General features: G+C 33.6%; 8 protein-coding genes across 22 annotated transcripts in view; 5 read left to right on the top strand and 3 right to left on the bottom strand.

Annotated features, from left to right (window-relative positions):
- Positions 1–38,907: 38,907 nt before the first annotated feature.
- Positions 38,908–46,536, bottom strand: LOC143237741 (lysM and putative peptidoglycan-binding domain-containing protein 2-like). The gene is made up of 2 exons (XM_076477294.1): positions 46,218–46,536; positions 38,908–39,712 (listed from the first exon to the last, which is right to left on the bottom strand). Exons 1-2 carry the CDS (start codon positions 46,401–46,403, stop codon positions 39,398–39,400), a joined length of 501 nt encoding a protein of 166 aa, XP_076333409.1. The 5' UTR covers positions 46,404–46,536; the 3' UTR covers positions 38,908–39,397.
- Positions 46,537–54,269: 7,733 nt separating this feature from the next.
- LOC143237308 (centrosomal protein of 78 kDa) lies at positions 54,270–79,786 on the top strand. Of its 3 annotated transcripts, none has more exons than XM_076476412.1 (12): positions 54,270–54,699; positions 56,300–56,490; positions 57,440–57,512; positions 59,069–59,172; positions 61,647–61,823; positions 65,322–65,435; positions 66,946–67,010; positions 72,845–72,925; positions 75,533–75,639; positions 76,142–76,202; positions 78,768–78,845; positions 79,143–79,269. In XM_076476412.1, exons 4-12 carry the CDS (start codon positions 59,151–59,153, stop codon positions 79,200–79,202), a joined length of 765 nt encoding a protein of 254 aa, XP_076332527.1. In that variant the 5' UTR covers positions 54,270–54,699; positions 56,300–56,490; positions 57,440–57,512; positions 59,069–59,150; the 3' UTR covers positions 79,203–79,269. The 3 variants fall into 3 exon arrangements, with proteins under 3 accessions (XP_076332527.1, XP_076332525.1, XP_076332526.1); XM_076476410.1 differs by lacking the exon at positions 79,143–79,269 and adding an exon at positions 79,634–79,786 and having other exon boundaries at positions 54,271–54,699; XM_076476411.1 differs by lacking the exons at positions 54,270–54,699; positions 57,440–57,512; positions 79,143–79,269 and adding an exon at positions 79,634–79,786 and having other exon boundaries at positions 56,354–56,490.
- A 166-nt stretch (positions 79,787–79,952) lies between these two features.
- Positions 79,953–84,198, top strand: LOC143237307 (uncharacterized). Its single transcript, XM_076476409.1, has 2 exons — positions 79,953–79,997; positions 81,859–84,198. The coding sequence occupies exon 2, from the start codon at positions 82,157–82,159 to the stop codon at positions 83,150–83,152; it is 996 nt and encodes a 331-aa protein (XP_076332524.1). The 5' UTR covers positions 79,953–79,997; positions 81,859–82,156; the 3' UTR covers positions 83,153–84,198.
- Positions 84,199–91,254: 7,056 nt separating this feature from the next.
- LOC143240687 (N-chimaerin-like) lies at positions 91,255–133,075 on the bottom strand. Of its 6 annotated transcripts, none has more exons than XM_076483529.1 (14): positions 132,827–133,075; positions 125,161–125,260; positions 120,889–120,948; positions 120,532–120,587; positions 118,190–118,221; positions 114,537–114,650; positions 112,524–112,842; positions 110,845–110,907; positions 107,637–107,721; positions 105,010–105,183; positions 101,190–101,267; positions 97,700–97,837; positions 96,669–96,774; positions 91,255–92,117 (listed from the first exon to the last, which is right to left on the bottom strand). In XM_076483529.1, the coding sequence occupies exons 2-14, from the start codon at positions 125,219–125,221 to the stop codon at positions 91,937–91,939; spliced, it is 1,467 nt and encodes a 488-aa protein (XP_076339644.1). In that variant the 5' UTR covers positions 125,222–125,260; positions 132,827–133,075; the 3' UTR covers positions 91,255–91,936. The 6 variants fall into 6 exon arrangements, with proteins under 6 accessions (XP_076339644.1, XP_076339645.1, XP_076339649.1 ...); XM_076483530.1 differs by lacking the exon at positions 132,827–133,075 and adding an exon at positions 129,864–129,978; XM_076483534.1 differs by lacking the exon at positions 97,700–97,837 and having other exon boundaries at positions 132,827–133,072.
- On the top strand, positions 132,968–151,989 carry LOC143240688 (myosin light chain 1-like). 2 transcript variants are annotated; one of them, XM_076483537.1, is made up of 6 exons: positions 132,968–133,191; positions 133,433–133,460; positions 140,647–140,787; positions 144,900–145,067; positions 148,309–148,392; positions 151,577–151,989. In XM_076483537.1, exons 1-6 carry the CDS (start codon positions 133,189–133,191, stop codon positions 151,624–151,626), a joined length of 474 nt encoding a protein of 157 aa, XP_076339652.1. In that variant the 5' UTR covers positions 132,968–133,188; the 3' UTR covers positions 151,627–151,989. The 2 variants fall into 2 exon arrangements, with proteins under 2 accessions (XP_076339652.1, XP_076339653.1); XM_076483538.1 differs by lacking the exon at positions 148,309–148,392.
- Positions 151,990–155,905: 3,916 nt separating this feature from the next.
- LOC143240685 (SWI/SNF complex subunit SMARCC2-like) lies at positions 155,906–246,774 on the top strand. 7 transcript variants are annotated; one of them, XM_076483527.1, is made up of 25 exons: positions 155,906–156,047; positions 180,302–180,421; positions 187,671–187,756; positions 191,992–192,236; positions 193,721–193,790; positions 194,159–194,234; positions 194,979–195,062; positions 199,398–199,439; positions 202,550–202,639; positions 204,978–205,111; positions 205,467–205,558; positions 207,194–207,351; positions 209,904–209,975; positions 217,080–217,193; positions 217,974–218,130; positions 226,220–226,366; positions 226,736–226,943; positions 227,164–227,286; positions 230,430–230,576; positions 231,792–231,901; positions 233,340–233,579; positions 234,496–234,630; positions 234,886–235,060; positions 244,388–244,504; positions 245,917–246,774. In XM_076483527.1, exons 9-25 carry the CDS (start codon positions 202,563–202,565, stop codon positions 245,985–245,987), a joined length of 2,277 nt encoding a protein of 758 aa, XP_076339642.1. In that variant the 5' UTR covers positions 155,906–156,047; positions 180,302–180,421; positions 187,671–187,756; positions 191,992–192,236; positions 193,721–193,790; positions 194,159–194,234; positions 194,979–195,062; positions 199,398–199,439; positions 202,550–202,562; the 3' UTR covers positions 245,988–246,774. The 7 variants fall into 7 exon arrangements, with proteins under 7 accessions (XP_076339642.1, XP_076339638.1, XP_076339637.1 ...); XM_076483523.1 differs by having other exon boundaries at positions 234,886–235,656; XM_076483522.1 differs by lacking the exon at positions 155,906–156,047 and adding an exon at positions 165,481–165,647 and having other exon boundaries at positions 234,886–235,656.
- LOC143236554 (SWI/SNF complex subunit SMARCC2-like) lies at positions 165,531–202,491 on the top strand. Its single transcript, XM_076474857.1, has 9 exons — positions 165,531–165,647; positions 180,302–180,421; positions 187,671–187,756; positions 191,992–192,236; positions 193,721–193,790; positions 194,159–194,234; positions 194,979–195,062; positions 199,398–199,439; positions 202,354–202,491. Exons 1-9 carry the CDS (start codon positions 165,531–165,533, stop codon positions 202,489–202,491), a joined length of 978 nt encoding a protein of 325 aa, XP_076330972.1.
- A 21,771-nt stretch (positions 246,775–268,545) lies between the features above and the next one.
- The window catches only part of LOC143237292 (uncharacterized), a 9,104-nt gene continuing 7,260 nt past the window's right edge, over positions 268,546–270,389 (bottom strand). Inside the window, exon 2 of the mRNA XM_076476371.1 lies at positions 268,546–270,389. This exon is cut by the window's right edge and continues 4,303 nt beyond it. The gene's annotated coding sequence lies outside the window, so the exon portion shown is untranslated.

Below are 270,389 nucleotides of genomic sequence, written 5' to 3'. Positions count from 1 at the left end.
AATGTTTAACTGATTCATTCAAAACAAGTACTTAAGGTCAGCAATGTTTAACTGATTCATTCAAAACAAGTAATAAGGTCAGCAATGTTTAATTGATTCATTCAAAACAAGTACTTAAGGTCAGCAATGGTTAATTCATTCATTCAAAAGAAGTACTTAAGGTCAGCAATGTTTAACTGATTCGTTCAACACAAGTACTTAAGGTCAGCAATGTTTAACTGATTCATTCAAAACAAGTATTTAAGGTCAACAAAGTTTAACTGATTCATACAAAAAAGTACATAAGGTCAGCAATGTTTAACTGATTCATTCAAAACAAGTACTTAAGGTCAGCAATGTTTAACTGATTCATTCAAAACAAGTACTTAAGGTCAACAATGTTTAACTGATTCATTCAAAACAAGTACTTAAGGTCAACAATGTTTAACTGATTCATTCAAAACAAGTACTTAAGGTCAACAATGTTTAACTGATTCATTCAAAACAAGTACTTAAGGTCAACAATGTTTAATTGATTCATTCAAAACAAGTACTTAAGGTCAGCAATGTTTAAATGATTCATTCAAAAGAAGTACTTAAGGTCAGCAATGTTTAATTGATCATTCAAAACAAGTACTTCAGGTCAGCAATGTTTAGATGATTCATTCAAAACAAATAAATAAGGTCAGCAATGTTTAATTGATTCATTCAAAACAAATACTTAAGGTCAACAATGTTTAACTGATTCATTCAAAACAAGTACTTAAGGTCAGCAATGCTTAAATGATTCATTCAAAACAAGTACTTAAGGTCAGCAATGTTTAACTGATTCGTTCAAAACAAGTACTTAAGGTCAGCAATGTTTAACTGATTCATTCAAAACAAGTACTTAAGGTCAGCAATGTTTAACTGATTCATTCAAAAGAAGTACTTAAGGTCAACAATGTTTAACTGATTCATTCAAAACAAGTACTTAAGGTCAGCAATGTTTAACTGATTCATTCAAAACAAGTACTTAAGGTCAACAATGTTTAACTGATTCATTCAAAACAAGTACTTAAGGTCAGCAATGTTTAACTGATTCATTCAAAACAAGTACTTAAGGTCAGCAATGTTTAATTGATTCATTCAAAACAAGTACTTAAGGTCAACAATGTTTAACTGATTCATTCAAAAGAAGCACTTAAGGTCAACAATGTTTAACTGAATCATTGAAAAGAAGTACTTAAGGTCAGCAATGTTTAACTGATTCATTCAAAACAAGTACTTAAGGTCAGCAATGTTTAACTGATTCGTTCAAAACAAGTACTTAAGGTCAGCAATTTTAACTGATTCATACAAAACAAGTACATAAGGTCAGCAATGTTTAACTGATTCATTCAAAACAAGTACTTAAGGTCAGCAATGTTTAGATGATTTCATTCAAGACAAATAAATAAGGTCAGCAATGTTTAATTGATTCATTCAAAACAAATACTTAAGGTCAGCAATGTTTAACTGATTCGTTCAACACAAGTACTTAAGGTCAGCAATGTCTAACTGATTCATTCAAAACAAGTACTGTAGGTCAGCAATGTTTAACTGATTCATTCAAAACAAGTACTTAAGGTCAGCAATGTTTAACTGATTCATTCAAAACAAGTACTTAAGGTCAGCAATTAACTGATTCATTCAAAACAAGTACTTAAGGTCAGCAATGTTTAATTGATTCATTCAAAACAAGTACTTAAGGTCAACAATGTTTAACTGATTCATTCAAAACAAGTACTTAAGGTCAACAATGTTTAACTGATTCATTCAAAACAAGTACTTAAGGTCAGCAATGTTTAACTGATTCATTCAAAACAAGTACTTAAGGTCAGCAATGTTTAAATGATTCATTCAAAACAAGATTTAAGGTCAAATAAATTCAAAACAAGTACTTAAGGTCAGCAATGTTTAATTGATTCATTCAAAACAAATACTTAAGGTCAGCAATGTTTAACTGATTCATTCAAAAGAAGTACTTAAGGTCAGAAATGTTTAACTGATTCGTTCAACACAAGTACTTAATGTCAACAATGTTTAATTGATTCATTCAAAACAAGTACTTAAGGTCAACAATGTTTAACTGATTCATTCAAAACAAGTACTTAAGGTCAACAATGTTTAACTGATTCATTCAAAACAAGTACTTAAGGTCAGCAATGTTTAACTGATTCATTCAAAACAAGTACTTAAGGTCAACAATGTTTAACTGATTCATTCAAAACAAGTACTTAAGGTCAGCAATGTTTAACTGATTCATTTCAAAACAAGTACTTAAGGTCAGCAATGTTTAACTGATTCATTCAAAACAAGTACTTAAGGTCAGCAATGTTTAACTGATTTGTTCAAAACAAAAGTTTAAGGTCAGCAATTTTAACTGATTCATACAAAACAAGTACATAAGGTCAGCAATGTTTAACTGATTCATTCAAAACAAGTACTTAAGGTCAGCAATGTTTAACTGATTCATTAAAACAAGTACTTAAGGTCAACAATGTTTAACTGATTCATTCAAAACAAGTATTTAAGGTCAACAATGTTTAACTGATTCATTCAAAACAAGTACTTAAGTTCAGCAATGTTTAATTGATTCATTCAAAAGAAGTACATAAGGTCAGCAATGTTTAATTGCATCATTCAAAACAATACTTAAGATCAGCAAAGTTTAGATGATTTCTTCAAGACAAATAAATGAGGTCACCAATGTTTAATTGATTCATTCAAAACAAATACTTAAGGTCAGCAATGTTTAACTGATTCATTCAAAACAAGTACTTAAGGTCAGCAATGTTTAATTGATTCATTCAAAACAAGTACTTAAGGTCAGCAATGTTTAATTGATTCATTCAAAACAAGTACTTAAAGTCAGCAATGTTTAACTGATTCATTCAAAACAAGTACTTAAGGTCAACAATGTTTAACTGATTCATTCAAAACAAGTACTTAAGGTCAGCAATGTTTAACTGATTCATTCAAAACAAGTACTTAAGGTCAGCAATGTTTAATTGATTCATTCAAAACAAGTACTTAAGGTCAGCAATGTTTAGATGATTCATTCAAAACAAGTACTTAAGGTCACAATGTTTAATGATTCATTCAAAACAAGTACTTAAGGTCAGCAATGTTTAACTGATTCATTCAAAACAAGTACTTAAGGTCAGCAATGTTTAACTGATTCATTCAAAACAAGTACTTAAGGTCAGCAATGTTTAACTGATTCATTCAAAACAAGTACTTAAGATCAGCAATGTTTAACTGATTCATTCAAAAAAAGTACATAAGGTCAGCAATGTTTAACTGATTCATTCAAAACAAGTACTTAAGTTCAGCAATGTTTAATTGATTCATTCAAAACAAGTACTTAAGGTCAGCAATGTTTAATTGATTCATTCAAAACAAGTACTTAAGGTCAGCAATGTTTAATGATTCATTCAAAACAAATAAATAAGGTCAGCAATGTTTAATTGATTCATTCAAAACAAGTACTTAAGGTCAGCAATGTTTAATTGATTCATTCAAAACAAGTACTTAAGGTCAGCAATGTTTAACTGATTCATTCAAAACAAGTACTTAAGGTCAACAATGTTTAACTGATTCATTCAAAACAAGTACTTAAGGTCAGCAATGTTTAACTGATTCATTCAAAACAAGTACTTAAGGTCAGCAATGTTTAACTGATTCATTCAAAACAAGTACTTAAGTTCAGCAATGTTTAACTGATTCATTCAAAACAAGTACTTAAGGTCAGCAATGTTTAATTGATTCATTCAAAACAAGTACTTAAGGTCAGCAATGTTTAACTGATTCGTTCAAAACAAGTACTTAAGGTCAGCAATTTTAACTGATTCATTCAAAACAAGTACTTAAGGTCAGCAATGTTTAACTGATTCATTCAAAACAAGTACTTAAGGTCAGCAATGTTTAACTGATTCATTCAAAACAAGTACTTAAGGTCAAGCAATGTTTAACTGATTCATTCAAAACAAGTACTTAAGGTCAGCAATGTTTAACTGATTCATTCAAAACAAGTACTTAAGGTCACAATGTTTAACTGATTCATTCAAAACAAGTACTTAAGCAATGTTTAACTGATTCATTCAAAACAAGTACTTAAGGTCAGCAATGTTTAACTGATTCATTCAAAACAAGTACTTAAGGTCAGCAATGTTTAACTGATTCATTCAAAACAAGTACTTAAGGTCAGCAATGTTTAACTGATTCATTCAAAACAAGTACTTAAGGTCAGCAATGTTTAACTGATTCATTCAAAACAAGTACTTAAGGTCAGCAATGTTTAACTGATTCATTCAAAACAAGTACTTAAGGTCAGCAATGTTTAACTGATTCATTCAAAACAAGTACTTAAGGTCAGCAATGTTTAACTGATTCATTCAAAACAAGTACTTAAGGTCAGCAATGTTTAATTGATTCATTCAAGTACTTAAGGTCAGCAATGTTTAACTGATTCATTCAAAACAAGTACTTAAGGTCAGCAATGTTTAATGATTCATTCAAAACAAGTAAATAAGGTCAGCAATGTTTAACTGATTCATTCAAAACAAGTACTTAAGGTCAGCAATGTTTAACTGATTCATTCAAAACAAGTACTTAAGGTCAGCAATGTTTAACTGATTCATTCAAAACAAGTACTTAAGGTCAGCAATGTTTAACTGATTCATTCAAAACAAGTACTTAAGTTCAGCAATGTTTAATTGATTCATTCAAGTACATAAGGTCAGCAGTGTTTAATTCAGTCATTCAAAATAAGTACTTGAGGTCAGCAATGTTTAGATGATTTCTCCAAGACAAATAATTGAGATCACCAATGTTTAACTGATTCATTCAAAACAAATACTTAAGGTCAGCAATGTTTAACTGATTCATTCAAAACAAGTACTTAACGTCAGCAATGTTTAACTGATTCATTCAAAACAAGTACTTAAGGTCAGCAATGTTTAACTGATTCATTCAAAACAAGTACTTAAGGTCAGCAATGTTTAACTGATTCATTCAAAACAAGTACTTAAGGTCAGCAATGTTTAACTGATTCATTCAAAACAAGTACTTAAGGTCAGCAATGTTTAACTGATTCATTCAAAACAAGTACTTAAGGTCAGCAATGTTTAACTGATTCATTCAAAACAAGTACTTAAGGTCAGCAATGTTTAACTGATTCATTCAAAACAAGTACTTAAGGTCAGCAATGTTTAACTGATTCATTCAAAATAAGTACGTAAAGTCAACAATGTTTAACTTATTCATTCAAAACAAGTACTTAAGGTCAACAATGTTTAACTGATTCATTCAAAACAAGTACTTAAGGTCAGCAATGTTTAACTGATTCATTCAAAACAAGTACTTAAGGTCAGCAATGTTTAACTGATTCATTCAAAACAAGTACTTAAGGTCAGCAATGTTTAACTGATTCATTCAAAACAAGTACTTAAGGTCAGCAATGTTTAACTGATTCATTCAAAACAAGTACTTAAGGTCAGCAATGTTTAACTGATTCATTTAAAACAAGTACTTAAGGTCAGCAATGTTTAATTGAATCATTCAAAACAAGTACTTAAGGTCAGCAATGCTTAAATGATTTGTTCAAAACAAGTACTTTAGGTCAGCAATGTTTAACTGATTCATTCAAAACAAGTACTTAAGGTCAGCAATGTTTAACTGATTCATTCAAAACAAGTACTTAAGGTCAGCAATGTTTAACTGATTCATTCAAAACAAGTACTTAAGGTCAACAATGTTTAACTGATTCATTCAAAACAAGTACTTAAGGTCAGCAATGTTTAACTGATTCATTCAAAACAAGTACTTAAGGTCAGCAATGTTTAACTGATTCATTCAAAACAAGTACTTAAGGTCACCAATGTTTAATTGAATCATTCAAAACAAGTACTTAAGGTCAACAATGTTTAACTGATTCATTCCAAACAAGTACTTAACGCCAACAATGTTTAACTGATTCATTCAAAACAAGTACTTAAGGTCAACAATGTTTAACTGATTCATTCAAAAAAGTACTTAAGGTCAGCAATGTTTAATTGAATCATTCAAAACAAGTACTTAAGGTCAGCAATGTTTAACTGATTCATTCAAAACAAGTACTTAAGGTCAACAATGTTTAACTGATTCATTCAAAACAAGTACTTAAGGTCAGCAATGTTTAACTGATTCATTCAAAACAAGTACTTAAGGTCAGCAATGTTTAACTGATTCATTCAAAACAAGTACTTAAGGTCAGCAATGTTTAACTGATTCATTCAAAACAAGTACTTAAGTTAAGCAATTTTTAACTGATTCATTCAAAACAAGTACTTAAGGTCAGCAATGTTTAACTGATTCATTCAAAACAAGTACTTAAGGTCAACAATGTTTAACTGATTCATTCAAAACAAGTACTTAAGGTCAGCAATGTTTAATTGATTCATTCAAAACAAGTACTTAAGGTCAGCAATGTTTAACTGATTCATTCAAAACAAGTACTTAAAGTCAGCAATGTTTAATGATTCATTCAAAACAAGTACTTAAGGTCAACAAGGTTTAACTGATTTATTCAAAACAAGTACTTAAGGTCAGCAATGTTTAACTGATTCATTCAAACAAGTACATAAAGTCAGCAATCTTTAATTGAGTCATTCAAAATAAGTACTTGAGGTCAGCAATGTTTAGATGATTTCTCCAAGTCAAATAAATGAGGTCACGAATGTTTACATGATTTCTCCAAGACAAATATTTGAGGTCACCAATGTTTAACTGATTCATTCAAAACAAATACTTAAGGTCAGCAATGTTTAACTGATTCGTTCAACACAAGTACTTAAGGTCAGCAATGTTTAATTGATTCGTTCAACACAAGTACATAAGGTCAGCAATGTCTAACTGATTCATTCAAAAAAAGTACTGTAGGTCAGCAATGTTTAACTGATTCATTCAATATAAGTACTTAAAATCAGCAATGTTTAACTGATTCATTCAAAACAAGTACTTAAGGTCAGCAATGTTTAACTGATTCATTCAAAACAAGTACTTAAGGTCAACAATGTTTAACTGATTCATTCAAAACAAGTACTTAAGTTCAGCAATGGTTAATTCATTCATTCAAAAGAAGTACATAAGGTCAGCAATGTTTAATTGCATCATTCAAAACAAGACTTCAGATCAGCAAAGTTTAGATTATTTCTCCAAGACAAATAAATGAGGTCACCAATGTTTAATTGATTCATTCAAAACAAATACTTAAGGTCAGCAATGTTTAACTGATTCATTCAAAACAAGTACTTAAGGTCAGCAATGTTTAATTGATTCATTCAAAACAAGTACTTAAGGTCAGCAATGTTTAACTGATTCATTCAAAACAAGTACTTAAGGTCAACAATGTTTAACTGATTCATTCAAAACAAGTACTTAAGGTCAGCAATGTTTAAATGATTCATTCAAAAAAAGTAATTTTCAGTCAACAATGTTTAACTGATTCATTCAAAACAAGTACTTAAGGTCAAGCAATGTTTAACTGATTCATTCAAAACAAGTACTTAAGGTCAGCAATGTTTAACTGATTCATTCAAAACAAGTCAGCAATGTTTAACTGGTCAACAATGTTTAATTGATTCATTCAAAACAAGTACTTAAGGTCACCAATGTTTAATTGATTCATTCAAAACAAGTACTTAAGGTCAACAATGTTTAACTGATTCATTCAAAACAAGTACTTAAGGTCAACAATGTTTAATTGATTCATTCAAAACAAGTACTTAAGGTCAACAATGTTTAACTGATTCTTTCAAAACAAGTACTTAAGTTCAGCAATGTTTAATTGATTCATTCAAAACAAGTACATAAGGTCAGCAATGTTTAATTGCATCATTCAAAACAAGTACTTGAGGTCAGCAATGTTTAGATAATTTCTCCAAGACAAATAAATGAGGTCACGAATGTTTAATTGATTCATTCAAAACAAATACTTAAGGTCAGCAATGTTTAATTGAATCATTCAAAACAAGTACTTAAGTTCAGCAATGGTTAACTGATTTATTCAAAACAAGTACTTAAGATGAACAATGTTTAACTGATTCATTCAAAACAAGTACTTAAGTTCAACAATATTTAACTGATTCATTCAAAAGAAGTACTTAAGGTCAACAATGTTTAACTGATTCATTCAAAAGAAGCAATTAAGGTCAGCAATGTTTACTGAATTATTCAAAACAAATACTTAAGGTCAGCAATGTTTAACTGATTCGTTCAACACAAGTACTTAAGGTCAGCAATGTTTAACTGATTCGTTCAACACATTTAGTTAAGGTCAGCAACGTTTAATTGATTTGTTCAACACAAGTACTTAAGGTCAGCAATGTCTGACTGATTCATTCCAAACAGGTACTGTAGGTCAGCAATGTTTAACTGATTCATTCAATATAAGTACTTAAAATCAGCATTGTTTAACTGATTCATTTAAAACAAGTACTTAAGGTCAACATTGTTTAACTGATTCATTCAACACAAGTACTTAAGGTCAGCAATGTTTAACTGTTTCATTCAAGTACATAAGGTCAGCAGTGTTTAATTGAGTCATTCAAAATAAGTACTTGAGGTCAGCAATGTTTAGATGATTTCTCCAAGACAAATAAATGAGGTCACGAATGTTTACATGATTTCTCCAAGACAAATATTTGAGGTCACCAATGTTTAACTGATTCATTCAAAACAAATACTTAAGGTCAGCAATGTTTAACTGATTCGTTAAACACAAGTACTTAAGGTCAGCAATGTTTAACTGATTCATTCAATATAAGTACTTAAAATCAGCATTGTTTAACTGATTCATTTAAAACAAGTACTTAAGGTCAACAATGTTTAACTGATTCATTCAAAACAAGTATTTAAGGTCAACAATGTTTAATTGATTCATTCAAAACAAATACTTAAGTTCAGCAATGGATAATTCATTCATTCAAAAGAAGTACATAAGGTCAGCAATGTTTAATTGCATCATTCAAAACAATACTTCAGATCAGCAAAGTTTAGATGATTTCTCCAAGACAAATAAATGAGGTCACCAATGTTTAATTGATTCATTCAAAACAAATACTTAAGGTCAGCAATGTTTAACTGATTCATTTAAAACAAGTACTTAAGGTCAGCAATGTTTAATTGATTCATTCAAAACAAGTACTTAAAGTCAGCAATGTTTAATGATTTATTCAAAACAAGTACTTAAGGTTAACATTGTTTAACTGATTCATTCAAAACAAGTACTTAAGGTCAGCAATGTTTAACTGTTTCATTCAAGTACATAAGGTCAGCAGTGTTTAATTGAGTCATTCAAAATAAGTACTTGAGGTCAGCAATGTTTAGATGATTTCTCCAAGACAAATAAATGAGGTCACGAATGTTTACATGATTTCTCCAAGACAAATATTTGAGGTCACCAATGTTTAACTGATTCATTCAAAACAAATACTTAAGGTCATCAATGTTTAACTGATTCGTTCAACACAAGTACTTAAGGTCAGCAATGTTTAATTGATTCATTCAACACAAGTACATAAGGTCAGCAATGTTTAAATTCATTCAAAAAACAAGTACTTAAGGTCAGCAATGTTTAACTGATTCAAGTATAAGTACTTTAAGGTCAACAATGTTTAAATTCATCAAATATAAAACAAGTACTTAAGGTCAGCAATGTTTAGATCATTTCTCTAAGACAAATAAATGAGGTCACCAATGTTTAATTGATTCATTCAAAACAAATACTTAAGGTCAGCAATGTTTAATTGAATCATTCAAAACAAGTACTTAAAGTCAGAAATGTCTGACTGATTCATTCAATACAGGTACTGTATGTCAGCAATGTTTGACTGATTCCTTCAAAACAAGTACTTAAGGTCAGCAATGTTTAACTGATTCATTCAAAAAAGTATTCATTAAGGTCAGCAATTTTAACTGATTCATCAAAAAAAAAGTACTTAAGGTCAGCAATGTTTAACTGATTCATTCAAAACAAATACTTACAATCAACAATGTTTAACTGATTCATTCAAACAAGTATTTAAGGTCAACAATGTTTAATTGATTCATTCAAATCAGGTACTTAAGTTCAGCAATGGTTAACTGATTCATTCAAAACAAGTACTTAAGATGAACAATGTTTAACTGATTCATTCAAAACAAGTACTTAAGTTCAGCAATGTTTAACTGATTCATTCAAAACAAGTATTTAAGGTCAACAATGTTTAATTGATTCATTCAAAACAAGTACTTAAGGTCAGCAATGGTTAATTGATTCATTCAAAAGAAGTACATAAGGTCAGCAATGTTTAATTGCATCATTCAAAACAAGACTTCAGATCAGCAAAGTTTAGATGATTTCTCCAAGACAAATAAATGAGGTCACCAATGTTTAATTGATTCATTCAAAACAAATACTTAAGGTCAGCAATGTTTAACTGATTCATTTAAAACAAGTACTTACGGTCAGCAATGTTTAATTGAATCATTCAAAACAAGTACTTATAGTCAGAAATGTTTAATGATTCATTCAACACAAATACTTAAGGTGAACAATGTTTAACTGATTCATTCAAAACAAGTACTTAAGGTCAGCAATGCTTAAATGATTTGTTCAAAAAGAGTAATTTAGATCACCAATGTTTAACTGATTCATTTAAAACAAGTACTTACGGACAAGCAATATTTAACTGATTCATTCAAAACTACTACTTAAGATCAGCATTGTTTAACTGATTCATTCAAAACAAGTATTTAGGTAAACAATGTTTAATTGATTCATTCAAAACAGGTACTTAAATTAAGCAATGTTTAATTGAGTCATTCAAAACAAGTACTTAAGGTCAACAATGTTTAACTGATTCATTCAAAACAAGTACTTAACGTCAACAATGTTTAATTGAATCATTCAAAACAAGTACTTAAAGTCAGAAATATTTAACTGATTCTTTAAAAACAAGTACTTAAGTTTAGCAATGGTTAATTCATTCATTCAAAAGAAGTACATAAGGTCAGCAATGTTTAATTGCATCATTCAAAACAAGTACTTGAGGTCAGCAATGTTTAGATAATTTCTCCAAGAAAAATAAATGAGGTCACGAATGTTTAATTGATTCATTCAAAACAAATACTTAAGGTCAGCAATGTTTAATTGAATCATTCAAAACAAGTACTTAAGTTCAGCAATGGTTAACTGATTTATTCAAAACAAGTACTTAAGATGAACAATGTTTAACTGATTCATTCAAAAGAAGTACTTAAGTTCAACAATATTTAACTGATTCATTCAAAAGAAGTACTTAAGGTCAACAATGTTTAACTGATTCATTCAAAACAAGTACTTAAGGTCAGCAATGTTTAACTGATTCATTCAAAACAAATACTTAAGGTCAGCAATGTTTAACTGATTCATTCAAAACAAGTACTTAAGGTCAGCAATGTTTAACTGATTCGTTCAACACAAGTACTTAAGGTCAGCAACGTTTAATTGATTTGTTCAACACAAGTACTTAAGGTCAGCAATGTCTGACTGATTCATTCCAAACAGGTACTGTAGGTCAGCAATGTTTAACTGATTCATTCAATATAAGTACTTAAAATCAGCATTGTTTAACTGATTCATTTAAAACAAGTACTTAAGGTCAACATTGTTTAACTGATTCATTCAACACAAGTACTTAAGGTCAGCAATGTTTAACTGTTTCATGCAAGTACATAAAGTCAGCAGTATTTAATTGAGTCATTCAAAATAAGTACTTGAGGGCCGCAATGTTTAGATGATTTCTCCAAGACAAATAAATGAGGTCACGAATGTTTACATGATTTCTCCAAGACAAATATTTGAGGTCACCAATGTTTAACTGATTCATTCAAAACAAATACTTAAGGTCAGCAATGTTTAACTGATTCGTTAAACACAAGTACTTAAGGTCAGCAATGTTTAACTGATTCATTCAATATAAGTACTAAAAATCAGCATTGTTTAACTGATTCATTTAAAACAAGTACTTAAGGTCAACAATGTTTAACTGATTCATTCAAAACAAGTATTTAAGGTCAACAATGTTTAATTGATTCATTCAAAACAAATACTTAAGTTCAGCAATGGATAATTCATTCATTCAAAAGAAGTACATAAGGTCAGCAATCTTTAATTGCATCATTCAAAACAATACTTCAGATCAGCAAAGTTTAGATGATTTCTCCAAGACAAATAAATGAGGTCACCAATGTTTAATTATTCATTCAAAACAAATACTTAAGGTCAGCAATGTTTATCTGATTCATTTAAAACAAGTACTTAAGGTCAGCAATGTTTAATTGAATCATTCAAAACAAGTACTTAAAGTCAGAAATGTTTAATGATTTATTCAAAACGCGTACTTAAGGTTAACATTGTTTAACTGATTCATTCAAGACAAGTACTTAAGGTCAGCAATGTTTAACTGTTTCATGCAAGTACATAAAGTCAGCAGTATTTAATTGAGTCATTCAAAATAAGTACTTGAGGGCCGCAAAGTTTAGATGATTTCTCCAAGACAAATAAATGAGGTCACGAATGTTTACATGATTTCTCCAAGACAAATATTTGAGGTCACCAATGTTTAACTGATTCATTCAAAACAAATACTTAAGGTCATCAATGTTTAATTGATTCGTTCAACACAAGTAGTTAAGGTCAGCAATGTTTAATTGATTCATTCAAAAGAAGTACATAAGGTCAGCAATGTTTAAATTCATCAAATAAAAACAAGTACTTGAGGTCAGCAATGTTTAGATCATTTCTCCAAGACAAATAAATGAGGTCACCAATGTTTAATTGATTCATTCAAAACACATACTTAAGGTCAGCAATGTTTAATTGAATCATTCGAAACAAGTACTTAAAGTCAGAAATGTCTGACTGATTCATTCAAAACAATCTCTGTAGGTCAGCAATGATTAACTGATTCGTTCAAAACAAGAGCTTAAGGTCAGCAATTTTAACTGATTCATACAAAAAAAGTACATAAGGTCAGCAATTTTAACTGATTCATACAAAAAAAGTACATAAGGTCAGCAATGTTTAACTGATTCATTGAAAATAAATACTTACAATCAACAATGTTTAACTGACTCATTCCAAACAAGTACTTACCGCTAACATTGTTTAAATGATTCATTCCAAACAACTACTTAAGTTCAGCAATGGTTAAATGATTCATTCAAAACAAGTACATAAGATGAACAATGTTTAACTGATTCATTCAAAACAAGTACTTAAGTTCAGCAATGTTTAACTGATTCATTCAAAACAAGTATTTAAGGTCAACAATGTTTAATTGATTCGTTCAAAACAAGTGCTTAAGATCAGCAATTTTTAACTGATTCATACAAAAAAGTACATAAGGTCAGCAATGTTTAATTGCATCATTCAAAACAAGACTTCAGATCAGCAAAGTTTAGATGATTTCTCCAAGACAAATAAATGAGGTCACCAATGTTTAATTGATTCATTGAAAACAAATACTTAAGGTCATCAATATTTAACTGATTCATTTAAAACAAGTACTTACGGTCAGCAATGTTTAATTGAATCATTCAAAACAGGTACTTAAGTTCAGCAATGGTTAACTGATTCATTCAAAACAAGTACTTAAGTTCAACAATGTTTAACTGATTCATTCAAAACAAGTATTTAAGGTCAACAATGTTTAATTGATTCGTTCAAAACAAGTGCTTAATATCAGCAATTTTAACTGATTCATTCAAAACAAGTATTTAAGGTCAACAATGTTTAATTGACTCGTTCAAAACAAGTGCTTAAGATCAGCAATTTTTAACTGATTCATACAAAAAAGTACATAAGGTCAGCAATGTTTAATTGCATCATTCAAAACAAGACTTCAGATCAGCAAAGTTTAGATGATTTCTCCAAGACAAATAAATGAGGTCACCAATGTTTAATTGATTCATTGAAAACAAATACTTAAGGTCATCAATATTTAACTGATTCATTTAAAACAAGTACTTACGGTCAGCAATGTTTAATTGAATCATTCAAAACAAGTACTTAAAGTCAGAAATGTTTAATGATTTATTCAAAACAAGTATTTAAGGTCAACAATGTTTAATTGATTCATTCAAAACAGGTACTTAAGTTCAGCAATGGTTAACTGATTCATTCAAAACAAGTACTTAAGTTCTACAATGTTTAACTAATTATTCAAAACAAGTATTTAAGGTCAACAATGTTTAATTGATTCGTTCAAAACAAGTGCTTAATATCAGCAATTTTAACTGATTCATACAAAAAAGTACATAAGGTCAGCAATGTTTAATTGCATCATTCAAAACAAGACTTCAGATCAGCAAAGTTTAGATGATTTCTCCAAGACAAATAAATGAGGTCACCAATGTTTAATTGATTCATTCAACACAAATACTTAAGGTGAACAATGTTTAACTGATTCATTCAAAACAAGTACTTAAGGTCAGCAATGCTTAAATGATTTGTTCAAAACAAGTATTTAGGTAAACAATGTTTAATTGATTCATTCAAAACTACTACTTAAGATCAGCATTGTTTAACTGATTCATTCAAAACAAGTATTTAGGTAAACAATGTTTAATTGATTCATTCAAAACAGGTACTTAAATTAAGCAATGTTTAATTGAGTCATTCAAAACAAGTACTTAAGGTCAACAAGGTTTAACTGATTCATTCAAAACAAGTATTTAAGGTCAGCAATGTTTAACAGATTCGTTCAACACAAGTACTTAAGGTCAGCAATGTTTAATTGATTCATTCAAAACAGGTACTTAAATTAAGCAATGTTTAATTGAGTCATTCAAAACAAGTACTTAAGGTCAACAAGGTTTAACTGATTCATTCAAAACAAGTATTTAAGGTCAGCAATGTTTAACAGATTCGTTCAACACAAGTACTTAAGGTCAGCAATGTTTAATTGATTCGTTCAACACAAGTACATAAGGTCACCAATGTTTAATTGAATCATTCAAAACAAGTATTTAAGGTCAACAATGTTTAACTGATTCATTCCAAACAAGTACTTACGGTCAGCAATGTTTAATTGAATCATTCAAAACAAGTACTTAAAGTCAGAAATATTTAACTGATTCTTTAAAAACAAGTACTTAAGTTTAGCAATGGTTAATTCATTCATTCAAAAGAAGTACATAAGGTCAGCAATCTTTAATTGCGTCATTCAAAACAATACTTCAGATCAGCAAAGTTTAGATGATTTCTCCAAGACAAATAAATGAGGTCAACAATGTTTAATTGATTCATTCAAAACAAATACTTAAGGTCAGCAATGTTTAACTGATTCATTTAAAACAAGTACTTAAGGTCAGCAATGTTTAATTGAATCATTCAAAACAAGTACTTAAGGTCAGAAATGTTTAATGATTTATTCAAAACACGTACTTAAGGTTAACATTGTTTAACTGATTCATTCAACACAAGTACTTAAGGTCAGTAATGTTTAACTGTTTCATGCAAGTACATAAAGTCAGCAGTATTTAATTGAGTCATTCAAAATAAGTACTTGAGAGCCGCAGTGTTTAGATGATTTCTCCAAGACAAACAAATGAAGTCACGAATGTTTACATGATTTCTCCAAGACAAATATTTGAGGTCACCAATGTTTAACTGATTCATTCAAAACAAATACTTAAGGTCATCAATGTTTAACTGATTCGTTCAACACAAGTAGTTAAGGTCAGCAATGTTTAACTGATTCTTTAAAAACAAGTACTTAAGTTCAGCAATGGTTAATTTTTTTCATTCAAAAGAAGTACATAAGGTCATCAATGTTTAAATTCATCAAATAAAAACAAGTACTTGAGGTCAGCAATGTTTAGATCATTTCTCTAAGACAAATAAATGAGGTCACCAATGTTTAATTGATTCATTCAAAACACATACTTAAGGTCAGCAATGTTTAATTGAATCATTCGAAACAAGTACTTAAAGTCAGAAATGTCTGACTGATTCATTCAAAACAATCTCTGTAGGTCAGCAATGATTAACTGATTCGTTCAAAACAAGAGCTTAAGGTCAGCAATTTTAACTGATTCATACAAAAAAAGTACATAAGGTCAGCAATGTTTAACTGATTCATTGAAAATAAATACTTACAATCAACAATGTTTAACTGACTCATTCCAAACAAGTACTTACCGCTAACATTGTTTAAATGATTCATTCAAAACAAGTACATAAGATGAACAATGTTTAACTGATTCATTCAAAACAAGTACTTAAGTTCAACAATGTTTAACTGATTCATTCAAAACAAGTATTTAAGGTCAACAATGTTTAATTGATTCGTTCAAAACAAGTGCTTAAGATCAGCAATTTTTAACTGATTCATACAAAAAAGTACATAAGGTCAGCAATGTTTAATTGCATCATTCAAAACAAGACTTCAGATCAGCAAAGTTTAGATGATTTCTCCAAGACAAATAAATGAGGTCACCAATGTTTAATTGATTCATTCAACACAAATACTTAAGGTGAACAATGTTTAACTGATTCATTCAAAAGAAGTACTTAAGGTCAGCAATGCTTAAATGATTTGTTCAAAATGAGTAATTTAGATCACCAATGTTTAACTGATTCATTTAAAACAAGTACTTACGGACAAGCAATATTTAACTGATTCATTCAAAACTAGTACTTAAGATCAGCATTGTTTAACTGATTCATTCAAAACAAGTATTTAGGTCAACAATGTTTAATTGATTCATTCAAAACAGGTACTTAAATTAAGCAATGTTTAATTGAGTCATTCAAAACAAGTACTTAAGGTCAACAAGGTTTAACTGATTCATTCAAAACAAGTATTTAAGGTCAGCAATGTTTAACAGATTCGTTCAACACAAGTACTTAAGGTCAGCAATGTTTAATTGATTCATTCAAAACAAGTACTTAAGGTCAACAATGTTTAAATGATTCATTCAAAACAAGTACTTAAGGTCAACAATGTTTAACTGATTCATTCAAAAAAGTACTTAAGGTCAGCAATGTTTAATTGCATCATTCAAAACAAGTACTTAAGGTCAGCAATGTTTAGATGATTTCTCCAAGACAAATAAATGAGATCACCAATGTTTAACTGATTCATTCAAAACAAATACTTAAGGTCAGCAATGTTTAATTGATTCATTCAAAACAAGTACTTAAGTTCAGCAATGGTTAACTGATTTATTCAAAACAAGTACTTATGATGAACAATGTTTAACTGATTCATTCAAAACAAGTACTTAAGTTCAACAATATTTAACTGATTCATTCAAAACAAGTATTTAAGGTCAACAATGTTTAATTGATTCATTCAAAACAAGTACATAAGTTCACCAATGTTTAATTCATTCATTCAAAACAAGTACTTAAGGTCAACAATGTTTAACTGATTCATTCAAAACAAGTACTTAAGGTCAACAATGTTTAACTGATTCATTCAAAACAAATACTTAAGGTCAGCAATGTTTAACTGATTCGTTCAACACAAGTACTTAAGGTCAGCAATGTTTAGATAATTTCTCCAAGACAAATAAATGAGGTCACGAATGTTTAATTGATTCATTCAAAACAAATACTTAAGGTCAGCAATGTTTAATTGAATCATTCAAAACAAGTACTTAAGTTCAGCAATGGTTAACTGATTTATTCAAAACAAGTACTTAAGATGAACAATGTTTAACTGATTCATTCAAAAGAAGTACTTAAGTTCAACAATATTTAACTGATTCATTCAAAACAAGTATTTAAGGTCAACAATGTTTAATTGATTCATTCAAAACAGGTACATAAGTTCAGCAATGGTTAATTGATTCATTCAAAAGAAGTACTTAAGGTCAACAATGTTTACTGAATTATTCAAAACAAATACTTAATGTCAGCAATGTTTAACTGATTCGTTCAACACAAGTACTTAAGGTCAGCAATGTTTAACTGATTCGTTCAACACAATTAGTTAAGTTCAGCAACGTTTAATTGATTCGTTCAACACAAGTACTTAAGGTCAGCAATGTCTGACTGATTCATTCCAAACAAGTACTGTAGGTCAGCAATGTTTAACTGATTCATTCAATATAAGTACTTAAAATCAGCATTGTTTAACTGATTCATTTAAAACAAGTACTTAAGGTCAACAATGTTTAACTGATTCATTCAAAACAAGTACTTAAGGTCAACAATGTTTAATTGATTCATTCAAAACAAGTACTTAAGTTCAGCAATGGATAATTCATTCATTCAAAAGAAGTACATAAGGTCAGCAATGTTTAATTGCATCATTCAAAACAATACTTCAGATCAGCAAAGTTTAGATGATTTCTCCAAGACAAATAAATGAGGTCACCAATGTTTAATTGATTCATTCAAAACAAATACTTAAGGTCAGCAATGTTTAACTGATTCATTTAAAACAAGTACTTAAGGTCAGCAATGTTTAATTGATTCATTCAAAACAAGTACTTAAAGTCAGAAATGTTTAATTGAATCATTCAAAACAAGTACTTAAAGTCAACAATGTTTAACTGATTCATTCAAAACAAGTACTTAAGGTCAACAATGTTTAACTGATTCATTCAAAACAAGTACTTAAGGTCAGCAATGTTTAACTGTTTCATGCAAGTACATAAAGTCAGCAGTATTTAATTGAGTCATTCAAAATAAGTACTTGAGGACCGCAATGTTTAGATGATTTCTCCAAGACAAATATTTGAGGTCACCAATGTTTAATTGATTCATTCAAAACAAATACTTAAGGTCAGCAATGTTTAACTGATTCGTTAAACACAAGTACTTAAGGTCAGCAATGTTTAACTGATTCGTTCAACACAAGTACTTAAGGTCAGCAATGTTTAATTGATTCATTCAAAACAAGTACTGTAGGTCAGCAATGTTTAACTGATTCATTCAATATAAGTACTTAAAATCAGCATTGTTTAACTGATTCATTTAAAACAAGTACTTAAGGTCAACAATGTTTAACTGATTCATTCAAAACAAGTATTTAAGGTCAACAATGTTTAATTGATTCATTCAAAACAAATACTTAAGTTCAGCAATGGATAATTCATTCATTCAAAAGAAGTACATAAGGTCAGCAATCTTTAATTGCATCATTCAAAACAATACTTCAGATCAGCAAAGTTTAGATGATTTCTCCAAGACAAATAAATGAGGTCACCAATGTTTAATTGATTCATTCAAAACAAATACTTAAGGTCAGCAATGTTTAACTGATTCATTTAAAACAAGTACTTAAGGTCAGCAATGTTTAATTGAATCATTCAAAACAAGTACTTAAAGTCAGAAATGTTTAATGATTTATTCAAAACGCGTACTTAAGGTTAACATTGTTTAACTGATTCATTCAACACAAGTACTTAAGGTCAGCAATGTTTAACTGTTTCATGCAAGTACATAAAGTCAGCAGTATTTAATTGAGTCATTCAAAATAAGTACTTGAGGGCCGCAGTGTTTAGATGATTTATCCAAGACAAAGATGATTTATCCAAGACAAATAAATGAGGTCACGAATGTTTACATGATTTCCCCAAGACAAATATTTGAGGTCACCAATGTTTAACTTATTCATTCAAAACAAATACTTAAGGTCATCAATGTATAACTGATTCGTTCAACACAAGTAGTTAAGGTCAGCAATGTTTAACTGATTCGTTCAAAACAAGTGCTTAAGATCAGCAATTTTTAACTGATTCATACAAAAAAGTACATAAGGTCAGCAATGTTTAACTGATTCTTTAAAAACAAGTACTTAAGTTCAGCAATGGTTAAATTTTTTCTTTCAAAACAAGTACATAAGATCATCAATGTTTAAATTCATCAAATAAAAACAAGTACTTGAGGTCATCAATGTTTAGATCATTTCTCTAAGACAAATAAATGAGGTCACCAATGTTTAATTGATTCATTCAAAACACATACTTAAGGTCAGCAATGTTTAATTGAATCATTCAAAACAAGTACTTAAGTTCAGCAATGTTTAACTGATTCATTCAAAACAAGTATTTAAGGTCAACAATGTTTAATTGATTCGTTCAAAACAAGTGCTTAAGATCAGCAATTTTTAACTGATTCATACAAAAAAGTACATAAGGTCAGCAATGTTTAACTGATTCTTTAAAAACAAGTACTTAAGTTCAGCAATGGTTAATTTTTTTCATTCAAAAGAAGTACATAAGGTCAGCAATGTTTAATTGCATCATTCTAAAGAAGTACTTGAGGTCAGCAATGTTTAGATCATTTCTCTAAGACAAATAAATGAGGTCACCAATGTTTAACTGATTCATTCAAAACAAGTACTTAAGTACAACAATGTTTAACTGATTCATTCAAAACAAGTATTTAAGGTCAACAATGTTTAATTGATTCGTTCAAAACAAGTGCTTAAGATCATCAATTTTTAACTGATTCATTCAATAGAAGTACTTACGGTCATAAATGTTTTACTCATTCGATCAAAACAAGTACATATGGTCTGCAATGTTTAACTGATTCATTGAAAATAAGTACTTAAGGACAGCAATGTTTAACTCATTCAATCAACACAACTACTTAAGGTCAGCAATGCTTAACTGACTTGTTCAACACAAGTACTTAATGTCAGCAATGTCTGGCTGATTCATTCAAAACAAGTACTGTAGGTCAGCAATTTTTAACTGATTCATTCAATATAAGTATTTATGGTCAGCACTGTTTAACTGATTAATTCAACACAAGTACTTAAGGTTAGCAATGTTTAACTGATTCATTCAAAACAAGTATTTAAGGTCAGCAATGTTTAACTGATTCATTCAAGTACATAAGATCAGCAATGTTTAATTGAGTCATTCAAAACAAGTACTTGAGGTCAGCAATGTTTAGATGATTTCTCCAATACAAATAAATGATATCATCTATGTTTAGATGATTTCTCGATGTCAAATAAATGAGGTCACCAATGTTTAACTGATTTATTCAAAACAAGTACTTAAGGTCAGCAATGTTTAATTGATTCATTCAAAAGAAGTACTTAAGGTCAGCAATATTTAACTGATTCATTCAAAACAAGTACTTAAGTTCATCAATGGTTAATTCATTCATTCAAAAGAAGTACATAAGGTCAGCAATGTTTAATTGCATCATTCAAAACAAGTACTTGAAGTCAGCAATGTTTAGATCATTTCTCCAAGACAAATAAATGAGGTCACCAATGTTTAGATGATTTCTCCAAGACAAATAAATGAGGTCACCAATGTTTAACTGATTTATTCAAAACAAGTACTTAAGGTCAGCAATTTTTAACTGACTTGTTCAACACAAGTACTTAAGGTCAGCAATATCTGACTGATTCATTCAAAACAAGTACTGTAGGTCAGCAATTTTTAACTGATTCATTCAATATAAGTATTTATGGTCAGCATTGTTTAACTGATTAATTCAACACAAGTACTTAAGGTTAGCAATGTTTAACTGATTCTTTCAAGTTCTTAAGGTCAGCAATGTTTAATTGAGTCATTCAAAACAAGTACATGAGGTCAGCAATGTTTAGATGATTTCTCCAATACAAATAAATGATGTCACCTATGTTTAGATATTTTCTTCAAGACAAATAATTGAGGTCACCAATGTTTAACTGATTCATTCAAAACAAGTACCTAAAGTCAGCAATGTTCAACTGATTCGTTCAACACAAGTACTTAAGGTCAGCAATGTCTGACTAATTCATTAAAAACAAGTACTGTATGTCAGCAATGTTTAACTGATTCATTCAATATAAGTACTTAAAATCAGCAATGTTTAACTGATTCATTCAAAACAAGTACTTAAGGTCATCAATGTTTAACTGATTCATTCAAAACAAGTTTTTAAGGTGAACAATGTTTAACTGATTTATTCAAAACAAGTACTTAAGGTCAGCAATGTTTAAGTGATTTGTTCAAAAGAAGTAAGTAAGATCACCAATGTTTAACTGATTCATTCAAAACAAGTACTTAAGGTCGGCAATGTTTAACATGATTCATTCAATACAAGTACTTACGGTCAGCAATGTTTAACTGATTCATACAGGATAAGTATTTGAGGTCTGCAATGTTTAACTGATTTATTCAAAACATGTTCTTAAGTTCAACAATGTTTAACTGATTCATTCAAAACAAGTAATTAAGGTCAGCAATGTTTAACTGATTCGTTCAAAACAAGTTCCTTAGGTCAGCAATGTTTAACTTATTCATACAAAAAACCACATAAAGTCAGCAATGTTTAACTGATTCATTGAAAATAAGTACTTAAGGACAGCAATGTTTAACTCATTCAATCAATACAACTACTTAAGGTCAGCAATGTTTAACTGACTTGTTCAACACAAGTACTTAAGGTCAGCAATATCTGACTGATTCATTCAAAACAAGTACTGTAGGTCAGCAATTTTTAACTGATTCATTCAATATAAGTATTTATGGTCAGCATTGTTTAACTGATTAATTCATCACAAGTACTTAAGGTTAGCAATGTTTAACTGATTCTTTCAAGTTCTTAAGGTCAGCAATGTTTAACTGATTCATTCAAGTACATAAGATCAGCAATGTTTAATTGAGTCATTCAAAACAAGTACTTGAGGTCAGCAATGTTTAGATGATTTCTCCAATACAAATAAATGATGTCACCTATGTTTAGATGATTTCTCCAAGACAAATAAATGAGGTCACCAATGTTTAACTGATTTATTCAAAACAAGTATTTAAGGTCAACAATGTTTAATTGATTTATTCAAAACAAGTACTTGAGGTCAGCAATGTTTAGATATTTTCTTCAAGACAAATAATTGAGGTCACCAATGTTTAACTGATTCATTCAAAACAAGTACTAAAGTCAGCAATGTTTAACTGATTCGTTCAACACAAGTACTTAAGGTCAGCAATGTCTGACTAATTCATTAAAAACAAGTACTGTAGGTCAGCAATGTTTAACTTATTCATTCAATAGAAGTACTTACGGTGAGCAATGTTTTACTGATTCGTTCAAAACAAGTGCTTAAGGTCAGCAATTTTTAACTGATTCATACAAAACAAGTACATAAGGTCAGCAATGTTTAACTGATTCATTGAAAATAAGTACTTTAAATCAGCAATGTTTAACTGATTCATTCAAAACAAGTACTTAAGGTCAGCAATGTTTAACTTATTCGTTCAACACAAGTACTTAAGGTCATCAATGTCTGACTGATTCATTCAAAACAAGTATTGTAGTTCAGCAATGTTTAACTGATTCATTCAATATAAGTACTTAAAATCAGCAATGTTTAACTGATTCATTCAAAACAAGTACTTAAGGTCATCAATGTTTAACTGATTCATTCAAAACAAGTTTTTAAGGTGAACAATGTTTAACTGATTTATTCAAAACAAGTACTTAAGGTCAGCAATGTTTAAGTGATTTGTTCAAAAGAAGTAAGTAAGATCACCAATGTTTAACTGATTCATTCAAAACAAGTACTTAAGGTCGGCAATGTTTAACATGATTCATTCAATACAAGTACTTACGGTCAGCAATGTTTAACTGATTCATTCAGGATAAGTATTTGAGGTCTGCAATGTTTAACTGATTTATTCAAAACATGTTCTTAAGGTCAACAATGTTTAACTGATTCATTCAAAACAAGTAATTAAGGTCAGCAATGTTTAACTGATTCGTTCAAAACAAGTACTTAAGATCAACAATGTTTAACTTATTCAACACAAGCACTTAAGGTCAACAATGTTTAACTGACTCGTTCAAAACAAGTACTTAAGGTCAGCAATGTTTTATTGATTCATTTAAAACAAGTACTTACGGTCAGCAATGTTTAACTGATTCATTCAAAACAAGTACTTATGGTCAGCAATGTTAAATTGATTCATTCAACACAAGTACTTAAGTTGGAATAGAAGTCGACAAGATGTTCAAACACTAATTATACTAACTTCCACTATTAATTGTATAAGAATTACTTCATCAGTTCTGTAAGCATTTCATTAAAACCTTCAGTTCTACTAGATTATTGTTAGAGGGAGCCACTGTGGGATCTGGTATTTCCATAAATTCTAGATTTTTCCTTCAATAGTTCATCCACAACTTAATTGGACTCAAGTTACTGTATAGCTTTATTTAAAATGTACATCTGCTTTTTTTTTATCTGTTATGGCATTTGTAAATTGTAACATGTCAAGAAATCCACCGTTTCACTAGAAGCATCCTGTTAAGTTAACTGGGCAACCCTTTCCAAATCTTCTAGAAGTTCAGTTAAGGTTACTTTAAACCTTTTGGATAAGTCAGTTACCAATATTTAATAATGTCAGTAAATCTGGTTATTTTAAATTGGCAGCAACATTATTAGCTTGTTATTTGTTCTCCTTAGAAATGATTTCAAACCAAGTTTGGTTTGCTCTGCATCATTCATTCACATAACTGTCCAGAAAAGTATTTCATTCATAGATTGCACTGTATTAATAGCAGAGGTAGTTTATATTTTGTAATAAATCGTGTTTTAGGTTCAACTGTAAATGAGAAGTGTCTGGTTTAATCTGTACATTTATAGTTTCCTTTTCATATGTATTATTCTGTCTCTGATGTTTTTTGCTACATCATCTTACTGTTATATTGTCCTCATACATTGTAATGTTTCTTTTGTACTTTTGACTTTTATATCATTTTTTACTTCATTCCAACCTTTCTTTAATTCCATGCTGTCCTTTTGAAACCTGCTGTAATCCCTCTGTATGTCCCCTATAGCGTCATCAGTCTTCAAATACTTATCTATGTTTAATTAAACATCTTTCCTGTAACTCCTCTGTTAAACTCACCGTCTCCAATGTTAATAAAAAAAAATTTAGTTGTGCGACAATGTAACATGCTGTTTCATCAGTACATTCTTTTCTTGTGAATATTAGATAAAGTTTATTTCAAATCTTGTTGAATATTTCCTCACTGGTTAACTTCCTGACCTGGCAACAGCTTAAATATAATTTAGCAGTGCTCGTTAAAGGAATGTAAACATTTATAATAAAATAACAAAGGTTGCAGATCAACATTAAACTTAAGCCGTGTTTGTTAGAAGTATTATTATTGGTTGTAATAAATATTTGCAAAACATTAAATTTATATGCAAAAACGGCTCGTTTGGGTTGAGAAAATATTTTTTACATAGAAGAGCGAACAACGTTTCGACCTTCTATGTAAAAAATATTTTCTCAACCCAAACGAGCCATTTTTTGCATATACATTTCTCAACAAGTGGGTTTCTCGACATCACTGAAAACATTAAATTGTCTTTGTTCTCTTCAGTTCTGTAGTTATGAAGTCTCACCAAGTACTGATAGCTTCAAGTGTTAATTGTTAAGAAATGTTTAGTTGTATAATTTAATGGAGGGGAACCAGTCCCCACGTGTGTTAAATAGTTCTTACTTTCAAACATTCCTTGTAGGTGTTGTTTCAGTTGATATAACAATACATCATGTGTTAGCAATACTACCATGTTACACAACACCTCAACAATAAAAATGTGCTACTAACCCAATACTTCACTATCAAGCATGGTCGATAGTTAGAAAATGATCCCAATGAGTTGCAAAATGGCAAATGGGCTGGACAGAGGAAAAACAAACACACACACAAAGGCAAGTTTGCTCCCCTACCTCTTTGAAAGACTGATGTAACTGTGGCTTTGTTAGACTTATTAAACCAAGGCAGTGAGACTAAAAACAGTGGAGACAAAAGAACAGTTAACAGAGAGTTTGGTAAATAAATGTTAGATCAAGGTTACATTTGTGGTCAACAGTGAGAGAAAGGCAGTCCATCAGTTGAATGAACAAATTGTGCAAAAACATTTTCCATACCTGAAACTGTAGTATGCAGGTATTTCATGTTCATTGGCACAAAGCTACTAGGTTATCTGTGTCAAACAAGATGTAGTATACTATAATGGTATATGGAAATGATGGTAAAAATATGTAAAATGTAAAATTAAGACCTGCCAAGAAGACTGAAGTATTAAGTTCAAACTTGCTGTCAGTCACCTGAAGTTGACCTTTCCAATCCTGGGTTCAGGTCAAAATAAAATTAAAATGTGTAAATGAAATAATGCTAAAACAGTATATAGTCCAATAAAAACTTTAAGTTAAAAATAAAATGTGTTTAAAATGGCATCGTCATTCTTGGTTGTAACGATGGCATGATAATAAAATATGTACGACTGTGACCTGATTGCCACACAGATCACATTTTGGTGCATCAGTACCAGATAAAAGGAAGTGGTGAATTAAAATACTGTGACCAATGTGTAGCCAAAACAACTTCCTCTCTTCAATCTTTACAGAAACAAGATGGCCAAAGAGCTGAAGAACGCTTGATTTGAAAAAGCTTATTATTTCTTTGCTCACTCCAGGTCGACTGCCAACTGGTGTATGGTCAGGATTTGATTTTTCTAATTGTGCCTGAATACAAAGGCTAAAATAAACAATGGCAGATTTTCTATCATAGAAAAGTGTGGCCACTGAGGATGGAAAACACAACCCCAAGTAGGATGCTGTGGTAAACAGCGAAGTTTGGAAGCTTGCATAAGAGACAGTTGCAAATGGCGAATATACAGAGGTGGTTCATGGGATTCCACATACAAACTTTGGACTGGAGAAGTACAAAAAGCCCAAGTGCAAAGTTGAAGCCCCTGATGGTGGATAGGATCCAGCATTTTCAGTGCTGAGGTTCTGACAGAACCATAAACCATAGACCCATAGTCATGTTTGGATCAGATAAGGGTATGACAAATTTTAAGCACAGAGTAGCGATCCACTCCCCAAGAGGTGGAATAGAGAACACAGAGGATGTTTAGTGCTCTTATACATTTGACATGAAGTTGATTGACATGGGAAATAAAGTTTAATTTATAGTCAAATATAAGACCTAAAAACTTTGCCTCAGGGTTGATTGGTTGGCTGATTCAGTGTTTTATGGCACAAAGTAGCTAGGCCTATCTGTGCCAAACATCTGATAAAAAGTTAAAAGTAAATTTAGTAAAAGTCATAAAAGGAAATTAAGGTAAAATAAAACAAAGTTTTAAAAACATAAATAGCATAAAACCAAAGTTTACATCTAGTCTACAATGTCAAGAGAAAAACTACAGTTACACAAGTTGTAAAGGACTTTCTGTAGCGTAATTGTAATTACACTGGTTTACAAAGAAATTGAGGCAAGCACAAAAATAGCTGTTTTAACCTAATTTAGGGGTGCTAAATTCAGATTTGAAATCCGTTTTTACTCATCACCTCTAGTTTTTTAGATATGCATACTGTACATTTTGTACACATACTGTACATAAAGGCGTATATGCATTCAGGGTTAATTTCTAATATTGTGTGACTTATGTCCTCATTTTTAGTTATTATGCAATAAATGTAAGTGATAGCATTACATTATATATATATAGCTATATATCAAGACGGATTTTGGCAGTTAAGCGTAGCCAACACGTCTCAATCAACAGCCAGTAGTGCACTAGCAGTCAGCGCAGGAGGTTGGTGTCCCTCGACAATTGTGTTACACAATCTTTTGGGTATATATTTGTATTACAATTTCCAACGACGCACATAATTATTATTGCCTTACATATGATTTAATTTTACTTTGTTTTTTTTCAGATTCTCCAATGGCTTCAAGCTCGTCAAAACACCGAGGATGCCTCAACAAGGCCAATTCTTTTTGCTACGTGTGTGGGGACTTCACGACAGTTGTACAGCGTCGAACCATCACTTCCCTCCTCAGAACTGCCTACTTTCATTATTTTTACTGTAAAATTGGTGATCAGGACAAATCTTGGGCTCCACACATCTGTTGTAAACCCTGCTACAATGGACTAACTGCTTGGTTTAATGGCAAGAAAGCGGCTTTCAACTTTGCAGTCCCGATGGTTTGGAGAGAGCCACGAAGCCATGCAGATGATTGTTATTTTTGTCTAACAAATATAACTGGTTTCAATGCATCTTCTAGAAAAAAAGATCAAATATCCCAACCTTCCATCTGCTATGAGACCCGTTCCCCATTCAGATGATCTTCCTGTCCCAACACCTCCAGTAAATAAGGATCTTCTTTCCTCATCAGATGAAGAAATGCCTCCAAGGGAAGATTCTGCCAAGTCAATCTCTTCCGAAGATATTGACTCTTCTTATTCAGGAACAAGTGGCAACGAGCCACACTGGATCACGCAAGAAGACCTGAATGACCTTGCTCGTGATTTGTATCTGTCCAAACAGCAGTCAGAGCTCTTGGCTTAAACAGTGGAACCCAGTCCAGGAAGATGTAAGAATCACCAGTTTCAGGAATCGGAACAAAGACCTTGCTTCATTTTTCGACATGGAAAACAAGTTGTGCTACTGCACAAATGTACCTGGCTTGTTCACTTTCCTTGGTTTGCCACATAATCCTTCAGACTGGCGTCTTTTCATAGACTCTTCCAAGCGAAGTCTCAAGGCTGTGCTTCTGCACAACGGGAATAAATATCCCAGCATACCCACTGCACACTCTGTCCATCTAAAGGAGTCCTATGACAATATGGAGCTTCTTTTAGAAGCTGTTAAGTACAACCAGTACCAATGGAGTCTGTGTGGGGATCTCAAGGTCATTGGTCTTCTTATGGGTATGCAAGCGGGCTTCACAAAGTACTGTTGCTTTCTCTGTCACTGGGATAGTCGAGCTGTATCCCAGCATTACAAGCAGAAAGACTAGGGGTCTAGAAGCACTTTCGTTCCTGGCGAACACAGCGTCAAGGAGAATCCTCTGGTTGACATGAAGAAGGTGCTTCTTCCTCCTCTTCACATCAAGCTTGGTTTGATGAAAAATTTCGTGAAGGCCATAGACAAAAATGGTGCTGCCTTCCAACACTTGTCTACTGTGTTCCCAGGTCTCAGTGCTGCTAAGCTCAAAGAGGGCATATTTGTCGGACCTCAAATCCAAGAAGTGCTGAAGGATACTGATTTTGAGGAGCTTCTTACCTTAAAGGAACTGAGAGCATGGGAAGCATTTAAGTCAGTCTGTAGTGGCTTCCTTGGTAACACACGCGTACCAAATTACCAAGCCTGTATTGAGAAGTTGCTAAAGACTTATGAGGATATGGAATGTCGAATGTCACTCAAAATTCATTTTCTCCATTCCCACCTCAACTTCTTCCCTCCAAACCTTGGAACAGTGAGTGATGAGCAGGGAGAAAGATTCCACCAAGACATTACGAAGATGGAGAGCAACTACCAAGGCAAGTGGAACCCCAGCATGATGGGAGACTTCTGCTGGATGCTCTTGCGTGACATCCCGGAGGCAAAATACACCAGATCATCTAAGAAAACACACTTCTAACTGTCTGCGGTACTATGAATTGTGTACATTGTGTCATCCAAGTATATTTATTCCGTCAATGTTCTTTATCTATCCTGTTTTATCTGTAATAAGCTGCTGCAACTGTTGAAATAAGCACGTATATACTCTGTATATACTAAAATGAGACTATTTAAAAGCCAGAAAACTAGAGGTGATAGAGCCAAACTGTTTATAAATTTGAATTCAGCACACCCAAATTAGTAAAAAAGACCTATTCACATTCTTGCCTCAGACAAAAAATATTTTTTTGTAAACCAGTGTTATCATAACTCACCAGGAGGACTAACAGGTAAGTACAAAAACCACCATCAGGCACCTGAAGTTGGCCTTTCCAGTCCTGGTTCCACGTTATTTAATGTTTAGGGCCAGTTTTCAATTTCAAATCAAACTAAAAGAACTGTGATTTTTAAAAGGGAGCCACATTAAAAAGGTAAAATGTATAAATTAAAAACTTGAATGACATTAAAAAGATTAATGCCCAATAAAAAACTAAAAACATTACCAATGTGGACAGTGTCACCATCACCAATAACACTGTCTAACGTTATGGACAAACCTTGGGACACAATATGTTAAAAATGGTACCATCGTTAAGAATCGTAACGATGACAAAAAAGTAAAATGTGGCTTATTGTGATCTGAGTGTTACACAAACAACACACTGGTGCATCAGTTTCAGAATAAAGAAAACGATGAGTTAAAAAAACTGTGACCGATGTACAGTCTAGTTAGAACAACTTCCTCTTTCCAATCCTTACGGAAGCAAAAGTCCAATATTGGGTTTTAGTTGCCTCGGGGACAACAGGAAGTACAGTATCATCAATACAAAGTTCTGGATCTGGATGAATCCCTCATTGGCAGTAGAAAAGTACACAAACAGTTTTAGAGAGAGAAAGTTGAAAAACATTTGCCATGGTCCACTTCAGTATCTGATTGATTGCAGTTTGTAGCTGCTGCTCAATAAACCTCATGTTTGATGACTGACTTGAGATGTGAAAGTCATCAACGAAAAGACCATTTGCAACTGTAGGGGGAGCTGTTCACTGATGGCATTAATCTTTGTAATTAAAAGTGTGACACCCAGAACACAGCCCTGAGGGACTTCAAATTCCTATGGGAAAAAACCGGAAAAGTGTTGAGCCCACACGGACCTGGAATTGGTAGTTCATTAAAAAATGTTCAATAAAAAGTGGCAAATTGCCACACAATCCATATGAGTGAAGGTCTCACAAGATGCCATGTTGTATCACAAGCTTTCTCTAAATAAAATAAAAAAAGAAACAAGATGTTGTCACTTCATAAAGACTTCTCTAACTGATGTTTCAAGGCAAATTAAGTGGTCTATTGTGGAATGTTGTCTTCAGAACCCACTCTGAGTGGGTAAGAGAAGGTTGTTTGTTTCAAGGAACCAAACAAGATAAGCATTAATCATCCTCTCTGAGATCTTACTGAGACAACTCGTCAAAGCAAAGGTAATTCAAAGGAATCTTTGGATCCTTCCCAGGTTTAAGAATAGGGAGTACAATAGCTTGGCACCAAGCATCAGGAAAGACATTCTCCTGCTATATCCAGTTAAAGACAACCAGGAGGCAGACAAAAGGTGGCGTTGCATCTCACAATGTATATCATCAGTTTTAACTGATGTACTGCCAGACCAATGAAGTGCAAGTTTGAGCTCCACCAATGTAAGAGGGCAATTGTAGTCATGGGGATGATCAGTCAAAAAGAAAAGAGGCAGATGTTCAACTAGTGTTTTAATAGCTAAGAAAAAAGGGAATAGGTTTGAAGAGAAACATTCACCAAAAGTATTGGCAATGCTCTGAGCATCAGCAACTTCATGGCCATGGAATATTAAGATAGAGAGGGGGGCAGATGTACAGTGTCCACTCACCTTCTGGTTGTCCCATGTGACTTTTGAACTGGTGGTTGAAGAAATGCTGAAGGTATATTTAATTCTGGCTTTGAAGTCTAACTCAAAGTCTATCCCAAGCACGTTACTGAGCTTTTTGTGTTATAGAACAAGCAGAATTCCACCAAGGGTGTGGACGTTGTGGGAAAGATGTCAAGGCTTTGTGGATGCACTGAGCAGCTGCTTGGACAATTCAGTTAGTTACTGCTGCTACACAATCATCTGTCAATGATTTACATAAGATGGCAGAATCAAGTTCCAAGAGAGCAGTAAAAGAGTGCCAGTTGGCCTGGTCCAACTTTCACTGACCAATCTCTCTTAATGTGATAGGAAATTGATCACTTCCCCATGCATTGATGTCAACCTCCCAAGAAAGGCAAGTGAAAAGTGAAGGGGAGCAGACAGAAAGATCTATAGCAGTAAATGAGTGACTAGGTGCATGAAAATAAGTGTAAGAGTCAGTATTGAAGAGAGACATGTTATGATTCTGGAGCATATGCTCTATAGCATGACCCCTCACATCAATACTAACCTGAAACTGTATTTCTAGTTGATGCTCACACAGAATAGCTCATCCCTCACACATACCACTAGAAGGAAGCTAATTCCCCCTAAGAATCAAGTTATCACATATTAACATGTAATTTCTTAGTGCATGATAACATGATCATGCCACAGTACCCCTCCACCATTTTCAGGGTCTCACAACCTCCTTGTACCTTAACTCCTCTTAAACATTTGCATTCAACATCCCTTCATTCTTCTTGGATAAGGCAAGAAGAAAAGGCACTGAAAGTAGGGTAGATAGGCAGTAAGGAGTGTGGATGTATCTATTGCAAATACATCTTTGGTAAAGAAACATTAACTTCCAAAATACCTCACTGCCACTCACAGAATAACTAGAATCCAACACTGAAATGGTGGGTAGGCTAGTTCAAACATTAACCCTAGATGAGCACTCTTTCCATGATAATCCATGGAAAGTACAGTTTAAATTAGGTAAATGAATAATTTAAATATCACAAGGATACCTCTAATGGTCCTATGGGACATCACATCTCAACAGTGGGCATTACAAGGATACCTCTAATGGTCCTATAGGACATCACATCTCAACAGTGGGCATTACAAAGATACCTCTAATGGTCCTATAGGATATCACATCTCAACACTGGGCATTACAAGGATACCTCTAATGGTCCTATAGGATATCACACCTCAACACTGGGCATTACAAGGATACCTCTAACGGTCCTATAGGATATCACATCTCAACACTGGGTATTAGTTGAGCACTTTTCATTCCCCCTGGCCTAATGTAAATTTTGTGAAATAGGCATACCCTGGAATTTTATAAAAGAAAATGTAATTACCCTTATCAAATATGGTATGTAACTTTATTGAAGTACAACTGGAGGGAATCTAAAGCACACAGTAGATGAAACCACCAAGAATATATGTAGTTTCATCCATATACCAGCCTGAAGAATCTCATCCAAGGCTTGACGAGAGTGAGACAGTTGAAGTAGTGAGGAACAAATCACCTTCCTGATCAGTCACAGGCCTGGTCTGAATACATGAGGAATATGAACAGTGAAGGAGAGTACAAGAAACATCCAAAACAACAACCACAAGCAAGGAGGGTAAAACATGGCTTCAGGGAAAGAAGGTATAATGAATGTATAATTGACTGTAAAACCACATCAAAATTCCAGCAAAACATGGAAGTAGAAAAATAAATTTGGTGAGGAAAGATTTATCAGAACAAATTAGAATGGACAGAAGAAGAAAAACCTAACAGTAATGAAAAAAAGTGAAATGTAGTGGATAAAGCCACCTGAGAATCAAAATAGTGGAAAACAAAGGTCCATGGTCATACAACCATGTGAAAAAGATTAAAAAGTGGGCCAGCAGAGAACATCCTGGAGAGAAAGATACTGATGGACCAACATCAACAAACCTATCACTTCAGTTCTTAGATAAACAGATGTGAAAAACGCCTAAAATTGGATAAGAAAAAGGCTACAGAATTGAACAGTCCAGTCCAGCATGCAATGAACTAAAGATACCCCACACATTAAGATAAAGGCAGACTGGTTATGGCAAGAAAATGTAAGGATGGGAAAGAGGAGACCAAGATACCAAAAGCAAATGAAAAAAAATCAGGATTGTGTCAGCCAAAGAGGCACCACTAACAGGACCCAAAAAGGAGTGTTACCTATCAAAGCATGGACAAATAAAGAGAATGAATTGAAAATAGGTATACAGAAAAAGGGGAGACCAGTTATGGCTGAGAATATCAACTGCTAGAGCCAAAGAACAAAAAACTGGAGACCTAAAAAGGAAGAGTTTTGATGTTAATAGTGAAGACACTGAGGAAAGGTATATTCAACTGAGCAAACTCGTTGAAAAACCTGAAAGTAGAGAAATCACCCTATAGTTAAAACCCTTTACCTCCAAGAGAGGTGATCCTTTTCACATAAAAACCATGAGAATATGCCCAAAATAGTTCTTGAAGAATAGTCCTGGAATAGAAGATGTGATACCATTTTTGGACAAGAGACACTGAAGATAAAGAAGAACAAAAAGTGGTTGTGAGTGAAAAACTTATCTGTCAGAAAAATGGAGACCAAAGGCTGGTGAGGAAAGATAAATGGAGCACCACAGGGCCAAGGTAGTCACAAATGAGATGAGTCACAAACCCTGACATTATATATTTAAATATGGCTGGTATGGATAGAGGATGCACTAGTAGAGGAGTGAACAACGATAAAGTTCAACACATTATCTCCTCTACTAATGCTTTCTGTACCCATACCAGCCATTTTTAAATATATAATTTTCTCTACAAGTGGGTTTTCTCATCATCATGATTAAACCCTGACATTGGGAAGTGGGAGGATGGAAAGTAGAAAACTGGAATGGGAAAGGGATACATAAATTCAGCAGGCCTAGAAAAGGAACAAAACAGTGATGTTGAGAAAAATGGGAAACTGTGCTAAATGATGAAGACTTGTACCTTAGCCTAAGTCACTAATGAGGCAAAAAAATCTCATAGGAAAGAAATGGAGCCCAATAAAGATAATTGAAATAAGTGCAAAGGAGGTGGGTGTACATTAGCTAAGACAACATTGTGTCCCAACAGCAAACTATATAAGTAAAAACAGAGCAGAAGTATGGGTCATTGTGGTTAACAGAACCTTTCCTGAACAAAATGAAGATGAAGGTTTTTGTACTAGAAATGGAAGTCAAAGTTAAGGGTGGATCCCCCAAACAGGTGAAATACATTCCAAAGACTGTAAACTGAGTAATGGAAATGAAGAATGGACAAAAACCTCAAGTAGACAAATGGGGAATAGACATGTTAGTAAAGGTATTTGGGTATTATTTGAGAAACAAGTCAGCTTGGACCCTAAAACTAGGTGAATGAATAAAGACAAAGTAGTCTCAAGTATGGGTATCATGTGGTAAAGAATGGAAGAAATCAAAAGACAAAGGGGAAAAGGAAAGAACATGACATAGGAAAGAATGAGTACACCATCATTGTCTGATAATGTTGACACTGGGGAGAAGAAACTTGGCTAAATGGACAGGATGAAGATGTGGAACAAGTGTCATGTCCATGACAGACAACCAATCTCACAAGCAATGTCATCACTAACACACGATAAAGGAAGAATTATCATTGCATCACAAATTATATGATCTAAGCAGGAAAAAAAATTGTTTGGTTTTCTTTAATGATAAAATGAACCAGGGAGACTAGAATGAATATCGTTTTTGTAAACTGCTGAAATCTCAAGTAATTCATCAATAATTTAAGACATCTGTTCTAGACAGTTGTTAAAAAAAAAGTTCATATACAAATATTTATGGGAAGTACTTCACAAGGAAAGTATGTTGCCCTCCTATTAATGAAGAGATGTCACTGTTTTATGACATCAATTCATATTTCAATGTCATTTTTAAGTGGAAGTTGGCTCAAGGCTAGTGGCCTGCAAATTTCATAGGCAGACGTGAGGTATCTTAGAATAGAATATTTATGGCTGGAAGTGTTAAAAGTTTTATTATGCAGAAAGACATTATCTGAAAACTAAGTCTCATCAGATGAACATGTAAAATATATAAAGTATGAAAGTTTCAACAGTTCTCCATTTGTAGTCCATGTGAAAAAGCTGTACAGTTATGGCAAGGAAGAAGTAGCATATTGTATACATGAATAGAAGTGGTCCATGGACTACTGGTGTAGAAGATATCCTATTAATACAAAACACAAAGCTTTGAAATAACCATTTTATTATTATTTTACATATTAAAATATTCCCTTCCTGAACAAAGCATTGGAATTTTTGGTCCATTTTTTATTGCAAAATAAATCATTTCTATCAAAATACAACACTTTTGTAACTCCTTGGATTTGTTTACTGCATCTAGATAAAAGTGACTTGCACAACATGGTTTGGGAGTTTTTGTAATGACTTTCCAGATGTTTTATGTGCACAGTTGAGAAACTGAAAAGCATTCTCTTCACAGATCTGAAACCACATGAATCTCGAGTTGATATAGCTTACTAGAAATGAATGTTTGATGTTCAATATGGAGAGAAAAAAATCACTTGGAAGATTTCTATAGTCAGGTTTAACATGATTACCCACACAAAACCCTAATAATGAGTGAAAGTTTTTTTTGTTTTTATATACACACACACTGGGTTTTCATTTCTCAACATCAATCCATGAGAATTTCAATAACTGTCTGTAAACAATAGTTTAACTCATCAATGTCACCTCTGTATGCTCTACTACAATTAAACATTGAAACTAAAGTGTTTGAAAAGCTTTTAAACTTACTAGTTTTTTTAAAAAGAAAACACAGCTTGGAAAATGGACACATCATACACCAATTACTGAACAGATACTTGTAGAAGAATTCCCAGAATTTAGCAACTTTTGTCAAAACCACAAGTAAGCATAAGAAAATGTATAAAATCTGACTACAAAATACAACAAACTTGTAGTACATTATAAAGTCTGACTACAAAATACAACAAACTTGTAGTACATTAAAAAGAAAAAATTCCACATTTCTAGCTTTTATATGAACACAAAAAGAAAAATATCAGACCTTTATCATATTTTTGTAAACATAAATATGACAAACTTATTTTTACTTAAATGTTGATTGCAGCTGAGCTTAATTTGGCCTAAATCAATCACTACATTTGTTTATAGTGGACTACTTTCAATACAAGTTTACAATGGTTTAAATGTGAATTTTGCAACAAACAAAACACCCTATTATTACTGCATAATGCATATCCAGTCATCACAAAAAGTAGTTCTGCAATAAGCAAGAAATGCTAAAATTATCTCAATAATACATTGTTTGATGGAGCTGTTTCTCTTCAGATAAACAAATAAAAAAATGGAAGATGAAGTGCTGGTTATGCAATATAGCCTGTTTATTGTTCAATCTTAGAGTCATAAACTTAGGAAAACAAAATTTATTTTATTTAGTGGGTACAAATAGCTTGCTGCTGACATGATTCATGTTATCTACATGTGTAGTGGGTACAAGTAGCTTGCTACTGACATGATTCATGTCATCTACACATGTAGTGGGTACAAGTAGCTTGCTGCTGACATGATTTGTGTCATCTACATGTGTAGTGGGTACAAGTAGCTTGCTGCTGACATGATTCATGTTATCTACATGTGTAGTGGGTACAAGTAGCTTGCTGCTGACATGATTCATGTTATCTACATGTGTAGTGGGTACAAGTAGCTTGCTGCTGACATGATTCATGTTATCTACATGTGTAGTGGGTACAAGTAGCTTGCTGCTGACATGATTTGTGTCATCTACACGTGTAGTGGGTACAAGTAGCTTGCTGCTGACATGATTTGTGTCATCTAAACGTGTAGTGGGTACAAGTAGCTTGCTGCTGACATGATTTGTGTCATCTAAACGTGTAGTGGGTACAAGTAGCTTGCTGCTGACATGATTTGTGTCATCTACATGTGTAGTGGGTACAAGTAGCTTGCTGCTGACATGATTTGTGTCATCTACAGCTTGCTGCTGACATGATTTGTGTGTGTAGTGGGTACAAGTAGCTTGCTGCTGACATGATTTGTGTCATCTAAACGTGTAGTGGGTACAAGTAGCTTGCTGCTGACATGATTTGTGTCATCTACATGTGTAGTGGGTACAAGTAGCTTGCTGCTGACATGATTCATGTTATCTACATGTGTAGTGGGTACAAGTAGCTTGCTGCTGACATGATTTGTGTCATCTACACGTGTAGTGGGTACAAGTAGCTTGCTGCTGACATGATTTGTGTCATCTAAACGTGTAGTGGGTACAAGTAGCTTGCTGCTGACATGATTTGTGTCATCTAAACGTGTAGTGGGTACAAGTAGCTTGCTGCTGACATGATTTGTGTCATCTAAACGTGTAGTGGGTACAAGTAGCTTGCTGCTGACATGATTTGTGTCATCTAAACGTGTAGTGGGTACAAGTAGCTTGCTGCTGACATGATTTGTGTCATCTAAACGTGTAGTGGGTACAAGTAGCTTGCTGCTGACATGATTTGTGTTATCTAAACGTGTAGTGGGTACAAGTAGCTTGCTGCTGACATGATTCATGTTATCTACATGTGTAGTGGGTACAAGTAGCTTGCTGCTGACATGATTCATGTTATCTACATGTGTAGTAGGTACAAGTAGCTTGCTGCTGACATGATTCATGTTATCTACATGTGTAGTGGGTACAAGTAGCTTGCTGCTGACATGATTCATGTTATCTACATGTGTAGTGGGTACAAGTAGCTTGCTGCTGACATGATTCGTGTTATCTACATGTGTAGTGGGTACACACAGTTTACTGCTGACATGATTTGTGTTATCTACATGTGTAGTGGGTACAAGTAGCTTGCTGCTGACATGATTCATGTTGTTTACATGTTTAGAAGGTACATATAAATGTATTGAGACATACAATATTCTGTATCTAAAAATAATTCAGAAAAACTTTCATCTTAAGACTGTACACTTTACAAGTGAACAAATGAAATTATTCATATATTTTGTCAAGAAAGAAGTTGTAAACTGAAGTGCTTAATACAAAACTCTAGCTTTAATCACATATTTTTAGTTGTAAAGCTATTAATTTCTAATTTGAACAACATACTTCTAAAACATTTAAACATACAGATACAATGTATAAAAGTAAATCACAAAACCAAAACTTTGGTATGAAACAATCACTAACAATTCTGTCTCTTCAAACCTTCTTTATTTAAATGACTGGGCCTTAATTTTAAGGTCTCATCTTCCTGAAATACGAAGTTGGAAGTCAAAATGAAATTGTTTGTCTTTAGTTTGATTATAGAGTTCATTGTATCAAAAGTGGTTTATTGAAGGAAGATGTAGTTTTTATACAGATAGACATAGAGAAGTTTCTTTTGTGACAGTATTAAGCTTTTTAACATATTGACAAACAAGACTACAACACAGAAGACAAGAAGAAAAGTGCTCTTAGAAGGTAGTTATATTTGTTATTACTCACTATGGATAGTTAATGAATTATATTTTATCTAGATAAAATTATAAATGTTGCTTTCAGCTGTCTCTAAACTATACACATAATTCCAAGAACCACAGAAACCACTGGAAGTTGTGTGTGCTGGTTCAACACTAACAAATCAAGACAGTTTTAAAATTTTAATGTATCCAACAGAATTTTTGAACAACATAAACTAAAGTAAGACAATAACCCAGAATTGGTCAGTATGGAGGAGGTCATGATTTGTTTCTTACCTATTTTGTCCCATGAGATTACAACCATAAAAATTCAAACGGAAAATCAGACAGATCCATGAATAAAAGTGAGACTACAGTTTTAAAACAAACTTAAACTGGTCCTTCCTTTACAACAGAAAAAATTTAGTTTTAAAACTCTTGTTAAACAGAGTCAACATAAAGACCAGACATGTGTTAAAAAAGACAATCACAAACATTGTAAACAAAAATCAAAAGTACAACATAATTTTAAGGGATATTCTTTTCTATAATCTTCATTTTGTCTTTTGACTTGGCTATAGAACTGTCGATTCGAACCAGGAAGTCAGTAGCACTCTCTTCAGAGTTAGCAGAATGTTCAAAACTTTCAGAACTACTTTGCATAAGAGTTCCCATTGTAAAATGGTTAAAACTTTCTTTAGATGGACTAGCAATTGGTGTTTCAGTGTCCGAGTTGGTAGGAGAAGAACCAACTGTACCAACAGAAACAGGGATATTGACATATGGCCGGAGAAACAAGCTGTCAGTTGTCCACAGTTTGTTGACTCTTTTAATATCCTCCATCTACAAATAATTGAAAATCAAGAAACTTGTACATTAGTATAATCTTATTTTGTAAATACTTGCATTATGTAAAACAACATATAAATATTCTTATATTAACTTTAAATTTTGTGTATGTGCCAGTTTCACACCAGAGTCAAGAATACCATTAAACTTTAGCTGCCTTTGTTCAATTGTCATCCACTATTATACCTATCAATAGTATAGTTGTAATGTTGAACATTGTATAAGAATATTGATAGTACTGTCCTTTGATAACAAAACAAGGGGTGTTTCAAGATTATGGCTTCAACTATATTTGAATGACAAAGATGGTCACATGTATCATTAGTTGCTGTGTATAACAACCATTTTGGGAAGTATAGAATAACTACACTTTTGAACAGAGTGGTCAGAACTATCACCCATTGATAGTGGCAGTCCAGTGTCCAAAATGATCACACACACTACATCTATGTTTAGGTTTTTATACATTCCCATACTTCATTCTCATAAATCACTTACTTGGAGTATTGGTTTTATTCTGTGATAAATACCCTATCCAATCTACTGTTGTTCTGTCAGCCTGTCCCATTACTCTTGAACAATATCAGTTTGACATAAGTACACAACAAGTAAACGAAACCAGTTTAACCTAAATATGCCACAATTTAAGAACAATACCTCCATTTTTAGGTTAATAAAACCTAAAATACACACAATAATAACTTTCTTACAAAAACTTATTATTCAGTGAGAGAATTTTCAAACTGTACTTTTGACAACCCTTCAAATTTGTTCACATAATTCACAAAACTGTTCTGTTAAAAACTTATCAAACTGTAGGGGGCACAAGTATATCAAAAAAAAATGTTAGGTACCCAAGAAAAAACTATACAGGTGTAATCATAACACGAAGAATAATAAGATAACGTCAGTCACTGACAGTTGATGACAATAATTAGTAGCCACACAACCACTGTAGCAAGATGGAAAACATAAGAAACCTTCAGAAAATGATATCTGTACAACATTCAAGGATGTAATATATACTTTATTTGGGTATGGCTTTACCTCTAGCCTGAGGTGTTGCTCTCTATAACTAGTCCACTCAAGTTCAAGTGGAATATGATACATGAAAGAGTAGATACGTTCCTTGGCCTGATAAAGAAAGTAACAACTAAGGCTGCAGGTATACATATGGTAAAGAAGATACGATACATGAAACAACAGATAAGTTCCTGAAAACATAAGTAAAATGATAGTGGTACATGAAAGTACGTATGGTAAAGTACAATACAGAAGTTCAACAGACACATAGCAACTTTACAAATTAAACCCCAATCTTGTACAAAGGACTGAATATCCCATATGTCTGAAGATTGAATTGCATCACTTGAATTTGTATGTTACTCAAGATACTAAATATGATTTGTTCCAACCAATTACTGGCCTAGATTTGTAATCCCTTCCAATCCTGACTGAATGCATCACTGTATAAGTTGTAAAGTGAGGTAATGGAGACCACTCTGCCAGTAACTGAGTGTTGTACAGCGTGCCCAACGTGTCAATCATAAGATGTTTTAAAATTAAAGCAATCCAACAGAAAACCTTGTGATACAACATTGATTCTGTGTTGTAAGAATCTGTTTACATTGATACAATTTATCTGCAATCATCACCTGTGTCAAGCTAGTATGGTGAAAAGTGTGTGTGTGTGTGTGTGTGTGTGTGTGTGTGTGTGTGTGTTTTCTTATAGCAAAGCCACATCGGGCTATCTGCTAAGCCCACTGAGGGGAATCGAACCCCTTATTTTAGCATTGTAAATCCATAGACTTACTGCTGTACTACCAGGGGGCACGATGAAAAGATGGGAGTGATTCTAATAAAGGAGATGGAAGATTTGAAACCAAGATGCCCTGGGCCAAAGTGACCCTGTGATAGGAAGTGCAAGACATCATCATGGAATTGTCAAAGCAAATCCTATATGTCTTGTCATCTACACGTAAACTACTGAAATATGTCCCCATCTGTGAAGTGAGGCATTTGTGAAAGGATTGATCTCTGGGTGTGTTGGCAGCACAGAAACTTATATCTTAGTACAGTCCCAATCTAACAACCCCTTGAAATCAAATAATGATCCTGAATAAGGAAACAGGAATCCAGTGAATCTATGTTTATGATTCCTCAGTCATATAAAAACCATTGAAAGGATCTTTTGTATGCTCATCCCATCAGCACAATGCATTTGAATGATTCTCACACTCTCACAAGAGAAAGACCACCATGCAGTGAAAGAAAGAGAGATGAGTTGGGCTTCCTGTTCCATAGGGTGGAGCCAGATGAGCCTAACCGAGATATTTGATGAAAAAATACCAAAACTGATAACACACCAAGTTAGAGCAAGAATAGATGTCTCAGTTTCACGAATGAAGCCCACCTTGGTTATTTGCTAGAGCAGAATTTAGGTGTGACATTCTGACAATTAAAGAGGTGATGCCAGCAGTAACCAAATGTCCATGAAATGGGATGTACACAAGGCTAGGGAATGAAAGTGATGAGAAAACATTTGTACAATTCAGTAGAACCCACTTAATGCTGATGCTAGTATGATGGTAAAAATCTTCAACTGAAGCACCTGACCTTTGTACACTAAAAATGCCAGAAGTGGTGGGATGCCATCACCATGGCAACGAACACATAAGAGCTGACTACGTTAAACTTGGACATCCACAATCCTTCTAAAAAATGCAAACACAGGGTGAGGAACAAATCACTTGGAGAACTTGGAAATTGATATAAACAATAAAAATCGATGACTGGACACCAATTATATGTCACCTTGAACCACACAAACTAATGGGAATAAAACCTTGGAAGAAATGGCACAGCAATCTCTCTATTCCCAAACCAAACAAACTCTGATATCCCTAGAACTAAGTTCCAAAATCTGAGGATCTGTAAGAGATGGAAGCCTGATAGGATGGGTGGATAATGATGATGATGTGAACTGAATTACTAATCCTGACTCAAGAACCAGTAGTGCCCATTGACCCATGGTTAAGGTTTACTATAAATCTGGAAGTTATCAGATACAAGTCCTACAGACCCTGAAAACATACAATGATTACAGACACCATTGGCAACATTCCAATCAAGCAACAGAATCCTTCGTTATGGAAAGAATCTATTCTCGATACCAGTGGAGTGAGGGGTGGATGTCAAGGGTCAAGGCCATTGCATGAGGTTGGAACTATGATTCCCTGTAAGAATAAATAATAATTGTTAACAGGCAACAGAGAAAAATGTAGAAGCTGATAATCAATCCAATGTTCATGCTAACAATGGATCAAGTTCATCATCAATAAACTTAATGACCCTGACAGCCTTCCAGAAAAGTTTAGTTTTAAAAAAACATATTTGGCTTTATAGAGTTGTAAGTCTCAAGAGTTACAGCTGTCCCACCAACATAGTACATATTCAGGCTAACTACAAGGTCCACTCTAGAACCCCTAATTTCTAGGAGGTATATTTTTAAAGAATCAGAATATGCTTCCCCCTGAGAATGGTAGGCTAAGTCACATAGTTCTGACAACCACAGTGGATAAGGCATAGCTGTCCCTTCATGTGACTGATGAGGAAACCTTCCTGCACAAACCATAATGTCAATGAATAGAAGTGAAATTAAGTATTTACTTGAATCAACTAAGGTGTAGACTCAAAACCAACTGGGGAAAGACCCAAAACATCACACTTGATGAATCAACTGAAGATACTGAGGTAACTTATCCCAAGATAACCTCTTGAAAAACCAACTGAATGAAAGAAGGCATGGGAAAAAATGAATCTAAATTATCTCCAGAAGGATCACCTTCAAATGTAACCTCAGAGCCCCCTAGAGAAACATTACCAAACTGAATATATGTCTCCATCTCACTATAATAAGATCACTGACAATCTCAACTGAGAGTAACCCCCTCTCTCCTACTGATGGGCAACATTAAATATCTGAGGTGGTATAAATATGATTTACCTCTGTGCCAGAAATAACAATCAGGGAATTTGTGCCACATATTGGCTTTTCAAACAATATTTTTTCAAAATAAAAATCAATTAAGTAACACAAAAAATGCTCAAAGTATTTCCTAACAAATGTAACACAAAGAAACCATTTAGCAAACCCTTTGTGGAGAAAAAGTGATATTATCTGAATGAGGTGGTTTTATATAGTACCATGATACAGAACATGCTGATGTAGATTGAAAGGTTCAGGAGACAAATATCACAAAGGGTAATTAAGGGAGATATAAGAGACTGAAGCAAATAAGAAAAAACTCAAAAAGCTCAGGAAGAAACCCTGACAGTTGAGTAATAACTATAGTGCGAGTGGAAATAACTGAATTTTGGAATTATAGCAACTGCTTGGTAACATACTGACTTATAAAAATTTAGTGGTATATAGATAAAAGCCAACTTGATTTGTGTCCCTGAAGTAAAGGATCTTTAAATACCAAATCAGTACTTGGGATAAATTATCTTATTTTTCTTTGAGAAAATAATGGTAAGGAGTGAGTTGATTAAGGTTTTACAGAATTATTAGTTCAGAAGATACACAAAGCTATGCTCCAATTAAATGTGTAACTCACACAAGTTATCAAGAATGACTTACACAATGAGTTGTCATCTGCAGTAGTTGAAGACAACTCTTTATAAGAATACAAGTTAAGAGGGGGAATAAGCAATTTCCTGAAAAGCAAACAGTAGACCCAACTATGCACTTTTCTAAAGGGTGGGTCTGCAGGATCTGGATTAAAAGATTAAATGATCACTTATTCATAGTGGTGAAAAATGGTCTATTTTGAGGCCTAATGCATGGATGTGCAAATGTTTCATGTATGATTCAGTATTTTCTAATTATTACATTAACATCTTTAATGAGTTATTTGAATACTGCATCAGCCGTTTTTAGGCTATAAATAGAAGTTCCTACTGAAAGTCAGTTTAGAAGTCTATCTGCTAAAACGTGTGTGTGTGAGATGCTACCATAACAATGGACTGTGAATTAGTTCCACAGAATAAAAGCAGTCATTATATCTTTGAACAAAGAGAAACTGTTCAAATAATTAAAGTTAATCAGTCTATAGTGAAACACAGGGTGAAGTGATATAGAGAGATTGCCTATGTGAAGCAGTGGAAGAGAAGGGAAGAAAGCTTCCACAGCCACTGACAGCTGTGTTCTGAAGCAAGTCTGCACAACCATAAACTGTCATCCACATGTCTCAAAGAGCATGGCAAGAATCTCACCACCTGTATCAAGCCAGTTTCCTTAAAAGAAACCCCTCTTCACCATCAAGATGGCACAGATGAAAATCAAGTAAGCCAAAGAGCATGCTGACTGAACTGAAGCAAAGTGAGAAAAGTGATTCTCTCAGACGAGTCAAAATTCAACTTACAAGGATTTATACATTTCAATTGTCTGCTGTAATTTCCAAATTTGAAAATAAATACACTAACACTAAATGCCATGTAGTTCATAGAACAGCCCATCCCATCAGTTCCACTATGTTTACAAATTATGTTGCTACATAAGTTACACAAAGCTATAGGCCTACTAGTTTACTGCTATCTGTAATACCTATCTTGAAAACATAACAAATATCCAAACAGAACAACTACAAGTAAATTACTACACCTTTAAAATTATTTGTCCTAGCTACAGTATTGTTTGGTTTGTTTGTTTTTTTATTTCGCACAAAGCTACATGAGCACTCTCTGCTCTAGCTGTCCCTAATTTAGCAGTGTAAGACTACAGGGAATGCAGCTAGTCATCAGCATCCACTGCCAATTCTTGGACTACTCTTTTACTAATGAATTGTAGGATTGACCATCACATTATAATGCCCCCACAGCTGAAAGGGTGACCATGTTTGGTGTGATGAGGATTCAAATCCACAACCCTCAGATTACGAGTAGAGTGCTTTAACCACCTGGCCACGCTGGCCTGCCTAGCTATAGTAACACAATTTATCAAGATGCACAGTGAGAACTGGTAAGAGCAGTAAAAGTTTTATTCAATATAATTTCGTTTTCATAAAAATAAAAAAATAAAAGAGTCCTATGAATTCAAAATAATCTACCTCTACAAGTATGAAATTTGGAATTTCTGAAAAAAGCTACTATTAGAAATGAGTTTACAATAACACATAAACATTATCCTACAACATTAAATGAAGATATTGATCAAACTGGCCAGTACCTTCTAAAATTAAATGATTTACGCGTGTTACAATCACGATAAATCTAGGGAAATACCGTGGCAGTTTTCGAAACACCTTGTACCTCATTTAAACTTTTCTGAATAAAATTACAATTTTCTGGTAAAATTCAGTTCCCCTTCAGCACCTTTTCATATTAATTATTTTACTTTTGTTGTTATTAATAATAATAACCTCATACATAACAAACATGTCGATGAACAATAATGAACTACTAATTCTATAGCATACGTTATACTAAATTAACTTACAGTAACTCCATAACGAAGAGCAAGTCCTTGCAATGTATCTGTTGGTTGAATGATATGTTTAATACACTTTTCTCTTCGTATTGCATAATTTGACGTACTTCCATATTTTGTATGATTCTTAACAAAAGACACAAGCAAGGCAGTTTCGGTTTCAAATAATTCAAAGTTGTCATCATGTGCCGCCATTTTGGCCTTCTAGTTTTGACTTTTACCCGAGCTATCAACTTGATTATAAATCACAAAAAAAAAACAACAAAAAACTCAGGACTTTGACTTTTGTTCTTACGATGATTATTCTATTTCAAGGAAAAAATATATATTGCTACACCCAGAAAGACTGGGAAGATAAAACAATGTTTAATTAGTTTACATTATTTATTTTCGAACACGCTGTATATAACTGTTACTTAATTTTTAAGAACCAATAGCAAACTACAAAATTCTTGAAATATTTTAACTTATATTACCATAAACAGCAATATATTCAATATACAATTTAACGTGTCAGTTTCGTAAAATTAAAAGTGTAATAATCATTCATCCCTCCCCCACTAAACCACAACAATTTTCGTACGAATGATCATCAGATTGTATCTCAGAACGACTGGTATGAGTATTAACACTTTTATTGATAAGGAGAGAACAACTTTTCGACCTTCCTAGGTCATCATCTCTCCTTATCGATGAAAATATTAATACTCATACCAGCCGCTCTAAAATACATTTTTATTTCGAGTGGGTTTCTCGTCTTCAAGAATTCGTCATCAGATTGTTCGTTTCAAATGAATGTTATGCAAGGTTTTACAAAAATTTTCAAATACTTTTAGAACCAAAGCTTGATTAAATTATTTCCCCATAATAAAGTAGGAAATGAAATTGCTTACATAATCAATAAATGAACATTTAGCTACATTTATTTTAGTATGTGCTGCGGTATACGGCTATTTTATGTTTCTGTCTGTTTTAAATTTAGTTTTTGTACTGGACACGTGCAGGTTTTACTTGAAACATGGTTGGTAAAATTGTTAAGTTAATATTGTTTCAACTTACCTTTCTCCAAAGTAGATAATACTATCACAGTCTGGGTAGAATATTGTTTACGACTCTTCTTGTAACTTGTAAGGGTGTTGAAAATAGTGTCATACAGATGTTCTAGAGGTTATATTTATGTCTAGGAGGCAATAAGAATGACCATCCATATGAAAGTATGTATCGCTCTCAAAAAAATGCGGAGTTTTTTTGGAAATTAAGGAACTTTGAATTTGACAGTCAGGTTTTAACGTAACTAAAGACAGTGTAGCAGAATTTGATGGTCAGTAGTTAGGTCAGTGAAATGACGAACTGAAGTAAGCAAACTGCAAGTTCACACACACTATGGTTATGTTTTAGTGTTTAATAAAGATTTCTATTTTGTATTTCACTCTGCACATAGTATTCATTTTACATCGAATAAGTAAGTGAGAAATTTAATACTTTTCCATAATCAGTATTTGAGTGAATCTTCTGTTATTTAGCAGAGTCCTTTGATAGCTTCAATGAATATTCAGTTCTTCTGAACATATCATGATACAAGCCTTTCCTCACCCAGTAACAAATCTGTTGGCTCACAGTTATATTGCTAACATAACAAATATACAAATTACCCTCACACTCTCCACTGTACGTTGGTATAATTCACCTATACAAATTACCCTCACACTCTCCACTGTATGTTGGTATAATTCACCTATACAAATTACCCTCACACTCTCCACTGTACGTTGGTACAACTCATCTGTACAAATTGCCCTCACACTCTCCACTGTACGTTGGTATAATTCACCTATACAAATTACCCTCACACTCTCCACTGTATGTTGGTATAATTCACCTATACAAATTACCCTCACACTCTCCACTGTACGTTGGTATAACTCACCTATACAAATTGCCCTCACACTCTCCACTGTACGTTGGTATAATTCACCTGTACAAATTACCCTCACACTCTCCACTGCACGTTGGTATAATTCACCTATACAAATTGCCCTCACACTCTCCACTGTACGTTGGTGTAATTCACCTATACAAAGGTGCCCTCACACTCTCCACTGTATGTTGGTATAATTCACCTATACAAGGTGCCCTCACACTCTCCACTGTACGTTGGTATAACTCACCTATACAAATTGCCCTCACACTCTCCACTGTACGTTGGTATAATTCACCTATACAAATTACCCTCACACTCTCCACAGTACGTTGGTACAACTCATCTGTACAAATTGCCCTCACACTCTCCACTGTACTTTGGTATAACTCACCTATACAAATTGCCCTCACACTCTCCACTGTACGTTGGTACAACTCATCTGTACAAATTGCCCTCACACTCTCCACTGTACGTTGGTATAATTCACCTATACAAATTACCCTCACACTCTCCATTGTACGTTGGTATAATTCACCTATACAAATTGCCCTCACACTCTCCACGGTGCGTTGGTACAACTCATCTGTACAAATTGCCCTCACACTCTCCACTGTACTTTGGTATAACTCACCTATACAAATTGCCCTCACACTCTCCACTGTACGTTGGTACAACTCATCTGTACAAATTGTCCTCACACTCTCCACAGTACGTTGGTATAATTCACCTATACAAATTACCCTCACACTCTCCACTGTACGTTGGTATAATTCACTTATACAAATTACCCTCACACTCTTCACAGTACGTTGGTATAATTCACTTATACAAATTACCCTCACACTCTCCACTGTACGTTGGTACAACTCATCTGTACAAATTGTCCTCACACTCTCCACAGTACGTTGGTATAATTCACCTATACAAATTACCCTCACACTCTCCATTGTACGTTGGTATAATTCACCTATACAAATTACCCTCACACTCTCCACTGTACGTTGGTATAACTCACCTATACAAATTGCCCTCACACTCTCCACTGTACGTTGGTATAATTCACCTATACAAATTACCCTCACACTCTCCACGGTGCGTTGGTATAATTCACTTATACAAATTACCCTCACACTCTTCACGGTGCGTTGGTATAATTCACTTATACAAATTACCCTCACACTCTCCACTGTGCGTTGGTACAACTCATCTGTACAAATTGTCCTCACACTCTCCACGGTGCGTTGGTATAATTCACCTATACAAATTACCCTCACACTCTCCATTGTGCGTTGGTATCATTCACCTATACAAATTGCCCTCACACTCTCCACTGTACGTTGGTATAATTCACCTATACAAATTACCCTCACACTCTCCACTGTACGTTGGTATAACTCACCTATACAAATTGCCCTCACACTCTCCACTGTACGTTGGTATAATTCACCTATACAAATTACCCTCACACTCTCCACAGTACGTTGGTGCAACTCATCTGTACAAATTGCCCTCACACTCTCCACTGTACTTTGGTATAACTCACCTATACAAATTACCCTCACACTCTCCACTGTACGTTGGTATAATTCACCTATACAAATTACCCTCACACTCTCCATTGTACGTTGGTATAATTCACCTATACAAATTACCCTCACAGTCTCCACAGTACGTTGGTACAACTCATCTGTACAAATTGCCCTCACACTCTCCACTGTACGTTGGTATAATTCACCTATACAAATTACCCTCACACTCTCCACTGTACATTGGTACAACTCATCTGTACAAATTGTCCTCACACTCTCCACAGTACGTTGGTACAACTCATCTGTACAAATTGTCCTCACACTCTCCACTGTACGTTGGTATAATTCACTTATACAAATTACCCTCACACTCTTCACAGTACGTTGGTATAATTCACTTATACAAATTACCCTCACACTCTCCACTGTACGTTGGTACAACTCATCTGTACAAATTGTCCTCACACTCTCCACAGTACATTGGTATAATTCACCTATACAAATTACCCTCACACTCTCCATTGTACGTTGGTATAATTCACCTATACAAATTACCCTCACACTCTCCATTGTACGTTGGTATAATTCACCTATACAAATTACCCTCACACTCTCCACTGTACGTTGGTATAATTCACTTATACAAATTACCCTCACACTCTTCACAGTACGTTGGTATAATTCACTTATACAAATTACCCTCACACTCTCCACTGTACGCTGGTATAATTCACCTATACAAATTACCCTCACACTCTCCACAGTACGTTGGTATAATTCACCTATACAAATTACCCTCACACTCTCCACTGTACGTTGGTATAATTCACCTATACAAATTACCCTCACACTCTCCACTGTACGTTGGTATAATTCACCTATACAAATTACCCTCACACTCTCCACTGTACGTTGGTATAATTCACCTATACAAATTACCCTCACACTCTCCACTGTACGTTGGTACAACTCATCTGTACAAATTGTCCTCACACTCTCCACTGTACGTTGGTATAATTCACTTATACAAATTACCCTCACACTTTTCACAGTACGTTGGTATAATTCACTTATACAAATTACCCTCACACTCTCCACTGTACGTTGGTACAACTCATCTGTACAAATTGTCCTCACACTCTCCACAGTACGTTGGTATAATTCATCTATACAAATTACCCTCACACTCTCCACTGTACGTTGGTACAACTCATCTGTACAAATTGTCCTCACACTCTCCACAGTACGTTGGTATAATTCACCTATACAAATTACCCTCACACTCTCCACTGTACGTTGGTGCACACCTTCAAAACTATACATAAAGAAATATCCTAATATCAGGTTTGTTTTTAGATAGATTGATTCAGCTTCATGCACTATCGTCAGGCAGGTTTTTAGATAGATTGATTCAGCTTCATGCACTATCGTTAGGCAGGTTTTTAGATAGATTGATTAAGCTTCATGCACTATCGTTAGGCAGGTTTTTAAGACTATTTGATAAAAATAACGACAATTCCACTCCACTAAAAATAACGTCCACTTTCAATACAATCTGTAGGGACTACGTTTATAAACAACGATTCAACAAATAAATAGTACATATGCTTAACTAACTTATAAACATACTTGTGTAATTCATTGGCTAAAAAAAGATCAAATAACTGAATAGACAGCAAATTTTCACTTGTAACACTGAACTGTTTGAATCATTAATTGCTTATTCATTATTCATTGTTTCACTGCTTCACTTTACACGTGCTTATGTCATTCCTTCGTTTTGATATATTACACAAAACTTTTTTACTCTTAGCTTTCATGACCTTTCTAAATCTTTACGTCAACTAACCTCTAGCAAATATCTAAATCAAAACTATAACAGAAATTTTGCTAACGATAGTATCTCTGTGTAGATAATTCCTCCCATATTTCTGGAGCGAGATACCAGCATCAAACTTAATAGTCGAACTTAGAAAGTCAATTAAATATGATGAGGTGTAATAGTACGTTACGCAATAGAATCAATCGCATCTGTGTTTCATGTCCTTCTAGCGGTCTGTATGGCGCCATAATTGAAACTAGCAGAACCAAACTTGGCCCACGAACTCAAATACTAAGGGTGAGTGCTTAAGGGTAGTTTATTTTCGAGTATGACCCCTTTGGTTAGCTATAGAAGTAATTTAAGATAATGGAGGAGTTTGATAAATACATTTGGCCCCTGAGAATCACGAACATTATAAACTGTTTAACTTCAGCAGATTTGCATCGAACATTAATATTTTAAAGAAAACGTTACATAACTTCCTCGGAGAAAACACCCAACGTGTGACCTACGAAGATAGAAAAATACAGAATTATCTAGCTACCATTTAAATGAATTGTATCTTCATCAGCTCGAAATTAATTCGGTCGTCGTGAACTCTCGATAAAATATCAAAGAAGTGCCACACCAGACAGAAGATATTTTGTTTGTAAAACTTTAGTCAATAGATCATTATTCGTAATAATTGTTATTGTAAATTTTATTATTCGTTGTATATAAAAATATATATTTGTATTAAAAATACATTATGAATATCAATCTCGTTGGCAAGTGTCATAAGTTCGATACATATCAACATTCATTTAGTTTCTAAATCTAAATTACAATTTACCTCAGTTTTAGGCTATTTGAAATTGTAATACGTAGCACATATAATCCTCTCACCAAACGTTATATCTGTAGCATTGCACTGTCGAATGGTCTAGAATTTGCCATGAGACAAAAATTTAAACATTTCGCTTGCGGCACCGTAGTCTGTGCGTAAGACGACCTAAAAATAATAATATTATCATATATAAACCTTACTTTTAAACCCAATTAACTTTATGTATGATTACTTAACTTTAACGTTTTGTTTGTGTTTTTGTACTTTATTAGGCCTGGCATGGCCAAGCGCGTAAGGCGTGCTACTCGTAATCCGACGGTCGAGGGTTCGCGCCCGCGTCGCTCCAAACATGCTCTCTCCCTCCCAGCCGTGGGGGCGTTATAATGTTGCGATCAATCCTACTATTCGTTGATAAAAGAGTAGCCTAAGAGTTGGCGGTGGGTGGTGATGACTAGCTGCCTTCCCTCTTGTCTTACACTGCTAAATTAGGAACGGCTCGGTGCAGTGGGCTAACAACCTACTCACTTAAATACCTGTTGAAGAATCCGCAAGCGGTTGCGGCCCTATGTTCTTTGATGGAATCTAATGGTGATAACTAACTAATACATATTTTAAGGTATTATTAAAACATTTTAATGACTTCGTTTCTGATAAAAATAAACAAACACATAGTAGTATCTGTTTTATTAATTGAAATATTGCCAAATAAATATTCCTAACTATATATATATTACTGATGAATGATTAAACTTAGTTTTCATTATTGAAATAAATATCAAAATCGAATTTATACGATTGCTAAAAACATACATTTCGATTCCATTGTGTAGCTTTATGCTTAATTACAAAATAAGCAAACCTAGCTAGGACTAAGAGGACAAAAATCGTTGTTGAACTTTGCACTACAAATTAAGTATGCGAAATTGGTACATTATGTTTTTAAACTTTTGTGTGGTAATCTTTATTCTCATAAATATCAATGGATCAGGCCAATTTATTATAGTAGGTAAAAACATTAAGTATCTGTACATCAGACCATTCTGGAATATACAGTTCTGAAGAAGTCTCTTTTGAGTTTTGCAAGTCGAGAGACACGTTATCTTCTTCGAAATTTACTGCCTATAATGCATGTCAAAGATCATTGTATTGTAGATAGTGCTTTGTATTGCTTCGTTTGAAGCAACGTGTTAATTATTTCACACGGGCAACAGACTGTTCACGTTTAGATGTATAATACTCATAAAAAAAACTTGTCAATCAGTTATGCAAAGTGATTGGTCATTTATACATATATCGTACAAAAACATAGATACTTAGGTCATTTGTTAGTATTTTTTTTTTATTATATATGTAAAATCGGCTGGTTTGGGTTGAGAAAATTGTTATGTAGAAGAGGAAAAACGTTTCGACCTTCTTCGGTCATCGTCAAGTTCACCTGAAGAAGGTCAAAATGTTGTTCGCTCCTCTATATAAAAATTTTCTTAACCCAAGCAAGCCGTTTTTACATGTTTCTCTACAAGTGGGTTTTCTCGCCATCACTGATTAGTCTTTTATTGTTTCAGTGTTATCGTTCTAAAAATGACCTCATTAGAATAACTGATACTTTTAATCGGAATAGGTACAAATAAAATCGAATTGCAAGTGTGATAATCGCTTATCATTAGTGTGCGTATGTATGTATATATAAATATACACTGATTTTCTTTTCTAGTGGGATGATTCTACTATGTATTGTATATAAAGCTTACGATACTCAAGCTCATCACTGGGTGCCTGTCATCAGCTCCCTTAAGCTGAAAATTGTTTGCTCGTTTATTGTATTTTTTTTCAGGTAGCATGAACGAAAAAACAAATCTCATGTGCGGAGTGAAGAGAAAGGAATTTTCTGAGCACTCCCGGTTATCTCTGTGTCTATACAATAGGAACAGAGAAACTTAAACAAAAATACCCGCCAGTTTTTTGTTTTCTAGTGGGAAGAGCGACACCCCGTGGTATAGCATCATTAAACTATAGGACAGATTATTTAAAATGTTTTTCTGTGTACAGAATGTGTTGTTGACCTATCTCTTGTAAAGTGTAAGATATAAAGTTAATCAAAAGTTTTATTTATTTACTTAAATCAGTTCAAATGCATGCTGCTGGAATAATGCTACAAAATAAAGAAGGGAAAAGCCCGGACTTCGTAACGTCTTACAACTATCATTGTGAGGTGTATAACGTTTGCCCTCATCGAACGGTTCTTTCGAGTGTCAAAGGCCATGTTTTGGACTTGCAAACGGATAGGCTAAAAATTGAAGACTGGCCACCATTTTGCAAAGCTTTAGTTGTTAATAGAAATTTCAAGTGGATATCCCTTACAAGTAACTACTTCAAAAACCATCCAGAATTTAGAGGTAATTTATTGATTTGAAATAAAGTTAAGCAATATAAACGAATTAATCATGACATTTTATTTAGGCTAAATTGTCACTATTAGTGAGTACTTAGATAAACTATCATCTCGTGAAATTACTTTACATTTGTTTCAGTATCACCCCGCTCATGAGTCTTAAGTTAAAGAATGATATTTTAAATTACAGAGTGGCTGTGAGTGTCTTCAGAACAATAAACAGTATTAAAACTCGTTAATAGTAATAAGTGCCGTCTACTTTTATGCATTAACAGTACTAGTAATATATAGTTTTAGTTAAATTTGGATGGAATTATATGTATGATAGTAACTAGATACATTTTCACAGGGTCTCTGGAAGTATTCTGTTTCAAGAATAAATAAAACCAAAATTAAGAGTAACAAATATTTTTATTTCTTGCAAAGTTCATCTGTCATACTGTATTGTGGCCTACAGAGTGCATAGATTTTCTTGTGACTTGTGGCATGCCCACATTTTACTGACTGATAGACAACATTCTACTGTATTGTGGTGTAAATGGTTAAAAGAAGTGAACCCTCCATGAAGCCTTTTTGTGGGAGAATTAACAGCCCCTAGAACGTTTAAGAATTTCCCCATCTTCCAGTGGAAAGTAAAGTATAGCACGATGAAACTTTGTAGAATGGACGGCAACTGCCTATTGTGGAGACACAAATGTAGAAGACGATGTTTCGGAAGTCTTCCGCCTTTCGTCTTCAAGTCAGTGTGTGCAAATGCAAATAAACTTGGCAGGGGTTTAGTTTAGAGAGAGAGAAGTCTGAAGAATTCTCTCACCAACAGGAGTGGTCAGGAACGTTGTGGTTCCTCTTCGTCCCCTCTCGTAAAAGATTATTGAACTTTATGTGAGAATTTGTCTTTATTTTGTTTTAACTTGTTTAAGGTGAAGAAGTGAGGTCGGGATATGAAAGTTAACTGTAAGAAGGGAGACCTGGACGAGGGAGGCATAAGGGAAGTGAGCCAGGCCAGAGCCCCGTGGTTGGAATAACCTGATGGCTGGCGATTACAAACATGACTTACAGTTGACTTGAACGGCTCTTTTCAGGACCAGACAAGAATGTTGCCTTGGCTGGGATCTACAGATCCAATGCCAGAGATTTTGGTGCTGGGGGGAAACAATTAGTCAATTTTACTGTAATGTTATACATCTGATGAACCATGTTTTATTTGGCATACCTGTGTTTAGTCAATTTTACTGTAATGTTTTACATCTGATGAACCATGTTTTACTTGGTGTACCTGTGTTTAGTCAATTTTACTGTAATGTTTTACATCTGATGAACCGTTTTACTTGGTGTACTTGTGTTTAGTCAATTTTACTGTAATGTTTTACATCTGATGAACCATGTTTTACTTGGTGTACCTGTGTTTAGTCAATTTTACTGTAATTTTTACATCTTATGAACCACAGTATCTCCATATTGCTTTCTTCCCTAAAGTTTCAATCTAAGTTTACAGGGACAGAAACACGTGTGAGTGTATGGTGAAAGGTAAGGATATTTTAGTACATTAAATGGCTATTTATATATGCATATTTATATATATGTATGTTTCTATGCCTATGTAGGAGATTTATCTAAATTTCAACTTCTCCAGTCAGCAAAAAAACTGACTAAATTGCCAGCTGTTCTGAGGGTGTCTGTTCTTGACAATCTCTGCCAGAGTTTAGTAAAATGTTTAAATCAGATTGAAGAACTAGTTGGGTTGGAACTGGGAGGGCTTCCACTTTCTGAACAACAAATAAATGACTTGTGTAAGGTAAGAGTAACTTTTTTTTTTATAATTTATGTTTTGGAGTTAGTTAGTTGGTTTACTTGGATTTCTCAGGTTTCTTTCACTAAAGTCTCTGACAGCTTTGCTAACTAAAAACATGAAAAGCTATTGTGAAACATACATTTAGTATAGATGTCAGAGTAAAAGATATCTTCTGTTTTAAAATTCTATAGTTTTTAATATTTTCTGAATGGATTTGACCTTTTAACCCCAGTTCCTTACTTGTAATGTTCGTGTCAGCTGGATGAAGATGACTAAATAATGTATTCAAACGAACTGTTTGTAGGTAGAAGTTCTTGTAAATAAACTTCTCTCAGATGATCTTATTAACGAACATGAACATATAAAACAGTTCTACCTGAGTTTTCATTTCCAACATGTATATTCCATCACTAAACAGACCATCCATAGAAAGAATTGTTAAACTAACAAGTAAGTGAAACATTTGGATAAATTATCCTGTAATTCTTCTATATTACAGAGAGAGCTATTTAAATAATTGTTTATCTTCCTGTTTTACAGTTTCAGTCCATCTTAAATCTATATTACTAGACATACTGGATATGAATAAAGTATTTTTAGAAAAAACTGTAATATTATTCCCATGTGCCATCTTGAGTTTACTTATTTTACTGTCTCAGGCTTATTATGTTTAAAAACTTTAATGGATTGTAGCTGCTGGTAGAAACAAAAATACTTTACTGATACATTCTTGAGTGTAGAAACATCTGTTCTGTTAAAGTTCTCAAACATACTGCGTCTGTTCTCTGCTGAACCAGCGTACCAAATGTGTTGTTTTTAGTTTTCTCGTGTTGATGTTTTTTAATGTTAAATATATATTCTGTGTTAATTTCAAGAAAATAGACTTTCATCCTTATGTTCTGTAATATTTGGTTACTTCCAAGTATTGATTTATAATTCACTTTGATCCCAGGCTTTTCAAAATACGAACAGTCTTCAACATATTTCTTTTTTACACTGTGCTATTGGAAAAGGAGGAATAGAAGGTGTGTATAATCTATAATATTCACCATTAATAGATCTTATGTGTAAATCATAAAGCTATGTTCAGTTAAGATCATTGTATTAGTGTTGTATTTGATGTAAAACTTATAGAATATGTGAATTCTAAAAGCTTTTTATGTAATAAATTATTAGTTACTTTGTTCAAGCAAGATAGTAATGCAGAGACAAGAAAGTGTGACTTCATTTGTCAATAACTTTATTCAGGTGACATAGTTTGTAACTAAATCCTCAAGGCCCAATTAACTTCACTGGTTCACAGCATTACTTGGGTTTCTCAGTTCATAACCAAATCCTTGAAGGTTGACCGATTTCACTGGTTGACAGCATTACTCGGGTTGTCAATTCATAACGAAATCCTTGAAGGTTGACTGACTTCACTAGTGAACAGCATTACTCGGGTTGTCAATTCATAACCAAATCCTTGAAGGTTGACTGACTTCACTAATGAACAGCATTACTTGGGTTGTCAATTCATAACCAAATCCTTGTAGATCAACTGACTTTGCTGTTCTCCATGTAAGTGTGTTATCAAGCAGTGATGTTATACTAAGTATGTATACATATTTGTAATAGTGTCAGTATTAAAATATTGTTTTAACCAACAGAGAATATTGCATGTTATTAGAAAATATACTTCTTATAGCTCAGTGCTAGCCAGGATATAACTATTACTACACAGATGCATTTGAAATAAAGCATATAATATGTATATTTGAACATGTTATATGTTCATGTAACTACTTCATAGGGTGTGGATAGTTCGTCACTAATTGATGTGGAATTTCATGTGGGAGTGCATACACATTCTTAAGTTTTCAAGTTTGTAGATTTTAAGGATGTTTCTGTAGTTTCTGTCACTACTTCACTTCCAGTGGATGGATCTACACCGTAATTGGTGTAATCATAGAGTGGTGTAGAGAAATGTATATGTAAAATTCTACGTAAAAATTTTTTTCAACCCAAACAAGCCATTTTTACATATATATGGTGTGATCATTGTGTCCATGTGAAGGTACATACAAATGTTTCAGTCTTCTGTTTGTTTTTTTATGGATATATTATTGAATTTTGCCACTATCTCAACTCCTTTGAATGGATCTTCCTCAAATTTTGTATTTTTTTACCACTGCCCTGTCCCCTATTGATGGATCTTAACAAGAAGGTTTGTTGAATTCCTGCAACTTTGCTGTTTCACATTTTATATCTTACACTTTTATGGTTATTTTTTTACAATTATGTATAATGGGAACAACTTTTCATGTGTCAAGATAAATTTTCATTAATCATGAATTTATGTAACTTTTGTCTAGGGACAGGTACTTCAGCTAGTGTGTATATAGGCAGTTTATCTGTGTTATTCATATATGTATATTCCAACATTAATTAACTGTACTAAATTGTTACTGGAATTAATTTATTGCTATTATACGAGTTAAACTTTTTCTAATATGTTGCATGTTTTGTGTGATATAACCAGAGATTCCTTCTAAACTAAATATATAACACTTTTTCTGTGGTCCATATTTTCTGCATTTAGCTATCTGTAAAGCTCTGAGAAACACTTTGTCTGTGAAGTCTGTCAGCCTAAGTAGTTGTGGGATATCAGTGCAAGGTGCTGTATGTATAGCCTCTGTTTTAAAGGTATGATGACTTAGCTTGTTAGAATCATATTAATCAGTAAATTAATTGTTTTTGGTTCATATAAATGTTTTGGTTATCTTGTGTAGGTATATGTGTGATTCATTTTTTAAAAACGTGTTACTTAATATTGTATTTTTAGTGCACAGTTTTGTACATTCAAGCCTATCTTACCAATAGCTTCTGTTCAAAGGAAGCTACATTGAACATATCAGAAGTAAATGTTAATACAGTTAATTTAATAAATCTGTCTAACTAGAGGTATGCAATGTGCAACAGCAAATAATTTTAACCCATCTAACAAGAGGTATGTAATGTGCAACAGCAAATAATTTTAACCCATCTAACTAGAGGTATGTAATGTGCAACAGCAAATAATTTTAACCCATCTAACTAGAGGTATGCAATGTGCAACAGCAAATAATTTTAACCCATCTAACTAGAGGTATGCAATGTGCAACAGCAAATAATTTTAACCCATCTAACTAGAGGTATGCAATGTGCAACAGCAAATAATTTTAACCCATCTAACTAGAGGTATGTAATGTGCAACAGCAAATAATTTTAACCCATCTAACTAGAGGTATGCAATGTGCAACAGCAAATAATTTTAACTCATCTAACTAGAGGTATGCAATGTGCAACAGCAAATAATTTTAACCCATCTAACTAGAGGTATGCAATGTGCAACAGCAAATAATTTTAACCCATCTAACTAGAGGTATGTAATGTGCAACAGCAAATAATTTTAACCCATCTAACTAGAGGTATGCAATGTGCAACAGCAAATAATTTTAACCCATCTAACTAGAGGTATGCAATGTGCAACAGCAAATAATTTTAACCCATCTAACTAGAGGTATGTAATATGCAACAGCAAATAATTTTAACCCATCTAACTAGAGGTATGTAATGTACAACAGCAAATAATTTTAACCCATTTAACTAGAGGTATGTAAGGTGCAACAGCAAATACTTTTAACCCATCTAACTAGAGGTATTCAATGTGCAACAGCAAATAATTTTAACCCATCTAACTAGAGGTATGCAATGTGCAACAGCAAATAATTTTAACCCATCTAACTAGAGGTATGCAATGTGCAACAGTAAATAATTTTAACCCATCTAACTAGAGGTATGCAATGTGCAACAGCAAATAATTTTAACCCATCTAACTAGAGGTATGTAATGTGCAACAGCAAATAATTTTAACCCATCTAACTAGAGGTATGCAATGTGCAACAGCAAATCATTTTAACCCATCTAACTAGAGGTATGCAATGTGCAACAGCAACTCATTTTAACCCATCTAACTAGAGGTGTGTAATGTGCAACAGCAAATAATTTTAACCCATCTAACTAGAGGTGTGTAATGTGCAACAGCAAATAATTTTAACCCATCTAACTAGAGGTGTGTAATGTGCAACAGCAAATAATTTTAACCCATCTAACTAGAGGTATGTAATGTGCAACAGCAAATAATTTTAACCCATCTAACTAGAGGTATGTAATGTACAACAGCAAATAATTTTAACCCATCTAACTAGAGGTATGTAATGTACAACAGCAAATAATTTTAACCCATTTAACTAGAGGTATGTAAGGTGCAACAGCAAATACTTTTAACCCATCTAACTAGAGGTATTCAATGTGCAACAGCAAATAATTTTATTGATGTGTTGGTTATCCTCACTATTATTAGTATCTATGACTAATTTTAATGCCCTTGTCAACTGATTATATCCTAATTTAATTTAAAGATAGCACAACAATAATGAGATATAACATAGTGGTATTTTCTTGTCATTTTTTTTGTATATTTCTAACCAAATAAGGCTTATTTCTCTTTCACTATAACAAGGAATACCAGCAATAAGTACATTTTGTGTTTTGTAGTTTTATTTCTCTTCAAACTATATGGTACTAAGGAATATGTTGTTGATAAACCAAATGTTTCACTCACTACCCTCTGTACATGTTTTTATTGCATATCATATCCAACAGTGTTATTATTATTTATACACTTACATATGAATAATTCTGAATCATTCATTTTAAGTGGTGTTATGTGGTGTACCCTGTTTGTTATGGCGAGTGTTAGCTGGTGTACAATGTTTGTTATCATGGTGAGTGTTACCTTACCAAAGTGTTTGCTTCCAAGTTTCTGTAAATATGTCTTAAAAGTTGAAGAAGGGTATAATTAAGGGAAAAATTATTATTGCAACAGATGGAGTGTGACTGTTGGTTCTCCATTTTGCACTGATGTTTATTTATTAAAGCCAGTTCTTATAGTAATAATCCCAACACAGATTATTTACCTTGGTTATTAGTCAAAACCTGGCTTTGGAGTTAGTTCAAACTCCAGGCTTCAGTGTATTAGTACAGATGTATGTTGTAACATTACTATATATGTAGTGTTATTTGACATTTAAGTTAGAAATGTGCAATATATTTAAATAAGAAATGTTTTTTGGAAGCTTCAGTCAATCAAGCGCTTCACGGTGAAGCATGGCAGGAAAGTCTTCGCTACAGATGTCCAAATCTGGACAGGCTTTCTGGCCTGAGAAGGATCACACTCAACAATAACCCAGATATTGCAGATGATGGAGCAGTAGCCTTAGCCAATGCCCTTCAAGAAGATATGTGGCTGAAAGGTCAGTCGAGTTTCTGTGTAGTGGGTGTTTAGTTTCTTGTTATTATAGTGTTTGTGTAGTGGTTGGTTAGTTTTTTGTTGTTATAGTGTTTGTGTAGTGGTTGGTTAGTTTCTTGTTGTTATAGTGTTTGTGTAGTGGTTCACACTTACAACAAAGTTGTACCAGATGTGAACAAAACAACCTCTGACCTGTCATAGAGTTGTACTATATATATGTTTGGACATCAGTATCTGGATACATGGGTGAAGAGACCAATGTGAACAAAGGAAATGAGGCTTTATACATGGGTGAAGTATTCTCATACTGAACAAAGGAAATGAGGCTTTATACATGGGTGAAGTATTCTCATACTGAACAAAGGAAATGAGGCTTTATACATGGGTGAAGTATTTTCATACACACACACACACACACACACACACACACATACATATTAGTGAAAATAATTACATTTTAATGAAGTTAAATAGGAAAACAAGATCATAAGGAAGGACTACATTAAAAACAGCAAATGCAAACCTCTGACTAGTTATATTAGTTTGTTATATATAATTTAAAAAACACTGCATAATCTTTACTTCAAATGTCAAATATGTATTTTTAGTTAAGGATAAGGTCATTTAATGAATTGGTACTACTTTATATTGATGTACATCTTGCTGCATATGAAGGCTTGTTTAGAGCATGATCATCACAGTAGACTTGAGTGGTGGTTGGGAGCGATACTAGTTTGGACAGCTGGATGGGACACTTCATGCTGGTATAGTTCATTTGCTGTGCTGTTAATTAGTGCCTTTGTACCATATTGGGGGCTGGCATGCTAACATCAAGAGGTAAGTTTTTATCTCGCTTACCCCTAAATGGTAGTACCTTATTTCTTTATTTTTTTGTTTCAGTTAATTCTTTCCAACAACTGTCTGCAGGCAGTGAAGGGTGATATAGATGTGGGATGTTGTGGACTTGAGCACTGACATCTTGCTCTCTTAATTTATATTTCTAATTCTATATCTATTGCTACTCTGTATTTTTTATGTGAGAGTGGCAAATGGAGGTTAAGTCTTATAGATGGTGTATCCCCACTGCTATGTGGTTCCAACTTCAGCAGTCATCTGTGAAACCTAGGGTACATTTTATAATCCCACATTGCAGCTTGTACCTTGGCATCTTTTCAGTTGATGCAGCATTTTTGTTTTGGCTTGTTTTTGAGTTAAAATAACAACACACATGCACACATATGTGTGGTGCCCTGAGTTATCTTTTATTCAACACAATAAACCTATATTTGTATAGGGTTTAATGCTAGTAAATTATTATTGTCAGTTATTCAGCTTTTTAAAGCATTACAAATAAATACAGGGTCATTATGAAGTCCTTGTGCAGTTTTAAATTTTCATATCTTCAGTTCTATACATGGTAAAATCAAACTGTAAAAAAGGGTTGATGAAAGAATTTATTACATTTTTACGTATTTATTCTTGAGAATTTAATTTTCAACATGTCTACTATCATTACGTATACAAATCGTGATGCAGTTCCGAAGTTCTACGAATACGTTTTGCAGTTAAATTTCAGTAATATCCTGAATCACATTGGTTATCTTAGTTCACAGGTCATTTAAAGAGCAAGTTTTTGTTGAGTAACCACTAGTCTTTACATGTCCCCATAAAAAAGAAATCCATTGTGCTCAAATTTATTGACCATGGTGGCCAGGAGAGAGGTTCAGGTCTTCCAATCCATCTGTTAGGGAAATTTTCATTAAGAAACTATGTCTGAGCAAAGTGACAAGGTGCACCATCTCACTGAAACTATACCTGATATCACTCCTAATGGTGTGAGTTCAGATTTTGCAGCATTTCTAAATAACTGTTACTATCAACAATCTGTCCTTCAAAAAAGAATGGCCCAATTACAGGGTCCTTTCCTAATGCACACCAAACACTGATCTTTAGAGAATTTCTTTCATGTTCCTCAAATTCATGTGGCTTTTCAGTGCCTCATATGCAGCAGTTATGCCTGTTGACTTTACCACTAATGTGAAATGTTGCTTTGTCAGAAAACATTAAATGGTTTAAAAATGAGGCATTACTGACAAATGTTTCATTAAATTGATGACAGAAATTCAATCGTGCATGATAATCCTCTTCTAGCAACATTTGGTGGACTTGATTGTTGTGAGATGTTTTGTTCTGAGAGTTTTACCCACTGTTGAGTCTGGAATACCAGAGATCCCATTTTACTGATTTCTGTGGACTTTGAATAAAGGATTGTTCTACTGCTGCTACATTTTCCTCACTTACACTTGGCCATCCAGATCGTGGCTTATCATTGACAGAACCAGTTTCTTTGAATTTATTCATCCAGTTATGGAATCCCTGTGTGATACATCTCTATTGTAATTGGTTTTAAATCTTCTTTGGACTGTGATGACAGATTTAACTTGCCTAACCACAGGACACAGTTCACTTTCTCTTCTATTGATGCCATAGGTCAATCCTATTTCTTCAAATAAAATAATGAACAAATTAATAAAATAAAAATAATAACCAATTTATTGCTAAATCACGATAAAATAAATGCATCACATTTGTCAATGCTCTTTACAGGTTAATTTCATCATGTATAGAGCTGAAGTTATGAAAATTCAAAACTGCACAAGGACTTTATAATGACCCTGTATATAAAATCTAGTTTCATTCTTGTTCTGGTTAGAGATTGTGGGTGAAATTCCCCAAACTGGTATAACATAATGACAAGTTCAGATTGAAATAACAGACTGTGCTTCATATTTGTGGTTAGTGTTGAGAATAATAATAATAATTAAAATTTAATAACAACAGTGGTTCGTATTCTGAAAATCCTAGATAAAAATAGGTTAATTTTATTGAATAAAAGACAGTTCAAAACACCACTCATTTATTTCATATCATAAACAAGTTCCTTATGTCTATTTATAAAGTTACTGCTTCATTTATTATTAATAAATACTGGAATTATTTGACTCCATGTGTTTTACAGTTACTGTTTCATATCTGCTAATTTGTATTTGAATTCTGCTGTTGGTAACATAACTCTATAATAAGTTTGATGTGTGGTTGATACCAGTCTCTTTGGTTTCAGCCCTAACCTCTCTTTTATCACATGCTATACAAACTGTACCCAGAGTTTTAGCTTTTTTCTAGAAGACATTTAAAATTGTGAAGTGGCACATGTATTATTAAATTTGCAGACATGATAACAGGTAATGAGTTGCTGTTTTAATTTGAGACAATTGTTTTTTAGAGTTTAATTTTCCAGGTTAATGACATTCAACATATATCTGTTTTTAACTTGCAGTTTTACTGACATTTGACTATCTTTTTTTGTTTTGACAAACCTAAATAACCAGTAAGGATTTTTAGTTAATCTAAATTATTTTATTAAAAACATCTTTTCTGCTTCGTATGTTTTTTTTCTAAGAAAGTGCTATGTTTTAAAAATTAACTTTAGATATAATTTCAGCTTTGGATCTGCAGAACTGTGGGATTGCTGTTAAAGGTGCACAAGCTTTTCTGACCACTTTGAATGTCAACATAGCTCTGGAGATTCTGGACCTCAGGGGAAACTCCAAGATAGGTAACATGTTGAATTTTTTAAAGCAACTCCTAACTCCATATATATTTAAGACTTTCATCAGCTCCTTGTTTCAGTTAGCAGCCTTTGTTTGGAGATGTACTTGTTGTGAAAATATGTAAAGATGATTTGGGACCTTCACCACAATCCATGTCATCATGCCTGGTCATACACTGTCTGATGATTGTGTATCCTGACAGTAGGTTGAAGGTTTGTTGAACAGTAAAATTGTTTGTAGTTTAGTTAACCCAAAATTTTGATTTATGTCTTTGCTGTAGTCCTGAGGTCACTTATTAATGTTACTCAGGAGTGGACTGTGATTTAGTAGGAACAAGCTTGTAATCATATCACATACACCTAACTGAACAAGTTTGTAATCATATCACATACACCTAACTGAACAAGTTTGTAGTCATATCACATACACCTAACTGAACAAGTTTGTAATCGTATCACGTACACCTAACTGAACAAGCTTGTAATCATATCACATACACCTAACTGAACAAGTTTGTAATCGTATCACGTACACCTAACTGAACAAGTTTGTAATCATTATCCGCACACCTAACTGAACAAGTTTGTAATCATATCACATACACCTAACTGAACAAGTTTGTAATCATATCACATACACCTAACTAAACAAGTTTGTAATCGTATCATGTACACCTAACTGAACAAGTTTGTAATCATATCACATACACCTAACTGAACAAGTTTGTCATCATATCACTTAACTTTGGGTAGGAGATAACGATCTAGAACTAACAAGGTAAGAAACATTCTCACCAGAAGAATATGGTTCATGCTGCTTCTGGTTAACCACCTGTGGATCATACTGGAACTTGAAACTCAGGTTAATAAACACTAGTTCTTCTTTGTTTACAAAGTTCCTTGGTTAGCTTTGTGATCGTAATGTGAAACATAATATGAAAGTCCTCTTATTGGAGGAGAGGTTGGTTTCTTTTAATTACTGTTTAGAAACTAATTATATTTATAAAACACCTCATATTTTAAACTATACCTGCCTAATAGTGCCATACATGTAAAATGAGATGTTATTATGAGAATAAGCCTAAAAACTTTACTCATGTCTGTTGCTACTTTCTTGTGAGTTAGCTCAGAAACAAAGTAACCCGGTAGATTAATTACTGAAAGCTGTTATTCTTTAACACTATAAGTATTAAACTCATTGGCTTTTTAAACTGTTTATGCTCCAAATTGATTGTGGGCTCATAACAAAATTAACCAAACCTATTTTTAATATTTTGTTTCTATAACTGTATGGTGGTCTATAATTTTTCTTGTTATTTTTTGATCATTTTCTCATGTGGAGTGTTGTAACAGTTCAAATCAAGGTTACACAATATGTTGGCCTCACTCGTACTGAATGGATAAAAACAAGATAAGGGTTAAGTGTTTCCAAATTGATGTGATTTAGAACAGATGTACATCACATTGTACACAGCAGTCTGCTTGGTGAGATGTGTGATTTATCATCTTCATACAGGAGGACAATTGATGCAACAAATCATGGAGAAACTCAAAAGAAACAATGAAGGAAAACTATGTGAGGTAAAGTGAATTTAACAGTTACATTAAATATTGTGTACAGTGAAGTAACAGTTACATTAAATATTGTGTACAGTGAAGTAACACTTATATTAAACACTGCATCCAGTGATGTAACAGTTACATCAAACAGTGTGTCCAGTGATGTAACAGTTACATTAAACAGTGTCCAGTGATGTAACAGTTACATCAAAGAGTGTGTCCAGTGATGTAACAGTTACATCAAAGAGTGTGTACAGTGTTGTAACAGTTACATCAAAGAGTGTGTCCAGTGATGTAACAGTTACATCAAGCAGTGTGTCCAGTGATGTAACAGTTACATCAAGCAGTGTGTCCAGTGATGTAACAGTTAGATTAATTATTTCTTTCACTATGGCTAGGTCAAAGTGCACTTGTCAAAACCTTTTATAGTATTGTGTTCCAAACACGATAAAACAATTGTATTATTAATCTGTATCATCAAACTATAGTTCATATTTCAAGTACTTGTGTTATTTAAGCTTTAACTTCTAAATGTCTAAAAAGAAATGTTTGAAAACATCATTTTCGAGTGTCAATTGATATGAGCTTTGATTTCTTCTGAATGTTCTGGTTTCTAAAAGAGTTTTAGGACTGTACATAGTTACAAGCAGTAAACTAGAATCTGAATCATACTCCTGCTCTGTTTGGTGAGATGTCAGTAGATTTCCAAGAAGGTTTGGTAGTTAATATTATACTAGTTATTAAATCCACAACATATACAGTAATGTTTGTATCCTGTTTTTGTACTTTCATTATTCTGTTCTTTTCCTGCACACCATTCAGCTCTGCTTCCTTCTAGTCATCGTTTTATAGACTGATAATGCTTGGTCTGATACAAAGATATATTCATTTAAGAAGTTCTAGAGGCTATGAAAATGTAAATTCAAGATGAAAAATATATTTCTTAATATGAAAACTATCTTTCATCAAGTTGATTTAGTAAATTTTTGATAATTAATTGACAAGTCTTAAGTAGAAATATTTCATTGAATAACGTGTAAAGTTTACTAGAAACTTCCCAACATTGTTCAATGTAGAGCTAGTAATTACCATAAATATCTTGTCTAGTTTACTGTTCCAAGCTAGTAATCACCATAAGTAATGTGTCCATGGTAAAGTGAAGCAGTAATTACTGTAAATAATATGTTCATGGTTAAGTAAAGTAGTAATTACTGTTAATACTGTATTCGTGGTAAAGAGAAGTAGTAATTACTGTTAATAATATGTTCATGGTTAAGTAAGTAAAGTAGTAATTACTGTTAATACTGTATTCGTGGTAAAGTGAAGCAGTAATTACTGTAAATACTATGTTCATGGTTAAGTAAAGTAGTAATTACTGTTAACACTGTATTCGTGGTAAAGAGAAGTAGTAATTACTGTAAATACTATGTTCATGGTTAAGTAAAGTAGTAATTACTGTTAACACTGTATTCATGGTAAAGAGAAGTAGTAATTACTGTGAATACTATGTTCATGGTTAAGTAAAGTAGTAATTACTGTTAATACTGTATTCGTGGTAAAGAGAAGTAGTAATTACTGTTAATACTGTATTCGTGGTAAAGTGAAGTAGTAATTACTGTTAATACTGTATCCATGGTAAAGAGAAGTAGTAATCACTGTAAATACAATGTTCATGGTTAAGCAAAGTAGTAATTACTGTTAACACTGTATTCATGGTAAAGAGAAGTAGTAATCACTGTGAATACTATGTCCATGGTTAAGTAAAGTAGTAATTACTGTTAATACTGTATTAAAATGGTAAAGAGAAGTAGTAATTACTGTTAACACTGTACCGTGGTAAAGTGAAGTAGTAATTACTGTTAATACTGTATCCGTGGTAAAGAGAAGCAGTAATTACTGTTAATAACTGTATCCGTGGTAAAGAGAAGTAGTAATTACTGTTAATACTGTATTCGTGGTAAAGCGAAGCAGCAATTACTGTAAATAATATGTTCATGGTTAAGTAAAGTAGTAATTACTGTTAATACTGTATTAGGTGGTAAAGTGAAGCAGTAATCACTGTTAATAATATGTTCATGGTTAAGCAAAGTAGTAATTACTGTTAATACTGTATTTGTGGTAAAGAGAAGTAGTAATTACTGTAAATAATATGTTCATGGTTAAGTAAAGTAGTAATTACTGTTAATACTGTATTCGTGGTAAAGAGAAGTAGTAATTACTGTTAATACTATGTTCATGGTTAAGCAAAGTAGTAAGCACCGTTATAAACTGTATTCCGTGGTAAAGCGAAGCAGCATCACGGTAAATAATATGTTCATGGTTAAGCAAAGTAGTAATTACTGTTAATACTGTATTCCGTGGTAAAGAGAAGTAGTAATTACTGTTAATACTGTATTCGTGATAAAGAGAAGCAGTAATTACTGTAAATAATATGTTCATGGTTAAGTAAAGTAGTAATTACTGTTAATACTGTATTCGTGGTAAAGAGAAGTAGTAATTATCATAACTAGCGTGCCCATAGTTTATTGAAATAGTAATTATCATAATTAGTGTCTCCATAATAAAGGGAAGAAGTAATTATCCTATGGTAAAGTGGAAGTTTACTTAAGTAACGTAAGTGTAATTACTATTGAAGGATAAACAAAATAAATCACTATATGGTTTACAAAGTGTAAAACATCTGAGGAATGTTTCTAGTTAACAGGTATACGACTGCTATTATGATAGAGAAATTATTGTAGACAATGAAAATTGTTCTTTCATCTACAGTACTGATGGCTTCCTGTAATACATAAGTAGATAAAATTGTTTGTATGGTTCTTTCACCTATAGTAACCATGGCTTCCTGTAATACATAAGTAGATAAAATTGTTTGTATGGTTCTTTCATCTACAGTACTGATGGCTTCCTGTAATACATAAGTAGATAAAATTGTTTGTATGGTTCTTTCACCTATAGTAACCATGGCTTCCTGTAATACATAAGTAGATAAAATTGTTTGTGTGGTTCTTTCACCTATAGTAACCATGGCTTCCTGTAATACATAAGGAGATAAAATTGTTTGTATGGTTCTTTCACCTATAGTAACCATGGCTTCCTGTAATACATAAGGAGATAAAATTGTTTGTATGGTTCTTTCACCTATAGTAACCATGGCTTCCTGTAATACATAAGTAGATAAAATTGTTTGTATGGTTTTTTCACCTATAGTAACCATGGCTTCCTGTAATACATATGGAGATAAAATTGTTTGTATGGTTCTTTCATCTATAGTGCCCATGGTTTCCTGTAATGCATAAGTAGATAAAATTGTTTGTATGGTTCTTTCATCTGTAGTAACCATGGCTTCCTGTAATACATAAGTAGATAAAATTGTTTGTATGGTTCTTTCACCTATAGTACTCAGGGCTTCCTGTAATGCATAAGTAGATAAAATTGTTTGTATGGTTCTTTCATCTACAGTACTGATGGCTTCCTGTAATACATAAGTAGATAAAATTGTTTGTATGGTTCTTTCACCTATAGTAACCATGGCTTCCTGTAATACATAAGTAGATAAAATTGTTTGTGTGGTTCTTTCACCTATAGTAACCATGGCTTCCTGTAATACATAAGGAGATAAAATTGTTTGTATGGTTCTTTCACCTATAGTAACCATGGCTTCCTGTAATACATAAGGAGATAAAATTGTTTGTATGGTTCTTTCACCTATAGTAACCATGGCTTCCTGTAATACATAAGGAGATAAAATTGTTTGTATGGTTCTTTCACCTATAGTAACCATGGCTTCCTGTAATACATAAGTAGATAAAATTGTTTGTATGGTTTTTTCACCTATAGTAACCATGGCTTCCTGTAATACATATGGAGATAAAATTGTTTGTATGGTTCTTTCATCTATAGTGCCCATGGTTTCCTGTAATGCATAAGTAGATAAAATTGTTTGTATGGTTCTTTCACCTATAGTAACCATGGCTTCCTGTAATACATAAGTAGATAAAATTGTTTGTATGGTTCTTTCACCTATAGTACTCAGGGCTTCCTGTAATGCATAAGTAGATAAAATTGTTTGTATGGTTCTTTCATCTATAGTGCCCATGGTTTCCTGTAATGCATAAGTAGATAAAATTGTTTGTATGGTTCTTTCACCTATAGTAACCATGGCTTCCTGTAATACATAAGTAGATAAAATTGTTTGTATGGTTCTTTCACCTATAGTAACCATGGCTTCCTGTAATACATAAGTAGATAAAATTGTTTGTATGGTTCTTTCACCTATAGTACTCAGGGCTTCCTGTAATGCATAAGTAGATAAAATTGTTTGTATGGTTCTTTCACCTATAGTAACCATGGCTTCCTGTAATACATAAGTAGATAAAATTGTTTGTATGGTTCTTTCATCTACAGTACTGATGGCTTCCTGTAATACATAAGTAGATAAAATTGTTTGTATGGTTCTTTCACCTATAGTAACCATGGCTTCCTGTAATACATAAGTAGATAAAATTGTTTGTGTGGTTCTTTCACCTATAGTAACCATGGCTTCCTGTAATACATAAGGAGATAAAATTGTTTGTATGGTTCTTTCACCTATAGTAACCATGGCTTCCTGTAATACATAAGGAGATAAAATTGTTTGTATGGTTCTTTCACCTATAGTAACCATGGCTTCCTGTAATACATAAGTAGATAAAATTGTTTGTATGGTTTTTCACCTATAGTAACCATGGCTTCCTGTAATACATATGGAGATAAAATTGTTTGTATGGTTCTTTCATCTATAGTGCCCATGGTTTCCTGTAATGCATAAGTAGATAAAATTGTTTGTATGGTTCTTTCACCTATAGTAACCATGGCTTCCTGTAATACATAAGTAGATAAAATTGTTTGTATGGTTCTTTCACCTATAGTACTCAGGGCTTCCTGTAATGCATAAGTAGATAAAATTGTTTGTATGGTTCTTTCATCTACAGTACTGATGGCTTCCTGTAATACATAAGTAGATAAAATTGTTTGTATGGTTCTTTCACCTATAGTAACCATGGCTTCCTGTAATACATAAGTAGATAAAATTGTTTGTGTGGTTCTTTCACCTATAGTAACCATGGCTTCCTGTAATACATAAGGAGATAAAATTGTTTGTATGGTTCTTTCACCTATAGTAACCATGGCTTCCTGTAATACATAAGGAGATAAAATTGTTTGTATGGTTCTTTCACCTATAGTAACCATGGCTTCCTGTAATACATAAGGAGATAAAATTGTTTGTATGGTTCTTTCACCTATAGTAACCATGGCTTCCTGTAATACATAAGTAGATAAAATTGTTTGTATGGTTTTTTCACCTATAGTAACCATGGCTTCCTGTAATACATATGGAGATAAAATTGTTTGTATGGTTCTTTCATCTATAGTGCCCATGGTTTCCTGTAATGCATAAGTAGATAAAATTGTTTGTATGGTTCTTTCACCTATAGTAACCATGGCTTCCTGTAATACATAAGTAGATAAAATTGTTTGTATGGTTCTTTCACCTATAGTACTCAGGGCTTCCTGTAATGCATAAGTAGATAAAATTGTTTGTATGGTTCTTTCATCTATAGTGCCCATGGTTTCCTGTAATGCATAAGTAGATAAAATTGTTTGTATGGTTCTTTCACCTATAGTAACCATGGCTTCCTGTAATACATAAGTAGATAAAATTGTTTGTATGGTTCTTTCACCTATAGTAACCATGGCTTCCTGTAATACATAAGTAGATAAAATTGTTTGTATGGTTCTTTCACCTATAGTACTCAGGGCTTCCTGTAATGCATAAGTAGATAAAATTGTTTGTATGGTTTTTTCATCTATAGTACCCTTGGCTGCCTAACGAAAACATCTTGTCTGTTTCTAAGTCTCTACCAATCAGAAGTAGGTCATCAAAACCTTGGGCAGTAAGTACATTTTGTGAAACATTCTATGTTTGTGTTTGATAGTATAATTCTGTGTGTCATGGAGAAAACATACACTAGATGTTTACAACTAGAGCAGTAGAAGGACTTAGAGTCTGTACTTAACACATTTTAACTGTTCTTACTCTGTTCTCATGGTGTGTTAAAATAAGTTTGTTGTGTTTGTACCAGACGTCCCACATTGCTTGACAGGCCACATTTGTTGTTCAGAGGCATCAGGAATGTGTAATAAACTTCTCTCATATAGTTGACTGTTAACATACTTTACAAGTATAAATAAAACATATTTTACAAGTGTTAATAAATAATGATGGTGTTTGTTTAGTATGTTTAATGGATAGGACTTCTGGTAACCCAACTGTTTAGTATACATGTTTAATGGATAGGACTTCTGGTAACCCAACTGTTTAGTATACATATTTAATAGATAGGACTTCTGGTAACCCAACTGTTTAGTATACATGTTTAATGGATAGGACTTCTGGTAACCCAACTGTTTGGTATACATGTTTAATGGATAGGACTTCTGGTAACCCAACTGTTTAGTATACATGTTTAATGGATAGGACTTCTGGTAACCCAACTGTTTAGTATACATATTTAATGGATAGGACTTCTGGTAACCCAACTGTTTAGTATACATGTTTAATGGATAGGACTTCTGGTAACCCAACTGTTTGGTATACATGTTTAATGGATAGGGCTTCTAGTAACCCAACTATTTAGTACACATGTTTAATGGATAGGACTTCTGGTAACCCAACTGTTTAGTACACATGTTTAATGGATAAGGCTTCTGGTAACCCAACTGTTTAGTACACATGTTTAATGGATAGGACTTCTGGTAACCCAACTGTTTAGTATACATGTTTAATGGATAAGGCTTCTGGTAAACCAAGTGTTTAATATACATGTTTAATGGATAAGGCTTCTGGTAAACCAACTGTTAAGTAGACATGTTTAATGGATAGGGCTTCTGGTAACCCAACTATTTAGTACACATGTTTAATGGATAGGGCTTCTGGTAACCCAACTGTTTGGTATACATATTTAATAGATAGGACTTCTGGTAACCCAACTTTTTAGTATACATGTTTAATGGATAGGACTTCTGGTAACCCAACTGTTTAGTATACATGTTTAATGGATAGGGCTTCTAGTAACCCAACTATTTAGTACACATGTTTAATGGATAGGACTTCTGGTAACCCAACTGTTTAGTACACATGTTTAATGGATAGGACTTCTGGTAACCCAACTGTTTAGTATACATGTTTAATGGATAGGGCTTCTAGTAACCCAACTATTTAGTACACATGTTTAATGGATAGGACTTCTGGTAACCCAACTGTTTAGTACACATGTTTAATGGATAAGGCTTCTGGTAACCCAACTGTTTAGTACACATGTTTAATGGATAAGGCTTCTGGTAACCCAACTGTTTAGTACACATGTTTAATGGATAAGGCTTCTGGTAACCCAACTGTTTAGTACACATGTTTAATGGATAGGGCTTCTGGTAACCCAACTGTTTAGTACACATGTTTAATGGATAGGGCTTCTGGTAACCCAACTGTTTAGTATACATGTTTAATGGATAGGGCTTCTGGTAACCCAACTATTTAGTACACATGTTTAATGGATAGGACTTCTGGTAACCCAACTGTTTAGTACACATGTTTAATGGATAAGGCTTCTGGTAACCAAACTGTTAAGTAGACATGTTTAATGGATAGGACTTCTGGTAACCCAACTGTTTAGTACACATGTTTAATGGATAAGGCTTCTGGTAACCAAACTGTTAAGTAGACATGTTTAATGGATAAGACTTCTGGTAACCCAACTGTTTAGTACACATGTTTAATGGATAAGGCTTCTGGTAAACCAAGTGTTTAATATACATGTTTAATGGATAAGGCTTCTGGTAACCCAACTGTTTAGTATACATGTTTAATGGATAAGGCTTCTGGTAAACCAACTGTTTAGTAGACATGTTTAATGGATAGGGCTTCTGGTAACCCAACTGTTTAGTACACATGTTTAATGGATAGGACTTCTGGTAACTCAACTGTTTAGTGGACATGTTTAATGGATAAGGCTTCTGGTAAACCAACTGTTAAGTAGACATGTTTAATGGATAGGGCTTCTGGTAACCCAACTGTTAAGTATACATGTTTAATGGATAGGGCTTCTGGTAACCCAACTGTTTAGTACACATGTTTAATGGATAGGACTTCTGGTAACCCAACTGTTTAGTACACATGTTTAATGGATAGGGCTTCTGGTAACCCAACTGTTTAGTACACATGTTTAATGGATAGGGCTTCTGGTAACTCAACTGTTTAGTGGACATGTTTAATGGATAAGGCTTGTGCTACCTTGACTGTTTAATAAACATATTTACTGGGTAGGGCTTCTGATCACTTGACTCTTTAGTAAATGTTTAATTTTGATTGTTTATTTGTACTATTTTTGGTCTGTCACTTGAATAAAAATTCTGGGTAACTGATCAGTTCTTCCATAAGCTTGTGAATGTTTCTAGTTTTGTTTCTTCAATATTTAATTTATTTTTATTTTATTCATTCCTAGAGGAGAGCAGTTGAACAGAAGAAAAGGTCTTTATCCGCAGATCCAATAAAACATAGAAACTGTTTGACAAAACATTCTTCTATGAAGTTGATCAAACCCAAAGAAGAGTACATTGTTTCCTGGTTATGTTGTTAATTACAAAGTTTATGATTTATTGTATAAATGTGTAAAAATAGTGAATGTTAGATGACTTTTTTTATAAAACTGTTTTTATTAAATGTGATTAGATAGGGTAATTTATCTAACCTGTGTTGTTTAATGGGAAACTTTTAGATTGTACTTTATTATCTAACACTGACAATTTGCTTAAATATTTCAAATAGATCTGTGGTTGTAAAAATATAATACAAAGTATTACAGATTTGTTTGAATCTTTGTTATGAGAGTCAGTACTGAAGAGATTAGCAGATTATTCCTCTGTTATTTAAATCTTCTAGCACTGGAAAGAGAGTAACAAGTAAGGTAATCCTCTGTTATGCAGAGTTTAATGTTTGATTGTTAATAGATTAGAATCATGATACTGAAACCTTAATAACATTTGATGTCAGATGGTATTTTGTTGATATATTGAACAGATGGTACAAAGTATTTTGTTGATATATTGAACAGGCTAAATGAGGTAGCTTCCAGTTGTTTATCCATGTCATCATCATCTGCTGAAGAATTGAAGGTAAAACTATTAACATCCAAACACTGCTGGACAAGAAAAGTTGTAATTGTTCTGTGTAATGACAGATGTGGAATACATTGATTAGTGTGTTTTGCATAATGACAAGTGTGGAATACATAGATTAGTGTGTTTTGCATAATGACAAGTGTGGAATACATAGATTAGTGTGTTTGGCATGATGTCAAATTTTGGAATACATAGATTAGTGTGTTCTGCATAATGTCAGATTTGGAGTACATAGATTAGTGGGTTCTGCATAATGTCAGATTTGGAGTACATAGATTAGTGTGTCCTGCATAATGATAGATGTGGAATACATAGATTAGTGTGTCCTGCATAACGACATGTGGAATACATAGATTTGTGTGTCCTGCATAAACATGTGGAATACATTAGTGTGTCCTGTGACAAATACATAGATTAGTGTGTCCTGCATAACGACATGTGGAATACATAGATTAGTGTGTCCTGCATAACGACATGTGGAATACATAGATTAGTGTGTCCTGCATAACGACATGTGGAATACATAGATTTGTGTGTCCTGCATAACGACATGTGGAATACATAGATTAGTGTGTCCTGCATAACGACATGTGGAATACATAGATTTGTGTGTCCTGCATAACATGTGGAATACATAGATTAGTGTGTCCTGCATAACCATTACATGTGGAATACATAGATTAGTGTGTCCTGCATAACGACATGTGGAATACATAGATTAGTGTGTCCTGCATAACGACATGTGGAATACATAGATTAGTGTGTCCTGCATAACGACATGTGGAATACATAGATTTGTGTGTCCTGCATAACGACAGATGTGGAATACATAGATAAGTGTGTCCTGCGCAACGACAGATGTGGAATACATAGATTAGTGGGTTCTGCATGAATGAACTTATTAAAGTCAGACAAGTATGCTAAACTAATGGAGGATCATTACAGAAAACATGATATTTGGTTAACAAGTTTAACTGTCTATGTACTATTGATTTCTTTTATCATAATTAATGCATAAAACATTTTACAAATGATACCAATGTTACAGTTTACCTTATCAACGGGAACTATAACATTGTTTTCTTCCAATTCCTGAATCTTATATTTGTAACTGATCAAACAATAAATCTGTATCGTATTTCTTTAATTTATATGAGATAATTTTATTTTTATTTTTTAAGTACTTACAATCTCTATTCCAGAAACCATCAGGTTGAATACGATGTAATGTAGTTACGTTTTAAAATATATTCATCATTTTTGTTTTTAAGATATTTTAGACTATTATTCTTATTACATTTTGTTGCTATTCTGTATTTAGTGCCTGTTTTGAGTTTTTCATGTAATATTTTATATTTTATTATATCTAAATTACCAGTAATAATATGTTTATGAAAACTATAAATAATTCCCATTCACAACATAAATTAACATCATCTACATTTTTATATATTGATGGACTAACTGGAACTTCATTATATAATTGACTGTAGGTCTTAAGTTTTTACAAGGAAGATATTATTCTTTATAGATTGATGAATAATTTTAGACATCTGTAAATCACTGAATATTTTATGTATAAAATTAATTACTAAATATGAAAGGTTGAACTGCAGTTTCTCTTTTTCAAAACTTGAAATATCATTACATTTTAATCAATATTTTATAATGTCTACAAGTAAGTAGATCATTTCAAAAGTTATATTTATTTATTACATTAATTAATACTTTTATTTTGGGAAGATGAAGTCCATAAATATTTTTAAACAATTTACAAACACTAATGTCAATATAAAAACTATTACCTTAATAACTACACAATTATGAAAAATTTTACTTTATTAATTTCTTTTACCTCTAGTTTTCCTACTTTTATGAAAAAGTTATCTATAAAGAAAAACTTAATAATACAGTAATTATTACTCAAATTCAGAATTATTAAAACATTTGTTTGATTGATAAAGATATAATGTTCTTAGTTTCAAAATGTAGAAGTCTGTTGGTGTCTTCATTATATAAATATATACAGATTAATATTTATTGTTTTTTAAACTGATAACACACTCAGCCTGAGACTTTGTATCTGTGACCAGATTTTCTTACGAAACTTTATGCATGTATTATTTAACACTTGATAAGGTAGCATTACAGTTAAAGGCATTTGTTGTGTTTAATGAATGAAATGAAAATTTCAGTTCCTAAACCCTTTGTCAGTGATTAGGAACAGTCAATCAGAAATGCACCTGATTGGTGAATTATTTTTAAAAATACATGCATCAGAACATGTCAGTTTTCCATAAAGTGTAAAATAACTAATTTTAATTTGCTCTTGGTATAAGTAATTACAGCTTTAGAAATAACAGAAGATCTTGTACATGTGAACTGGCTAAGCTTACATTTAGTTCTAGTTCATAACTTTTCAAACCAGAATAACTGATGGTTTTTGTATGATTTACTCTACTTGGTAACGTACACCTATGAAAAGATTTTATTGTAGTTTCCTGTTAAGTACTCTATTAACATTTCTAGTAAACTTATAAAAATGGTTTTCTTTTACAGAGAGAGTTAAAAGAATTACAACAGTGTCTCAAGAAGGAAGAAGCAGCAAGAAAAGCCACAGAGAGTCAACTTTTAGATGTAAGTTATCACTTGTTGTTTATTAAATAAAACACAGAATGAGAATCTTTTATTAGTTTTATATTTGATTCAGTGGAACAGCCACATGGTGGAATATTTCTCTTTCAGAATAGTGGATTTAAATTATGGTTTACGCCACATTTTGTAAAACATCTTTGTAAACTTCCTACTGGTAGTGAAAGTGTTTCTAAAGTTTATCCAATTATATAACCTATTTTTTACATTAGATAACTTAATAAAAACACAAACGTCTATAAACTGCTATAACAGATAGTTTTATTGTCATTACAATTACAGGCTCTTCTGGAAAACAAGAAGCTACGGTCTCAACTTGAACAAAATCACAAAAGTCTATGAACTGGTGTAACAAATAGTTTTATTGTCATTACAATTACAGGCTCTTCTAGAAAACAAGAAGCTACGGTCTCAACTTGAACAAAATCACAAAAGTCTATGAACTGATAGTTTTATTGTCATTACAATTACAGGCTCTTCTAGAAAACAAGAAGCTACGGTCTCAACTTGAACAAAATCACAAAAGTCTATGAACTGGTGTAACAGATAGTTTTATTGTCATTACAATTACAGGCTCTTCTAGAAAACAAGAAGCTATGGTCTCAACTTGAACAAAATCACAAAAGTCTATGAACTGCTATAACAGATAGTTTTATTGTCATTACAATTACAGGCTCTTCTGGAAAACAAGAAGCTACGGTCTCAACTTGAACAAAATCACAAAAGTCTATGAACTGGTGTAACAGATAGTTTTATTGTCATTACAATTACAGGCTCTTCTGGAAAACAAGAAGCTACGGTCTCAACTTGAACAAAAACAACAACAACCAAAAGGACAAACACTTGTCGATGACTTAACATTAGATGCCATAACAGAAACATTCGATAAGTTCCACAGGTCTTTGGACAGATAGTTTTATTTACAGGCTCTTCTGGAAAACAAGAAGCTACGGTCTCAGTTTGGGTAAGCTAGTTTTATTGTCATTACAATTACAGGATTGGAATCAAGCAAAAGTCTAGTGAACTGCTATAACAGATAGTTTTATTGTATGGGTCACAAAGCTAGATTGGAATAGCTAAGTCAGTTTGGGTCATTCGATAAGTTCCACAGGTTTTGGACTTGCTTCGACAGTTTGGGTAAGCTAGATTGGAATAGCTAAGTCAGTATGGGTAAGCTAGATTGGAATAGCTAAGTCAGTTTGGGTAAGCTAGATTGGAATAGCTAAGTCAGTTTGGGTAAGCTAGATTGGAATAGCAAAGTCAGTTTGGGTCAGCTAGATTGGAATAGCTAAGTCAGTTTGGGTAAGCTAGATTGGAATAGCTAAGTGAGTTTGAGTAAGCTAGATTGGAATAGCTAAGTCAGTTTGGGTAAGCTAGATTGGAATAGCTAAGTGTGTTTAAAAGACGTGTATCCTTTTCTGGACAGTATTCACGATGAATAACCAGAGTTAGCAGCAGCCACCCTTTATTTAGAGTAAAGCAAAAGTAAGAAAAATCTTGGTGAATTGATCTATAGCTTAAGCAGAAAAGACAAGAATCACGTTGAGCTATGTTTGTATATTGTGTGTGGGAGAATTGGGTCAACATGATTGGTACTTGTTACTGGGACTAGTAATTTTACCAAACTACTGATGTTTAAGTTCGAGTCTTTATTTAGAAGTGGTTTCATTTACGTAGCCACCTATTTTATGTCCAGTCAACACGGCGCATTCCAGGACTACAGGCATCTGTTTTCGTCAGTCCTGTATGGTTGGTCTATTCTTATGTTGTTGACCCAAAGTGTTTTCCAGTTTCTTTAACAGGTTTGTTTACAGGAACACAATGTTAAGTAAGTGGCATGTTTGTTTAGTGTTCACAACAATAACTGTTAGTGTTCTGTAAGATTTCTAGTGGACATCAGTGTTGAACTTTGTGCCTACATTTTTCACCTTGTATTACAGAAGGTGAAGAGTGCTGATCTGTTTGTCTTCTCTTCAGTTTATTGGTGATAAAATCAGAGGTTTATCCATTATGTTGACATCTATCAATATAACAAATACAGTAGTCTGTTGAATTAAACATACGGTGAATTATAAGTTTTTAGAAAGTGTATCCAATTTCATATTTTATCCTTGATGTTTAATTAGAAGTGTATTTTTTGTATTTATATAAACACACCTTTTAACCCTTCATGACAGGGTTGGTATAAAATACAGTAATTGCTATATGCACATTAAGTATGTAGGCTTGATATAAAATACAGTAATTGCTATATGCACGCTAAGTATGTAGGCTTGATATAAAATACAGTAATTGCTATTAGCACATTAAGTATTTATACTTCAATTTTTCATGTACCTTCACAAAGTTTGATAGACTTTTAGTAAATATTACAAGATTTTAGTACACAAAAAATCAGATTTTTAATGAAGTATTTTCATGATAGATTTGTTTGTAAGAACATCTAGTGTTTTGTTACTAGTCTGAGTCAGAAGTAATTTCATATAAAAATTAAAAACTGTTATTCAACCAAAACATTTCAAGTGTTATTCATGTAATCTCTAAAGCTCCTGAAGACAGTATATTTTGCCTGTTATTTTCTCTATACTAACTATGTGAGGTCTGTCAACTGACCACCCTCATAACAACATTATGAAATAAATATAAATTTGCTTTTTTTCTTCCAGAACAATTAAAAATTATAACACAGAAACACAATGTTTAATCTAAATAGTTTAAATCTTGTAACATTAGACATTTCTTTTTAATTATTATTTTTGTTATATTGGCTTCCTAAGAAATGTTGAGTGTTGTGATCTCAAAGGTTTTTAAGATCAGATAAGGTTATCTAAAGCTGGGAAGACCAAATATTCCAGCTTTATCTAAGAATATTTGCAGCTTACAAATATGTTTACCTAAATGATATAGCCCAAAATATTAACTATTCTTGTTATCAGTGATTAGAATTATTGTCTCTTATTTTGTTTACAAAATGCTGAAATAAATTTTACTGTTGTAGGTTAGAAGACCTGGTGAAGTTAAGTGGCATTGATACAAAGTCAAAACATATAAAATTAGAATGCAGAAAGAAAACTCATTCTCCAGACAGGAAACAAAAAGTTAAACCTGGACTTCAAGTCCAACAAGAACCAAACAATACTTCCAACTTCATCACGACTCCAACAGAGAACGGAACTCTTGAACCCAAGATCAGAACAAGTGTAAACTCTACAAACACTCATCAGTTACAAGAAGACACTGACCACAAAAACTGTGACTTGAGTTTTAAACCTGTTGTTCTGAACAGTGTGAATTCCATGATCAGAACACTTCAAAACACTACAAGCAGTCAGCAGAATAACACTAGACGTACTGTTCAGCTGTTACCAGAGGATGTTGAACAAAGAAACTCCAATTTAGATTTTAAACCTGATGTTCTGAATAAGGTACATAATCCATCATTGTCTGTAGAGAAAGCATCATTTTATAAGGTTGGAGATGACTTGTTTCAGTATGTCATGAATAAAGTTTCAGATGCACTAATATCACTGAATCATGCTTCTAACAAGGAAGCAGTTGATATATCAACATACCTGGTGAACCCTTCTGTAGCACGGGATAGCCAAACCAGTCTTACACAAACAACAAATTCTCAACCAAACTTATCAGATGGTGAAGGTTTTAGTCATCTTAAAAATGTAGAAAATAAAGTTAAGAAATCTATGGTTGACCAGAGGAAGTCATCTTATCCACAATTACAAATGGGGTTCAGGGATTCATATGGAACTTTGCAAGACAAAGTTGATAACTGTAAAAATGAGTTACAACAGGGTTCAAAATCAAAGGAGAACAGTGTTTGTCACCATCAACTTGAGAGTAATTCTGGATTTGTAATGCAACCACTGGATCACAGGGACAGCAGTCACGGAGTTGTGACGCAACCACTGGATCACAGGGACAGCAGTCACGGAGTTGTGACGCAACCACTGGATCACAGGGACAGCAGTCACGGAGTTGTGACGCAACCACTGGATCACAGGGACAGCAGTCACGGAGTTGTGACGCAACCACTGGATCACAGGGACAGCAGTCACGGAGTTGTGACGCAACCACTGGATCACAGGGACAGCAGTCCCAGTGTTGTAACACAACCACTGGATCACAGGGACAGCAGTCCCAGTGTTGTAACACATCCACTGGATCACAAGGACAGCAGTCACGGAGTTGTGACGCATCCACTGGATCACAGGGACAGCAGTCACGGAGTTGTGGCGCAACCACTGGATCACAGGGACAGCAGTCACGAGTTGTGACGCAACCACTGGATCACAGGGACAGCAGTCACGGAGTTGTGACGCAACCACTGGATCACAAATACAGTAGTTACGAGTTGTAACGCATCCACTGGATCACAGGGACAGCAGTTCTTGCTCTAGAACAACCCAAGACTTGAGAAGTAAGTCGGAAAAAACTGCTGTCATGTTTGCCTCTGATCTTTTAGCCATGTCAACTGGGTTAGAAGCTCATGTTGCTGAGAAAGAAATGGAAAGTGATAGTTATCTTGTACCTGAGGTAGCTTTACTTGCAGATGAGCAGCATAGCACCAGTGTAGAGAGTAGATATGAAAAAGAAAAGTCACATTCACTTAGTTCGAAACAAGGTAAAGCTACTTCGGTGTATTCAGACACATTTGAAACTTCAAATGATGAGGAAATTTGTGAAAACCTACATAAAGGTGTTGATAGTAGTGGCAACACAAACAGCTCTGTGAAAGAAGAGCTTGAGGTAACATTAAAATCAGTCTCTGAGAGTTTAGAAACAGAAAGCATGGACACAGGGGGTACCTTGAAGAAAGATGTAACATCAAATGGAAAAATAGAAGAAAAGGAAGTGCAGCATAAGTTGTCACTAAATGCTTCCTTGGAAGTACCAGAACTAAATGAAAACAACAAACCTCTGTTTAAATCTTTGGACAAGCATGTGGATGATCTCCCATCTTTCTCGAGTCTCAACTCTCTGACTGGTTTAACGGATATGGAGACACCGAGCATTTCGCTCTCTTCATCAGTGTCAAACAAGCTCACTGGAAGTGATATTGAAGATTTCTAGTTGCTTTGATTGTGGCAGTTATGTGTTCTTGTTTTTCAATAATGACAGTCGTCAGTCAGAAAACTGTGATATGAATGCCAATTATTTATAGTTATTTTATGTAAATAACCATACCAGTGATTTATATCAAAACTGGAGTTTGCCAGGTTGAACTCAGTAACAGGAAGTTTATCATAGAAGCAGTTTCTGTACAGATGTTAACTTCTGTGTATATGTGTGTCTAGTATTAAACTTGTGCTGACTAGTAAAATGTGCTTTTAAATCTGAATACATAAAATAATACATGGTTTTAAAACCTTCTTACTTATGATGGCCTCAGTAGTAAATGTTATAAATCATGTAGGGGAATACAGAAAACAGCTGATTCACAGTGTTATAACAGAAATGATAGTTACTTGTTGGTAGTGATGGTTACACACCTACAGTTATTGTTGGTACTGATGGTGACGGTTACACACCTACAGTTGTTGGTAGTAACATTTTATATTAATCGATAACACTAGAGTAAAACACGTCAAAACTTAGTGTTTAGGATGCTGTGCTACGAGTTAACTATTTTTCCAATTTCCGTTCACCCAAACTGTTCCAAACAATATGAATGATGCACATTCCCAGTGTAATGTGTCTGGAATATTACACCAACAATATCACATACACACATTAATAATTCTGAATTATTAGCACATGACAAACATCTTTAGTGGAATATTCTATATTTATCAGTGTATGCAATTTATGACATTGGGATATTATTTGTGTGACATCCAGATTGTTCATTAGTCTTGCTACTGTGACTACAGCCTCAAACTACAGTTAGTGACTTCTCTAATTATTCACATTTTACTAGTTTGTAGTTTTATAATGTAATTAAAATAATTACTTGTTTGACAACAGAACTTGTGTAAATCAGTGTCCTGGAGAAGCAGCTGTCAGCTGGTTCATGTAGTGATTGAATCATTTATAAGGGTCTCAGTGTGTTAGTATTACCTTGCCATGTATTTGGCCTCAGGTAAGTACTACAAAAAGGCACACAATTTACACGTTTATTTTAGTTCCTTGCTGTGACAGCAGTAAGTATGGATTTGAAATTCTAAAATAAGGGGTTTGATTCCCCTCAATGGGCACAGCAGATAGCCCAATGTGACTTTGCAATGAGAAAACACATACATTAATTTAGTGTAATTTAATAATTCTCTGTTTGTGAAAGTCTCACCCTTCTGTTCCACATTTTAATAATGTGTCATATTTACTACAGTTCTTTTTTAATGATGTTTTTTGTCTTGAATTTATTTTGTACAGAAACGGACTGTTCCACAATCAACACTTGTTACAGGAAACATAACATTCTGTAACATGTTAGGTAATTGGTCACCATGTAGATTAATATTTCTGTTTACATAAATGTTCAGCTTTTATACATTTATTTGATTGTAGGTCATTTATTTGGTACCAAGTCATTTTTGTTGAGCATGAGCATTACTTCAGTGTCTTTTCCAAGCATCATTTGAAATTATGAGGAGTTGATTGGTTCCAAAATATATTGTAAAATTAATAATAGCCCCGTCTGGTAGATGTTTAGAAGATTCAAGTATATGTTGTTTGGATAGAGGATGAAATATACAATGTTACCAAAAAACTTGTGTTTTAGGGGTTGTAGAAATTATGAAAATAGATGCAAGTTATCCAGATAATGAAATTCACACAAATATTTTATTTAAAACATCAGATTCTTTGTTCCCAACATACTTTTCACACTTACTACAATATTGCTAATTTTCATGAAGACACAGATATTAAATTTGGAATTATAGTAATTGTTAATTCTCTATTATGGACTTTGTCCATTGTATTAGAAGCATTGGTAATGGTGGACCTGATATGTGCACTTTTAGGCTTACAGATAAGTATAGGCCATAAAATCAAAGGGAGATTACATAGAAATAGTCAAACTTACAAACTGTTGAAAATATTGAGGGTACTGTTGGTATCAATTCTAAAGTTCACCATTGACACATGGATTAGTTATGAATGAGCTATCAGTAGGTTGATGTATTTTTACACTCCCTGTTTACTGGTGATAGTATATCTGACTAGTAAATGTAACATGATATGTTTCTCTAAATAAACATCTTATATGTGGATACACTAGTTGCATGAAACAATGAGTCATGATATTTACAAAATGTTACTTCATGAAAACAAACATATGAAACCAATACGAAGTTTATTAAGAAACTGTGTACAAGAAGCTTTCTTCAAACATGTAGCTACAGTAGATTCTCAGCTAAAGTTAAGCCAAAAATACAGTACTTTGTAATTAGACAAAATATTGAGTCGTAGAAATCAGCGATGACCAACACAAGACTCTCGGTAAATATTACAATCCCAAGGAATCAACTGTAACACTGGTTCTGAAATCCAACATTTGCTTGACCAAACATTCAACTGGGGTCTGCTATGAAATGCTGTATGTCCTCGGAAAAAATGGCAGTTACACATCAAAATCCAATAATAATTTGTAGTACTTGATGTAGAGAAGAATGACCAACAAAGTTCTATAACTAAAACTAAATATTACAACAGTTTGGCACAAAAGTGAAAACCATTATTGTTATTATGAAAATTAACAAAACCTATGGATCTCATCACAGCAAATGCAGAACAATACATAATTAGCATTTTAACATTGAATTCCAAAATACACTAATTCCAAAGAAAACCATACATTACTTGTTCAAGTAATGTATATTCTACTTTTTTAAATACAATTCCACATGTTAACATTTTGTGGGACCAATTACAACAAAAATAATCCCCAAGTAAAATCAAAGTGCCAGTTTATATGTACATCATTAAGTTTGAACTGCACTGAGAAATCACTTCTATCTTCACCTAAAAGATCTCTTTCAATAAGAAAACCACCATAAAGGTTTAGTATTGGTATAACTTTAATAACAGTTTATCATAGAATATTTGGGATAAAACCAGTCTTTGTAACCTTAAATAGTGAGATATACTGAGTTTATTACAGAGTATTGGGGATAAAACAAGTTTCTGTAATGCTGAATAGCAAGATATGCTGACAGTTTATCATAGAATACTAGAGAAAAAATGTGTAACCTTAAATAGTGAAACAAACAACACAAAACTAGTCAGTTTTGCTTGTCAAGCAAATTAATGTTTTAGTGTTCATAAAGTAAGTATCAACAATGGAACAATTCATTACAAATTCTAACACCAGACTGAAGTGCTAAAGAAACCACATTCAAACAATATATTAAAACTATTTACAATTTAATTCTCTCTATATACAATTGATATAAAACATAGGTAACAAAGAAAATAATTTCAACCTTCCATCCTGTTATCTCTCTGTATCCGCGAACTTAACAAATTGAATTTTTCCTTGTTTCTTTCTCGAATACAATAATCCTAGCTCTATGTAACAAAACAACAAAGAACTGTTCCAGACAACAGATTCCGAATATTGTGACATAGGTTATCACTACACGTTGGCTGACCTATTAAAAGTTGCACTTAAGAAATACAATATAAACTACAGTATTATTTTAATATGTTCTACCCATTTAATGAAAATATTTATCACATTCCTCATATCTCTTCACCAAGGATACAGAGAAACCTGTCATGCTACCACGGGACAGTACAAGGATACAGAGAAACTTGTCATGCTACCACGGGACAGTACAAGGATACAGAGAAACTTGTCATGCTACCATGGTACAGTACAAGGATACAGAGAAACTTGTCATGCTACCACGGGACAGTACAAGGATACAGAGAAACCTGTCATGTTACCACAGTACAGTACAAGGATACAGAGAAACCTGTCGTGTCACCACAGTACAGTACAAGGATACAGAGAAACCTGTCATGTTTCCACAGAACAGTACAAGGATACAGAGAAACCTGTCATGTTTCCACAGAACAGTACAAGGATACAGAGAAACTTGTCATGCTACCATGGTACAGTACAAGGATACAGAGAAACCTGTCATGTTTCCACAGAACAGTACAAGGATACAGAGAAACTTGTCATGCTACCACGGGACAGTACAAGGATACAGAGAAACCTGTCATGCTACCACAGTACAGTATAATGATACAGAGAAACCTGTCGTGTCACCACAGTACAGTACAAGGATACAGAGAAACCTGTCATGTTTCCACAGAACAGTACAAGGATACAGAGAATCCTGTCATGTTTCCACAGAACAGTACAAGGATACAGAGAATCCTGTCATGTTTCCACAGAACAGTGCAAGGATACAGAGAAACCTGTCATGTTACCACAGTACAGTGCAAGGATACAGAGAAACCTGTTGTTACCACAGTACAGTACAAGGATACAGAGAAACCTGTCATGTTACCACAGTACAGTACAAGAATACAGAGAAACCTGTCATGCTACCACGGGACAGTACAAGGATACAGAGAAACCTGTCATGCTACCACAGTACAGTATAATGATACAGAGAAACCTGTCATGTTTCCACAGAACAGTACAAGGATACAGAGAAACCTGTCGTGTCACCACAGTACAGTACAAGGGTACAGAGAAACCTGTCGTGTCACCACAGTACAGTACAAGGATACAGAGAAACCTGTCATGTTTCCACAGAACAGTACAAGGATACAGAGAATCCTGTCATGTTTCCACAGAACAGTACAAGGATACAGAGAATCCTGTCATGTTTCCACAGAACAGTGCAAGGATACAGAGAAACCTGTCATGTTACCACAGTACAGTGCAAGGATACAGAGAAACCTGTTGTTACCACAGTACAGTACAAGGATACAGAGAAACCTGTCATGTTACCACAGTACAGTACAAGGATACAGAGAAACCTGTCATGTTACCACAGTACAGTACAAGGATACAGAGAAACCTATCGTGTTACCACAGTACAGTACAAGGATACAGAGAATCCTGTCGTGTTACCACAGAACAGTACAAGGATACAGAGAATCCTGTCGTGTTACCACAGAACAGTACAAGGATACAGAGAAACCTATCGTGTTACCACAGAACAGTACAAGGATACAGAGAAACCTATCGTGTTACCACAGTACAGTACAAGGATACAGAGAATCCTGTCGTGTTACCACAGAACAGTACAAGGATACAGAGAATCCTGTCGTGTTACCACAGTACAGCACAAGGATACAGAGAAACCTGTCGTGTTACCACAGTACAGCACAAGGATACAGAGAAACCTGTCGTGTTACCACAGTACAGCACAAGGATACAGAGAAACCTGTCGTGTTACCACAGTACAGTACAAGGATACAGAGAAACCTGTCGTGTTACCACAGTACAGTACAAGGATACAGAGAAACCTGTCGTGTTACCACAGTACAGTACAAGGATACAGAAAATCCTGTCGTGTTACCACAGTACAGCACAAGGATACAGAGAAACCTGTCGTGTACCACAGTACAGCACAAGGATACAGAGAAACCTGTCGTGTTACCACAGTACAGTACAAGGATACAGAGAAACCTGTCGTGTTACCACAGTGCAGTACAATAAAAGTTTTTAAATCCACACCATCTGTCTTGAGAAGCAAACATGAACTGGTGAAATAAACAAAATTATCAAACTAGAAACATACATGAACTGTGAAGAAAAAATGAAAACATTAAAAACAAAGGGAAAACACAATCAGCAAAAACTGCAAAATGATTTTAGTTTGTGAGAAAATGCATTTCTGTTCTACCATTTTCACTTCTCTAGTTTACTGACTAAACACTGTTATATGGACATTTTGGCACAACAAAGTATATTAATAAACAATATTGATATTTAAGTTAAATAATCATACCAGTAAAGTGCCCCATACACATGAATATGAACCAAGAAATTTCAATAACAAACAACAGATCATTAACAAATGCTGCATGTATGAACTTACAAAATAGAACTAATATGATCTTATAAACTTATATTATTTGATAAACTTTAAAAATAAGAACAAATATATTCTCTGAAAACTAACTGCCCAAAATATTGTGAAAAAACATATATATATTATTGTTTCATGTAGTTTTCAAATATCACAAGGATACAAAGTAATATGTCATGTTAACACTATACAGTAGAAGGATGCAGAGAAATCTGTTGTGTTATCACAACACAATACAGGGATACAGAGAAACCTGTCATATTACAAACAGCCCTACGACATACACCTTTCCTTTAAAACTGCTCTCTGATCTAAAAATAATGTATTGTATTTCCTAATGTGTTACCATGAGTATAAGTAACAAAATCATAAATTAACTATATCATACTGGTACTATATATTCTATGTAATGTTGGATATTAGTTTAAACTATATTGTACTGGTACTATATATTCTATGTAATGTTGTATTTCAGTTTAAACTATATTGTACTGGTACTATATATTCTGTGTAATGTTGTATTTCAGTTTAAACTATATTGTACTGGTACTATACATTCTATGTAATGCTGTATAAAAGTTTAGAGTATATTGTACTGGTACTATATATTCTATGTAATGTTGTATTTCAGTTTAAACTATATTGTACTGGTATTATATATTCTATGAAATGTTGTATTTCAGTTTAAACTATATTGTACTGGTATTATATATTCTATGTAATGTTGTATTTCAGTTTAAACTATATTGTACTGGTACTATATATTCTATGGAATTCTGTAGTTGAGGTTCAACTTAAATTATTCTGTTACCTGCTCAGCTTTTATCTAACAGAGACAATTTAACTAATCTAGAACTCAGATGGTCTTTTTATCAAAAGCCAGAGTAGCATAAGGTACAACAAATATTCAAGAGAGAAAATATTTTATTCTGACGTCTGATGAATATTTAGTTTTACTGTGTGAGTACAAACAGCAAAATGCAACATTTGCAGTTTCCTTTTGTTAGAGGAAGAGCAGGAACGTGGACTCTACATATGGAACATTTTCTTCACCTAGTTAATGAAAAACGGACTATAGTTGAGGGACATTCTTTCAATTAGCTAATGAAGGAGTAGTAATGTTTTCACATGGTATCCTTGTAAGAAAATGAGTAAACTGTACAATCACACTTTAAAATAGTCCATTTTCTTGAATTGAGGGATTTATGTAAAAATACTTACCTTACTGTCAGTTCATTTTGTAATATACATAGTGTGAATAGTAAGTCCTACTGCTTGTATGTTTGTTTTTATGGTAAACTACATGAGGTACCAGTACCTAACACAAAGTTTGGCCAGTAAATGTTGTTAATGAAGAATCATTAAAAGTATAAAACATAACTTTCAAAACTTTGGTTTTATTTAATATCCATAATTAATAACCACGTAACATTCTCTCATTTCTTTCGAGATTCCTTAGTCTCTCGTAAGTCAATGCCCAAAATCCTAAGCTGAATATGCTGATGCCATTTTATAACAGTAACAAAAGATGTAATATAAATATTTCTTCTAGTTGTAACAAGTTTCTCCTAGAAAACAAAAACTAATAAATGTACATCTGATTTTACACAGAGAAAAGCTACAACTAAATTAATAGAAACTTAACAATGACTAACCTGATGAAGCTGAAAGACACTTGCTTTTTTTTTTTATGTAGTCATTTTATGACTTACACAGAAATGGCTTTCAGAAAGCCTTTGCAAACTCAGAGTTATTATACAAATGAATCTATATAATTTCTCCCCAAAATACAGGCATTTTTCACTAAGATACTCATCAAAAGAAGCTTGGGCAAGTAATTACACTTACTTAATATAATACTTGATAATGAGGGCAGCTGTCACTGTCCATTGGTAGCACATGCTTAGCACTAGCTTCAAGTCCTTATAAATATTAAAAGAATTTCATCCTCTTCTCAATAGTGACGTTCCTTACGTAAAACATACATAAATATAATGATATTTTACATCATGTCTGGTTATCTAGGTAAATGTTTCCCTATCTTACACAATTCTGATGTCATCAGTGGTCAAGTAAGAGTCTGTGATGTGTAATAAGAAGTTCTATGACTAAACTTTCCTGATGCCAAGCTGACAGCTGTCCAGGTTGAGAAATTAGGTCTGGGGTCCTCATCAGTGTTGGACAGAAAACTGTGCCCAAGTTGTGAATACTCATGAGGTTCTGTTTTTGTTTTTCTGTGACTCTGAAAGAGAAGAACAATGCTTTATTAGCACTGACTTAAAGACAGAACAAATTAAAATTGATTGTCTGTGTTTTAGGAAACAAAGTTCTGTGTACTTAAAAATCAACATGTTAGAAATGTTTGGTTCTTCAAAGAGAAGCTCATTACTAGCTTTAACAAACTAAGCTGCCCACTATGAAAATTATAATTTTATATACAGAAAATGTTTTTCTGATAGGTACTTGCCTTCACTCACATATACAGCTCTTCTTCTTCAGTGACACCCTCTATATCCAAAAAAAATTTTTTTTGCATGCTACAAGCCTTGTAACTCCATGTGCTATGATGATCATGCTTCAACTGTATCTTGTATACAACTCATCATGCAACAACTGTACACCAAGTCCTCCTGATGCATGTGACTCCAATCTTATTTTACTAAACTATCACTTCAAGTTTAGGCAGTAAAGGGAGCATTGGTTTGCAATGGAGAGGAAGACTGAGAGGATGTTAGTACCTATCAGAAATACATTTTCAGTATAGGAAAATAATAGCTACTGATACATTATCTCTGCTCACATATATAACTGGAATCCCCCATTAAAGAGGTGGAAGGATTGGTGCAAAGGACAAAAAGCATCTTTCAAAAGTATCTCAAGAAGAAGATATTTTGGTGAATCTTCTTCACAGAGAATCATACTTGGCAAAAGTACCACCTCTGTACTAGGTGTAAAAAGAGGCATCATAAACCCTGGTGGAAAAAATAGAGAAGCACAACCAAAAGGAGAGAGAGGACAAACCATATTCTATCATAATCTCAATGCAGTTGAACAAAGACTATAGATGAACCTCTGCAGACAGCAACTGGGAAAAGCAAAACATGTGCTTCAACATGTAGAACAGGAGTAAGTCCTGGGAAAATTGATCTGTGAATTAAGTACATGTGCACAATCCACAACTAACTAGACATCTAAATGATGGCAATGAGGCATGCCCCTGTGGGAAGTTAGATCATACACAAACTCAATCTGACAGGCAAACCCACTGTATAACAGCAACATCTGGCCATGAAAATGGTGAAATGCCAAAAGGAGAACCATCGCCTCTTTCAACATTCTTCACCTTCATGTGATCCTGAAGCCAGATGAGCAACAAATAGGAAAAATACAGACAAGATGTGTGAAGACTTATTTTGATTGGTCCTGCTCAAAATCCAAAACTAGCCATCTGTAAACAACATCCATATGATGGTAGGATGAGAGATTCCAATCAAAGGGGTGACCTGCAACGTGACAAAACAACTCCAAAGCAACATCATTTCCTATATCAGAACCACACAGCATTAGAATGCATCACTAACTTCTAGAAACCATCACATGGAAGTGTAGTACTCCTTAAGTCACATGCAACCACATTCTCCAAATAGTGACAGAAGCCAGGTGCACCATCAACCCTAGAAGCCCACTGTACATGTGCAACCTGTACTATACAGTATTAAAGTATGTTTGTCTGTTTAGAATTAAGCACAAAGCTACACAATGGACTATCTGTGCTCTGCCCACCATGGGTATTGAAACTAGATTTTTAGCAGTGCGAGTCTACAGACATACTGCCATGCCAATGGGGGGCAGCACTGAAGTACATTGCTAACATCCAGGTACCATTGCATGGATGTGGATTTCCTTTATAAATAATATACAGCTGCACCCTCTGGATCGTCACAGAAGTCAGGTGTTGAGAACTTACCTTTTTTTTTTTTATTGTACATATGTATGTTTGGATAAGTGTTGAGCTAAGAATTCTTCTACAATAGGTGTCAGTGACTTCTTGGTGATAAAGGAACAACAAGCACTCACCTTGTTTTAGAATAATATATTCAAAACAAGTCAAACATATGCAAACAAATTCTTTACACTATGTACCTAGTTGTATCTTAAACACTATGCAGTTCTCTTGTTCTTGTCACAAAAATCCACTCAGACCAATTCAACCGTTTTAGAATTCAGCTGACAAGCAAAACTATTCTTTGGTATTTTTACCTCAAACACTAAACTATACTTCACTTATCCCTTTTTTTTTTATTTATTATCACAACAATATCGGTTTATAATTCATTTCTGTTGACTTATGAACTACCATACTTGTATCTTGAACTTCCAATAATCGCCTGCTTTTTGCACATAGGCCTACTTTTTGTTACAGTCCACTCAGGCAGGTTCAACTGTATTAGAATATCCTTGATAAGATAAATTATTCTCCTAAAGTATCAGAAAACTGATAATCTCATCTTAACATACCAACTTGTAGGCTATTCTCTCTTTCACAATGGTTAATTTTACATTTTCTCTGACCAAAGTCTCTTTCACACAGTTTTACTTTTGATTTTTTTCCCACTCTCTTTTGTTATCTGGTTACTGCTGTTTATAAATCTATCACTTATGCCTTCTATAAATCTTCATATCTTGACTTCAATAACTTATAAACATAACATCCAATAATTATCTACTTTTAACTCTCTTATTTTGAAAAACTAAATGATTGTGAAACATTAACTCACACAATAAATTAACTATTACTACCTACACTAAACAGTCTTACATATCCGACACTGGATACAACACCAACCTGTGGATCTGAACCAAGACAGAAATGGTGCACATGAATGGAGAACCAGCATCACCTACACCATTGTCTTACCGTCAACTGAATGGATGGTGTGTATTTATGATTCAGAACTAGAAAGAGGTGAGGACTCCCATACTCAACTACAAGAACATTGGAGGTACAAAACACAGTGGAGAGTCCAGAGGAACGTCATCACTGAAAACAATGCAAGGGGTAACCACAAAAGTCCTATTTTGAAAAGCAGAGACAGAAGGGATAGCCAGATATTTCCTTCTGCTTTACACAAGCAAGTCCACGGGTAATTGTGATCTGGAATGGACATAGCAATGAAGAAAATATATGGTGAGGGAAAATATCCTTCTAGTGATCTTGTAGAAAATCTCATCTCAACACTGTGCATTACTGGACATGGATATATTGTGTTTTATGGTAGCATCATGTCCACATAGTGCATATGAGATTGAAGTCCCATGAACAAATACCCAAGTAAGGTAATTGTAATAAAATGATTGAAGGAAGGAGAAGGGGTAAAAGACTCAAAGACCAACAGCAAAAGACTTTCTATTTATGTTGATAAAATACTAATGAAGTAGAGCAAATGGAACTGGCTAAAAAGGAGACAGTCTGTCAAAACAATACAGATCTCTTTGCCAAAAATCTGATAAATGTCGGGCATGAAGATGAAGGGTAGGATTAAATATTGGTGACTGAGATTAAGATAAAAAGAATGAAGTGAGAGAGAAAGGCAACAGAGGGGCATTATGGAGTTGAAGTAACTGAGGAAAGCAGGGTTGTGAGGGCCAGTAAGGAGCAATAAAAAGAACCTTACCCAGAATGGCATGAATGATTAAAATGAGTGAGAGCTGATGTGGTTGTGTCAACTTTACTTCTTTGTTTATTAAAGGTAACACACTACCAGCTGGTGTGGTTGTGTCAACTTTACTTCTTTGTTTATTAAAGGTAACACACTACCAGCTGGTGTGGTTGTGTCAACTTTACTTCTTTGTTTATTAAAGGTAACACACTACCAGCTGGTGTGGTTGTGTCAACTTTACTTCTTTGTTTATTAAAGGTAACAGACTAACTGCTGGTGTGGTTGTGTCAACTTTACTTCTTTGTTTATTAAAGGTAACACACTACCAGCTGGTGTGGTTGTGTCAACTTTACTTCTTTGTTTGTTAAAGGTAACACACTACCAGCTGGTGTGGTTGTGTCAACTTTACTTCTTTGTTTATTCAAGGTAACAGACTAATCGCTGGTGTGGTTGTGTCAACTTTACTTCTTTGTTTATTAAAGGTAACACACTACCAGCTGGTGTGGTTGTGTCAACTTTACTTCTTTGTTTATTAAAGGTAACACACTACCAGCTGGTGTGGTTGTCCCAACTTTACTTCTTTGTTTATTAAAGGTAACACACTACCAGCTGGTGTGGTTGTGTCAACTTTACTTCTTTGTTTATTAAAGGTAACACACTACCAGCTGGTGTGGTTGTGTCAACTTTACTTCTTATCTTAAAATGAAGTTGTATTGCTGTCCTAAACATTCTGCTTCCCTACTTAAACTGCTTTTGAATTTTTATCTTTGAGAAGTCTCAGCTTGTAAAGATGTCACCTACCCCTTACCTCATCACAGTACATTATATACAGAAAAGACGTTCCTATAACATGTTGTATAATGAACATATATTTCCTTATTATGTAAAAACATGGATAAAATATATCTTACCTGTACAGATGTTGAATAAGGTACTTCAAAGTTTGATAGTGTGCTGGTGGTAACTTAGCAACAGTATATCTTACCTGTACAGATGTTGAATAAGGTACTTCAAAGTTTGATAGTGTGCTGGTGGTAACTTAGCAACAGTATATCTTACCTGTACAGATGTTGAATAAGGTACTTCAAAGTTTGATAGTGTGCTGGTGGTAACTTAGCAACAGTATATCTTACCTGTACAGATGTTGAATAAGGTACTTCAAAGTTTGATAGTGTGCTGGTGGTAACTTAGCAACAGCCTCTTTTATGCTATCCAACTTTTCTTCCATTGTTGACTTTCCTAAAAAAATAATAAACAATCTTTACTTTCTTACCAAAGTCTAGGTTCTCTCTCCATAAACATTACAACAGTCCATCTACAATTTTTACTTTCTTACCAAAGTCTAGGTTCTCCGTAAACATAACAACAGTCCAACTACAATTTTTACTTTCTTACCAAAGTCTAGGTTCTCCATAAACATAACAACAGTCCATCTACAATTTTTACTTTCTTACCAAAGTCTAGGTTTCTCCATAAACATAACAACAGTCCATCTACAATTTTTACTTTCTTATCAAAGTCTAGGTTTCTCCATAAACATAACAACAGTCCATCTACAATTTTTACTTTCTTACCAAAGTCTAGGTTTCTCCATAAACATAACAACAGTCCATCTACAATTTTTACTTTCTTACCAAAGTCTAATTTCTCCATAAACATAACGATAGTCCATCTCCTTAACTAAAACAATTTGTTTTTAATTACAAGTGAATATTACCAAACAAATTATAAACTATTTTCACACATGACAAAAATATTTCTTCAAAAGTAATTTTTCCAAACCTAAAAAAGAACTTATCTATTGAACACACACATGATTACAAACAATTCTCATGTTCTGATAAGAAAATAAACTTTTATAGTTCAAACAAGCCAACATAGCAAACACAACATGATAATAAACAGTTCCAAAGTGCTCAAAACAAAAACAAAGAACCTTTATAATACAGAAACACCTACCTAATGAATACAACAAAGGATTATGAGCAGATCCCAATTTACGTTACCCATACATAATCAGTGATGTCGAGAAAACCCACTTGTATGTAAAAAAATTTTCTCAACCCAAATGAGCCATTTTTACATATATATTTTACCCACACATAAGTCTATATGACTAAACATGTAAAAAATTGGAAAAATTAAAAAACAAACTATTACTTACTGACAGCATTCATGAAAAGAGGATATGTGTCATAAGTGATGAGTGGTATCGGCAGCAGTCGAAAAAAAAGCTTCAAGACCCCTGTGATAACATGAATATCTTCACATCCTGTGCTGCTGAGATCTGCATTTTCTCCATCTGTAGCATAAGGTTTATATCTAACCATGTACATAACGTATATATCTAACTACCCCCCTCTAGTATAGCGGTAAGTCTACAAATTTACAACTCTAAAATTAGGGGTTCGATTCTAACCATGTACGAGGTTTATATATAACCATGTACATACGGTACATAGCTAAACATTATACGTAAGGTATACATCAAACCATATAGGTAAAGTATGGACCAAAACATTATACATGAGGTATACATATATTATATCTAACTGTATACATGAGGCATATACATACACTGCTGGCCAATATCTTAAGGCCAATGAACATAAAGACAAAATATGCATTTTGCGTTGTTAGACTCAACCACTTATTTGAGCAGAGCTTCTAAAGATGAAAATAAGAAAAGGGAAAAAAAAAAAAACTTTTTTAGCATTTAGTAGGGAAAATGTGAACACTATGAAATTAGTCTAAATACTAGATGGTCAAATGTTTAAGACCATACTAAAATGAAGCGTTAATCGGTAAACACGTAACGAAGTTTAGTCATTTGTGTTCACGCATTAGCGTTGTCAACATCTCCCACTAGCATTTACTGTGTTACATTGGGTAAAATCATGACAAAGGCTAAAAAGTTGATAGAATTTGAACATGGCAGAAATGTCGAGCTGCAAAAGCAAGGTCTCTCTCAACGTGTCATCGCTGGTGAGATTGGACGTAGTAAAACTGCTGTTGCAAATTTCTTAAAAGACCCTGAGGAATACGGAACGAGAATTTCAAGTAGTCGGTCTAAGAAAATTTCGCCGGCGTTAAGCAGAAACATTCGACGGGTTGTCTGCCAAAACACCAGCTGATCATTGAACCAGATTAAGACCCTTACAGATGCAGAATGCAGCTCAAGAACAATAAGAAGGCATCTACAAGAGAAAGGCTTTAAAAACCATAAACGTCTTCAAAGGCCACGCCTTCTTCCACACCACGAAACAGCTCGGTTAAACTTTGCTGAGAAGCACCACACATGGGATGCAGAAAAGTGTATGAAGGTTTTGTTCTCTGATGAGAAATAATTTAACCTGGTTTGTCCAGATGGCTTCCAACATTACTGGCATGATAAGGATATCTTACCAGAGACATTTTATACACAGCACAGTGGAGGAGGTTCCATCATGATCTGGGGTGCTTTCTCCTTCCATGGAACAATAGAGCTTTAGGTTATACAGGGGCATCAAACAGCAGCTGGCTACACTGGCATGTTGGAAGGAGCATCCTTATTGACTGAAGGCTCTCGCTTGTGTGGAATGACTGGATCTCTCAGCAGGACAATGCCTGCAGGACAAAGGACTTTTTCATTGCAAATGACGTGATTCTTTTGGACCATCCAGCGTGTTTGCCCGAACTGAACACCATTGAAAATGTTTGGGGGTGGATAGCAAGGGAAGTCTACAGAAATGGACATCAATTCCAAACAGTGCATGATCTTCGTGAAGCTATCTTCGTCACTTGGAATAACATTCCAGCCAGCCTTCTGCAAACTGCTTATATCAACCATGCCAAAGCAAATGTTTGATGTTATTCGTAATGATGGCCATGCAACTCACTACTGAGACCTCTTGTTGGGCATTTCCTACCCTGTTTAGGACTTCTTTTTGGTATGGTCTTAAACTTTTGACCAGCTAGTATTTAGGCTAATTTCATAGTGTTTACATTTTCCCTCTTAAATTCTAAAAAAGGTTTTTATTTTTATTTTCCCTTTTCTTATTTTCATCTTTTGAAGCTCTACTCAGATAAGTGGTTGAGTTTAACAACACAATATGCATATTTTTTCTTTATGTTCATTGGCCTCAAGATTTTGGCCAGCAGTGTATATATCTAACTGTATACATGAGGTATGTGTATAAATCTAACTGTATACATGAGGTGTGTATAAATCTAACTGTATACATGAGGTGTATATAAATCTGTGTACATGACGTATATATATATATATATATATATAAAACTGTAAACATAACATATACATACATATATATACATATATAACTGTATGCATTTTAAAGTTGCATTACTTAAATCATTATTCTAGCCAAAATATCTGCAATGGTATAACGGCACCACAATTTACATATGACTAGAGGTATGAGTTACACAATTACAAGATCAAATCAATACAAGTGCACCATATACATATAGGTAAACATTACATATGCACAATGACAAATTGTTTACCTTTAACCTACTGATTTCACAAAAACACCTATTATGCAGGGCTAACTGCTCAAACATTTCAATTAATGAATTATTATTTTTACATTTCTTTCCAAAGTAGAAAAAAAGTAACAACTAAACCATTTTACAAGGACAAAGAACACAATTAAACAAGTCTAACAACTAAACTACTTTAGGAGGATAAAGGACACAATTAAACAAGTCTAACAACTAAACTACTTTAGGAGGATAAAGGACACAATTAAACAAGTCTAACAACTAAACCACTTTAGGAGGACAAAGAACACAAATAAGTCTAACGACAAAACCACTTTAGGAGGACAAAGAACACAATTAAATAAGTCTAACAACTAAACTACTTTAGGAGGACAAAGAACATAAGTCTGACAACAAAACCACTTTAGGAGGACACAGAACACAATTAAATAAGTCTGACAACAAAGCCACTTCAGGAGGACAAAGAACACAAATAAGTCTGACAACTAAACCACTTTAGGAGGACAAAGAACACAATTAAATAAGTCTGACAACTAAACCACTTTAGGAGGACCAAGAACACAATTAAAGAAGTCTCACAACTAAACTTTAGGAGGACAAAGAACACAATTAAATAAGTCTGACAACAAAGCCACTTTAGGAGGACAAAGAACACAAATAAGTCTGACAACAAAGCCACTTTAGGAGGACAAAGAACACAATTAAATAAGTCTGACAACTAAACCACTTTAGGAGGACAAAGAACAATTAAATAAGTCTAACAACTAAACCACTTTAGGAGGACAAAGAACACAAAGACGTCTTAAAACTAAACCACTTTAGGAGGACAAAATACGAAAGAAAAAAGTAAAAGGGGAATGTAAACAAAAAGTGAAAGGGATAAATACAGAGAAATGTTTGCAAAGTCTAAAACCATTACAGACTACACTCAGGAGTCCTCCTGCTACGGAATAAATCATGATATATGACAGTCGTCTGCATATAACTCAAGATGAAATATACAATCTAAACAAAATACGTCAGACGAAAGGGATGAATAACTAAATGTTTCAGTATAACGAAAACTTTAAAAGTATAGAATATTTACAGATTAAAAATTAATTACATAATTCACTTGGAAAATCATTCAACTGAGAATATGTGAAACCTACCTTTTTCAAAAGCCAACCGTACTGCTTCTATCTCATCACTAAATCCAGAGACTCTGTATAAGCCTTCTGCATCTAACCCTTAATGAAAACAAGAACCAACAAACAATATTAAGAGAGTATTCGAAAGATATAAATGAATCATTCAATTTAGATACTTTAAGAAATACCGGTGTAACTCAGTCGAGCATTAATTATTACACATTTCTGAAAACTTTACAATCAGTTTAAAAGAAAAAACAAATACAAAATGTAGAACATAATTCATCTGGGTTCCTATTGAAACTGAACTTAAGGTGTATTACTTGAACTGTTTGGAAATGGAAGAATATCAAGATGGTTCCAGTTACAACAACTAAATGTTCATATTATGCATACCTACCCAAGTTAAACAGTTTTGGTATCAACTTAGAATCTAGTGCCATGAACTAGAAAATCAAACTTATCATGTCAAATCCTCTTTTTCATAACTTGCCAATAGTTCTCTCTGACATTGAATATTATATCATTTATAACCAGTAGAAAGCCAAGGTTTCAATCTATGAAATAACATGTCGTGTTACATTGTTTTCATTTATAACCAGTAGAAAGCCAAGGTTTCAATTTATGAAATAACATGTCGTGTTACATTATTTTCATTTATAACCAGTAGAAAGCCAAGGTTTCAATCTATGAAATAACATGTCGTGTTACATTGTTTTCATTTATAACCAGTAGAAAGCCAAGGTTTCAATTTATGAAATAACATGTCGTGTTACATTATTTTCATTTATAACCAGTAGAAAGCCAAGGTTTCAATCTATGAAATAGCATACCGTGTTACATTGTTTTCATTTATAACCAGTAGAATGCCAAGGTTTCAATATATGAAATAACATGTCGTGTTACATTGTTTTCATTTATAACCAGCAGAAAGCCAAGGTTTCAATCTATGAAATAACATACCATGTTACATTGTTTTCATTTATAACCAGTAGAAAGCCAAGGTTTCAATCTATGAAATAGCATACCATGTTACATTGTTTTCATTTATAACCAGTAGAATGCCAAGGTTTCAATCTATTAAATAACATACCATGTTACATTGTTTTCATTTATAACCAGTAGAAAGCCAAGGTTTCAATCTATGAAATAACATACCATGTTACATTGTTTTCATTTATAACCAGTAGAAAGCCAAGGTTTCAAAATATGAAATAACATACCATGTTACATTGTTTTCATTTATAACCAGTAGAAAGCCAATGTTTCAATCTATGAAATAACATACCATGTTACATTCTTTTCATTTATAACCAGTAGAAAGCCAAGGTTTCAATCTATGAAATAACATACCATGTTACATTGTTTTCATTTATAACCAGCAGAAAGTCAAGGTTTCAATCTATGAAATAACATACCATGTTACATTGTTTTCATTTATAACCAGCAGAAAGCCAAGGTTTCAATCTATGAAATAACATACCATGTTACATTGTTTTCATTTATAACCAGTAGAAAGCCAAGGTTTCAATCTATGAAATAACATACCATGTTACATTGTTTTCATTTATAACCAGCAGAAAGTCAAAGTTTCAATCTATGAAATAGCATACCATGTTACATTGTTTTCATTTATAACCAGTAGAAAGTCAAAGTTTCAATCCTACTTGTTGTTTTATCATTTCTTTACGTATTAAAACATCCTACTTGTTGTTTTATCATTTCTTTACGTATTAAAACATCCTACTTGTTGTTTTATCATTTCTTTACGTATTAAAACATCCTACTTGTTGTTTTATCATTTCTTTACGTATTAAAACATCCTACTTGTTGTTTTATCATTTCTTTACGTATTAAAACATCCTACTTGTTGTTTTATCATTTCTTTACATATTAAAACATCCTACTTGTTGTTTTATCATTTCTTTACATATTAAAACATCCTACTTGTTGTTTTACGATTTCTTTACGTATTAAAACATTCTACTTGTTGTTTTGTCATTTCTTTACATATTAAAACATCCTACTTGTTGTTTTATCATTTCTTTACGTATTAAAACATCCTACTTGTTGTTTTATCATTTCTTTACATATTAAAACATCCTACTTGTTGTTTTATCATTTCTCTACATATTAAAACATCCTACTTGTTGTTTTATCATTTCTTTACATATTAAAACATTCTACTTGTTGTTTTGTCATTTCTTTACATATTAAAACATCCTACTTGTTGTTTTATCATTTCTTTACATATTAAAACATTCAACTTGTTGTTTTATCATTTCTTTATGTATTAAAACATCCTACTTGTTGTTTTATCATTTCTTTACATATTAAAACATCCTACTTGTTGTTTTATCATTTCTCTACATATTAAAACATCCTACTTGTTGTTTTATCATTTCTTTACGTATTAAAACATCCTACTTGTTGTTTTATCATTTCTTTACATATTAAAACATCCTACTTGTTGTTTTATCATTTCTTTACGTATTAAAACATCCTACTTGTTGTTTTATCATTTCTTTACATATTAAAACGTTCTACTTGTTGTTTTAAAATTTCTTTACATATTAAAACGTCCTACTTGTTGTTTTATCATTTCTTTACGTATTAAAACATCCTACTTGTTGTTTTATCATTTCTTTACATATTAAAACGTTCTACTTGTTGTTTTAAAATTTCTTTACATATTAAAACGTCCTACTTGTTGTTTTATCATTTCTTTACATATTAAAACATCCTACTTGTTGTTTTATCATTTCTTTACATATTAAAACATCCTACTTGTTGTTTTATCATTTCTTTACATATTAAAACATCCTACTTGTTGTTTTAAAATTTCTTTACATATTAAAACATCCTACTTGTTGTTTTAAAATTTCTTTACATATTAAAACATCCTACTTGTTGTTTTAAAATTTCTTTACATATTAAAACATCCTACTTGTTGTTTTATCATTTATTTACGTATTAAAACGTTCTACTTGTTTTATCATTTATAAAATTAAGTTTAGTGTATTAGCGAGGCTTTTATTCCAATTTTGTTTGTATACATGGAAAATAAAATAATTAAATTAAAGATTAAATGTAAATCACTAAAACACTGTGACATGCACAAAAAAAGATGCTTATAGAAAAACAAGTAGCTAGGTCGCAATGTAAAGTAACCAAGTACATGTGTGTGAGTTACACAGCCTAGTACCAATGTAAAGTAACCAAGTACATGTGTGTGAGTTACACAGCCTAGTACCAATGTAAAGTATAACCAAGTACATGTGTGTGAGTAGCACAGCCTAGTACCAATGTAAAGTATAACCAAGTACATGTGTGTGAGTAACACAGCCTAGTACCAATGTAAAGTATAACCAAGTACATGTGTGTGTGAGTAACACAGCCTAGTACCAATGTAAAAGTATAACCAAGTACATGTGTGTGAGTAACACAGCCTAGTACCAATGTAAAGTATAACCAAGTACATGTGTGTGAGTAACACAGCCTAGTACCAATGTAAAGTATAACCAAGTACATGTGTGTGAGTAACACAGCCTAGTACCAATGTAAAGTATAACCAAGTACATGTGTGTGAGTAACACAGCCTAGTACCAATGTAAAGTATAACCAAGTACATGTGTGTGAGTAACACAGCCTAGTACCAATGTAAAGTAACCAAGTACATGTGTGTGAGTAACACAGCCTAGTACCAATGTAAAGTAACCAAGTACATGTGTGTGAGTAACACAGCCTAGTACCAACGTAAAGTAACCAAGTACATGTGTGTGAGTAACACAGCCTAGTACCAATGTAAAGTAGACATGCAGAATCATTTTGTTTACTTTACCTCTGTTTTCTATTTCTTTAACACACATATCAACTACAAATGGTCTTGGTGTATTGTGGGCCTTCACCAATGTTGTGAGATCTATGCCAAACACACGCTTCACGTACTTCAGGTCTGGAAGGCAGTCATTTGGAATGTTTTCTGAACACTTTCGGTGAGCACTAAACCCGCAATCTGGAGAAAAATGTTAACATACATCTGGGACCTTGTCACATCAAGTAAAACTATGTGACCATTATTATACATGTTTAGTTTACATGCAGAAAATAAAATGTGAAGAAATAGATAAAAAGACATTTTTAATTCTCTGATATCAAAAATTCTCACTACGATATAAACATCTGTAAATGTGCTAGTTTCTATAAGCTAACAGAATCAAACAATAATATAGGCAATGCTGATGGATATTCAGCAAAATTAAACAATACTTCTCATACATTTGTTTTAAAATATGTTTCTATTGAGGATTTCAAATTTCTTTGCTAAAATAGCAATTTTTCAAAAAATTTATAATCTTAAGAATAATAACAATGTCAAGTCTAAATACGCAGCAGAAAATATTTCGGGCAGACTGTTATTCAAACCAGACATCTAGTGTCCTCTTACAATCTACCTTAGATAATACTTTAAGACTTTAATACCAGCAAGTCTAAATTTTAAAAATTTAAATAAGATAAAATACATTTATTAGAGTTTATGAAGAGATACCTCTCTATGTCTTTAAAGTAGATTCAACAGTCCTAAACATATGTGCATTTTAAATAATAGTACAAACTGAACTGGAAATACATAATTGTTAAATATTCTATGAAGTAATTTTGTCTTCACATTACATACAACTAAACCTTCATATTTTATTGTCTGATCTAACATTAACATTCAGTAGAAAGAGGAAACAATTCTTGTTATTTACATATGAATCTGAAGAAATTAAAATAGTCCTATCAGATCTGATTTAGTCATGAAGTAAAAATACAGTATTAATTACTTAGGATAACTGTAGAAAACTGAAGAAATTAAGTAGTTCTATCAGATCTGGTGTAGTCATGAAGTAATAATACAGTTTTAATTACTTATGATAACTGTAGAAATATGATTAAATAGTCCCATCAGATATGATTTAGTCATGAAGTAATAATACAGTTTTAATTACTTATGATAACTGTAGAAATATGAAGGAATTATATAGTCCTATCAGATCTGGTGTAGTCATGAAGTAAAAATACAGTTTTAACTACATATAATAACTAGAAATATGAAGAAATTAAATAGACCTATCAGATCCGATTTAGTCATGAATTAATAATACAGTTTTAATTACCTATGATAACTAGAAATATAAAGAACTTATATAGTCCTATCAGATCTGGTGTAGTCATGAAGTGAAAATACAGTTTTAATTACATATAACTGTAGAAATATGAAAAAATTAAATAGTCCCATCAGATCTGATTTAGTCATGAAGCAATAATACAGTTTTAATTACTTATAACTGTAGAAATATGAAGAAATTAAATAGTCCCATCAGATATGATTTAGTCATGAAGTAATAATACAGTTTCAATTACTTATGATAACTGTAGAAATATGAAGGAATTATATAGTCCTATTAGATCTGGTGTAGTCATGAAGTAAAAATACAGTTTTAACTACATATGATAACTGTAGAAATATGAAAGAATTATATAGTCCTATCAGATCTGGTGTAGTCATGAAGTAAAAATACAGTTTTAACTACATATGATAACTGTAGAAATATGAAGAAATTAAAGTCCTATCAGATTTGATTTAGTCATGAAGTAATAATACAGTTTTAATTACTTATGATAACTAGAAATATAAAGAAATTATATAGTCCTATCAGATCTGGTGTAGTCATGAAGTGAAAATACAGTTTTAATTACATATGATAACTGTAGAAATATGAAGAAATTAAAGTCCTATTAGATCTGGTGTAGTCATGAAGTAAAAATACAGTTTTAACTACATATGATAACTGTAGAAATATGAAGAAATTAAAGTCCTATTAGATCTGGTGTAGTCATGAAGTAAAAATACAGTTTTAACTACATATGATAACTGTAGAAATATGAAGAAATTAAATAGACCTATCAGATCCGATTTAGTCATGAATTAATAATACAGTTTTAATTACTTATGATAACTAGAAATATAAAGAAATTATATAGTCCTATCAGATCTGGTGTACTCATGAAGTGAAAATACAGTTTTAATTACATATGATAACTGTAGAAATATGAAGAAATTAAAGTCCTATTAGATCTGGTGTAGTCATAAAGTAAAAATACAGTTTTAACTACATATGATAACTGTAGAAATATGAAGAAATTAAATAGACCTATCAGATCCGATTTAGTCATGAATTAATAATACAGTTTTAATTACTTATGATAACTAGAAATATAAAGAAATTATATAGTCCTATCAGATCTGGTGTAGTCATGAAGTGAAAATACAGTTTTAATTACATATGATAACTGTAGAAATATGAAGAAATTAAAGTCCTGTCAGATCTGATTTAGTCATGAAGTAATAATACAGTTTTAATTGCTTATGATAATTTATCAAATATTAACTTATATTTTGAATTCAGTCCCTTCCCTTACCTTCACATTTCAAACCTTGTGCAATAATACCCCACATGAAGTTGCCACATAAATCACACCACGGAAATCCTTTAAAGTTGTGGGTCTGGAACAAACAAGTACAATTATTCTAAACAGTACCAAACAACAATAAAAGCAAGACATAGTAAAGTTAATGGTTATTACAAATGAAAGTTCCAGTGTAAACTTAAGAATCCATTAATAATTAATAAATTCCTTTAGTTAACTGGTAGAAAATGATCACATTTTATCAGTTGACAAGTCAACACCCAAATATTCATTTAAAATGAAGTCTAATGATTGTCAAGTTTTAATACAGAGTTAACATAAAAAGTAAAAATAGAACAGAAAAGTAAACAAATTAATTTGTTTTAAATAACCATAAAAAATTAGTTGTAACACTTCAGAATCCATCTTTTTATCACTTACTATTTGACTATAGGGATTAATGTATTTTAACCAGTACATATCCATAAAAATAACCCATAGCATAGTCATACAATAGTTTTTGATAGTGTACACATTTCTTCATTAAATTTCAAAGATTACCATAAATGTCATGAGGTTTTTATAAACAAAATAACAGGTTTCTCAATTAAGTATTTTTAAATTTAATATTTCCTTATGAATCTTTTCTTTCAGGATGTTGAAATATCAAACCTGCAAAGCAATTTTGATTTTAAGATTAAAATACTTTTCTTCATTTGAAACTGTCCAATTTAACTTGCATAATGTTTTTAACCTCGGAGATGGTTATAGAATATTTGTTTAGAAAAACTTTTAAAACTATCTGTCATCTCCTCTAACTTAACTCTACACGTAGTTGGTTAACCTCACAGACTTTGTAACCAGCAATTATTTAAATTACCTACTCATTTTATAAAATTACTATAAACTGTAACAGGAAACCTAAATAATATTTGTGGATAACTTATATCTTGTAAAAGTACATATGTAATTATATTTATTTTACTTTTACAATCACTCTCCGTGTGTCACCTTTATTTTACTTTAACAATCACTCTCAGTGTGTCACCTTTATTTTACTTTAACAATCACTCTCCGTGTGTTACCTTTATTGTACCTTAACAATCACTCTCCGTGTGTCACCTTTATGGTACCTTAACAATCACTCTTTGTGTGTCACCTTTATTTTACTTTAACAATCACTCTCCGTGTGTCACCTTTATTGTACCTTAACAATCACTCTCCGTGTGTCACCTTTATGGTACCTTAACAATCACTCTTTGTGTGTCACCTTTATTTTACTTTAACAATCACTCTCCGTTATTGTCACCTTTATTGTACCTTAACAATCACTCTTTGTGCGTCACCTTTATTTTACTTTAACAATCACTCTGTGTGTCACTTTTACTTTAACAATCAGTCTCATTGTCTCACCTTTATTTTAATTTAACAATCAGTCTTGTTGTGTCACCTTTAGTTTACTTTAACAATCAGTCTTGTTGTGTCACCTTTAGTTTACTTTAACAATCAGTCTTGTTGTGTCACCTTTAGTTTACTTTAACAATCAGTCTCGTTGTGTCACCTTTAATTTACTTTAACAATCAGTCTCGTTGTGTCACCTTTAATTTACTTTAACAATCAGTCTCATTGTGTCACCTTTAGTTTACTTTAACAATCACTCTCAGTGTGTCACCTTTATTTTACTTTAATAACACTTAAGTACCGTTTTTCTTTATTATTATCAAAGCAAAACATCTTTAACACCTGACATTTCTGGTTGTATTGCACTAGAAATGAAACACACCTATAACAGTACATTACAAAATATACAAAATAACTCCCTGGACACCCATGTGACCTCCACAATGTCATCAATGCTACTGCTTATGATGTTACAAAATTGTTTTGTACTCATGTATCGTACGTGCTAAGCCTCAATCAATTTTGCACACAGAATATGTTAATAAAAAACAATTTGTAGGTTTTATATATACATTCTGAAATAACAATACCAAGACCACAAAATTCCACTTTAATTTATCAGGCTTTCTAACTAAGCTGTACATGGTACATCACCTTGATCATACCTCTTCAAATAATAGCTTTACCCAAATAAAGGCCAGTAGATTTATGTAGTTAGAAAAAAGAGTGGTTTTAATCAGTTATGAACATGTAATGGGTAAAAGTAAAAATGTATTTTAAGATGAAGTTGGACAGCCCCAATGTCGTGAATTCACTAATATAATTATAGCAAATAGAAAACGTACAAGGTTCTTATTTTTATATTCTAGTTTGTTAATACTGGTAAATTTGGGTCTGTTCACATCCTTTGTTTTTAATTTTTGGTTTATTGATTCAAAGCAATTTGGCTATTTGCACCAATCAACCAGTATAATAATAAAAAGTAAAAAGAAATCAAGTTAAAAACAATGTCCAAATATCAGGTGAAAACTAAATAAATTTTAAAAAACCAGTGTCCCATAAAAGCTAAAAACATTATCAAAGTTGACAGTGGTACCACTGCCTATGATACCATCCAAGGTCAGGGGTAAACCCTCAAAAAAGACAATTAATATGGAGCTACTGCTCAAAGTCATAACTATGACACAAAAGTAAAATGTAAGCTATTGTTATTTGTGTGTCATAAAGGCCACACACTGGCAAATCAGTTCCATGTAAAGAACATGAGGAATACAAAAAACTGTGGCAACTCATAAGCTAGCCAAAGTAACCACTTTCACTTAATCCTCAGGGAATTTGGACAAATAACAACAGAAGATTTGGTTCGGAAAAGCTAGTTATGAACTTTCTCACCCCAAATCAACTGCCAATGAAAAGTGTGACACTCAAGACACAACCCTGATGGACTCCCAAGTTCCTGTGTGAAACACTGGGAGATGGTTCAACCCACACAACCTCTAAGAATGGATCTTCTGTAAATTTCTAAACCTCCATGTAGTGTCATAGGCCTTGTCCAGATCAAAGAAGACAGAAACAAGATTCTCACTTGAGGAAAGCTTTCCCAATCGAAGTTTCATGACTAATCAGTGACACACATTGGCTTTTATATAGATTAGCTGTTGATCCTCCGGGACTCTTTTATATATCACTGAAATACAATAAACGTGTAACATCCTTTCTGTTTAATTATTTAAACTTATATTTATCAAACATTAATCAAATTTCAATACCTTTCATCTGATAAACAGAATGGATATTAATACAAGCAGAATTAACTTACCTTAAAGTTATGTGGCTTTTCAAAACGATGAACATTAAGGCCAGCCATAACAGGACCATCATTCTATAAAACAAAGAGTAATAAATACTTTCATTACAAGACACAAAGAAACCACAACAGTTTCACATTCACACATCTTTCCTTAACCCTTCAGAGCACAACAAAACTTAGACACACTGTCATTATAGTATCTTACCTTCGTTTTGGGTCAGACAGTATGAAAAAATGAATGTCAAGAACAACAAATCAGTAAATAGTGTTTGAAAAATGTTCACAGAAGTACAAGTTTAATAAACTTGAAACAGTTGAAAATATGTATTTCTGTACCCAACTATGTTTTATCCACTGTGTTGTTACCAATTATGAGGGCTTAATACACAGTTTCAGCTATCCTGATACCCAAGAAACTTACAATACTTCCATCTTAAGACCAATCACATTCATTTCTGACTTAAGACTGTTACTTTTTCTTAATACAAAGTTTCAGCTATGCTGATATCCAAGAAACTTACAATGCTTCCATCTTAAGACCTATCACATTCATTTGCTAACTTAAGACAAAGTTTCAGCTATCCTGATATCCAAGAAACTTACAATACTTCCATCCTAAGACCTATCACATTCATTTGCTAACTTAAGACAAAGTTTCAGCTTTCCTGATATCCAAGAAACTTACAATACTTCCATCTTAAAACCAATCACATTCATTTGCTGATTTAAGACTGTTACTTTTTCTTAATACAAAGTTTCAGCTATCCTGATATCCAAGAAACAATACTTCCATCTTAAGACCTATCACATTCATTTGCTAACTTAAGACAAAGTTTCAGCTTTCCTGATATCCAAGAAACTTACAATACTTCAATCTTAAGACCTATCACATTCATTTGCTGACTTAAGACTGTTACTTTTTCTTAATACAAAGTTTCAGCTATCCTGATATCCAAAAAACTTACAATACTTCCATCCTAAGACCTATCACATTCATTTGCTAACTTAAGACAATGTTTCAGCTTTCTTGATATCCAAGAAACTTACAATACTTCCATCTTAAGACCTATCACATTCAGTTGCTAACTTAAGACAAAGTTTCAGCTATCCTGATATCCAAGAAACTTACAATACTTCCATCTTAAGACCTATCACATTCATTTGCTAACTTAAGACAAAGTTTCAGCTATCCTGATATCCAAGAAACTTACAATACTTCCATCCTAAGACCTATCACATTCATTTGCTAACTTAATACAAAGTTTCAGCTATCCTGATATCCAAGAAACTTACAATACTTCCATCTTAAGACCAATCACATTCATTTGCTGACTTAAGACTGTTACTTTTTCTTAATACAAAGTTTCAGCTATCCTGATATCCAAGAAACAATACTTCCATCTTCAGACCTATCACATTCATTTGCTGACTTAAGACTGTTACTTTTTCTTAATACACAGTTTCAGCTATCCTGATATCCAAGAAACTTACAATACTTCCATCTTCAGACCTATCACATTCATTTGCTGACTTAAGACTGTTACTTTTTCTTAATACAAAGTTTCAGCTATCCTGATATCAAGAAACAATACTTCCATCTTCAGACCTATCACATTCATTTGCTGACTTAAGACTGTTACTTTTTCTTAATACACAGTTTCAGCTATCCTGATATCCAAGAAACTTACAATACTTCCATCTTCAGACCTATCACATTCATTTGCTGACTTAAGACTGTTACTTTTGCTTCCTTGGTTCGACATACTTCGTCTCTTCACAACTCTCATGTTCTGAAGCTTCCTCTTGTAAGAATTCAACGTCATATATGGACTCTGCTCGTATCTTGACTGAACACACATCTTTGCAATGTATTCTCCTGCATTGGCTTCCAGGTAGAGAGTGATCAAACCATCAGTGACCAGATCCTGAACTGTATGAAACTTCTTCTCTCCTACATAGTGTTTTCCATCATAATACAGACGGTAGTTCTTGGTCATTCCTCCAAACCTAGTTAAAAGAAAACTTCAAGCTAATATCAACTAAACCATCACTTTTTAAATTATGTGTGATAATACTGACATATTTCTACAATGCCCAAAGAATAGCATTTACAACCACAAATTTTTCAGCCTGTAAAAATATAAGTTGAGCATTAGGTCTGCTCATGCTCAAAATGCCATGTGTTTATCAACCTTTAAACAATTTTACTCCATAATGCCTTCTGTTTATACCTGTTTTCACACAAAAAAATGTGAATATAAACATAATTTATACTTAGCAGTAAATTAAGCTTTTTGTCTAACAAAAGAGGTGTAAAAAACACAGAACCAGAAACTTTTAACATGGATTATCACATCTGCTAACCTTCTCATGAACATGGAAACCAGGCAGAAAAAACAAATGAAATACACAACCTCACTGACAATGATCACAGAGGTTCGACAGATGTTGAAAATCATCTTTACATGTTCTTCACCTCTTTGTATTGTTTACTGTTCTGCATCTTCTAAATAACAACATGGAGACCATCTGACTGGTAATGTATTAAAGATACATTATAACATCAAGATTGCTGCCAAACTTCATCCTTCAAGCTTAATGAAGTGACATTAAGGATTGTTACTCTGGGAGCTCAGGTGATCACAGTAAATTTATAAAGATACATTATAACATCAAGATTGCTGCCAAACTTCATCCTTCATGCTTAATGAAGTGACATTAAGGATTGTTACTCTGGGAGCTCAGGTGATCACAGTAAATTTATACGTTGAAATCCCACCTGTTATCTATACTTCAAAACCTTACATTAACACCTCTTGTTTTATTAACTAGAAACGAATATTATCCAACACCCAGTACGAGTCAATAAAGCCTGATTCAGGGTTCCTGCTATTCAAGTCAGAACTAAAAAAATGTATACTCTGATACAGGACTTGATTTTTTAACTTAAACACATTTTTATGTCAAAAACTCATCTCTCTTTAGTTTTTGGCTATGAAGAACCCAAGTTTAAGGGACTGGCCATACTCTGTTTCTCTCACACAAAATGTGTTAAAGTTGGAACCACAAAACTTCATACATCCCTTGAAGCCATAACTTGCAAAAACAACAGAGAAACAACTTCATAAAAATGAATAAAAAGATGTATTGTTTAATGTCTCTGACCAGTCCTGTGTTTTATGTGGTTTCAACCTTTTATAGCCTGGAAAGCAAGTTCCAGATATTATAAGAAATTCAAATCTCTATTCAGAATTTTGGAAAGAGAGTAATGGAAAGCTTTAATCAGTGATGTCGAGAAACCCACTTGTTGAGAAATTTATATGCAAAAACAGCTCGTTTGGGTTGAGAAAATATTTTACATAGAAGAGAGAACAACATTTCGACCTTCTTCCAAACGAAACGTTGTTCGCTCTTCTATGTAAAATATTTTCTCAACCCAAACGAGCCGTTTTTGCATATAAATGGAAAGCTTTGTTTGGGAAACAAATCTCCTGTCTGGCAGACTGTATTGTTAATTTTAAATTATTATTTAAATATTCCAAATTTACTAATGAAACATATATTTTTAAAATACAAGTTACAACTCTTCTAGACTGTTATAATTATTACAAATTGTAAGGAACTTGAAACCTTTAGCTAAATGGTATGAGCAGTCATCAATTCCTTATTACAACTTCCAGAAAGTACATTATTAATCTTACCTGAGACTTAACGTATACTGCCCTGGTGCTCTTTGGCTTTCTCGTACAAGATAAGAACCATCCCCTCCTTGAAGCAACAGGTCTGCTTCTTCTCTCAATATTCTTCCATGAAATCTACATAAAGTAAACAAAGCACAACTTGTACCATGTGAAACGTGTTTCAACTAATATCTTACTTCGTACAAGAACTACAGATTCAGCTAGAAAGTGTTCGTATGACACAAAGAAATCACATAAGATCAGGAAGTTAACAATTTACAAAATAAGAAATCTGTTTTAAGAAGGTAGGTTTTCCTTTCTTACTTAAAAATCCATATTCTGAACATACTTAAGTTATCAGGTTTCAAAAGCAAAACATCACTGAAGAAGGTGTGTGTTTTCTTATAACAAAGCCACATCAGGCTATCTGCTGTGTCCACTAAAAGGAATCAAACCTCTGATTTTAACATTGTAAATCAGAAAAATTACTACTGTCCCACTGGGAGAAACACTGAAGAAAGAAGATATACCTTGAGAACATGCATATCTCTTGTGTTTCATAAGTGAATCAACATTAGAGAAGGAACATACACCTTTGGAACATGCTTTAATTATTGAAATTCATAAGTGAATCAACATTAGAGAAAGGAGATATACATTCAGGACATGCACACCTATTGGGTTTCACAAGTGAACCAACCTTGTAGAAGAAAGATATACCTACAGGACATGATTTAATTATTGGGTTTCATAAGTGAATCAACCTTGGAGAAAGGAAATATACCTTCTGAACATGCTTTAAGTATTGGGTTTCACAAGTGAATCAACCTTGGATAAGAGATATATCTTCAGGACAGGCACACCTAGTGGGTTTCATAAATGAATCAACTGTGCAGAAGGAAGATATACCTCCAGAACATGCACGCCTATTGGGTTTCATAATTGAACCAACCTTGTAGAAGATATATATACCATCAGAACATGCACATCTACTGGGTTTTGTAAGTGAATCAACCTTGTAGAAGGAAGATATACCTTCAGAACATGCTTTAATTATTGGGTTTCATAAGTGAACCAACCTTGTTGAAGGAAGATATACCTTTAGAACATGCTTTAATTGTTAGGTTCCATGTTTTGTGATTGAATATTTTAAAAGATTTTATAAACATGGGACAAAAGTGGAACTTTGTGTTATTAATCCTCTGGTTCACACCAACACTTAATATAATCATCTCACAAAAATGTAACTTTGAAAGTATTACAGACACTTACTTCCTTACAACTCATGGTTTTAGTTGTTTTCACATGCCTTAAACATGTCTAGAAAACTCAAACTTTTTGTTAAACTACACTTTTAGTGTGGTTAAAATCAAATGACTGCACTTCATTAGAATTCAAACATTTATAATAAGGTATACATAATACAATTTAAAAAAATGTGCATGTTTTGTAATAACTAACTATAAGAAGCTTATTCCATTTGTCGCTCTGTCATAAAAACTTTCATGATCCTTATTTTGCTAACACTCAGCAATATAAATCATTGCTTTGTAATTAAACTTAACTGATTGTTCTCAGACCAACTACGAAGTTCATGTTGAAAAGTCAGTATTCATGTCAATTTGTTAGGAACATGTTCTTTTTATCATTCTTTATGTTTTTGTTACTTTTGGTGATATAACAAACTATTTCAATACAGAAGCTTTATCACACTGAATTGTAGCCTAAAGAAAATAAAATTTACCAAGTAGATTTTCAGCTAACCTCACATAACATTTACATATTTCACCTAATACTTAAATTAAATGAGAGAAATGTTTATCACCTGAACCTTTATTTATGATATGTGAAGTGTGGTGAGAGTAATGTTTATCACCTGAACCTTTATGATATGTGAAGTGTGGTGAGAGTAATGTTTATCACCTGAACCTTTATTTATGATATGTGAAGTGCGGTGAAAGTAATGTTTATCACCTGAACCTTTATGATATGTGAAGTGTGGTGAGAGTAATGTTTATCACCTGAACCTTTATTCATGATATGTGAAGTGTGGTGAGGGTAATGTTTATCACCTGAACCTTTATGATATGTGAAGTGTGGTGAGAGTAATGTTTATCACCTGGACCTTTATTTATGATATGTGAAGTGTGGTGAGAGTAATGTTTATCACCTGAACCTTTAAATATATGTATAGTCTGATGAGAGTAATGTTTATCACCTGAACCTTTATTCATGATATGTGAAGTGTGGTGAGAGTAATGTTTATCACCTGAACCTTTATGATATGTGAAGTGTGGTGAGGGTAATGTTTATCACCTGAATCTTTATTTATGATATGTGAAGTGTGGTGAGAGTAATGTTTATCACTTGAACCTTTATTTATGATATGTGAAGTGTGGTGAGAGTAATGTTTATCACCTGAACCTTTATTCATGATATGTGAAGTGTGGTGAGAGTAATGTTTATCACCTGAACCTTTATTCATGATATGTGAAGTGTGGTGAGAGTAATGTTTATCAACTGAACCTTTACTTATGATATGTGAAGTGTGGTGAGAGTAATGTTTATCACTTGAACCTTTATTTGTGATATGTGAAGTGTGGTGAGAGTAATGTTTATCACCTCAACCTTTATGATATGTGAAGTGCGGTGAGAGTAATGTTTATCACCTGAATCTTTATTTATGATATGTGAAGTGTGGTGAGAGTAATGTTTATCACCTGAACCTTTATTCATGATATGTGAAGTGTGGTGAGAGTAATGTTTATCACTTGAACCTTTATTTATGATATGTGAAGTGTGGTGAGAGTAATGTTTATCACCTCAACCTTTATGATATGTGAAGTGTGGTGAGAGTAATGTTTATCACCTGAATCTTTATTTATGATATGTGAAGTGTGGTGAGAGTAATGTTTATCACCTGAACCTTTATTTATATGTGAAGTGTGGTGAGAGTAATGTTTATCACCTGAACCTTTATTTATGATGTGTGAAGTGTGGTGACAGTAATGTTTATCAACTGAACCTTTACTTATGATATTTGAAGTGTGGTGAGAGTAATATTTATCAACTCAACCTTTACTTATGATATGTGAAGTGTGGTGAGAGTAATGTTTATCAACTGAATCTTTATATATGATACGTGAAGTGTGGTGAGAGTAATGTTTATCACCTGAACCTTTATTTATAATATGTGAAGTCTGAAGAGAGTAATGTTTATCACCTGAACCTTTAAATATATGTATAGTCTGATGAGAGTAATGTTTATCAACTGAACCTTTATTTATAATATGTGAAGTCTGAAGAGAGTAATGTTTATCAACTGAATCTTTATATTTGATACGTGAAGTGTGGTGAGAGAAATGTTTATCAACTGAATCTTTATTTATGATATGTGAAGTGTGGTGAGAGTAATGTTTATCAACTGAATCTTTATTTATGATATGTGAAGTGTGGTGAGAGTAATGTTTATCAACTTAATTTTTATAATGATAAGTTATAAAAACTCAGGTGATAAACAGTACTGAAACTGGACTTTCAAGGAAATAACATTTTACCTTACTTTAACAAAAACTTGTATCAATATCCATCTATACTATGCTGCACTTTTGGTGCTGTGGAAACTTGAAAAAATGTTTATTTACAATATGTACTATTGTGGAAATTGTACTCACTCTCTTCCATAATGGAAAGGTCTGTAAAGTACCTGTAATATTAACAATGATAATTACCTTATTTTACCTGTAACACATGAATAAACACACCTCACATTATATTTACATGTAATATGTGAACAAATATACCTCACATTATTTTATCTGTCACACGTGAACAAATATGCATAACATTATTTTATCAGTAACAAGTGAACAAATATACATAACATTATTTTACATGTAACACGTGAACAAATATACCTAACATTATTTTACATGTAGCATATGAACAAATATACCTAACATTATTTTACATGTAGCATATGAACAAATATACCTAACATTATTTTACATGTAGCATATGAACAAATACACCTAACATTATTTTACATGTAGCATATGAACAAATACACCTAACATTATTTTACATGTAGCATATGAACAAATATACCTAACATTATTTTACATGTAACATATGAACAAATATACCTAACATTATTTTACATGTAACATATGAACAAATATACCTAACATTATTTTACATGTAACATATGAACAAATATACCTCACAGTATTTTACATGTAACATATGAACAAATATACCTCACAGTATTTTACATGTAACATATGAACAAATATACCTCACATTATTTTACATGTAACATATGAACAAATATACCTCACATTATTTTACATGTAACATATGAACAAATATACCTCACATTATTTTACATGTAACATATGAACAAATATACCTAACATTATTTTACATGTAACATATGAACAAATATACCTAACATTATTTTACATGTAACATATGAACAAATATACCTAACATTATTTTACATGTAACATATGAACAAATACACCTAACATTATTTTATCTGTCACAATATCCTTGCTAACTGACAGTTGGTAACAGCTTGGTGAACCCCACCATCACAGCTTGTGTAAAAATAGTACAATGTTATACCAGGAGTGACTTGATCAATTAACATAACACAGTAGTTGAAATTCACAAAATACCAAAGGAAAGGTAATATTGGAAGTTTTTTGAAGAGAAAAACACAGAAAGAAAAAAATATAAAAATTAAAAACCTCTTTTCTTTTGTTTATCCCATTCATAGATAAAGTAAAAAATAAAATTATACTAAATCTGAAGGAAAGAATAATATGAATATTTTAATGAAAATTACTTATCCCTTGTATTACAGGCTCAGTATAAAATGCCAAGTTTGTATGTAAATTTAAACACACCAAGTGTTTATACTATAACTTTTAATGTAAAATTTCTCTGAACATTACAAGTCAGTTTCATACAAAAGTCATATTTTTAAATAAACAAAATAGAAATGATCCGTCTGCAAATAGAGTTTTTTCTTTACTAATCCACATTCGAGGTGATTTTAGTGTGATGATTAAAAATACTTTCCTTCATCACAAAAATCTCAATTTTCCTTTGTGATCTCTAAACCTTCTTCAGTATAACTTTATATTTTATCTACTATCTCCTTTATCCTAACAAGTTGACCAACCTCATAACCACCAAAAAGAAAACCTAAATAAATCAAAAATTACCCTATTTTCCTTCTAGAATGACATAAAATTGTAATATGAAACTATATTTGTGTATCCTAAGTAGTTTTAAACTTGTAAAAGTATACATCTATTTATAATTAAATGTTATTGTTTTTATTTCCCTATGAACTTTAACTAATATTCACACTATTATAAGTTACAAATTACTTGAAGCTCACATTATGCTACTGACTTAGTCACAAGCAGCTCGATTGTGTGCCTCATGAAACTTTATCATTATTCATTTTATTTAATCAAACCTTAACTAACCTAAAAAGATCTTCAATTTCTACATGTTAGTTACTTTTATAACAATAAATAAAGAATAAACACAATAAACAAGAAATAAAGTACTTACCCAGAACTTATCATTGTTTTTATACCTAACTTTTTAATTAATTAAATAATAAACCAAAGAATATAAAATAATAAAATTCTGTGTTTTTTGAAATACTACCTCATAAAATTCAGAATTTAAAATATATACACTATTGAAATGTAGATTATTAGCTATGATTTTTGCTATTCTAATTTGTATACTATAAACAAAAACTACTTTAATTACATTTTAAAAATAACTTGTTTAAAGACCAATATGCATAGATACACCCACCAGTCATGAAAGGTTTAAAACCAGCTTATTTTTGTTTTTGGTTATGTCTGGTGTTTGTGTTGAGACTACTTTACACTTAGACAAAATCAATGACTAAAGCCAAGTACTGTCCACTCCTAGCCTACATGTCAACATTGTTTTAACTTCAATAATTTAATGAATTACTTACTTCTCTGGTGCATACAATTCTTTTTGGAGTAGGAGCTTGTTGTTGTAACTGGTATACTGAAAACAAAGAGAACCTTAAAAATATAGAGATAATGTTTTATTTACACCAGTTTGATATTACATGCCTAGCAACTCTAGTGTCTAATTCAAACACAGTTATAGAAGGCAAGCTAAGTTTATCAAGTCAAGAAACTGGCTGTCAGACATTTTAATGTTACCTGCACAGAAACTCCAGTATTTAACTTGGACAAGGTGCTACATACAATGTTAGTAGTTTTATTAAAACAAGACAGGTTTCCCATTCTTCATACAAAATAAAAGAGGTTTCAACTGTTGACTTAAAGTGTCAAGAACTCACAGTAAGACTTCCAAAGTTGTGGAATACTGCTGCTGCTGATTCTATGTCGTCTGTCATCACCTGAGGAGTAAGAAAACATTTGTCAGCAACAACACTGTGCACATTATTAGTTCTTCACTTAAAACATTAATTTTATTTAACAACCAAAAGCATATTAAATCTACACTTCCTAACCACAATACTTGGGAATGGTCTTAACAGTGAGTTAGATAACCTATGAACTGATTGACATCAGAGCATACAAGGTGTCTGAAGACATTTTCAGGTATTTGTAACCATTAACAACAAGCATCCTGATTGACTGAAGAAGAGAGGGCGACCTCTGGTGACTTCTTTCAGTACATCCTAAAAATGTTAGACAGACTTAAATCAAGACATACTGGCTAAAGAGAGGTGTCATATTCTTTATACAAGGTTATAAAATACAAGTCCAACAAATGTTGTTCTGAAACATTCTATTCCTGAACAAACACAATGGAAACAATTCCTAGGAACTTAAATCATGTTATTTGGACCTGCAATGGAAAAAGAGGTTAATAACCATACAATTAAACATTCCCAGTTAGATGTTCATAACCATACCAATTAAACATTCCCAGTTAGATGTTCATAACCATACCAATTAAACATTCCTGTTAGATGTTCATAACAATACCTATTAAACATTCCTGTTTGATGTTCATAACCATACCAATTAAACATTCCCAGTTAGATGTTCATAACCATACCAATTAAACATTCCCAGTTAGATGTTCATAACCATACCAATTAAACATTCCCATCAGAGGATCATAACAATACCTATTAAACATTCCTGTTTGATGTTCATAACCATACCAATTAAACATTCCCAGTTAGATGTTCATAACCATACCAATTAAACATTCCCATCAGAGGATCATAACAATACCTATTAAACATTCCTGTTAGATGTTCATAACCATACCAATTAAACATTCCTGTTAGATGTTCATAACAATACCAATTAAACATACCTGTTAGATGTTCATAACAATACCTATTAAACATTCCTGTTAGATGTTCATAACCATACCTATTAAACATTCCTGTTAGATGTTCATAACCATACCAATTAAACATTCCTGTTAGATGTTCATAACCATACCAATTAAACATTCCTGTTAGATGTTCATAACCATACCAATTAAACATTCCCAGTTAGATGTTCATAACCATACCAATTAAACATTCCCATCAGAGGATCATAACAATACCTATTAAACATTCCTGTTAGATGTTCATAACTATACCAATTAAACATTCCCAGTTAGATGTTCATAACCATACCAATTAAACATTCCTGTTAGATGTTCATAACCATACCAAATAAAAATTCCTGTTAGATGTTCATAACAATACCTATTAAACATTCCTGTTAGATGTTCATAACCACACCAATTAAACATTCCCAGTTAGATGTTCATAACCATACCAATTAAACATTCCTGTTTGATGTTCATAACCATACCAATTAAACATTCCTGTTAGATGTTCATAACCATACCAATTAAACATTCCCAGTTAGATGTTCATAACCATACCAATTAAACATTCCCATCAGAGGATCATAACAATACCTATTAAACATTCCTGTTTGATGTTCATAACCATACCAATTAAACATTCCCAGTTAGATGTTCATAACCATACCAATTAAACATTCCTGTTAGATGTTCATAACAATACCTATTAAACATTCCTGTTAGATGTTCATAACCACACCAATTAAACATTCCCAGTTAGATGTTCATAACCATACCAATTAAACATTCCTGTTTGATGTTCATAACCATACCAATTAAACATTCCTGTTTGATGTTCATAACCATACCAATTAAACATTCCTGTTAGATGTTCATAACCATACCAATTAAACATTCCTGTTAGATGTTCATAACCATACCAATTAAACATTCCTGTAAGATGTTCATAACCATACCAATTAAACATTCCTGTTTGATGTTCATAACCATACCAATTAAACATTCCTGTTTGATGTTCATAACCATACCAATTAAACATTCCCAGTTAGATGTTCATAACCATACCAATTAAACATTCCTGTTTGATGTTCATAACCATACCAATTAAACATTCCTGTTTGATGTTCATAAGCATACCAATTAAACATTCCTGTTTGATGTTCATAACCATACCAATTAAACATTCCCAGTTAGATGTTCATAACCATACCAATTAAACATTCCTGTTTGATGTTCATAACCATACCAATTAAACATTCCTGTTTGATGTTCATAACCATACCAATTAAACATTCCTGTTTGATGTTCATAACCATACCAATTAAACATTCCCAGTTAGATGTTCATAACCATACCAATTAAACATTCCTGTTAGATGTTCATAACCATACCAATTAAACATTCCTGTTAGATGTTCATAACCATACCAATTAAACATTCCTGTCAGATGTTCATAACAATACCAATTAAACATTCCTGTTAGATGTTCATAACCATACCAATTAAACATTCCTGTTAGATGTTCATAACAATACCTATTAAACATACCTGTTAGATGTTCATAACAATACCTATTAAACATTCCTGTTAGATGTTCATAACCATACCAATTAAACATTCCCAGTTAGATGTTCATAACAATACCAATTAAACATACCTGTTAGATGTTCATAACAATACCTATTAAACATTCCTGTTAGATGTTCATAACCATACCAATTAAACATTCCCAGTTAGATGTTCATAACCATACCAATTAAACATTCCTGTTAGATGTTCATAACCATACCAAATAAAAATTCCTGTTAGATGTTCATAACAATACCTATTAAACATTCCTGTTAGATGTTCATAACAATACCAATTAAACATTCCCAGTTAGATGTTCATAACCATACCAATTAAACATTCCCAGTTAGATGTTCATAACCATACCAATTAAACATTCCTGTTTGATGTTCATAACCATACCAATTAAACATTCCTGTTAGATGTTCATAACCATACCAATTAAACATTCCTGTTAGATGTTCATAACCATACCAATTAAACATTCCTGTTAGATGTTCATAACCATACCAATTAAACATTCCTGTGAGATGTTCATAACCATACCAATTAAACATTCCTGTTTGATGTTCATAACCATACCAATTAAACATTCCTGTTTGATGTTCATAACCATACCAATTAAACATTCCTGTGAGATGTTCATAACCATACCAATTAAACATTCCCAGTTAGATGTTCATAACCATACCAATTAAACATTCCCATCAGAGGTTCATAAACATACAAATTAAACATTCCCATTATAGGTTCATAACCATTATAATTAAACATTCCCATTATAGGTTCATAATCATTATAATTAAGCATTCCTGTTGCAGGTTCATAACCAATTAAACATTCCTTCTACCTCCAGAACTCTTGACTGCTGAAAAAATCCATGAGTAATGCAGAGTTTTGCAAGTTTCCTGCCACAGTTTGTTAAAGTATACAACCTGTTTCCAGCTGATTCCTCATGCTATGGATAACAATATTGGGAAATGTTCTTTTTGTTGCATTAACAAGGAGTTGTTGATACATTACTCACAAACAAAGCCCATGATACATAGTTCTCAGTGCATTAGCAAAGATTTTTGTTAACAGGTAACTCACAACCAAAGCCTATACTACAGATATCACAGTGCAACGATTGAGTAAAAACTGTCACATTCTGTCCAGTTATTGTTACTTAGGCAACTGTAGCTTATTATTATAACTGCAAACACTATCTAACATGACTAGCTACCAACAAGAGTTGTGTCTTGGAGAAACACAGAGAACAATATATTGGTCAGTGTAGGACATACAGACACACACACACACCTAACAAGTGTCACATACAGACACACCAACCTAACAAGTGTCACATACACACACACACCAACCTAACAAGTGTCACATACAGACACACACACCTAACAAGTGTCACATACACACACACACCAACCTAACAAGTGTCACACACACACACACACACACACCAACCTAACAAGTGTCACATACAGACACACACACCTAACAAGTGTCACATACAGACACACACACCTAACAAGTGTTACATATAGACACACCCAGCTAACAAGTGTTGCATACAGACACACCAACCTAACAAATGTCAAATACAGAAACATACACCAACAAGTGTCACATACAAACACACACACCTAAACTGACCAGCTTCACATTCCTGGTGTGTTAACATAATGAACATTCAACTCACCAATTTGATGTTCCTGGTGTGTCACATCACTTGGAAATGAATGGTGTCGATGATATGCCATGGTTTGTTACGTGTTCAATAACATTCAGCTGAAAAACACCTATAAGAAGTGTTATTAACATCTAGAGTTAGTCCTACCATATACAGAATACAGGTTGTTTTAAGTAGCTTTATTTATTACTATTACAGTAGCTAAGTGTCAATACTTAAGTCAGGATAGAATATGAAAATTACTACCCAGAAAAGCAACTCTACGTTAACACAACCCCTTTCCTTACTCTGAGCTAAATCTATTAAACAGATGAATAAAACATTTTATTGTAAATACTTTAGTTTTTCTATAAATTAAACATCTCAACTTTTTCTTTCAATGTTATATACCATTGGATATTCCATGAAGAACATTGGCATGTACTGGCTGGTCTTTTGTTCATTTTGTACAGTAAACAAGCTGTTTCATTACCACTTTCTTGTTATCTTACTTGATGTTATAGATTTCAAATAGAAACTACAAGAAAAGCATTTATCATTGGAAAAAAAATCATTTTCTTAAAACAATAAATTTATAATTTATATATATTCAAGAACATTCAGACAAAAAATAATATTATATTGTTTTTCTTTCATAAATTTTACAAATTAGGATAACATAAAACATCCAGGTCATGAGTTTGATGGTGGGATTTCCAATCGGCAGAATCTGCTTTTCTTAGATGACTTAGAAAAAGGTCACATTTGGGAACTGTAATAAGCCATGGTGGGATGGGCTGATCAGTGGATATAAAGGCCAAAAGGAGCAATGGCAGATCGTCTGTTCTGAAAAAAGCATGACCCACTGAGAAAGGAAAGCACAACCCCAGGAAGGATGCTGTGGTAAAGATCAAACTTTTGAAGCATACAATAAAGACAGTTGTAAATGGCAAAGGTATAGAGAAGGTTCATAAGATTCAGTGTATAAGCTCTGAACTGGAGAAGTGTAGAAAGCCCCAATGCATCAATGATGATGAATGGGGTCCAGCATCTACAAGGCTGAGGTCCTGAAAGAGCCATAGACAGTGACCCATAGTCTAGTTTTTATCAAATAAGAGCATGATATCTCTTTAGAATAGAAGACTAATCTGCTCCCCAAGTGGTGGAAGAGAGGACATGAAGGATGTTCAGTGCTCTTGTACATTTGACCTGTAGCTGCTTGATGGGTAGTATAAAGGTCAGCTTATGGTCAAATATAAGCCCCAAGAACTTTGTCTTAGGCACAACAGGTAGCACAACTTCACTGATACGGAGTTCAGGATCATGGTGAATACCCTGTTGGAGGCAAAAGTGCATGCAAATGGTTTTAGAAAGAGAGAGAAGTTAAAACCATTTGCTGTGATCCACTTTAGTAAAGAATTGAGGGCAGTCTGTAGCTGCTGCTCAATATACCTCCTGTTCGACGACTGACAGGAGATGTGAAAGTCGTTGACATAGAGCCCGTTTGCAAGAGTAAGAGGGAGTCATTCAGTGATGACATTAATCTTTATACTGAAAAGTGTGACACTCAGAACACAGCTCTAAGGGACTCCAAGTTCCTGCAGAAAAGAACAGGAAGTGTTGAACCCACAAAAACTTGGAATCAACTATCCATTAAAAATTGTTTATAAAAATGGGCAAATGACCACGTCACCCATATAAATGGAAATCTTGCAAAATGCCATACCTCCAGATTGTATTTTAAGCCTTCTCAATGTCAAAGAATACTGACATAAGATGTGGTCATTTGAGAAAGACTTCTCTGGTTGATGTTTCAAGCCAAGTAAGGTGGTCCATGGTGAAGCTGCAATCAGAACCAACACTGGGAAGACAAGAGGAGTTTGTTTGATTCAAGGAACCATACAAGACAAGTATTAACTATCCTCTCTAAGGTCTTACAGAGACCGCTTGTCAAAGCAAGTAGTTTGAAGGAATCTTTAGATCCTTCCCATGCTACGAGAAGGTTAGAACAATAGCCCAGTACCAGGCATCAGGAAAAACATTCTCCTGCACCTCTTTTTCTTAAAATCATTTAGGGCAAGAACGAAAGTAGGACAGGTGAGAGCCATTGCAATTGATGCAATGAGGGTCTGTTTCAAACTCACAGGCATCATGGTCCTTGCCACTGCAATGAGCACACGTCAAGGAACCACAACATGATGTCTTCAAGTGACCTAACTGCTGACACTGGAAACACCTGAGAGGGTTTGGAATGTATGGCTGCACCTTGCAATTAAGATAACCTGCCTCAATGGTGGGAGATGGACACAGTGATGTAAATTTATAATGAGGACATTGGTCAGCATCATATATTCACTTTTACGAGTGGGGATACGCCTCACTGCAGAAACTCCTTGGGTGGAGAAACCAGCAAGAATCTCTGACTCTGGGATGTTCTTCAAATCACTCTCAACAAAAGCTCCTTGTGATGAATTCAGAGTAGAATTACACATAACCTTAATAGGTATATCCTCAATTGCCTTTGAATGCAAGAGGAGTTCACTATGTTGAGATGTGGATGTTTCCATCAATATATCACCAGATCAAAGCTTCTTTACTGACTTTGGAGAACCAGCAAGTCCCTCTAGTCCCTTCTGAATGAAAAAGGGAGGCATTTGCCCTAAAGGTTTGTTTGAAAGAGAATGCAATACAAGAAAATGAGATACAACAGGTGTCACAGATGTTGAAGATTGCTGCTTAGAAACTTCAAGACATGGTCATTTACCTATGGACTGTTTTTTCATTACTTAAGTTTTTATTTGGAGGATCCATAATAAAAACAGAATTTTTCAGTGTCCACTGACCCCACCCACCATGAAGCCCTACAGGGGGATGCATTACAGTGCCAAACAAGGACACTGCAGCAATGCTGGAGTTTCATAAGCACTATACCCAAACACTAGTATTAGATACAATGTCCACAACACCTGCAGAGAACATCCAACACTGGTACTCGGTTTAACCCAGCTCAAGTGGACCAGCCAACTGACTCTTTGATATATATAAAGACAGGTGGAAAAGATGTCTAGCATGTTTATATATATACACAGACAGGTACTGGTAGAGAGGACATGTAGCATGTTTACATGCATATATACGTTTTTGCTTTTAAAAAAATTATGGTTATAATATATATACACATACACACGTACACCCTTATGCAAGTTAATTGAAACAAATGGTCATTTTACAATATTTTCAGAATGGCGGCCGGTGTAGGCTCGCTGGACCCGCTGATTTCATTTAATAGTCATTTTTTCACACAGACGGCATCATCAGCTGTGTTTTGCAGTACTGTTGATCTATTTTTGGGATATATGACGAACATTTGAGGAATATTACATCATTCGAAACTGCGTTAGAAGGGCAAGAAGACCAATCAAAAAACAACTTCTTACTAACTTAATGAAGAAACAACAGTATCAATGGGTCTAAAATACAAGAACTGGATGCAAAAACAATAGAGAAAGGTGTTATTTAGTGACGAGACTCATTTCTTCATACAGGGTCAAAGAAGTCTGCATGTTTGCAGATCGTTAGGTGAGAAACTTCGAAAATCTCACATCAGTCAGTTTGTAAAACATCCCTTGAAGAAGATGTTTGGGGCTTTTTCAGCTACTATGGCATCAGAGGCTTACATATTGTAGAAAATATGATGCAAGGAGCACAGTAAATTGAAGTTTTGCAGAGAAGAGTTGTTCCAGAATTGAAAAAGAGATTTCCATATGGATCTGGCATTTTTCAGCAAGATCTGTCTCCATGTCACACATCAAAACTTGTGAAGAATTTTATGACTACAATGCAAACAAAGGTGCAGGACTGGCCTGGAAACTCTCTGGACTTAAATTCTATTGAAAATCTTTGGGTGATTTGTAAAGAAAGACTTCCAGGAAAAGACTGTACTATAAAAGATAAGGTAATTGAAACCATAAATGAGATGAGGTACCATGATCCAAAAATTAGTCAAGATTGCAGTCAACTTGTGGACTAGATGCCAAAGCAGATTAATGATCTTCTGAAAAATAATGGCAGTCATATCATGTATTAATTTGCTAGTAATTTTTGAATTCTCAGAAATAAAATGCAAAAAATTGAAAAAATCATAATATTCTGTCTTGTTTCAATTAACTTGCACAAGGGTGTAGTGTGTGTGTGTGTGTGTGTGTGTGTGTTTTTCTTATAGCAAAGCCACATTGGGCCATCTGCTGAGTCCGCTGAGAGAAATCAAACGCCTGATTTTAGCATTATAAATCCGAAGACTTACCACTGTACCAGCGGAGGACCACACCCAGGTAGAGAGGATGTCTAGCATGTTTATATACATATATGAATAAGGTTATTAGTACAGTTATCAATTCATCCATGTTGTTCTATAGCATCTAAATATAATAATGTACATATAACTTAAGACAAAATTGGCCTCTTGGTCCATCTAATTTATCCCATCCATTAAACTAAGCTTTAAAATCTACACAAATTCCCTTATGATCCAGATATATATCAAACTCCTTTAAATTATCTGCTTCCACCACATCTGAAAGTAACCATCCTGTTAAATAAATAAAGCTATCTTAGCTAAAAATGATTCTATCATGTCCAAAACCATAATTGTTTCTTAGTCAATTAAATATAAAAAAGATAAGAGTCATAAATATATTCTTTATCCAATCCCAGGTATGACCCTGGTAACCTACCTCCAAACCCTTTAAAGAAACCAATGGTAAAGAGCCAACACTGAAAATAATCTAGGTATGACTTGACCTCTTCAAATACATGGTGACAGTCTTTTAGTCTGAGGGCCTATTACTCCAAAGTCATGGTAATTTGAAGATTTAAGTTTTGTTTTCAACAGTTAAAACATTGATTGTTTAGTAAAATAAGTGAAATTTTCTAATAAAATCACTCTAGGATATAAGCTAAAAGTTTCAAATTCTCATGAATGGATGAATAATGTTTATCACTTTTTCCTTGTATAGTTTTTGCTGCAGAAACAGCACAGTTATAAATCAGGACTGGAATTGGGATAGTAACTCTCCATAGAAAATGCACATTCAATATTCTTATTTCATAGTGTTGTGATAACAAATAGTATATAACCAATTCATTACACATGTTTATAGCTTCCAATCATTAAACTTATCTTGACACTACACCAATGCATTTAGCTGTAAACCAAATGTGAAATATTCCTGCTTTCTGTTCAGCCATCAGGATATGCTGGTCCACCAAATCCCTACCAAAATGTACCATTTAAACTTTTCATTTTAAATTGTGTTTATCTATTATGGATCTACAAACTTGTGTATTCATTCAGTTTTGAATTACGTTGCAAAAAAACAAAACAAACTACAAATATCTGTAACTATTGGTCCCTCAAAATATTGAGCAGTAACCATAGTAGCAATATCTTTGAAGGCAGATACAATCTAAAATGTCTTTTTACCCTACTTCTAGATGACTTTAGAGACTAATCAATTATACCACCAACATCCTTTTCTTCCATAACACTGTTAAATTTATTCCCATCCAAATTATAGTTATAACTGAAACAGTGAAGTTATTATAATTAAAACCTATCTGCCATTTATTCACCCAAACCATCAAATAATTAAAACACTTTTGTAAAGCAGCATCTACATCTTCATAGCCAGTAACACCAAAATCTTTAAAATGATCAGTAAATTTAAATAAGTCATAATACTGCATGCTCCAAAACTGGTATATTAAATTAGTGGGTTCACTTCCAGTTATGATCTATACAGGTAGCATATTTTGATCACAAGTTCATAATAATGCTGGAAATATATACCTTATTTTGTAATACATCAAAAATATTAACTTTCTAAATTTTGGCCAGTAGCAGTTTCACAAGTTTGTTTTTCTATCAAGCTGTGAATCATTAAGTTACAACATGTATAACGTTACCAGCTCTCCTACAGTTAGTTTGTTTTTCTATCAAGCTGTGAATCATTAAGTTACAACATGTATAACGTTACCAGCTCTCCTACAGTTAGTTTGTTTTTCTATCAAGCTGTGAATCATTAAGTTACAACATGTATAACGTTACCAGCTCTCCTACAGTTAGTTTGTTTTTCTATCAAGCTGTGAATCATTAAGTTACAACATGTATAACGTTACCAGCTCTCCTAAAGTTAGTTTGTTTTTCTATCAAGCTGTGAATCATTAAGTTACAACATGTATAACGTTACCAGCTCTCCTACAGTTAGTATAGAAGTCTCATCCTTCGCTCATACAAATATCCAAATTACTCCAAATCTGCAAGACATGAGCTATGTACATTTGTTTAATTGTGAAAATTTCTGGAAAATCCTATAATACCCTAAAATGTTATACTTTTCTCATAAATATAGTTTATAAATGAATATTTTCCCAATTTGCATTGCATGAGAGGATTCTTTTGAATAAAAACCCAATAAATACTAGTTCAGTTGAGATATTAAATTTTATTTTAGTTCAATAAAATTTGCACAGTCATGACTGGGAAAAAGTTGAAACATAGAGTATTTGAAACAAAAATTTAAAGTACATAATTCTAGAGTGAGAGGAACATTAATGCTTTATCAAGATATAATGGCCAGTTTCATATCTTTACTATTAAAACAGAGAACTAACAGGTGAAACATGAACTTTGTCTTTTTTTTCTGTCCAGTTTTTCAACCTACACAGTAAACTTTGTTTTTGAAATTATCATTTAAAGATGAGTGTTGAATTATTATGAGTTTATAATATTTACTTATTATTGCTCATGTCTTGGGCAACAGTGAAATGCTGAATAATGTTAAACTCTTTTTACATCTTGTTTTGTCTTATCCACATTTTTATTCTACTATTTAGAAAAAACAACAGATATTATTAATAAATTAATAATTAAACCTAAGTTAGCTTAATAACTTTTAAAGTTAAATTACATATGATACATTTATAAGCTTGTGCAATACTGATACTATTGTAACTGCAAACAACTGGTACTAATGAAAGGTTACATTACTAAGTTATTATTACACGTTACAGGAGATTTATCACTGAGTACCAAATTACTGCGTAGACTACATAGTATATTATTACCAGTAGTATGTCACACATTTTACTTAAGACATTTTCAGTCCATTTTTTATTTCCTTTATCCTTCTTCACGAAGGCATTAGTTAAGTCTTATAAAATTCTAAACTTCTGACTGTTAAAATACTTAATAATGAGGTAAGAACTTAAATCTTGTTAAGATAATAAAATTATTATTATTACATCGTATTCCTCATTCTAAATGACACGATTTCGCCACTAAACAATGATGACAAAAAATTAAAAGTAAAAGCCTTTTCAAACTCTGAGATTCAGACATTTTTAGTTCTCGTTTCTTTATCATTGATATTATTTAATATTTAAATATGTCATAATAACTGCAAATAAAATTAATTTAGACCTTCGTTTTACATCTAATATTAAATAAGATTATATCTTCTCCCAACTTTATTTATAGTTCAAACGCAATCAACCAATATTACATACTTCTGTATAAACTTCCGCGTTTACCGAAATACTCAGATTTAGCTCACTACATGTATATTATAATAACATATGAAACAGAAAGAAATGTAAAAACTATACCAAAACATATTTTTAAATAATAACAACAAACCGAAAGCCGCCGTTCACGTAATGTAATTAGGCTTAGACTTCCAGACACTATTAAACCACCAATCGCCATGAAATGAAACAGTAACGACACCAAATAATCTCGCTAGTAGGTCTTCAAAACCTAGTTTCACTCATTTTATACAATTTTGAAAATAAGTTAAAGATGTATAACTTTTCTTCGTATTTTTATTGTAAAATGGCCCCAAATTAAAATTTGTATTAATTTATTTCTTAAATAAATAAAATCAAGAAATATACAACAGCGACATCTAGAATAAGTAAATAAAAGTACAACACAACTCACTTTTTAAATTATTCTGTGAGTCCAGCGGCAAACGAAGTAAACGTGCTGAGAAAACGACAATGGTAAGTTCGCTGTACTAAAGCTACACATAATTTTATATATTGAAATTATCTAGCATTCGTAGATAGTTTATTACATGTAATGTGTGAATTTATTTCCCTAAAATTCCAATGTTTAAATATAACATTAGTATTTGTAACTTTTGAGTAAATTTTAAACTGAAGTTCGTTTACTTGATAAATTAAAAAATATGTATACCAATTTTAGCTCTAAAAATATTCATGCACATGTTTTCTCTCCCAGGCAGATCTCAAGCCTGTAGAAATAGAAAGTGAGTACTTTCATTTTTACTAAAACTAACTTTATTATTCCTTAATTTATGAAAATTTAAATTTGTTTAAGAAATGCAGAATACTTTTGTAAATTGTTGAAAAACATTTAAAATGTTTAACTGAAGATAAAACCAAATACTTATACCTCGAATATCAAAATGTTTTTAGAGTTTAAGCTGTTTCCTTAACAACTTTATTTTATTTATTTGCAAATACGCACCTCTTCGCGAAGATTTAACTCAAGTTAGAAACAAAATTCACGCAAAGTAAATCTTCCTTCATCATTAGAGGGACCGGCATGGCCAGGTAGGTTAAGGCGTTCGACTCGTAATCTAAGGGTCGCGGGTTCGAATCCCCGTCACATCAAACATGCTCGCCCTTTCAGTTTTGGGGCATTATAATGGAACGGTCAATCCCACTTTTTGTTGGTAAAAGAGTAGCTCAATAGTTGGCGATGGGTTGTGATGACTAGCTGCACTCCCTCTGGTCTTACACTGCTAAATTAGGGACGGCTAGCGCAGATAACTCTTGTATAACTTTGTGCGAAATTCAAAACAAACAACAAACAATCATCATTAGATGGTAACATTGTGAGATTAATTTATCGTACACGAAAGCATTTACATGAGTGTACGTGATAAACAACAATGTTTCACAGTATGTGCTTTTGGAATCTTGGGATAAATTAGACAATCAGAACCCACTTTTTTTAAATTACAAGTAGCATAATCGATGTTTTTGTTTTCTTAGTACAAAGCTACAAAATATGTCATCTGTACTTTGTTTTCCGAGGGTAATTGAACCCCGCATTCTAGCGTTTAAGACAGTAAACTTTGCTCTGAACTAACAATGGACAGCATAATTTAATTTATTCATTTGCATGTAACGTTGTAATGTGACGTAAAACGAAGAATATTGTATTAAAAAACTTACAATTCGTTCTTTCAAAGTATTTTTTATTATTATTACCATTTTAATATAACTAATGATTGGTACATGTATAAAAGTTTAACTCGTTATTTAAAATAATTTATAAAAGTCCAAGTTAGGTAAAGTACGATTGTTTACAGTAGTTAATTTCTGGCACATAACATACGTTACTAATTTTGGGTCCCCAGTGGTACAGCGGTATGTCTACGGACTTAGACTGAAATAAACCGAGTTTCGATACCTGTGGTGGCTAGAGTACAGATAGCCATTCTGGCACATAACATACGTTACTAATTTTGGGTCCCCAGTGGTACAGCGGTATGTCTACGGACTTAGACTGAAATAAACCGAGTTTCGATACCTGTGGTGGCTAGAGTACAGATAGCCATTCGTGTAGCTTTATGTTTAATTACAAACAACATACTAATTCTGATACAAGGAAATATAGCTTCAAGTATAATACCATTTAAAACGCAATGGTACAACATTATGTCCCCCACTCTTCAAGGAAAAAAAAATAAATTAGTTGATTTCTGTCTGAAAGAGAAACTTCTCTAAAAATGTTTTTCTTGTGAGTAATTTTTGTTGCTTTCAGTTTTGTTGCATAATTTAATGTGTTACGTTTGATAAAAAACATTCAATTTTGCTAAATAATTTAATGTTATGTTCATTAAAAACATTCATCTTGTTATATAATTCAGTATGTTAGTTTTTACTGGAACCTTTTATTGGCAAATTAGTAAGAGAGTTTTTCTTCACTCTTGTAGCTGATTGTTAGAATAAAAATTTTGAAGTGATCCCAGAAATAAAGTTATACCAAGCACTGTATGAGCTAGAAAGGAGGGGTGATTTTTTTTAGTTGGTTTTAAATTCATCATCAGTCATCATATTTTAGAATAATGGATTATTTACGTCTCTCTTCATTCTATAAACTGTCGAGATCCCTTTTAGTAAGAAATACAAGCATAATTGATCCCAGAGAAAAACTAAATATGTTATTTCTACCACTTCCACATCTGTTCCTCCTGAATATTTTATTTCTACCACTTCCACATTGTTCCTCCTGAATATTTTATTTCTACCAATTCCACATCTGTTCCTCCTGAATATTTTATTTCAACCACTTCCACACCTGTTCCTCCTGAATATTTTATTTCTACCAATTCCACATCTGTTCCACCTGAATATTTTATTTCAACCACTTTCACACCTGTTCCTCCTGAATATTTTATTTCTACCACTTCCACATCTGTTCCTCCTGAATATGTTATTTCTACCACTTCCACGTCTGTTCCTCCTGAATATGTTATTTATACCACTTCTACATCTGTTTCTCTCTTTATTTCAATGTAATATTTTACTCTTCCCTTCTACTTTGTTTTTGTTTTCCATTAGAAAAGAGATCCTGGTCCCTTGGACTCCCTACCCTGAAGTCCATTAATCCCAACTAGAGTACTTTACAACATGTATTCTGAATTATTTCCCGCGTGCTGTAACTTAAGTAAAATGTTGGCGGCGAGGCTTACAACATGCATTCCAGTCTTTCAGCAGAAGAAACTTTAGTGTTTTTCCAAAGCTTGCAGTCAAATAAACCTAGTGATGGAAATAGACCATTCCCTCTAACAGTACTAAAATACTAACGACAGGAGGATGCCTTAGTCACCGTTCATCAGTTTAGAATGTACGTATAAAGTTAAACAAAAGAGACCCGCGCACAGACGTCTCTAATGTAGAACTGATAAACTATAAATCCATTAAATCAACAATACCCACAGCCAAACAATGAGATTTGAAAACCCACAGCCCTTAAATGCAGAATGAATGTTTGAAGCAATGGGACGAACACCATAACAATTAATCATAAGCTTCAGAATTCGATCAAAAGAAACTTGTAAGTGAGAGCAAACAGTAGTTTCCAAATGCATAAATTAAACTGTACCTTGTTTTATTATATGGCTCCATTGAGCCGGTTATGCGTTTACGGGCTTACAGCGCTAAAATTTGAGTTTCGATAACCTGGGGTGGACAGAGCATGGACAATAACTGAAATTTCGAAATATATGCACAGTGCTAAAGTAAAGCACAAACACGCGCGCCTCTCATTTATATTATTTCGAGCCCGACATGGCCAGGTGGGTTAAGGCGTGCGACTCGTAATCTGAAGGTCGCGGGTTCGAATCCCGGTCGCACTAAACATGCTCGCCCTTTCAGCCGTGAGAGTGTTATAATGTGACGGTCAATATCACTTTCGTTGGTATGTCACAAAGAGTAGCCCAGAAGTTGGCGGTGGGTGGTGATGACTGGCTGCCTTCCCTCTAGTCTTACACTGCTAAATTAGGGACGGCTAACGCAGATAGTCCTCGAGTAGCTTTGCGCGAAATTCAAAAACAAACAAACTATTATTTCGTGTTTTGCGTACCCCCACTTATGAATTTCCACTTTGATTACTGTGTATATATCGCATATTGGTGTGAAAGGAGCCCACCACCTGCTCCGTTTTGTTTTTTTCCAAATATCTAAGCATTTAGACTTGGATGTGAGCAAACGTCGGAGGTACTTTTCAGAATGTCTTCAGACAACAAAATACCTCTTTCATGTACCCACAGTTTCTCCGCGTGTCAGTACGCGTATCTGCAACAATTGTTTTTCAAAAGCTGTCCCCTGGATCGGGTTTGAGCTCCTCAAGGTGTTGGAGGTAACTTCTAAAAACACATATCGTTTGTTTGAAGACATTTGAAAATAACTCCAACTCTTCGAAGGGCTGGAACTCAACCCAGGGAACAGCTTTCGACATGAATTAGTGGAAATTACTTGCCCTGCTATGCAAAGAATCCGTAGGTACATGAAAGAGGCATTTCGTTCGTCTGAAGACATTTTGAAAAGTACTTCCGACTTTAACTAACTGCTTTTAGGTTTAAATCCGTCCCTACAATGTTTACAGCTATAATGGTAATTTTTATTGAAGTAAATCAAAAGCCTGGCTGTAAATGTACGTCTGTATGGTTGTTTCTCAAATTTTACAAGTGGTACAAATAATAGCGTTCAACTGAGCACGTATAATAATACTTATCTTCAAGTTCACTTTTCTGTAAAATGAGTTTGATTATGTAATTGGTCCCCAGGGGCTCATTGGTATGTCTGCGGACTCACACCACTTAAAATCTGGTTTCGATACCCGGTGTTAGCAGAGCACAGATATCCCATTGTGTAGCTTTGTGTTTAATTCTAAATAAACAGTTGTCAAATTACTTTGGTTGCTCGTGTTTATTAAAAAAATGAAATATGTTTGTGTACCATATTCTTTTGAAAGAAGACCCGGTTTCTGAAAAAGGTAAATAATTTGAAGAATATGTTTTTATACATCTTTGACGATTTTTTAAAAACCATTTCTACCTTTCACGCTGCTTTATTGTCAAACTTGTTTGTTTCTTTTTGAATTTCGCGCAAAGTTACTCGATGGCTATCTGCGCTAGCTGTCCCTAATTTAGCAGTGTAAAACTAGAGGGAAGGCATCTACTCATCACCACCCACCGCCAACTCTTGGGCTACTCTTTTACCAACGAATAGTGGGATTGATCGTACATTGTAACGCCCCCACGGCTGAAAGGGCGAGCATGTTTAGTGCGACCGGGATTCGAACCCGCGACCCTCAGATTACGAGTCACACCTGGCCATGCCGGGCCATTATTGTCAACCTGTTGTCTGTTTTAACACATTAGTAACTGAAACCTTAAAATAGTACCTTTTATATATGCTTATAAATTTTATAACAAGATTGGACTGAGTTTCCATACACGTCGAATTCCCCACGTTTTGTTTCTTTTTGACTGGGTGCTGAATAATAAAGTATAGAAAGCTCTTAAAATAATTTGAAATGTTAATTGAACGAATTGTTTAAGTCACACGAGCTTGGAAATATAAATGTATGCCAGTTAAGGTTCGTATAAGAAAGAGAAGTGTGTTTCAAATAAGCTGGTTACAAAAGTAAAGTAAACAAAAACGTAATTTGGCGACTGAGCAAAGTTATCTATAAATAGCAATTAACTATAGAAATAAAACCCAGCATTCTCGGGCACGTGTCTGGGTAACAACTGATTTCTTTTATGTTATTTGGCAAAACAGATAGACTGAAGACTAGAAAACAATTGTTGTTAGAACTTTCTTGCCTGGTTTAGTTATCGTTCACTCTCGAATATATTTGAAGTTTCACTTTTTCTCCTCTTTCTCTATAAATAGCCCTAAGATCTATTTATCCATTCCGTCTCCTTATTTGGTATTATCGTATGGCTCGTTGCGTCTGTTTTCGTACTTGTTTAGGTATTTCACCAGAATATCTTGTACTATAACTGGATTTTTTTACGTGTACTCTTAACCCTATTTTGTGCACCGAGTTTGTCACTAAGCCTAAGTACAACGTTGCACAAAATATAAACGATCGGTATTATGTTAATAACAGTGCTCTGGCGTCTGTTCGTAAGAATCGGAAAAACCGATAAACAAGAAACTAAGCTTCAAATTTTATTTTATTTTATGACCTATCATCATATGAACGTATAAAATAAAATGACCTTAACTGCACATACACGTACAAATACATATTTGTATTTGTAATATAAATGTTTGAATATTAACGCAAACTAATAGTCCTAACATTGATTTAACTACTAGTTTGCTAACCAATCAAAGATAATTTGCCAACTTCAATCTATTGACCACAAATTTCACCAAATTTACCTCATAGCCAAAAGTGCAGGTATCAATAATTTTATATTATTTTAGTCGAAACTTTATTATATTTTATGGTCAGATAAAAGGAATACGGATGATGGCCTCTCTTCTTGTAGCTTATGTTTCTGACGGTTCTCTGTGAAAGAACGTGCCAGATTTCCTAAACGATTCTTCTTCCTTATTTGCGCGACAGAAGTTAAATAAATGTTACGTTGTGATGACGAGAAACCAACTTGAAGTAAAAATGTAGTTCAAGACGTCTTGAGACACAAATGTTACATTGGTTTCTTAATTCGTACCCTCAGAACTAGTTCCTATTATCCTCTTGTTACGTAAAGTTACACATTATATCATCCCGTTTTTTCAACGCAATATTTCCACTTCCTTTTGTGTTATGCTGTTGTTATTACTCAATTAACACAGATCCTTCATGCAGATCTAGGACTAGACAATGAGGCCAAATATATTGCTTGCATCTGTAACAAAAGAAGATAGTCTAACCCTACTTTATATCATAAGTCCAGTCTTTGATTTTCATTTAGATATATTAAAACGTTCTAACTTACCAGATGTGGCACTCCAGTACTTCAAAATGTACCACCTAGCTTTAAAAAAAAATGTTGAAACATACCCCCACCCCTTCTAGGGGAAATATCGTATTATATGTACACACAAAAAAAACTAATTCTAGTTTATAAATAATCAACCTTTTATTTTCTGGTGTATGGTAGATGCATCATGTCAGATATGCGTTATAGAAAATAAAAACTGTTATCTCTGTATCGCAAATACGTCATGTCAGATATACGTTATAGATCTTAAAACCTTGTCATCTCTGATTTATAATAGATACATTGTGTCAGACACACGTTATAGAAAATTAATATCTTGTTATCTCTGATGTATGGTAGATACATTGAGTTAGATATACGTTACAGAAAATTAAAACTTTAAAATCAATGTGACATTTCATTACAGCATGTCGTGTATCTTTTTCCGAGTCTTCATTTTTAGATTGATAAGTACAGACTGACTAAGTGGGACATTTTTATTTATTGTAAAGTAGGTGGACATTGCTATTATAAGCTTTTGAATACTTTCGTCTAAACTGTACAACAAGATTTGTTGTTTTTTAATGCAAAGCTACATAATGAATTATATGTTTTCTGTCCATTATGAACAAACGAACCATATACTTTAGTGTTGTAGCAATCTGTCCACCACGCTGAATTGAACCCCGGATTTTAGTAGATATTATTGGCTCACAGTGGTACTAATTCAAGCTAGGACTGACATTATATCATAAATAACAGACTGACAAATTTAAGAACCTAAAAAACACTACCAATTTGTTATCTCTTTCTATTTAAGTATTGGGATAAAATCTATGACGACTTTGGGAAATTAAATATTATACATCAACATATGTCTCTGATATGCACCATAAACTATTGTAGAATAGTTTTAAAATATTAAAGAAGTAATATTAAATATTACAAAACGGTAATTTATTTTTCCGATTTCTAGAGGCCCAGAATCATTTTGAAATATATGATTTCGAAGGACAAGGCAAGATTGACTGCAAAGACCTCGGGGACTTACTTCGGTCGCTGGACACTCGGCCCACCATCGCTACAATTCTTAAAAATGGTGGTACAAAAAAAAAGGGTAAACCTTGTGTTTGAGATATTTCTGAAATAATATAAACAAACAAGATTTATGCTGTATTTTTTGTTTATTGTACAACGTAAAAATTAAAATTAAACGAGAAACTTTAAATTTTCGTAGATGTATTTTATGTTTTGAATTTCGTGTAAAGCTAGTCGAGAAGCACGTGCAATATTCGTAGATGAAAGAGTAGCCCAAGAGCTGGCGGTGGATATTGCTGCATCATTAGATAGTCATAAGTCCCAGCTAGAAACTTTTTCATTTATTTTATGCACCCAAACATAAAAATTAAATGTTTATCACGAATTAATACTTTTATTTCAAATAAAAACTCAAACCTATAATTTAAAACTTTGTTTTCTTGAAATACTTATCTGCATAACTGTTCCTGAGTATCTAAATAACTTATTTTTCAACATTTGATGTGTACTATAACTGTTCCTGAGTATCTAAATAACTTATTTTGTAACATTTGATGTGTACTATAACTGTTCCTGAGTATCTAAATAACTTATTTTGCAACATTTGATGTGTACTATAACTGTTCCTGAGTATCTAAATAACTTATTTTGCAACATTTGATGTGTACTATAACTGTTCCTGAGTATCTAAATAACTTATTTTGCAACATTTGATGTGTACTATAACTGTTCCTGAGTATCTAAATAACTTATTTTGCAACATTTGATGTGTACTATAACTGTTCCTGAGTATCTAAATAACTTATTTTGCAACATTTGATGTGTACTATAACTGTTCCTGAGTATCTAAATAACTTATTTTGCAACATTTGATGTGTACTATAACTGTTCCTGAGTATCTAAATAACTTATTTTGCAACATTTGATGTGTACTATTCTGGTTTCAACACTTGTTTTGTTAACAGAACTAGTCAAAGGAAATATAAACTATTTACTGAACCATGTTAGATAATGCTTCCTTACTTTTATTGTGAAATCCCAAATGACCTCGTTAGATACTAAATGCATATTTCTTGATCACGAGGAACCACCAGCCTGAAATAAAAATGTATCTCAGAGTGGATATTAACATTTTTATTGATAAGGAGAGAACAATGTTTCGACCTTCCTAGGCCATCTTCAGGTTAAGAAGGAGAGAGTTTGAAAGTGACCGTTGCCACACGCATGTCTCATGGACGAAAGTATAAGCCAATACGGGATTGTAGGGGGCGTTGCAAGTGCTAAATATTAATTCTATAAACAACTTAAAATAAAGCAAAAACATTAATATTCTAAAAGCAGATAAAGGCAATGTTATAGTTATAATGAACACGAATGAATACATAAAAAAAAATGAACAACATATTATCAGATACAAACAAATTCAAACCACTAATCATAATTTCAGCAAAAAACACATGAAAACCAATTAAACAAAATACTACTACAAATGAAAAACACCAACACAATCTCAGAAAACATTTATTCTTACCTACGAAAGACCGACTCACGCATACCACAACTCTACGGCATTCCAAATCCTCACAAACCTGATTGTCCACTATGACCCATAATGTCGAACTGTGAATCATTTAACTACAACCTCGGTAAATATATAACGTGGGCATTTTCTAAATATGTAACATCAGCTGGCTCCATTTTCAAAGACTCTTTTAACTTTAAATACATTCTTAATCAACCAAATATATAACGTGGGCATTTTCTAAATATGTAACATCAGCTGGCTCCATTTTCAAAGACTCTTTTAACTTTAAATACATTCTTAATCAACCAAATCATAAAGCCTTAATGGTCAGTTTCATGTAATCTCCCTCTTCACAAAAGTCCCAACAACCGAAGCCTGTATGATAGCTTTAGAACTTTATATCCAAGACCCCAACCCATTGATACACATTTCCAGCAACCAATTATCAATCCTTATACAATTCACTACCACCAAAACTAACTCTTTTATGTGTAATAACAAAAAGTACCTACAAATAAATGTCCTAAGTATGGGGAATCCCGTGTCACCAGTTCTAGCCAACATTTTTATGACACAGATTGAATCTCAAGCGATCAATTCAGCCTTACACCCACCACTATACTGGTATAGGTATGTTGATGATACAATTGCTGGATTCATATCTACAGAACACACACTTAGTTTTTAAAAATCACGTTAGCTCGATACACCACAACATTAAGTTTACCTGTGAACAGGAGATCTAATCAAATCGCATTTCTTAAACTCAAAATCACTAAAATTGATACACAATTCAAAACTGAAAACCACAGAAAAATCACCCATACTGGATTATACATTCCCTGAGACTCAGCACATGAAACAAAACAAAAACTCAACATATTAAAAAACCAAATAAACACAACCATAAAACTATGCTCGTCTGATAAAATTAACGATGAAATCAGCAAAATAAAACAACACTTCATCAACATAAACAAATTTCCTAAACAAAACCGTCGAAAATATTATACACACACCTAGACAAACAACAAGCAAACAACAATAAATCCCAAGATACAACAAACTACAAAACCTTATACTGTTGCATACCACATGTTCCCGACATCAGCGAAAAAATAACCAACAGTTGGAAAAAAACTTATAACATAAAACATCATTCCAGTACACAATAAATTTATTAAAAACTATGTGAAAACTACACTGACAAACACAAAATACAAACATTGTATTTATAAAATACAATGCAACAACTGCCACGACAAAATTATATCGTTGAATAGTTGCTATCCCCTCGGTTTAACTTAAGTTAGCAATCAAAATTTATAGCATGATATATAGTCAACAGTCCTTGGAGAAACAAGCAGAAAAATAGAAACTAGATTCAAAGAACACAAAGAAAAACCTTCACAGGTTTTTGAACACTGTATATCAAATAAACACAATATAACCTTAAAACACCCAGATATTAAGTATGGAGAAATAAACGCAAAATCAATGAAGCCCTACTTGTACAACAACTAAAACCAAAATTAAACCAATATAGAGGAACACTTTTATACCTATACTAATTAATAACCTAACATCCACCTCGGCCCGACATGGCCAGGTGGTTAAAGCATTCGACTCTAATCCGAGGGTCGCGGGTTCGAATCCCCGTCACATCAAACATGTTCGCCCTTTCAGCCGTGGGGACGTTATAATGTTACGGTTAATCCTACTATTTGTTGGTAAAAGAGTAGTCCAAGTGTTGGCAGTGGGTGGTGATGACTAGCTGCCTTCCCTCTAGTCTCACACTGCTAAATTAGGGACGGCTAGCACAGATAGCCCTCGAGTAGCTTTGCGCGAAATTCAAAACGAAACAAAACATCGACCTGCAACGCCCCCTACAATCCTGTACTCGGTTATACTTTTGTGCATAAAACATGTGTCAGGCAACGGTCACTTTCATATTCTCTATTTTTTAAACTGAAGATGACCTAGGAAGGTCGAAACGTTGTTCTATCCTTATCAATAAAAGTGTTAATATCCATACCAGCCGTTCTGAGATACATAAATGCATACTTGATCTGTGGAAGTTAACAATTAACTCGTCCAACTGATTAAGTGCTCACGTCTTTAAATTAAAAGAGTAACTGTACAAATCCTAAAACAAACCAGCCTGTTTACGATAGGCAGTTTACAGTCACCAGACAAAAATTATATCGTTGAATAGTTGCTATCCCCTCGGTTTAACTTAAGTTAGCAATCAAAATTTATAGCATGATATATAGTCAACAGTCCTTGATACGACATGATGAAGTATATAGTTCATATTTGAAGCTTTGAAATACGTTTCAAATATTGTTTGAAAAATACTCAGAAGTAATCAAATAAATATTAATTAAACCTAGACAAAAAATTGTAAAAAAATATTTATTTATTTATTAATAAAGTTGTATAAAGTACCGTGTTTTTAATATGTCTAGAAACGTCTTGGCTTTCACTGTTTCAATAACATCAGTTGTTTTTTTTTGTTTGTTTTTTCACTTTTAATACACTGTAGCGTAACGTGCCTAAACACAAATTATGTTTTTAATTTGGAAAAACAATATTGTTCATTGATGACAGGAATTTGGTGCTTCAGGTAAATTGTAATGATAATAAATTGAAATATCTGTTTTCAGGAGAAAAAATGATGACTTTTGATGAGTTTCTACCAATCTACAGTCAAGTTAGGAAAGAGAAGGAACAAGGAACATACGCAGATTTCATGGAAGGTCTTAAAGTTTACGACAAATCTGAGAATGGTACCATGTTAGCTGCTGAGCTGGCTCATGTACTCCTCTCACTTGGTATACCGATTTAACTATACTACATGACCAATCAGTTGGGGCATCTTTGTCCCTCACCTGTTATTTATCGATTTATCTTCTTCTTCTGGATTTCATAAACTGTTTTGTATTGGAAATAATCAATTTTTTCAAACTCGAATTCATTCACTATCTTTTCCGTTAGTTAAAATTTTAAAATTTTTTACTTAAAATTGCAGGAAATCCTTTGTCTTTTTCATTCTTACCATTTTGAGAAGTTTGTTTTAAAGTTGTTTAGTGTCGCCCAAAATAGTTAATATATTTTTAATCGATATTATGTGTAAAACATATCTTGGATAGCTATTCTTCAATAAACGTTGAATTTAATACAGTAGATCCTGGTATTTAAGACCACCCCTTCTGCAGAGCAATAGTGGTCTTAAACAGCAGGTGGTCTGTTATTGCAGGAGCCCATTTTTTGCATGTTTTTTTTATTTGTACATATTTTGAAGTTAACAAAGAAAACAAAGAAAGGCTTTTCATTTGTTTCTTCTTATTATTTTTTTCTTAGCAAAAAAAAACAAAACAAACTAACAGCAATTTGTACAAAAACAATTTTACAATACATGTAGACTCTATTAACTTTATTTACAGTTTGAAAAAGTCCTGAATGCACAACTGTTTTTTTCTGGTCTGCTGAGCCAACACGGTCACTGACTTCTGTCAACTCTGAACAATATTCAAAAGTTCTGCGTTGTTCTGGGCCACTGCGCACTTTCGAAGATACTCCAGGCATCTAGCCATCTCCTTGTTGTCTGGAACAAAGTCGTCTCCAGTTTCCTGGTCTTGTTGCTCCTCCTCTGGCTCCTGGTGCTCACCAGCAGCTGCTTCATCGAGCTCCTTCTGCCAGTTGTCTCCAAACTGGACGGTGCTGACTACGTCACTGTCGCAGTCGGTGAAATCCTCCCAGGATGTACCACCCAGGACACGCTCAAAGTCTGGATCTGCTGTGGGTAGCTCCAGTTGTGGTGTGTCCTCTGTGGCTGGAGCAAAACCTACAAAACCACACTTCCGAAAACAGTTGATCACTGTCTCAGCGGTAACACAATCCCATGCTTGTTTACACCAGTACACCATGTCCAGAATGTTCACAGATCGCGCGATGTCTGTTGCAAGGTCTGTTTTATTCATTTGGAACAGCACATGCCTCACAAGCCGCTTCCTGTAATGCACCTTGAAAGCACGGATGATTCCTGCGTCGCATGGCTGTAGCTTTGATGTCGTGTTCGGAGGCAGGAAATGCAACTTGACATTTGACAGGGTGATGGCGGGGTGAGCGGGGCAGTTGTCCACAAACATAAGGATTTTCCTCTTCTGCAGCTTCATTTTATTGTTGATAGTTGTGAGCCAATCCCTGAAGATAGTGCTGGTCATCCACGCCTTCTTATTGTGTTTATATATTACGGGAAGCGGTGATGTTGACAGGCTGCCAAAACAGCGGGGCTTGGCAGATTTCCCGATCACTAATGGGATCAGCTTCTCGCCGGAGGCACTGCACGCGAGTAAAATGGTGAGCCGCTCCTTGGAATTTTTGCCCCCACTGCAAGTGTCCCCCTTCTTGACAAGTGAACGGGTGGGTAGGGCTCTATAGAACAGCCCCGTCTCATCTGCGTTGAAGATATCCTTCAACTCGTAGCCCTCGGTAATAGCTGCCAGGCGCTTGTTCCAGTCATCGACTGCTGCAGGATTCACGTCTGCTGCTTCTCCATTCAACACTTTCATGGACAGATTGTTGCGTTTTTGGAAAGCCTCTAGCCAGCCTGTAATATAGAAAACAAAACACGCGTTAAAATTTGCGAAAGTAACTTAAACTTATTAAAGTCAAGTAAAACAAAAGTGAATGCATATTAAAACATTTTGGGTTATCAAGCTGGAAATTTATAGGCCTAAATAATTACCATTGGAGGCAGTGAAGTCATCCAGATTCATTTCTGTGACTTTCATCAGTGCATATTCCTTCAAGACTACGCCAGTAACAGGGTGGTTTTTGGCACGTGCGGCACAAAACCAGTCTCACACTCTTTCGTTCAGCTCCATGTAGACTGTTTTCCGTGCTTTCTGATATTTTTGGCCAGTGTTAGCACCATTTTGCCACAGTGACATTATTTTTTTCTTTGTCATTTACTATGCTCTGTGTTTGTGTCTTTCCAACGTTCATGGATTCTGCTATTTTTCTGCAGCTTTTGCCGCCTTCAAACAACTTTCACACGATCTTCTAGTGAAAGCACTTTGCGTTTTCGACAATCAGTCATGACTTCAGAATGAAGATAAAGACGTTTTGAATATGTGTAGAGCAAAACAATCAAATTGAAACTGATTTTTAATAAATATATGCCTCCTATTTATACCTTAACCGAACTGATCATTTTTGGTATGATTTGGTCTACTAATCTACTAATTGGATGCGACATGTTTGTTCAGCAATTATCAATGAAAAGCTGGCGTGTGGTGTGGTTTTGTTTGTTTAGCAATATTTTACATCAGTACATTGGACAAAACTGTCAATTATCAGACGTGAGGTATTATGAAATGACCGTTAAGACCAGCATTTAAGCGACCAAACGACCGGTTTTTGATCACACACGGGCGGTCTCTGGTCGCGTCCAGCGGGTGGTCGGTCACTACGGGGAAAATAACATTGAAAGCCGTCCGTTGGCAGAAATATGGTCGAAAACACCGGGTGGTCGGCGACAACGGGGGTCATCCAAACCAGGATCTACTGTATTTTTAACTGTTTAATACTCAAATTATTCATTTGTTTAGTAAATCTGATTTCATGTTACAACAGTCAGCGTAAAAATAAACAACATTGACCATAAAAAACTTGTTAAAAGTGTTCATAGTAAAAAGACAGGAAACTTCAACAGCATTCGATGGAATTAACTACAATATTGGCGTTATTTTGTTTACATTTTTATACTTGTATGTAGGTATTCTGTAATTATGGTCTGACACAAGCCATCTGCTGCGCAAATAGTTTAGAAAAATATATTTAAAAATCCACTAGAGTTAATTATTTATTTCCATTTCTATACTTATCCTTGCAAATATCACTGATTTATCTACGCATGTTTATATTGCTACACATAATATCTAAAATGATCTATTGTACATCAGTACGTCAAGGTTAATGTTTTGTGTAAGGCTTAACTTTAATACACCAGAGAAACGTTCAATACAAACCCAACAAGAAAAATCAAAATTACGTTTAATATTTTGACAGGTGAAAGGCTTACTGATCCTGAAGTTGAAGAAATCATGACCTGCGCTGGGAAAGAAGACGAAGACGGGTTTATTAAATACGAACGTAAGTTAAGGGAACAACCTTGCAATGACATTCCTACTATAGCGTTTATCATTGCTTATAACGTCGGCCCGGCATGGCCAAGCGCGTAAGGCGTGCGACTCGTAATCCGAGGGTCGCGGGTTCGCGCCCGCGTCGCGCTAAACATGCTCGCCCTCCCAGCCGTGGGGGCGCATAATGTGACGGTCAATCTCACTTTTCGTTGGTAAAAGAGTAGCCTAAGAGTTGGCGGTGGGTGGTGATGACTAGCTGCCTTCCCTCTAGTCTTACACTGCTAAATTAGGGACGGCTAGCACAGATAGCCCTCGAGTAGCTTTGTGCGAAATTCCAAACAAGCTTATAACGTATTTATTTGTTGTCTGTTTTATGAAATAAAGATGCTAGCGACAAATGTATTTGTCAACACCAATTAATGAAATTTTGTAAATATCGTAACTTGTTAGTTTACATGATTAGTTCTTCTAAAATCATAGGCAAAATATAACGTATTTGAAACTCACAGTGGATTGTATAAATAAAGAATAAATTATATACAATACCTTGGAAAAAAATTAAATCTCCCATTTTGTTAGAAAGGGTCAACAGTAAAAGCAACGTAACCTTTCTTAGTTAAAAATAGATAAATAAAGTTAATTAACTTTACTGTTTAAGAGTGTGAGAACAGTTTCCAGTGCAAAATAAAAACAATATCTTTAAGTGCGAGCATCGCAGGTGAAAGTTTCAAAAACAGTTGTGGCAAAAGAGAGTTTCCACACCATATGAATCTATCTCTACAAAATTAATAAACATTTTAAAAGGGAAACATGGATCTTCAAAAAAGTTCAAAAATAAGTTGAATCAAGCGTTTGCGTTTATGCGCGTTTTTCTTACAGCAAAGCCACATCGGGCTATCTGCTCAGCCCACCGAGGGGAATCGAACCCCTGATTTTAGCGTTGTAAATCCGGAGACATACCGCTGTACTAGCGTGGGGGGACAAGTTGAATCCTACAACTATGGGCTTTAAAAAATGTAAATAAACTAGACTGGAAATTGGATTGTTTTGAATTTCTCGCAAATCTACATGAGGACTAAATGCGTTAGTTGTTCTTAATTTAGTAGTGAAAGACTAGAGGAAAGGTAGGTAGTCATCATCACCCACCGCCAACTCTTGGGTTTCTCTTTTACAAACTGTAGAAATAGCGAGCATATTTATTTCGATGGGGATTCGAGCCCACGACCTTTAATGTGCCGAATCAAGCGCCTTAACTACCTAGTCATCCTGAAAATTGCATCTACATATTTTTTGCAAACTACAAGTCCCTATTTTGACACCATGTCTACAGTACTTATCAATTATAGTAGGGCCAAAATAGTGATTTATAGCTTGAGAAAATAATTTACACAATATTTCTGTGTGATTTTGATGGTCCCTGTTCCCTCTTTTAAATTAGCAGTTTTTACTAATTATATTTTTATGTCTATTTATGGAGAACAAATTTTAATCTGCACATTTGTATGTGAGTTTAGTTGAATGTTTTTCAACAGTTTACTGCTGCATCGGTTTCCTTTTCCTCGCTTAACCATTATTTACTGAGCCAGGTGGCTTTGTGCCTGAGGTTTCGTGTAAACGCCCGTTAAGTTACTTCTTGTCGCCCCGCTTGAATGGAACTAACCAGTCATAAACAAGATTGATGCCTTTGACAAAACTCAAATAACATTTGAAACATGAGCGATGACTAATTTATTTAGGAGGTGCAATGATGTTCTCTGTTGTATAAAATTAATAAAACAGTTCCAAACAGAACAATGCTTGGCTGATCATCGCAGGTGTTCTCTGGTAAGAGTTGTTGTTTGTTTTGTTTGTTTTTGAATTTCGCACAAAACTACACGAGGGCTATCTGTGCTATCCGTCCCTAATTTAGCAGTGTAAGACTAGAGGGAAGGCAGCTAGTCATCACCACCCACCGCCAACTCTTGGGCTACTCTTTTACCAACGAATAGTGGAATTGACCGTAACATTATAACGCCCACACGGCTGAAAGGGCGAGCATGTTTAGTGCGACCGGGATTCGAACCCGCGACCCTCAGATTACGAGTCACACGCCTTAACGCGCTTGGATGCAGCTGAAAAATTTGAACATTGCTTATGAATATTATGTGGCCAGGTGGGTTAAGGCGTTCGACAAGTAATCTAAGGGTCGCAGGTTCAATTCCACATCGCACCAAACATGCTCGCCCTTTTAACCGTGGGGGTGTTATAATGTAACGGTCAATCCCACTGTTTGTTGGTAAAAGAGTAGCCCAAGTGTTGTCAGTGGGTGGTGATGACTAGCTGCCTTCCCTCTAGTTTTACACTGCTAAATTAGGGACAGCTGGCGTAGATAGCCCAAGTGTTGTCAATGGGTGGTGATGACTTGCTGCCTTCCCTCTAGTTTTACACTGCTAAATTAAGGACAGCTGGCGTAGATAGCCCAAGTGTTGTCAGTGGATGGTGATGACTAGTTGCCTTCCCTCTAGTTTTACACTGATAAATTAGGGACAGCTGGTGTAGATAGCCCAAGTGTTGTCAGTGGGTGGTGATGACTAGCTGCCTTCCCTCTAGTTTTACACTGCTAAATTAGGGACAGCTGGCGTAGATAGCCCAAGTGTTGTCAATGGGTGGTGATGACTTGCTGCCTTCCCTCTAGTTTTACACTGCTAAATTAAGGACAGCTGGCGTAGATAGCCCAAGTGTTGTCAGTGGATGGTGATGACTAGTTGCCTTCCCTCTAGTTTTACACTGATAAATTAGGGACAGCTGGTGTAGATAGCCCAAGTGTTGTCAGTGGGTGGTGATGACTAGCTGCCTTCCCTCTAGTTTTACACTGCTAAATTAGGGACGGCTAGCACAGATAACCCTCGTGTATCTTTGCGCGAAATTAAAAAAACAAACAAACATGAATTATATGAATTCTCGACTTAGCTTTCGTCATTTCAAAGCATAAGTTATTTATATTGTCTCTTCTCTGTTTAGCTCTTATCAGTTCAGAGGATTATTTATTGATAATGTGAATTCTCTATTTTACTTTTATCAATTCAAAGGATTATTTATTGATATTGTGTATTCTCTGTTTAACTTTTATCAGTTCAGAGGATTGTTTATTTATGCTCTGTATTCTTTTCAACGTTTATCAACATTGTTTATTAATATTGTGTTTCTCCACTTAGCGTTCATCAAGGCTGTCCTAGCGGGACCCTTTCCACCAGAAGCTGAATGAATATAAGAAAAACTACTTTCACTTTGTCTTCAACTAGCAGAATATTGTTGTCTTTGACTACTTATGTCCCCATAAAATGTATTACTATGTTATTCAGTCTGTTGGTTATCCTGAAATGGCTATAACTTTTCCCCTAAAACTCAACGTGCTTAGTAGCTGTAGAAATCTTAAGAACAGAATAATATTGTGAATTTTATGTACGTTATTTGAGTCACAATTTCCAGAAAATTGGATTCCATTCGTCGTATGATCTAATTGCTGTGATCTCCCTCTAAGAAAATATATTTGTATCATCAAATTATTATGGCATAAAGAGTTTGCATACTCGAAAGACCAAAATAAAATAATTTATCATAGAAAAAACAACAAGTGTGTGTTTTTAATCGGTATTAAAAAGTACCTTCTGTGAATTCATTAGGCTGAAATCTATTAGTGGTTAACCTTATTTCTCTTTCGGGAGTATGATGAAACTTTCACATCTATTTATTCTATCCATAATTATTTCCCTGAGTGAATAAACAGTAAAGTTCTTTTATTCATGGTTACATATTATTAATAATGTTTAATAATTTCTTAGTTAATTTACAGTTAAGTGTGTTCAGTGCACACTCAACTCTACAAGAAAGCTTCATTTTGGTGTTACTCCCCAGTGGCACAGCAGACTTGCACCGCTACAAACCGAGTTTCGATACCCGTAGTGGGCAGAGTACAGATAATCCATTGCGTAGCTTTGTGCTTAATTCTAAACAAACAAACACCTTCGGTATTGACAAATAAAAATAATTCGAAAACATTTAATTTATTAAAATATTCCCTTATGGGTCAGCTGTGAATTTCAGGGCTGGCAACTATAATTCGGGGTTTAATACCAAGAATGCAGGGTTCAAAGAGCCCATTGTGTAGCTTTGCATTAAAACAAGAGCATAGATAGTTGTAAAAACTAAATATGGTAAGAAGTACCAGATTGAGGCGACCTCTATAGCATTCCATATGTTTATAGCGATAAGGATTAGATTGCACTAACTTGTGAGAAGCAGAACCAAACCACAACAAGCATCCAGACTAGTGTTCTAGTAACATCCACCCCCAGGCATGGGAAGTGGGCTTTCTAGGAAAGACTTAGTAAGATTCTTGTGAAACAGTCTTTTTAATGTCATCTACTGGTTACAGATGCAAATAAATATCCGACTGTTCAGCATTAATAGGAGTACAACATCTTTTTCCATCTAAGCTCTATCATTGTTTCTTAGCTAATGCTATCTGTCGTGCTGTATGCTGGCAAAAAGATGTGGCACTGAGAAAAACGTGGTCGACGGTAAGGGAACATCCCTTTTAAGTGTATACCTGATTTCCCCACTTCTGAAAGAAAAGACATTGTACTGAACAGATTTTACAGCTCACCACGTCGTTATAGTCCATATCACCATGCCAAATTGTGCTCTATCTAATGGCTATGCATCTTAACAGCAGTGTAGTTTCCACTGCAAAAAGCTCTATCAATAATTTTCCTTGCTTGCTTACCGCAAACAATTTAGTGCACAAGGACGACGGCTTTCCAGTCCCTGTCTTAACAGTTCAATCTCTTAAACATTGATAGGTGTTTTGTGTTTTCTACCCCAAGTGTTTAAAGTACTCAAATGATTGACTAAATATGTGTCTTGGAAGCATTTTCTGTATATGTAATGTTTGTCACTTTTCCAGCCAGACAACCTTCTTGATTATGTTGCATACTGTGGCCTGAGTTATGAAGATGGATTTTGCCACTGACCTTTCTGTTTGTGAATTCTCACCCGTTACAAGATATTACACTTTGCTTCCATAACCTGGGTATAATTTGTGGCAGGCCTCTTGATAAATGGTTCAGGAACCATAAACATGAAACTTTGTAGGATGGAAGGTAACTGCATTTTGTGGAGACACAATACCTAAAGAGCTGTTATGGACCATATCTATCAAAGAATGATCTACATTTCTTTTTCCTTCAACACCATAACGTATGAGGGACTTAGCCGTTTCAGAAATATTAGATATCTGATTTGAACATATCTTTATTGTTCAAGTGGGTAAATGTTTTGTGTTAGAAAGAGTTCTTACATGCCCTCCTCCAGAGCATTCGATTTTTAACGGTATCACAATGCCTACAAGATGGCAAAAATTTAAACATGTAATTTTGATATATTTCTTTCGACTATGATTTTATATCAACTGTGATACAAAATACTTTTTGATTTTCATAGCTTCACTCTAACTCTTCAACCCTTTGTGTATGTCAGAGACCTCCAAGCATTCTAGATAATTTTTATAGTATATTGTAGTTTAAAAGAGGTAGTGAAACAGGGACCCAAAGATACACAATACAAGTTTCCTTAAGTACAAAAATAGTCTCATAGAGAACTAGGGCTACTCACAGTCTGGACCCTATCTCAAAAGCAGTACATGATTGAATGTAGTTGAAATAGAAAATATATTAACCTGTGAGAGCGCAGATCACTAATCTGCTGTCTGAACAAATTGGAAAGGCAAGAAAGCAATTGGTTTCAATTAATATTCAAAGTTTTAGCACTAAACAAGGCAAATTAACTTAACCAAGAGGGCTGATATTTTTAGCTTCAAAGATCTAGTAAAGAGAAAATCCCTGATGATACAGACGAGCAGTTGTTGCTATAGGAAATTAGTGGTGCTTTATATCAAAGAAACGTTGACTGTCTTCTCCTGATGGATAATACTAGTGAATATAATGTTACGTTTAGCATTTTAAATCAGTGTGGTTGTGTTTGTTTATTTGAGATTACCGGAAACAATAACTGCAAGTACCAGGCAAACAACCATCAAAACCTGGAAAGATAACCATTGTGATGATAGTGTGAGAATGAGTCTGAGATTACCAAAAACGATTAAACAGCAATGCTAGATCTCTGTCAGAAGGCTTGTTGTTGTTGTTTTTAGGAGGGAGGCTTACATTAGTCACTGAAATCTAACCCTTATAACTCGTATGACCAGTGACACTAACATAAAACAAGTGAAGAAGAGATTTGGACATCCTACCATGTTGTGTAGACTTATTTCAGTATGGAAAGACCCTGTAATAGGTAGGCTCGGCTTGATTACATCAACAAGTAGATGAGAGATGATAAACTCGAATAAGGAAATTTGAATATAACAATGAATAGGGAACAATGGAGAACCGTGGTTATCGACCCTCATACTTGGAAAGAACACCATGGTTGATTTATAATGACGAGAAATCAACTATGGTGTTCTTTCCAAGTATGAGAAGTAAACGTTTTGACCTTCTTAGGTCATCTTTGTTAACCTGATGATGACCTAAGAAGATTGAAACATTGTTCTTTACTTTATTTTAATTATAGAGTTAATGCTCATTCCATCTACCTTGAGAATGTCGTGGTTGATTTATATTTTATTTTTTTATATTGAATTTCGTTCCGTCCATTATTACAGAGTTTAGGAATTGGGTTCCGATACTCGTAGTGGGCAAAACACAGACAGTCTATTGTGTAGCCCCCCAATGGCACAGTGGTATGTCTGCGGACTTACACACTAAAAACCGAGTTTCGATACCCGTGGTGGGCAGAGCACAGATAGCCCATTGAGTAGCTTTGTGCTTAATTCTAAACAAACAAATCTATTGTGTAGCTTTGTGCTTAATTTCAAAACAACATAGTTACTTTTATAAACACGGCCTACGACTGTGTACAATGAAGGGAATCTATGAAAACGAAAAGGAAAAATAATCTTATTTGTTAACTTTTCCATGGACTGGATTTTCTATTATTTCCACCACTAAATTTAAAATAACTTTTCAACCAAAGAACAACGGTACAAAATGAGTTTAAAAAATATGCGTACTCAGCATAATTAAAGAGTTACTGTTGTCATAGAACTTAATGATTTTTTCTATTATTTATTTACTTGCCTAAGTATTAATACAAAGTTGTTACTGCCACTTTTAGTGTTGTAATCAAATGGTTCATTGTAAATATCACTTCTATATTTTAATCTCCGTTATTATCTTTAAGGTCAGTTTTTAAATAATAGGTTTTATATTATTAAGACCTGTTGTTGCAATTTATAGCAACTAATACATAAAATTAAACACAGAACTCTGATACCTCTGTTTTGTGAAAAGAAATGGATGGTGGAAAGTTAGAAACTTTTTTTTTTTTTGAAATTTCAAACAATTTGTTTATTCTCGCCGTTAGTGTCTCTTTTATTAGTAACATAGTCTAATAGTATTATCACATATATATGTATAATAGCTATGGGCATTATTATCTCACTTGGAAATGGCGTCTATAAACCGAAAAAAAGATGGGAGTCCAAATATCAGATTTTACGAGTCACAAGAAACAATATTACAGTTTGATGTCGTGAGACAGTGGCTTCAAAAGAATTGCAAAAAGGTTTGGTGGTTATTTTAAATTATGTCTTGTTTATAATAATTATACTGAATATTAATAAAATTACTTAAAGTTAAACTTTAAACGAACATACTTTGTAAGGCGTAATGTGTTATAGAAATAACTGAGAAGTTTAATTAGAACGAAAAATTAGCCAAATAATGGTTTTAGGTAACTAAACAATCTATCAATTATAAGACTAATTCATTTTCTTTATTTCAGTACACTTGCTGTTTATAATATTTATTATTATGTTATAATCCTTTACGTCATAATGGCATTAGTAATTTTATTACCAAAGTAATTTCGCTAATTAAAATCAGAAATTAGAGCTAGTACTACAAATAAAATAACATCGAATGAGATACATAATAAGTTCTATTGACCTGACAGATTCTAAGTGAGAAAACAAGATATGATTCTCTGATTTGTTTACTGCTCATTAAGTATTACATATATTTGGAAATAAGAACAAAGATACACAATAGGCTATTGTGCTCTGCTTACCGTGGGTATCAAAACCCAGTTTCTAACAGTGTGGGTCTGCAGACATATGTTTGTGCCACTGAGGGGTGTATTATGGATAAACCATGAAAATATAGGTGACAAGAGATAGTTTATTTTACTTAAATAAAATGTAAAATAAGTATGGAATGATTACAACAGTGATATAAATTATATTACTATATATATATATAGATAGAGAGAGAGAGAGAAAATTAGAAACCACATCCTACATTATGTTTCACTTTGAGCAGTATATACTTTCCCAACAAAATCGTGCAAAAACTATTTTGCATTTTATTTGTCAAAAAAGGATTTTGTCAGTGTATTTAAAAGTGTTTTTTTGTTCAAATATATGTTGGTTTTTTGTTTGGAACAAGTTGCTCAGTACAGTAAACAGCTTGATTTGAATATGACAAAAACATAATATGAAATAATTTTATTCTTTAGATCAGAATAAGGCTTACATATTAGCAGATCAGTCTACATTTGTTAACGTCCCTGAAAAACTGACTAAAACAGCAATAACTGAGCATACATCTCTACTAAAGTCACTATAAAAAGGTTGATTACATTAAAATCAGCAAAAAACATTTAATATTTTAAAGTGTTATGACTGTAGTTGCATGTACAATAACAGATTTGGGGTTAGTATGGACCTCAGATTTTCAAGACACAAATTTGAGTGTCTTAAGAGTTCAGCTTAAGATACAAATTAAGGATTTAGACATAGACGTGAGGATGTTTATATGGAGTTAGTGACTGGCCATTGCTGAAAATAACTCACTTGATTTAATAACTGGCCATTACTGAAAATAACTCACTTGAGTTAATAACTGGCCATTACTGAAAATAACTCACTTGATGTAATAACTGGCCATTACTGAAAATAACTCACCAGAGTTAGTGACTGTCTGTTACTGATTATAACTAGCCAGAGTTAGTGACTGTCTGTTACTGATAATACTCACCAGAGTTAGTGACTGTCTGTTACTGATTATAACTAGCCAGAGTTAGTGACTGTCTGTTACTGATAATAACTCGCCAGAGTTAGTGACTGTCTGTTACTGATAATAACTCGCCAGAGTTAGTGACTGTCTGTTACTGATAATAACTTGCCAGAGTTAGTGACTGTCTGTTACTGATAACTTACTAGTGGTAGTGACTGATCACTGCTGATAATAACTCACCTTTAGTGACTGACCTGAAACAGAACCAAACATATCAACGTGTAAATGTTTGATAGAAGTGTTGTGGATTTGAAGAATAAAGAATTCATCACAGAGCCATAAACACAAGAAAATGCACAATCTGATCACATCAGGAACACACAATTGATCACATCAGGAACACACAATCTGATCACATCACGACACATATAATACTTCAGCATTAATAAAACATGTGAAGTAGTCATCTTTAAAAAATGATGTAAAAAGTCTCACAAGGGTTTGACCTCAAAGGATAGCTTATCACCTCACATAAAATAATTGTATGACCGAGGTTCATGAAATGTCAAGACACCTTCTTCAGTTTATTTCATGACTTAGGGTGTAAAATATTTTACCAGATTGATACTGGGGATGAAGCACCAATAGTTCATTTAACCAGATGACATTTACTTGAAAAACAACTGGTAGTGATAGAACCAAGTATTGGAGCTATTGAGAAGCATGACAAGGTTTTGCACAGACTCGTGAAAGGTGAATGACGTTACAAAGAAGGATGCCTATCCATTGTGAAGAATTGACTCTACTTAGGATACTGCAAGTGGATCAAAGTGACTTTCATTACTGGATTCTAAGAGCAGATATTGGCATCTTCATATTGAGAAAATGAATAGATAGAAGACAACCCTTACTGCAGGAAATGGGTTGTGACAATTTGACTTGTTATCATTTGAATTATGTAATACTCTTACAATATTTCAATGTTTAATGTAGTGTACTTTGTCTAAGCTACCCTGGGATGGTGTATTCATCTATTTGAGTCACATAATTTTACCTGAGAGGACATTTAATAATGCTTATGAAAGACTAAGGAAGGTTCTAGATCAGTTAAGGAAAGACATTTTAACCCCAGGAAGTGTGAATTATCCCATCAACAGGTGAGATTCTTGAAATACATAGCAAGTGAGAATAGAGTATAAAGCTTCATTGAAGATTCAGTGCATCTCATATTGGCCACAGAACTTTCTTGTGGTAAGAGGCTTTCTTAGACTGTGCTGTTACTATTGTCATCTTTCTCTGTTGTAGGTTATTTTCTTACACAAATTACTTGAGAAACCAAATAAAGTTTGTTGAACTGCTTATTTTAGACAAACATTCAAATTCAGAGGAACTGACCACTTTTCTGGTTTTTACATGCCTAAATCTGGAAGTTTCACTGATCTGTGATGATAAGAGACTGTGTATGTGACAGCCATAAAGAAAGATATGTGAAACTTTCCATGCAAACTAAGGGGAGTTTGTTCTGGTTTTTAGTTTTTAAATTTGACTTTAAAGAAATTTTGGCAAATTTTTGTTTGTCCTGTAGTTTCATTTTATAGCCTTTATAGGACTACATAAAAGTTTTCTTTTTTCTAATTCTCATTTACTGAATGAATAATATGTACAAGTTTCATCCTAAATACTGTTGAAAAAGAACAAAATGGTAAAAATCTGCCAAAATTGGGAAAAAAATTGACACATTTTACCAAAAATGAACAAAATTCAACAGGATGTGGGACCAAACTAGCTAGTCAAAGTAAAAGAGAGGAAAACAAAGGCATCAGGACCCATGGAATAGATCTTGAAAATAAGATAATATGTTCAAGTAACCAAAATTTGGAAAATTATATCAAACAAAGAATTTTGGCACATAAAAAATAGAGTTAAAAATTATTGACAGGAGGAAGAACAGCTCATTAATCATCAATCTGGCAAGTACAGAGGCACCAACTTGCAATATTAGTAGGTGTACTGGCAAAGCAAAGGTACTATTGGAGCACCAGTTCATTTTCTGGGATGAGGGAACCATGTCTCAAAAAACTTTTGACCAAACAGTGCAAAACATTTGACATAATGACAAGAAAACAGGAGTGACACTGGTGTTGGCTGAAGACTTTTGACAAACACTATCGGTCATTTCATGTGGACCCAAAGCAGATGGAATGCAGGCCTGTCTGAAAGCTCCATTCATTTGGAACAACATTCAATGACTCAGCCTATCAGCCAGTATGAATATGGATTTGACAGATGATACATCTATTGGAGAATCTGTTGCAAGTATACTCCATCTGAGAAATGGGGCAATGGTATCTGAGAATACAGATGGAATGGTTTCAGTGGAAAAGAGTAGCAAAATAGTTACTTAAAGAGCTGAAACGAGCAGTTTTTCCAGATGTAGCTTACCATTTCAGTGATTACAAGTGGCTGTGTGAAAGAGCCATCCTAGTACCAAAGAGTAATGCAGTCAATACCACAAACAAAGAGCTTCTCTCTATGTTGCCTGGCCAAGTGTAAAAGTCAAGTTCATTGATGCTGTTTCAGACACCACTGAAGCTGTCACTTATCCAATAGAATTCCTCAGTTCTCTGTAACAACCAAGTGTGCCACCATTCAATCTGGCATCATGCTTCTGGGGAACCTGACCAGCAAACACTACACAATAAAATACACTTGGCTATCAAGAAGGTAATGCCACACACTTTGAGGCTAATTGGTCATGTCACAGGACAATATATCTTTATTCCACTTATTGTAATAATTTCTTCTGAATTGCCATTTCAATTCAAGGAGCTCTATTTTCCAGTTCGATTCAACTTTGCCATGAGAATTAACAAGATGCAAGGGCAATCACTCAAGGTTGTCAGTCTCAACATGCAAAGTCCATGACTTTCTCATAGCCTACCTTATGTTTGTTGCTCCAGGGTAGACTATAGCAAGAATCTCTTTATCTTGGCACAAATGGAAGACAACATTGTATGTCTTAAGACACTGCAAGGATAAACAATTTTGAAAACACTGATAAAATGTGATAGGAATATGTAATATAAAATAATAAAGTATTAAGACATTGTCTGTCTTAAGATGCAAATAAATAGTTCTTAATTTATAACAATGATTTTTTTATGATACAACAAATTTCATGGCTTCTATAGGTTTCTGAGAAAAGCAAGATCTTTGAAAAGATTTTTGGCTTATCTCACAACTAAAATAGGCTCAAAATATGCATTCAGACACAATCTATTAGTAAAATATCGGTTTAATGACCTGAGCAAAACTGGGTACTTTGGCTAGTCAGCAATATATCAGCCAGTTATTTTACAATGGGAGTAATTTTGTGATAACATGTGACTGTCAATTATAGCAAGGCCGTGGAGAGTAAGTACTGTACAATTCCAAAGGAGCTAATATGTGTTTTTCGATTCTAGAGTTCCTTGTGTCATTATAGATATTTCAGGCAGATCATGTAGCATGCAAGTGAATTTTCATAACCTAGAAGATCAAATAGTAAGATGGTTCCAGAAACCTCAGGAGTGCAACTTTTAACATTGTGCATTGTCCTGGACAGAAACATAGAAATGCTGAACCATTATTGTGAAGACAGTATGTTAACAAAGAGAGAAACAAAAGATGGTAAAGACAACCAGCCTGAAACATAACAGAACATAGTTCAAGATATGACACCAACCAGTGATGATTCTTACATATTATAATTTATCTCAGATGAGTTTGTGATTTATTATGTTACATACATTACATATTTTAAATAACCAGAGATTTAGTTTAGAAGTTAATTGAATAGTGATAGGTATCCAATTTAGAATTGTCAACAAGATTGGTACACACAATTTTCTTTCTTAACACAAATGTATTTTAATATACAAAAAAAAAAATAACGGTTATTACAAATGTTTATTAAACATATTGGTTTATATACCAGAGTTTTATAACTTACACGATATACTGAGTCTTTGATCTGGTCTAGAACTGAATATCTTATCGACTCTAGGTCCACGACAAGCAAACAAATTCTGATTTTATATTCTTACATGTCTCTTAAATCAGGTAACTTGGTTGTCCTCATGCTGCTTATAAGTTGACTTTTCACCAACAAAGACATTTAATGTTCTCACAGAAATAAGTCAAAAGTTAATTCACTGAAGTTGAGCAGTTTGTAATTTTTGAAAAATATGAAGTTTCCTAGTCATATTCTGTAGTTTTCCGATTAGTAAGTATTAATCACAATTATAGGTTCCGAGGCTTATAGTACACTGACTGTAGCTGACTAACAATATTCTATTACTGTCTCTCAACTAACCTTTATTCCATTTAGATGAGATTCTTGAACATTCAACAATGTTCAAATAGATATATGTAGGTATTTTTGCAAAATCTATATTGTTGATTCTTGCTCTCAAGAATCTTCTACAAATTTAGAGAATAGGCAGGACTTATGCAATACACATCCTACAATATACATCGCACACATCAAACTGAAACAAATGCAGATATAAAAATAAATGTATAACAGTAAATCCATACATGATGAACATCTAGTATGGTCCTACACCAAACTGGAAGTTAGCCAGTAGAAGTGTAAAACAATAATTCAATGACTTAAGAATTGTGTGGGAAGATCCGCTTGACAAAGTATTAATTTTATACATCCCAAAAATGGATACATTCATTGGACAAATTGAGATTCTGTATGTAAACAAGAGGGTTTGTTATGCCAGAAGTTGAAAGATATCACTGGAAAAAAATGCTGTTAATACTTCCTTAGGCTCTATGATTTAAAACACTCTGTCATCTCCACAAACTTCTTGGAGAATGCATTTACTGAGTTGTGTTTTTGTTGCTGAAATATGTAGGATCCTTGAAATTAAGAAGACCAAAATAACAGCCCTTCATCTATGTTTTGATGGTATATGACTGTATAATCAGTGCCACAAGAATGGCTGAACACCATAATTAAACAGATGCTATGAGGGGCCATATTATGTATTGAACAGAAGCAATGCTGTGGTTTACATTATCCAAGCCTAATGTTATTTATCATGATTATCTTTGGAAGTATGTTGGTGAGAGAATGAATAATTCCAGAGAAGAATTTGTGAGTTGAACTTCAACCTGCAGAAGAGATTCTGAAGAGAATAGTCTGGAGGATCATGGTCCAAGTTTCCAGTGAATTCAACTGACCATCTATCTTGGGGGAAATCCTCCAGTGACAAAATGCCCAATGATAGCAAGATGCAATACGAGGGCTGTTCAAAAAATACGCGGACTGTTTGAATTGCGCGGCTACAGTTGGTTCCATTGGAATCCGCTTGGTGTCGCTAGGTTCGCACAGATCAGCTGATTACGACGCCATTTCCCGATTGCAGATATCTTTATTTGTGTATTAGCTACGCGGTTTTAAGTGAAGTGCGATTTTTTCGTTTGGCGGATTTCAGAATGAATGACCTGAAGGAGCAACGACTTGCTGTGAAATTTTGTGTTAAACTTGGAAAATCTGCGACTGAAACTTTTGCTATGCTTAACACGACTTACGGTGATGTTGCTTACGTTTTAAGGATGGTCGACAGTCCATTGAAGATGATGGGCGTCCTGGACGTCCTTCCACGTCAACTGACGACTCACACGTCGACAAAATCAACACCTTGGTGCGGGCAAATCGACGTCTGACTGTCAGGGAGCTTGCTAAAGAGTGTGGGATATCAGTTGGATCTTGTTACGAAATTTTGACCGAAAAAATTGAAGATGCACCGCGTTGCTGCGAAATTTGTGCCTCAGAACTCGTGAGTTTTTGGCCAAACACTCGATCACTGTTCTTCCCCACCCCCCTACTCACCTGACCTTGCTCCTTGAGATATTTTCTTGTTCCCCAAACTCAAAAGACCCTTGAAAGGAAGAAGATTTGAGACGATTCCCGAGATTAAGGCAAATGCGACGAAGGAGCTGGAGGACATTACAAAAAAGCGTACCAGGACTGTTTCAACAAGTGGAAACACCGTTGGGATAAGTGTGTGCGTTGGGGAGGAGAGTACCTTGAAGGGGTCCCAGACCTGTAACTTCTAAATAAAGTACATTTTGTTTTATGACGTCAGTCCGCGTATTTTTTGAACAGCCCTCGTATGCTATCACATCTGTATACCATTGGCCTTCGAAGATAAAACCATAAAAAAAAAGTTAAAGGACAGTCTAGTATTTTGTTCGTTTATAAGGGACTTCACAATCCAGGAAGGGAAGACATGTAAATTATATTTTTTTAATATTGTAATTTGTTAACTAACTTGAGTGACCTGCAGGTCATAATGATGATGCTGAGATTAAAATGTTTTGTGATAATAATAATATTATAGGCCTAGAAAGTTTTAAAGAATTAAACTTAAGTATTCTATTGAACTCTTGGCCTGGCATGGCCAAGCGCGTAAGGCGTGCGACTCGTAATCTGAGGGTCGCGGGTTCGCGCCCGCGTCGCGCTAAACATGCTCGCCCTCCCAGCCGTGGGGGTGTATAATGTGACGGTCAATCCCACTATTCGTTGGTAAAAGAGTAGCCCAAGAGTTGGCGGTGGGTGGTGATGACTAGCTGCCTTCCCTCTAGTCTTACACTGCTAAATTAGGGACGGCTAGCACAGATAACCCTCGAGTAGCTTTGTGCGAAATTCCAAAAAACAAACAAACAATCTATTGAACTCGAAATTGGTTTACAGATACGAGGTTGGGAGAAGTTAGTTGTTTTTGGCGATAAAATGAATAATTTGGCGTGTGTAGTGAAGTACCTATGCTAGCCGTTTCACATATACAGTTAATTTTTTTATGATAGTTCAGTGCAGTTAGTATATATGTAACATTGGCATATAACTTGCAACAATATTTAAACTTGAAGAAACGTTATAGAAGGAAATACATTTAATTGTTATATGGGTTGAACGTTGAATTATTTTTTCTAGGTAATTAAAAATGTTCCGCCAATGAAAGAACAACGACACGACAATATTTTCATAATAGCAAGCAGCAAGTAAAAAAGTTTCTTAAAACGACATGGGTTACAGTTGATACTAAATAAACTCTTTAAAATATGTTGCAGTATAATTCAAAAGATTAAACAAACACACGTCCCCCGCTAGTACAGCGGCAAGTGTACGGACTTACAACACTAAATTCAGTTATTCAGTTGCCTCAGCAGGTAGCCCAATGTGGCTTTGCTATAAGAAAAACACACACAGATACATACCTAGAACATCAACTTTAATAAAACTTTAAGTTTCGGTTTTGATTTAGGAAATGGAATTCGGAAGTAAATAAATGCCCCTCATATAATCGTGTTGAGCCAGTGGTAAGGTGGGTATTAGTTGCTTAAAAATAAAATGCAATATTAATCCAGTTGTATCAAAACTAATACAACGACTTCTCGACTTAAATGTCAATTCCTCAGTTCCCCCTTTTTCTACTGACTTATCGGTTAGTCTGAAGGTTTATAACGCAGAAATGTAAGTTTCAATACTTGTGAGCACTGCACAGATAGTCTATTATATCGCTTGCACTTAACAACAACCAAACAAACAAGTTAGTTGTACATCACTTTGACGTCCTTTAATGCCACCTGCTCTCATGGATAAACCAAGTTTGAGAAATACCGATTGTTATATACTGAGTACGGTGTGGGGTTTGTACTTCATTGGTTAAGATACTTTTTGTTTCTGTCCTTTCGCTGATTATTAAAGGTTACCAAGACTCGAGGACAGTTTTAGCATTTAATGTATTGTTGGAATCTCAATTGATAACAGCCTCTATGTAAATAACAGTAGAATTTCGATTAATAACAACCTCTACGTAAATAACATATACTATAGCATTGCAGTAACCAAACTTGTGTACTTTTAATGGTATAAAGACCATAAAATTATTTTTTTATTTAAATAGTTTCTTACCTATGCCGTTAGAGGGCCTCTTTTATATTATCAGAAGCTGAAATAAACGTATTGTTAAAAATGGCGTCCATTAACCGAAAGAAAGATGGAAGTCCAAATATAAAATTTTACGAGTCACAAGAAACAATAGTACAGTTTGATGTTGTGCGTCAGTGGCTTCAAAAAAACTGCAAAAAGGTTTGACGAATGAATAGTTTATGATAAATGATTTACAAAGACTTAAGCTGTCACTTGCATGCTGGCAATACCGGCCGGACTATGATATAAAGCCTTTCTCTGTTCGAGTTTCAGAAAATAACACTTTGTGTAGCGGGATTCTGAAGCTTTTAGAATCAGCTTTGTTAGGCCTAATATTTGATCTAGACGCACAAGGTTACTTTGATATGCATTTTAAAATTATAGTTTGCCAGCATTCTTATTGACTGTTTAATATTTCAAAACTTAAAAAAGTTGCTTAGTGGGTACAACAATTTTTTTTAAATTTATTATTTTGATTAATTAAAAATTGAGAGCTATCATGTAAATATTAGGGTTACTTTTAAAGTGAAACTCGAATTTAATACAATGTTGAGAATTTCAGCATGAAATTCTATGATATTTGAGCTACAGATGAATTTTAACTTTAATGTCAAAGTTTGGTGTTATATTTTTAGAACACTATGTTCATATGTTCAGATGCTTTTGACAGGTTTGGCCAAACATTTTATAAATTGTAGAATTTTAAGTTCCAAATTTTGAGTAAGATGCCACTGACCTACAGAAGCATTCTAGTCTAAAGGCTATAGGAATGGGTAGTGGAGTCTAACTTGCTAATTAAGTGTAATCAGTGATCATATATGTATTTAAATAACAATGCTTAATCATGTGGTGTGCAATGATGTAATATTTTCTGAATGGCAACTATGTTGCAAGTTTTAGCCTTGTTACATAAGTCATAAGTATTATGTCTAGCCATTTTCATTAGAATATTTGCAAGCAAGATAATACCATTCTGGGATATACACATAACCCTGATTGTATGCAAAAACGGCTCGTTTGGGTTGAGAAAATATTTTACGTAGAAGAGTGAACAACGTTTCGACCTTCTATGTAAAATATTTTCTCAACCCAAATGAGCCGTTTTTGCATATATATTTCTCTACAAGTGGGTTTTCTTGACATCACTAACCATAATTGGTTGTAAACTGTCATTGTCATGTTGCTCTTTCATAACTACTGTGTGATGGAGGTGACTTTTATTAAAAAATCATTTCAAAACCATATCTTTTGTCTACAGAACCTTTAACATATTGATAAAAATAACTTTGTGAGCCAGTAAATTATAAGACTTCTGTGTTTTGTGTAAATAAAATTTGAAATTGGACTTTTGTTACCTTAAAACAAAATTAGTTGAAGACTACTTTAGTTGATTTTCAGTAAATATTTTTGGCTGTAGTGTTTTTATGGAAAGTGGTTTTTGATTGTTGGTGTGGTTAATTTAGAAAAAAATTGTTTTTTTTTATGCTTCTGATTAAAAGTAATAGAGGTTGGAGATGGCTTGATTAGGTAACATGATAAAAACCTTTTAGTTTGCAGCTTTTGTACTAAAGATGTTTTCATTAACCATTCAAACCACCTTCCTAATAGTGGGTTCCTTATCATCAGTTTTACTGTTTGATTTTGGAAATAGTAATTCTTACTAATCTATAATAATAAACCAGCCTGTCTATGCGTATTGTAATGATGGTTGGTAGGGATATTAAAAAAATAAAGTACAGAACAACATTTTGATCTTCTTTGGTCATCTTCAGGTTGACAAAGAGAGTTTGAAACTACAGCTTCCAGAGGAAATAACCTAGAGACCTGAAACTCTGCATGGATAGTGAGGGGACCCTGAGGGTGTGCACCTGAGTATTATTTTTTTTAGTTTGACCCAAAAAACATTTGTCCAATTGTTTTTGCCCTTAAGCCTCATAATTGTGCTTCCTGAAGGTCTTTAGTAAAGTGTCACATTATTTGTAATTCTTGCTTAATGAGAAACAATATGTGGTGGATTCCTGTATGTGCTGAGGGGACCTCCCAGGGAAGGTTCTGTTCTGTCTGGTTACCTTCTCTGGGATCTAAACATCCACCCACGTGTTTGCTGTGCGTAGCGACCCGTGAAAGGGAGGAGAGGATCCTGGTGGTTGAGGGGTCCAACCCGAACACACCACTTTGGCCTTGAATTCCTGTAGACGGGCGGCCTTTGGATGGCCCCCCTTGGTCCACTTGGGTAGAGTCAACCAAGTACCAGTGTTGGAAGTTCTCAACAGGTGTTGTGGACATTGTGCCTGATGCTGGTGTTTGGGTATAGTGCTCACGAAATCCTGGCGTTGCTGCATTGTCCTCGCATAACATTGTAGTGCGTCCCCTCGTAGGGCTCCATGGTGGGTGGGGTCAGTGGGTACCGAAATTTTTTTTTTTCCTATGGATCCTCCTTCATAAAATTTAAATAAAATAGTAAAAAAACAGTCAGTAGGTAAGCGACCACGTCTTGAAGACTCTGAGCAGCAATCTTCAACATTTGTAACACACATACCTCATTTTCTTATATCACATTCTCTTTGAGAAAAACCTTTAGGGCAAATGTCCCCTTTTTTATTCAGAAGGGACTAGAGGTTCTTACTGGCTCTCCAAAGTCACTAAAGAAGCTTTGATCTGGAGACATATTAGTTGAAACATCCACAACCCAACACAGTGAACTTCTCTTGAATTCAACGGCAATTGTGGATATACCTAGTGAGGTTACCCCTCATGCTACCTTGAATTCATCATGAAGAGTTATTGTTGAGAGGGATTTGAAGAATGTCCCCGAGTCAGAGATTCTCGCTGGTCTCTCCACTCAAGGAGTTTCTGCAGTGAGGCGCATCTCCACTCGCAAAGATGGAGTTACACTGCAAACAAATATCCTCAATTTGACATTTACATCATCACGTGCATCTGCCACCATCAAGGCAGGTTATCTAATTTGCAGGGTACAGCCATACATTCCAAACCCTCTCCGATGTTTCCGATGTCAGAGGTTTGGCCACTCAAAGACATCATGTCGTGGTTCCCTGACGTGTTCTTTGCGATGGTAAGGACCACGATGCCTATGAATGTGACATGGAACCACATTGCATCAACTGCAATGGTTCTCACTCTTCCTACTTTTGTTCTTGCCCAAAATGGTTGGAGGAAAAAGAGATGCAGTGTTTGAAAACGACTCGTAACATCAGTGATTCTGAGGCTCGGAAATAGCTGCCGTTACTCCGTCTGGGACATATGCTGCTGCACTTTGTTCCAGTGGGAGTGCAGACAGATCTCTCTGTGCCTCCAAGAGAATCATTTTCAAAACAAATGAAAAGCCTTTAGACCTCCATGGTTAAAAAGGTTGATGAATCGACTTCCACACCCATCTCTGTTCCTTCCATACATGCCAACAAACCTCAAGATCCACATCCTTCAGTTTCAAATACAGGCATTTCTTCTGATACATCTTTTTATCCCACCCCAGGAGGCCAAACAATCATTTGTTCACGTCTTCAGTCACTGGAATCCCCTTCCAATAACAAAGACCTGCCCAATTGACCCAGCGCAGGATCCATGGAGGTTCATAGACCTCCTCCGACTAAGGACAGTAAGGAAAAAAGACGAGCTCGTCAACAGAAGGGTTCTCCAACCACTTTGTCTACCCATCATTAAAAATGGCCACCTTCATACAATAGAACTGTCGAAGTTTATGTTCTAATCTGGATGATATCAAAACACTGATTGCTTCCTACCATCCTGTATGACTTTCCTTACAAGAAACATTTCTAAAACCTCCTGATACAGTCACCATTCGGCAGTTTTCTCTGTACGGAAATGACAGCCTGTGTAATGGACGAGTACATGGAGGGGTGGCACTATTGGTTGATCAGCATGTGCCCACCCTGTCTTTGTCACTCAACACACCCTTGGAGGCCGTAGCCATCCATGTTTCCTTGGGTCATACCATTACTGCTTGTTCTCTCTACCTGACCCCTGGAGAGACATATGATCAATCAGACTTTGATGCTCTCGTTGAACAGTTGCCGTCTCCCTTTCTACTCCTGGGGGGACTTTAATGGACATCATCCCCTCTGGGGAAGTGCTGTTATTGATGGGAGGGGTTGCTCTGTAGAGCGTATGCTCTCTGATCACAACCTTTCTCTTTTCAATACTGGTTCTTCCACTTATTTTCATGCACCTAGTCAGTCCTTTACCGCTATTGATCTCTCAGTTTGCTCCCCTTCATTATTCTCCCATTTTTCATGGAGGGTTGACAATTATCCGCTAGTCGGTGATCATTTTCCTATACTTTTGAAAGAGACTGGCCGTGGTCGATGCCACCCTACCCGCGTGCCCTGGTGGAAGTTGGATCACGCAGACTGGTCCACTTTCACTGCTCTCGCAGAACTTGATCCTGCCATCATGAATCAGCCATCAATATATGACTGTGTGGCAGCGGGTAGCTGGCTGTATTATACAAGCAGCTGCTCAGTGTATTCCTAAACCCTCGACTTGTTTTCCACAATATCCTTGTCCGTGGTGTAATCCTGTTTTCCACTTAGCACGAATGGTTCAAAAATGGGCCTGGGATACTTTTCGTACATATCCCACATTTTCGAACCTCGTCGCTTTCCAACGGGCCTGTGCACATGCTAGGTGGGTAAGACGTCAAAGCCAGAAGAAATCTTGGATTAAGTTCACAACTAGCATATCTTCTACCACCAGTTCCACGGTCATATAGGACAGGATTCGAAAGGTCAGTGGGCACTACAATTCTGTCTCCCTCTCGATCGTACTCTCTGATGTCTGGAGCATTGCTGATACTCTAGGTGAAAGCTTTTGCCAAGTATCTAGCACTTCTGCTTGTTCCTCCACCTTCCTGGCCATCAAGACTCGGGCAGAGCATTCACCTCTTTCCTTTTGAACTGACTGTCTCTTTTACTATAATTATCCTTTTACACTGGTGGAACTGAAAATGGCCCTTCTTCGGTCTGGCAGTACATCTGTTGGACCTGATGATGTACACTATGACATGCTGCGCTATTTCTCTCCTGCTTCTCTTTATATTCTTCTAATTGTTTTTAACTGGATCTGGCAGGAGAATGTTTTTCCTGATGCCTAGTGCCAGGCTATTATTTTACCTTCCTCTAAACCTGGGAAAGATCCCAAGATTCCTTCACACTACCGTCCAATTGCTTTGACAAGCTGTCTCTCGAAGATCTTAGAGAGGATGGTTAATGCTCGTCTTGTTTGGTTCCTCGAATCAAACAACCTCCTCTTGCCCTCCCAATGTGGGTTCCAATGACGGCATTCCACCATGGACCACTTTTCGACTTGAAACATCAATAAGAGAAGCCTTTCTCAAATGCCAACATCTTGTTTCCATATTCTTTGACATTGAGAAGGCTTATGACACAACATGGAGGTATGGCATTTTGCGAGACCTCCATATATATAGGTTACGTGACCATTTACCCATGTTTATTAAAATTTTTTTAATGGACAGGAGATTCCAAGTTCGTGTGGGTTTGACACTTTCGCGTTCTTTTGTACAGGAACTTAGGGTCCCTCAGGGCTGTGTTTTGAGTGTCACACTTTTCAGTATAAAGATAAGTGCCATCACTGAACACCTCCCTTTCACTGTTGCAAACTGGCTCTACGTTGACAACTTTCACATCTCGTGTCAGTCGTAGAACATGAGATATATTGAGCGGCAACTACAAACTGCCCTCAATCATGCACTGAAGTGGACTACGGCAAACAGCTTTAATTTTTCTCTCTTTAAAACCGTTTGCATGCACTTCTGCTGCCAACAGGGTATCCATTCTGATCCTGAACTCTGTATTGGTGAAGTTTCACTGCCAGTGGTCCCTGAGACCAAGTTTTTGGGGCTTATCTTTGAGTGTAGGCTGACCTTTATACCACACTTAACGCAGCTATAGGTCAAATGCACAAGAGGACTGAACATCCTTCGTGTTCTCTCTACTGCCTGGTGGGGAGCGGATCGATGTTACATGTTACAGATATATAGTGCTTTTCTTCGTTTAAAACTCTACTATGGATCAATGGTCTATGGCTCTGCCAGACCCTAGGCCTTAAAGATGCTGGACCTCATTCATCATCAAGGACTTTGACTCTGCACTGGGGCTTTTCACACCTCCCCAGTTCAGAGCTTATATGTGGAATTTCACAAACCTTCGTTGTTTGCAACTGTCTTTACTCTATTCTTTGAAACTTCGCTCCTTACCAAAGCATTCCATTTGGGGATGTGTTTTCCTTCTTCAGTGGGCCTTACTTTTTCAAAACAGACGATCTGCCATTGCTCCTTTTGGCCTTCGTATCCAGGCGCAATTGGATGAATTGGGTCTGTTTTTGGAAAACATTGCAGAATCCACTGGTCAGGCCATCCCCTCATGGCTTATTACAGCCCCCAAATGTGGCCTTTTTTTAAGTCATCTAAAAAAGGCAGATACTCCCGATTGGAAGTACCATCTTTTATTTACTGAAAATCTTTCGAACAACATTTCCATTCCAATTTATATGGATGGTTCAAAATCAGGTGACTCTGTGGGCTCTGCCATGGTTTTTTGCGGTTTGGTGGTTGCGTGCAGAATCCCCTCTACAGCTTTTGTGTTTACTGCTGAACTGTACGCCATATCTCTTGCCCTGGATCATATTGAAGCTGAGCAGTACTCCGACTGCACTATTTGTACTGTCTCGCTTAGTTCTCTGCTGGCCTTGGAATCACTTGGCGTTGACTCGCACCCTGTTCTCGCTGATATTCAAAACCGACTGGCCCATTTCTCATTAACTGCTCCTTCTATCCAGTTTTTCTGGATACCAGGCCACGTTGGTATTTGCGGGAATGCACTTGCAGACATGGCAGCTAAATCTATCTGCTCTGGCACTATCACTGCTGTGCCTGTCCCATACATGGACTATGGTCCTGTATTCAAGACTCGGCTCTGTGCCAGCTGGCAGTTGACTTGGAATGACCAACATGACAACAAGCTTTTTCAAATAAAACCCTATCTTGGGCTTTGGCCGTCTAGCTTCCGTAAGGTTTGGAAGGAAGTTGTTCTAACTAGACTACGCATTGGTCACAGTTTTTTAACTCATCGTTTTCTTTTATATGGAACTGATGCACCAATGTGTAGTTTGTGTAACACTCAAATCACTCTCAGCCACATTTTACTTTCCTGCCATCGTTACGACTTTCAACTACGGCACTATTTTAAACATGTTCTGTTTGTAACATTGGACAGTATTATTGGTGATGGTGACACCGTCCACCTTGATAACATTTTTAGTTTTTTAATGGCCATTAATCTTTTTAATCTCATTTAAGTGTTTGACATTTATTCTTTAAACCTTTTTAATTGTGGTACCCTTTTCAGTCTCAATCTCTCTTGTTCAATTTGATATTGTAAAATAGCCAGAACATTAAATAACTCAACACCAGGACTGGAAAGACCAACTTCAGGTGACTAACGCTGCTGTTTGAACTACCCGTTAGTTGTCCTGGCGAGTTGCTATTACACTTTTGCTGCATGCCATTTAACACTTTTATTACTTTACCTTTTAGTACTGGCCATAATGACACATAACCCGGAACCAGGGCTGGAAAGGCCAACTTCAGGTGACTGATGGTGGTTCTTGTACTTACCTGTTAGTCTTCCTGGCAGGTTATGATCATTACCATTTTGCTTGAGAAAGCCCTTTACAACTCTTACTCTGCTTTCTCTCTTAACATTGTAGACTAGGTGTCAATATTGATTTTATACTTTTTCTGTTTTTCATTGATGTTTTGTTTTACCTTCATTCCCTTTTATGTATTTTCTTACATTTATTTTTTTACCTTTTTACTGGACATTTGGCGCAGATAGCCTAGCTGCTTTGTGCCATAAAACACTAAATCAATCAATATATTTACTTTTGTTGGTTGATTTTGCTTTCTGTCTGGGTATATGCATATGTTTTCTAAGGTTTATGGAGAAAACTTATTGATGCTGATGAAGTATTGTTTTATTTTGTCTAATTCATTGTTAATTTTATCTGGTGAGCATAGTTTTATGGCTGTGTTTATTTGGTTTCTTAGTATGTTGAGTTTTTGTTTTTTTTCATGTGCTGAGTCTCAAGGAATGTATAGTCCAGTATGGGTGATTTTTTCAGTGGATTTCTGTTTTAAATTGTGTTGGTTCTTGTAATTTTGAGGTTAAGATATGATATTTGATTGCTTTCTTCCTGTTAATATGTGAAGTTAATGTTGGGATGTATAGAGTTAATGTGATTGAAAAAATTAAGGGTGTGTTGTGTAGATCTGAATCCCACAACCGTGTCATCTACATATCTATACCAGTATAGTGGTGGATGTAATGCTGTGTTAATTGCTTGTGTCTCAACTTATGTCATAAAAATATTGGCTATAACTGGTGATACTGGGTTGCCCATGCTTAGGCCATTTGTTTGTATATAGTTGTGGTTGTTGAACATGAAGTTTGTCTTCGTTGTGGTAAATTCTATGAGGGTTGCTAATTTTTTGCTGGGAATGTCTATAAATGGGTTAGGGTCTTGGATATAGAGTTCAAAGGCTATTTGTTCAGTTGCATTTCGTGTGTCATTGAACAGTTTCTGTCTCCCTTTTTAATCCTGGAGGACTATAATGGACATCATCCCCTCTGGGGAAGTGCTGATATTGATTGGAGGGGTCACTCCATGCAGTATATGCTCTCTGATCACAACCTTTCACGTTTCAATAGCAGTGCTTATTTTCATGCACTTATTCAGTCCTTTACTGCTACTGATCTCTCAATTTGCTCCCCTTCTCTAATCTCCCATTTGACAATAATCCACAAGGCAGTGATCATTTTCCTATAATTTTGAGAGAGACTGGCCGTTGTCGATGCTACCCGACCTGCATGCTCAGGTGGAAGCTGGATCAAGTGGACTGGCCCCCTTTCACTTCTCTCACAGAACTTGATCCTGCCATCAGTAGATGCCTGTGTGGCAGCAGTAATTGAATGTATTATACAGGCAGCTACTCAATGTATTCCTAAAACCTCAACATGCCTTCGACGATATTCTCTTCCGTGGTGTAATCCTGTCTACCACATGGCACAGAAGGCTCAAAAACGAGCCTGGGATACTTTTCATAGATATCCCACACTCTCCAACTGCATCGCTTTCCAGCAGACCTGTGCACATGCTCGGTGGGTAAGACGTCAAAGCCAGAGGGAATTTTGGATTAAGTCCACAACCAGCATATCTTCTACCACCAGTTCCAAAGTCACATGGGACAAGATTCGAAAGGTCAATGGGCAATATAATTCTGTCTCTTTCCCAATCTTGCTCTCTGATAGCCAAGATGTAGTTGATACCCAGAGCATTGCCAATGCTCTTGGCGAAAGCTTTTGCTTGGTATCTGGCACTTCTTCCTCCTCCTCCACCTTCTTAGCTGTCAAGACTTGGGCAGAGCAATTACTTCTTTCCTTTCAAGTTGATTGTCTCTATGACACTAATTATTGCTTTACACTGGTTGAACTCAAACTGGCCCTTTATCAGTCTGGCAATACATTTGTCGGACCTGATGATGTGCACTATGAAATGCTGTGCCATCTATCTCTTGCTTTTCTTGCTATTCTTCTTATTGTTTTTAATGGGATCTGGCAGGAGAGTCTTTTTCCTGATGCCTGGCAGCAGACTATTGTCCTACTTTTCTGTAAACCTGGGAAGGATCTGAAGATTCCTTCAAACTATTTGCTTTGACAAGTGGTCTCTGTAACACCTTATAGAGGATGGTTAATGCTCTTCTTGTTTGGTTTTTAAATCAAACAACCTCCTTTCCCCCACCCAGTATGGGTTCTGATGACAGTGCTCCACCATTGACCACTCGTTCGACTTGAAACATCAGTCAGAGAAGCCCTTCTCAAACAACATTTTGCATAAACATTCTTTGACATTCAGAAAGCTTATGATACAACATGGAGGTACGGAATTTTGCAAGACCTCCATTTGCCCATTTTTATGAAAAATATTTTGATGGACAGACAAATACAGGTTTGTGTGGGTTTGACACTTTCCTGTTCTTTTCTACAGGAGCTTGGAGTCCCTCAGGGCTGTGTTTTGAGTATCACACTTTTCAGTATAAAGATTAATGCCATCACTGAATAATTCCCTCTTACTGTTGCAAATGGGCTATATGTCGATGACTTTCCTATCTTGTGTCAGTTGTCGAACGTGAGATATATTAAGCAGCAGCTACAACCTGCCCTCAATTGATTGCTGTAGTTGACCACAGCAAACGGCTTTAACTTCTCTCTCTCTAAATCAGTTTGCATACACTTTTGCCACCAACGGGGTGTTCACACTGATCCTTAACTCCGTATTGGTGAAGTCGTGCTACCTTTGGTCACTGAGACAAAGTTCTTGGGGCCTATCTTTGACCATAAGCTGACCTTTATACCACACAACAAGTATCTACAGATCAATTTTACAAGAGCACTAAATATCCTCTATATTCTCTCTTCCACCACTTGGGGAGCAGATCGATGTTCTATGCCAAAGATTTATCGTGCTCTTATTTGGTCGAAATTCAACTATGGATCACTGGTCTATGGCTCTGCCAGGACATCGGCTTTAAAGATACTGGACCCCATTTATGATCAAGGACTTTGGTTCTGCACTTCCCCAGTTCAGAGCTTGTATACAGAAGGTCAAGAACCTTCGTCGTTTGTAACTGTCTTTACTGTATGCTTCAAAACTTCAATCCTTACCACAGCATTCCACCTGGGAATGTGTTTTTCTTCCTTGGTGGGCCATACTTTCTCAGAACAGACAATTTGCCATTATTTCTTTTAGTCTTCATATCCAGGCACAGTTCAATGAATTGGGTCTGTCCTTGGATATCATTGCTATATCCACTGGTCAGCCCATCGCACCATGACTGATTACAATCCTTAAATGTGACATACCTTTAAGTCATTTGAAAGTACTATCTGCTATTTGCTGAACATCTTTCAAGCCATCCTTCCATTCCTATTTATATGGATGGTTCGAAATCAGGTGACTGTGTTGGTTCTGTCATGGTTTGTTGTGGTTCGTTGGTTGCGCACACAATCTTTTCTGTGTTCACTGCTAAACTGTATGCCATTTCTTTTGCCCTGGATCACATACAAGCTAAGCAGTACTCAAATTGCACTATTTATACTGATTCTTCTAGTTCTCTACTAGCCCTGGGATCTCTTCATGTTAGTTCACACCCTGTTCTCACTGATATTCAAAACTGACTGTCCCATTTCTCTTTTACATCTACTTCTATCCAGTTTTTCTGGATACTGGGCCATGTTTATATTCACAGGAATGAGCTTGCAAACACTGCAGCTAAATCTATCTGCTCTGGCATTGTCAGTGCTGTGCATGTTCCATACATGGACTATGGTCCTGTACTCAAGGCTCAACTCCATGCCAGTTGGCAGTCGATTTGGAGTAGCAACACAAAAACAAGCTTTTCCAAATGAAACCCTCCATTGGACTTTGGCTGTCTTGCTACCATAAGGATTGGAAAGAGGAAGTTGTTCTAACTAGGTTAGGGATTGGTCACAGCTTTTAAATCATCGTTTTCTTTTATCTGGGACTGATGCACCAATGTGTTGTGTGTAACATTCAGGTCACAATAAGCCACATTTTATTGTCTTGCCATTTTAAACATTTTCTGTCCCAAGGTTTGTCTGTAACATTAGACAGTGTTATTGGTGATGGTGACACTGTCTACCTTGGAAATGTTTTTAGTTTTTTTAAGGCCATCAATCTTTTTACTGCTATTTAAGTTTTTAATGTATACATTAGACCTTTTTTAATGAGATTCCCTGTTAAGAATCACAGTCTTTGTAGTTCAATTTGAAATTAGTAAATGGCTGTGAAGTCAAATAACTCGACACCAGGACTGGAAAGGCCAACTTCAGGTGACTAACGCTGCTGTTTGAACTACCTGTTAGTCATCCTGATGAGTTATAGTAATTAAAATTTTGTTACAAGTCTTTTAAAACTTTTATTACTTTTTGAAAATGGCCATAATGTCAAATAACTCTGAACTAGGACTGGAAAGGCCTACCTTGAGTGACTTACGGTGGTTTTTGAACATACGTGTTAGTCCTTCTGGTGAGTTATGATAATTACAGTTATGCTACAGAAAGTCCTTTACAACTTGTGTAACTGTAGTTTTTTTACTACTGCTGTAGACTAGTTGTAAAAATTGGATTTAATGCTATTTATGTTTTTTTAACTTTGTTTTATCTTAATTTCCTTTTATGAATTTTGCTAATATTACTGTAATTTTAACTTCTTACCAGTTTTGGCACAGATAGCTTAGTTGCTTTATGCCATAAAACGCCAAACCAACCAACGATAGGGAATGTCGTCGTGTTTGTTGATTTGTATTCAAAATGTTATTGAACTACTATTTTATGTTTGTTTGTTTGTTTGTTTTGGAATTTCGCACAAAGCTACTCGAGGGCTATCTGTGCTAGCCATCCCTAATTTAGCAGTGTGAGACTAGAGGGAAGGCAGCTAGTTATCACCACCCACCTCCAACTCTTGGGCTACTCTTTTACCAATGAATAGTGGGATTGACCGTCACATTATAACGCCCCCATGGCTGGGAGGGCGAGCATGTTTGGCGCGAACCCGCGACCCTCAGATTACGAAGCGCATGCCTTAACATGCTAGGCCATGCCAGGCCTACTATTTTATGAACTTAATAAGTATGGAATCAAACTGTAGGTTATAATTTAAACATTAATATTATATATGAGTTATTTTCTTAATTTAAAAGTATATATTAAAAGAACCCACCTGAATACATATTTTGAGTCACGTGGTATGTTGAATGCAGCACTGTTTAGAATTAGATGTTTGTGATGTCTGTAGTTTCGTACCAATTAGAAAACCCAAATTACCATTATATTTAATTTAGAATAGAAAATAATAATTTTGTATCTTTTTATTTTGCTGAGATATGCCTTATTTACTGAATCAAGCACAGTGGCCATATTAACCTCTATCCCTATGTAGAAACAATCCCTTATATAAGCTAACTTCAATATATAATGTGAATAACCAATCAGCAACTTAGAATGCCTCCAGAGTGGTTTTTTTTCAGCCATTTTATTCTTTGAAAAGGCTATTGTGTTTTTTTTTATCCTAGATTTCAGTTAGGTATGTTGTGTCTTTAGTCTGCTCGAAGTTTCATATTTTTACATCTAAATGCATCTTAGTTACTGAGCTTGATAAATTATAGTGGAATTCTATGGTATCAGTATAGTTATTTATGATAGAATTCCGCTATATTAGGTTTTATATATATAATTGAATAACCAAGAAAAACACATGTTTGATATTCTCCATGTGTGAAAGTTTCAAACTTTTTAGCAGCAACAAAGTTTAAAGGTCATAGCAAGAAAAGATAACTGTTTGCTGAACTTCTCTATTTATTCTTCCATATTTTAAGAAAAATAAGTTTAATAATTTATTTCTTAATAGTAATACTAGTCCATTAAATCACAGCCAAGACTGGGTCAGTTTGATATTATTGCACATACTGTATCAGTGCAAGTTGTGTGATGTTTGCTATACATGACCCAAAGGTTAATGTAATAATAAATATGTTATAAGACTAGTTACTTAGTCTAAACATTTATATTTTTATGTTATATGTAGTCAGTCTAACACAAAAAAATACATAATTTATATTTATTTCCAAAGTTTTAATGATGGTTAGGAGGTCGGTAATTGGACAGACCCTACCTAAGGTATAGAAAATAACATAAAATATAAAATCATAATGAAAACAAATGTTTGCAATGTATTTAAGAGGTTAAAACCTCTAAAATCTCTAAAGAGATTACACAAGTAACATTTGAGATTTTTGGGATGAAGTATAGTTTTTAATCGTAACGTGAGATCACTTCTTATTTGGATTAGTAATTAAACTCAATATTTTCACAGATAAATCTTTAGTAAAAATATTACAGTAAGCAACCTGATTTTTTGTATACAGAATCTTGTAATCTTGGATAAAAGTCTGCCAAATATTATGATACATTTATTGTATCAAAAGTTATATGATAAATATGTAATCCAACTTGTGTATATCACACTGAGTTTGTTGTGAAAGGGTCAGTTTATTATTAGTAACCTTTATTACTCTAAAAATGTGGTTTCAGTATGTGCAGTGGGCAGAGCTTATAACTTTGTGCTTAAGAAACAACAATAATCTGGACAGTTGGAATAATAAAATAATAGTGAAGATAGGACCCCAACTTAAATTAGTATTTTTTTTTAGTCGTGACACTAGTTTTTTATTGAATTGACTGAAAATAATAATGAAAAATAAAATAGAAATATTTCTATTACTGAACAGTTAGAATATTTGAAATCAGAAATGTTAATTGTTTTGGACATTACTTGATTTAATCATGTAAAACTTTGAAATATCATAGTAAGGATTGGATTCAGAAATATCACAGTAAAGATTGGATTTAGACACATCATAGTAAGAATTGGATTTAGAAATGTCATAGTGAGGATTGGATTTGTAAATATATTAGTAAGGATTGGACCTAGAAATATCCTATTAAGGATTGGATTTAGAAATACCATGATGGTATGGGATTTTGCCTTTTTTATTTGCATAATTTGTTAAATAAATATAACATTTTAGTGGAAGTATTAACATGTTAAAAACAGCAAATGTAGGAGTAAGTTATGAAGTGTTAATAAAATATTTTTTATTTTGTATTTTCTAGTACACTCAAGCAGAACCACCAACCAATAAAGGTTTAGCGAGTCTTGTGGTACAGCTGTTACAATTCCAAGAGGATGCCTTTGGAAGAAATGTCAGCAAACCTCCACTAAACAGGCTTCCAGTAAGTGCTTTTATGATGTAAAAAATTTAAAATTTGTGAAGAAATTTTGAGACCATTGTATAGCTAGCATCTGTACCAAGATATTTATCAAATAAGGTGTTCACCTTCTCATTCAGTAATTTGATTTGAAAATTGGTTCAGTGATAGACAGTGTTTTGACAAGTGTCAGTTGAGATTTATTATGGATGAATGTTATTAATAAATTAAAAACACTTTTGACATTAACCCTTTTTTTCTTAGCAGGTATAGAAATAGACATATAAAATGTTACTGTTACTTTCATCAAGTGATATTCTGAAAGGATATTCGTAGTTTACAAAGAAATATTAAGGGATTATATCATATAAAACAATATTGTTTTTGTCCTGTATGTAGGAGAGTGTGTTTTGAAGGTAAGTCAAGATCATGTATTTTCATACCACGAATTTATGATTTTTCAGCCACTAACTACTGCAAAAGTGGAATATAATTTGCTTGCAGTATTAATTAACTTGTAGTCTATTCAAACAACATTTTTAATGAGGACTAGTTTTGGATGTATGGATACATTGAGTGTTATTTATTTGGACTAGATTTGGCTGTAGGGATACATTGAGTGTCATATACCTGGACTAGTTTTAGCTGTAGGGTTACATTGAGTGTTATTTACCTGAACTAGATTTTATTGTAAGTTTAAATTGAGTGTTATTTAAAGATACTGGACCTCATTCATGATCAAGAACTTAGGCTCTGCACCGGGGCTTTCCGCACTTCCCCAGTTCAAAACTTATACACAGAGTCTCATGAACCTTCTTTGGACCTCTGCTGTTTGCAGCTGTCTTTACTATATGCTTTGAAACTTCATTCCTTTACCACAGCATCCCACCTGGGGTTGTGTTTTCCTCCCTCAGTGGGCCATACTTTTTCAGAACAAATGATCTGCCATTGTTCCTTTTGGCCTTTGTATCCAGGTGCAGTTGGGTGAATTAGGGCTGCCCTTGGATAATATTGCTGTATCCTCTGGTCAGTCCATCCCACCATGGCTTATTACAGTCCTCAAATGTGACCTGTCTTTAAGTCATCTGAGAAAAGTAGACACTCCCGATTGGAAATACTGCCTCTTATTTTCTGAATATCTTTCGAACCATCCTTCCATACCTATTTATACAGATGGTTCAAAATCAGGTGACTGTGTGGGCTCTGCCATGGTTTTTTTGGGGTTCGGTGGTTGCTCGCAGAATCCCCTCTTTAGCTTCTATGTTCACTACTTAACTAGTTATAATGACTCGCTTAGTACTTGACTGGCCCTGGAATCCCTTCACATAAGTTCACAACCTGTTCTTGCCAATATATCAAATCTGATTATCCCATTTCTCTTTAACATCTAATTCTGAAAATGGCCATAATGTCAAATAACTCAGAACCAGGACTGGAAAGGCTAACTTCAGGTGACTAACAGTGGTTATTGAACTTCCCTTTTAGTCTTCCTGGTGAGTTACTATAATTACAGTTATGTTACATAAAGTCCTTTACAGCTTGTATTACTGTAGTTTTTATATTCCTGCTGAAGACTAGATGTAAAAATTGATTGTAATGCTATTTATATTTTTAATTCAAAAATTAAACTTTTTGTTTCACCTTAATTTCCTTTTATGAATTTCAATAATTCTACTTTAACTTTTTACTGGATGTTTTGTGCAGATAGCCTAGTTGTCTAAGCAATAAAACACCAAACCAACCAATCAATCCTTTCTAATCTGAATGACATTAAGGCCTTCATTAATTCCTATCCTGTGTGTCTTTTCTTACAGGAATCATTTCTGAATCCTGCCATTACATTTACCTTTCTGCAGTTTTTGTTTTACCAAAACAACAGGTTGTCTGAAGGGCAATTGCATGGAGGGATGGCACTGCTGGTCAACCCACCCTGGTATTGTCCTTTGATACATCCTTGGATGCCATCACTATCAGTGTTTCCCTGGGTCGTACCATCACTGTTCATTCTCTCTACCTGCCTTCCGGTGAGACTTATGATCAGTTAGACCTTGATGGTCTAAATGAATAGTTGCTGTTTCCCTTTTTAATTGTTAGTGACTAATGGACACAATCCCCTCTGAGGCAGTTTTGTTACTGTGTTTTGAGTGTATGCTCTTGGATCACAACCTTTCTCTCTTCAATACTGGTTCTTATATTTATTTTCATGCACCTAGTCAATCTTTGACTGCCACTGATCTTTCTATTTTCTCCTGTTTACTTTTTTATCATTTTTCTTGGAGGGTTGATAGTAATCTATGAGGCAATGATAATTTCCTTTTATTTTGAAGGAGATTATTTAGGATAAATGTCACCTTACTGGCATGCCTTGGTGGAAGTAGGACAAATCCCACTGGCCCTCTTTCACCATTCACTCAGAAATTGATCTTACCGTTGTCTGTATGTTATTGGTAGCAGACTGTGTGATAGCAGTGACTGGCTGTATCATCCAGGAAATTAATCAATCTGTTCCTAAGACCTCAACACATTTTCCATGGTATCCTTATCCATGGTGGAGTCCTACCTACCAAGAGAGAGGGAAGGCTCAAAAATGGGGCTGGGATACTTTTCACAGGTATCCCACTCTTTTGAACCGTGTTGCTTTCCAACAACATCACAACAAGCTATTCCAGACCAAACCTTCTGTTGATCTTTGGCCATCTTATTTGTGTAAAGATCAAAAGAAGGGAGTTGTCCTAACAAGGCTTTGCATTGGTCACAGTTTTTTAACCCATCATTTTCTTATATCTGTTACTGATCTACCAATGTGTGGCCTTTGTGATATTCAAGTTACAGTGAAACATGTTTTACTGTCATGCTGTTGTTACAACCATGAACCACGGCACCATTTTCACCATGTCTTTTCTGTGGTTTTACTCCTTATGTTGGACAGTGTCATTGGCCAAATTTAAAAAAAAACAACAAACCAGCAAATTAAACAAGACTTGTGGAATATATATAATCTTTATATTAATTCAGATAAACATGAAAGTAACAGGATTATTTTGACACTGACCAAAATGTAAGGTATTTTTCAGTTGACATGTTAATATCAATTAATCTTGCTGTTCATGTCTGAGGTATCTCCTTTAATTTTAAATATGATGGTAATTTACCACAGTGTCTAAACACAGGCCAGTGATCCCCAGAAAATTAGAGGCTCCAACTGGAAATTGAAGTAAATATACTTTCACAAGACAAAAACACGACTATGGGTTAGAAAAAAAAGGAAACAAATTGAGATATTTTGAAAAGGCATCCTAGCTGTTCAGGATTTCTTAGATTAATATTTACTATTCTAGTTAGCCCTTAGATATCCTAGCTGGTCAGGTCCACTTAAATTACTCCTATGTGTGTATATATACACATAATTCAGGTCTACACCAGTAATAATATTAGTAGAAGCACATTAATTCTGATGCCATTTGGAAGGTTCTTTCAATATTGATCAAAACATGAAAGGTGAAGATCTAAGCTATATAATGCTCTAAATATCATTGGTGCAGTAGAAGTAGAAATGATACTTCAGTTTATGGAATTATTAAATCCCACAGATTTGGCCCTAGATCTAAAATAAATCATGACACATCAATATGTTGTCTTCATTTCATATTTCCTCATGTGACTACTTTCAATTGAATTTAACACACTACATCTAGTCTAGTTTACTTATCTATAAGTTTCAGCCATTTTGCAATATTTTCTCTAAGAATGAAAGCCCTTCTCACTAAAGGAAGCAAAAACTAATTTGGACAGTTGTTGAAAATGTTCATGTGTTAGAAGAGAGAAATGTTACCGGTAAAGAGACACTGAATGTTTTAGAGGAGAGAGATAAATTATGAGACAATACATTTCACAACTTTACACAAATAGTGCTTTAACCAAAAGTTAACCACAACTTTACACAGGTGGTACTTTAACCAAACGTTAACCACAACTTTACACAGGTAGTACTTTAACCAAAAGTTAACCACAACTTTACACGGGTGGTACTTTAACCAAAAGTTAACCACAACATTACACGGGTGGTACTTTAATCAGAAGTTAACCACAACTTTACACAGGTAGTACTTTAACCAAAAGTTAACCACAACTTTACACAGGTGGTACTTTAACCAAACGTTAACCACAACTTTACACAGGTGGTACTTTAACCAAATGTTAACCACAACTTTACACAGGTAGTACTTTAACCAAACGTTAACCACAACTTTACACAGGTGGTACTTTAACCAAAAGTTAACCACAACTTTACACAGGTAGTACTTTAACCAAACGTTAACCACAACTTTACACAGGTGGTACTTTAACCAAAAGTTAACCACAACTTTACACAGGTAGTACTTTAACCAAAAGTTAACCACAACTTTACACAGGTGGTACTTTAACCAAAAGTTAACCACAACTTTACACAGGTAGTACTTTAACCAAAAGTTAACCACAACTTTACACAGGTGGTACTTTAACCAAACGTTAACCACAACTTTACACAGGTGGTACTTTAACCAAATGTTAACCACAACTTTACACAGGTGGTACTTTAACCAAACGTTAACCACAACTTTACACAGGTGGTACTTTAACCAAACGTTAACCACAACTTTACACAGGTGGTACTTTAACCAAAAGTTAACCACAACTTTACACAGGTGGTACTTTAACCAAAAGTTAACCACAACTTTACACAGGTAATACTTTAATCAGAAGTTAACCACAACTTTACACAGGTGGTACTTTAATCAGAAGTTAACCACAACTTTACACAGGTGGTACTTTAACCAAAAGTTAATCCCAACTTTACACAGGTGGTACTTTAACCAAATGTTAACCACAACATTACACAGGTGGTACTTTAACCAAACGTTAACCACAACTTTACACAGGTGGTACTTAAACCAAAAGTTAACCACAACTTTACACAGGTGGTACTTTAACCAAAAGTTAACCACAACTTTACACGGGTGGTACTTTAACCAAAAGTTAACCACATTACACGGGTGGTACTTTAACCAAACGTTAACCACAACTTTACACAGGTGGTACTTTAACCAAAAGTTAACCACAACTTTACACAGGTAATACTTTAATCAGAAGTTAACCACAACTTTACACGGGTGGTACTTTAACCAAAAGTTAAACACAACTTTTCACGGGTTGTACTTTAACCGAAAGTTAACCACAACTTTACACAAGTAATACTTTAATCAGAAGTTAACCACAACTTTACACCGGTGGTACTTTAATCAGAAGTTAACCACAACATTACACAGGTAATATTTTAATCAGAGGTTAACTTTGCACATAATGATGAACATTATTGATATATATATGTGAAGACAAAGACTTTTAAAAATATTGAAAAAAATTGGTGAGAAGAAATATCACTTATAGGTAACAAAATTGTTTTATAGGATAAGATGTTCTGGAAAAGTGACATACTCAAGCAAGGTTTACTTTGACATTCCTGAGTAAATCTTCTGATTTATTAATAACACTGGAATTTAATAATACCAAATTAGACTTACTTTTGTAAAAACAAAATTCTCTTGGGGCAGAAGTTCCAAAAAATAAAATTCCCTTTGAATTTTTTTTTTGTAAAACTTATTTTAATTCATCACAAAAAAGAGAGGACATATTGAAAGCTATTTATAGCTTTATTATATGTTGCTTACTTGGGTGCTGGTTAAATCCTGCAGGGTATACCATTTGTTATTTCAGTAGTGATTACAAAAATATAATAGAAAAAAGCATATATATCAAACTTCTCCATTCTTTAAAATAAAAGGACATTAGTACTTATTACAAATATACCACATTCCAAATATCACTTTTAATAGCTAATCAACATTTATAGTAAGTGCTTGTTTTATCATGTTCACTGATGTTGAATAAACTATCTAATCTTGTGTCATCCATTAAATAATATGGGGTAAAATTCATGTGGGAATGACACATTTTTATCACATTTATTTTCAGTATAACTATACAGTTTGTAAAGAAGTCTCAAGTGTTTGAAGAATTTAATTACATTTAGTAAAAAATGAATAATAAAATTAGGTTTATGTGTTGTAAAAGCTATGAAAAAATATTAAACTGATGATTTATATTCATAAGAAATAAAGCAGTTGTACAGTAACTTATGAAAATTAAAAAGTTAGTTATAACTCAGAGAAATATTCCACTTTAGTCATGCAAAATACTTCATGTTTCACAATCAGATATTTGTATTACATTTTTTAAAATAACACTGTTTGTATCTTAAGACTGCTGGTGTTGGTAATAAAACTTTTATTAAAATAAAGTAGAGAACAACATTTCAAACTTAGATCGTCTTCAGGTTAACAAAGAGAGAGTTTGCAGCTAACAGTTGCCAGGAACATGTATTAGACGGATGACAACATAAACATGTGCAGTATTGTAGGTGGCATTACAGTTAGATGTTAGGTTACTAACTATTATAGGTATAAAGGTGTTCCTTTATACTGGTTTAATCACAAATAACTGTTTGTTTTATAAAGTATTACTTCAAACCTCAAAGATGTAAACAAAACTATATTCTCAAAAAACTCAGGAACTTCTGAATTTCTTATTCCTATGAGGATTCTAGCCTAGCTTTCTGGGAGTACTAGGTAGTTCACAGATGAACCACGTTTGACCACCTCTAAAATTTACATGGTATCTTCTGAATAATTGAAAACTGAATTCCCTAACATAATGTTTTTGTTGTATAATTTGTTTCTGTCATGGTTGTTGTTGTTGTTTTGAATTAAGCACAAAGCTACACAGTAGGCTATCTGTGCTCTGCAGACATACCACTGGGCCACTGGAGGGCTTCTGTCACGGACAAGGTGTGAATGGTTATTTATGTGGTCTACAAATAATCTCTAATCCTTAATGGTTGTACATCATTTTGGGAAATTAAAAGAAGTATAACTGAGACTGAATGAGATTTGATTGTCATACCTTAAATGATTTGCCAAATTCTGTACAAAGAAATATATTTGGAAATGTTAATTTTCAGGAAAGATGTGTTAACTCATGTCCAAGTGTAATTTATATTAACTATCCTGTTCATGAGTATATATATATTTTTTTTAATTAACAGAAAGAAATGGAATGTTTGCAATACATTGAGTACAGAACACATATGCCAAATTGTAACATTACATCATTTCACAAACAAAATGCACTTTCTTCAAGTGGACACTGATATAAAAAATAGTTTAACATTTTACAGATAAGATGTTTCATGGACTTCAGACCTGGAGGTGCTTTGTGCCACATTCTTGCTGCTGTCTACAAGTTCAAAAGTGACCAAGGATGGTACGTACACACAGTTTTATATATAAATTTACATGTATACACTTTTATATAAAGTTATTTCTATTAGTTATTTTGCAGCATAATGCCAGAGAAGTATTATGTTGATTCACTCTACATGTAAAAAAAACTGAATTACCAGTAATTTATGCATACATAAGGGTCAAAGTGCATTTATATTACAACCTTTATAGTTTTACATTCAAAATTTAGTTAAACAATGCTATTAGTACTATATCAAAACACACAGTTGTGTGTTTTGTAGCCAAAAAAACAACCTGCAACACCTGGGGTGTGTCATTAACAGGAGCGATAGTTTTGTGATTTTATACCTTTTTTAGCTTGGACTGTAGTAATCTAAAACATTATGTGCATTTAGTAATGTGCTCTACTGAACTCTTATTTCGCATACTAGATTTCAAGACAATCCAGAAATAAACACCTGAGATATCTTCAAGTTTGGTTCAGTTTTCTCCTTTTTTTTCCACATCCAAGTACGAAAATTTGATGGAAAAACACTTAATTTGGTTACTAATAGATCTTTATGGCCTACAGTTAGGAACCTTATTTGATGTAAATATAAGTAACATGTTTAAAGTTATTCAACAAAACCACTTAAATTTAATACCTTTTACAGATGCCTACTGAAAAAAGTCGTGAGCTGTTGGTTAAACATTTTTGCTACAGCTTAATCTAAGAGTGAAAGTGGACAGATTTTTGTTATCAGAGATGGCTAATTTAGAGCAGCAAAACTGTTAGGTGAAAGGATATCCAGATACATAAATATTAGTTAGGTCAAAGACAATAAAGTATCAATTTATAGCTCCAGTTTTCCAGGTCATTCAGGTAGATGGTTATTATTGAATATTCGTTTCCAACTTTTTAGCACAAGTTTGCTAAATTTTCTGAATTTATCCCAATTAAAGAATGTTTAGCATTATATGGTATTAGCTTAAGAAATTAGCATAAATAATGATGCTTGTTGTGGCATACCAAATGAATGGTTGGTGATGATAAGAAACTGTTAATCTAAAATCCGTGATGTTACTAATAGATAAGAAAGCTATTAACACTGTTTTAAAAAGTAATTGTAAAATGATTAGTGGGACCCTTTAAAGTATCAACAAAATAGGCTTAGGAGCCAACATGTTAAAAGAAATCAGAATTAATGGCCAAGATTAATATCTAACATCGATAATAAATATACAGCAAATATCCATTCATTGGTTAGCCAGGCCATGTTTTTCTGTTCAGTTTTGAGCATGGCAGTGGTTGAAACAAAACACGTGGCCTAGCTAACTAATAAATAAATATTTCCTATGAAATTATGATCAATACTACCACTGTAGCCACCAGTTTTAATTTCATTACTTAAAGTTGCACGATGAATGCTTTTTTGGGCTCTTCTTTATTCACACTGGGAGTATTTTTGATTACATTCCAATAAGCCTATCATCAAAACTTAGTTTATAATTCAAGTCTTTATACTATTTAAATTTTGTCTTCACTTTTCCAAGTCACATGATGAGTCTGCACTCTGAATTACTTTCGTCAGACTGATTGGTCTGACTGCAAGATAATTTTTATCTTATGATTTAAAACTTTTTTCATCATATATTTTTGAAATATTCATATCCTCCAGAACTTCCGAATTAAATATCAAAATATTTTTTTAGTGAAACATCTATTACTTTTCTTTCTATAACACAGAGTTAAGTCTTTTTAATCATCCTTGTAACAAACATGGGGAAAGAAATTAAAAATACAGAATAAACCTGTGTTTTCTAGAATGAATGAACATTGTAGTTTATCAAATTTAATTTAAAATTCCATGTCTAACCTACTAAGTTTCTAATTTTTATATTTTAGGTACTTTTATATCAATAGGTGAAAAATGTGCATGAAAAACAAGAAATGCGATATTTTAAGTAATGTTGTCTTTTTCATGTTTTTATACTTGTATGATAGACAAATACTTAGTAACAATAGTGTGGTCTGTGAAATTATTGAATCCTTTTCTCTCTACACTGATAGTTTAGTTTCAGTTAAAGAAGAGAAAATATAAAACAACTTGTTAACTTTGAAGGAGGTTCTGCAGGAAACAAAAAGTGGAATATAGAAGTTTGTAAGAAGAGCAGTTTCATTCTTAGCATTAAATTCAAATTTCATTCACACTGACTCAGTAAAGACTGTAAATTCATAGACACTTCTTGAGTAAAAGTATGTTATGAAAAATCAGTACCTTGTAAGATACTGAAGATAACAAAGATAAGAAAATAAATGTTTAGACTAAATAGCTTAAATCTCAATGTTACACAGTTATATAGATTATTATATTGACTTTTTGTGTATGTCGTGCTAACATTAGAGAGGCTGCAGTAACACGGCACACGTGCACTCATTTTACTGTATCCAATAGTATAAAACACATTTAGTTTTTACAAGGTGATCTATCTTTGTTATGATTTAATAGACTAGCATTTGGTAAAATACACTCACCATTCAGTTATAATACATGTACATGTATATAATATACTACATTATACTACTTACAAATAAGTTCTTACAATTCAGTTATTTTTTTAAACTTAGAATGGTAGATAAAGAATAATAGAAAACAATTATGATTTTTATATGCAAAAACAGCTCGTTTGGGTTGAGAAAATATTTTACATAGAAGAGCAAACAACGTTTCGACCTTCTTCAGTCATCGTCAGGTTCACAAAGAACACTGCAAGTCAAATAAACACAACATAACCATAGAAAACACTCAAATACTAAATAAAGAAACAAACATAAACATATGCAAAATTAAGGAAGCCTTACTTATACAACAACTTAAACTCAAAATAAATCAATATAAAGGAATGCCTTTATACCTATATTAATATAATAAAATAAATAAAATTATATATTCAAACATCTAATACCGCCCTCTACATTCCGACACTCAGTTACACAACCCCTTTCAGACATGTGGTCAGCTTCCAGTCAGTTACCTCCTTCTTTGTGAACCTGACGATGACCTAAGAAGGTCGAAACGTTGTTCGCTCTTCTACGTAAAATATTTTCTCAACCCAAACGAGCCATTTTTGCATATAAATTTCTCAACAAGTGGGTTTCTCGACATCACTGATAATTATGATTTTTACTTATGAACTCTGTTTGTTGTGGGTTGCTAAACTCTATAAAATTTTGCACACGGATGATGTGAAATAAGTTTTTGAAGTTGTATGCTTACATTATAAGCAACTAAAAAAATCTTAAATTACTTTATTAATACCACAGAAGTAAATTATATTTTATCAAACTTAATAACTAAGCTGTATTTGGGTCTAGAAAATATATAAAATTTCAAACTTAATAAAGTTTTACCTAACCACTTTGAATCTAGGGTGAAATGAAAGAATTTATCTCCTGAAACTTTCAAAGAGGCTGAAAAAGCCTTGAGGGGACATTCTGAACTTCTGATTGGTTATTCATATGCATCACAGACAGAAGTAGGTGTACATGAGCATTTCCAAAAGTGGAAAAGAGTAGGGGGAGCTGTTGTGTTTCATTTACTAAATCTCTCAATATCTCAACAAATACAAAAGTAGGAGATACTAATTTTATATTCTATCTTGTGAATATTGGTAACTTGTAAATAATACAAACTCTTTGAATTTGGGCATAAACACCTAATATGAAACAGTGCTGTAACTAACATAATACGTGACACACAAAAATTGATATTTAGCATTTTGGTTTAATATTTATTTTTAAATTAAGAAATTAAATAATGTATAACACAAAAATTTGAATTATAATGTACAATTTGATACTAAACTTATTATCATATATTCCTAAAGTAGCAGTTCAGTAAAATTTAGTATATAAATCTACAAATACAATGACATGACTTTTGGCCCATGACCCATATTGATAGCATTAATCAACCCAAAAAATGTATGCACTACCAAACGAAAAAAGAAACTGTCTGAAGAACTGTGGAAAAAAAAAAATTGCTGATGTACATTGATTGTATTATCTTTATGGTAATTATGTGAATTTTTGTATAATTGATAGTCATATTTGTATTGGAAATCTTTTACCTGTTGGGTTTTTACCTCATTCAATACTTATGGCACTTATAGAAAAGCTAACCAAGAAGTAGATAAATTTATATTTAAATCTGTTATTATTTGATGTTTTCCTAATGAAGAGTTCAGAATTATTGATGTATCTTGCTGTTTCAGGCGTCGTTTTGATTTTCAGTCTCCATCTAGGATGGATCGTAATGTAGAAATGTTTATGACAGTTGAGAAGTCTTTGGTTCAAAACAAATGTCTGTCATTACCTCACATCTATATCATGCCAGAAATAGATAAGCAGCTTGTGGTACGACTTAAGGACATAATCAAACGTCATCAAGGAACCATTGCAGAAAGTCCAGAGGAGAGTACACATTTAGTGTATCCTCCATCCACTAGTGATAGTTCAGGTTGGTAGGCTACATAAGATCATTATTCTTTTTGTACTTCTTGTGTGGCTAGTAGACAACTTTTAAAATCCAATGTGTTGTAGAATCTATGACTTGATAAGACCATTGTACTGTATGACTTCATGAATTTATTGTACTGCGTGACCTGATCAGTCCATTGTATTGTAGAATCTCTGACTTGAACAATTTATTGTACTCTGTGACCTGATCAGTTCATTGTATTGTAGAATCTGTGACTTGATCAATTTATTGTACTCTGTGACCTGATCAGCCCATTTTATTGTAGAATCTGTGACCTGATCAATTTATTGTACTGTGTGACCTGATCAGTCCATTGTATTGTAGAATCTGTGACTTGATCAATTTATTGTACTGTGTGACCTGATCAGTCCATTGTATTGTAGAATCTGTGACTTGATCAATTTATTGTACTGTGTGACCTGATCAGTTCATTGTGTTGTAGAAATGTGAATTGATCATTTTTATCAAAAAAAGCTTATTGGTAAGTATTGTAAGTAAATATCAATTAGATATCTTTATATTGTTAGGACTTCATAAATATGAATGGAATGAGTTTTTAAAACAGCATCTCGGGTATTGTAAGTAAATATCAATTAGATATCTTTATATTGTTAGGACTTCATAAATATGAATGGAATGAGTTTTTAAAACAGCATCTCGGGTATTGTAAGTAAATATCAATTAGATATCTTTATATTGTTAGGACTTCATAAGTGTGAATGGAATGAATTTTTAAAACAGCATCTCGGGTATTGTAAGTAAATATCAATTAGATATCTTTATATTGTTAGGACTTCATAAATATGAATGGAATGAGTTTTTAAAACAGCATCTCGGGTATTGTAAGTAAATATCAATTAGATATCTTTATATTGTTAGGACTTCATAAATATGAATGGAATCAGTTTTCAAAACAACATCTAATTGGCTAGTTTTTGAGGCCAACTTATATTGAATATCTGGTTTACGAGACATTTGAAACTATATATTTCATCACACTCATTAAACAACTATTTGAAAGCACTCGAGTTTTGGGTCTTGTTTGAAAAAATATTAATTATCATTATATTGTTAAGACATTATAATAACTATCTTTGTTTTATTAAGATGTTATAACAACTATCTTTGTATTGTTAAAACAACATAAATAATGATAGATTGCGATTGCAAGTAGTAACTCAGATATTTATTGTGAAAATATTTTTCTTCTAATTAATCAAATTGAGTTATTTACCAGCAGAAAGTACTTGAAACATAATTACTTGTAATTAGGTAGTAAAACATAAACTTGAAATACAGATAAAAATCCAAACAAGTATTTGTGTGGAAGTTGAAGTAGTTAATACTGACATGTTATTGCTGATACAGAAGTACATTGTTGCCATTTATTGTATGTACAGATGCACGAATGTTAGTGTCTGTAAGTTTACATTGTTTATTTATAGTTGTGTTGATTGTTTCAGAAGAGTGGGTCCGTGTCGTACTAAAACGTGAACGTTGTGCAATGATTCATTGGTGGTATTACCCAGATAGGTAAGAAGTTTTCTGGGCAACATGTATTTTATTGTTTGAAATATTTCATTCTGAAAACAAACTTTCAAATTTAAAGGTAATACAGGCTGTTATTTTTCTAATAGTATCGACTGAGGAAACTTTTTAGTTTTTCAGGTCTTTGATTTGAAGAAAGTATAAGCAGAACATCTTTAGTAAGAAGAATAAAATTCCTTTGTAAAAATAAGTGTTTTGTTTGGTCAGTGTAAATGACCAAATGTAATGAACTACTTAATAAAAACTATTGAGATAAACAACACAGAGTATGACATTAAGATTTGTTTTTAAATAGTTATTAAAATACATATAGCTCTGTGTTTAAATTAAAGTTACAATTTTAATACATATAGCTATGATACATGGGTTACTGGAATAGATATTGACCAAGAACCTGAGTCTCCTCAGCCACGCTCTGGACCTTATGAGGTAAATGAAGTTATTTATCAGAAAATGTTATTAATTAGGAGTTGGTAATAACTTAGTTAATGTTATAGTTTGTGTTTATTTTTTAACTGCTGTAAGGATTAGTTTTGTTCTCTATACCAAGGGGTATTGTGTGTATGTGTGTTGTCAGTGATATAGGATGTTTTCCAAAGGGTATTGTGTGTGTGTGTTGTCAATGATATAGAATGTTTTCCAAGGGGTATTGTGTGTGTGATGTAGGATGTTTTCCAAGGGGTATTGTGTGTGTGATGTAGGATGTTTTCCAAGGGGTATTGTGTGTGTGATGTAGGATGTTTTCCAAGGGGTATTGTGTGTGTGATGTAGGATGTTTCCCAAGGGGTATTGTGTGTGTGATGTAGGATGTTTCCCAAGGGGTATTGTGTGTGTGATATAGGATGTTTCCCAAGGGGTATTGTGTGTGTGATACAGGATGTTTCCCAAGGGGTATTGTGTGTGTGATGTAGGATGTTTTCCAAGGGGTATTGTGTGTGTGATATTGGATGTTCTTCAAGGGATGACAACTTGATATTGATGTTTTTTATTTTCTAGATTTCACTGGCTTTCAGCTTAATGTGTTTGTTATAGGATAATTTCCCAGATACTAGAGTATGTTTTAAATGAGGGAAAACATCCCTTTAAACATTGTGATTCATACTGTTACCTGAAGATATCAATCATGAAAGGGAAAAAAAACAACATTTCTTTAAATGTAGGTTTTGTTTTCAGGTGAACGTTCGTTGGTTGCTTGACTTAGATGAATATAATGAATGGATGAATGAAGAAGATTATGAAGTAGAAATGGATTTAACAGTAAGTATGTTAACAGTAGTTCCTTGTATTAATACTAATGTAGCATACAGAATGTTGTTTATATAGTAGTGTATGAGGTAAAGAGTTGTTGGGTAGTTGGAGGGAAGGGTGATGTGATGAAACATTGTTTCTGTAGTGGTATATGAAGTAAAGGGAAGTTGGGTAGTTGGAGAGGAAGGGTGATGTGATGAAACATTGTTTCTGTAGTGGTATATGAAGTAAAGGGCAGTTGGGTAGTTGAAGTGGGAAGGGTGATGTGATGAAACATTGTTTCTGTAGTGCTATATGAAGTAAAGGGAAGTTGGGTAGTTGGAGAGGGAATGGTGATGTGATGAAACATTGTTTCTGTAGTGGTATATGAAGTAAAGGGAAGTTGGGTAGTTGGAGAGGGAAGGGTGATGTGATGAAACATTGTTTCTGTAGTACTATATGAAAGTAAAAAGTTAGGTAGTTGGAGAGGAATAGTGATGTGATGAAACATTATTTCTGTAGTAGTATATGAAAGTAAAGAGAAGATTAGGTTGGTGGAGAGGAAGGGTTATGTGATGAAACGTTATTTCTGTAGTAGTATATAAGTAAAAAAGAAGATTAGGTAGTTGGAGGAAGGGTGATGTGATAAACATTATTTCTGTAGTAGTATATAAGTAAAAGAAGTTAGGTAGTTGGAGAGGAAGGGTGATGTGATAAACATTATTTCTGTAGTAGTATATAAGTAAAGAGATTAGGTAGTTGGAGAGGAAAGGTGATGTGATGAAAAGTTATTTCTCTAGTACTATATGAAGTAAAAAGAAGTTAGAGTAGTTGGAGAGGAAGAGGTGATGTGACGAAAACTTTATTTCTGTAGTAGTATATAAGTAAAGGAAGTTAGGTAGTTAGAGAGGGAATAGTGATGTGATGAAACATTATTTCTATAGTAGTATATATAAGATTAAAGGAAGTTAGGTAGTTGGAGAGGAAAAGGTGATGTGATGAAACATTATTTCTGTAGTAGTATATAAATAAAGTAAGAAGTTAGGTAGTTGGAGAGGGAAAGGTGATGTGATGAAACATTATTTCTATGAGTAGTATATAAGTAAAGAGAAGTTAGGTAGTTGAAGAGAGGAAGGGTGATGAGATGAAACGTTATTTCTATAGTGGTATATAAGTAAAGTAAAGAGTTAGGTAGTTGGAGGAAGGGTGATGTGAGTAAACTTTATTTCTATAGTGGTATATAAGTAAAAGGAAGTTAGGTAGTTAAGAGGGGAAGAGGTGATGTGATGAAACGTTATTTCTATGAAGTAGTATATAAAGTAAAAGAGATTAGGTAGTTGGAGAGGAAGAGGTGATGTGACGAAACGTTATTTCTGTAGTAGTATATAAAAAAAGAAGAAGTTGGAGAGGGAAGGGTGATGTGATGAAACGTTATTTCTGTAGTAGTATATAAAGTAAAAAAAAAGGTAGTTGGAGAGGAAAGAGTGATGTGATAAACGTTATTTCTATAGTAGTATATAAGTAAAGAGATTAGGTAGTTGGAGAGGAAGAGGTGATGTGATGAAACATTATTTCTATAGTAGTATATAAATAAAAGAGAGTTGGAGGGGAAGGTGATATGATGAAACGTTATTTCTATAGTAGTATATAAGTAAAAGAGTTAGGTAGTTGGAGAGGAAGGGTGATGTGATAAACATTATTTCTATAGTAGTATATAAGTAAAGAAGTTAGGTAGGTTAGAAGAGGAAAAGGTGATGAGACGAAACGTTATTTCTATAGTAGTATATAAAGTAAAAGAGAGTTAGGTAGTTGGAGGAAAGTGATGATGACGAAACATTATTTCTGTAGTAGTATATAATAAATAAAAGAAGTTAGGTAGAGTGGAGTGGGAAAAGGTGATGTGATGAAACATTATTTCTATAGTAGTATATAAGTAAAAGAGTTAGGTTATTGGAGAGAAGGAAGTGTGATGATGAAACGTTATTTCTATAGTAGTATATAAATAAGTAAAGCCGAGTAGTTGGAGAGGGAAAAGGTGATGTGATAAACGTTATTTCTATAGTAGTATATATAGAAATAAAAGAGATTAGGTAGTTAGAAGTAGGAAAGAGAGTGATGTGATAAACATTATTTCTATAGTAGTATATAAGTAAAGAGAAGTTAGGTAGTTAGAGAAGGAAGGGGTGAGTGACGAAAACGTTATTTCTGCAGTAGTATATAAATAAAAAAGTTAAGAGATTGAAGAGGAAAGGGTGATGTGACGAAACGTTATTTCTGTAGTAGTATATAAGTAAAAGGAAGTTAGGTAGTTGGAGAGGGAAGGGGTGATGTGATGAAACATTATTTCTATAGTAGTATATAAGTAAAAGAGCAGTTAGGTAGTTAGAAGTGAGGAAGGGTGATGTGATAAACGTTATTTCTACAGTAGTATATAAGTAAAGAGAATTAGGTAGTTGGAGAGAGGAAAGGTGATGTGATAAGCATTATTTCTATAGTAGTCTATAAGTAAAGAGATTAGGTAGAGTGGAGGAAGGGTTATATGATAAACATTATTTCTAGTAGTAGTATATAAAGTAAAGAAAGTTAGGTAGATTGAAGTGGGAAAAGGTGATGTGATGAAACATTATTTCTATAGTGGTATATAAAGTAAAGGAAGTTAGGTAGGTGGAGGAAAGGGTGATGTGATGAAACATTATTTCTGTAGTAGTATATAAGTAAAAGAGATTAGGTAGGTGGAGGAAAAGGTGATGTGATGAAACATTATTTCTATAGTAGTATATAAATAAAGGAAGTTAGGTAGTTGGAGAGGAGGGGTTATGTGATGAAACATTATTTCTGTAGTAGTATATAAAGTAAAGAGAAGTTAGGTAGTTGAAGAGGAAGGGTGATGTGATGAAACATTATTTCTGTAGTAGTATATAAAGTAAAGGAAGATTGAAGTAGTTGGAGAGGGAAGAAGTGATGTGATGAAACATTATTTCTGTAGTGCTATATAAATAAAAGAGAGTTAGGTAGTTGAAGTGGGAAGGGTGATGTGATGAAACGTTGTTTCTGTAGTGCTATATGAAGTAAAGGGAAGTTGAGTAGTTGGAGAGGGAAGGGTGATGTGATGAAACGTTGTTTCTGTAGTGGTATATGAAGTAAAGGGAAGTTGGGTAGTTGGAGGGGGAAGGGTGATGTGATGAAACATTGTTTCTGTAGTGGTATATGAAGTAAAGGGAAGTTGGGTTGTTGGAGAGGAAGGGTGATGAGATGAGACGTTGTTTCTGTAGTGGTATATGAAGTAAAGGGAAGTTGGGTAGTTGGAGAGGAAGGGTGATGTGATGAAACATTGTTTCAGTAGTGGTATATGAAGTGAAAGGAAGTTGAGTAGTTGGAGGGGGAAGGGTGATGTGATGAAACATTAAGAAATTATTTAATGTATAATAGTAAAATTTGGATTCTAAGATATATTGTACAAGATATAAGTATGGTCAAAGAGTTTTAAGAAGCTGTTACTGAGCATTACTTAAAGAACACAGTACAATCAACCTAAAATATAAGGAATCACTTCTGACTCAGTTCAGACACCCTTCCATTGATTGGTACAAGGTGTGGCCCTTTTTAACATTTTATTATTTTTATTTTGTGTGTTTTTGTGTCATTGTTATAATTTTTTTCTATTTTTATGACCAATGACTCAAAATTGTGTAATCATAGTTGTATTAGGTATGCTTTTCCACTATACTGTTGTATTAATATTTAAAATCAGTTTGTTAACCTGTGGTATTCCTAGACCCTTGACTAAGGCTTAGCTGAAATGTCAGATACAAGTACCCAAATATTTTTTTGGTTGTTTTGTTGTCTTTACATGATAATTTCTATTTACATTATGTTTTTTATTGTGGTTACAAGGTCAGTCAAATCAACCAATTCCACATAGCAATAGAATAAATTAAATAACATAAAATATAGTAATTTTTGATACTCAATTAGGAGGTTTTAGAGGTTATGCAAAATAAATTTGAAAACTGCCTAGTGAAAAAAGGCATTTTTTATCTTAACATGAAAATAACTTTGAACTAAGACTAGTAAGAGTCTGAGTGACATTGATTCCATAAATTAACAAACAAGTCTTTTGTAGAATCTCATTTAAGAAGAACCTAATTTCTCTCTATGAAAGACTTGTATAGTTTTGTGGTTACAAGGCAGGTTAAAACAACTAAACCCACACAGAGAGGGTTACGGTACCATCAAAATGAAGAGAAAGCCACTTGTACCATGTTTTACGTTTTTATTGTGTTTTAACTTTTAACATTATTGTCTGAATTATTGTCACAAAACTTAATGAAAATTAATAAATAAATTTTTTTTTTTTTTTCCCAGGGAAGAAGACATGCCTTTAAACCCAGATACACTGTAGAAGAAGTAAGCAGTTTTGATTGTCCTGTTTTATTACTTAGCATTGTTGATATCAAACTTAATTTTATTATTTTATCTGCCCTAATAAAATGGTATTTTTAGGAACAAATTATTTGTATTGACATAAATAGTTTTTGTAATATATGCTGTGTGATCATATTTAACTGTTGACTTTAGCTATTTTCAAATCAGTAGTTCAAAATAATTTGATATGACATTATAAAAGGGTAGTGAAGAAGGGCTGTAGTAACAAAACCACTAACAGAGTGGGAAAACCATGTGAGAAGTGAGATGAGTTATTGTGTTTTCAAGACATGCTAGTTTCTTAGCAAGTGTAAATCTATAATTTCAGTTTGGTGAAAAAAATTGTGCTGAGGAAAAATAACAGTTGGAACATTTAAAAGGCATTTTTTGTGACACAAAATAAATATTACATAATGCCAGTTTTAAAACATGTTGGAGTTAAATATTGTTGAAGTAGAGTTAGAGCAGTGGTTCCCAACCTTTTTTATGCCCTGCACCCCTAAAAAATTTTAATGTTCTTGCACCCCTCACAGTAATTATTTATTTAAGAATAAAGGTGAAGGTGGTCAAAACAAATTTTTATTATTAGTTTTTAATGATATATAAACAAAAATGAAACATTTGGAAAAGAAAAAATATTACAACAAACTAAAAGTTGCATGAACCCTACATGGCCTACAAAAAATAAATTTTCATCCATGCATAAAATGAAATTTCTTTCAATTTGAAATGTTCAAATGTTCATAAGCCAATTCATATTTAATGACTCTTTTGTTCCTGTTTATTTCTTACGAGTTTCTCAAAGCGTGACACTTTGTTGCTGATAGCAATTTGCAAGTCTGCCTGTGCAGCCAATCGATTTTTATATTTTGTCTTGATTGACAAAAGGGCACTAAATCCAAACTCGCATAAGTATGTCGTCACGTCGTCACGAATGTGATGAGCACATTTAGTGCTTTTTCACAAAGTCTTGGAAACATGTCTATTGCCGAACACCAATATTGTTCCAAAGCTTTGCTTTCAAACTGCATTTCAAGAACTTGATTTGTGTGCAGTTCTTCCTTCAGTTCTTCATCATCTGACATATTATTCAAATTGAAGGAGTATGGATTCATAATCCATTCTTCAGAAGTTTCCAGTTCTCCTCCAAAATATCCATCAAATGACTTTGATTCCAAATGATCCACAATTTCTTCACACACACACATGGACTTATCCTCACCTACTATTTCTTCAAGTGATGGAAAATTTGAAAGATTCCCTCTTTTAACTTGTCGACACCAAAGATGTAACTTTTCCCAGCATTTCACAAAGCATGCACTGGGGTGTTTGCAGATCCTCACTTGTTCCGATGCAAGTGAAACCAAACTTCACATAATCATTATTCCATTTCCTTTTCTTTGACATAATGAAGTTTTTTGCACGAACACAGAATCAACAATGCACTGACTACCATAGCATCACGCATGGGTTTATATACTCTGCGAAACTTTCTAGAACATTCTCAAATATACATCGACATCATCGATTAATTCTGGATACTTCTGAAAGTTTCTCGAGTCACGATCACATGAATACATAACATAAGTAAATAATAGACACTTTAAGATGGCGTTCACGAACGTAACCTAATTAGTTGTATGGAGTATTTAAGTCACGTTTACGTTTCGTGTGTTGTTTGTTTACAGTTGTACATTAAGATTTCGGTGTGTACTGGTGACGGTAGAAATGATAGTTTATCGTAACAAAAAGCTACGTCTGTTACAAGAAAAATAAGAAATAAAAATCGAACATAATTTTTGAATATATAGGACAGTACCCTTAATATAAACATAAACACTATATAAGACAGTACCCTCAATATAAACATAAACACTCTATAGGACAGTACCCTTAATATAAACATAAACACTCTATAGGACAGTACCCTTAATAAAACATAAACACTCTATAGGACAGTACCCTTAATATAAACAGAAACAAAACTGAAATGTTATCTCACACCCCTGGTTGGGAACCATTGCAGTTAGAGGTATTGGTTTTACTTCTATTTTTAAACCTGATGCACATATTTACACTACACACCTTTTAGGTGCCTTGTGGTTATGGTAGGGTTTGATTTGCAAAACTCAGATGGAATTCTGATTGTTTTGAATAGTATATCAAAGATAGATGTTAAAACATTATTTTCCATGAGATGTTTACTGGTAAATCCTATTATCTCTTCTTTTACTTTCATTTCTCCTTATACTAATGGATTTTATTATTACTGGTAGGAAGGTTTAACGAATACTTTGTGTGATGGTTTTTGTTCACGTGATTAATATTTTACCTCGCATAAATATCCTGTTGTTTTTATTTATACATTTTCTAAAATATATTTAGCTAGGTTAAAGATCAAGTTATAAATTAGATGATTTTGATTTTTTTTTATTATGGCTAAGATTTCAAACATTTCTTCTTGTGTGTTAAGAAACTTTTTGTCTTTATGTATCATCACGTGTATCCAAGCAAATAGGTGCTTAGTGTGAAACTTTTGTGTATCACTATCATGTGTATCCAAGCAAATAGGTGCTTAGTGTGAAACTTTTGTGTATCACTATCATGTGTATCCAAGCAAATAGGTGCTTAGTGTGAAATTTTTGTGTATCACTATCATGTGTATCCAAGAAAAATGGGTTCTTAGTGTGAAGCTTTTGTGTTTGTCTTTGTGTATCCAAGAAAATAGGTGCTTAGTGTGAAGCTTTTGTTTGTCACAATCATGTGTATCCAAGAAAATAGATGTTTAGTGTGAAAGTTCTGTGTTGGTCTTTGTGTTTTACCATCATGTATATCCAAGAAAACAGGTGCTCAGTGTGAAATTAATCTTCATTGTGATATTTTTTGTGTACTTTAGGCCAGTCTAAATGCTAGAAGTTATGGTTTAAATTCCAAGTATTTGTTAGATAATAGTAGGCCTAATGTGGAAGTGAGAGAGGGAGGTAATCATTTTAATTTAAAACCGAATTCTGGGTTTGAATTTCTCTGTAAGTAAGCCTAATAGTTTTAACACTTTATATTGTGGTATAAAATATTTGTCTTGAAATTATCAGCTTATTTCCTCTGATGGCTGACGGGAAGAAAAGGAACAAAGAAAGAAAGCGTTCACCTTCACCTCTGTCTGATAAACGACGAAGGAAAGGGTCAGTATAACTAAGCTCTAAATAATACCTTTTGACCTATCTGAAGACATTTAGGACAATGGTCACACCAAAAATGTTTGGTTTGGAATAATGCATAAAAAAGTTTGATGGTTTGAAAATTCTAATGAAACTTTGTTTATGAAAACCAAAACACTGTCATATTTTTGAGTGAAGTATGTTTAAAAACCAAAAAATAGATTTTTTCATGAATATATTAAATATAAGTTTTCAGTATTCCATGTGAAAAGTGATTTTCATATTAAGATTAAAATACTTTTCTTCCCATGAAATTTAATTTGTGTCATCTCTACAGTTTGTTAATTGCATTTCAAACTTTTTTTCATGAACTGTATGTTTTATCCCTTATTTTCTCTACCTAACTGTATACTGGATTGGTCAGTTTGATTGACCTCATAATCACCAAAAAGAAAATTGAAATAAATTTTTAAGTTTTCTCTGACAGATTGTTTAGGCAGAGTATTCATGATGAAACTTTGTAGAATGGATGTCAACTGTCTGTTGTGGAGACACAAGTGTAGAGGACAACGTTTCGAAAGTTTTCCACCTTTCATCTTCAAGTCAGTGTGTGTGTAGGTGCTGATGGTCTTTTATAGTATCCTGGTGGATTGTGGGGAATGTGTTGTGATTAGTTGGATTATCACTGTTTCTGATTGGAGGAGAGATTTCCTGTAGATTCACCAATGGCAGCTACAGGTTACTCACCTCTAATCTGGAATCTCTGTTAGGTGAACTTTTAATAGTGTTAATATAAAATAATTATTTGTTTTTTCTTGTCTTCCAGAATTTGTCTGTGTCGACAGTTTTCTCCCAGTTTATTCTGTGTCCAGTTGACGTGGCATGCTCAGCAATGGCTGAATTTTGTGTTTTCATGAGTCCTGTACTATCTTTATGTTCTTTTATTCTTGTCACAAGTTTTCTGCCCATTTCTCCAATGTAAGTATTATTGCAGAAACACAGAATTTCATAGATGGTGTTTTTGAGATTCTCTTTGGTAGGTTGCTGTTTGTTTTTTACCACAATGGACCTTAATGTATTGTAGGATTTTGACCCGACTTCTATGTTGAATTTTTTGGCTATGCATTTGATATTTTTACTGAAATGTTGTAGGTAAATGGTGGTAGTGGTGGTAACTTCCTGATCTTTTCTTTCTGTCGTGGTCGTCTTCACAGTTTTTTAATGATCTGTGGATATTATTCAGAAATCAAATGTGTGTAAAAAACATCTTTGACAAATTTTTTGAAATGCCAAAAAAATTCAATCTGGATTTTAGAAAACTTTTCTAAAGAAACAGAGATTCCAGATTAGAGATGAGTAACCTGTAGAAAATATAAAGTATTACTGAAAACAAATGTTTGAAATGTATTTAGGTTTTAGAGATTACACAAATAATATTTGAGATTTTTTTGAATAAACAATATATGTTTAATCATAACATGAAATCACTTTGCACTGAGACTGGTAATTAAACAGATTTTATTTTCACAAACAAATCTTTAGTAAAAATATTTCATTAAAAAACCTAATTTTTTTTGTATACAAAATACTTGTAATCTTCACTAAAAATCTACCAAATTTTGTGAAGATACACACAGTGTATCAAAAGTTATAGTGCAAATACTTAATGTGTACAAATGTGTAGACAAACTTGTAAGTGTTATACCAAACCCATAGTGAAAGGGTTAAATAATGTACCAAAGACCCATTATTGGGAGTAATGCACAAAATAATTTTTAATTTATTAAATTATGCACTAAGAAACTTAGATTAATAACAAACAAAAGGCAGACAAATGTCTCATTATTATCAGGGTTCTGATTTTCTGTCTGATAGCTCTGAAATGAAATAAAATTGGAAGCTGTAAAAATTATAGTTTGTCTCAGAAATGACAGTTTTACAATAAATTATGGTAGATTTCATAGTTGTGGTAGGATGTTAAACAGAATTGAGAAAATGGGATATCTACAGAAATGTCACATTAGGATTTTTTTAAATATTACACACTGAAATTAAGAACTTAAATTTATATACGGATAAAATGTTGATTATTAGCTGAGATCTTATACTATAGTAATTGACATAACATGAAGAAAAAGTAACTTGATAAAATAATGAACATAAACCTCATGATGTCCAAGCAGATAGAGTTAGATTCACAAGAGTGAAGCATTGTAAGTCACAGTTTACTGACCAGTAGGTAAACATTTTTCACTGGAAACTGTAACCAGATTTCTAGTTTTCTTACTCTACAATATATGGTGTTAAGCAGTTGTAACATGTGAGTTGAAGTTTAAATTGTACTGGTATTCTATGGAATTAGAGGAGGACGTAGTCCTGCTATTGGTACCAAAAAAAAGTTTCTTCGTGGTGATGATGAATCTGATGACTTAACTAAAGATATGGAAGAGCCCTCCCCAGAGCCCAATGTACAAGAAGTTCACTTACCCAAAACTAGTAAGTTTTAAGAACTGGATATCAGAATTATTTTAGATTGTTTTTATTCCAACCTAAGAATGAGAAGAGCAGATTTTACAAAGTTTATTTACTTTTAAAAGCTTTCTTTTATTTTTGTGTATTGTTTACTGTACATAAACAGTGCATTAATTTTATTATTAATTGTGTATTTCTTGTCAGTTCATTGTTTACACTCATTTCAAGAAGTTCAGTATGACTTCCTATAATTTCAATGTTAGGCCTAATATATATATAAAAAAAAACTTTGTTATCTTGAGTGTTAACATCAGTGTTTGTCTCCAAATTAATTATTAATTGTTATTCATTCATAGTGTAACATATTTTCTCCTCTAAGATACAAACCCAAGAAGTAACAAAGACAGTGAAATGCAACCTGTTAAAGGAGGAACACTTGCTGATCTTGATGGAAATGAAAATGAAGATAAGGTAAATTTTTAGATAAAACTTTATTTTCCATGTCCAGTGTTTTCTTATTAACACTTCACCTCCATTCTGTCTCACTGGCAATCAACAGACTCTTCTTATTAACACTTCACCTTCACTCTGTCTCACTGGCAAACAACACACTCTTTTTATTAACACTTCACCTCCACTCTGTCTCACTGGCAATCAACAGACTCTCTTTATTAACACTTCACCTCCACTCTGTCTCACTGGCAATTAACAGACTATTTTTATTAACACTTCACCTCCACTCTGTCTCACTGGCAATTAACAGACTATTTTTATTAACACTTCACCTCCATTCTGTCTCACTGGCAATCAACAGACTTTTTATTAACACTTCACCTCCATTCTGTCTCACTGGCAATCAACAGACTCTTCTTATTAACACTTCACCTCCATTCTGTCTCACTGGCAATCAACAGACTCTTCTTCTTAACACTTCACCTCCATTCTGTCTCACTGGCAATCAACAGACTCTTCTTCTTAACACTTTACCTCCACTCTGTCTCACTGGCAATCAACAGACTCTTCTTATTAACACTTCACCTCCACTCTGTCTCACTGGCAATCAACAGACTCTTCTTATTAACACTTCACCTCCACTCTGTCTCACTGGCAATCAACAGACTCTTCTTATTAACACTTCACCTCCACTCTGTCTCACTGGCAATCAACAGATTCTTTTTATTAACACTTCACCTCCACTCTGTCTCACTGGCAATCAACAGATTCTTTTTATTAACACTTCACCTCCACTCTGTCTCACTGGCAATCAACAGACTCTTTTTATTAACACTTCACCTCCACTCTGTCACACTGGCAATCAACAGACTCTTCTTATTAACACTTCACCTCCACTCTGTCTCACTGGCAATCAACAGACTCTTCTTATTAACACTTCACCTCCACTCTGTCACACTGGCAATCAACAGACTCTTCTTATTAACACTTCACCTCCATTCTGTCTCACTGGCAATCAACAGACTCTTCTTATTAACACTTCACCTCCATTCTGTCTCACTGGCAATCAACAGACTCTTCTTATTAACACTTCACCTCCATTCTGTCTCACTGGCAATCAACAGACTCTTCTTATTAACACTTCACCTCCACTCTGTCTCACTGGCAATCAACAGACTCTTCTTATTAACACTTCACCTCCATTCTGTCTCACTGGCAATCAGTAGACTCTTTTTATTAACACTTTACATCCATTAATTCTTTCAAGATTTGAAGTTTGTTCTTTAGTTTGTCAGAATTAGTAGAAATTTTATGATGAAAACAATTCTTTTTATTTAAAAAAAATTACTTTAAAATGTTCAAAAAATGTACACAAGTAAAAGAGAGGTCACATGATAAGTGTGTAACAAATGTACACTAGTAAAAGAAAGGTAAGTATCACATGATAACAGTGTGTAACAAATGTACACTAGTAAAAGAGAGGTAAGTATCACATGATAACTGTGTGTAACAAATGTACACTAGTAAAAGAGAGGTAAGTATCACATGATAACAGTGTATAGAGAAATATTTGTTGGAGACATTATCATACAAGAAAGTCATTAGGTAATGAAATGTATAATATTGCTGTACATTTTAAAAACTTTGTTTCAGGAGAATAAAGAAGATGGGAAGAGAAATTCTAGACCAGGAACACCATCTGGTCAGCATGGGTCAGAAAGAAAACATGATGATGGACAAGATGATAGTGTCACAGAACAAACTAACCACATTATTATTCCTAGTTATGCTGCCTGGTTTGATTACAATAGGTATGTGAGCAGTTTGTTTTGTTTTTAATTTCTATAGTTTTCCTTTCAAACATGCAGAACCATAACGGTGGTAGTTTTAGGCTCACTTTGCATGTTGCTAGTCTACAGCATGTAAGCTGTTTCTAATGTGTTTAACTTATAGATAAGATATTTCTATCATGATTAACTTATAGACAAGATTGCTAATTTACAGCATTTAAGATGTTTCTAACATTTAATTTATGGAATGGTAGTTTATTCCAGCCTGTAAGATGTTTCTGACATGTTTATAGACAACACTTATAGTTTACAGTGTATAAGAACAAAATAACTCTCATTATAAATGTATAATAAAAAAGTAATACAATTATTTATATTGAATACATTAGCCAGTAGTGTTTATGACATTAAAATATGAGAGTGTAGGTCAGTAACTGCTGGAGATTTCATGTTGTATAATATACCTTGATCCTGTATATTTCTATGCATTTAATGTTTGAGGTGGAGGTAAAGTGTCCTTTGTGTCTGCTAGTTAATGTGATTTTATATCCCATTTTAGCTATACTTCCTTATACTTTGTTTCTGAACACTATGAAATATGCAAGTTTTATGTTCTTGTTGAGAGTTTTTGAGTTGAGCACTAGGTGGCATTTATTTCATGGTTCATTGTTGGAGTCACTAAATGTTTGAGGTGAGCACTAGGTTGCAGTCATTTCATGGTTCTATGTTTAGCATCACTAAATGTTTGAGGTGAGCACTTGGTAGCAGTCATTTCATGGTTATTTGTTTAGCATCACTAAATGTTTGAGGTGAGCACTAGGTAGCAGTCATTTCATGGTTTTTTTGTTGGGAGTCACTAAATGTTTGAGGTGAGCACTAGGTAGCAGTCATTTCATAGTTTTTTGTTGGGAGTCACTAAATGTTTGAGGTGAGCACTAGGTAGCAGTCATTTCATGGTTCATTGTTTAGCATCACTAAATGTTTGAGGTGAGCACTAGGTAGCAGTCATTTCATGTTTTTTGTTGGGAGTCACTAAATGTTTGAGGTGAGCACTAGGTAGCTGTCATTTCATGGTTTGTTTAGCATCACTAAATGTTTTAGGTGAGCACTAGGTAGCAGTCATTTTATGGTTCTTTGTTGGGAGTCACTAAATGTTTGAGGTGAGCACTAGGTAGCAGTCATGGTCTTGTCATGCAGCTGCATTGTTTTCTGCCATTTTCTTGGGACATTGTACCTCAACACTATTTGTAAGTCAATTGTAAATATTATGTTGGTAGCACTGTCTCTGTGTGGGATGTTACAGTGAACAGTTTACAGTGAGAGTGTTTTATGGCTTCCAACTTGGTCCTTGTGCTGCTTAGGGTGGAAGTTGAATGATATAAGAGCTGATGAATGTCTGAAACGTTGTCTCACTATCTCTAGGGTAGAAATCATTTGTGGCTTCTGGCAGTGATGACACATGATTGTCCATTATTGTCTGTAAAAAAAAGTGCTGGCATTTTTTATGACTTCACCCTCTGCTCAGTTTCTGTATTTAATTCTAGGCTAGTTACCATGGGGTAGAGTAGATCCTGTGTTTTGTGATCTTACCTAATCAACAGTTCTACATATCATCTAGTTTAATGTTGGTTAGATGTAGATATGGGAGAAGAGTGATTCTGGTAGTTGTTGATATAATCTGATTGCTATCATCATGACAGCAACAACCCATTTTACTAACATTACAATGATGCATTTGTAGAAGGTGGTTAAACTGAATGTTGGAGCTTCGAGTCTTGTGCATATCCTTGACCATATATGTTTCACCAGTTCTGTGTCCTGAATAGACCAAATATTCAACTATTAGTACAGGTGTTTAAGTTTCTTCTGTTTAAAAGATATTCCCTCTGGATAAGATTTCCTACAGTTACAAGCAGTGCAGCTATATTTACATGTTTTTTTTTTATAGTTGTTGTTCTAGGCTAACATTTTAAAACAGTACATTAGTTTGGTTCTGTTCTCTTTATTGAGGTTGAAAGTTTTAGAGTTTTTACTTCAGCTTAGATAAGAAAGAAGAAATTGTATTTCAACTAATCTTTTATTTTTGTTTCATACAATTTGGTTTAGTTGTTAAAAAAAAAGTCAATTATATCACTCTTCGACCCATCTGAAATGAAAATTTGTATAAAGAATTTGGTTATGATATTAATTTACAAAGAGTTGTTTTTATTGGTAAGAGTATTTTGTTGTAATTGACTAAATGGGGTGAAAGCAACAAGTGGACATGATTTTGTTGTTTGTTTAATAATGAGATTTGGAAGTGGTTTCAGTGTCTGTTCTTGTAGTATTGATTTTCTATTCATGGTACTTTGTAAAAGAAAGAAATTTTTTATCTGTGTGGTTTTGATTGAACAAATTATGATGTCAAAAGGGAAACTTAATTTTCATTATCCATTAACAGGGATATTTTCTTATGAAGGATGGGAGAGGAAAATGGAAAAATGTTATTTAACTTTAATCAGGTGTTTGGGTTTCTTAAGATTATTTTTCTGAATTTAAAATAAGATAAATAATAAAAATTATTTTATTTTCAGCATCCATGCAATTGAGAGACGAGCTCTGCCAGAGTTCTTTAATGGAAAGAACAAATCCAAAACTCCAGAAGTGTGAGTACAACAGAACCATTATTTTGTGGTTAATAATAGAAAGAACAAATCCAAAACTCCAGAAGTGTGAGTACAACAGAACCATTATTTTGTGGTTAATAATAGAAAGAACAAATCCAAAACTCCAGAAGTGTGAGTACAACAGAACCATTATTTTGTGGTTAATAATAGAAAGAACAAATCCAAAACTCCAGAAGTGTGAGTACAACAGAACCATTATTTTGTGGTTAATAATAGAAAGAACAAATCCAAAACTCCAGAAGTGTGAGTACAACAGAACCATTATTTTGTGGTTAATAATAGAAAGAACAAATCCAAAACTCCAGAAGTGTGAGTACAACAGAACCATTATTTTGTGGTTAATAATAGAAAGAACAAATCAAAACTCCAGAAGTGTGAGTACAACAGAACCATTATTTTGTGGTTAATAATAGAAAGAACAAATCCAAAACTCCAGAAGTGTGAGTACAACAGAACCATTATTTTGTGGTTAATAATAGAAAGAACAAATCCAAAACTCCAGAAGTGTGAGTACAACAGAACCATTATTTTGTGGTTAATAATAGAAAGAACAAATCCAAAACTCCAGAAGTGTGAGTACAACAGAACCATTATTTTGTGGTTAATAATAGAAAGAACAAATCCAAAACTCCAGAAGTGTGAGTACAACAGAACCATTATTTTGTGGTTAATAATAGAAAGAACAAATCCAAAACTCCAGAAGTGTGAGTACAACAGAACCATTATTTTGTGGTTAATAATAGAAAGAACAAATCCAAAACTCAGAAGTGTGAGTACAACAGAACCATTATTTTGTGGTTAATAATAGAAAGAACAAATCCAAAACTCCAGAAGTGTGAGTACAACAGAACCATTATTTTGTGGTTAATAATAGAAAGAACAAATCCAAAACTCCAGAAGTGTGAGTACAACAGAACCATTATTTTGTGGTTAATAATAGAAAGAACAAATCCAAAACTCCAGAAGTGTGAGTACAACAGAACCATTATTTTGTGGTTAATAATAGAAAGAACAAATCCAAAACTCCAGAAGTGTGAGTACAACAGAACCATTATTTTGTGGTTAATAATAGAAAGAACAAATCCAAAACTCCAGAAGTGTGAGTACAACAGAACCATTATTTTGTGGTTAATAATAGAAAGAACAAATCCAAAACTCCAGAAGTGTGAGTACAACAGAACCATTATTTTGTGGTTAATAATAGAAAGAACAAATCCAAAACTCCAGAAGTGTGAGTACAACAGAACCATTATTTTGTGGTTAATAATAGAAAGAACAAATCCAAAACTCCAGAAGTGTGAGTACAACAGAACCATTATTTTGTGGTTAATAATAGAAAGAACAAATCCAAAACTCCAGAAGTGTGAGTACAACAGAACCATTATTTTGTGGTTAATAATAGAAAGAACAAATCCAAAACTCCAGAAGTGTGAGTACAACAGAACCATTATTTTGTGGTTAATAATAGAAAGAACAAATCAAAACTCCAGAAGTGTGAGTACAACAGAACCATTATTTTGTGGTTAATAATAGAAAGAACAAATCCAAAACTCCAGAAGTGTGAGTACAACAGAACCATTATTTTGTGGTTAATAATAGAAAGAACAAATCCAAAACTCCAGAAGTGTGAGTACAACAGAACCATTATTTTGTGGTTAATAATAGAAAGAACAAATCCAAAACTCCAGAAGTGTGAGTACAACAGAACCATTATTTTGTGGTTAATAATAGAAAGAACAAATCAAAACTCCAGAAGTGTGAGTACAACAGAACCATTATTTTGTGGTTAATAATAGAAAGAACAAATCAAAACTCCAGAAGTGTGAGTACAACAGAACCATTATTTTGTGGTTAATAATAGAAAGAACAAATCCAAAACTCCAGAAGTGTGAGTACAACAGAACCATTATTTTGTGGTTAATAATAGAAAGAACAAATCCAAAACTCCAGAAGTGTGAGTACAACAGAACCATTATTTTGTGGTTAATAATAGAAAGAACAAATCAAAACTCCAGAAGTGTGAGTACAACAGAACCATTATTTTGTGGTTAATAATAGAAAGAACAAATCCAAAACTCCAGAAGTGTGAGTACAACAGAACCATTATTTTGTGGTTAATAATAGAAAGAACAAATCCAAAACTCCAGAAGTGTGAGTACAACAGAACCATTATTTTGTGGTTAATAATAGAAAGAACAAATCCAAAACTCCAGAAGTGTGAGTACAACAGAACCATTATTTTGTGGTTAATAATAGAAAGAACAAATCCAAAACTCCAGAAGTGTGAGTACAACAGAACCATTATTTTGTGGTTAATAATAGAAAGAACAAATCCAAAACTCCAGAAGTGTGAGTACAACAGAACCATTATTTTGTGGTTAATAATAGAAAGAACAAATCCAAAACTCCAGAAGTGTGAGTACAACAGAACCATTATTTTGTGGTTAATAATAGAAAGAACAAATCCAAAACTCCAGAAGTGTGAGTACAACAGAACCATTATTTTGTGGTTAATAATAGAAAGAACAAATCCAAAACTCCAGAAGTGTGAGTACAACAGAACCATTATTTTGTGGTTAATAATAGAAAGAACAAATCCAAAACTCCAGAAGTGTGAGTACAACAGAACCATTATTTTGTGGTTAATAATAGAAAGAACAAATCCAAAACTCCAGAAGTGTGAGTACAACAGAACCATTATTTTGTGGTTAATAATAGAAAGAACAAATCCAAAACTCCAGAAGTGTGAGTACAACAGAACCATTATTTTGTGGTTAATAATAGAAAGAACAAATCCAAAACTCCAGAAGTGTGAGTACAACAGAACCATTATTTTGTGGTTAATAATAGAAAGAACAAATCCAAAACTCCAGAAGTGTGAGTACAACAGAACCATTATTTTGTGGTTAATAATAGAAAGAACAAATCCAAAACTCCAGAAGTGTGAGTACAACAGAACCATTATTTTGTGGTTAATAATAGAAAGAACAAATCCAAAACTCCAGAAGTGTGAGTACAACAGAACCATTATTTTGTGGTTAATAATAGAAAGAACAAATCCAAAACTCCAGAAGTGTGAGTACAACAGAACCATTATTTTGTGGTTAATAATAGAAAGAACAAATCCAAAACTCCAGAAGTGTGAGTACAACAGAACCATTATTTTGTGGTTAATAATAGAAAGAACAAATCCAAAACTCCAGAAGTGTGAGTACAACAGAACCATTATTTTGTGGTTAATAACAGAAAGAACAAATCCAAAACTCCAGAAGTGTGAGTACAACAGAACCATTATTTTGTGGTTAATAACAGAAAGAACAAATCCAAAACTCCAGAAGTGTGAGTACAACAGAACCATTATTTTGTGGTTAATAACAGAAAGAACAAATCCAAAACTCCAGAAGTGTGAGTACAACAGAACCATTATTTTGTGGTTAATAACAGAAAGAACAAATCCAAAACTCCAGAAGTGTGAGTACAACAGAACCATTATTTTGTGGTTAATAACAGAAAGAACAAATCCAAAACTCCAGAAGTGTGAGTACAACAGAACCATTATTTTGTGGTTAATAACAGAAAGAACAAATCCAAAACTCCAGAAGTGTGAGTACAACAGAACCATTATTTTGTGGTTAATAACAGAAAGAACAAATCCAAAACTCCAGAAGTGTGAGTACAACAGAACCATTATTTTGTGGTTAATAACAGAAAGAACAAATCCAAAACTCCAGAAGTGTGAGTACAACAGAACCATTATTTTGTGGTTAATAATAGAAAGAACAAATCCAAAACTCCAGAAGTGTGAGTACAACAGAACCATTATTTTGTGGTTAATAATAGAAAGAACAAATCCAAAACTCCAGAAGTGTGAGTACAACAGAACCATTATTTTGTGGTTAATAATAGAAAGAACAAATCCAAAACTCCAGAAGTGTGAGTACAACAGAACCATTATTTTGTGGTTAATAATAGAAAGAACAAATCCAAAACTCCAGAAGTGTGAGTACAACAGAACCATTATTTTGTGGTTAATAATAGAAAGAACAAATCCAAAACTCCAGAAGTGTGAGTACAACAGAACCATTATTTTGTGGTTAATAATAGAAAGAACAAATCCAAAACTCCAGAAGTGTGAGTACAACAGAACCATTATTTTGTGGTTAATAATAGAAAGAACAAATCCAAAACTCCAGAAGTGTGAGTACAACAGAACCATTATTTTGTGGTTAATAATAGAAAGAACAAATCCAAAACTCCAGAAGTGTGAGTACAACAGAACCATTATTTTGTGGTTAATAATAGAAAGAACAAATCAAAACTCCAGAAGTGTGAGTACAACAGAACCATTATTTTGTGGTTAATAATAGAAAGAACAAATCCAAAACTCCAGAAGTGTGAGTACAACAGAACCATTATTTTGTGGTTAATAATAGAAAGAACAAATCAAAACTCCAGAAGTGAGTACAACAGAACCATTATTTTGTGGTTAATAATAGAAAGAACAAATCCAAAACTCCAGAAGTGTGAGTACAACAGAACCATTATTTTGTGGTTGAACGAAATTATAATGTTATAATTGTGAAGTTAGCATAATAGAAAGAACAAATCAAAACTCCAGAAGTGTGAGTACAACAGAACCATTATTTTGTGGTTGAGCGAAATTATAATGTTATAATTGTGAAGTTAGCATAATAGAAAGAACAAATCCAAAACTCCAGAAGTGTGAGTACAACAGAACCATTATTTTGTGGTTGAACGAAATTATAATGTTATAATTGTGAAGTTAGCATAATAGAAAGAACAAATCCAAAACTCCAGAAGTGTGAGTACAACAGAACCATTATTTTGTGGTTGAACGAAATTATAATGTTATAATTGTGAAGTTAGCATAATAGAAAGAACAAATCAAAACTCCAGAAGTGTGAGTACAACAGAACCATTATTTTGTGGTTGAGCGAAATTATAATGTTATAATTGTGAAGTTAGCATAATAGAAAGAACAAATCAAAACTCCAGAAGTGTGAGTACAACAGAACCATTATTTTGTGGTTAATAATAGAAAGAACAAATCCAAAACTCCAGAAGTGTGAGTACAACAGAACCATTATTTTGTGGTTAATAATAGAAAGAACAAATCCAAAACTCCAGAAGTGTGAGTACAACAGAACCATTATTTTGTGGTTGAACGAAATTATAATGTTATAATTGTGAAGTTAGCATAATAGAAAGAACAAATCCAAAACTCCAGAAGTGTGAGTACAACAGAACCATTATTTTGTGGTTGAGCGAAATTATAATGTTATAATTGTGAAGTTAGCATAATAGAAAGAACAAATCCAAAACTCCAGAAGTGTGAGTACAACAGAACCATTATTTTGTGGTTGAGCGAAATTATAATGTTATAATTGTGAAGTTAGCATAATAGAAAGAACAAATCCAAAACTCCAGAAGTGTGAGTACAACAGAACCATTATTTTGTGGTTGAGCGAAATTATAATGTTATAATTGTGAAGTTAGCATAATAGAAAGAACAAATCCAAAACTCCAGAAGTGTGAGTACAACAGAACCATTATTTTGTGGTTGAGCGAAATTATAATGTTATAATTGTGAAGTTAGCATAATAGAAAGAACAAATCCAAAACTCCAGAAGTGTGAGTACAACAGAACCATTATTTTGTGGTTGAGCGAAATTATAATGTTATAATTGTGAAGTTAGCATAATAGAAAGAACAAATCAAAACTCCAGAAGTGTGAGTACAGCAGAACCATTATTTTGTGGTTGAGCGAAATTATAATGTTATAATTGTGAAGTTAGCATAATAGAAAGAACAAATCAAAACTCCAGAAGTGTGAGTACAACAGAACCATTATTTTGTGGTTGAGCGAAATTATAATGTTATAATTATGAAGTTAGCATAATAGAAAGAACAAATCCAAAACTCCAGAAGTGTGAGTACAACAGAACCATTATTTTGTGGTTGAGCGAAATTATAATGTTATAATTGTGAAGTTAGCATAATAGAAAGAACAAATCCAAAACTCCAGAAGTGTGAGTACAGCAGAACCATTATTTTGTGGTTGAGCGAAATTATAATGTTATAATTGTGAAGTTAGCATAATAGAAAGAACAAATCAAAACTCCAGAAGTGTGAGTACAACAGAACCATTATTTTGTGGTTGAGCGAAATTATAATGTTATAATTGTGAAGTTAGCATAATAGAAAGAACAAATCAAAACTCCAGAAGTGTGAGTACAGCAGAACCATTATTTTGTGGTTGAGCGAAATTATAATGTTATAATTGTGAAGTTAGCATAATAGAAAGAACAAATCAAAACTCCAGAAGTGTGAGTACAACAGAACCATTATTTTGTGGTTGAGCGAAATTATAATGTTATAATTGTGAAGTTAGCATAATAGAAAGAACAAATCCAAAACTCCAGAAGTGTGAGTACAACAGAACCATTATTTTGTGGTTGAACGAAATTATAATGTTATAATTGTGAAGTTAGCATAATAGAAAGAACAAATCCAAAACTCCAGAAGTGTGAGTACAACAGAACCATTATTTAACAAATCCAAAACTCCAGAAGTGTGAGTACAACAGAACCATTATTTTGTGGTTGAACGAAATTATAATGTTATAATTGTGAAGTTAGCATAATAAGCTATTATGAATATGGAATCCTAGGGCCAAAGAAACATTAATTTCACTTGGTATATTTAATTGTTTATTTGGTTAAGATATGTTTAAAGTCATTACAGTTTTTGTGAAGAAAACTTTTCTAGGTGATTGAGTTTGATTGTGTACTTTTATTACATTTCATTCAGTGGAAAGTGATTATCAGTTTTTTTTCATAACCCTCTAGTAATTTCACATTGTAAGTTCTATTGCACTAATGACACATTGCACAAAAAGGTTAAAAACAAACTAAAATAATTTTAATTGATATGCATAAAGTTTTTAAATTATTTACAAACAGATGTTGAATAACAGAAGTGATTTCAAATTATATTTTTGGATATTGTTATTGTTGCTCAGATATTTGTATTCAGTATTGATTGTTATTATCCTTACTACAGGTACATCGCTTACAGAAATTTTATGATAGATACATATCGACTAAATCCAACAGAATACGTCACAGTTACTGCATGTCGTCGTAATCTAGCTGGTGACGTTTGTGGAATTATGAGGTAAGTAGTTATATTTTGGATTGGTACTGTTTGTGGGCTTGCTTTTTGGCTAACAATGTTTGTAGATCCATGAGGTAAGTATTTACCTCTTGGTTTGGTGATGTTTGTGGAGTTGTGTCTTAAGTAGTTGCATCTTGGTCTGGTGGTGTTTGTGGAGTCATAAGGTAAGTGGTTACATTTGGAACTTTGAAACAATTTATAGTTCCAATCACAAACAAGAAACTTTAGCCATTGTTTAGAAGAATAACCAATCAGCTTTTTCTCTTTGTGATTAAATGTGTATTCTGCATGGTTCTATACATATTAAATGTGTATTCTGCATGGTTCTATACATATTAAATGTGTATTCTGCATGGTGCTATACATATTAAATGTGTATTCTGCATGGTTCTATACATTTTCTGGTTAAAATATAATGTAATATTGTATTGTTCTAAGATGCTGAACTTGTGTGTTTCACAATATTATAAGTGAAGAATACTCATCTATCATTTTTGTTTGGGTGTTAAATAGAAGTACAGTTTAACAACAGTTTTATTACACTCCAATATGTGTGTTTCACAATATTATAAGTGAAGAATACTCATCTATCATTCTTGTTTGGGTGTTAAATAGAAGTACAGTTTAACAACAGTTTTATTACACTCCAATATGTGTGTTTCACAATATTATAAGTGAAGAATACTCATCTATCATTCTTGTTTGGGTGTTAAATAGAAGTACAGTTTAACAACAGTTTTATTACACTCCAATAATTTCCTAGTTTTTATTATTTGACAGGGTACATGCCTTCTTGGAGCAATGGGGACTGATAAACTACCAAGTGGATGCTGATAGTAGACCTACTCCCATGGGTCCTCCGTCAACGTCTCATTTCCACGTTCTGGTAGATACACCTTCTGGGCTGCAGCCTATCAATCCACCTCGAACACAACAAGTAGGTATTATTGTGAGTGGAGTGTGTTGGTCACCCACCTCAAACACAGCAAACAGTTTTTGTTTTAGTGAGGAAAGTATTTAGGTTACTCATCCCAAATACAGTCCCTTGAAGTTGATTCCTGTACTTGTTTAGGGGACTTCTTAGAAAAGTGTTTGTATTTTCAGTTTACCTTCTCTGTGTTCTGAACATCAACCTATAAGTTTGCCGTGTGTGGTGAACCATGAAGGAGAGAATCCCGGTGGTTGAGTGGCGTCTAGAATGCTGCAACACACTGCCGTAACTATGAATTCCTGTTGATGGATGGTTTTTCCCCTGAATCAGTCAGTGGGTTCTGTTAGAGTAGGGTCAACTGAGTACCAGTGTTGGGCATTCTCAGTGTCAGATGCTGATGATTGGGTATAGTGCTTGTAAAGCCATGGCCTTACTGCAGTGTCCTTGTTTAGCCAGTATTATAGTGTATCTCCTTGTAAAACATCATGGTAGGTGGGATCAGTGGATACTGAATCATTCTGTATTTCTTATGGATTTCCTAATCCTCTAAAAGAATAAAATCATATGAAAATAGGTAAACAACTATACATGGGAAACTCTGTTACACAGTCATCATTAAAGCCAGCTTCTGTTCCTCAATTTCCTCCTGTTCATTCATTGTCTGACAAAATCCTAGGGCAAATGTCTTTTTCATTCAGAATGGATTAGAGGAACTTACTGGCTCACCCAAGTCATTCAGGATTCAAGAAACAACTACACACATAGTGAACTTCTCCTGAGGTCAAATGTTACTCCTTGTACTACTTTAAATTCCTCTCAAGGAGTAGTTGTTGAGAGGTATTTGAAGAACATCTTTGAGTTGGAGATCCTTGCTGGTTTCCCCAACCAAGGAATTTCTGCTGCATGCTATACCTCCACTTGTAAGGGTACAACTATGCTACTGACCAGCATTTTAAGTTTGGTGGTTGCATTGCCTCCTCTTATCTGCTTCTCTCAAAACAGGTTGTCTTAACTTTAAGGTGTGATCATACTTTCCTAATCTTCTTAGATGTTTCCAATTTCAGCAGTTTGGATGTTATAAGGAATCTTGTCATGCTTCTTTGATGTGGTGGCAAACAGCATGATGCCTACAAGTGTTAACATTCACTGTGTCATCTGTGGTGGTTTCCTAAGTTGAAGAAGTATAATGTTTACATAACCCAGAAGTTATTTTCCCCCTGCACCATTTAACACTCCTACGAAAAGTGGGGCCTAATAGGCCCCAGAGCAACTTGAAAGGTTATTAATATTAGGCTAATAATTTTGTAATTAAATGAAATTGCCATTTAAATCCATTAATGAATGGATTAACGAGATTCCCACTGTCCCTATCTACTATCTAGCAAAACCACAGCCAGGGGAACGGGCTTGGAGAAATCAGGACTAGAAACGTCTTTTCTTAGGAGTGTTAAGTCGTGTGCTGCTGTATTATGTCCCACTGCTATGATGGGAGTACAGACAAATCTTTGCATGCCTACAATGGAGTCTTTCTCACACTATGTAAAGTGTATTTTGTCCTCTATGGATAAAAGAGTTAAGTCAACATCTAGTCCTGTCTCTGTTCCCACCATTGTTTCTAGTGACTGCCCAGATCCATCTCATTTTCTCCTAAGATGCAGAACAGTTATTTGTTGATGCCCTCAGTCACCACAATCTATTTTTACTGACAAAGATCTGCCCAATAAACCCAGGGTAGGATCCATGGAGGTTGATAGGCCTCCTAGTCAAGAAAAATGGTGTAGTTGCCCAGTTTTCCTTCTTGTATATAACAGTGGTCTCCTTTAATACAGTTAAACTGTCATGGTTTCTGTTATAATCTGAATCACATTAAGGTCCTGATTGATTCTTATTATCTTGTATGTCTTTCCTTCAGGAAACACTTCTGAAACTTGCATATACTGTCCCTTTTTGACAGTTTTTTTTTTATGCCGGAATGATGGATTGTGTGATGGATGAGTGCATGGTGGGGGGGTGCTGCTTGTTGACTAGCACATGCCCTCTTTGTCTGTGCTGCTCGATACACCTTTGAGGCTGTATCCATCCATATATCCTTGGGTTGTACCATCACTGTTTGTTCTCTCTGCCTGTGCCCCCTTTTCATCTTGGGAGACAGTCCATTTTGGGGTTGTGCTGATATTGATGGGAGGTGTTTCATCTGTGCTATTGGATCACATCCTATTTTCAGCACTGGTTCTTTTACATGTTTTCATATACATAGTCAGTCTTTTGTGTCTGTTGATTTGTTTGCCTGTTCTCCTTCACTTTCCCCTTCAGATGAGAAAAAGTATTTTTAATCTTAACATCAAAATTAGCTTGCACATATGCTGTTCAAATCAAATACTCTGTATTCATGGACAAATCTTCTTTTACTTTATTAAAACACTTCACAAAAAGTATTATTTTTTGTATGTGAAAGACTTATACTGTTTACTGAAAGACTGCCAAATATTATGGAGATATAAACACTATATTAAAAGTTAGAAGTATTTGATCTGTAAAGAAATTAAAGTGAGATCAAGTGGTCAGTCAGTTTAATCGAGCCCATTTTTGCACGTCAAGGCCATGTTATCCCATTTGCTGACTCACATTCAATATTTTATTCAGCTATTATTTCATTGGGTTTGCTATCAAACTATAGATTCTAATTCATATTTTCATAACACACATCATTTAATTTCTTAATTCAGAAATAGATACTTAAAGAAAGTATAGTCATCGATTTTTGTGTCACATGGTATATTGAATGCAGCACTGGTTCAAATTGTTTTTTCTTATGTGAAAATATAAAGTCTGTAGTTTTATATAAATTAGAAACAAAGTACCGATATTTAAAAGCTAAAATATAAAATAAAACTTCCTATCTTTTCCATATGATGAGATATCACTAATGTACTAAATCAAACACAGTATCTTCTCCCTTACTCATCTCCTTTCATTTTTGGAAACAGATCTTGTATACACTGAATTCTACATGTGAATAACCAATCAAAAGCCAGTTTATAATATACTAGTCCTCTAAAACACAATTAAGACAATTCACTTTGTAAAGGCCCATCCCACCATGGCTTGTTATAGTCTTCAAATGTGACCTATCTTTAAGTCATCTGAGAAAAGCAGATACTCCTGATTGGAAGTACCTTCTTTTATTTACTGAACATCTTTCAAACCATCCTTCCATTCCTGTTTATACAAATGGTTCAAAATCAGGTGACTGTGTGGGTTCTGTCGTGGTTTGTTGTGGTTCAATGGTTGCTCAAAGAATTCCCTCTTCAGCTTCTGTGTTCACTACTGAACTGTACGCCATTTTTCTTGCCCTGTTCACATAGAAGCTAAGCAGTACTCAAATTTTACTAGTTATACTGACTTGCTTAGTACTCGACTGGCCCTAGAATCACTTCACATTAGTTCACACCCTGTTCTTGCCAATATTCAAATCTGATTATCTCATTTCTCTTTAACATCTACTTCTATCCAATTTTCCTGTATACCGGGCCATGTTGGTATTCACAGGAACGAGCTTGCCGACACTGCAGCTAAATGTGTCTGCTCTGGCATTATCACCTCTGTGCCTGTTCCATCATGGACAATGGTCCTGTATTCAGGTTTCTGCTACTTGCAAAAACAAGCTTTTCCAAATAAAACCCTATATTGGACTCTAGCCATCTTGCTTCCGTGAGGTTCAGAAAGAGGAAGTTGTTTTAACTAGACTACGCATTGGTCACAGTTTTTTAACTCATCATTTTCTTTTATCTGGAACTGATGCACCAGTGTGTAGTTTGTGTAACACTCAGATCACAATAAGTCATATTGTACTTTCTTGTCATCATTATGACTCTCAACAACAGCATCATTTTAAACATGTTCTGTCCCTAGGTTTATCTGTAAAGTTAAACAGTGTTATTAGTGATAGTGACACTGTCTACATTAGAAATGTTTTTAGTTTCTTAAAGGCCATTAATCATTTTAATGCTATTCAAGGTTTTTTAATTTATACATTAGACCTTTTTTAATATGATTGCCTTTTAAGAATCAAAGTACATCTAGTTTGATTTCAAATTAAAAAATGGCCATAACATTAAATAACTCAAAACCAGGACTGGAAAGGCCAACTTCAGCTGTGTAACTCTGATGTTTGAACTACCCATTAGTTAACCTGGCAAGTTATAATTAAAATTTTGCTACAAGTCTTTTAAAACTTGTATTACTTTACTTTCTGAAAATGGCCATAATGTCAAATAACTCAAAACCAGGACTGGAAAGGCCAACTTTAGGTGACTAACAGTAGTTATTGAACTTACCTGTTAGTCTTCCTGGTAAGTTATGATAATTACAGTTATGTTACAGAAAGTCCTTTACAACTTGTGTAACTGTAGTTTTTCTCTTACCACTGAAGACTAGATGTAAAAATTGGATTTAATGTTATTTATATTTTTAATTCAAAAATTAAACTTTTTTGTTTTACCTTAATTTACTTTTATTAATTTTACTATAATTTTAACTTTTTAACGGATGTTTAGTGTAGATAGCCTTGTTGCTTTGCACCATAAAACACCAAACCAACCAACCCACCTTGTAAAGACTAAAGGTCAGTTTTATGTTCTTAGATACAATAAGAGGAATGCATGTGCCATATCATTGTGACTTCTATCTTAGCCAGCAATGGCTGAAAGGTCAATGTAATAAATATATATTAATGTATAATTTATGATAATTTCAAATTAAGTAATTTTATTTTCCAGTTGTAATCTGTAGTCAATCTAGAAAGAAAAAATAATTTGTATTTCCTAATTTTTTTTATAGTAGTTACAAGATTGGTCAAAGTGTCCAATTTCATAGTGAAATAACAGATAAATTATAAAGTTTTTCTTAAAAAACATTTGGTAACTATTTAGAGGTTGTATAAAATTTAACATGTGAAAAGTATTTTCAATCTTAAAATGAAAATTACTCTGCATATTGCTTGATCAACATTCTGAGAAAAATTTATGAGAAGACCTTTAATTGAAATGTCTTAATACTTAATTATTTTTGTTTTACAAATGCCTTGTTGTGTTTACTAATAATCTGCAAAACTTTGTAAACATATGCATACATTACTAAAAAATCATAGTATAAATACTGTTATGGATACTTTAGTGGTTATGAGCTGGGTAGATTCTGCTTAACCCATTATGAAAGTGTAAACTGAGTTTGGTAGGAAAGTACCAAATTAGATCCAAAGATTTCTAATTATTGTCCAAGTGCTTTCACTAGCTGTCTCTGTGAGATCTTTGAGAGGATGGTTAATGCTCATCTTGTTTAGTTTCTTAAATCAAGCAACCAACCTCTCACCCTCCCAGTGTTGGTTCTGTTAACCGTGTTCTGTCATGGACCACTGATTTGATATGAATCTACAATCACTTAAACATTCCTCCTGACTTCTATGATATCTTATGAAGATACATCATTTTGTGGAACCTCTTCTCCTGGGTTGCTTGGACATCTACCCATATTTATTCATAACCTTTCAATAGACAGATGATTCCAAGTCCCTAAGGCCTGTGTATCAAGATTAATGCTATCAGTGTGCAACATTTTATTACTGTTGCAAACAGCTTCTATGCTGATGACATGTTGGTAATTGAACATGGTGTTTGTTGAGTAGCAGTTTCAAAATGTACTCAATCTCTTGTGGAAGTGGACCACAGAAAACAGTTTTACCTTTCTCCAAAAACGTGTGCATGCACTTTTGCTAACAGTGGGGTTTACATCCGATCTCAAGCTCATTATCAGTGATGCTGTTCTTCCTCTGGTCCCTGCAGCATAGTTCTTGTGCTTATTCTTGACCATAATCTTACTTTTGTTTCTCACATTGAGCAGATAAGCATAAAGTGTATGAGAATCCTGATACATCCTCTGTGTTTTTTCTTCCACCTCTTAGGGAGCACATCAATATTCTGTGCTCAAGATCTATCATGCCCTCATTCAATCCAAACTGGACTGTGGGTTTGTAGTTATACCTGGACAACAGCCTTGAAAATCTTTTTTCCCCATTCATGATCTGGGGCTTTTGCTGTGCATGGGGGCTTTCTGCACTTCCCTAATCTAGAGTTTGTACATTGAGTCCCATAAACCTCTTCTTCATTTCTGTCATTTGCAGTTTTGTGCATTATATTATCAAGCTTCAATCCTTACCACAGCATTCCACCTGGAGTTGTCTTTCTTCATCAGTGGAGTATGCTCTTTCAGAATGGATGGTTTGCAATTTCATTGTTTATGGTTTGTATCCCCATGCAACTGGCCACATTGGTTCTGTCATTCACTGTCCTCATAATAGCTTATTAACATCACCACCTGTTACTTTTTTTTTAGTTGTCTGAGGAAGATGGATACTTCCAATTAGAAGTGCCATCTTCTGTTTACTATACATCTATTTCCATTTAAACAGGTGATTCTGTGGACTCTGCCATGGTTTGTTGTGGCTTGGTGGTTGCTAACAGGAACCCCTCTACAGCTTTTGTGTTCAGTACAGAGTTATATGTCATTTCTCTTGCCCTGGTATCACACAGAAGCTATACATTACAGTACTGGTCTTAGAATTACTTCATGTCAAGTTTTGTCAATATTCATTAACAACTGGCCCATTTTTCTCTATCTTACATTACCATCTAGTTTTTCTGGATACTAGACAATATCAGTATTTGAGGGAATGAACTCGGTGACACCACAGCTAAGTCCTTTTGCTGTGGTACTATTACTGCATGCCTGTCCTATATACAAAGACTAAGACTACAGTCCTGTGTTCAAGGTTTGGCTTCACGCTAGCTGGCAGTCAACTTTGAATGACCAGTGTGGTAACAAGGTTTTCCAGATCAAACCTTCTGTTGCCCTTTGGCTGTCTTGTTTTCATAAGGATTGGAAGGTAGAAGTTTTCCTGGATAGGATGCACTTAAGTTTTTACCTGCTTTTTTAATTTTCTTTGGTATTTACTTTGATTTATTTGATAATGATATTAATTTTACTTTTTTTAATTGGTTGTTTGGTGCAGATAGCCTAGTACTGTACAGTTTTGTAAACACATCAGTATGTTGTGTGTATAATCTTTGTATTAAACACATTGGTATGTTGTGTGTATAATCCTTGTATTAAACACATTGGTATGTTGTGTGTATAATCCTTGTATTAAACACATCAGTGTGCAGTGTATATAATCCTTGCATTAAACACATCAGTGTGCAGTGTATATAATCCTTGTATTAAACACATTGGTATGTTGTGTATATAATCCTTGTATTAAACACATCAGTGTGCAGTGTATATAATCCTTGTATTAAACACATCAGTACGCAGTGTATATAATCCTTGCATTAAACACATCAGTGTGCAGTGTATGTAATCCTTGCATTAAACACATCAGTGTGCAGTGTATGTAATCCTTGCATTAAACACATCAGTGTGCAGTGTATATAATCCTTGCATTAAACACATCAGTGTGCAGTGTATATAATCATTGTATTAAACACATCAGTGTGCAGTGTATATAATCCTTGTATTGAACACATCAGTATGCAGTGTATATGATCCTTGTATTAAACACATCAGTATGCAGTGTATATGATCCTTGTATTAAACACATCAGTGTGCAGTGTATATAATCCTTGCATTAAACACATCAGTGTGCAGTGTATATAATCATTGTATTAAACACATCAGTGTGCAGTGTATATAATCCTTGTATTGAACACATCAGTATGCAGTGTATATGATCCTTGTATTAAACACATCAGTATGCAGTGTATATGATCCTTGTATTAAACACATCAGTGTGCAGTGTATATGATCCTTGTATTAAACACATCAGTGTGCAGTGTGTAGAATCCTTGTACTGTACAGTTGAAGTGAACATATCAGTGTGTAGTAAGTATGTGATTGTACTGTAAGGTAATAAATACATCAATGTGTAGTATGTGATTGTACTGTAAGGTAATAAATACATCAATGTGTAGTATGTGATTGTACTGTAATGTTGTATTAAATAAGTCAATGTGTAGTAAATACTATTCTCATACTTCCTTAGCCAAGTGCAGCTCAGCAAATGCTGAACTTAGATAAAAATAAAGAAAACGGTGACACCAAATCAGAAGAAAAAACATCAACACCTCCCATTGGTGACAATTTTGGCTTGAGGCTTGACCAGTATGCAAAGAAGAATGCATACATGAAGGTACATAATTGAATGAAACATTTTTATTTACTTAACATTTATTTCATTTAAGATTATTACAGTAATTTTCACAATTTAATTAAATTTCCAATTTAAGATATACCTTCAATAACATTACAAGTCAAATAATTAAATACCAAAAATGGTTTTCAGACATTAGGTTTTTTTCCCTTGTTATTACCAAGTGATTTGCAGATATTTTTAGGCTATTAAATGTAATGTAACTTTGGAAGAGCATGCAAGTCTTAAGGTACTCAGTATAACTGATAACTTAATTACTGGAATGTTGGCAGATGAGATGTTTTATAAATATTAGAATTTGTAAATGTAAAGGAAGTCTGAAATGTGGTAGTAATGTTTCATTCACAGAACAAAGCAGCAGCAACCATTTCCCGAGAATGGACAGAACAAGAAACTTTGCTCCTGTTAGAAGCCTTGGAGATGTACAAGGATGACTGGAACAAGGTGTGCGAACATGTCGGCAGTCGTACCCAGGACGAGTGTATCCTCCACTTCCTGAGATTACCAATTGAAGATCCTTACTTGGAGGACCCTGCTTGTGGTGGGGGAGCTTTAGGTGAGATGTGAAGGGCCAGTTTTAGATCTCAGGAAAACTTGCTTAGCATTTTTACATTGGTTTTCTCATGTTGACAGATACAAAGTGTTTTAGTTTTACTAGTTTAATTATATGTGTAACTGTTAAAGGCTTGTTTGTCAGTCTTTTTGTGAAAAAAAATGCAGAAATATGAACTGGATTATACACATATATTACACTAATTGAAAATATTTCTCTATAGGGCCATTGGCTTATCAACCCATTCCATTTTCTAAGGCTGGAAATCCAATTATGTCTACTGTGGCATTCTTAGCTTCAGTCGTTGACCCTCGTGTTTCCTCAGCAGCTGCTAAGGCTGCCATGGGTGAGTTTTGTTTACATTTTAAACAGATAGGTAGGAATTAAATGTGAAATAACTCTTTGCCTGTAGTATATCTGTGACAGAGACATTTACTAAGATAAATTCTTTATAAAAGTGACGGATAACCTAAAGATTACATGTGCAAGGTGATCATTGTCACTGCATATTAAATACTAAAGAACTTTGTGTGAAGAGACCACCAATACAGAATATATATAGAAAACTAAATATAACTGGTAGATAATGTAGTGTAAAACTATATACCACTGTTAGATAATGTAGCATAAAACTGTATATCACTGTTAGATAATGTAGTATATAAAACTATATATCACTGTTAGATAATGTAGTATAAAACTATATACCACTGTTAGATAATGTAGTATAAAACTATATATCACTGTTAGATAATGTAGTATAAAACTATATACCACTGTTAGATAATGTAGTATAAAACTATATATCACTGTTAGACAGTGTAGTGTAAAACTATATATCACTATTAGATAATGTTGTATATAAAACTATATCCCACTGTTAGATAATGTAGTATAAAACTATATACCACTGTTAGATAATGTAGTATATAAAACTATATATCACTGTTAGATAATGTAGTATAAAACTATATACCACTGTTAGATAATGTAGTATAAAACTATATACCACTGTTAGATAATGTAGTATAAAACTATATACCACTGTTAGATAATGTAGTATAAAACTATATATCACTGTTAGATAATGTAGTATAAAACTGTATACCACTGTTAGATAATGTAGTGTAAAACTGTATACCACTGTTAGATAATGTAGTGTAAAACTGTATACCACTGTTAGATAATGTAGTATAAAACTGTATACCACTGTTAGATAATGTAGTGTAAAACTGTATACCACTGTTAGATAATGTAGTGTAAAACTGTATACCACTGTTAGATAATGTAGTATAAAACTATATACCACTGTTAGATAATGTAGTATAAAACTGTATACCACTGTTAGATAATGTAGTGTAAAACTGTATACCACTGTTAGATAATGTAGTGTAAAACTGTATACCACTGTTAGATAATGTAGTATAAAACTGTATACCACTGTTAGATAATGTAGTGTAAAACTATATATCACTGTTAGACAGTGTAGTATAAAACTATATATCACTGTTAGATAATGTAGTATAAAACTGTATATCACTGTTAGATAATGTAGTATAAAACTGTATATCACTGTTAGATAATGTAGTATAAAACTGTATATCACTGTTAGATAATGTAGTATAAAACTATATATCACTGTTAGATAATGTAGTATAAAACTGTATACCACTGTTAGATAATGTAGTATAAAACTGTATATCACTGTTAGATAATGTAGTATAAAACTGTATATCACTGTTAGATAATGTAGTATAAAACTGTATACCACTGTTAGATAATGTAGTATAAAACTGTATACCACTGTTAGATAATGTAGTATAAAACTGTATATCACTGTTAGATAATGTAGTATAAAACTGTATACCACTGTTAGATAATGTAGTATAAAACTGTATATCACTGTTAGATAATGTAGTATAAAACTATATATCACTGTTAGATAATGTAGTGTAAAACTGTATATCACTGTTAGATAATGTAGTGTAAAACTGTATATCACTGTTAGATAATGTAGTATGAAACTGTATATCACTGTTAGATAATGTAGTGTAAAACTATATATCACTGTTAGATAATGTAGTATAAAACTGTATACCACTGTTAGATAATGTAGTATAAAACTGTATATCACTGTTAGATAATGTAGTATAAAACTATATATCACTGTTAGATAATGTAGTGTAAAACTATATATCACTGTTAGATAATGTAGTGTAAAACTATATATCACTGTTGGATAATGTAGTGTAAAACTATATATCACTGTTAGATAATGTTGTATATAAAACTATATATCACTGTTAGATAATGTAGTGTAAAACTATATATCACTGTTAGATAATGTAGTATAAAATTATATGCACTGTTAGATAATGTAGTGTAAAACTGTATATCACTGTTAGATAATGTAGTATAAAACTGTATGTCACTGTTAGATAATGTAGTATAAAACTATATATCACTGTTAGATAATGTTGTATAAAACTGTATATCACTGTTAGATAATGTTGTATAAAACTGTATATCACTGTTAGATAATGTAGTATAAAACTGTATATCACTGTTAGATAATGTAGTATAAAACTGTATGTCACTGTTAGATAATGTTGTATAAAACTATATGTCACTTTTAGATAATGTGGTATAAAACTATATGTCACTGTTAAATAATGTAGTATAAAACTATATGTCACTGTTAGATAATGTAGTATAAAACTATATATCACTGTTGGATAATGTAGTATAAAACTATATATCACTGTTGGATAATGTAGTATAAAACTATATCTCACTGTTGGATAATGTAGTATAAAACTATGTCACTGTTAGATAATGTAGTATAAAACTATATATCACTGTTAGATAATGTTGTTTGTAACTGTATATCACTGTTAGATAATGTTGTTTGTAACTGTATATCACTGTTAGATAATGTAGTATAAAACTGTATATCACTGTTAGATAATGTTGTTTATAACTATATATCACTGTTAGATAATGTAGTATAAAACTGTATATCACTGTTAGATAATGTTGTTTATAACTATATATCACTGTTAGATAATGTGTATAACTATATATCACTGTTAGATAATGTGTATAACTATATATCACTGTTAGATAATGTGGTATAAAACTGTATATCACTGTTAGATAATGTGGTATAAAACTGTATATCACTGTTAGATAATGTAGTATAAAACTGTATACCACTGTTAGATAATGTGGTATAAAACTGTATATCACTGTTAGATAATGTTGTGTATAACTATATATCACTACTTGAAATTAGTGTGAAGCTGAAGACCAGTGATAGAGAGAATGTTGTGAAGCTGTGTTGTCCTGGTTCTGTATTATGTCTGTCTGTTTTATGTACAGTACATTTGTGTTTATGTGGTTCTTTCAGTGTGTCTTTCTGTCTCAGGCTAGTTAAATATTCATATATAAGGATGTCCTTCCCTGATTGATTTTTTTTCTTTGCATCAGAGGAATTTGCAAAGATTAAAGATGAAGTTCCATCAGCTCTCTTGGATGCTCATATACGAAATGTTGAAGCAGCTGCTACAGATGGGAATGCTGATCCAAAGGCTGGACTTTCTGTTACAGGAATTGCAGGTACTGGTGAGAAAGAAGGTGAGCTGAAAGTATCAGGTTCAAACTGAATACTTCAGAAAAAATTTGTTTACTCACATGGTTATTTAAGCAACATAAATGAGATTTAGAATGACATTTATGTATTGACTTCCAGTATATGAGTGTTTCACTTAAAAGTGTTGTGTATAGAGATTTGTCTAACTAGACAAACATCTCAACTTTTTTTCACCTTCAGAGTTTACTTTTGAAATGGTGCAGATTTCAAATCTTGGTCAACTTGAGGTGAAAACAAAGGAATAACCTACCTGATCTTTTTGTGAAGTAAGAAATGTTTCTACATGAAGTTACTCATCTAAAGTTACATGTGGGACTGTTGTCCTGTCCAAATGTAGTGAGCCCATTGTTTAAAATAGCCAGAGTCTATTGTCCTAACTGAAACTAGTGGGTCAGTTATCTAAAATGACAAGGGAATGTTGGACTATTATTCTGTCCAAATGTAGTGAGTCCATTGTATAAAACAACCAAAACATGTGGAATCATTGTCCTGTCTGAAAGAAGCGGGTCAGTTGTTGGCCATTTTCCAGTCCATTTTTTGTGTGTCTGTGTTTGTGAGTAGTCTCTCACCTCTATAGTTCTGTGGTTTCTTTTGTTTAACTTTATTTACTACCCTAACCCTCTTAGCAGAGTTTCTGGCCATTCTGGCTGTAGTGTGATATAGTTTTCTTTCACTAGTAGTTTAGACATCTACTATTTATAAAGAAATGTTGTTAGCAGAATATGGATTTATTTTAGTATGAGTATTCAGAATTGTGTTTTAAGACAAGATTATTCTCATGGCTGTAGGCTGTTTTCAGAATTGTGTTTTAAGACAAGATTATTCTCATGGCTGTAGGCTGTTTTCACAATTACTTAAAAGTAAGCTCTTTAAAGTAAGTCTTTACAACTAGAATAAAATCTGTAAAAACTTCTATTACAAACCATGAACTTTGTAGATAGATCAAAGTTTTCAGGCTGAGAACAGATTATAAAACTTTTAACGTAAAATTGAACAATTGAACATTTTGTAAATGTATTATTTCGATGATGAAATCGTCACATATTTCATTTAGAAGTTTTAAACTTAACTAGTGCACATATTAGGTTATAAATATAATCAAGCAAATGTCTAAGTATCATTTCTGTATTTCAAGTTGACTAGTACAGAACTGTCTTGTTTATTTGTTAATAAGATACTGTTTTAATTATTTTCTGTAGGAGAAGATGGAGAAGAGAGAGCAGAAAAAGAACAAAAAGATGATGTCTCAAGTCGACAGGAAGATGAACAGAGTCTAGAGTTGAAGAGAGATAAATTAGAACAAGAAAAGGTATCTCATGTATCCTATTTAAGGCTATGAATGACATACATTTTTATTGGAATATGTGAAAGGTCTCTCAGTAAGGTTTCTTCTGACAAAACAAAGATACTAAACATGTTACTACATTTAAAGGAATCCAGCAAATTTAGTAACATTGTTTGTTTAGATGGTTGTCCCAGTTGTTGTTTGTGGGTCATGTTCACTTAGCTGAGTTCTTTCTAGTGTATCAAGCAAACAGCTAAGGCTAGTTTGCTACAAAGCTAATGTAATTTTCTAGCTATGGCGTTGTAGCTCATAACGCCATCAGGGTTTGAAATCTAATAACAGTTTTCAACTTAGGAGGTCAGATTTCTTTGATTGATGTTTTTGACCAATTACAAGGTTTCATAGATTAATTTACTCTAATCCTTCATAATAGAATTTCACTTTGAAGATAAGGTGCTAGAGATCCCAATAGCTAATAAAATTAGATGGGTGATACATGTGCACCATGCTCAGTATTACTATTACTAATGCATAGAAATATACCTAATAAAAAAAGAAATAGGATATTGTAGACTAGTTTACTCTAATTCTACCTAAAAGGATCTGAACTGCTGTGGCTGTTGGGATTCCCTCCTGTTTAATGTTTTTTGTTATGTTGAAATACAATTGTTTTAATTGTCTGTGCACAATTTTAGCATAAATTTATAATGTTATCAAAAACTAATTACACTCTTAGTATAGATAAACCAGTTTTTACTTATGCTTTGGTGAAAAATTAACATTTTAGTAAGACAAAATGAATATAATATTTATGTAATTTTTGTTTCAACTGTATATGTTAGTAAAAATGACACTGGAGAAAGAAAGAGAAAAGGGGTGATTTAGATTCTTTTTGGTGGTAGCAAAGTTGGTCATTTTGACCAACCTTCAAAAGACAGTAGAGAAGATAAAACATGAAGTTTTAATAAAAACAAAATGTTTTTTAGAGATTAAATAAAAGAAATTTGAGGTTTTTTGCATGAAGAAAAGTATTTTTAATCTTAATATAAAAATTACTTTGTATAATGACTATCCAAAACATGTGCTTAATATATTCACAAATATTTTTTTCATTTTATTAAAGGCCTGGCATGGCCAGCTTGTTAGGACTCTTGGCTCATAATCTTAGGGTTGAGGGTTTGAAACCCTGTCACACTAAACATGCTCGCCTTATCAGCCATGGGGACGTATAATATAATATAATTGAAGTAAATAGTTTGTGTATATACAATTATAATGTCATTATGTGGAGAATTAACAGCTTATTAGTATACAGTTATACCACATATGGGGAACTAAAGTTTGTAACTTGTATATATACAACTATAATGTCCCTTGTGAAGAATTAAAGTTAATAATTTGTGTACATACAGCTATAATAGTACATATGAAGAGTTATTTTCATGGTTTCTTGTACATACAGACAGATTCAATGGACATAGATAAAAGTGCAGAAGATAGTAGTGATGAGAAAAAGGCAGAGGATAACACAATTAATGAAGATGGCGAAGAAAGTAAAAGCAGTATAACTGAGGACGACAAGAAAAAAGACATGGAGGTCCAAGACAAAACACCGGAGACAGACAGAGATCGTCTAGTTAAGGACTTCCAGCTTTCTACAGCAGCTGCTGCAGCTCTGGGAGCGGCAGCTGTTAAAGCTAAGGTAAGCTGCTATAGCGTCATCAGATGATTTATGTTTTTACATAAGGTAACCCAGTATACACTAAAACAAGTGCCATTAAATGATTTAGTTTTAGTCAAGTTTCTTCAGTTTTTTAATAAAACCAAAAACACTGTGAGGATAATCATGTGTGTAATGAAACCAAAAACACGTTGTGAGGATAATCACGTGTGTAATGAAACCAAAAACGCGTTTTAAGGATTATCACGTGTCTAATAAAACCAAGAAGGCCAAGTGGGTAAGGCACTCGAATCTGTAATCCGAAGGTTACAGATTCAAATCCTCGTCTCACCAAACATTCTCGCCCTTTTAGCCATGGGGGCATTATAATGTGATGGTCAATCTCACTATTCATTGGTAAAAGAGTAGCCCAATAGTTGGTCATGGGTGGTGACAACTAGCTACCTTCTATCTAGTCTTACTCATCTAAATAAGAAATGACTAGTGCAGATAGCCCTTGTGTAGCTTTGCATCAAATTTAAATTACAGACAAAACAATAAAACCAACAATACATGACCCATCCAGAGCCTAATCAATTCTAAGTTGGGCAGTAGTCCACATGTGTACAACTTTTGTACAGATCCATTCAACCATTGTTGAGAAGTCTTGCTGACAAATACACACTCATGAGTGTAATGTAACCTCACTCACCTTGTTTGGCAGAGGTAATAAACATAGAAGAATGTTCATGGCTGTTTTTGTTTTTTTTTATATAAGTGTAGAACAGTAAATAATTTTCTTTTTTCCTTGCTCTGAAGCATTAAGACAGTTATGGAATTATATGCTTTAAAGAGTTATTAGTTTTATATATCATAAAGCACATTTCCATGTCTTTAGTTTACTAAGGTACTCAGAGTGACTTATAATCAAGTATACTGGATTTCTTCCCCACCTTAGCATCTAGCATCAGTTGAAGAGAGGAAGATCAAGTCCTTAGTGGCACTGTTGGTCGAAACCCAAATGAAGAAACTAGAAATCAAATTAAGGCACTTTGAGGAGCTGGAAGCCATAATGGACAGAGAACGAGAAACCGTAAGTTTGAATGTAATGTCTTCCTATAGTTGGAAAAGTTAGTAACTGGTGATGCTAGTTAAAACACTAACTGTTTTAATGATTTTAAGATATAACACAGAAACTGTTCCTGTTAGTGGGTATTATGTTCATATTCTGAAGTAATCAAGCTGAACACAATTACTGGGTATTATGTTCATATTCTGAAGTAATTAAACTGAGTACAGTTAGTGGGTATTATGTTATTATTTTAAAGTAATTGAACTTTTGTTTCAGTTGGAGTACCAACGGCAACAGTTGATTCAAGAGCGACAACAGTTTCACATGGAACAGCTTCGAGCAGCAGAGTTCCGGGCCAGACAACAGGCTCATGCCATGTTAGCCTCACAACAAGGAGGGTCAGCTCATGGCGACTCTGGTCATGGGGCTGAGCCAGCAAGTACCCTGGCAGGTCAGTTATCGAGCCATTTGCGACCCCCCTTTCAGCACACGAGATATGCTTTCGTGTCTCAGGCCTCGACTCCCGGCTCAACCCCTAACATTCCTCAAGGGCCCCAGCCACCTCAGCAACAAGTACAAGCTCCCACCCCTGCAACTGCCTCCCAACTTGTAGGTCCACCTTCTGCAACCCTTAATACTACATCTGCACCACCTTTGCTAAACCAGCCACCTCCTTTACATGTCCCTCCTGCAACTTCCCAGCAAATACCAGTTACATCTCCAAGCCCAAGTATCCCTCCACAGTCTTCTACTTCCGTTCCAACAATTTCATCCAATGTAAATGCTCCCCAGTATCCCAATACTAGTGTACCTCCACAAGGAGTTCCACATCCTCCTCAGATGGCTCCAAACATGGCTCCTTCATATCAGCTCCAAAGGCCTCATCCTATGAATGTCACTGGCCATTTCTGCCCCATCATGGCCCTCAACCAGTATCTGGTCAGCCCTCATATCCTCATGACATTCCCCATCATATGCCTCCAGGGGGTGGTTATCGTCATCCAATCCCAAGTAACATACCTCCAGCATCAGGACCACATACCCCAGGTAAGAGTAAAGTGGATTCTCAAGTCTTTAACTAGAATAAATATGGTACATTACTGTTTCTTTCTTCTTGATATAAATTGTGTACAGTTCATGTTTTGTTAGATCTGTCTTCCAAAATGAAGAAATCAAAATTATACTTAGCTGTTCAAATTACTGAGAAGTTGTCTAGAAGTATGTAGATAAATTTTTAAAGGTTCTAAGTTTTAACCTGCTAGAGTTTAAAATTCTCTTCTTGTTTAATTAATGTAGTTTTTTAAGTAGTATGAATTTCACTGCTATAAAAAGTACTGAAATATTAATTGGAACATTGTTTATCAGTAATAACTTACAACCTAAATTGTGACATCTGTTGACATCATTGCTGACCACACACTTATTGTGGAGTAACTAATGGAGGCAACTTGTTTATTTTGACTGTTTGTCTATTTTTTATTGCTTACTATTATTCTTAAATAATTAGTGTTATTGGACACTTGACTTTCTGTTATTAATAAGGTAATCACTGCTCTAACTTGTACTGTTTAACGTCACTGTCCACAGAATGTCAGAGACGAAAGAGTAGAGGTATACCAGAGATACTCAATAGTATGTATTATTATGCACAGAATGCCAGAGACGAGAGAGTAGAGGTATACCAGAGATACTCAATAGTATGTATTATTATGCACAGAATGCCAGAGATGAGAGAGTAGAGGTATACCAGAGATACTCAATAGTATGTATTATTATGCACAGAATGCCAGAGACGAAAGAGTAGAGGTATACCAGAGATACTCAATAGTATGTATTATTATGAGTGGACATTAAAAACTAAATGTTGTATAGGTATCAGATCATGCTGTATACATCACAAAGAAATGAACAGTTACAACGTTTAGCTCTTGCTATATCATTCAGATGTTGGTTTTGTACCTTAGTGTTATTGTGAAACTGTCAGTAACATCACACAGTGTCTTTGTTATATTGTACAGATGTTTGTTTTATAGCTCCATGTTACGTCGTGTAGTTCATTGTATCAGATGTTAGTTTTGTAGCTCTACATTATCAAGAGACCAACGGTCACAGCATGTGGCTATTGCTTTATCAGACAGATGTTGGTTTTGCATATGTATGTTATCAAGAAACTGACAGTCACATGGTGTAACTACTTTGTTATATCGTATAGAAATTGATTTTATAGTGTTGTGTTATCAAGAGACTGACAGTCACATGGTGTAACTACTTTGTTATATTGTATAGAAATTGATTTTATAGTGTTGTGTTATCAAGAGACTGACAGTCACATCTGTGGCTCCTTTACTATGTATGGCAGGTGTTTGTTTTGTAATGATACAATATTAATAAAAACGTAGTCATGTCATGTGGCATGTAATTCTGTTGCATCATGAGACAGATTTCTGTCTACAAATTATTATTGTGTTATTATTTCCCAAAGTCTAACACCTCAGTAATATACAAGTGAATTAAATTAACTTTGTTTTAAACACAATTTTAAATTGTACTTTCATCGTAACATAGTTTAACTGTTTGTTGCATGGTACAATCTTTTAGCTGTAAATGCTTTTCAAACTGTCTTTTATTGTACAGTTTTTCCCTACATCCATGTAACTTTTTTAAGTTAATGTTTCATCTTATGACACTAATTAAGGTATTGCAATTTATTTTTTACATTATGAGCCATTGTTTTACCCTGTGTCATATAATTGTTGACAATTACAGGCACGAGTTTTTGATTTAGAAAGTGGATAATAATTATTGGCTAGATTGTGTTCCTATAGTTGTAATAAACTGTTTTAATCTCTGCCTGATTTCTAGTTATGTACTTGTCTTTTAGTATCTTTATTTAAAAACTGATGACACCAGCATGTCAAATTTAGCTAGGTATACTTTCAAGACACTCTTGCCTGTAATTGTCCATAAGTTTGATTTTTTCCATCCACTAACTGGTCTTCTTTCTTTTCTTTCTCCTTCTCTCTGCACTGCAGTCCTGAACCTGGTCACAATCTCAGTAAGAGTTTTCTGTCCAAGTTTTTCCTGATAACAGTTTCTGCACTCGTCCTGTGTTTTCCTAATTAGTGTAGATGGTCATATTTATCCACCAGAGTTAACAGATGCATGAGCTGTTACTCTGAATAATACTGCTTGCCAAGAACTTGTATTTCAGTTTTTGTTAAATTGTGTGTAAAAAATGTTTATTGTGTGTTTTAACAGCAAGACTAAAGAAAGCATGTTTAAAATGTTAATATTAAAATATTGTGTTTACTTAACTCATGAGTTCTTTTATAGTTTATAATGATAAAATATAGATAAGTAAAAAGAAAAGAATAATTGTTTAGAAAGACTTTTCAATGAATAATCTACATTAAAAGCGGACTTAATATCAATAAATAATGTTTTAAGTAAATAAAATTTCGGTACCATAGTTTATTTAGCATTTATTTCATTTATGATTTTGTAAAGATATTCTTGAAATGTAATAGTTCTTTGTCAAATGTTTATAATTTTTTTATTGTAAGCTACAGGTAGTGACCAGAAGAATGGAAACACCAACCTAAAGTCCCATAATAGGATATGGGCCACCATGTGTGGTCAGTACAGCCCATACACTGTTACATATAGTATACTAGCAGGAGTAATACAACACCACACTTCCACAAGAAAGTCAATCATCTCATGCCTAGTTGATAAACATTGTCTCCAGAATATCTTGTACATACTCAATTAGGTTTAGATTGGTGACCAAGAAGGCCATGACGTATGGATAACATCAGTGCCATGTTCCTCAAACCATCAGGCAGTTACTTGTGTTCTGTGGACCATGGTATTGTCAACCTTGATTGACATCTATCTCTACAGGACATAAATTTTGTAATATGGGGTAAAAATAATAACTCAGTTCCATTACGTAACTGTTGGTGTTAAACTGGGTGAAGATACTCAGTATCATTATGTAACTACTGGAATTAACCTGGGTGAAGATAATCACTCAGTTCCATTACATAACTATTGGTGTTAAACTGGGTGAAGATACTCAGTATCATTATGTAACTACTGGAATTAACCTGGGTGAAGATAATCACTCAGTTCCATTACATAACTATTGGTGTTAAACTGGGTGAAGATACTCAGTATCATTATCTAACTATTGGCATTAACCTGGGTGAAGATAATCACTCAGTTCCATTACATAACTATTGGTGTTAACCTGGGTGAAGATACTCAGTATCATTATCTAACTATTGGCATTAACCTGGGTGAAGATAATCACTCAGTTCCATTACATAACTATTGGTGTTAAACTGGGTGAAGATACTCAGTATCATTATGTAACTACTGGAATTAACCTGGGTGAAGATAATCACTCAGTTCCATTACATAACTATTGGTGTTAAACTGGGTGAAGATACTCAGTATCATTATCTAACTATTGGCATTAACCTGGGTGAAGATAATCACTCAGTTCCATTACATAACTATTGGTGTTAACCTGGGTGAAGATACTCAGTATCATTATCTAACTATTGGCATTAACCTTGCCTTGTTAAGGTACGAGTGTGCCCAGCCCAATACGGAAACATTAAAACCCATCATTGTTGTGATCAAGCACTAAGGCTAATAGAGTTCTTTAGGTTGGTGTCGCATGTGCACTCATCCATTTGTCAAAAACATTGTAAAGGACAGTTCAGCTGACTATATCACATTTCTTCACTAAGTAGCTTAAAGCATGAGCTCTTTTACACCATTGGATGAGCAACAGGCCACTGACAGGTGTGATCAGTAGTTTATGTATTGTAACTCCATTATGGGATCCTGTTCTATGGAGTTCTTGGCAGCCTCTTTTGATTAGACAAGCTGCTCTCACCCCAGGTTGAAGTTTGCTGTCAATTGAGCTACTTTTTCTCATCTGTTGTGCCTTGTAGTTTAAATTGACTGGCAGACATCACGATCCTAGTGTGTGTGCTTCCTCCCTCCATTGTAGTTTGCTGGTGATGCCTTTTGTTTGGAGTTACATGCTTATGTCACCTGAAACGTTGTTGCTTGTGAAACATCAGCAAGTTGAGTTTTTGTGGTCATTGGAGCTCCTTCTAAATACACCCCAACAATCATACCTGTTTCAAAGTCATTGAGATCTCTTCTGGTAACCATGACTTTTTACCTATCCCTATGCAAGCTGGGATGTTAGTTTTATTATTAATGGATGAGTCACACCTGTGAATACTTGTTACCCTCATTTACCTGACATTTCCATTGTTTTGTCCACTACCTGTACATTATCTGTTTTAAGTATAAAACAGCTTTGATGTATTTTTTGTATAGAGAAGTCTCCTTGATATTCAATCTCTGTTCAAAGTTAACAGGTGAGTATTTTGATAAACTTTATTCAGTTTTTCAAGGGTGATAAGTTCTCATCTTTCAGAAAGATTGTCAAAATATCAATGACTTTAGATACTTTTTACTGTTCTTTATTTTCATGAAAGCAGTTTGTATTGATATTCAGAAAACTCTTGACCACTTTTTCACTTAATTAACATTTTACTCCTTCCATCAGCTAATTAACATTGTAACACTTCTTATTTTACTTCTTTCATCAGTTAATTTACGGTGTAACACTTCTCATTTTACTTCTTTCATCAGTTACTTTACGGTGTAACACTTCTCATTTTATTACTTCCATCAGTTACTTTACGGTGTAACACTTCTCATTTTATTACTTCCATCAGTTACTTTACGGTGTAACACTTCTCATTTTATTACTTCCATCAGCTATTTAACATTGTCACACTTCTCATTTTACTTGTTCCACCAGTTAATTTACAATGTAATATTTCTCAATTTCAATACATAAAGAAAGTGAACATCGTTTGTTACTGACTTAGAACATGGAACCAGTATCAATACATAAAGAAAGTCAGCATGGTTTGTTACTGACGTAGAACATGGAGCCAGTATCAATACATAAAGAAAGTCAGCATGGTTTGTTACTGACGTAGAACATGGAACCAGTATCAGTACATAAAGAAAGTCAGCATGGTTTGTTACTGACGTAGAACATGGAACCAGTATCAATACATAAAGAAAGCAAGCATGGTTTGTTCTGACATAGAACATGGAACCAGTATCAATACATAAAGAAAATCAGCATGGTTTGTTACTGACATAGAACATGGAACCAGTATCAATACATAAAGAAAGTCAGCATGGTTTGTTACTGACGTAGAACATGGAACCAGTATCAATACATAAAGAAAGTCAGCATGGTTTGTTACTGACGTAGAACATGGAGCCAGTATCAATACATAAAGAAAGTCAGCATGGTTTGTTACTGACGTAGAACATGGAACCAGTATCAATACATAAAGAAAGCAAGCATGGTTTGTTCTGACATAGAACATGGAACCAGTATCAATACATAAAGAAAATCAGCATGGTTTGTTACTGACGTAGAACATGGAACCAGTATCAATACATAAAGAAAGTCAGCATGGTTTGTTACTGACGTAGAACATGGAACCAGTATCAGTACATAAAGAAAGTCAGCATGGTTTGTTACTGACGTAGAACATGGAACCAGTATCAATACATAAAGAAAGCAAGCATGGTTTGTTCTGACATAGAACATGGAACCAGTATCAATACATAAAGAAAGTCAGCATGGTTTGTTACTGACGAGAAGATGGAACCAGTATCAATACATAAAGAAAGTCAGCATGGTTTGTTACTGACGTAGAACATGGAACCAGTATCAGTACATAAAGAAAGTCAGCATGGTTTGTTACTGACATTGAACATGGAACCAGTATCAGTACATAAAGAAAGTCAGCATGGTTTGTTACTGACGTAGAACATGGAACCAGTATCAGTACATAAAGAAAGTCAGCATGGTTTGTTACTGACATAGAACGTGGAACCAGTATCAGTACATAAAGAAAGTCAGCATGGTTTGTTCTGACATAGAACATGGAACCAGTATCAATACATAAAGAAAGTCAGCATGGTTTGTTACTGACTTAGAACATGGAACCAGTATCAATACATAAAGAAAGTCAGCATGGTTTGTTACTGACGTAGAACATGGAACCAGTATCAATACATAAAGAAAGTCAGCATGGTTTGTTACTGACGAGAACATGGAACCAGTATCAATACATAAAGAAAGCAAGCATGGTTTGTTCTGACATAGAACATGGAACCAGTATCAGTACATAAAGAAAGTCAGCATGGTTTGTTACTGACATAGAACGTGGAACCAGTATCAGTACATAAAGAAAGTCAGCATGGTTTGTTACTGACATAGAACATGGAACCAGTATCAATACATAAAGAAAGTCAGCATGGTTTGTTACTGACGTAGAACATGGAACCAGTATCAATACATAAAGAAAGCAAGCATGGTTTGTTCTGACATAGAACATGGAACCAGTATCAATACATAAAGAAAATCAGCATGGTTTGTTACTGACGTAGAACATGGAACCAGTATCAATACATAAAGAAAGTCAGCATGGTTTGTTACTGACGTAGAACATGGAACCAGTATCAATACATAAAGAAAGTCAGCATGGTTTGTTACTGACGTAGAACATGGAACCAGTATCAGTACATAAAGAAAGTCAGCATGGTTTGTTACTGACGTAGAACATGGAACCAGTATCAATACATAAAGAAAGCAAGCATGGTTTGTTCTGACATAGAACATGGAACCAGTATCAATACATAAAGAAAGTCAGCATGGTTTGTTACTGACGTAGAAGATGGAACCAGTATCAATACATAAAGAAAGTCAGCATGGTTTGTTACTGACGTAGAACATGGAACCAGTATCAGTACATAAAGAAAGTCAGCATGGTTTGTTACTGACATTGAACATGGAACCAGTATCAGTACATAAAGAAAGTCAGCATGGTTTGTTACTGACGTAGAACATGGAACCAGTATCAGTACATAAAGAAAGTCAGCATGGTTTGTTACTGACATAGAACGTGGAACCAGTATCAGTACATAAAGAAAGTCAGCATGGTTTGTTCTGACATAGAACATGGAACCAGTATCAATACATAAAGAAAGTCAGCATGGTTTGTTACTGACTTAGAACATGGAACCAGTATCAATACATAAAGAAAGTCAGCATGGTTTGTTACTGACTTAGAACATGGAACCAGTATCAATACATAAAGAAAGTCAGCATGGTTTGTTACTGACGTAGAACATGGAGCCAGTATCAATACATAAAGAAAGTCAGCATGGTTTGTTACTGACGTAGAACATGGAACCAGTATCAATACATAAAGAAAGCAAGCATGGTTTGTTCTGACATAGAACATGGAACCAGTATCAGTACATAAAGAAAGTCAGCATGGTTTGTTACTGACATAGAACGTGGAACCAGTATCAGTACATAAAGAAAGTCAGCATGGTTTGTTACTGACATAGAACATGGAACCAGTATCAATACATAAAGAAAGTCAGCATGGTTTGTTACTGACGTAGAACATGGAACCAGTATCAATACATAAAGAAAGCAAGCATGGTTTGTTACTGACGTAGAACATGGAACCAGTATCAATACATAAAGAAAGCCAGCATGGTTTGTTACTGACGTAGAACATGGAACCAGTATCAATACATAAAGAAAGCCAGCATGGTTTGTTACCGACATAGAGCATGGAACCAGTATCAGTACATAAAGAAAGTCAGCATGGTTTGTTACTGACATAGAACGTGGAACCAGTATCAATACATAAAGAAAGTCAGCATGGTTTGTTACTGACATAGAACATGAAACCAGTATCAGTACATAAAGAAAGTCAGCATGAACAACGTTTCGACCTTCTATGTAAAATATTTTCTCAACCCAAACGAGCCGTTTTTGCATATATATTTCTCTACAAGTGGGTTTTCTCGACATCACTGAAAGTCAGCATGGTTTGTTACTGACTTAGAACATGGAACCTGTATCAATACATAAAGAAAGCCAGCATGGTTTGTTACTATTGCTAAAAGCCACTGTTGGTAAGACATTATAAACTCAAGGTTTACATGTGTTGATAAAATCATGTAAATTGTTGTTTTTTGTTTTACATGTTTTCAAATGAACAAAATGAAAGGAATGTAGAGGTTGACTGATGTCTGTTGCAAATGTTAGGGCTATTGGTATTGGTAGAACTGTCAACTATTGCTTCCAACAACCTCACATTTCTTAAACTAGGTATTTTGCTTCTTTCAGAGTTTTTGAAATAACTATATAGATGCGTGTGTCTGTAGAATAGAGGCCTGCTTTGTTCATAAACTTCTTGCTATACTTGTATCTCTAACAAAATAGATGTAAGATAAGTAAATTCATCTGTCACTGTACAAGTTTTAAACCACACAGAAACTAGAAACATATGTATGTGTCTCTGACTCTTGTTTCTCCAAATATCTACAGCCTGGAAAGTACTGCTTCATACTAATGTTGGGGTCTTTGAATTTGAGCTTTCCAAATATTAGCAGCTGTAACTTTTTGTACCTTTCTTACATGTTACAAACGTTTTTTATTACATAAGTTACAGCTGAGTTTATACATCTAACCCATGTTGTATCGACTCTGCACTTTTTGTGACTCTCAGCTTAGTTGTGTTTATGTATTTACACTCTTTACATCTGGCAACATTTTTGAAGAACAAAGTACCAAATGTTTTAAAACAGTTTTGTTTTGGAAATCTTTAATGTAGAATAATTATTATTTTCCTAGCTATGCCACCTTTAAGTTCTCCCCATCCAAATCCTACTCAGTCACACCCTCTTCCACCCATGAGTGGTGACCAGAACTCCGTGACTAGCCCTTTTCCACCATCAAACCAGTTGCAAGGTAAACTATTTTGTTATTATGAAGGAATGTTACAATAACAAATAATTGTCACTTGAGTTTTGAAAGACATTATAAATCAAATATATAACCTATCTTTGATGGTGCACATATTAACACACTTATAATATTTACATATATACTACATGTTTACAATCATGTAACTATGTTTTCATAAGCAAAGTAAAGAAATTAGGCTATTGTAAGTTAATCACAAGTAACAAAGTTGGGTTATTCTACATTAATCACATGTAATAGAGTTGGGTTATCCTGGGTTAATCACAAGTAACAAAGTTGGGTTATTCTACATTAATCACATGTAATAGAGTTGGGTTATCCTAGGTTAATCACAAGTAACATTGAAACACTAACAGTATGTTATCAACAGTTTTATTTGATGTGTACCATTGAAACACTAACAGTATGTTATCAACAGTTTTATTTGATGTGTACCATTGAAACACTAACAGTATGTTATCAACAGTTTTATTTGATGTGTACCATTGAAACACTAACAATATGTTATCAACAGTTTTATTTGATGTGTACCATTGAAACACTAACAGTATGTTATCAACAGTTTTATTTGATGTGTACCATTGAAACACTAACAGTATGTTATCAACAGTTTTATTTGATGTGTACCATTGAAACACTAACAGTATGTTATCAACAGTTTTATTTGATGTGTACCATTGAAACACTAACAGTATGTTATCAACAGTTTTATTTGATGTGTACCATTGAAACACTAACAATATGTTATCAACAGTTTTATTTGATGTGTACCATTGAAACACTAACAGTATGTTATCAACAGTTTTATTTGATGTGTACCATTGAAACACTAACAGTATGTTATGTGGAAATTCCCAGTTCTAGACTGGTATGGTAATGAAGATATGTGAATTTACACTAGTGTAAGAAACTTGTAATAAGTTCAAATTACTTGTAATATAAAACATTTATACAAGTATTGAATCTTCATTAGACTCGTGGTGGGTAGTGATGAGTGTCGTCCACCACAAGTCTCTGGGTAATAGTAATTCCTACTCTGCTAAAACCATTGTGGAGACTGGCAGGAATGGATGTTCCTGTTGTTCAGAGTTGTGTATACAGCTGTTGTTAAACAGTCAGGTTTTTACGTTTATTGTAATGTTTCATTTCACATTAGCTTTTGTTAAACAGTGACGTTTAGTGTGATCTCTTGTATGTTTAATGCATTATTTGACATTAATATTTTATGCAGACATAAAGAAAAACTGTGCATTATGCTAGTAGGATTTCTGTTGATGTTTATCAGTAATACTTTCATAATTAATATTCAACATAATCTATTAGATGACAACTCCTTGTTTCTATTCATTTAGTTCAACCTGTCTATTACTGTTAAACAGCTGTGTTTTTACTTTAAGGGGGTGGAGATCTAGGAGATACAAGCTCTTCAGAACAACTAGCGCCATCTCCAGTTACTTCTAGCCAATAGCCAAGTGGCAAGATCTGCAACTATATTTTAATCTCAACTTGTTCACAACACATGTATTTAATTTTTTTATCTGACCTGAGATTCATTAGATTACAGTAAAATACGATGTGCTGTTTTACTGGAAAGCATTGTTGTTACATTTTGTATCTGCAAAAATCTTAAGCAAACAAACAGTTTAATTTGTATCTGAGTCACATGCTCTTATTTGATTTGTGTTTACTACAAGTACATTCTGTAAGTTCCTTCCTCAGAAGTTATTAAAAATATTTTGTCTCAAGATTCATTTTATGTAAACTGAATCATACGAGTTTATACAATGTTCAGTAGTACTGGGGGAAGTCTTTTTAAACATGATTTACTTGGTTATATTAGATGTAATATTTTTCACCTTTGCTTATAGAATATGATTTATTTATTTCAAGTTTTCTACTAGTTTTTTCAGAATGAATGTAATAACATCTGAGAGGTTTCATAACAGTGTTAAGATCTTGTGATGAAACAAAAAACTGCTTGTTTTCATTAGATGTGTTCACTACATTCTTCAAACATGTATCTATCGTGGTTACTGATAATAATTTCAAACACATTTGTACTTCTTATCAAAATGTTTTTAAAAACAATCTTAGTCCACTCAGTATACTAACAAAATATGTTGTAATCTGACTCTTCTAAGTTGATGTTCAACATCAGTTAAGTGTAACACCAAACTCCTAAGTTAAGGTAGGTATATTGTGTCTGTTGGTGTAGTTTATTTCTTCATAAAGAATGAATAAAGTATTTGTACGAATTTTGTGCTGGACTTGATTTTAAGAGCAAACAACTTTGTAAATCTATGTAAAGAGAGAATGTAACAAGTTTTTGAAACATTAACACTGAAAACAGTTCATAACTTTATGTACAAACTACACGAGGTAGTTACAAAAATCTCTAATAAACAGTTCATAACTTTATGTACAAACTACACGAGATAGTTACAAAAATCTCTAATAAACAGTTCATAACTTTATGTACAAACTACACGAGGTAGTTACAAAAATCTCTAATAAACAGTTCATAACTTTATGTACAAACTACACGAGGTAGTTATAAAAATCTAATAAACAGTTCATAACTTTATGTACAAACTACATGAGGTAGTTATAAAAATCTGTAATAAACAGTTCATAACTTTATGTACAAACTAGACGAAGTAGTTATAAAAAATCTCTAATAAACAGTTCATAACTTTATGTACAAACTACACGAGGTAGTTATAAAAAATCTAATAAACAGTTCATAACTTTATGTACAAACTACACGAGGTAGTTATAAAAATCTCTAATAAACAGTTCATAACTTTATGTACAAACTACACGAGGTAGTTATAAAAAATCTGTAATAAACAGTTCATAACTATGTACAAACTACACGAGGTGGTTATAAAAATCTAATAAACAGTTCATAACTTTTATGTACAAACTACACGAGGTAGTTAAAAAAATCTCTAATAAACAGTTCATAACTTTATGTACAAACTACACGAGGTAGTTACAAAAATCTCTAATAAACAGTTCATAACTTTATGTACAAACTACACGAGGTAGTTATAAAAATCTAATAAACAGTTCATAACTTTATGTACAAACTACATGAGGTAGTTATAAAAATCTGTAATAAACAGTTCATAACTTTATGTACAAACTAGACGAAGTAGTTATAAAAAATCTCTAATAAACAGTTCATAACTTTATGTACAAACTACACGAGGTAGTTATAAAAAATCTAATAAACAGTTCATAACTTTATGTACAAACTACACGAGGTAGTTATAAAAATCTCTAATAAACAGTTCATAACTTTATGTACAAACTACACGAGGTAGTTATAAAAAATCTGTAATAAACAGTTCATAACTATGTACAAACTACACGAGGTGGTTATAAAAATCTAATAAACAGTTCATAACTTTTATGTACAAACTACACGAGGTAGTTACAAAAATCTCTAATAAACAGTTCATAACTTTATGTACAAACTACACGAGGTAGTTATAAAAAATCTCTAATAAACAGTTCATAACTTTATGTACAAACTACACGAGGTAGTTATAAAAAATCTCTAATAAACAGTTCATAACTTTATGTACAAACTACACGAGGTAGTTACAAAAATCTCTAATAAACAGTTCATAACTTTATGTACAAACTACACGAGGTAGTTATAAAAATCTAATAAACAGTTCATAACTTTATGTACAAACTACACGAGGTAGTTATAAAAAATCTCTAATAAACAGTTCATAACTTTATGTACAACTACACGAGTTAGTTATAAACATCTTTAATAAACAGTTCATAACTTTATGTAAAAACTACACGAGGTAGTTATAAAAAATCTGTAATAAACAGTTCATAACTTGATGTACAAACTACACGAGGTAGTTATAAAAATCTCTAATAAACAGTTCATAACTTTATGTACAAACTACACGAGGTAGTTATAAAAATCTGTAATAAACAGTTCATAACTTTATGTACAAACTACACGAGGTAGTTATAAAAATCTAATAAACAGTTCATAACTTTATGTACAAACTACACGAGGTAGTTACAAAAATCTCTAATAAACAGTTCATAACTTTATGTACAAACTACACGAGGTAGTTACAAAAATCTCTAATAAACAGTTCATAACTTTATGTACAAACTACACGAGGTAGTTATAAAAATCTAATAAACAGTTCATAACTTTATGTACAAACTACACGAGGTAGTTATAAAAATCTCTAATAAACAGTTCATAACTTTATGTACAAACTACACGAGGTAGTTATAAAAATCTAATAAACAGTTCATAACTTTATGTACAAACTACACGAGGTAGTTATAACTTTAAAAAATCTAATAAACAGTTCATAACTTTATGTACAAACTACACGAGGTAGTTATAAAAATCTCTAATAAACAGTTCATAACTTTATGTACAAACTACACGAGGTAGTTATAAAAATCTGTAATAAACAGTTCATAACTTTATGTACAAACTACACGAGGTAGTTATAAAAATCTCTAATAAACAGTTCATAACTTTATGTACAAACTACACGAGGTAGTTATAAAATCTCTAATAAACAGTTCATAACTTTATGTACAAACTACACGAGGTAGTTATAAAAATCTCTAATAAACAGTTCATAACTTTATGTACAAACTACACGAGGTAGTTATAAAAATCTAATAAACAGTTCATAACTTTATGTACAAACTACACGAGGTAGTTATAAAATCTAATAAACAGTTCATAACTTTATGTACAAACTACACGAGGTAGTTATAAAAATCTCTAATAAACAGTTCATAACTTTATGTACAAACTACACGAGGTAGTTATAAAAAATCTAATAAACAGTTCATAACTTTATGTACAAACTACACGAGGTAGTTATAAAAATCTAATAAACAGTTCATAACTTTATGTACAAACTACACGAGGTAGTTATAAAAAGTCTGTAATAAACAGTTCATAACTTTATGTACAAACTACACGAGGTAGTTATAAAAATCTCTAATAAACAGTTCATAACTTTATGTACAAACTACACGAGGTAGTTACAAAAATCTCTAATAAACAGTTCATAACTTTATGTACAAACTACACGAGGTAGTTATAAAAATCTGTAATAAACAGTTCATAACTTTATGTACAAACTACACGAGGTAGTTATCATAAAAAATCTCTAATAAACAGTTCATAACTTTATGTACAAACTACACGAGGTAGTTATAAAAATCTCTAATAAACAGTTCATAACTTTATGTACAAACTACACGAGGTAGTTATAAAAATCTCTAATAAACAGTTCATAACTTTATGTACAAACTACACGAGGTAGTTATAAAAAATCTGTAATAAACAGTTCATAACTTGATGTACAAACTACACGAGGTAGTTATAAAAATCTAATAAACAGTTCATAACTTTATGTACAAACTACACGAGGTAGTTATAAAAATCTGTAATAAACAGTTCATAACTTTATGTACAAACTAGACGAGGTAGTTATAAAAAATCTCTAATAAACAGTTCATAACTTTATGTACAAACTACACGAGGTAGTTATAAAAATCTCTAATAAACAGTTCATAACTTTATGTACAAACTACACGAGGTAGTTATAAAAATCTAATAAACAGTTCATAACTTTATGTACAAACTACACGAGGTAGTTATAAAAATCTAATAAACAGTTCATAACTTTATGTACAAACTACACGAGGTAGTTACAAAAATCTCTAATAAACAGTTCATAACTTTATGTACAAACTACACGAGGTAGTTATAAAAATCTCTAATAAACAGTTCATAACTTTATGTACAAACTACACGAGGTAGTTATAAAAATCTCTAATAAACAGTTCATAACTTTATGTACAAACTACACGAGGTAGTTATAAAAATCTAATAAACAGTTCATAACTTTATGTACAAACTACACGAGGTAGTTATAAAAATCTAATAAACAGTTCATAACTTTATGTACAAACTACACGAGGTAGTTATAAAAATCTCTAATAAACAGTTCATAACTTTATGTACAAACTACACGAGGTAGTTATAAAAATCTCTAATAAACAGTTCATAACTTTATGTACAAACTACACGAGGTAGTTATAAAAATCTAATAAACAGTTCATAACTTTATGTACAAACTACACGAGGTAGTTATAAAAATCTAATAAACAGTTCATAACTTTATGTACAAACTACACGAGGTAGTTATAAAAATCTAATAAACAGTTCATAACTTTATGTACAAACTACACGAGGTAGTTATAAAAATCTCTAATAAACAGTTCATAACTTTATGTACAAACTACACGAGGTAGTTACAAAAATCTCTAATAAACAGTTCATAACTTTATGTACAAACTACACGAGGTAGTTATAAAAATCTAATAAACAGTTCATAACTTTATGTACAAACTACACGAGGTAGTTATAAAAAATCTAATAAACAGTTCATAACTTTATGTACAAACTACACGAGGTAGTTATAAAAATCTCTAATAAACAGTTCATAACTTTATGTACAAACTACACGAGGTAGTTATAAAAATCTCTAATAAACAGTTCATAACTTTATGTACAAACTACACGAGGTAGTTATAAAAATCTGTAATAAACAGTTCATAACTTTATGTACAAACTACACGAGGTAGTTATAAAAATCTCTAATAAACAGTTCATAACTTTATGTACAAACTACACGAGGTAGTTATAAAAATCTGTAATAAACAGTTCATAACTTTATGTACAAACTACACGAGGTAGTTATAAAAATCTAATAAACAGTTCATAACTTTATGTACAAACTACACGAGGTAGTTATATGTAAAACTACACGAGGTAGTTATAAAATCTAATAAACAGTTCATAACTTTATGTACAAACTACACGAGGTAGTTATAAAAATCTCTAATAAACAGTTCATAACTTTATGTACAAACTACACGAGGTAGTTATAAAAATCTCTAATAAACAGTTCATAACTTTATGTACAAACTACACGAGGTAGTTATAAAAATCTGTAATAAACAGTTCATAACTTTATGTACAAACTACACGAGGTAGTTATAAAAATCTCTAATAAACAGTTCATAACTTTATGTACAAACTACACGAGGTAGTTATAAAAATCTCTAATAAACAGTTCATAACTTTATGTACAAACTACACGAGGTAGTTATAAAAATCTCTAATAAACAGTTCATAACTTTATGTACAAACTACACGAGGTAGTTATAAAAATCTCTAATAAACAGTTCATAACTTTATGTACAAACTACACGAGGTAGTTACAAAAATCTCTAATAGTTATGTACAAACTCTCTAATAAACAGTTCATAACTTTATGTACAAACTACACGAGGTAGTTATAAAAATCTCTAATAAACAGTTCATAACTTTATGTACAAACTACACGATCTCTAATAGTTATAAAAAGTTATCTCTAATAAACAGTTCATAACTTTATGTACAAACTACGAAACGAGGTAGTTAGTTAAAAATCTCTAATAAACAGTTCATAACTTTATGTACAAACTACACGAGGTAGTTATAAAAATCTAATAAACAGTTCATAACTTTATGTACAAACTACACGAGGTAGTTATAAAAATCTAATAAACAGTTCATAACTTTATGTACAAACTACACGAGGTAGTTATAAAAATCTGTAATAAACAGTTCATAACTTTATGTACAAACTAGACGAGGTAGTTATAAAAAATCTCTAATAAACAGTTCATAACTTTATGTACAAACTACACGAGGTAGTTATAAAAATCTAATAAACAGTTCATAACTTTATGTACAAACTACACGAGGTAGTTATAAAAATCTGTAATAAACAGTTCATAACTTTATGTACAAACTAGACGAGGTAGTTATAAAAAATCTGTAATAAACATTTCATAACTTGATGTACAAACTACACGAGGTAGTTATAAAAATCTCTAATAAACAGTTCATAACTTTATGTACAAACTACACGAGGTAGTTATAAAAAATCTGTAATAAACAGTTCATAACTATGTACAAACTACACGAGGTAGTTATAAAAATCTAATAAACAGTTCATAACTTTATGTACAAACTACACGAGGTAGTTACAAAAATCTCTAATAAACAGTTCATAACTTTATGTACAAACTACACGAGGTAGTTACAAAAATCTCTAATAAACAGTTCATAACTTTATGTACAAACTACACGAGGTAGTTATAAAAATCTAATAAACAGTTCATAACTTTATGTACAAACTACACGAGGTAGTTATAAAAATCTCTAATAAACAGTTCATAACTTTATGTACAAACTACACGAGGTAGTTATAAAAATCTCTAATAAACAGTTCATAACTTATGTACAAACTACACGAGGTAGTTACAAAATCTCTAATAAACAGTTCATAACTTTATGTACAAACTACACGAGGTAGTTATAAAAAATCTAATAAACAGTTCATAACTTTATGTACAAACTACACGAGGTAGTTATAAAAATCTAATAAACAGTTCATAACTTTATGTACAAACTACACGAGGTAGTTATAAAAATCTCTAATAAACAGTTCATAACTTTATGTACAAACTACACGAGGTTAGTTATAAAATCTCTAATAAACAGTTCATAACTTTATGTACAAACTACACGAGGTAGTTATAAAAATCTAATAAACAGTTCATAACTTTATGTACAAACTACACGAGGTAGTTATAAAAAATCTAATAAACAGTTCATAACTTTATGTACAAACTACACGAGGTAGTTACAAAAATCTCTAATAAACAGTTCATAACTTTATGTACAAACTACACGAGGTAGTTATAAAAATCTAATAAACAGTTCATAACTTTATGTACAAACTACACGAGGTAGTTATAAAAATCTAATAAACAGTTCATAACTTTATGTACAAACTACACGAGGTAGTTATAAAAATCTAATAAACAGTTCATAACTTTATGTACAAACTACACGAGGTAGTTATAAAAAATCTCTAATAAACAGTTCATAACTTTATGTACAAACTACACGAGTTAGTTATAAACATCTCTAATAAACAGTTCATAACTTTATGTACAAACTACACGAGGTAGTTATAAAAATCTGTAATAAACAGTTCATAACTTTATGTACAAACTAGACGAGGTAGTTATAAAAAATCTGTAATAAACAGTTCATAACTTTATGTACAAACTACACGAGGTAGTTATAAAAATCTAATAAACAGTTCATAACTTTATGTACAAACTACACGAGGTAGTTATAAAAATCTCTAATAAACAGTTCATAACTTTATGTACAAACTACACGAGGTAGTTATAAAAAATCTCTAATAAACAGTTCATAACTTTATGTACAAACTACACGAGGTAGTTATAAAAATCTAATAAACAGTTCATAACTTTATGTACAAACTACACGAGGTAGTTATAAAAATCTAATAAACAGTTCATAACTTTATGTACAAACTACACGAGGTAGTTATAAAAATCTAATAAACAGTTCATAACTTTATGTACAAACTACACGAGGTAGTTATAAAAATCTAATAAACAGTTCATAACTTTATGTACAAACTACACGAAATAGTTATAAAAAATCTCTAATAAACAGTTGCTAACTTTATGTACAAACTACACGAGGTAGTTACAAAAATCTCTAATAAACAGTTCATAACTTTATGTACAAACTACACGAGGTAGTTATAAAAATCTAATAAACAGTTCATAACTTTATGTACAAACTACACGAGGTAGTTATAAAAATCTAATAAACAGTTCATAACTTTATGTACAAACTACACGAGGTAGTTATAAAAAATCTCTAATAAACAGTTCATAACTTTATGTACAAACTACACGAGTTAGTTATAAACATCTCTAATAAACAGTTCATAACTTTATGTACAAACTACACGAGGTAGTTATAAAAATCTGTAATAAACAGTTCATAACTTTATGTACAAACTAGACGAGGTAGTTATAAAAAATTTGTAATAAACAGTTCATAACTTTATGTACAAACTACACGAGGTAGTTATAAAAAATCTGTAATAAACAGTTCATAACTTGATGTACAAACTACACGAGGTAGTTATAAAAATCTAATAAACAGTTCATAACTTTATGTACAAACTAGACGAGCTAGTTGTAAAAATCTGTAATAAACAGTTCATAACTTTATGAATAAACTGGACGAGGTAGTTTAACGACAAGAAACTTCCTCTGATTAGATCCGGAGTACTTGGCAGGAAAGTAGTAGATAATGATTTCTGTATTTCTAACGGAAACAGCTGCTGATTGTAAAGAAAGATACGAGGTTGTAAGCCTTTGTCAACTTATCCTGTTAACAGTATGCAGCCTCTTTACAATGCATTTTTTGGTAGGAAGGTTCTTTTTCATTATCACAGTCTTCATTTTGAAAATTAAAGAGATCTTTCTTCAATATATTACTAGTGCATTATTTAATAATGCTGTACTAAGCAATGAATTCCTGGATTTGGTATATTTCAGCCATTCATTGTTAAAGAGCAGCCTTAGAAATGGTGGCCAGTTACCTTCCCAATCGTTGGTAATATTAGGGAGAACAGCAGATATCAGCTTTACCACAAACATGCGAATAAAACATGTTTTTAACATTTTCCTCGTCTGGAATTCACATCTTTTTTTTTTACTGTTAGTAAATAACATATACTTCAATAGCTTAGAAGAAAACGGGAGCCCACTGGTCCTTTTTTCTAAATATATATCAAGAATCTTACAAAATGAATAGGATAAAAAAGTCATTAAATAATAATTTTAAAAAGCTAAGAAGGAACACCTAGAATGCTGTGTACATCTACTTTTAACTGCTACACATTTTTGTATATATTTCTTACATACTCTTATTGGTACACTGACTAAGCTCGAGGTAAAGGCGTTGCTCCTTTCCTCAATTAAAATGAACTGAAGCTTTGAAGGTTATGTTACAAAATGTTAGAATGTTTTTATCATCATAGCCACATTACAAACCCTAACAATTTCTACTTTACTTCTCCTCGGTGTGGATACCTGTACGTAGTGAGGGGACCTCCCAGGGAAGATTCTGTTCTTTCAGTTAACCTTCATCTGGATTCTAAACATCCATCCATGTGTTTGCCGTGCGTGACGACCCGTGAAGGAGAGGAGAGGATCCTGGTGGTTTAAGGGTACAACACTAACACATCAAAGCCTTGAATTTCTGTAGACGGGTAGCCTTGGGTCAAACCAGTACCAGTGTTGGATGTTCTCAATATTATGTATGATGCTGGTGTTTAGGTATAGTGCTCACGAATCCCTGGCGTTGCTGCAGTGTCCTTATTGGACATTGTAGTGCGTCCCCTCTCAAGGCTCGATGGTGGGTGGGGTCAGTGGGCACCGATATTTTCCTTTCTTTATTATAAATACTCCAATTAAAAATCTTAATAAAATAGTGAAAAAACAGTCTGTATATAAATGATCACGTCTTTAAAATTGTGAGTAGCAATCCTCACCATCCGTACCACCTGTTGTACCTCATTTTCTTATATTGCACTCACTTTCAAACAAACCTTTAGGGCAAATGTCTCCCTTTTTCATTCAGAAGGGACTAGAGTAACTTGCTGGCTCTCCAAAGTCAGTAAAAAAGCTTCAATCTGGTGACATCCACATCTCAACACAGTGGACTCCTGTTGCATTTAAAGGCAATTGGGGATATACCAATTGAGCTTACACCTCATGCTACTTTGAATTCATCACGGAGTTATTGTTGAGAGGGATTCGAAGAATGTCCCCGAGTTGGAGATTCTCGCTGGTTTCTCCACTCAAGGAGTTTCTGCAGTGAGGTGCATCTCCACTCGCAAATATGGAGTTACACTGCTGACAGATATCCTTGTTTTGACATTTACATCAGCACGTGCACCTACCACCATCAAGGCATGTTATCTAAATTGCAGGGTATGGCCGTACATTCCAAACCCTCTCCGATGTTTCCAGTGTCAGAAGTTCGGACACTCGAAGTCGTCATGTCAGGTTTCCTTGATGTGTGCTCGTTGCAGTGGCAAGGACCATGATGCCTGTGATTGTGAAATAGACCCTCATTGCATCAATTCCAATAGCTCTCACCCATATTACCTTCGTTCTTGCCCTAAATGATTGGAAGAAAAAGAGGCGCAGCATTTGAAAACGATTCATAACATGACTTATCCTAAGGCTCAAAAGTTGCTGTCCCCAACTTAATCTCGGACGTATGGTGCTGTACTTCATTCCACTATTACAGTGGGAGTGCAGAGGAATCTCTCCACGCCTCCAAAAGAATCATTCTCAAACCAAATGAAAAGTCTTTTGAACTCCATGGTTACGAAAGTTGATGAATCAACTTTAACACCTATCTCTGTTCCTTACATACATTCCACCAAACCCCAAGATCCACATTCTATGGTTCCAGGTACAGGCATTTCCTCGGATTCATCTTCCTCTCTCACCCCAAGATGCAAAATAATCATTCATTCACGTCCTCAGTCTCTGGAATCCTCTTCAGCAAAGACCTGCCCAATCGACTCAGGGCAGGATCCACTGAGGTCGATAGACCTCCCTCGAATAAGGAAAAAAGACGTGGTCGTAAACAGAAAGGATCTCTGCCCAATTCGCCTACACGTAAATAAAAATGCCCACCCTAATACAATGGAACTGTTGAGGTTTACGTTCTAATCAAGATGGCATCAAAACACTGATTGCTTTCTACCATCCTGTTTGTCTTTCCTTACAAAAAAATTTCTGAAACCTGCTGATACAGTCACCTTTTGGCAGTTTTCTTTATACAGAAATGACAGGCTGTGTGATGGACGAGTACATAGAGGGGTGGCACTGTTGGTTGATCAGCATGTGCCCACCCTGTCCTTGCTACTCGACACACCCTTGAAGGCCGTAGTCATCCGTGTTCCTTGGGTTATATCATCATTGTTTGTTCTCTTTACCTGTCTCCTGGAGAAACATATGATCAGTCAGGCCTTGATGCTCTCATTGAACAGTTGCCCTCTATCCTTTTCATCCTAGGGGACTTTAATGCACATCATCCCCTCTGGGGAAGTGCTGATATTGATAGGAGGGGTTGCTCTTTAGACCGTATTCTCTCTGATCACAACCTTTCTCTTTTCAATACTGGTTCTTCAACTTATTTTCATGCACCTAGTCAGTCCTTTACTGCTATTGATCTCTCAGTTTGCTCCCCTTCATTATTTTCCCATTTTTCATGGAGGCTTGACAATAATACAAGAGGCAGTTATCATTTTCTTATAATTTTGATGGAAACTAGCCGTGGTCGATGTCACCTGACCCGCGTGCCCCAGTGTAAGCTGGATCGGGCAAACTGGCCTTCTTTCACTGCTCTTGCAGAACTTGTTCCTGCCATTGTCTGTAAGCCATTAGTAGACGACTGTGTAGCAGTAGTAATTGACTCTTATACAAGCAGCTGCTCAATGTATTACTTAAATCTCGACACGTTTTCCACTATATTCTCGTTCATGATGGAATCCTGCCTGCCATATGGCACATAAGGCTCAAAAATGAGCCTGGGATACTTTTCATAGATATCCCACACTCTCTAACTGCATCACTTTTCATTCGTCCGTGCACATGCTTGATGGGTAAGACATCAAAGCCAGAAGGAATCTTGGATTAAGTTCACAACCAGCATATCCTCTACCACCAGCTCCAAAATCATTTGGGACAAGACTCGAAAGGTCAGTGGGCAATATCACTCTGTACCCCCTCTTTATCTTGCTCTCTGATGGCCAGGAAGTAACTGTTACCCAGAGCATCGCCGATACTCTAGGTGAAAGGTTTTGTTGGGTATCTTGCACTTCTGCTTCTTCTTCCACCTTCTTAGCCATCAAGACTCGGGCAGAGCAATCACCTCTTTCTTTTCGAGTTGATTGTTTCCATGACTAATCATCTCTTTACAGTGGAACAGAAACTGGCCTTTCATTGGTCTGGTAGTACATCGGTTGGACCTGATGATATACACTATGAGATGCTGCGCCATCTGTCTCCTGCTTTTCTTGCTATTCTTATTGTTTTTAACCGGATCTGGCAGGATAATTTTTTCCTGATGCCTGGCACCAGGCTATTGTCCTGCCTTTCTCCAAGGCTGGGAAGGATCCCAAGATTTCTTCAAACTACCATCCAATTGCTTTGACGAGCTGTCTCTCTAAGATCTTACAGAGGATGGTTAATGCTCATCTTGTTTGGTTCCTCGAATCAAACAACCTCCTCTCGCCCACCCAGTGTGGGTTTCGACGACAACACTCCACCATGGACCACCTGATTCTAATTGAAACGTCAATCAGAGAAGCCTTTCTCAAATGACATCTTGTGTCAATATTCTTTGACATTGAGAAGGCTTATGATACAACATGTGGGTATGGTATTTTACGAGACCTCCATATATATGGGTTACGTTTATTAAAATTTTTTTTATGGACAGGAGATTCCGAGTTCGTGTGGGTTCGACACTTTCCCGTTCTTTTCTACCTCTAGAACTTGGAGTCCCTCAGGGCTGTGTTCTGAGTGTCACATGTTTCAGTACAAAAATTAATGCCATCACTGAACAACTCCCTATCGCTGTTGCAAACGGGCTCTATGTCGACGACTTTCACATCTCATGTCAGTCGTTGAACATGAGGAATATTGAGCGGCAGCTACAGAATGTCCTCAGTTGTTTACTGAAGTAGCTCACAGCAAACAGCTTTACCTTCTCTCTCTAAAACATTTTGCATGCACCTATGCCACCAACGAGGTATTCACCCTGATTCTGAACTCTGTATCAGTGAAGTTGTGCTGCCTCTGGTCCCTGAGACCAATTTTTTGGGGCTTATCTTTGAGTGTAGGCTGACCTTTATACCACACTTAACGCAGCTATGGGTTAAATGCACAAGAGAACTGAACATCCTTCGTGTTCTCTCTACTGCCCGTTGGGGAGAGGATCAATGTTATATGTTACAGATATATAGTGCTCTTATTCGTTTAAAACTCGACTATGGATCAATGGTCTATGGCTCTGCCAGACCCTAGGCCTTAAAGATGCTGGACCTCATTCATCATCAAGGACTTCGACTCTGCACTGGGGCTTTTCACACCTCCCCAGTTCAGAGCTTATATGTGGAATTTCACGAACCTTCGCTGTTTGCAACTGTCTTTACTCTATTCTTTGAAACTTCGCTCCTTACCAAAGCATCCCACTTGGGGATGTGTTTTCCTTCCTCAGTGGGCCTTAATTTTTCAAAACAGACGATCTGCCATTGCTCCTTTTGGCCTTCGTATCCAGGCGCAATTGGATGAATTGGGTCTGTTTTTGGAAAACATTGCAGAATCCACTGGTCAGGCCATCCCCTCATGGCTTATTACAGCCCCCAAATGTGACCTTTCTTTAAGTCATCTGAAAAAGGCAGATACTCCCGATTGGAAGTACCATCTTTTATTTACTGAAAATCTTTCGAACAACATTTCCATTCCAATTTATATGGATGGTTCAAAATCAGATGACTCTGTGGGCTCTGCCATGGTTTTTTGCGGTTCGGTGGTTGCGTGCAGAATCCCCTCTACACCTTTTGTGTTCACTGATGAACTGTATGCCATTTCTCATGCCCTGGATCACAGAGAAGCAAAGCAGTACTCAATGTGCATAATTTATACTGACCCGCTTAGTTCTCTACTGGCCCTGGTATCGCTTCACGTTAGTTCACATCCTGTTCTTGCTGATATTCAAAACCAACTGGCCCATTTCTCTTTAACATCTACTTATATCCAGTTTTTCTGGATACTGAGCCACGTTGGTATTCGCTTGAACGAGCTCGCCGACACTGCAGCTAAGCCTATCTGCTCTGGCACTATCACTGCTGTGCCTGTTCCATATGTGGACTATGGTTCTGTATTCAAGGCTCGGCTCCGTGCCAGCTGGCAGTCGACTTGGAGTGAGCAACTCGAAAACAAGCTTTTCCAAATAAAATCTTCTGTTGGACTCTGGCCATCTTGCTTCCCTAAGGATCGGAAAGAGGAAGTTGTTTTAACTAGACTAAGCATTGGTCACAGTTTTTTAACTCATCGTTTTCTTTTATCTGGAACTGATGCACCAGTGTGTAGTTTGTGTAACACTCAGATCACAATAAGTCATATTGTACTTTCTTGTCATCATTACGACTCTCAACAACAGCATCATTTTAAACATGTTCTGTCCCAAGGTTTATCTGTAAAGTTAGACAGTGTTATTAGTGATAGTGACACTGTCCACATTAGAAATGTTTTTAGTTTCTTAAAGGCCATTAATATTTTTAATGCTATTCAAGGTTTTTTAATTTATACATTAGACCTTTTTTAATGTAATTGCCTTTTAAGAATCAAAGTACATCTAGTTCGATTTCAAATTAAAAAATGGCCGTAACATCAAATAACTTAAAACCAGGACTGGAAAGGCCAACTTCAGCTGTGTAACTCTGATGTTTGAACTACCCATTAGTTATCCTGGCAAGTTATAATTAAAATTTTGCTACAAGTCTTTTAAAACTTGTATTACTTTACTTTCTGAAAATGGCCATAATGTCAAATAACTCAAAACCAAGACTGGAAAGGCCAACTTTAGGTGACTAACAGTGGTTATTGAACTTACCTGTTAGTCTTCCTGGTGAGTTATGATAATTACAGTTATGTTACAGAAAGTCCTTTACAACTTGTGTAACTGTAGTTTCTCTCTTGACATTGTAGACTAGATGTAAATATAAGTTTTATACTATTTATTTATTACTTTGTTTTGTTTTTACCTTCATTTCCTTTTATGAATTTTACTGAATTTACTTTTACCTTTTTTTTTTACCAGATGTTTGTTGCCGATAACCCAGCTGCTTTGTGCCATAAAACACTAAATCAACCAACCAACTACTTTACACAAAAGCTCTGGAATGTTCTATTTATTTCTCTCCGTCGTACGTTAATTCCCTTTATATTGTTCCTGACAGATGTTAAAATTAACACCAGCGAATATGTAATTTATTTAAGTGGTATATTACTGTTCCATTCTTATCAAAACATAGTAGTAGGTCCCAAACTTGGCATCTAAAACATGTAGTCTCACGCTGATTATCTACCTCGGGGAAAGAGTGATATAATCAAAAATGGGAACGTTGTATTTCCAAAAATTACGTCATAATTTAACATTGTGTTTCCAGAGAGCGCAACTAAGTTATGAAGGCTGCTGTTGTTTTGAATTAAGCACAAAGCTACACAATGGGCTATCTGTGCTCTGCCCACCACGGGTATCGAAACCTGGATTTTAGCGTGTAAGTTCGCAGACATACCGCTGAGCCACTAGGGGCGTTATGAAGGCTGAAATTATTGTTGGATACAAGACAGGCGGCCATAATAGATGATTTTGTTGTAGTACCACAAAGTAAAGAGCGTGTTTATTGACTGTCATAACGGGCGCCATGACTCAGATGTCAGTAATCAATCGTTAACGAATTAAATCAACCTAACGTGGTGCTTGACATTAATTAAAACATAATAAATTCACCCGTTATTAAAGTGTCATTAAAAGGATGCTTGTCATGAATTTGTTATAAATAATCAGTTACATTTCTCACCATTTATTTCCCCTAAAATAATGTTATCCCAATTAAAACTTACTCTTTCAATTATCAAGTGTTTTTCACGTGATGTATTATTTAACGTAATATGATCACAATTATATATAGGTGGTCAGGGTGCTCGACTCGTAATTTGAGGGTCGCGGGTTCCAGTCCCCCTTCACACTAAACATGCTCGACCTTTCTGCTGTGGAAGTGTTATACAGTCAATCCCACTATTCATCGGTAAAAGAACTGGCAGTGAATGGTGATGACTGGTTGCCTTCCCTCTGATATTACACTTTTAAATTTGCACAAAATTCAAACATAATTATATACATTTTTAACATGCATACAATACATGACCATAATTCAAATCACCCTAAAAATGGCAATATCATATAGTTATTAAAACTTATATTTTGACCTTATATTGTTCTGTATTATTTTATGTTTTACAAAGGTGGGCTTTCACATATGTTTAATTACTATTATTACAATAGGATTTTAACAAATTTTTAATTTATTATTCAGTGTAGATTATTATGTATCGAAAAAATTATCGGGATGTTTTAGTCCTCCTAGAACAAAATATAAGTTCTAAACAAAAAGATAAATTCTGCTTAAACATGCGATATTTATATTTATAGAAAAACGTTTATTAAAATGAATGTTAATTATAACACATTATCTATATATTTACGATATACTGAAAAAGGTAGTCTCTAAACAGAACTGTAAACATGTAGTGACGCATCTCACTTAGATACAGTTTCCATATTCAACTGAACTGTACATTTTCAAAACGTAATTATCAACGGTCAACCTTGTCACTATATAGAAAAACTCATTTCATAGGCATACGAAATACTAACTGTATATTTTAATATTGTATGCTGTACTCAACATACAGCAACTAGACTGTACCTGTCGACTTAGAACAATTTTTGTAATGAAAGATCGATTCTACTTAAATATGTGAGATTTCATTATTTTAGTTATCTCACGTTTAGAAACGTTGATGTATTTTAGACGAAGATTTCAAATCACTGACACTGACCAATTTTGATTTATCTAACAGCAGCTCTAAGTTCATTTTAAATCAAAGATAGAACAATTGTTTTGTTTGTGTACACATTTCCATCCGGATTTATTACACTGAGAATCAGTATCATATATTATTGTTTAAATTTGTTGCTAATACTTAAAATAACAAAAGTTACCATTTTCCATATGTTATTCACTTTAAGTTATACCACACAAATAAAACTTTGCAGCTATCACTCTTTGTCACTAAAAGCCACTAAATAGGTATAAAATTTAGAAGTTTTATTCAACCAAAATTTGACACTGTTCTATTTTTACATGGTCAAATACATGGTTTTGAAACAGTGAATGTATACATTCAGATACAACGATACATAGAACGGAGCATGACAAACATCACTTGACAAAGTCTACTTTACAATACGAGCAGAAACTGGTAGCTCACCATATTTACATGAATTGTCTTTTATTTACATTTTATTAGAGGTATGAAAATAATCAGTTACATACCAGAGCTCTGTGGTTTTCTTATATGAAATTCATTTCTTATAACACACTAATATAATATATTTAGTATACATAAGTAAAATCTCGAACAAACAGTTGTTAACAAAACTTCAAAATGCACTATGATTCTATTTACTAAAATTCATTTCTTTATAAATAAATATTATTTTATGGTTAAAACACACACCATCAATATTAGTTTGTAACAAATCTCTATTTGATATACAAAACTCATATTTAATCATAACCTGGTGTAAAGGTATTAATATATGTAAAAATCACGTATTTAACGAGCACACTGAAACATTTGTGGCCGGACTTCAAGACATACTAATATGCTATTTAATAAACCCTCTTAATTTATAAAATACAGAAATATACTTCAGTAATGATACTTGTTCAAGTAGGTTACCATAGATGAAACATATGGGGTAACTAAACAAAGTTTCTTTATTTTAAAACTAATCAAAACATTTGAAAACAAAACTGCCTGTCTCCCCTCGTGCTAACTTTTACGTTCCACTACCATCCAGATTAAAACTGATATAAGTAAATATTTGTAAAGTATCACACTTTACGTATGTTCACCATCATTACAGAATAAACTTTACAAAGAAAACCAGCTGTACGTCCACTATACGTTAACTATGACAATGGTTTTGTATATATATATATTCCTACACTTTATATAATATAGAAAACTACCTGTACATTCACAGTACTTGATGGTTGAAAAGAAAATTATTTTGTTTTTCTAGGTTACTTCTGTTTGACCTCGACATCACGTATTTGTCGTTTAAATACAACACGTAGTTACACAGATGGTCTAACTTCTTGAATGTGTAATCATTTAGAAACATACAAATATCAGAATCATCCATTTTACAATCTTTATCTGAAAGTCAAAGTCCTCTGATAGCATAATAATAATTACATGTTGATTTTAAACATAAACCGTTTTGAATTGAGATTTTTTTCTGTAACATCACCAACGTTTCTAATAAAGAAAAAGAAACTGTTTTGATCTACAGACTCTAAATTAGAAAACAGATTTTTTTCTAAATTTTATTATTTATACGTTCATTTTATACTTTCAGCACATAGAGTAACAACAATAATTAAAAATTCGTATTGAGTGTTATTTTAACAAAAACTATAGCCATTATTAGCTAGCTACACATATGAAAAAGTTAGGACACTCTATGAAAGCCTGTGTATTTTTGTAACATTTTTGGACATATAGATATTTAATCTCAATTTTAACAATACAGAGAAATTAAAGAAATATAAATAAACAGTTAAAACTGAAGAAAAGACTTTTCAAGATCTTCTGTAAATGTAATTCTACAAAAATGCATATTCTAACTGAGGAAAAGTTAGGACACCCTACCCCCTAATAGCTAGTGTTACCCCCTTTGGCTGAAATAACTGCAGTGAGACGCTTCTTGTAGCCATCTACCAGTCTCTGACATCGGTCTGAAGAAAGTTTGCCCCACTCATCAATGCAGAATTCTTTCAGCTGTGAGATGTTTGAGGGGTTTCTTGCATGTACAGCCCGTTTCAAGTCACCTCACACCATCTCAATGGGATTAAGATCTGGGCTTTGACTCGGCCATTCCAGGACTCTCCATTTCTTAGTTTCAGCCAGTCCTTGGTGGATTTACTGGTATGTTTTGGGTCATTGTCATATTGCAGGGTCCAGTTCCGCTTCAGCTTTAATTTTTGTACAGATGGTCTCACATGATCCTCAAGCACCCTCTGATACACAGTAGAATTCATGGTGAATTCTATGATTGTGAGCTGTCCAGGTTCTGCTACAGCAAACCAGCCTCAAACCATGACACTTCTACCTCCATACTTCACAGTTGGTATGAGGTTCTTTTCCTGGAATGCATTATTTAGTTTACGCCAAACATGTTCTCTGGTCTGGTGTCCAAATAATTCAATTTTGGACTCATCTGTTCAAAGAACATTATTCCAGAAGTCCTGGTCTTTGTCTACATTCTCTCTGGCAAACTTCAGTCTGGCCTTGATGTTTCTCTTAGAGAACAAAGGTTTCCTCCTTGTACACCTCCCATGCAAGTTAAACTTGTGCAGTCTCTTTCTAATTGTAGAGGCATGAACTTTCACATCAACAGTAGCCATAGCCTGCTGTAGAGCCCGTGATGACTTGTTAGGGTGTTTGGAGACCTCTTTTAGCATCTTGCGGTCCGCTTTCGGGGTGAACTTGTTTGGACGACCAGACCTGGGCATGTTAGCAGTTGTTTTGAAAGCTCTCCACTTGTTGACTATTTTCTGGACAGTGGAATGGCTGATTTCAAAATCTTTTGGGATCTTTTTAAATCGCTTATCAGACTCATAAGCTGCTACAATTTTCTTTCTGAAGGCCTCAGACAGCTCTTTTGCTCTCACCATGGTGCTCACTCTCACTTCAACAGTCAGGAGCACACCAAACTAAATGTCTGAGGTTTAAATAGGACAAGCCTCATTCAAAATGCTGAGTAACGATCTTCTAATCATGTGCACTTTGTGTGATACACCTGTGTGTGAGTTGAGCCATTTTAAGTGGGAATAAATGTGGGGGTGTCCTAACTTTTATCTGAGTTAGAATATGCATTTTTGTAGAATTACATTTACAGACGATCTTGAAAAGTCTTTTCTTCAGTTTTGTTTATATACCTATAATCTCTCAGTATTGTTAAAATTGAGTTTAAATATATATATATCCAAAATGTTACAAAAATACACAGGATTTCATAGGGTGTCCTAACTTTTACACATGACTATAAGTGTGCCACTGATACACCAATATTGTTGAAAACTAACAGTATAATCATTGCTTTGGAAAGAAACAACAATCTGTCAGTTACATAAAAAGTCGATTCTGCTGTTGTTAAAAATAACATTCAGTTTGTTTTTGAATTTCGCGCAAGCTACAAGAGAGCTATCTGCGCTGATATTCACTAACCTTGTAACTAAGAAGATATTGTTGGTACACCGAAGCGTTGATACTTTTGTTGTTTATTATTCTAGACTTGATAGTGTATCAAAACCTTGGTAACAATATTTACACTTCTTTTCTATATCGTCTTTTGTTTGCTTGCTCTATAGGAAGACGCGCACTTGCGTGTTTGTGATTTTACTCTAGCTTGTCTCATTATGCATGCACGTTGATAAGTAATAATACCCATGTGCATACCCACAGGGGCAACTTTAGTATGGGTGCAAAATTCCATGTTTCTAGGTTCTTTCTTCTTGGATGATAGCAGTCACACACACACGCCGTTGTATTATTATGGATAATAGATTATTTATTTGTTTACTATGTAGCAAAAACATGTACAATAGGTTACACGTGTTCGATCTTCAGTGTCATAAACTGTCAGACTTGCCGCTGAGCCAGCGGGGTTATATCAAATTGTGAATCAACTTGCACGTTTTAATTTTTATTAGATTCATTCGTACATTTTAATAAAACCAATTGGTTTTTATTGTAAGTACTTTTATGGTACATAACTTGTTCCATGTCCCATAGATTTGAGTAGAATCGTTGAGCAGCCGAAACGGGAACCGTTAACTGCACAGCTTTCAATGAGGATAAACGGACAATCAATAGAATACCATATTCAATGAATGATAAAATGAAGGGCCAATGCAGGGGCGTAGATTTTTTACACCCGATGGGGTGGGATGATTTTTGCAACCACTTATGTGGACTGTTCAATTTACAAATTGGTAATCTCTGATTATGTGAGCCTGAAAGCTGTAAAAATGCAGTCACAGAGTAATCTTGTTGCCACGATACTTGCATGTATACTTAGGCCTACTGACTGATACTTACGAATTATCGCTTAGATCGAAAAGCTTAGAAGCACGCCTATATTAAAGATGTACATTTTGGCTACTGAAAAAGCCTACATCTAGGCCTAATTATGTAATTCGATTGGTAAGAACACGAGAATCACAAGAACAAACACACAATTTGTAGGCCTGTGATGCAATAAAACAATTCAACAGACCAAACCGTAGGGGGGATGATCGTATGCACCATACCCCCCACCTAAAATGAAGGGGGGATGTATACCCTCTATCCCCTCCAGGATCTACGTCCCTGATACCATGGAATAACAAAAGCCAACATTTTACTTTATTAGTACCAAGAAAACGGTACATTTTTAATAAAAAATATCTATAACTGTCATATACCTGAAGGTTCTGTCGAAAAATCACGTGTGTTTCACCATTAACAAAACTTTTCCTTATACTTTTAATTACTGACCTATTATCATAATGTACTACCTTACTCCAGGATTAACTAATTAATAAATATACTAACTCGTGAACTGATTATGAAACTTGCTGTTACTATAATTAACTCCACCAAATTAATCTACTCTCACTCCTTTTATACGACTCAAATTATTTCCTAAACTCACAAGACGGTTCTAGTATTCTATGTATCTATAAACGTGAAGCTAGGGGAGTTACGAATCTACAAACCAATAGCTGGGTGCATTATGTATCTATAAACCTATAACTGTGTGGGTTATGTATCTACAAACCTATAACTGGGTGAGTTATGTATCTACAAACATATAACTGGGTGCATTATGTGTCTACAAACCTATAACTGTGTGGGCTATGTATCTATAAACCTGAAGCTAGGTGGGTTATGTATCTATGAATCTATAACTGGGTGCATTATGTATCTACAAACCCAAGACTAGGCAGTTTGTTTTATCATAAACACAGCATGAAAGGAGTTAATGAAGTACAGCTCCTATACCACAAACTGGTTGATTGTTTTGTTCTAATGTCTCACTATAAAAGACCCTGCTAAGCCTGGATAAAAAAACAATTTTTATTTCCAATGGTGTTTGATTAAATACAAATGAGACAGGTGTACGTTAACCATTCAAGAAACACAACTGACACATTTCACAATCACGTCAGACAAGTAAACTTATTTTCCACCAAAATTGGGAACTGAAACAAACAATAATTCACTTGTATACATAAAAGCATGTTTTGAAATAGCATATAACAATGAGTTATCCATTGATTGACTTGACAACTGTTTTTTATACACACCTTTCACTATTTCATCTGTCTAAGTGATAACAACCAACATTGGTATAACTGATATATTTATATCATACATGATTGTACCTGGAACAAATGTTTATAAATGAATTATGAACCAGGTTATCATAGTACCTAATTTTTTACATAATATTAGAATCTCTATTTTTATTTGAAGCTTCTCAGTAGCACAAAGATTGTTTTGAATATTCATGCAAAGTTGCACATGGGTTATTTGTCTATAACCATCCCTAATTTTAAAGTGACAGACAAGAAGGAAAGCAGCTAGTCAACAGCACCTGTCACAAACTCTTGGGCTACTCATTTGACCAAGGTCAGGTCACACTCTCCAACAACCTCTGAATTCACACTAGCCACTACCAGCCCCTGTAACTTTCACAGAACTGTGTGTCTGACATGTTACTTTTTATTATTAAAATGTTTAGCAACATAATTTCACGTCTGCAGATACTGTACAGTAACATTTTAACTTGTGGTTCAACAAACATAATTGTTTCACGATTACAGCTAAGTTACAAAACATATTTTACCAAATATCAAAGAATTTTTTTTTAAACCAATATAAAAAAATAAATTCTAAACTGCACTAAATTATAGAAAATTATTGAACATAAAAAGGGTAAAAATTATAAGAGAAACCTATTGATACATGTTTCCAAAACAAACAAATTTTTGTCTTCATAAAGAATTTAACAAAGTGTAATCTCAAGTTTTTCATGACAACTATCCCTAGTCTCAGTTGATGGTTAAGTACACTAACTTAGCATACAGACTAGGCAGCTGGAGACAAGTCATCTTAAATATTATTTTATCTCCCAATAAGCAAGCTGTAAGGTTTTGGCTTGAAACAACCCCATGAAAAAAAGACATTTATTTTTACAGTGATTTATTTCCAACAGCCAAATTTTTAATTATTTTCTGTTTCTTTCACTTTATAATAATAGTACATACAAATATCAAAAACAAATTCCAATACCTATATAACAGGTATTTCAGAGTCAAATGCATATTTACTAACCAACTGGTTTTTGAGATGAATGAGATGTTCACAATTCAAACATAATCAATATATACAATATCTTCAGTTTAAAATATTATATTTACATGTTACTGAACAAGTCTGTAATAGTACTATCTCACAAGTTACATGGATATAAAGATTTTTGTTGTGTTCTAACATTTACACAAATTCACTCTTGTTTATTTTCACTGTAGATTGCATGTTCTCTGATTTCATTGGTTGATTCAGTCTGTAATGCTGTGTCGTAGTTTTCTAAGTCATCTTCATAATCATCATCGAAACCAATGTCATCGTAGTGTTCCAGGTCTTCTTCTGTTGCCCATTCATTATCAGGCAAAGACTGGAAGTCACAAAAAAAATCAGACCGTTCCCCTCCATCTAAGTGTTTTTTTAAAAGATGGTTTTGGAACAGATGTGACGGTATGAACATTTCACAAGCAATACAGTACTCTGCACTTCGATCTGTGTTTTCACCCTGATTAGACAGCCTTCTTGTATCACTTTTATTGTGGTATATTAACCTGTTACTGACTGTTCTGTCATTCCTTACAGCATTAGGTAACTCACT

This window comes from Tachypleus tridentatus, chromosome 13, assembly GCF_004210375.1.
Source record: "Tachypleus tridentatus isolate NWPU-2018 chromosome 13, ASM421037v1, whole genome shotgun sequence".
NCBI classification, from domain to species: Eukaryota; Metazoa; Arthropoda; class Merostomata; order Xiphosura; family Limulidae; genus Tachypleus; species Tachypleus tridentatus.
Note: the sequence above shows the minus strand (reverse complement) of the source record. Positions and strands in the feature narration are given on the sequence as shown.

What these genes read in the sequence shown, in the direction of transcription:
- LOC143237307 (XM_076476409.1), top strand. Translation starts at nt 82,157, where the DNA reads ATGATCAGAACACTTCAAAACACTACAAGCAGTCAGCAGAATAACACT.
- LOC143240687 (XM_076483529.1), bottom strand. Translation starts at nt 125,221, where the DNA reads ATGGCATATCATCGACACCATTCATTTCCAAGTGATGTGACACACCAG. An exon ending in ACACCAGGAACATCAAATTG is followed by an intron (nt 120,949 to 125,160) that starts GTGAGTTGAATG and finishes CTTACTCCTCAG; the next exon opens with GTGATGACAGACGACATAGA. An exon ending in TAAAGAAATAGAAAACAGAG is followed by an intron (nt 101,268 to 105,009) that starts GTAAAGTAAACA and finishes GTTTTCATTAAG; the next exon opens with GGTTAGATGCAGAAGGCTTA.
- LOC143236554 (XM_076474857.1), top strand. Translation starts at nt 165,531, where the DNA reads ATGGCGTCCATTAACCGAAAGAAAGATGGAAGTCCAAATATAAAATTT. An exon ending in TTCAAAAGTGACCAAGGATG is followed by an intron (nt 187,757 to 191,991) that starts GTACGTACACAC and finishes TTGCTGTTTCAG; the next exon opens with GCGTCGTTTTGATTTTCAGT. An exon ending in CCAGATACACTGTAGAAGAA is followed by an intron (nt 199,440 to 202,353) that starts GTAAGCAGTTTT and finishes TGTGTACTTTAG; the next exon opens with GCCAGTCTAAATGCTAGAAG.
- LOC143237308 (XM_076476410.1), top strand. Translation starts at nt 59,151, where the DNA reads ATGTATAGCCTCTGTTTTAAAG. An exon ending in CAGGGGAAACTCCAAGATAG is followed by an intron (nt 65,436 to 66,945) that starts GTAACATGTTGA and finishes ATCTTCATACAG; the next exon opens with GAGGACAATTGATGCAACAA. An exon ending in ATGAAGGAAAACTATGTGAG is followed by an intron (nt 67,011 to 72,844) that starts GTAAAGTGAATT and finishes TTTCATCTATAG; the next exon opens with TACCCTTGGCTGCCTAACGA.
- LOC143237741 (XM_076477294.1), bottom strand. Translation starts at nt 46,403, where the DNA reads ATGGCGGCACATGATGACAACTTTGAATTATTTGAAACCGAAACTGCC. An exon ending in CTCTTCGTTATGGAGTTACT is followed by an intron (nt 39,713 to 46,217) that starts GTAAGTTAATTT and finishes AATTATTTGTAG; the next exon opens with ATGGAGGATATTAAAAGAGT.
- LOC143240688 (XM_076483537.1), top strand. An exon ending in TGGTGGTACAAAAAAAAAGG is followed by an intron (nt 140,788 to 144,899) that starts GTAAACCTTGTG and finishes ATCTGTTTTCAG; the next exon opens with GAGAAAAAATGATGACTTTT. An exon ending in CGGGTTTATTAAATACGAAC is followed by an intron (nt 148,393 to 151,576) that starts GTAAGTTAAGGG and finishes TTCTCCACTTAG; the next exon opens with CGTTCATCAAGGCTGTCCTA.
- LOC143240685 (XM_076483523.1), top strand. Translation starts at nt 202,563, where the DNA reads ATGGCTGACGGGAAGAAAAGGAACAAAGAAAGAAAGCGTTCACCTTCA. An exon ending in GATAAACGACGAAGGAAAGG is followed by an intron (nt 202,640 to 204,977) that starts GTCAGTATAACT and finishes CTATGGAATTAG; the next exon opens with AGGAGGACGTAGTCCTGCTA. An exon ending in GACGTTTGTGGAATTATGAG is followed by an intron (nt 217,194 to 217,973) that starts GTAAGTAGTTAT and finishes ATTATTTGACAG; the next exon opens with GGTACATGCCTTCTTGGAGC.